The 270,230-nt window shown below is 50.5% G+C and overlaps 86 protein-coding genes across 86 annotated transcripts in view; 42 read left to right on the top strand and 44 right to left on the bottom strand.

The window, feature by feature from the left end:
• Positions 1 to 476, bottom strand: part of NEUTE1DRAFT_124991 (uncharacterized protein) — a gene marked incomplete at both ends in the record, with an annotated part of 1,718 nt that extends 1,242 nt beyond the window's left edge. Inside the window, one exon of the mRNA XM_009856464.1 lies at positions 1 to 476. This exon is cut by the window's left edge and continues 196 nt beyond it. Coding sequence (XP_009854766.1) covers positions 1 to 476 — 476 coding nt within the window.
• Positions 477 to 1,396: 920 nt separating this feature from the next.
• Positions 1,397 to 2,869, top strand: NEUTE1DRAFT_88488 (uncharacterized protein; the record flags this gene model as incomplete). Its single annotated transcript, XM_009856463.1, has 2 exons — positions 1,397 to 1,970; positions 2,073 to 2,869. 2 exons carry the CDS (start codon positions 1,469 to 1,471, stop codon positions 2,867 to 2,869), a joined length of 1,299 nt encoding a protein of 432 aa, XP_009854765.1.
• Positions 2,870 to 3,866: 997 nt separating this feature from the next.
• NEUTE1DRAFT_141134 (uncharacterized protein) lies at positions 3,867 to 6,373 on the top strand (the record flags this gene model as incomplete). The annotated part of the gene is made up of 4 exons (XM_009856462.1): positions 3,867 to 5,023; positions 5,117 to 5,243; positions 5,322 to 5,403; positions 5,475 to 6,373. 4 exons carry the CDS (start codon positions 3,867 to 3,869, stop codon positions 6,371 to 6,373), a joined length of 2,265 nt encoding a protein of 754 aa, XP_009854764.1.
• A 901-nt stretch (positions 6,374 to 7,274) lies between these two features.
• On the bottom strand, positions 7,275 to 9,146 carry NEUTE1DRAFT_132226 (uncharacterized protein; the record flags this gene model as incomplete). The annotated part of the gene is made up of 2 exons (XM_009856461.1): positions 7,275 to 8,985; positions 9,054 to 9,146. 2 exons carry the CDS (start codon positions 9,144 to 9,146, stop codon positions 7,342 to 7,344), a joined length of 1,737 nt encoding a protein of 578 aa, XP_009854763.1.
• A 1,480-nt stretch (positions 9,147 to 10,626) lies between these two features.
• On the top strand, positions 10,627 to 11,969 carry NEUTE1DRAFT_132225 (uncharacterized protein; the record flags this gene model as incomplete). The annotated part of the gene is made up of 2 exons (XM_009856460.1): positions 10,627 to 10,874; positions 11,032 to 11,969. 2 exons carry the CDS (start codon positions 10,627 to 10,629, stop codon positions 11,795 to 11,797), a joined length of 1,014 nt encoding a protein of 337 aa, XP_009854762.1.
• NEUTE1DRAFT_124987 (uncharacterized protein) lies at positions 11,948 to 13,985 on the bottom strand (the record flags this gene model as incomplete). Its single annotated transcript, XM_009856459.1, has 3 exons — positions 11,948 to 12,435; positions 12,499 to 13,383; positions 13,455 to 13,985. 3 exons carry the CDS (start codon positions 13,983 to 13,985, stop codon positions 12,196 to 12,198), a joined length of 1,656 nt encoding a protein of 551 aa, XP_009854761.1.
• Positions 13,986 to 15,232: 1,247 nt separating this feature from the next.
• On the bottom strand, positions 15,233 to 15,778 carry NEUTE1DRAFT_104266 (uncharacterized protein; the record flags this gene model as incomplete). Its single annotated transcript, XM_009856458.1, has 1 exon — positions 15,233 to 15,778. One exon carries the CDS (start codon positions 15,776 to 15,778, stop codon positions 15,233 to 15,235), a length of 546 nt encoding a protein of 181 aa, XP_009854760.1.
• Positions 15,779 to 18,361: 2,583 nt separating this feature from the next.
• NEUTE1DRAFT_113287 (uncharacterized protein) lies at positions 18,362 to 19,609 on the top strand (the record flags this gene model as incomplete). Its single annotated transcript, XM_009856457.1, has 3 exons — positions 18,362 to 18,584; positions 18,706 to 19,518; positions 19,590 to 19,609. 3 exons carry the CDS (start codon positions 18,362 to 18,364, stop codon positions 19,607 to 19,609), a joined length of 1,056 nt encoding a protein of 351 aa, XP_009854759.1.
• A 1,920-nt stretch (positions 19,610 to 21,529) lies between these two features.
• NEUTE1DRAFT_113286 (uncharacterized protein) lies at positions 21,530 to 22,667 on the bottom strand (the record flags this gene model as incomplete). Its single annotated transcript, XM_009856456.1, has 3 exons — positions 21,530 to 21,789; positions 22,183 to 22,244; positions 22,456 to 22,667. The coding sequence occupies 3 exons, from the start codon at positions 22,665 to 22,667 to the stop codon at positions 21,530 to 21,532; spliced, it is 534 nt and encodes a 177-aa protein (XP_009854758.1).
• A 592-nt stretch (positions 22,668 to 23,259) lies between these two features.
• NEUTE1DRAFT_104264 (uncharacterized protein) lies at positions 23,260 to 27,567 on the bottom strand (the record flags this gene model as incomplete). Its single annotated transcript, XM_009856455.1, has 2 exons — positions 23,260 to 23,498; positions 27,381 to 27,567. The coding sequence occupies 2 exons, from the start codon at positions 27,565 to 27,567 to the stop codon at positions 23,260 to 23,262; spliced, it is 426 nt and encodes a 141-aa protein (XP_009854757.1).
• A 1,069-nt stretch (positions 27,568 to 28,636) lies between these two features.
• Positions 28,637 to 29,952, bottom strand: NEUTE1DRAFT_149046 (uncharacterized protein; the record flags this gene model as incomplete). The annotated part of the gene is made up of 2 exons (XM_009856454.1): positions 28,637 to 29,295; positions 29,373 to 29,952. The coding sequence occupies 2 exons, from the start codon at positions 29,872 to 29,874 to the stop codon at positions 28,637 to 28,639; spliced, it is 1,161 nt and encodes a 386-aa protein (XP_009854756.1).
• Positions 29,953 to 30,719: 767 nt separating this feature from the next.
• Positions 30,720 to 31,076, bottom strand: NEUTE1DRAFT_141126 (uncharacterized protein; the record flags this gene model as incomplete). The annotated part of the gene is made up of 1 exon (XM_009856453.1): positions 30,720 to 31,076. One exon carries the CDS (start codon positions 31,074 to 31,076, stop codon positions 30,720 to 30,722), a length of 357 nt encoding a protein of 118 aa, XP_009854755.1.
• Positions 31,077 to 31,810: 734 nt separating this feature from the next.
• NEUTE1DRAFT_124984 (tricarboxylate transport protein) lies at positions 31,811 to 33,557 on the top strand (the record flags this gene model as incomplete). Its single annotated transcript, XM_009856452.1, has 4 exons — positions 31,811 to 31,922; positions 32,083 to 32,214; positions 32,276 to 32,423; positions 32,490 to 33,557. The coding sequence occupies 4 exons, from the start codon at positions 31,811 to 31,813 to the stop codon at positions 32,989 to 32,991; spliced, it is 894 nt and encodes a 297-aa protein (XP_009854754.1).
• Positions 33,558 to 34,806: 1,249 nt separating this feature from the next.
• Positions 34,807 to 36,818, top strand: NEUTE1DRAFT_69791 (uncharacterized protein; the record flags this gene model as incomplete). Its single annotated transcript, XM_009856451.1, has 3 exons — positions 34,807 to 35,206; positions 35,270 to 35,764; positions 35,819 to 36,818. The coding sequence occupies 3 exons, from the start codon at positions 35,186 to 35,188 to the stop codon at positions 36,380 to 36,382; spliced, it is 1,080 nt and encodes a 359-aa protein (XP_009854753.1).
• A 790-nt stretch (positions 36,819 to 37,608) lies between these two features.
• On the top strand, positions 37,609 to 38,913 carry NEUTE1DRAFT_88466 (protein-beta-aspartate methyltransferase; the record flags this gene model as incomplete). The annotated part of the gene is made up of 3 exons (XM_009856450.1): positions 37,609 to 37,710; positions 38,006 to 38,379; positions 38,518 to 38,913. The coding sequence occupies 3 exons, from the start codon at positions 37,609 to 37,611 to the stop codon at positions 38,762 to 38,764; spliced, it is 723 nt and encodes a 240-aa protein (XP_009854752.1).
• A 5,187-nt stretch (positions 38,914 to 44,100) lies between these two features.
• On the top strand, positions 44,101 to 46,463 carry NEUTE1DRAFT_69785 (uncharacterized protein; the record flags this gene model as incomplete). Its single annotated transcript, XM_009856449.1, has 3 exons — positions 44,101 to 44,198; positions 44,268 to 45,500; positions 45,559 to 46,463. 3 exons carry the CDS (start codon positions 44,195 to 44,197, stop codon positions 46,209 to 46,211), a joined length of 1,890 nt encoding a protein of 629 aa, XP_009854751.1.
• Positions 46,464 to 48,854: 2,391 nt separating this feature from the next.
• Positions 48,855 to 51,783, top strand: NEUTE1DRAFT_149041 (uncharacterized protein; the record flags this gene model as incomplete). Its single annotated transcript, XM_009856448.1, has 4 exons — positions 48,855 to 49,054; positions 50,695 to 50,888; positions 51,002 to 51,348; positions 51,516 to 51,783. 4 exons carry the CDS (start codon positions 48,855 to 48,857, stop codon positions 51,732 to 51,734), a joined length of 960 nt encoding a protein of 319 aa, XP_009854750.1.
• Positions 51,784 to 52,642: 859 nt separating this feature from the next.
• On the top strand, positions 52,643 to 53,170 carry NEUTE1DRAFT_50025 (uncharacterized protein; the record flags this gene model as incomplete). Its single annotated transcript, XM_009855594.1, has 1 exon — positions 52,643 to 53,170. One exon carries the CDS (start codon positions 52,643 to 52,645, stop codon positions 53,168 to 53,170), a length of 528 nt encoding a protein of 175 aa, XP_009853896.1.
• A 1,424-nt stretch (positions 53,171 to 54,594) lies between these two features.
• On the top strand, positions 54,595 to 55,887 carry NEUTE1DRAFT_49755 (uncharacterized protein; the record flags this gene model as incomplete). The annotated part of the gene is made up of 2 exons (XM_009855579.1): positions 54,595 to 55,065; positions 55,603 to 55,887. Coding segments are annotated over 2 exons (756 nt in total), but the record flags the coding sequence as incomplete, so codon positions are not given.
• A 1,531-nt stretch (positions 55,888 to 57,418) lies between these two features.
• On the top strand, positions 57,419 to 57,865 carry NEUTE1DRAFT_124979 (uncharacterized protein; the record flags this gene model as incomplete). The annotated part of the gene is made up of 1 exon (XM_009856447.1): positions 57,419 to 57,865. The coding sequence occupies one exon, from the start codon at positions 57,419 to 57,421 to the stop codon at positions 57,863 to 57,865; it is 447 nt and encodes a 148-aa protein (XP_009854749.1).
• A 334-nt stretch (positions 57,866 to 58,199) lies between these two features.
• NEUTE1DRAFT_118328 (uncharacterized protein) lies at positions 58,200 to 58,498 on the top strand (the record flags this gene model as incomplete). The annotated part of the gene is made up of 1 exon (XM_009856446.1): positions 58,200 to 58,498. One exon carries the CDS (start codon positions 58,226 to 58,228, stop codon positions 58,460 to 58,462), a length of 237 nt encoding a protein of 78 aa, XP_009854748.1.
• Positions 58,499 to 58,896: 398 nt separating this feature from the next.
• On the top strand, positions 58,897 to 60,549 carry NEUTE1DRAFT_113275 (uncharacterized protein; the record flags this gene model as incomplete). The annotated part of the gene is made up of 1 exon (XM_009856445.1): positions 58,897 to 60,549. The coding sequence occupies one exon, from the start codon at positions 58,897 to 58,899 to the stop codon at positions 60,547 to 60,549; it is 1,653 nt and encodes a 550-aa protein (XP_009854747.1).
• A 611-nt stretch (positions 60,550 to 61,160) lies between these two features.
• On the bottom strand, positions 61,161 to 64,772 carry NEUTE1DRAFT_48329 (uncharacterized protein; the record flags this gene model as incomplete). The annotated part of the gene is made up of 1 exon (XM_009855503.1): positions 61,161 to 64,772. The coding sequence occupies one exon, from the start codon at positions 64,770 to 64,772 to the stop codon at positions 61,161 to 61,163; it is 3,612 nt and encodes a 1,203-aa protein (XP_009853805.1).
• Positions 64,773 to 66,495: 1,723 nt separating this feature from the next.
• On the bottom strand, positions 66,496 to 66,723 carry NEUTE1DRAFT_104253 (uncharacterized protein; the record flags this gene model as incomplete). The annotated part of the gene is made up of 1 exon (XM_009856444.1): positions 66,496 to 66,723. One exon carries the CDS (start codon positions 66,721 to 66,723, stop codon positions 66,496 to 66,498), a length of 228 nt encoding a protein of 75 aa, XP_009854746.1.
• A 558-nt stretch (positions 66,724 to 67,281) lies between these two features.
• On the top strand, positions 67,282 to 68,084 carry NEUTE1DRAFT_113273 (uncharacterized protein; the record flags this gene model as incomplete). Its single annotated transcript, XM_009856443.1, has 2 exons — positions 67,282 to 67,520; positions 67,832 to 68,084. The coding sequence occupies 2 exons, from the start codon at positions 67,282 to 67,284 to the stop codon at positions 68,082 to 68,084; spliced, it is 492 nt and encodes a 163-aa protein (XP_009854745.1).
• A 562-nt stretch (positions 68,085 to 68,646) lies between these two features.
• On the bottom strand, positions 68,647 to 69,460 carry NEUTE1DRAFT_113272 (uncharacterized protein; the record flags this gene model as incomplete). The annotated part of the gene is made up of 4 exons (XM_009856442.1): positions 68,647 to 68,820; positions 69,153 to 69,187; positions 69,239 to 69,286; positions 69,397 to 69,460. 4 exons carry the CDS (start codon positions 69,458 to 69,460, stop codon positions 68,647 to 68,649), a joined length of 321 nt encoding a protein of 106 aa, XP_009854744.1.
• A 239-nt stretch (positions 69,461 to 69,699) lies between these two features.
• NEUTE1DRAFT_69779 (uncharacterized protein) lies at positions 69,700 to 71,371 on the top strand (the record flags this gene model as incomplete). Its single annotated transcript, XM_009856441.1, has 2 exons — positions 69,700 to 70,854; positions 70,924 to 71,371. The coding sequence occupies 2 exons, from the start codon at positions 69,703 to 69,705 to the stop codon at positions 71,239 to 71,241; spliced, it is 1,470 nt and encodes a 489-aa protein (XP_009854743.1).
• Positions 71,372 to 72,248: 877 nt separating this feature from the next.
• Positions 72,249 to 73,183, bottom strand: NEUTE1DRAFT_141115 (uncharacterized protein; the record flags this gene model as incomplete). The annotated part of the gene is made up of 2 exons (XM_009856440.1): positions 72,249 to 72,566; positions 72,635 to 73,183. 2 exons carry the CDS (start codon positions 73,181 to 73,183, stop codon positions 72,249 to 72,251), a joined length of 867 nt encoding a protein of 288 aa, XP_009854742.1.
• A 12,112-nt stretch (positions 73,184 to 85,295) lies between these two features.
• On the bottom strand, positions 85,296 to 85,532 carry NEUTE1DRAFT_104251 (uncharacterized protein; the record flags this gene model as incomplete). Its single annotated transcript, XM_009856439.1, has 1 exon — positions 85,296 to 85,532. One exon carries the CDS (start codon positions 85,530 to 85,532, stop codon positions 85,296 to 85,298), a length of 237 nt encoding a protein of 78 aa, XP_009854741.1.
• A 1,012-nt stretch (positions 85,533 to 86,544) lies between these two features.
• Positions 86,545 to 88,738, top strand: NEUTE1DRAFT_88452 (uncharacterized protein; the record flags this gene model as incomplete). The annotated part of the gene is made up of 3 exons (XM_009856438.1): positions 86,545 to 87,845; positions 88,065 to 88,260; positions 88,312 to 88,738. 3 exons carry the CDS (start codon positions 86,545 to 86,547, stop codon positions 88,603 to 88,605), a joined length of 1,791 nt encoding a protein of 596 aa, XP_009854740.1.
• A 17-nt stretch (positions 88,739 to 88,755) lies between these two features.
• On the bottom strand, positions 88,756 to 90,102 carry NEUTE1DRAFT_88449 (uncharacterized protein; the record flags this gene model as incomplete). Its single annotated transcript, XM_009856437.1, has 3 exons — positions 88,756 to 89,274; positions 89,323 to 89,946; positions 90,001 to 90,102. 3 exons carry the CDS (start codon positions 90,089 to 90,091, stop codon positions 89,057 to 89,059), a joined length of 933 nt encoding a protein of 310 aa, XP_009854739.1.
• Positions 90,103 to 91,935: 1,833 nt separating this feature from the next.
• NEUTE1DRAFT_118326 (uncharacterized protein) lies at positions 91,936 to 93,987 on the top strand (the record flags this gene model as incomplete). The annotated part of the gene is made up of 3 exons (XM_009856436.1): positions 91,936 to 93,357; positions 93,422 to 93,500; positions 93,572 to 93,987. The coding sequence occupies 3 exons, from the start codon at positions 92,031 to 92,033 to the stop codon at positions 93,720 to 93,722; spliced, it is 1,557 nt and encodes a 518-aa protein (XP_009854738.1).
• A 2,217-nt stretch (positions 93,988 to 96,204) lies between these two features.
• Positions 96,205 to 97,443, top strand: NEUTE1DRAFT_113266 (uncharacterized protein; the record flags this gene model as incomplete). The annotated part of the gene is made up of 1 exon (XM_009856435.1): positions 96,205 to 97,443. The coding sequence occupies one exon, from the start codon at positions 96,205 to 96,207 to the stop codon at positions 97,441 to 97,443; it is 1,239 nt and encodes a 412-aa protein (XP_009854737.1).
• A 1,816-nt stretch (positions 97,444 to 99,259) lies between these two features.
• On the bottom strand, positions 99,260 to 100,802 carry NEUTE1DRAFT_141109 (uncharacterized protein; the record flags this gene model as incomplete). The annotated part of the gene is made up of 2 exons (XM_009856434.1): positions 99,260 to 100,482; positions 100,715 to 100,802. The coding sequence occupies 2 exons, from the start codon at positions 100,800 to 100,802 to the stop codon at positions 99,260 to 99,262; spliced, it is 1,311 nt and encodes a 436-aa protein (XP_009854736.1).
• A 2,435-nt stretch (positions 100,803 to 103,237) lies between these two features.
• On the top strand, positions 103,238 to 104,388 carry NEUTE1DRAFT_141108 (uncharacterized protein; the record flags this gene model as incomplete). The annotated part of the gene is made up of 2 exons (XM_009856433.1): positions 103,238 to 103,325; positions 103,421 to 104,388. The coding sequence occupies 2 exons, from the start codon at positions 103,238 to 103,240 to the stop codon at positions 104,386 to 104,388; spliced, it is 1,056 nt and encodes a 351-aa protein (XP_009854735.1).
• A 997-nt stretch (positions 104,389 to 105,385) lies between these two features.
• On the top strand, positions 105,386 to 106,984 carry NEUTE1DRAFT_49582 (uncharacterized protein; the record flags this gene model as incomplete). The annotated part of the gene is made up of 5 exons (XM_009855570.1): positions 105,386 to 105,679; positions 105,767 to 105,940; positions 105,995 to 106,249; positions 106,346 to 106,753; positions 106,838 to 106,984. 5 exons carry the CDS (start codon positions 105,386 to 105,388, stop codon positions 106,982 to 106,984), a joined length of 1,278 nt encoding a protein of 425 aa, XP_009853872.1.
• Positions 106,985 to 107,182: 198 nt separating this feature from the next.
• NEUTE1DRAFT_141106 (uncharacterized protein) lies at positions 107,183 to 108,241 on the bottom strand (the record flags this gene model as incomplete). Its single annotated transcript, XM_009856432.1, has 1 exon — positions 107,183 to 108,241. The coding sequence occupies one exon, from the start codon at positions 108,239 to 108,241 to the stop codon at positions 107,183 to 107,185; it is 1,059 nt and encodes a 352-aa protein (XP_009854734.1).
• A 906-nt stretch (positions 108,242 to 109,147) lies between these two features.
• NEUTE1DRAFT_104244 (uncharacterized protein) lies at positions 109,148 to 109,888 on the bottom strand (the record flags this gene model as incomplete). Its single annotated transcript, XM_009856431.1, has 1 exon — positions 109,148 to 109,888. One exon carries the CDS (start codon positions 109,886 to 109,888, stop codon positions 109,148 to 109,150), a length of 741 nt encoding a protein of 246 aa, XP_009854733.1.
• A 2,045-nt stretch (positions 109,889 to 111,933) lies between these two features.
• NEUTE1DRAFT_104243 (uncharacterized protein) lies at positions 111,934 to 113,102 on the bottom strand (the record flags this gene model as incomplete). Its single annotated transcript, XM_009856430.1, has 3 exons — positions 111,934 to 112,091; positions 112,196 to 112,318; positions 112,391 to 113,102. 3 exons carry the CDS (start codon positions 113,100 to 113,102, stop codon positions 111,934 to 111,936), a joined length of 993 nt encoding a protein of 330 aa, XP_009854732.1.
• Positions 113,103 to 114,802: 1,700 nt separating this feature from the next.
• Positions 114,803 to 116,108, bottom strand: NEUTE1DRAFT_104242 (uncharacterized protein; the record flags this gene model as incomplete). Its single annotated transcript, XM_009856429.1, has 3 exons — positions 114,803 to 115,234; positions 115,313 to 115,902; positions 116,006 to 116,108. 3 exons carry the CDS (start codon positions 116,106 to 116,108, stop codon positions 114,803 to 114,805), a joined length of 1,125 nt encoding a protein of 374 aa, XP_009854731.1.
• Positions 116,109 to 116,707: 599 nt separating this feature from the next.
• NEUTE1DRAFT_50053 (uncharacterized protein) lies at positions 116,708 to 117,167 on the top strand (the record flags this gene model as incomplete). The annotated part of the gene is made up of 2 exons (XM_009855595.1): positions 116,708 to 116,773; positions 117,072 to 117,167. The coding sequence occupies 2 exons, from the start codon at positions 116,708 to 116,710 to the stop codon at positions 117,165 to 117,167; spliced, it is 162 nt and encodes a 53-aa protein (XP_009853897.1).
• Positions 117,168 to 118,205: 1,038 nt separating this feature from the next.
• On the bottom strand, positions 118,206 to 119,887 carry NEUTE1DRAFT_69765 (uncharacterized protein; the record flags this gene model as incomplete). Its single annotated transcript, XM_009856428.1, has 4 exons — positions 118,206 to 118,749; positions 118,830 to 119,042; positions 119,121 to 119,257; positions 119,315 to 119,887. 4 exons carry the CDS (start codon positions 119,879 to 119,881, stop codon positions 118,314 to 118,316), a joined length of 1,353 nt encoding a protein of 450 aa, XP_009854730.1.
• Positions 119,888 to 122,486: 2,599 nt separating this feature from the next.
• NEUTE1DRAFT_49160 (uncharacterized protein) lies at positions 122,487 to 124,978 on the top strand (the record flags this gene model as incomplete). Its single annotated transcript, XM_009855550.1, has 3 exons — positions 122,487 to 122,813; positions 122,875 to 122,994; positions 123,029 to 124,978. 3 exons carry the CDS (start codon positions 122,487 to 122,489, stop codon positions 124,976 to 124,978), a joined length of 2,397 nt encoding a protein of 798 aa, XP_009853852.1.
• A 739-nt stretch (positions 124,979 to 125,717) lies between these two features.
• On the bottom strand, positions 125,718 to 127,113 carry NEUTE1DRAFT_141100 (uncharacterized protein; the record flags this gene model as incomplete). The annotated part of the gene is made up of 2 exons (XM_009856427.1): positions 125,718 to 126,934; positions 127,008 to 127,113. 2 exons carry the CDS (start codon positions 127,111 to 127,113, stop codon positions 125,718 to 125,720), a joined length of 1,323 nt encoding a protein of 440 aa, XP_009854729.1.
• Positions 127,114 to 129,783: 2,670 nt separating this feature from the next.
• NEUTE1DRAFT_27386 (uncharacterized protein) lies at positions 129,784 to 130,254 on the bottom strand (the record flags this gene model as incomplete). Its single annotated transcript, XM_009855494.1, has 1 exon — positions 129,784 to 130,254. A coding segment is annotated over one exon (471 nt), but the record flags the coding sequence as incomplete, so codon positions are not given.
• A 1,309-nt stretch (positions 130,255 to 131,563) lies between these two features.
• NEUTE1DRAFT_113254 (uncharacterized protein) lies at positions 131,564 to 132,762 on the top strand (the record flags this gene model as incomplete). The annotated part of the gene is made up of 3 exons (XM_009856426.1): positions 131,564 to 131,666; positions 131,751 to 132,262; positions 132,307 to 132,762. The coding sequence occupies 3 exons, from the start codon at positions 131,564 to 131,566 to the stop codon at positions 132,760 to 132,762; spliced, it is 1,071 nt and encodes a 356-aa protein (XP_009854728.1).
• A 2,326-nt stretch (positions 132,763 to 135,088) lies between these two features.
• Positions 135,089 to 136,775, bottom strand: NEUTE1DRAFT_48623 (uncharacterized protein; the record flags this gene model as incomplete). Its single annotated transcript, XM_009855518.1, has 2 exons — positions 135,089 to 136,359; positions 136,598 to 136,775. 2 exons carry the CDS (start codon positions 136,773 to 136,775, stop codon positions 135,089 to 135,091), a joined length of 1,449 nt encoding a protein of 482 aa, XP_009853820.1.
• Positions 136,776 to 138,957: 2,182 nt separating this feature from the next.
• Positions 138,958 to 139,209, top strand: NEUTE1DRAFT_48399 (uncharacterized protein; the record flags this gene model as incomplete). Its single annotated transcript, XM_009855508.1, has 1 exon — positions 138,958 to 139,209. A coding segment is annotated over one exon (252 nt), but the record flags the coding sequence as incomplete, so codon positions are not given.
• Positions 139,210 to 139,841: 632 nt separating this feature from the next.
• On the bottom strand, positions 139,842 to 140,523 carry NEUTE1DRAFT_49364 (uncharacterized protein; the record flags this gene model as incomplete). The annotated part of the gene is made up of 2 exons (XM_009855558.1): positions 139,842 to 139,878; positions 139,943 to 140,523. The coding sequence occupies 2 exons, from the start codon at positions 140,521 to 140,523 to the stop codon at positions 139,842 to 139,844; spliced, it is 618 nt and encodes a 205-aa protein (XP_009853860.1).
• A 1,794-nt stretch (positions 140,524 to 142,317) lies between these two features.
• On the bottom strand, positions 142,318 to 142,920 carry NEUTE1DRAFT_141095 (uncharacterized protein; the record flags this gene model as incomplete). Its single annotated transcript, XM_009856425.1, has 2 exons — positions 142,318 to 142,520; positions 142,590 to 142,920. 2 exons carry the CDS (start codon positions 142,918 to 142,920, stop codon positions 142,318 to 142,320), a joined length of 534 nt encoding a protein of 177 aa, XP_009854727.1.
• Positions 142,921 to 144,985: 2,065 nt separating this feature from the next.
• On the top strand, positions 144,986 to 147,188 carry NEUTE1DRAFT_104235 (uncharacterized protein; the record flags this gene model as incomplete). The annotated part of the gene is made up of 7 exons (XM_009856424.1): positions 144,986 to 145,147; positions 145,184 to 145,292; positions 145,348 to 145,429; positions 145,486 to 145,623; positions 145,688 to 146,564; positions 146,634 to 146,690; positions 146,796 to 147,188. The coding sequence occupies 7 exons, from the start codon at positions 144,986 to 144,988 to the stop codon at positions 147,186 to 147,188; spliced, it is 1,818 nt and encodes a 605-aa protein (XP_009854726.1).
• Positions 147,189 to 149,601: 2,413 nt separating this feature from the next.
• On the bottom strand, positions 149,602 to 150,111 carry NEUTE1DRAFT_141093 (uncharacterized protein; the record flags this gene model as incomplete). Its single annotated transcript, XM_009856423.1, has 1 exon — positions 149,602 to 150,111. The coding sequence occupies one exon, from the start codon at positions 150,109 to 150,111 to the stop codon at positions 149,602 to 149,604; it is 510 nt and encodes a 169-aa protein (XP_009854725.1).
• A 527-nt stretch (positions 150,112 to 150,638) lies between these two features.
• NEUTE1DRAFT_88442 (uncharacterized protein) lies at positions 150,639 to 152,036 on the bottom strand (the record flags this gene model as incomplete). The annotated part of the gene is made up of 2 exons (XM_009856422.1): positions 150,639 to 151,634; positions 151,758 to 152,036. The coding sequence occupies 2 exons, from the start codon at positions 152,034 to 152,036 to the stop codon at positions 150,639 to 150,641; spliced, it is 1,275 nt and encodes a 424-aa protein (XP_009854724.1).
• A 2,171-nt stretch (positions 152,037 to 154,207) lies between these two features.
• On the bottom strand, positions 154,208 to 156,706 carry NEUTE1DRAFT_141091 (uncharacterized protein; the record flags this gene model as incomplete). Its single annotated transcript, XM_009856421.1, has 2 exons — positions 154,208 to 154,806; positions 155,149 to 156,706. 2 exons carry the CDS (start codon positions 156,704 to 156,706, stop codon positions 154,208 to 154,210), a joined length of 2,157 nt encoding a protein of 718 aa, XP_009854723.1.
• A 569-nt stretch (positions 156,707 to 157,275) lies between these two features.
• NEUTE1DRAFT_69762 (uncharacterized protein) lies at positions 157,276 to 158,144 on the bottom strand (the record flags this gene model as incomplete). Its single annotated transcript, XM_009856420.1, has 1 exon — positions 157,276 to 158,144. One exon carries the CDS (start codon positions 158,004 to 158,006, stop codon positions 157,452 to 157,454), a length of 555 nt encoding a protein of 184 aa, XP_009854722.1.
• A 650-nt stretch (positions 158,145 to 158,794) lies between these two features.
• Positions 158,795 to 160,890, top strand: NEUTE1DRAFT_149032 (uncharacterized protein; the record flags this gene model as incomplete). The annotated part of the gene is made up of 2 exons (XM_009856419.1): positions 158,795 to 158,831; positions 158,891 to 160,890. 2 exons carry the CDS (start codon positions 158,808 to 158,810, stop codon positions 160,721 to 160,723), a joined length of 1,857 nt encoding a protein of 618 aa, XP_009854721.1.
• Positions 160,891 to 160,920: 30 nt separating this feature from the next.
• NEUTE1DRAFT_118325 (vacuolar ATP synthase subunit G) lies at positions 160,921 to 162,621 on the bottom strand (the record flags this gene model as incomplete). Its single annotated transcript, XM_009856418.1, has 6 exons — positions 160,921 to 161,384; positions 161,563 to 161,663; positions 161,873 to 161,881; positions 161,992 to 162,025; positions 162,291 to 162,329; positions 162,426 to 162,621. The coding sequence occupies 6 exons, from the start codon at positions 162,426 to 162,428 to the stop codon at positions 161,223 to 161,225; spliced, it is 348 nt and encodes a 115-aa protein (XP_009854720.1).
• Positions 162,622 to 163,121: 500 nt separating this feature from the next.
• On the top strand, positions 163,122 to 163,487 carry NEUTE1DRAFT_28458 (uncharacterized protein; the record flags this gene model as incomplete). The annotated part of the gene is made up of 2 exons (XM_009855497.1): positions 163,122 to 163,217; positions 163,329 to 163,487. Coding segments are annotated over 2 exons (255 nt in total), but the record flags the coding sequence as incomplete, so codon positions are not given.
• Positions 163,488 to 163,602: 115 nt separating this feature from the next.
• On the bottom strand, positions 163,603 to 164,080 carry NEUTE1DRAFT_118324 (uncharacterized protein; the record flags this gene model as incomplete). Its single annotated transcript, XM_009856417.1, has 1 exon — positions 163,603 to 164,080. The coding sequence occupies one exon, from the start codon at positions 164,078 to 164,080 to the stop codon at positions 163,802 to 163,804; it is 279 nt and encodes a 92-aa protein (XP_009854719.1).
• A 61-nt stretch (positions 164,081 to 164,141) lies between these two features.
• NEUTE1DRAFT_124967 (DNA-dependent RNA polymerase II RPB140) lies at positions 164,142 to 168,475 on the bottom strand (the record flags this gene model as incomplete). The annotated part of the gene is made up of 2 exons (XM_009856416.1): positions 164,142 to 164,716; positions 164,775 to 168,475. The coding sequence occupies 2 exons, from the start codon at positions 168,473 to 168,475 to the stop codon at positions 164,554 to 164,556; spliced, it is 3,864 nt and encodes a 1,287-aa protein (XP_009854718.1).
• A 3,837-nt stretch (positions 168,476 to 172,312) lies between these two features.
• NEUTE1DRAFT_50259 (uncharacterized protein) lies at positions 172,313 to 173,257 on the top strand (the record flags this gene model as incomplete). The annotated part of the gene is made up of 2 exons (XM_009855611.1): positions 172,313 to 172,650; positions 172,714 to 173,257. 2 exons carry the CDS (start codon positions 172,313 to 172,315, stop codon positions 173,255 to 173,257), a joined length of 882 nt encoding a protein of 293 aa, XP_009853913.1.
• Positions 173,258 to 174,268: 1,011 nt separating this feature from the next.
• NEUTE1DRAFT_118322 (uncharacterized protein) lies at positions 174,269 to 175,089 on the bottom strand (the record flags this gene model as incomplete). The annotated part of the gene is made up of 2 exons (XM_009856415.1): positions 174,269 to 174,552; positions 174,612 to 175,089. One exon carries the CDS (start codon positions 175,007 to 175,009, stop codon positions 174,644 to 174,646), a length of 366 nt encoding a protein of 121 aa, XP_009854717.1.
• Positions 175,090 to 177,311: 2,222 nt separating this feature from the next.
• NEUTE1DRAFT_124965 (uncharacterized protein) lies at positions 177,312 to 181,496 on the top strand (the record flags this gene model as incomplete). Its single annotated transcript, XM_009856414.1, has 6 exons — positions 177,312 to 177,415; positions 177,470 to 177,623; positions 177,701 to 178,144; positions 178,214 to 179,794; positions 180,566 to 180,761; positions 180,823 to 181,496. 6 exons carry the CDS (start codon positions 177,312 to 177,314, stop codon positions 181,494 to 181,496), a joined length of 3,153 nt encoding a protein of 1,050 aa, XP_009854716.1.
• An 8,735-nt stretch (positions 181,497 to 190,231) lies between these two features.
• Positions 190,232 to 190,682, top strand: NEUTE1DRAFT_50284 (uncharacterized protein; the record flags this gene model as incomplete). The annotated part of the gene is made up of 2 exons (XM_009855612.1): positions 190,232 to 190,337; positions 190,639 to 190,682. 2 exons carry the CDS (start codon positions 190,232 to 190,234, stop codon positions 190,680 to 190,682), a joined length of 150 nt encoding a protein of 49 aa, XP_009853914.1.
• Positions 190,683 to 191,911: 1,229 nt separating this feature from the next.
• On the top strand, positions 191,912 to 195,694 carry NEUTE1DRAFT_104222 (uncharacterized protein; the record flags this gene model as incomplete). The annotated part of the gene is made up of 6 exons (XM_009856413.1): positions 191,912 to 192,094; positions 192,154 to 192,788; positions 192,818 to 193,619; positions 193,887 to 194,347; positions 194,411 to 194,617; positions 195,664 to 195,694. 6 exons carry the CDS (start codon positions 191,912 to 191,914, stop codon positions 195,692 to 195,694), a joined length of 2,319 nt encoding a protein of 772 aa, XP_009854715.1.
• Positions 195,695 to 198,030: 2,336 nt separating this feature from the next.
• Positions 198,031 to 199,499, top strand: NEUTE1DRAFT_118321 (uncharacterized protein; the record flags this gene model as incomplete). The annotated part of the gene is made up of 1 exon (XM_009856412.1): positions 198,031 to 199,499. One exon carries the CDS (start codon positions 198,182 to 198,184, stop codon positions 199,274 to 199,276), a length of 1,095 nt encoding a protein of 364 aa, XP_009854714.1.
• A 1,283-nt stretch (positions 199,500 to 200,782) lies between these two features.
• NEUTE1DRAFT_149024 (uncharacterized protein) lies at positions 200,783 to 201,883 on the top strand (the record flags this gene model as incomplete). The annotated part of the gene is made up of 1 exon (XM_009856411.1): positions 200,783 to 201,883. The coding sequence occupies one exon, from the start codon at positions 200,783 to 200,785 to the stop codon at positions 201,821 to 201,823; it is 1,041 nt and encodes a 346-aa protein (XP_009854713.1).
• Positions 201,884 to 203,964: 2,081 nt separating this feature from the next.
• NEUTE1DRAFT_49031 (uncharacterized protein) lies at positions 203,965 to 205,398 on the bottom strand (the record flags this gene model as incomplete). The annotated part of the gene is made up of 1 exon (XM_009855540.1): positions 203,965 to 205,398. A coding segment is annotated over one exon (1,434 nt), but the record flags the coding sequence as incomplete, so codon positions are not given.
• Positions 205,399 to 207,067: 1,669 nt separating this feature from the next.
• On the top strand, positions 207,068 to 207,948 carry NEUTE1DRAFT_149022 (uncharacterized protein; the record flags this gene model as incomplete). The annotated part of the gene is made up of 1 exon (XM_009856410.1): positions 207,068 to 207,948. One exon carries the CDS (start codon positions 207,157 to 207,159, stop codon positions 207,757 to 207,759), a length of 603 nt encoding a protein of 200 aa, XP_009854712.1.
• A 585-nt stretch (positions 207,949 to 208,533) lies between these two features.
• On the top strand, positions 208,534 to 210,514 carry NEUTE1DRAFT_118320 (uncharacterized protein; the record flags this gene model as incomplete). Its single annotated transcript, XM_009856409.1, has 2 exons — positions 208,534 to 208,782; positions 208,865 to 210,514. The coding sequence occupies 2 exons, from the start codon at positions 208,607 to 208,609 to the stop codon at positions 210,435 to 210,437; spliced, it is 1,749 nt and encodes a 582-aa protein (XP_009854711.1).
• Positions 210,515 to 211,528: 1,014 nt separating this feature from the next.
• Positions 211,529 to 213,788, top strand: NEUTE1DRAFT_124960 (uncharacterized protein; the record flags this gene model as incomplete). Its single annotated transcript, XM_009856408.1, has 2 exons — positions 211,529 to 211,717; positions 211,767 to 213,788. 2 exons carry the CDS (start codon positions 211,529 to 211,531, stop codon positions 213,600 to 213,602), a joined length of 2,025 nt encoding a protein of 674 aa, XP_009854710.1.
• A 2,524-nt stretch (positions 213,789 to 216,312) lies between these two features.
• NEUTE1DRAFT_149019 (uncharacterized protein) lies at positions 216,313 to 225,615 on the bottom strand (the record flags this gene model as incomplete). The annotated part of the gene is made up of 3 exons (XM_009856407.1): positions 216,313 to 224,373; positions 224,444 to 225,260; positions 225,364 to 225,615. 3 exons carry the CDS (start codon positions 225,609 to 225,611, stop codon positions 216,724 to 216,726), a joined length of 8,715 nt encoding a protein of 2,904 aa, XP_009854709.1.
• A 4,308-nt stretch (positions 225,616 to 229,923) lies between these two features.
• On the top strand, positions 229,924 to 231,817 carry NEUTE1DRAFT_132202 (uncharacterized protein; the record flags this gene model as incomplete). Its single annotated transcript, XM_009856406.1, has 2 exons — positions 229,924 to 230,215; positions 230,272 to 231,817. The coding sequence occupies 2 exons, from the start codon at positions 229,924 to 229,926 to the stop codon at positions 231,357 to 231,359; spliced, it is 1,380 nt and encodes a 459-aa protein (XP_009854708.1).
• A 658-nt stretch (positions 231,818 to 232,475) lies between these two features.
• NEUTE1DRAFT_104214 (uncharacterized protein) lies at positions 232,476 to 232,992 on the bottom strand (the record flags this gene model as incomplete). The annotated part of the gene is made up of 2 exons (XM_009856405.1): positions 232,476 to 232,622; positions 232,717 to 232,992. The coding sequence occupies 2 exons, from the start codon at positions 232,990 to 232,992 to the stop codon at positions 232,476 to 232,478; spliced, it is 423 nt and encodes a 140-aa protein (XP_009854707.1).
• A 2,532-nt stretch (positions 232,993 to 235,524) lies between these two features.
• NEUTE1DRAFT_124956 (uncharacterized protein) lies at positions 235,525 to 238,854 on the bottom strand (the record flags this gene model as incomplete). Its single annotated transcript, XM_009856404.1, has 6 exons — positions 235,525 to 236,369; positions 236,709 to 236,844; positions 237,439 to 237,560; positions 237,638 to 237,927; positions 238,160 to 238,248; positions 238,399 to 238,854. 6 exons carry the CDS (start codon positions 238,509 to 238,511, stop codon positions 235,656 to 235,658), a joined length of 1,464 nt encoding a protein of 487 aa, XP_009854706.1.
• A 243-nt stretch (positions 238,855 to 239,097) lies between these two features.
• On the bottom strand, positions 239,098 to 240,860 carry NEUTE1DRAFT_118317 (uncharacterized protein; the record flags this gene model as incomplete). The annotated part of the gene is made up of 1 exon (XM_009856403.1): positions 239,098 to 240,860. One exon carries the CDS (start codon positions 240,562 to 240,564, stop codon positions 239,464 to 239,466), a length of 1,101 nt encoding a protein of 366 aa, XP_009854705.1.
• Positions 240,861 to 243,371: 2,511 nt separating this feature from the next.
• On the top strand, positions 243,372 to 245,918 carry NEUTE1DRAFT_118316 (uncharacterized protein; the record flags this gene model as incomplete). Its single annotated transcript, XM_009856402.1, has 2 exons — positions 243,372 to 245,517; positions 245,584 to 245,918. 2 exons carry the CDS (start codon positions 243,644 to 243,646, stop codon positions 245,813 to 245,815), a joined length of 2,106 nt encoding a protein of 701 aa, XP_009854704.1.
• Positions 245,899 to 247,240, bottom strand: NEUTE1DRAFT_118315 (uncharacterized protein; the record flags this gene model as incomplete). The annotated part of the gene is made up of 2 exons (XM_009856401.1): positions 245,899 to 245,952; positions 246,423 to 247,240. Coding segments are annotated over 2 exons (735 nt in total).
• Positions 247,241 to 248,206: 966 nt separating this feature from the next.
• On the top strand, positions 248,207 to 252,187 carry NEUTE1DRAFT_88395 (uncharacterized protein; the record flags this gene model as incomplete). Its single annotated transcript, XM_009856400.1, has 7 exons — positions 248,207 to 248,667; positions 248,743 to 249,097; positions 249,157 to 249,816; positions 249,875 to 250,008; positions 250,069 to 250,265; positions 250,336 to 250,772; positions 250,821 to 252,187. The coding sequence occupies 7 exons, from the start codon at positions 248,207 to 248,209 to the stop codon at positions 252,090 to 252,092; spliced, it is 3,516 nt and encodes a 1,171-aa protein (XP_009854702.1).
• A 694-nt stretch (positions 252,188 to 252,881) lies between these two features.
• Positions 252,882 to 254,007, top strand: NEUTE1DRAFT_96229 (uncharacterized protein; the record flags this gene model as incomplete). Its single annotated transcript, XM_009856399.1, has 2 exons — positions 252,882 to 253,231; positions 253,394 to 254,007. 2 exons carry the CDS (start codon positions 253,099 to 253,101, stop codon positions 253,522 to 253,524), a joined length of 264 nt encoding a protein of 87 aa, XP_009854701.1.
• Positions 254,008 to 254,646: 639 nt separating this feature from the next.
• NEUTE1DRAFT_88391 (uncharacterized protein) lies at positions 254,647 to 256,085 on the bottom strand (the record flags this gene model as incomplete). The annotated part of the gene is made up of 2 exons (XM_009856398.1): positions 254,647 to 255,729; positions 255,843 to 256,085. 2 exons carry the CDS (start codon positions 256,083 to 256,085, stop codon positions 254,647 to 254,649), a joined length of 1,326 nt encoding a protein of 441 aa, XP_009854700.1.
• Positions 256,086 to 256,795: 710 nt separating this feature from the next.
• Positions 256,796 to 258,202, bottom strand: NEUTE1DRAFT_48996 (uncharacterized protein; the record flags this gene model as incomplete). The annotated part of the gene is made up of 1 exon (XM_009855535.1): positions 256,796 to 258,202. The coding sequence occupies one exon, from the start codon at positions 258,200 to 258,202 to the stop codon at positions 256,796 to 256,798; it is 1,407 nt and encodes a 468-aa protein (XP_009853837.1).
• A 2,677-nt stretch (positions 258,203 to 260,879) lies between these two features.
• On the bottom strand, positions 260,880 to 262,955 carry NEUTE1DRAFT_69711 (uncharacterized protein; the record flags this gene model as incomplete). The annotated part of the gene is made up of 2 exons (XM_009856397.1): positions 260,880 to 262,805; positions 262,887 to 262,955. 2 exons carry the CDS (start codon positions 262,953 to 262,955, stop codon positions 260,880 to 260,882), a joined length of 1,995 nt encoding a protein of 664 aa, XP_009854699.1.
• A 1,006-nt stretch (positions 262,956 to 263,961) lies between these two features.
• On the top strand, positions 263,962 to 266,415 carry NEUTE1DRAFT_124948 (uncharacterized protein; the record flags this gene model as incomplete). Its single annotated transcript, XM_009856396.1, has 8 exons — positions 263,962 to 264,537; positions 264,617 to 265,001; positions 265,059 to 265,271; positions 265,333 to 265,504; positions 265,580 to 265,631; positions 265,702 to 265,809; positions 265,892 to 266,266; positions 266,353 to 266,415. The coding sequence occupies 8 exons, from the start codon at positions 263,962 to 263,964 to the stop codon at positions 266,413 to 266,415; spliced, it is 1,944 nt and encodes a 647-aa protein (XP_009854698.1).
• Positions 266,416 to 266,647: 232 nt separating this feature from the next.
• NEUTE1DRAFT_88388 (uncharacterized protein) lies at positions 266,648 to 267,761 on the bottom strand (the record flags this gene model as incomplete). The annotated part of the gene is made up of 3 exons (XM_009856395.1): positions 266,648 to 266,756; positions 266,831 to 267,069; positions 267,347 to 267,761. The coding sequence occupies 3 exons, from the start codon at positions 267,759 to 267,761 to the stop codon at positions 266,670 to 266,672; spliced, it is 741 nt and encodes a 246-aa protein (XP_009854697.1).
• Positions 267,762 to 268,457: 696 nt separating this feature from the next.
• Positions 268,458 to 269,107, bottom strand: NEUTE1DRAFT_149007 (uncharacterized protein; the record flags this gene model as incomplete). The annotated part of the gene is made up of 2 exons (XM_009856394.1): positions 268,458 to 268,831; positions 268,911 to 269,107. 2 exons carry the CDS (start codon positions 269,093 to 269,095, stop codon positions 268,726 to 268,728), a joined length of 291 nt encoding a protein of 96 aa, XP_009854696.1.
• Positions 269,108 to 270,230: the final 1,123 nt, after the last annotated feature.

Raw genomic sequence — 270,230 nt, 5'->3', positions numbered from 1 at the left:
GGAATCTCGGGTAGATAGTATCGGTCAACATCGATGTTCGTGAATAGGCTGATCAAAGCGGTGGCGCAAGTCCAGATGGCCCAGTACCACTGCCATCTGCGACCGATGGGATGGAACCGTTTCTCCGAGGGCAGGTGAAGTTTTCCATGTTTGTTCAAGGCGACCAGAGTCAAGACGAGACCCAGACCGAATGCGACGGCGAAACCCAGGCCGGTGCCGGCACGGGCGCCGATGGGATAGACGGGATGCCAGCACTGTGTGGCATTGACAAAGGTACCGTTGGGGAAGATGAGGGCTGGCGCATACGGCTCGAAGGTAAGGTAACACTTTGTGCCGTTGGACAGGGTGCCGTTGGAATATAGAGTGTAGTTCCAGTTCTCGAGGGCTGTGAGGTTGAGGTGGACCCCAGAGAGGACGGTGTCGGTCGAGTTATCGCCGCCGGGCCAGGCAAGGATATCGCGGATGTCGATGGTCATTCTCGCTGTTGTCGCAAATGGAAGTGGAGGACCATCAGAGGAGAAAGTCTGGGGAAGAGGAGTCGGGTAAATCAAAGGTGGGAATTAAAGGTTAGTATGTAAGGCGGAAGAGTCGGAAGGACGCGGGGATCGACGGGGACCGCAGGTGGTGAGATCTAGATCTGAGATTATGTCTTGGACTGGGTCAAAACTGGAGATGGAAATGGAGATGGACTTGAAGGGAGGAAGGACGATGGCGTGTGGATGAGCGCGCAATGTGGTGGTGGTCGTCGTCAGCCTCGAGAATCCACAAGTCCGCTGTTAATCATTTTTGTAGAATGAGGAAGAAAAGGAAGAAAACAAAAGTCGCCGACTGAGAGGGGAAAAAAAAGCGACCGGACCAAGAATCCCAAAAAACCAGGAACCGGTGACGGATTTCCAGTCGGGATCGCGATCACGATTCGAGCTTCACATGGATGATTCGCCCAGGGGCCAAGAGCTGTAATCTCGACACTCATTCGCGGCCCGGGCAGCGCACCCACTACCACCCTGGGGCTCTGCCGGGGCTTGCCTAACAATGGTTAGGGCTGCTGGGGCTGCGAACAGGGACACCTCTGTTAACAACTTTCGGAAACAATGTTCTCGATGACCTCACCAAGCCCCGAATGCGGGGACACTGGCGGGGCTCCCTCCACTGCCCTGCCCCTGCCGCTAGCCTCGGTGTTCGGTTATAGGTCCACTGTAACCTTTTGGGCTTTCAGGGGAAAGATCCAATTAAAACAGGCCACCTAGAGGTACTGAAGTAGAGGTGCCCCTGTACCTCCGATAGACAGCGCGCGACGGGAACCCGACAAGTTCAGGTCGACAACACCTCCAGTCGGGCAACAAACATCTGGACCCCGTCCCGATCCCGTCTCCATCTCCAGACCCCGGGGCATCTTCACGACCACATACACATAGTACACACAAGACACACATACACACATACACACATACACACGACAGCCGTTACAATGAGTGTCGCCAACGACGACGAGCCGTCCTACATCGACTACGAGACCTTTCTCGACCCAGGGTTCAGCCCCGCCGCCTTCGCAAACACGCTTGTGCTGGCGACCAACAACCCCAACGATGCGCCCCTCGACCTCTCAACACCCCTCTCACGCGTCCTCTTTGACATCCAGGAGATCGACTCCCATATCGACGTCCTAACTACCCGATCCGCCATCCCGCTCCTCACACATACCAAAGAACAGACCGAAGCCAGCGGGCGCATCGTCGGGGAACTCGACACCCAGATCAAGGCCCTCAACGACAGCTACAAACAGCTCGAAAAGGAGGTTATCCAGAAACATGCCGAAGCCGAAGAAGTCCGTCTTGTGGCCTCCCGTCTCTGGGAAACCCTCAAGCTGGGCCGAGCAGTAGGCCGCGCTCTCCAACTCGGTCGCCAGCTTGAAGTCCAACACGCCGAACTGACTGGTTCTGCCTCAACAACCGTCACCACCTCCTCCGCCAGTCTTCGCAGCAAAGAAGACCATCGCGCCCTGGTTCGATGCGCCCATACTCTTTTGTCTCTCCGTGAGCTCTTCTCGACCGCCAACGTTCCCGGCTCCGAAGGTTACGGCATCGAGCGCGTCGCCGTCATCCGCACTCTGCGCGACAACATCTACCTCCCCACCGAACGCTCAGTCCGCGAATCCGCCGAGCGCATCATCCGCGAGTTTTCCATGGGATCTGCGTCGGGTACCTTGACCTTTGCCCAGTCCGAAGAAACCAGGGCGCGAACTGTCTCCGGCCTAACAACGCTCTACCTCTTGTCGCCAACCACGCTCGCTAAGAACGAAAAGTGGTCGCCAACCCTGATGCTCCAATCTCTCGAATCCTACCTCCGTACCGCTCTGCAATCCTCTACCGCGTCCTTGTCCCGTGCCCTGGCTACCCTGCCTTCGCTGGAACGCACACTAGCAGACGTCACAGCCCGCTGCCAAAACGTCGTCGCTTTGGAAGCCGTGCTAGAAGCAACCAAGATTCCCTCTCACCCCTTGGTCCAGGGGCAGCAAGCCACGCCCAAAACAGGAGGAAACATGCTTCAGCCTTTGCTGGCGTACTTGGAAACCGGTTCATTAGCGAGTTATTTCTGGAGAACGATGGCGAGCAATCTGGCGCCGAGGGTACAGGAGATTATGAACAAGGGAGGGGTGTCGGCGAGGACACTGAGGACGAATAGGCAGAGTGTCGGGGAGGCGATCAAGGAGTGTGTGGTGAAGGGCTGTGTGTTGCCTAGTGCGGTGGCGGGGGCGGCATCCGGGGATAGGGGAAGGAATGATGAGATGAAGGATGGGGAGAAGAGTGGACGCTGGGAGAGGGAGGTTGCGGTTATGGTGGGGAGTGTGGTCAATAATATTGGGAGGTAATGATGGTGTTGGATGAGGGTCGGTTCAGTTGAAGAAAATGCACATGGCGTGCTGATAAATTCAGCATACTTTCTTCGGACCACATATGGTCGTCGAATAATCGTAGGCATCTCTGGACACCTTTACCGTCTCGTTGTGTTCACTTCAAAACGCCTTGGACAAACCTTGGATCGACAAGGACATTCACTGCCCTTCCTCCCATGCCGCAAACCATTTTCCAAACCTTGAAAACAGTCATGAATTTCCATCCCTTTTACATCGGATTAAAGAAAAGATATTACGCACTTTGGAGGACCTGAGGCATTGTTTGTTTTACCACACTCCATATCACTCCCACCATTGGCCCTTGTCGACCGTATATCTTGCCTTTCTCGTCGTCCTCATCCCCTTTCGTCAACTCTCTATTCCCTTCAGGCCAGTCAGAAGGCCTCAACCTCGGCCTGAAATACATTATCGGATGATATGAGGATCATATGAGCCCAAGCCACGTACTGCAAACGACTTTGATGTGCCCAGACACTCCCAGATTCACCCACCACCTCGACCCCTCTCATCATCAGGTATAAAGTCTCGTCTCTCGACCTCAACCACATCTTCTCCAGACCTCCTCCCTCGTCCTCCACGCCTTTTCCCTCCTCCATCACACCTCGGTCTTGGTCATCCACGGAGCAACACTCAATACGATCTTTCAACATTACCTCTTCATTCACAGGTATATATCAACTCCAAGACCCCATTTCCTTCCTTTCCTCTTTGACCCATCTTCTTCTCCCCGTTCAATCTTCTTCTCCCCGTTCAATATTCTTCCGGTATACCTTCACTCGATCTCGTACTCAACCCAATCTGAAAAATTATGCTCCCCTCTGACAAAATCCAAGCCACTTTACACTCAACATCCACTAACCCGTGTTCAGGTCCAGGAACGTTCATCTTCAACCCACGCTTTCCAATTTTTACCAGCCCTCTTCCCTCACTTCCTTCATCAGGGATCGCCAACATGAATCCCAACAGACCTCTCGGCATCAAGTCCGAGCCGGCTGAGGCTCCCAATATGACGACCATACCTCAGGCCATACCCCAGGTCGCACCCGCAGCCCAAAGCCCTTTCACAGCTGCGACCATTGCCGCTAGCGAGAGCATCACCGTGGCCACTACCTCCGCCGCTACCACTGCACCCACAATCGCTGCAAAAGCACCCCCGGCCAAGAAGGCCACCGCTGCTCCCAGGAAGCCAGCTGCTGCTAAGGCTACCGCGAAAACTACACCCAAGGCGCCACCCAAAGCCACTCCCAAAGCTACTCCCAAGACGGCTGCCGCGAAAGCTACCCCGACCTCCAACACTCAGGCCGAAGCAGAGGTGACTCCCCCCACTACAACCGGCACTGGCACCGCTCGTCCTCGCGGCCGTCCTAAGAAGAACGCAAACGCAACCGACGCCGCTACCACGGCCGCTGCTGCTAACGATAACACTAACATCACAGACGCCGCCAAAGCTACGACCTCCTCCCCGCCTCCAGCCGCACCCTCATCTCCCATCATCGTCGCTACCGCTAACCGTCCTGTTACTGCTACTGCTACCGCTAACCGCCCCAGCCCCAGCCCTAGCCCTAGCCCCGGCCCTGGGCCTGCTTCCGCCACTGCTGCTACCCGCCAAACCACCAACACCAACACCAGAGGCAGAGGCAGAGGCAGAGGTACAGGCAGAGGCAGAGGTACAGGAAGAGGAAGAGGTAGAGGCGGTGCTTCTACATCTCGTGCTTCATCGTCAACCACCACTCCCACTAGAAAACGCACCGCTAGTGCTGCTAGCATCGCTGATGCCGATGCTGATACTGACCCTGATGATGATGATGATGATGCTGATGCGTATAGGCGAGCTAGTAAGCAGCGGAAAGTTGCTTCAACTGAGGGGATCGCGGCGACATTGAGAGCTTTTGAAGCTTCGCGAGCGGGCTCGGCTTCGGCTTTGGCCTCAGGAGCAGGCTCGGGCTCTGGCTCTGGCTCAAAGCAGGTGGTGAGGGCCGCGGCTTCGGGAGGGGCAGGAGGTTCAGGAGGTAAAGGGGGTGCAGCAGGGCCAGGAACAAGTGTCGGCAAGAAGGGGTGGAGTGTAGATGGGCAGGAGATTAATCGGCGGCATAAGGAGAATGATTTGCAGTAAGTCTTTTTTTTCTTCTTTTTTTTTTTTCGCATCTCTTTCAGAGAATGGCAGGTGGAAACAAAATGCTAACATCGATGGTGGAAAAACAGTCTCCTCGAAACTGGCGAGTTCTCTGATGCTACCATCCATTGTCTCAAGAAGAAGTGGAAGGTGCATAAGATGAGATTGAGCACGAGAAGTGCGTGGTTCAGGGAGGCTTTTGCTGGTAGTGATGGGGTGAGTTTTTTTTCGGTTTTCTGGGCGATGACAAGGGAAGAAGTTTAAAGGAGTTGCTGACGAGTTGGTGACCAACAGGCAGGTCAAATTAGCGAGATCAACCTCCACGAGCAAAACGCTGAAGACATTGAAACCATGCTGAGGTTCATGTATGCCGACTGTAAGTCTTTTCTTTTCTTCTCTTTTTACCATATGTCATCCACATGCATGTTAACCTTCATTGGTCCTTAGCCCTCGACGACAACCTCACCCGCCCCTCCTCCCTCGCCTCCCCCATCACCACCTACGTAACCCTCTACAACCTAGGCCACACCTTCCGCATCCCCCTCCTCTGCCGCGACAGCATCACCCTGCTAGGACAATACCTCGACACCAAGCTCCTCCTCCTGTGCACCTACTCGGTCCCCGCCTCCGGCCGCTCCGGCGTAATCGACCACTCAGACCCCCTCTTATCCCCCCAATCCTACGCGAACGACCTATTCTCCGGCATTTTCCAAGCTTACTCGGGCGTCTCCGAAAGCACCAAACTACACTCTTTACTTGCATCCTTCCTCTGGGCAGGCCGCGACCGTCTTTTTCGCCTGCCTGGTCTCCGCCAAGTAGTCGACCAGTGCCCTATGCTCGGAACGGACGTGTTCAAAGTCCAACTAGGCGACAATTCCAGTAGTTTCATCCCGCCGACGACGATCAAACTTACCAACGTGCCGGGTGGAGGTGGCGGCGGAGGCGACGTGGAGGAGCTCAAAGCTAAACACTTTGGACCGACATGTAGTAGACTGGATCATACAAGGAAGACGCAGCACCCGGATCGGTGTGAGGCGTGTGAGGAGGTGTTTGATGAGGAGAGGTGGGCGAAGCGGGTGTATAATCCGTTCAAGGTGGTGGTGAGGCCGGCGGCGTGGTGTAGGAGGTGTGTGGAGGGGAAGACGAATCCGAATGCGCCGGGAGGTGGGAAGGGTGGGAAGGGGGGTATTGGGGGACGGTTTGATTTGGGGGTTGGTGGGCCGGTGGTGGTTGATGGGGATGGTGAGGGTGCAGAGGGCGGAAACGGGGAGAGTCACAGAAGGAAGGGGGTGTTGGAGGATGTGGTGCCTATGTGGAGGTTGAGGGTTGGTGGGGATGAGGAGTGAGTGAAGAAGCATGGGGTAAAGGGGAAGTCAAGGAGTTGAAGGGGGGGAGGCGGATAAAATGGATGGATGGCTGCATGGTAGGGGATGGTAGGGGATGGTAGGTATGCTTCTTATCACAGACTCGATGGGTTCGAGGATCTCTCGGGATCATGACTGCATTTCTTTACAGTTGATGACGGATTGAACTTACGGGTGTCGACATTTACTGATCTACATAGAAGTCTGGCGTGTCAGAAGAGACAGTGGAAGGATGGATGGCATGAAGACCAGATTGCGTTGCGTTTTCATTCAGTTACGGAGATGAAAGAGATTCTTTCAAGTCATATGCCTTGAAGGATCAAGATAGTATGACCCGATTTCGAGGTTAGACCAGCAATAAAAAGAAGTGTTTTCAAGGGTCGATTTGATGCATAAGAAACTGAAGGAGCCGAGTGGAAGCAGAGGCAAGGGCTGCCCTCTGTCGCCTTCAATTCCCAACTGTAACGGAAGAAACTCGTGCCCCACCAAATCTTCATTCTTTTGCCAAAGGATAAAGTTCTTCAGCCAAGTCTTCCGCGATGTAAGAAGGTGCGTTGTAGACCTGGCCTGCTAATTAAACCGTTCCTCACTATTTCGTAACCAAGTCACCAGTCAGACATTTCCCACCGTCCAATTTCACTTCTCAGTCTCACTTCTGGGCTTCTCTTTCTTCCATTGCCTTCAACAGCTACAGTTAACACCCCAAGCTCAAATTCCACATATGTACTTCCGATCTGCCTTCGCTCAATTATCTCAGGGACCCATCTCTTCATCCGATTAAACTATGTCAAAAAGCTGCTCACAACCACTATGACTTCGCATGAACAGCTGAACTCTCTTTTCCCCCCTTTCCCCCCTTCCCTTTGACACCCCCTCTTCCCATAAATAACCCTTTAAAACTCACTCTTTCAACCATTCTGCACCCTGTCTTTTCGCTTTCGCGTCACCTCTCATGATGGATGATGGTCCCCTTCCAAAACCTCCAAAGGCCACCGAATCCACCCTGCATGTTCCTCATCCAAAATATCTTTGGCTCTCATAATCAAATGATCTCCCCACCCCTGCAACCACCACTGTCGCTCATGGTGTTTGAGTAAGATGCCGAAATGGGCAAAGATGGCCACGGCTTCTTGGGTGGGAATCTTGAGTAGCGGGACGAGCGAGTCGGAGACGGCCCAGAGCCAGAGCATGGCGTCTAGGACGTCACCACCTCCTTGGGTATTGGGGTTGGAGTTGGAGTTGGAGTTGGGGGAGTCATCGGCGGCGGCGGCGGCGCATGTGGTGAGGGTTGGGGTCGTTGTGGTCATTGTGCTGGGTGAGGACGTGGCCGTGGTCGTGGATGGGGAGGTAGAAGAAGAACAAGTCAGGTGCGTGAGCGACAGTTCGAGTTCGTCAATGGCGAAAAGATAAGTGTGAAGGTAAGGATTGGCGGTGTCTTTGCTGATGAGCTCGCGGAGATGGGCCAGCGGTCCGGGGGGCTTGGGTATCCCACTCCTACTTGAAGTCGTTCTCTTTTGTTCGGTTGGCGTTCCAGCGCTAGATGGGTTCGGTGTCGCGGTACTAGACGGTGAGGCGCTGCAAGAAGAATCCGACGACTCGCCCCTCGCCTCTTTCCACCTCCTCCCTCCATACGCCAGGAAAGGCTTCAGAAACTCTCGATGCGCTTCATTGTTCATAATGAAGTTGCTAAGCGACTTGGGGCCGTTAACGAGGAAGGCCCAATCGGGAAAGTTCAGTCCACCGCCTGCCGTGCCTATCCCCATCCCCATGCCCGCTTCGGACCCCAATCCCGTACCCTCCGGACCCCCCCTTCTATCGCCATTGCTCAGCCCATTACTCTCCGCATGCCTTCTCTGCTCATGTTGATCCAAAACATAGACCCTCCCATCGCCCCTCCTGCCCCTCGGGCTTGCAAGCGCGACATAGATAGTCAGATTCGCAAAGAGGTACAAGCCCAGTTCGTCCTCTTCCCGTTCTATAACGGGTAGCATCCGCCTCATGGCTTCTCTGGTCGCTTTTTGGTGGAGCAGGATGCCCTGGGCAGTGTAGAAATCTCGCTTTTGGGGACATGATTGTTGGAAGGCTAGGTGGAGGGCCGAGACGGAGAGCAAGACGCGGAGGAGGTAGGAGGAAGAGGGGGATGAGGAGGAGAGGGAGAAGGCGAGATTGACGACGGAGGTGCGCCAGAAGTTGGCGACGGTGGGGTCGGTGGTGAGGGTCAGGTAGGTTGAGAAGGTGAAGTTGTGGAGGAGAAGGAGGTGAAGGGTTGGAAGGGGGTCGTCGTCATTGTCGTCATTGTTTTCGATTATTGGGTTGTTGATGGCTGGGTTGGGGTAGTAAATGGGATTGATGGGAGTGCTGTGTGGTGATGACGATGATGATGATAATGATGGTGGAGGTTCGACATGTGGGTGGTGTGCCGGTGAAAGTGGCGATGGTGATTGGAATTGCTGGGACTGGGTGATGGGACTTGGTGTTTGCGACGACTGTGGCCTGGGTCTAGTTCTAGGCGGCAGGTTCGCTTTCATGGACAGAAAGGGACATTGCAGCCCGTGGGAAATGCAATTGATGCATGACGGGTGGTGTTCGTCGCACTGGAGAAGGGTCAATACGGTGTCATGTCATGTCGTGCCAAAAGGGGGGCGGACTGGATTGATGATACCTTGATCTTGCGGGCCTTACACGCCGTACAACCCGTCCGACTCTTTCGGTGCGCCCGCCGGATCGGACCAATCCCAGACGGCGAGTCCGTCATTTTGGGTAGGTAATGGTAGGTAGTAGGTATGAGAGGGTGGGTCACCAACTTGCCGTGTATGTCGTCCTCGTTGCCTCTCGGTCTCGCCAAGCTAACATGTGTGAATTTGCCATCAGATGAAGTCCAGTCGCATAACAGTCACCTCGGTGCTAGCCAGACAGTCCAAAGTTCTCACTCAGCGATGGTTCCGCCAACAATAAAGCTGCTGATGACAAAGCAAGGGAAGCTGAGCTCACTCTGTCGCAAGTCAGCACGCCCAGGCGGCAAACAGGCCCGACGATCTTTCTTTTTCGTTATCAGTGCTCGGCAATTAGCGTAGGGCTGAAAATAAGCTGCCACTGTGCTATCTATGTACTGACTCCTGTGAAACCTTCTAGAAGACCGTTATCAGAGACAGCCACGACAGGACACAATTAGATCACCTTCCGGCAATTCGGTTGTCATGATTGTGAGGCCGACACGCTTCTTTTCTTTCTTGCAAAACGAGTGCAAACCCTCATCGGTCTTCGGCTTCTCTCGTAATGAAGGAGTGTTGGGCAATGGAGGTGGAAATGACAAACCACCAACTCAAAGTGCGGCCTTCCTGTGATGTGGGGATCATCGATGCTCACTCCCTCCCAGTGGCGTGTATCTATTCGGAGGCAAGCTACTTGTAGCCAATAGGCATCATTTCTATCCGACGCACCCCCCCACCAAACAAGCGTCGGTCGTAAAGACGGGGGCCCTTCCCTGAAAGAGTCAGGTACCGCCGCATCTCCGACTCCTCCTGTGCTGCTGCAGAAAGGAACGACGAGAGAAATTGATGCTTGACGCTTTTCTATGAGAAGAAGACCAGATAGTAATACTGCGAGTCTGGGTGTTGACAAATCACAGCTCTCGGTGAGCGATGGAAATGGGGATTCAGGAGGATCTTGAGTCGTATTACACTGTATAGAGGTATGTACATCGGACGCAGTAGTACATATGTATGTATGTAGAGGCGGCTGTGTCTGACGCCGACGGACCTACGGGATCACGGATAACTTTTGGCCCGTTGCCGCCCTTCCTTCGTTTGCTGGGTCTAGCTTTGTTGGAACTTTGCGATTGGTTTTTTTTTTGAGTTTTTGGGAGGAGGAGAAGTGGAAGATTAAAACCCAAGCCCGTTCCCTTCCTTCTCTCTCCCGACTCTTACTCTTCTCGGGATTTCTCTCTAGGGCTTTTTTTCAATTTCCATTTTTTGGGGGGTTGGTTGTATCACCACCGACGAAAACACTCATTCAGGATCAATCGAGTCGCATTTGATCTTGCATATCATTTCGTACAACCCGATATTCAGGTCGAGGTCGCCAGTCCCGACACCACATTCGGTCTCCACCAATCCGGGCCGGCGCCGATTGCTTTCTCGTCTCCACCTCTCCGTTCCGGACCCCGATTCAACCCCGATTTACACTACGGGATCACCACTTCTATAATAATCCATCGCAATCAAGCAACCCACACAATGTCTACAACAGCCTCGGCCGGCCTACCGGCCTCCACACCCCAATTCCATCCGGGGTACGACACCTGCACCGAAGTGACGGCCATCTGCCGCGTCGAATACACCACCCTCGGTTACTACCCCAACCAAGGCGTCAACATCTTTTTGGCGATCGGCTTTGGTCTGTGTGCTATTATAACGCTTGTTATCGGTATCTGGAAGCGAACGTGGGGATACTCCATCGCCATCACAGCGGGGTGTATTTTGGAGTGTGCTGGTTCGTCTTTCTGTCTTTTCCTCCCTCTTTTCGCTCTTTCCCCTTCCCTATTTTTCCCTCTTTCCCCCCTCCTTCTCTTTCTCCCCCCCCCCCCCCTTTCATCCCCCATCCCCTACTTAGTATCCCCCCCAAACCACTAACAATGTGAGGAAAAAAAACGCATCCCGCGCCCTCCTCTCCCTCAACCCATGGAACGGCTCCGCATTCAAGACCCAAATCGTCTCCATCATCCTCGGCCCCACCCTCATCTGCATCGGCCTCTACCTAACCCTCAAACACATCATCGCCTCCCTCTCCCCTTCCTTATCCCCCTTCCGCCCGCGCTTTTATCCTCTCTTCTTCGTCCCCGCCGACGTTTCTTGCTTAGTAATCCAAGCCATAGGCGGAGGCATCGCCGCCTCAGCCGGAAAAGATAACTACACTCTTCTGCAACACGGTAACCGCGTCATTATAGCAGGTATCGTCCTACAAGTCGTTGTACTAGGCGCATTCGGGATTTTATCTAGTATTTTCTTGCTTAGAGCCAAAAAGTATTTCCGCGGGGTGCAGGAACAGACAACGATGGAGAAACAGACATGGCAAGATAAGAAAACGAGAATGTTTCTATGGGCCATGGCGGGCGGGTACGCGACGTTGTTGATACGGTGCATTTATCGGATTGCTGAGATGGCGGGCGGGTGGGGAAACGAAATCATGCAGGATGAGCCGAGTTTTGTGGTGTTGGAGAGTTTCATGGTGTTGATTGCTTGTGTGCTGTTTACGGCGTTTGCGCCGGGGTGGTGGTTTCCGTGGATGAGTCATTCCGAAAAGGTAAATCCTGGGTTGAGGGCGGAGAGGGCGGCGAGGGAAGGAGGTGGTGGTGGACAGGAAATCGGGGAGACGAGTTCGGGAAATGAAAAGGTTGTTTCTGTGTAAGAGGGGAGGGAAGTGGTGATGATGTGGATGGGAAGAGAATGAGGAATGATGTGTTGGATGCCTTGAAATGGTTGATTCTTATTTTTTTTTTCTGGTTATAGATGGGATATCACTGAAGCGTTCACTATCTGTTCGATGCATGCAGTACCGACATTAATGAAAGCAATTCTTGTATGGACCAGTCAGCTCGAGACACGAGAGCTTGTAGCAGAATCAACTTGACGACCATCATAGTTCATCAATCCCAAAAGCATCATGAACATAACCATACCTACACTTACAACCGATCCTTGGTACCTCATTAGAAATCCCTGATAACCCATACAAACCCCAAACGACCTTATCATATCATAACCCATTCCCGTTCAGTTACCCATCATAGACACATACAAAGACAACTAAGCAGCAGCAGCAACCTGCTCCTTCTCACCCGCCTCATCAGCAGGCGCCAGACCCGCCTTGGACGGTCCCATCACACAAATCCCCTCCTTGGAAAAGCGCGAACCATGCACGGGGCAATCAAAGCTCTTCTCGACGTGGTTCCAGCACACGACTCCCTTGAGATGGGGGCAGAAAGCGCTAAACTGCTTGACGTTGCCATTCTCATCCTTGTAGACAGCAAGTGGCTTCTTGGTGCCCTGTTGTTGTTTTTTGTCTTTCGTCAGCATCATTCTGGAAAAAAGAAAAGAGGAAAGACATACCTTGTTCAAAACACCACCACACCCCCTCGGCAAATCCTCAATATCCTCAATATCCGTCTGCACCACCCGCTTATACTGCGTATTGATCTGCAAATCATGGCTCACCATACTCGGCAGACTCTTCAGCATGCTCCCCACGCGCTTGGGACTGTACAGTCCCGCCCAGGGATTCCTGACCCCGTCAATCTCATCCGCCAACAATCTGCCCGCCAACACACCATGCGTCAACCCATCGCCCGAGTCACCCGTAACAATATAAATCTTGTCGCACCCCTGGTTCTTGCCGATATAGCCCATGTAATCGACCGGCTCGAAAATCTGGCCAGACCACTTATAGTCGGTGCTCCCTGCCTGGGGGAACCGTTCCCTTGTCCACTTCTCCAGTTCGTCAAAGCGGGGAGTCTCCTCCTCCTGTCCGACCTTGTGGTCACACCCGCCGACAACGAGGTAATCGTCTTTTTCGTCGCAGGCGGTTAGGCGCACGTACTTGTACGCTTCTGCATTGTCGTAGAGCAGACAGTCCTCGACGGACCCCTTGGGCACGCGCACGGCGATGCAGTAGGAGCGATAGAACTCGAGCTGGATGATGACTGAGAGCTTCTGCAGGGGGACGCAGGTGGCTTCAATGGCGTTTTCGGCTTTGATGGTGTGTCCTCCTTCGGTTTGGATTTCCACGGTCTTGTGGCCGATGCCCAAGAGCTCGATGCCTTTTTCTTTAATGTCCATGACGCGGGTGCGGGCGTAGCATTGGAAGTTGGGCTGGGTCTTGAGCCAGTTGAGGACGCCGACGAGGTACTTGGTGGGGTGGAAGGTAGCTTGGTTGTCGGCTACCATGCCGCCGCGTTGGTCGATGGAGGAGGTCCAGCCGCGGACTGTCAGGTTGGGCTGTCGGACCACGCTCGTGTTAGCTTCGTTGCCTTTCATCAAGGGGGAGAAGAATGGGGAAAGGGACGCACATCAAACCTCGTCTCCAACCCAATTTTCCTCTGATACTCCGCCTCCTCCTTCAACTCCTCCAACTCATCCTCATGCTTCTTCTCGCCCACGGTGAACTGGCTAATATCGTACGCCGGCAACCGGCGATACTCGCACTCAATGTTCAACTCCTCGGCAATCTCCCCAATCCTATCTCTGGCCCACGCATGACTAGCAGCCGCCTGCTTGGCGCCGTCCTCGCCGTGCTTCTTGGCAATTTCCAGAAAGCCGTCGTCCAAATCGTTGGTCAAGTGGCCCGAGGTGCGGCCGGTTTCGCCTGAAAGCACATTGCGGGCCTCGATGAGCGTGACTTGCTTGCCGCGCTTGACGAGCTCGTAGGCGGTGGAAATACCCGCGATACCGGCGCCGATGATGGCGATGTCGGTTTCGAGGTCTTTGTCGAGGGAAAGGAATTCGGGGATCTGGGACCAGGGCAGTTTGTGTGTCCAGACGGGCTCGGTGGAGCCCGAGGTTTGCATGGAGCGGTAGGGTTCCGTGTTGATTTGGGTCATGGTTGCGAAGGTGTGTCTGGGGGGGAAGTCTGGGTTAGACAGGCCATCGATGTTTGTTACCTAAGAGTACCTAGAGGTTGGACAGACATACCTAGGAGTGACGGCCTGTACTTGAGAAAGTGCCTGATAACGAGGGACAGTTGTGCGGGTCTGAGGGACAGATACTGGTGGTTGTGTTTGGGTGGTGATGGCGCGGGTAGAAGTGCTTCCCCTCAACTTCTTATAAGAGAATGGGGTTGCTGCGGTGACGTCACGAGTCGCAGAGAATGCGGAAATGCGGCCAGACACGGCGTTTCTGGTCAAAAGACGGGTGGTTTGTCTCTGGCAAGTTGATGCGAAAATAGCCATTTCTTAGTATGAGGAAAGGAAAGGGAGAGATGTGGGAATCGCTCGCGTTGTTGTGTGGTGACGGACTGACAAAGAAAGTAAACAAACGAGAAATTGTTTCAGACGATGAGGAAGAGGAGGAAGAAGTCAAGTACCTTGATGGATCTACATATTTTTGTTTGCGGGGAAGTTGAGATGCCGACAAGAAAGTGAGATTCAAAAGCGAAGCTGCAATTGGCCTACGGTGTTTCGTCCGATATAAATACCATGTTCCTGATCGGTTTTGTTTACGTCTTGATGGCTGTGACGATGGCTGTACCACTTGCAGAAAGTCATGACGACATTATATTGGCCATCAAAGGGGTAATTGAGCGGGGAACATGGGGTATACCGATCGTTTTACGTACTTGTACACCACAGCGTGCCTGGTAGGGCGTGTGGATGGATATGGATCACTGCCGACACTCAAGACCACTCTGTCTCGGGTAGACATGCTTGTTTCATTGTAGTTCATCAACAGTTTGTGTGTACCTCATTGGTATGGCGTGGGAGTAGTACAAGGTAAACCCTAACCCGAGCGAACCCCCAAGATGGGAACTGTTTGTTGTCCGTTTGTGTCTTGGGATGACGAAGACATGGTTTCTTCCCCGCTGTCAATTCTGTCTGTTGCAAGAAGTGGCAGGCACTGAACTTGCTACTTTTCAAGCTTTGCTCTATCTTCTTGAACATGTCACCCCTTTAATCTTCCCGTCAGCCACCAGCAGCATCCCCGGGTCTGATTGCTTCCTGACACACTGAACCCCAACCCTAGGTCGCCAGCACCAATCCAATCGCCCTCCGTCAGGCACAGACCAACCCCTCCATGTCATCTTTTCCTTTTCTTCTTCCTTTCAAAAAAAAACGCAACATCAACAAACCCATCACGCCCCATCAACCTTCATCCCAAAAACTTCACTCTCAACCTTCCACCTCTTAGCTTCCTTTCCTCTTCCCAGCATTTCAACCTCCTCAGGACTAACTTCCTCCCTCTTCTTCCCCACCCAAACCACTACCCCGCTCTCCTCATCCTCCTCCTTGTCCTTCCCACATACAACCCTGACCCCCACCTTTCCCTCCTCCGCCAACTCCTTGAGTTTATCTCCATCGACAATCGGCTCCCTCAACACCACCTCCTGACTCTTCTCTTCTCCGGGACCCAAGGTGACCAGCGCATCCTCGGGAGGAGGCATGGCGCGGTTGATCATCAGCTGAGGGAAATCGATCTTGTTGGAAGGGTCGGAAGGGGAAGAGACTTGGATGAGCCCGAGTTGGAGGGCGAGGGAGTCGAGAGGGGAGGACCAGGTGAGCAGGGTGACGGGGATATCGGGGGAGGTGTTGGCGAGGGTAAGAAGGACGGTGGGCGGAGAGAGAGAGGGCGAAGGTTGCGAGATGGAGAGGGAGAGAGGAATGGGGGACTGGGAGGACATTTTGAGAGGTGGTGTTCGGTGAGAAGATGGCTAGCGCTGAGGAAGTCGACGGCGGAAGTCGTTAAAATGCGCTTGACGAAGAGTGTTTGAGTTCTTGCTGATTGCTGACAATGGCCCAGGGTTTGAATGAAACCGGCAATGTGAACCGATCAAATTGTGAGTTGATTGAGGAAGAATCAATGTTGCACTGTTGACATCCTACTATCAGCAAAAGATAAGGCAAGATCAAGTGGCTGCGATAGATACCTATCACAGCGTTACTTACCTCGGCTTTTATCACCTGTTCGTCGGGATACAGGGCGGGGTCAGCAAGGCGAGACTGCGGCACCGGAGACTTTCGAGGACAGGAAGCAATCAAGATGCCAGTTCAAAGACAATGTCAGGTCGAGAGATGCTGCACAGCAGTCCATCGGCTTTCATAACAGTCCGATCTCTCTTGCGGTCAAGATTACGAGAATCCCACGTCCTCATATCTGCCTTGGCGCCAGCTGTCTCAACTGACGGAACGCTTGACGATGTCTTCATGCACGTCAAGGATCAAGGCAGACAGACAATCGGCTCCATCTTCACTGTAACCTCGGCACAGCCCAGCCGATGGCCCAGCTAATGCTATCCCCACCTTCCCTTCTGGTTCTGCCCTCCAGTTTCAGCCATTGTCTAACTCCGATTCGCTGCACCGTCACTTACACGATATACACACCCACCTTGACACCCTCACGTCACAACGGAAGCGAGCAAGTCACACGAACGATTGTTACCTTGTTCTCTCAACGATCGATCCTCTACTACAGCAAAGTCATCACCGCTCGCTAAACTTCCTTCATTGGTCATTCCGCCATGAGGCGTAACGAGGTGCAAGAGACATCTTCATCACAGATGACGATCGTGCATCCACCCCACAAGCTGGGCTTGGGATCCCCAGGGGCAAAGGAAAAGGAGGCTTTCCCCATACCCCACGTCTTCTAGGAACATTGTGAGAATTTCAACTTCTCGGCCATTGACACGAATCGCAACCGACAAGCTCACAGAACTGCATCGAACTTGTGCCCTAAATTGCCAGAGCAATCAAATTCTCCCGTGATAGTGATAAAGACCGCACATCAGAGCCAACTATTGTCTTCACATAAGGCAGCTACGGATATGAAGCCTACATCAGGAAGGTGAAGCTAAAGAAGACACGAGAATGCCACCTCGTCCTGGCATGGGCATGGGGGAGGGCAACGAGGATCCGGCATTGTTCCGACGATATCAGGAACAGAGCTGCGGGAAGATCGCCAGTCGGCAGCCAAGTTCCGGCAAACACAGAGGAGGAAGGTCTCGCTGAGATCGACATTCAGACAGTGGAGGTGCACCGCACTGACCAACGGCGGAATCCGATGAGGGGCGTCTTGAACGGTAGGGTTTTGGTGAACAGATGTCTGATATAGGTGGATGAATACCTACTGACTTCATGTTCATGCATTAGAGACGAGAAATCATGAACCAAAGTCACACCCATCATGGAATCCAGCAACTCAAGACCGTGATAATGATTTGGACCGGTGGACATCAGCCTCAGGCCTGTCAAAACTCTAATCCCGTTCCAACCCCGGAGCTAGTCCAATTCCCCGCAAATCCGGATGGCAACAAGAACTATGGAGCAATGAAACCCTCCAATCATTGCATGTAGGAACGGATCAATTGCCATGCGACTCTGAAACCGCCTTGGGCACAACCTCCTTCCAAACCGAGTTATTCTCGACACCCTCTTCGGCAAAGCCCCATGTCTCGAGCCCTTCAGCCCAGCCTTCGGGATGGAGCGACGCCAAGCAGGGGGGTTAGCCTTGCTTGGTTGCTTACAAACTGACGACCCCGGAATTTCTGTGTCATCACCGCCCGCATTTCGCTTTCGTTGACTGTGCCTAGCTGTCGCTAGAATATGGACGATTATACATTATTTGCCGGAAGCTGCCCCAAATGCTGAGGCATTACTGCGGCGTTAATGAGTTCACCGCCTCCAAGCTAAGCTAGCCGGTGGACTGTGGGTTACTAGCGGGATGGGATTCCCCATATTCGACTATTGCCAAACTCCGGACTCCGTCCCTTCCTCAGTTTTGGCTGACCAGGAACAAGACTCTTTGACCGAACCGGTGGGACACTTAATTCCCACTCCCGCAAGACACGGGTTTATGCGCCTTGATTCAACTTCCCGAGACATCAACTGCCATTACCAGACATGGAACCCCCATGGAACCATTGAGAGCCGCACCTTGATTCATGTCATACTACTTCGTCTTATCTGAAGCCACGTGCAAAAACGACATTCCTTTCTCGTCTCCACATCCGCCTGGATGTCCATCGGCTGCCAGGCACACTGCAACTTCGGCAACTTCTCTTCTCCATCTTCCTATTTGCGTATAGTCTGGCTTTGGGGGTGACGGATGAAGGCCGGCGTTTGGCCGAACCTTAGCATCATGGCATCGGGAAAGAGTCGACTTCCGACTCCTACTTAAGGCGGCATCCTCCTCCCTCTGAGTCGGACCAAGAGATCAGCAGTGCTCTCCAGACAACTCAGTTCGCACCTCAACAACAGCCTTCGCAACAATGAAGTTCCTCGCCGGTCTCTCCCTCCTTGCCTCCGTGGCTTCCGCCATGAGCGTTGACTTGACTCAGCGCGGTGGCCCCCTCGACGTCAAGATCGAGGTCGTCAACAACACCAACGTCAAGGCCAGCATCACCAACACCGGCAAGGAGCATCTGAAGGTCCTCAAGACTGGTTCCATCCTCGACAACGCCGCTGTTGAGAAGACCCAGATCTTTTCTCCTTGTAAGTCCTCAGTCTTGACCGCCTTCTCACGTCACTAGTCCACAGTCTTGGCATCGTGCAGCCCCCATCCTCCTGTCTTGGCCCCCCACAACACACAATACAACAAACTAACACTCTCCAGCCGGCCCCGTCGCCTTCGATGGTCTCCGCCTCCGCATCGCCACCTCTGCCCTCCCGGAGGATGCCTTCCAGCTGATCGCCCCCGGCGAGACCGTCGAGACCTCCTGGGACTCGGCCGAGGTCCACGACCTCTCCCAGGGCGGCTCCTTCGACGTCAAGGTTGCCGGCATCCTGCAGTACGCCCACGTCAACTCGACTGAGCTCAAGGGCACCCTCCCCTACTCGTCCAACATCGTGACCGCTTCCGTCGATGGCGCCGCTGCTTCCCAGGCCCGCCGCGTCTTCCACGAGAAGCGCTCCATCGTTCAGTCCGACTGCACCGGCTCCCGCGGCTCCGCCACCCGCACGGCCATGTCCAACTGCCGCGCGCTCGCCGCCAGCGCCAGCCAGGTCGCTTCATCCGGTTCCGCCTCCAAGATGACCGAGTACTTCAAGTCTTCGTCCTCGTCCACCCGCTCCACCGTCGCCGGCGTTTTCGCCCGCGTCGCTAACGAGTGCGGCTCCACCACCTCCGGCTACGCCCGCTACTACTGCTCTGACGTCTACAATGCTTGCTCGTCTGGTGTCCTCGCCTACACCCTCCCCAGCTCTAGCTTCATGGTCAACTGCCCGCTGTACTTCAGCGCGCTGTCCAGCTTGAGCAGCCAGTGCCATGCCCAGGATCAGGCTACCACCACCCTCCATGAGGTCACCCACTTGAGCCAGATCAAGGGCACCTCGGACCAGAGCGGATGCTATGGCTACAGCTGCGTGCGCAGCTTGTCTGCTAGCCAGAACTTGAACCATGCTGATACTTATGCCTTGTTTGCCAACTGTGAGTTACTCTGCCTTTTCTCGTTTGTGCTATTTTCTTGGGACGGGACATGGGCTAACGGGTGAATTTAGCTATCTACGTTGGCTGCTAAGCGCATGTCACTCACATGTACTCACATGGCTATGCCACGTATGGAAACGAAGTTGATGAGTGTTTGGAAATGAATTGACGCAGTTGGGAAAGAGATGAGGAGTTGCCGGGTATCTGTCATGGTAACTCGGTGACATGGACAGTGGTGTTGGACTGTTGTGTGTCAGAGTGTTGTTCTCTTCTCACTGAGGTGTCTGACACCTCCTTTTGGACAAGCAAGTTCTATCTCCCTTCCTTGGATAGAAGTTCGCGGTCCACCCTGTGTATATGGGACTCGCTACCAGGTAATTAACTGGTGGTAAATGAATGAAGTAAAATTGCTGGGAAAACACGTTTCTCTGTTGCGATTGAGTGACTTACTGCGAGGTAGGTACTTTGGTGACGCACAAAGCACCGCAGCTGTAAGTGCTGGCCAACTTTCCACTTTGTTCAACGGCCGTTCTTGCACAAAGTGAAACCAAAAATCAACAAGAAAGTGCACACCTGATAAATGCCCCTGATTTCAATGATAAGGTCAGATTCCGTAGGTTCTTACTAGTTCTTCATGTTTCCACCTTAGATTCCCAGTGTTCTTCAACGAACCACCGAACCAGTGGATCAACGCCCAAGGATCAAAGATCAAAGATGGACTATCACCACCACCAAAACCAGTTTCAACAGAACGGACATGCGAACAACCATCCCCCCTCCTTCTACACCTCCATGTCTTTGACTTCCTCCCTTGTAAACCGTACATCTACAGGTAGAAATCCGCGACCCATTCTCCACTCACCAACTCAGTCCTTCCTCTCCCGCTACACCCATCCCCATGTGCAGTCAAAGACCAGATTCCACCAAACAGCTACCGTCGAGGAAATCATGACACACCTAACGACCATCTACACCATGCATATCATGTCCAGAGGCACCGATTATACTTATATTACAGCGGGGGCATCGACATGCGGCTCTAGAGGTACCTCTACATATAGGTACCTCTATATGTCCAGAGCACAAGGGGCATACAGCAAGGAATTCATGTTCCCGCGCTATTATCATCACTGGAGGATCTGTACGATGATCAAACGACGGATGCCAAATTTGAAGCAGCGCGAAGTGGTGTCAAGATGGGGGAGTGGGAACTGTGCGGGTCGGGTGGGCAGGGATATGAGGGTTGGACAGGGTTGGAAGGGTTGGGTCGGTAGGTATTGGTGGTGCGAGGCTTGAGGCCTGAAGGTAGAGGGTCGGTAGAGGTTGAGGAGGAGGTTTGAGGGCTTAAAGAGGGGGTTCAAGAAGGGGAGAGAGATGGATGGGAAGGAAGGGAGGGAGGGATGTAGACAAAGACTGCACGCCCGGAGAGGAGAGATTAGGTAGGTAGGTGCCTCTAGAGAAGTAGCGAGAGAGGGTGTAGGAGCGGCAGCAAGGAGGGCACAAGATTGGGAAGGGCTGTGAATGGATGATATGAGGCCGGGGAATGGAGGTCGAGTTCTGGTGCCAACCGTTCAGTTGGGGTGTTAGGGGTACGGGTTCATTAGGGTTGACGATGGGGAGTGGAAAGTAGCTGGAAGTTGCATTGGTCTTGAGGAAGGAAGTTAGGAACAAGGAGTGGAAGTGGGAGTGGGAGTGGGAGTCAGGAAGAAGATATGGCCATTATGGCTTAAATGAGACGACGACTTCAGGTACATATAGGTGACACTGCAATTGTCAACACTGCAACGAACCGGGCACGATGTACCAAGCTGGAGTCAACTCAAGTTTTGACTACCGTCTCCTTCATAAGCCTGCCGACTAAGGTAGGTACCTTCCACCTATTTTCCCTCTCCTCGACTTCATCGTCACTTTTTCCAAGTCGTTTTTTTATGCACATCCTCATTTAGATCCCCCCCTTTTTTTTATTCTTAGGTATGCTGACCCTGAGCCCCAGCCCCTGGCCAAATCAAACCTAACGCTTCCCACTCTTGCCCGAGGAACCCTTACCCCCCCATTCCGTTTCCGTGTACGTCTCAATCACCTCGGTAGTGGTCTCAATCGTTTCCCACACATGAGTGGAGCCTGAACTTGGAGCCTGAGCCCGATCCAGACGAGGAAGAACCACCGCCTGAGGAGGAACCGCCTGAGGAACCGCCAGAGAAGGAAGAGGAACCACCGCCGCCGTTGCCACGGCCGATTTCGATGGTAGAACCGGAGTCGTTGGAGTCGGAGCTGGACATTTTTATGTTGTTGGTATTCACTTTGGACTGGAGGATTGGTGTGGATTGTAATTGATGGTTAACCTCGTGGGTGTTGTGGATGTTGATTCTGATAGAGATAGGTAGTGAAGGAGAAGAAGTGGGTATGAATGGGGGTGGAGAGGTCCGAGAAGATATACCTGTTCCTCGAATTAGCCCTGATACACCGTACATGGCTGTGTCAACTGTGTCCGACGATTTGAAATGTGTTTGCACGATGCAGTGTGTTCGAGATGTCAGTGGTAAGTCATTCAATCATCCCGTTGAGATTGGAAAGTTTGATAGCTCCGTGAGATCCAACATGCTGAGGAGAGTAGGGTATCTGTTCAGCCGTCGTCTTGAAGTCAAACAGTTTGCTACCACTAACCAACATGAACACCAACTGAATTTCGCGAGTGGAAACCGAGCTGCAAACTCGACATAAATGCTCTAAGGATCATTCGTCTCTACGTCCAGTGCACGTCTATATCGTATCCAACAAGCTCAAGTTCACTCTTTCCTATTTATGTTTGTACGTGGATACCGAGTTCATATCCCTAGAGGTAAGTAGGTAGATATCTCTACAAACTTGTTCTTCTAAGTCCAGCTACCCACCACTATTCATGTTCAACATTCCTCGCTCCCAGATTTACCCACTTACGGCTTCGTTGAATTAGCCGGCGTAAATGCAATAGTGATGGTAGTGGTGACAGTGATCGTTCCGGGAGCAGGTGCTGTCCCTCCAATTTCCCCAGAGGTTGAACTAAAAGAGCCAGAGGTACCAAAGCCGGAAGATCCAGCGGTACAGGTGGTGGTCACGGAAGACACTTTGGGTTCTTTGTCCCAGGTGTGGGATGGGTTGTTTGAACTCATGTTGGAGCGTATAGGTATCTAGGGTCAAAAAGGGGCAGGTAAGGGCGACTAGGGGGGGGAGAGTGCAGGTACAAATGTTGAAGGAAGATAGAAAGCTCAAAGTTGACAAGCTTGAGTCGTACTTATACATGGTTTGTCTGGGTCTAAGCGGTGAAGAGGAAGAGGCTAATCTAGCTTCTCGAGTCCATGGCTCAACCAAGTGCAAGCACGGGGAACCAACACAAGTCATCAAGGGTCATTTGGTATTACCAGTTGGTAGATGTCTCGGGGGAATCTGAACCTTCCCATACACAGGTCAAGAGGTGAGGCCTAATTCCTTTATGATGGTGGTATAGAAGATGAAGGATGAGATGTTAATTGTGATCAATGAATGGAAAACCGAACCACAATAACTCATTGAGCCACAAGGGATGGACTGTTAATGGAAAAACCCTCCATTTTCTTGTCCCGACGGGATGTTCCCTGAAATCTCGGAGTGAACTCGAAGGGGACCTGATATAACCAGCCTCTCCCTCCCAAACAGACACGTGCGTTTCAGGCTCCCTCACTTACCTAGGTACCCATTCCCTTGACCACCACACCTACAGATAGCTCAAAGTGGAGACAAAACCGCCAACATGTCCTCCTCAAACACCTCTACCTCCGACACCATCACATCTTCCACTTCACAAGGTAGTTCTTCCTCGAACAACAATACCACCTCGTCAACCACGACCAGCTCCAGTAATACGACGTCCAGTTCTACCGGATCAACGAACACCACCTCCACGTCCACTTCCTCCGACCCCTTGGCGGCGTTTGACCGTCTCAGGATCGAGGGGATATGCAGTACTGGGGGAGCAAGAATGGTTGACGAAGAGAAGGGACAGACGGGGTAAATAAAAAAAATAGAAAAGGAAAATAATTACAAGGAAGGAAATTAGGTACCAAGAGAAGGGATGGAGTAGAGGTGATACAATATTAGATGCAGGTGATATCAGCCTAGGGGCAAGCAGTGAGGTAGTATAGCTTCGAACTGGCCAGCTGAAAGCTCGCGAGGTAGGTAGAAGAACAACCGGATATGTTGAGGTTTGCAGCGCGTCTAGTTATAGGTATGTTCTACGAGATCCTTTGCTCTTTCTTGTAGCAGCAGGTTTCGCATGTTGTTTGTCATATGCTTGAATGTTCTTTTCTAGGGAAAGCCTCCCCGCACCCTGTCGATTCCTACACGTACCCTCCCCTACAAAGAAAAGTGGGACTACAGTTGTATGATACCTGATATTGAAATTCCCGTTTTTGCCCACTAAATCGAGTCTTTCAAATATACGCAATATCCCCTCTAACTTAATTGTTTCTTTTACTCTTTTTCATACAGCTATTTACATATAATACTGCAACGCACAATACCGCAACATACTACACCGCAACGCACTATACTCCCTCAATCTATTAATAACCCTCTTAAAGTGTATAATCTTATTTAAATTAATTGATTTTAATCGCTTTTAATTACTAACAAACGCTCTAAATATTATTTGAAGCCCCCCCGTTAGCGCAACCCCTCTCTCTAGTACAACCCCGTTGTTGTTATTGTTATTATAATTTAAATACTTTATTTATTACCTTCGCTAGCGATGCCTCCTTCGACCCCGATATTGAGTAGGAAGTACCCACTAGCGATACTATATTTACTCTCCCTCTCTAACTTACGTTTAATACTATTTATTTTAAAGTCATTAAATTATATTATTACTACTAGTTTAATATTATTACCAAGCGTAGTTATAAATACAATAAATTATATAACTTAGAGTTAAACAGTAAGCGGTAGAAAGTAGTACTATATTGTAACTACGCTAAATTATAAAAATACTCCGACGATAACTCCTATAAGAAATGGTATACTATATCACGAAAGATCGTATGTAATTGCCCCTTCTGGGTTGTAATATCGAGTTTCAAAAGTAATGATTATAAATAGACTATTAAAGCGATAGACTATATATATCGAGGGTATCCTCCATTTCGAAATTTCTTTATATACTTAATATTTTAAGCGCGGGGCACCGATATAAATACGTAGAATACTATTATAAGTCTACTCAACTAGTGGGATTTAATAATCTACTTTATTTATACTACTCTTCGCTAATACTACCCTAAACTCTATCTTACATTTAAAAATTTTAATAATATATAATAAACGTTATACTCCAATAATAGGGATAGATATACGGATACTCAAACCTTCGTTAAGAAGCTTAATAGTAACTAATTAATTACTGTAAAGCGTACTGACTTTAATTACTATAGGGATGAGGAGGATAGGGAGAATAGGACTATACTATAGTACGCTCTATAGTTAATACGCGCCTAAAGAAGAATATAAGTATAGTACCTTTATACTCTTTTATTTAATATAATGTATAAGATTAACTGTTACTATACCCTCTTAGTATAAAGGGTAGTACTTACCCTTAAAAAAACCTTAATACCAGTCTTTTAAGCAATTATTAATAATGAGAAAGATAAGGAATTTACGTAATTAGTTAATAAAATCAATAAAGTAATTAAAGAGCTGGGTATCCCGCTGCTAAAAATTATTATTATTAATAGAAATATTCAATTAATTATAATAATCAACCGCATCTTCCTAAATACTTAGAAATAATATTATATATAGTATATTAATTATAATATTATTAATTACCTTAAGAAGGATTGGGTATGCGTACCTCCTAGTAACGAGGACGATAGGAAAAAAGAGGAGGCTGCTGTACTATAAGAAAATAATAATAATAAGGGGTCTAGTGGAGAGGAGTCTAATAGCGATAACTATAATATATTGTCGTTATAATCTTTTAATAGCGAAGCGGTAGTATAATAATTGTACAATAAGGCTATTACTTAGTAAGAAAAGGAAGACTTCGACTAACTACGCTGTTTATATTAGAAGGTTAAAACGGTAAAGAGAACTTAGGTTGGTTTAGGCCTATTGCCTTAGAAGGTAATTAATACTAGATTAAGGTTATTTTATTTATAGTAATATATAATCTACGCCGCTATTGTACCGGACTTTAAAGCTGCTTAATTCCTTCTTTATCATTAATTTAATAGATTTTAGGAAGCTATTATTAAATAGATCCGGTTGAGTCTAATGCCTTATAAGACCGAGTAGGTAGGATGCTATATAAGGAACTACTTTAATTATAGTTAGTATACTACATTACCAAATAAATCCAATAATAGCTCCTTAAAATTATATAATCACTCTATATACAGCGGTTTTATTGATTTTTATAATACTTGCATCGCTTATACAATTACCCATTATATACGTTTTAAGGAGAAGTTTAGTACCTCTATTTCCCGTATATAAGTTAGATAGGTAGGTAGTAAGTAAATGGGTATAACCTTATTGGAATTAATTGTTTGGTGGTTAAATATAATTGAATAGTAATATTAGAAACTCAATATAAGCCTCCCTACCACTAGACACCTATTTAATACTCCGCTAGGATTTTATACTAATAATTTACGTACTTAATATAGCCTCCCTTATATATACAAAATAGAGAGAGTCTTTAATAAAAATAGGAAGGGTGGTATTTTGGTAGATAGGAAGGATATTTACCCGTTTTGGCATCTTTACTAACGATGTATAAACTCTCGTCCCCCCTATCTAACTCCTGGTATCTCATTATACTAATATACACTACAAAATACAGTAGATAAATATTTATAATTTCGCTCAGTAATTAAAGGAATCCCTAAAGGTTGCCTTTCTAAATAGGGTAGCCCGTTTAATAATGAGGTTATACTATTAATACTTCTAGTACTGCCAATACTTCGTAGCAAATCTAGGAATACCTAGCCAATTAGAGTATTGGTACAGCGTAACTATTTTTAATATAAGCTAGGACTCAATTTTAAGGATATAAATACCCATAATATTCGTAGTAGGAGCGAAGTATGTAGCTATATTGAAGTAATTGATAATAAGGAGGAGGACGACGACGACTTAACTAAATATTAAGTAAAGAGAGTTCGAGAGGTACGGTAGAAGGAGAAAGCTAAAAGTAAAGCGCCCGTTAAAATATCCTCATCGGCCTTATTTAACGAACTATTTGAGTTATTAAACGTTAGTATCTAGACTATAGACTATAGACTGTAATACGAGAGCCTCAATACTATAATAGTATTACTAGATTATTCAATTTAAGAATTTATAGATAAGATATAACTATCTTAAAGACTGGCATTTCCAACAGCATGTTCAGAACATCAGAAATCCCCAAATTACCAGCCAAAACGGCCGGTATTATATGTCAACTGTCATTATGTGGGGGAGGGTACGTGTAGGAAAAGGGAGGGTGCGGGGAGGCTTTCCCCTTTTCTATTATACCTCAGATTAGCATACTACTGCGGCATATGATCATTACAGCTTCGACTCTCATCAGTAGCACACATTACCGCGTATTTAGGTATGTCGTCAAGAATCCATTCCAGTTTTCAAGTACAACTCTTTCAACTACCAAAGAATTATCCCGTCCTTCACTATCCCTGTGACTAACATCCACGTTGTAAGCCCAATACCTTTTATCCCTTCCGCTTCTATGGCCTCCTAGCTAACACTCAGAAGCTCATTTCCTTCCAGCAAAATTCCCATCCTGGTTCGACCTGTTTACCTCTCTACCAAACTATCTGTACTTGTGGAGAGGCACGTTCAGTTACTGGAAGGGGCAGGTCCCGTCCCCGAGGAACCAGCAGACCCAGAAGACCCAGATGACCCAGATGACCCAGAAGACCCAGATGAGCCAGAAGACCCAGATGAGCCAGAGGGGCCAAAAGTGCCATATATACCAGCGCCGCCAGTGTTGGGAGCCGAGGGTGCGATGTCTGAGCTTGGCTTTGAAGACATTTTGGTTGGTTTGGTGGTTTGGTTTTGATGTGGATTTTGAAAGTAGATGTGAAGATGTGGTTATGGTGAATGTAGCTGGAGATCTGCTGGCTGGGAAGGACTGTAAATTTATACCACTTCTACAGTCGATATATCAAAATTCTACACCACTAGGTGCGTACCTAGATATGATGTACATCTATCTCATACCATCCATCGATAGGGAAAAGTTTGCTGTTCTCGAACACCCCGGGTTCGCCGTTTTACCTGATGACCATCGATATCTGGTCGCGAGGAAAGGTCATGTGGTGTTTGTTCAAGGCTTTGGGGAGTCTAGAGCTGAACCTTGAGAACCTAAGATAGATGGAATGCATGAAATGTGATAGTGGTAGGGAATAGTGGAGAGATTGGTCATAACTCGAAAGAAAGGCTTGATTGCTCCATCAACTGAGGGAATACTGTGGACTTTTAGCTTGGCTGTATGCGTCGGCCATTCTAATCGACTGGGTTGATGTATACGCGGCTGGTGAGACAGGGTGTTGAACGTGGAAAAAAACCAGCGGGAAAGCTGGTCGAGTGGACTTGACTAAACGGGAGGGTTCGGGATCCATGGTCGTGATGGGCTGAGCGTGTACGGGTTGTGAAACAAGATGTTGTCGGAACGAGATGGTAGAGGTCCGGAGGTGTTGATGTTGTTTGGTGAGCCTGGGCTTCATGTTTTGTGGAGTTTATAGACAAACCGAAAGGGAATGTTTGGATTAACAACTTTCCATATCTTTGGTACGGTGGGTGGACACAGTCCCAATAATGGGGAAAATGCTTGATTAACGACTTGAAGAAGAAAATAGAATAAAAAAAAAAAGGCGAGCTAGGCCAAGTAAAGTAGTCCGCAAACGAATTCGAGTTGAAAAGAACCTTCCACACTTCAGAATACCTACAGTCCTCTCGAGATATAGGTTAGCTCAAGCTTCCAAAGTCTCTCATCAGAAGAGTTTCTCGGCTTCCGAACAACAACTCATACTTGTCAAACAGCAAGGACACAGCGCTATCACCGAAAGAACATAACATGAAGCACGCCATGAAATCAACCCTAAACCACCTCTGCGGCCCGGATTTCGAACTGCACCATCACCGAGAAACTCGATTTGGTTCCTGAGATCTCCTTATTGACCTGGCAGATGATCTTCTGCTGGAAGGGGCCACCAGAATTGGCCCTGGACGAATCATCCTTCGAAACGGAATTGATAACCTCTTCTCCTTGTGTTGAATCCTCAGCCACTATGGTTTCGCCGCTGAGTTGAGTGTCAGTGCCCATCTCCGGGGTCGACGGTGTATCAAGAGTTGGCGTAGGATCGGTGTCCTCTGTTGCTGCATTATTGGTCTTCGGGGTATCGTCGGTCAGTCTAGAGTCGGTGCCCTCTTGCCTTATTGAATCACTGTGGTTTGGTGCACAAACGATCGGATTGGCATCAACATCTTCCTCGGGTGCCGAAGCAATGCCGTTGGGTGCGTCGTCGGCCGGATTGATTTTGACAGCCTCCTGTATTGACTCATCGTCCTCGCAGGCATCGCCTTCTGATATGCTGGCATCATTCTCGAGCTCTAACCCGTTCATCCTACCGGTTAAGGCGTCCAAGTCGTCCTGGTCTTCTTCAGTCTCGGCCGGACTTGGCGGCCTAGGCCCGTCGGTATTCCGTGGGGGAAGCCATTTGGCACCCACGAGAACCTCAGCCAAGACCGTGAGATTTACTTTGTGAAATGTCAGTTTTCTGCTCACTGTTTTCCAATATCGCACCGAGCCTCGGCCGCTGTACAGCTGTACTTACTTGGGGATTGGAAGATGCGCTCATAGTTGCTCCAAGGATAGTATCGTCTAGCGATACAGCTAGCTGGAATTTGCTGATAGAAGATCCATTCGTCCTCCATCCACGGGTGACGAATATCCAAGGATCGACACAGCGCGGTTGACTGGAATAGTGTGGTGCCAGCTGGTAACTTGGCCGTGTCCAACTCGTAGACAAGGACGGGTTTCTCAAGGCACCATAACTTGGCCCAATTATCTGCGTGAACCTGATCGTCGAAGGCAGAGAGGAAACAGGAATCCCAGTCCCGTGTCCCCCATCTGAAATGCCTACCTGCCGCCATCTTCAGCGCATCGCAGGTACGGATGTCAAGGAAAGGGTTCCGGGCTTGGAAGCCACCGTCCTTGAGATTGATCGATCGGGATTGGAAATGCTGAACATGCCAAAGCTTCGGCGGAAGTTTCAAGTTGGGGATAGGCTCCGTATCTTCCGGAGATGGCACGGTATGCCAGAATGGCTGTGACATGGTGACGCTCGAGGGGGTTGGATCGATAAGACAGGATGATAATAACACGGCTCACTGGATCAATGTGTCGTTGACTCGATGGGGCTCGGGGAAGGAGAGGGAAGGACCGTCAGCTTTATGCCGCTCATATTTAGATACTCCAGCCATGCCTTCATTGAGTACTAGGGCGGCGGCAGTGAGCAGGCCGGCGAAGGTGCGGGGCCTCAGAGTAAGCGCCATGGCGCCTTGTCATGGTTGGTATCACAATGGAAGGCGGACAGGTTGACAAAACCCTATATGGAAAATGCCTTACCACCTGCCAACCGGGTCACATTGCGTGTGGCTTTCAGTTGGCCTGGGAGGGTGGCCAGTGGCTGTGTCGGCGCTAACGAACATATAACTAGGGGTGTGAAGTGCGGTCGTGTTTGGTCCTGAGCCAGAATATTTGATGCGCACCGAGACGAGTTGAACTCATGGCACATCACATATGTTCGACATATGTTGATGGCTGTGCAGCTGAGATTGGGAGATTGATAGCGATTGGATGTTTTGGGCTGCCAATGTTCGGAATCGACATGGGTGTCGAAGGACGGCTGAGAAGACAGAGGTGCGGCGTGGTAGTCGCCCAGCGTCCAATGTTTTGATACGATAGTCGAATAACGTAGTGAGAAGCTGATGAAGTAAAAAAACGAACAAACACCGTTATACCGACAGCAGAACATTTTTTGAGGAAATCCAGGCATCCATAGGGAAAGTCTCACCTGAAAGGATCAGGTGATATACACAAATCCCCCCTCCCACCCGAAGAGTTAGCGCTCGCTGTTGGACGCAATGCTTTTCGGAATAGGGGCGTCGTTATTCAGATGTCAAGCATCATTGAAGATATTGGCCAAGCCGTCCACGTCGTCCTCAGTGTTGACTGGTACTCCAATCTGGCCGCCGGATACGTTCCCTGCAAAGAAGCTGATATCGAGAAGATCACAGAGCTTGACGGCGTTGAAGACGATTGGTGATAACAATAGCTGAGTTTCGATTTCGTATAGCGTAACCGGGCCGTAGCGCTGTCTCCCCCTATTTTTGGCATGGCGTCTGTCTCCAAAGGCGGACATGAAACAAGATTGCAAAAAATGCCTGCTCGCCTGCAGCTTGAGTGGGAGGTCTTTGTAAGGTACCGGAAATGGTGAGCTGGGCATTCCTGGGGGGTTGTCATTTAACTCTTCCATGATGTATATGGACAGTGTGAGCGGTAGCAATCTTGGGGTCAAGTGATGGTAAAGAGATACTTGGCCGAGTTAGGTAAGTTAACTGAGGGAACCGGACCCCAAATCCTCCTGCATCCAACTCAGTGATCAAGCGTCCATCAGGCACTCAGTACATCTGATATAACAAACCGCCGACAAGGCCAGGAAGCATTAGTCTGCAAGGTCATCCGGGCTCGTGCGGGAGATGGATGCGTTAAAGGTGTTTGAGTAAAGGTATGGTCATCCAGTTGTCCCTCAGCAAAGACCCCAGCCGGAGAAGTGGCCATTTCGATTGGGAAGGGGATGCCACCATACATCTTGTCGATGGCTGATATACTGCGGATCGCACATCGGCTATCAGGAAGTCGACACGTTGGGAGGCGGGTGATGTGACGGCCATGTGGTTGGCGCGCAGAGCAGTAGATATTCTTAGTGATGAGAATGAGCATGAAGAGAAAGAAGAACGAGGGGGTTCTCAAGGTTCTCGTCACTCGTCAAAAGTGGAGAAGCGGATCCACTGAAAGAGACGGGACGGGAACGCATGAGTGGGGGCCCCGCAATCGGAGCAACGGCGTCATTCCATCCATGTCAAACTTTCCAATTACTGAATTATTCCCGTCCCAACTTTTTGTCGTCGCAACTAAGCCATCCAAATTCAGTCCATCTTCCAGTCTCTACTCTTCAGTTATCGCCAGCCTGTCTGTCTCTCCGCCAAAATGTCCTCTGCCGCCACAAAGGACGATAATGCCCGGGCTCACCCAGCCGTCAAGGGCCCCAGTGCCCTTCGTTCCATTCTCGCTGGTGCGACTGCCGGCGCCGTCGAGATTGGTGAGTCTTCATCCGAGTCACGCACTGCCAGCAAAACTGCGGTCGCATAGCGCTAACAACAATCAAACAGCCATCACATATCCCGCCGAATGTACGTAACCATCGACCCGACGACTAGTCCATCGCGACAAACATCCAATTGTCTAACTGTTCGCGACAGTCGCCAAGACTCGCACCCAGCTCAACCGCAGGTTAGCCGAGGGTCAGAAGCTCCCATGGCCGCCCTTTGGTGCGCAATGGTATGCCGGCTGCACAACTCTGATTATCGGCAACTCCCTCAAGGCGGGCATTCGTACGGTTCCCAGACACATCAAGAGACCAAAAAAACAACCGCTAAACAAGATATGGGACAGGATTCGTCGCCTTTGACCAGTACAAGAAGCTCCTCTCCGATTCCAACGGCAAGCTCTCTGGGCCAGGCACCGTCCTCGCCGGTTTTGGTGCCGGTGTGACTGAGTCACTGCTGGCCGTGACGCCAACCGAGAGCATCAAGACCACGCTGTAAGTCGAGTCACCGTCAAGTCTCCATTCTAGGTCCGCTCGTCGCTGACAAAAAATTACCAACAGCATCGACGACCGCAAGTCCGCCAAGCCTCGTCTCCGCGGCTTCCTCGACGCCGTCCCTGTCATCTACCGCGAGCGCGGCATTCGCGGTTTCTTCCAGGGTTTCGTCCCCACCACCGCGCGACAAGCCGCCAACAGCGCCACCCGTTTCTCAACTTATACCGCCCTCAAGCAGCTGGCCGAAAGCTACACGGCGCCCGGGGAGAAGCTCGGTGCTGTTGGAACCTTCGCCATGGGCGGTATCGCGGGTCTGATCACCGTCTACGTCACTCAGCCATTGGATACGATCAAGACGAGAATGCAGAGTATCGAGGCCAAGCAGCTTTACGGTAACTCGTTCAGGTGCGCCAGCATGATCTTCAAGCAGGAGGGCGTTTTGACTTTCTGGAGCGGTGCGCTGCCGCGGTTGGCGAGACTGATTTTGAGTGGTGGTATTGTGTTCACCATGTACGAGAAGAGCATGGATCTGTTTGACAGGCTCGATCCGGAGAGAAAGTATATCTAATGGGATTGTCACGAGCGAGGGCGTTGAGGCGTCTTTTTTAACGTAATGATGGATGAAGACAATGGAACAACTACAAGAGACGGACCAGGAGAGAAAGACGGACAGACGAAACTCACGAGACCAGCGACGACAGGACGAACGCACCTAATGGCATAGGTAGACAAAAGCTGTATATATGTTTGACACAGGTATATACCCAAGACGTACAGACAAATGTGAAACTTTTTCCCTTTCCGGCAAATGCCATTGCAACCGGTCGCAACGAGCCTTTGCTCTAGCCCATCATATGTACCAGGCTTTTATTTCTTTTAGGTATCCCAGACTCCAGACGCCTGCCTGCCCATGAACCACACATGCAATTCAGTATTTGTACAGAAGTAATCTTACACTCCTCCTCTCCTCTCCTCTCCTTCCAGCCTCATCTTACGACTGGAAGCGAATGATACCTCCCAGCCTCTTGGCCATCCTGCCAAGGAAGGTCCTGTTCGGCGCCTCCTCAAGCTCCTTGGTCAAATCGGTATAATACTTGGGGTTACTCTTGGGCCTGAGAAGCTCGCCAGTAATGCGGTACTGTTTCCAACCCGTTCCGTTAGCACCATATCCCATAGAACTACTCCATCCATTTGCCTGTGCCTCATCTATCTTTTCACCAATATCTAAGCCAATCAGACATACCTTGTTCTTGTACCGATTCTCCAACAAGCCAATCAGCGCATTTGCCTGCTTGATCTCGGCCTCTTCTTTAGCCTCCTTGGTCAACTTGGTAAAGGCCGGCTTGTTGGGCAAGAGGCTGCCGTTGTTCTTTTGCAGGCGCTTGGAGAGGACGTCTTGGAGCTGGCATTCGGGCCGGAGGGCGTCGCGGGGCCATTCGCCGAGGGCGCGTTGGTATTGCCTTGCGGCGAGCTGTGGTGCAATCTGTGTGTTAGTGATGCCGATGTGGAAATTGCGGTGTATTGGGTTTGGCATACGGTTCGTAGAGCTGCGGACATGGTGCTTGTGGTGATTGTGGTGATGGCGGCGACACAGATGGTTTCAATCGCAAAGTCGCAATCGCATAGAAGTTGACGGCGGCGCGGCCCCTCTGAAATTCTGGGCTTGGCACTACTCGGCGGAAGTGGAAGCGATGGGCCTGTCGGTCGATCTGACGTTGATACTGGAGCTTGAGCCACAGATCAGATCTTTGATAAGCCACACTTTTGGGAAATGGCCAGCCACAATGGTTCACGAACTGTCTCCGCTTGTCTCCGCTGCTCCATGCAATTCCACCGCACTGCACTATTTCCACTGGCGCCGTGATGGGATGGCGCAGTCCAGCACGGTCCCTCGCTTCAGCACAATCATTTCAGGGACTTGGCCGTTGGGGCTCTTGGCACAATCCCGCTTGGTCAGCTGCCATCTTGTTTCGTCGAGTGACACTGTGAGGGGAGAGTGAGTGACAGTGACAGCGACACAACAGCGCCTTTTCTCTCCTTCTATTTGTGCCTGGCCGACTACAACAACCTTGAGGTAATTGAGGACAACGCGCAAGGTCTGACTGACATTTTGTCGACCACCATTTTTTTGCATAGTAGTCGTTACCCTATGTTGCGTGGTTTGTTTCACTAATTTCTTCAATTCGACTCCTTTTCGTATTCCTCATTCAACCACTTTTCCCTTCCTTCCTTGTCCCTCTCTGCTCAACTCGACGGCCATCCTCTTTGACGACGGCAACAACAACAACAACAAACGACTTGGCTCTCTCAATTATACGAGCAAAAATCCAATCTCCTATTGTCTCCTTGTTCTAGTCTCTCTCTCTTGTTCCACTTTCTCCTTCCTTGACTCCATACTAGCCGTATCGCTTCCTCCTTTTCCACTCCTGAACACCCGAGACGACGACGCGCGACAGACTCCCTGCAAGCCCACCGGATTTAGTGCGGTGCCCTGCATACACAGTGGCGACGTCAGTAGGAGAACCTTGGCAGCATCCGGCATTATTTGTCTTACCATCGAACTGTGTTCCATCTCCATTTCCATTCTGATTGCCCGATCATTATCCATCAACAACAAAGTCCATCTCTTATCTCCGTGCATGATCCAGGCGAGGGGTTTTTGAATCCCGAAAACACCACATCCGACATTAAAAGTTGTCAATATCAACAAACACGACAAAGACAGACACCAGTCGACGACTCATCCGCAGACATCCGCCACCATGTCGGCCCGTTACGAGAGGGTATGTTGTCGCCCATCATCACCATCAGACCTCAACTCCAATCAATCTAACAATCCTCATCAGGTCAACGCCCACGCCGATGATGATGACGACCATCACGACGACACGCCAACACCTACCAACCCTACCTCGATGACGCGACCATCGATCCCCAACTCGCCACCACCATCCTTCCATTCTCGCGCATCCTCCATCCACAACAGCCAGCGCCCAGTGAATCCCGACCTTGCCGATGCCTTTGGCGCCGACGAAGATGATGACGACAGCGATGATGATGCCGATGACCGACAGCGCTTGATGCGACGGAACTCTTCGCCGACGGAGGCCTCCGGGGCAGCGGGATCGACTGAAACAACATCAGGAGGAAGTTCGAGGCCAGGGCCGGAAAGGCAGACAACGCAATTACCAACCACATCATACACGACAACGGCGGGAGGGTCAGCGACGCAAACGTCAGGAAGGGTTTACGGTGGTGGTATCCAGAATGAGGGTGTCTTTTCGAACTTGACTGCCAAGCCGGAACGAAATAATGGCGCCGAGAAGGAGGAGTTGCCACCTGTACGTATTCCCTTGTCCGCCAAGCGTTGAGACACATTTACTAACGTGTAGCAGTCCTACGAACAAGCAGCCGCAGACGCCGCTCCCCCATACTGGGAAACCACCATTCTCGCTCCCGGCCTCGGCGGACCCGACGACGTTTACATCGAAGGCATGCCCGTTGGCTCCATCGTCTCCTTCATCTGGAACGGCATGATTTCCATGTCCTTCCAGCTCGTCGGTTTCCTGCTCACCTACCTGCTCCACTCTACTCACGCCGCCAAAAACGGATCTCGCGCCGGTTTGGGAATCACGTTGATCCAGTTTGGCTTCATGATGAAGGGTACGCAAGAATCTGGCGCCGAAGGGGATGGGTACACGGCCCCACCAGATCCGAACTCGCACGACTTTGACCCGGGCGCGGTGGACGACAACAGGGGAGGCGACAACTGGGGATCGGTGGACTCGAGCGATTGGGTGGCGTACATCCTCATGTTGGTGGGCTGGTTCATTCTCATCAAGAGCGTTAGTGATTACATGAAGGTCAGGAGGCATGAGATGCTGGTGCTGCAGAGCCCGGATAGAGGGTTGGGGATTCCGATTATTGCTACGGGCGAGGCGCCGGAGCGGGTGGTATAGACGTGGTTGGGGAGAAGCTTGCTTGGGATTTTGCCACTGGTGTGTGAGGTACGGATATGGACAGTCATTTTATGGGGATCAATGTCTATGTTTGTCTCGGCATGTGTTCTGGGACACTCTGTTAAAGGAACGCAAAGCACTACGCGTACATACGAACGGTCATCCTACTCTTTTTCTTTGTTTTTTCCCCCTCCTCCTATACAAGAGCATTTTAATGGGCGGACGTGTCTTTCCTTTCTGTTGATATACTGCATTGATGACTAGTTCTTGGGTGTTGTGCTTGAGCTAGACCACGGTTTGTTGGGCGAAGAAGACGAAGAAAAAACGATGTTCAGCGGTTCACGGAATATCTTTATCGTCTACACTGTCCAAACTGGAAGCTCTGCTATCAATCCAAGCCTGATAAGATGATAATCAACGGGTTGACGTTTAGCGATTCACTGGCCTTCCCCGCACGCTTTGCCCCTCTCCTTCCTTCGCTTCGATTGAGCGTTAGTGTCGTAGTCATGTGCTGATGATCCATGCAGGATGGCACGTTGATAATCAACCACAGATATATGTGGAGCTCAGCTCCCTCCGGATCTGACATCAGACGCTTTAATGTTCAACGTCAATGCTTCATCATACATAGTAGGTGAGGTCCAAAGCACTTGCACTTGACAACAGATCGTCGTCGTTGCTATTTCCTCGCGTCTATACTTTGTTGATACTCCACTTTCCCTTCAACATATGAACGAGTAAAATCTTCCATCGTCTTTCCTAATTATACCTATCCTTCCGCTCTTATTATCTTATCTCCAACCTTGCATACCTACCTCCTAATCACCGTCTATATCGTCCCAGCCCCTCTTCATGGAACTCGCGCCGAACTATCAACTCTTCGCTCTGAACGAATGACATCCCTTTTTCTTCGATCCGTACCAAGATCCGCACCACTAAAATCCATCAAGACGAAACCGTCAACATTACTTACTTCCACAGCAGCTGCCGTTGCCGCTGTCGCATATCATCAGTCCCCGAACAACAACACTTATCCCAACACACTTCTTCTCCCTATCAACAACATCAACAACCCCTCGACCTCCTGCACCGCAAGTACCCTTACCCTTGGGCCTACTACTGCTACTACTACGCCTACTACGCTTATTGGAAGAAGCCGGAGCAGAAATTTCAGTACCACTACAACGACGAATCTCTGGTGGTCAGCACTCAAAAGTAACCTCAACATGGCGTGGTACTCGTCGGGCGGGAGCAACGCGGAGCTGGTGGAGAATTTGTGGAGGAATGGGTTGATTAAGGAGGAGAGGGTGAAGGAGGCTTTTTTGAAGGTTGGTTTTTCTCCTTCCTTTGATTTTCTGCTTCTGCAGCCCGTGTTGGTTTACGGTTGAGTCGCTGTTTTTCTTTGGGCTTTTATGACTGAAGCTGCATGATGGGGCGAGGGTTGGGAGGTATGCATACGATAAAGCTACCGAGTAGTTTGGATCGGATATTTCAAAGCTTTCGTTGCGTCCTCACCTTTTATCCCTCCCAATAATCACTTCCAACCCCTCCCATCCCATCCATCACCCTCCTACCTTAACACACTCCACCTTCTGCACACCACACTAACAGAAACAACAACAGGTCGACAGAGCCCACTACGCCCCCACCTCCCCCTACTCCGACTCCCCCCAACCCATCGGCCACGCCGCCACCATCTCCGCCCCCCACATGCACGCCACAGCCATCGAACACCTGCTCCCCTCCCTCCTTCCCTCCCCCTCCCGCCCGGCCCCTCGCGTCCTCGACATCGGATCGGGGTCAGGCTACCTCACGCACGTGCTCGCCGAGCTCGTCGGTTCCGAAGGCGGCACCGTCGTCGGCCTCGAACACATTCCCGCCTTGCGCGACCTCGGCGCGCGCAACATGGCTAAGTCCGCTGAAGGCCGCGACTTTTTGGAGACAGGCCGGGTGCGGTTCCGTGTTGGTGATGGGCGGAAGGGGTGGCGCGAGACGACGTCGGATTCGGCGGCTACGGATGGAAGCGCTGCCTTCGGTAGTGGTAGTGCTGGTAGTGGTACTAGTGCAAGAAGAAGACGGGAGTCGAGCGTGGATGAGCGGTCGCCGATGGGGGAAGTGGAAGGGCAAGGAGAAAGAATGGGGGAGGATAAGGATGAAGGGAAGTGGGATGCGATTCATGTGGGGGCGGCGGCGAAGGAGATTCATAAAGAGCTGGTGGATCAGTTGAGGAGTCCGGGACGGATGTTTGTGCCTGTTGATGATGATGAGATGGGACTGGGGCAGCATGTGTGGTTGGTGCAAAAGGGGGAGGATGGGGAGGTTAGTAAGAGGAGATTGTTTGGGGTGAGGTATGTGCCTTTGGGGGATCCGCCTCGGGCGTGATACTTGTGGGATGGGAGAAAGGGGTGTGATGGAAGTGATGGAGATGGAGATGGATGGGTAGAGGTATACGAACGGGACTGCAAAGAGAAGAGATTGAATAGTAGGCAGTAGGTAGTAGCTTGCGCATAATACATTATTAGCTTGAAATGACCGTCGAAGGTAGCTTTCAAATGTTGATTTGAACCTGGAGTGCCGAAAATAGGAGGATAATTCGACTTGATGGACCATCTGTCAGTCAAGTAATGAAACACAACTTCGAGACAAGTGCGATGCTTCTTACTCATCCCTTGCTCCCCTTCCTATCTTTCCTGCCCAAGGGACTGGATACCTCAAGTAGCCATGACTCCTGAAAAAGTGAACTATCGTCCTTCGGTCGGCACGCTCTCAGCGTGACATCCCTCGACTAACCGATGAAGACTTACTACCTCTTGAAATGCATTGTATGTCGCGAAACAAGAACTTTGAAGAGAAAGGAGGAAGCCTAAAGCACAATCACTTCACCCCGTAAACCCGGAGTACTCGCGTGTAATTGCGTCTGAAATGGCAAGTGTACGGTGTGCAATACGATACTCGTTCCCCTTGCCGTCATGTTCCTCCTGTGATAAAAAAAAGAATCTGCTGACGAAGGTACCTACCCGGTTCTCTCTCACGGATGACCGAAGGTCAAAAGGCAGGCACTGAAAGTGTGCCCGGTGACCGTGGGTATAGGAGCTTAGTGGTGACTGAGCTGAATTGATTCAACGGGTATGGTACGTTGATTGCAAGAAGGTTGAGGTGCACTCGAGCGACGTTGGAGCTACCATCCAAGGGTTGGTAGAGCAAAGCAGTGTTGCAGGCGTTGGGTTTGATGGGGCTTCATAGTTTTCTGCAACTCCAGTGCCTTCCGTAAGTTGTCCTTTCTTTTCCTTTCTTCTTTTTTTTTTTTTTTTCTCTTTGTTCTTTTTTCCGATTCGTTTTTTCCTTTTTTCCTTTTTTCCCTGCACAACTGCGAAGCAGAAAAGCAGTGTCACAGTGACTTCCCATGTGCTTTGCAAGAGCCTCATATCTCTAATTTCTAGTAGGATCGGGCCTGTTAATATTTCTTTTTGGAGGCTCGGATGTTAGCTTTCGAGCATCGCCACGAAAACGGCTCATCGGCTCAACCCCAGAAACTCTACTCATCTTTAGGGTTTACTTGCTGGCTCGTCGATAACCGCAGGATGGTCACTCTTCGTCACTCCGGGAAGCTGCTTGGAAGTATTCGAAAGTTCGCAACAGAAGAAGGGAGGTTACCTATCGCTATGTGTGTATGCTGCTGCCTCATTTAACCGATTGATATCCCGGTGACTTGGTGTCCCACGTTGTGTTGTGATGTGATGCGATGTGATGTTGAACTGGGCAGGGAAATTGGCCAGGTAGACAGGCAGATGAGCAGGACAACGATGACAACGATGGCAACATGGCCGGGTTCTGCGTCTGGTGCTATCGCCGAATGCAACCTATCAATCTCACGGACCCCCGAGAGTGCTTCCGCTATCTAAGCAGCTCCGTTGTCCCAAACGGTCGGGACGTGGGAGTATTAGTGATTGGTTCCAGCTTTCTTCGGTCTTCCGAGCTCCATTTTGACATTCCAAGGGAGTGGTGCAAGTGGAAAAGGGGCGTAAAAATTGATCGTAAATCGGGTGGTTGAAGGTTTTTTTCTCTTTCTTATTTTTCTCTCGCGCTCTTGCTGTCCCGAAGTCGAGGTCGAGGATTACCCAGCCTTTTGCTCTCCATCTTGTCTCCATCCAACACGCGGCTATTGAATTCCCAAGATCTTCAAATCGCGAATTCCTATGGGGGAGCCAGGAAAAGGAAAACACGTGCTCTCATTCCGACTTTGTGTGGTCTAGACAGAGCAACATGGAAGTTCACTGTTCTGGGTCCCCCAGGTCTTGGTTCAGGAAGCCCTGTCCAGGCCTCCGTGGCCGGGGAAGCCTCTGAGTGATCCGCTCATACATACATATCACCACTTGCACGCACCTTCCTAATCCGGCATTAAACCGAAGTGTTCTGAAATGTTGGTGGTCGTTGGCTTGGGCTCCACTCGCCTTGGTGTGTTAGTGATGAGGCTCACAATCGACCAATCAGCGCTAAAAAGCCCTAATCCTTGCCAATTTTTGGCTGGGCCCGCCGCGCAGAAAATGCCCGGCGCAGTGGACAATGCGGGGTGCTTTAGCACTGCAGCTAAGCTGGATCAAGGCATTTTCCGGGGTGAGCTAGTAACGTGTACGGACGGTTGTTGGGAGCAGACGTGGAGGCTATTTATTCATGATAGGTATGATTTGGATTACATGTGAGATTTGGAGGTTGATGTGTCGTCAGGTGGTGAGGAATCATTTTGCTGGGATCTGAAGAACTGTATCCGGGAGGAAGATGGTGTCATTTGATATCTCACTCGTGCCTTGAAGAAATCAGTCAACGTTGAAGAAAAAAAGGTTCGACCTAGCTGATCCCATTGAACAGCGTCCAAGTCCGAGTACGCCTTCCGCATGTCTCAAGTATCATGGGGCACCTGCCGGTTTCCATTCGAAGCTGTGGTTTTCACGAACAGGCGGGGTACTCGACCGTTTGGGCTAGAAGGCGGAGACCCTTTCATGGTCAGAAGGACGAACGAACTCTTACACAAACCCTCCCGGATCACGAACTCGGAATCTCTCGCCACATTGCTGACTGGAAGAGACTTGCCATGAAGAACAGATCGAAGCAACCGCAGTTCCTTACGGTCACATCCGGATGCAACGCATGAATGGGAGACGGATCGCACTCTGAACGCCTCTTAGGGCACACGCATGGGCATTCTCATAAGGCTGCTTCCGCGCGCATCATCTGTCTTGTCCGGACCATAACTCAAGGATGGTGGTTCCCGAGTTGCAATTGCCTGTACAATCCAGCCCTGGTTTGTTTGCTAGTGTGGTACAAAAATGCTAGATTCTTACCAGACTTTTGAAAGCGGCTGAGATCCTCGCGGATAGATGCTGTGAATTGTTATCTTGATGTTTTAGGGCGGGAGGACGGAGACGTCGAGATACTACTGTAGCGTTAAGAGCCCTAACGACTGTCGAGACTCCATGGACGAAACGAGTTGTTTTCTTTCAAGTAAGGCTACCAGGTAATGAGGGCTCTAGGTTGCCCTTATCCGGCGCTTGTTCTGCCCCATCAGAAGAACCAAGCTAACAAACAAACCGTTTTGCATTGTAGCTAAGTAACATGGCGGGGTGATCAAGTTCGTGCCAAGTGTTCAGTCGACATATTTCTACTGTAGCAACCATTCATTTGACGTTGCCCCCTTTGCAACCTGCAGTCCCACGTTGCACGTGTGCAGTTGAGGAGACCTCCCAGAAAACCTTATCGCCCACAGCAGCTAACGCAACCGCGGGTGGACAGGCGAAGTGGAAAGAGGAAGTTGACCACTGGGAAGGTTGGGCGGCAATGGGAAAGAGAATAACGGAAAACACGGCAACAGTGAAGCCATTCAGCCCAGGTAACCTCAGGGATAAAAACGTCGTCCACCTTCCATCGCCTGTTTGCCAAGCATCCTTCCTCGGGATGCCCTTATTTTATCGTTGCCTCTCGGGCATGACGAAGGATTGATATCAGAACCATCGAACGACTTTGGATCACTTGCAACATGACAGAGATGGTGGCGCTTCGAGTCGCGAATTGACGAATAATTGAGCATCATGTCCATCTACTACCTACCTCTACTAAATGTAAGGTGACATGGCTCTCATGGCGTCAACCTCGGGTGGCAATACCCGAACCTGTCCAGTCCCCGACGGCGTGCTCCAAGCTGAAGTAGTCGATGATGCCAAGAGGGATCCAGTATTGCGTGACATAACACACGTTTGCACTTGCCAATTTGAACCTCGACCCCGACACGGCGCTGTGTCGGGCCAACATGCTGGCGACACCACCACGCCTCCAATATCGAGGATGAGTTTGTGAGATATGGTGTGCCACACTCATTCTTCGAGAATCGTTCTCGAACAATGGAAACGGTATCAGGGACGGAATATTCGGCAGGGAAAAGAGGCGATTCCAAACCATCATCAACAAGCCATGTACATCATAAGGAATCAACAACAAAGACTCGATCGAACATCCGATGGAGCGAAGAGTCCCAAGAAAGAGTGCGAGCTGATTATGTATGGTAGGTCAAGAGCGAGGAGGCAACAACATGGATCAGCTCCCTATCTGGCGATCTGGAATCAAGTCACCTTCCTCAACGGGAAACCCCACGAGGTGCCCCCAATTGATCAACTCCACATGATGTTTAAGTAATCCCTGTTTAAAGCCCCTGGGCGTCTTATTCGTGGAGGGCGCCGCTATCTCAAAAGAAAGCATGGTTGGGTGGAGGTGGTCGCTTCTGGGCACTGTGGAAACGGCAAAGAGAAAGGCTAATCAGGTGGCCGTGATTGGGTGAATCACGTACAGATACAACCACACCACAAGAACAGCAAGTCAGTCAAAGATTTGTTATGGCGAGAACCACCACCACACTGCACGGCGATGCAATGCACTGATAGAACTTTGATAAGGCATCAGTCGAGTGCTGGCTTGGCAACTGGAATGGAAGCCTTTGTTGATTGCACGTCACTGCCAGAATTTTGCTCTGAAAACAGCGAGTGTCTTGGATAATCGAAAACGAACACCAGCAGCTATTCAGGGAATAGGGTACTAGGGGAGTATTGTACGATAGTGACCAAGACACAGACAAGACAGTGCAAAGAAGCCCAAGAGAAGCCCGAGTGGATTGTGCCAAGACGGCGGCCAAGCAACGGCAAGTGAGGTGCCAAGCAAATGGTCCCTCGGCCACCTGCCCAGAGCAGTGTGGCATACCGGGCCCAGTCTCCGTCGTCTTGCATTCCGGCCGCCGCCAAGCTACTGTGTACTGCATGGTACGTACCACCCCGAGGCACGACAGTCTCCCACCTGCCGAGTCTGTACACTATCAGAAGAGGGATTGCAACCATCCAGATTCCATCACCAATCCAACAATGCCTTGGCAGAATCCCGAGAACTCGAACCAGACCGTGAACGGCAATTTGGCACCCTACACTACACTACCTAGTACGTACAACAAGTACGAGCTACTGTAGGAGCCATCCATGGATCCCAACGGGCGGGTGCATGGTGTAGAGGTACCTCCCGTGTCCAGCCCAATGCATCCATGTTGAATCCACTTCAGACAAGGCAAGAGCAAGTGCGACCTCACTGCACCTTCTCTGAGACCAAGCTGGGGCACAGTAGTGTGATAGGAGAATAAGAAGGCTGCCCTCCCTCCCTCCTTCCTCGGGTGCTGTCCAGTTTCTCTTGATTCTTCCCGTCTCGAGAGACTCGTTCACTCGTCGCACCGCGTTCAGGATCCATCAGTCTCAAGTTCCACGAGGATCCTCAACCACCATCACCATGGGTATGTCTATCATCTATCATCCCTTCGTTGCCTACATCTACACCACATAATTACTCACACAAATCCTAGCGGAGACAAACACCACCATCCCGACCGTCGCCGGCCCCATCAGCGAGGTGCGCTCGTCACAAGACGTCAAGGGGCCTCCCGCCTACGCCAACGCGGGCCGGGATAGCCTCAACGGCGGCGATATCCACGAGGAATACCATGGCCTTGTCCTGCCCACCGAGGAGGAAAAGAAAACCCTCCGCCGTGTGGCCGGCAAAATGCCTGCCGCATGCTACTACCTCTGCGCCGTCGAGTTCGCCGAGCGTGCCTCGTACTACGGCTGCTTCCAGGTCTACAAGAACTTCATCCGTGCTCCTCTGCCCAAGGGTTCCACTACCGGTGCCGCCGTCCTCGACAAGAACGATACCGCCGGCGCTCTCGGCAAGGGCTCCGTCACTGCCACCGCCATGACCGAGGCCTTCAAGTTCCTGTCCTACGCCCTTCCCATCTTCTTCGGCTGGCTTGCCGATACCAAGTATGGTCGTTTCCGCATGATTTGCCAGGGTGTCGCCATTTGCGGTGTTGCCCACATCATCATGATCATCTCGGCCCTTCCGCCTGTCCTCACCTCGGGTAACGCTATCGGTCCCTTCGCTCTCTCACTCTACATGCTCTCCATTGGTGCCGCCCAGTTCAAGCCCAACATTTCGCCCACCGTCATGGACCAGTCACCCCACAAGGTTGCCCATGTCATCGAGCAGGACGGCGAGCGCGTCATTGTCGACCCCGAGGAGTCTCTCAACAGCGTCATGTTGTGGTTCTATCTTCTTATCAACATCGGTGCCTGCTTCGGTATCCCCACCACCTACCTGGCCAAGCTTGTCGGTTACTGGGCCGCCTACCTGATTCCCACCATTCTCTACCTGCTGCTCCCTCCCCTGCTGTGGTACCTCAACCCCAGACTCGTCAAGCAGCCCCCTGGTGGTTCCGATTTGGGCAACGTCTTCCGCGTCCTTGGCGACTGCTTCGCTCATGGTGGCCTTCGCTCCATCGGCCGCAAGGGTTTCTGGGAGGCTGGCAAGCCCAGTGTTCGCGCTGCTGCTGGTAGCACCAAGGTTTACGGCTATGATGATCAGTTTGTTGAGGATGTCCGCCGTACCTTCCAGGCTTGCGGTATTTTCCTCTTCCTTCCCATCTACTACATCAACGACGGTGCTCTCGGTGCTGCAGCCAACGCCCTCTCCGCCGGTATGAGAACCAACGGTGTTCCCAACGATTTGCTCGACAACCTCAACTCCGTCACTATTGTCCTTCGTACGTTTCCCCGTGATCACCTTATTACCGAATAGAATTAAGCTAACCAACCATGCAGTCGTTCCTACCATGAATCACGTCATCTACCCTCTCATGCGAAGAAAGGGTATCCGCTGGGGTCCCATCTCGCGCATGACCTTTGGCTTTGCTCTCTGCACCATTGGCTCCATTGGCTTCCCTCTGCTCCAGCACTACGTTTACAAGACCTCTCCTTGCGGCAACTACGCCACTACCTGCCAGGAGAACTCCCCTGAAGGTGTGGATGGTCTCTCTTCCGTCTCATACGGGTACTACGCCATTCCCATCATCATCACTGCTGCCTCCGAGATCTTCGTCAACGTTACTGGCTACACCATTGCCTACTCCCGCTCCCCCAAGAACATGAAGGGTCTCGTCAGCTCCATCAACTTGTTCATGACCGCCATCAGCGCCGCCATTGGTCTTGCCACCTCCAGCGCTATTCAGGATCCCTACCTAGTCTGGGCTTTCGCCGGCCCTACCATTGCCGGTGGTGTCTTTACCATTGTTTTCTGGTTCATGTTCAGGCACCTCAACAACGAGGAGTTTGTCATCAACACCGACTTCGGTGACATGGTGCGGGATTCTGACAACAGCAGTGATGAGGAGGCCAACAAGCACGGCGTCAAGGGCCAGGATACCATTACCCAGGTTCCTGCCCCTCAGCCTGTGACTCTCAATGAGAAGAACTAAGCGGGATATGGCATTTTCTTTTTGTCGCAATTACAATGATACCACGGTGAAGAAGAAAGGGAGGGGGGTGCAGAGGACCGGGAAATGGTCTCTGCTTGGATATCCAAGACTCGCGATGATACCTAATGTTATTCATGGAGTTATGTAGCCAGGTAGCTGGTTGTGTATGTACAGTTGCCGTTGGTAAGCATGATGCAATGAGCGTCTACATAGACAAAGAAGTAATGATAAACACTGTCAAGACAATGATTAGTCCCTGATTTTAATGCTTTGTTTGTCGTACGTATACGGGTTTTTCACGTGCGGAACCTCTTCACTTGTCCGCTTATTCCCGGACAAAGACATATTGTGTTCGTTGTGTGCAGCGATGAGGATAACTCAAGTTGCCAAGCCAAGTTCAAGCAATCAAGCAAATATAATCAATCAATTCGAGGTCCCTCGTAGAGTTGACTAAGCAATTAAAGGTCGTCAACTTGATTGACATTAATTGGCCGCCCGGGGGTTAGGGTTAGAGGTGTACCTATTTACCCCTGAAGATCGCCACCCCAACTACCCAACGCTCAGACCTACCCCCATCTCAAAATTTTTTGGTGTCTTACAGTGTCCTCAATTACTTGATCAATCAAGCAATCAATCAATTCAAGTCGGTTACTTGACCTACTCAATCAACTTCAAACCCTTATTTGATTGAACTTGAGTTATCCTCATCGCTGATTGTGTGATCGACCTACAGGACTTTGAATGTCCTTGTCTGATGGCTTGCTTAGAGCAAAAAGCAAATGATTGTTTGACGTTTGCTTCGGCCATCCGGGTTAGAAAACCCAAAGACGCAATTAAGCAATCTTTGTCGTCGGCCTTTGAGACTACGTACAGTTCAATTGACCTATCAGGAGGAGCTTTCGAGTCGTGTGATGTCTGTTACACGTCTAGAACAACAAACCATTGAACAACCCTCCTTTTTCGAGATCAAGATGTCAATCCTTCGACGCCGAAGACAATTCGTTGGACAAGGATACTCGCTACTCGCTAGCAATGGTAGGTATAAAAAGACCCCGTAGGATCTCTACCTACCATCATTGCATGCGTCTAGTTCGTACCTAGTCACCATCCGCATCACCAATCACCATCCACACACACGTCTCGCTACTTGCCGCCGCTTTCGAACAGCCAGAATAATGGAAAGAAGAAAAAACCAAAAGACATTGATGAGCAAAATGCACATGGGCCTGGAGAGTTACTACACTTACACGCCTACTTACCACCCTTCTGGAGCAGAGAGGGTGAACAAGGCGGGGGATATACCGACTTCTAATCCGTTTGGATTGGGGTCTACTACAGATGCAAGTAGCAGCGGTGATAGCAGCGGTAATGGTGGCTTTGGGGGTAAGTCTGGTTCCTTGACTACCTCTACGTCTGGAGGGGAGGGCGGGAGCTTGGGGTTGGGGTTAGAGAGTGAGACGATATCTAATACCAGTACTGGTACGGGGGACGGGAGTGAGAAGAAGTAGATTATGTGTCTACCAAGGAGTACCTATAGGAAGCTAGGGGTGTAGGGGTTCAAGGTTAAGGGGATTCGCGGAGATACGAGGTTGAGGTCTGTGTGAATTGGGAGGAACTGGAAATAGAATACGTAGCTGGAAATGGTACTGTACATGCCTGGCGAGATTGGAAGTTTGTGTTCGTGTCTGTTTATGGCAACTTTAGTACATCGTGATTGAAATCATCAAATGAGGCCGGGGGGGGGGTTGATTGGGTTCGTTATGGCCATTGTTCTTTCCGAACTTGCGTTTGTTTCTGCTATGGATGCTACCGAGGAAGCGAGGTGGATAGGTGTAGCTGTAATCGTTGGCGAGGCAAGAGCAAACGTCTTATCCCGCTCCGGACACACCGGCACCTCGGTGTTCTTCGCTGCTCTGCGTCGATTACCACCTTCAAAGGTGAAAAATGAGGTCAACCAATCAAGACCAGGAAACAGAACGACGAAGTTTTGGAGAGCAAACGTTGTGATAGTCTAGGCTCCCAACGAAGTTTTAACAATCGAACAACGGATCCGAAGACAGGATGGATATAATCAATGGACACAGCCAACAATCAACCGTCGTTAACAGGTAGGTGGCTCTGTTCACATTGGCTGTCATCACTTTCTTCTCGTTCCGAATTGGCAACACCCGAGGTTGTGTTACTGCATCGCTTCGGAATCACGTTTTTGGGTTCAACCAGCCGAGTTTCGCATGATGTGAAGCACAGAGATGTTGTTGGCGGCAAACTGTTTGGACTTCTTTGGGATGACAGTAGAAACGCCTTATCCTCGAACCATTCATTGGTTCCCATAGCGGTAACACCACGTTCACGGGATAAATCAATGACCAGCATGTCGTTTCACCAAACTTTGAGAACTGCCAACGGTTGTCGAAACTACAAACGCACAACGGTCAAACCCAACCTTGAGTGACCAGAGCGACGTTCGTAAGAGGTATAACTACCCCTCCTCTCCTCCCCTTCATGTTCGGCTTCTCTTCTGCATCATCATCATCATCATCAGCATAACATCCACATCCACATTTCCACCACAACCAAGCAAATCACAAAATCACACCACACACACTCACGACTTGTCAACCTCCAAAATCAAAAACCACCAAAATGTCCACCACCACCACCTCCGCCGCTCCCACCGGCACTGAACAGCCCCAGGAGACTGTCTCCGCCCCCGTCCAGACGACTACCACTACTACCGTCGTTACCACCACCATTGAGCCTGCTCAGGCTGCCGCCGCCGCCGCTGAGAAGAAGGAGGAGGTCCAGGAAGTCAAGAAGGACAGCAAGGATACTACTACCAAGCAGTAGGAAGAGGTGCAGGGGCCATGATCCAGCACATCCACGCCGGATCTCAGGAGGATCGCAGTCACCTAGACATTGGCCTGACAAGGAAGGAGAAGGGTGGAGGAGTGACATGATGGAGTGATGGAGGGGTTGGTTTTTTGGCGAGAGGGACTCATGAGGGAATAAGTATTGGAGGAGGATAGGATATGGTGAGGGCTGGTAGAGGTAGGAGTGGGCGGGAATCATGGGTGGACTTGAAAGAAAGAATAGTAGCAAACGGAAATGAAGACGTGCGTGCGATTATGGGCGTTGTGATTCCAGTTGACATGACTGTGAACTATGTGATTTTCCCTTGTGACATTGATTGAGCGAAGCCAAAGAAAGTCAACAAGGCATGATATAGTGGAGATGAAGCAGAGCGAGTTGACCTTTGTTGTTCGTCTCTTGCGGTCTGCTTGCACGTGAGTTCCACGTTCTGTGAAAATGGACTGACTACAGGTAGGTAGGTACCTTGTCTTCCTTGTTATTAACAGGTAGGTAGGTCAAAGTCAAGATCCAGTCCGTACCTGTTTTTCATGACCTACAATAGTCATAACACGTAATTGTTTCATTCATTTCATTTGACCGTTTCCCATTAAAACATTCAGCATCGGGTAGGCAAGTCACTGGACTGTTACCTAGGCGCTAAATCAAGAATCTTGCCTCCAACCCATAATCATACCCGACGGGAACCATCTTCACGGATCGTCCAAATGGATAGATAAACGGTATCTATTATTTCCCAGCCGTTCCTGTACGCTGCTGCGCTGCATATGCCCTGTAGCCCGTGGGACAGTCCCTAATAGCGAGGAAGAAGTTGAATCTTAGAGGGTTCAGAAAAGACTGCACATAGCAAGGATTCAAATATCCCGGTGAGTGAAAAGGATGTGTAAGGTGCAAATAGTGTTCTAGGTATTTTGGCCGGGTATTTGAGTTGTCTTTCTGTCCTTTGTCTTTTTTTTTTCAATTTCTTTTTTCTTTTTTCTTTTTTTTTGTTATTGTTGTCATAATCTTCTTCCTCTTCTCCAATTAATCCTCCTCTAACTCCAAAGAACCCTTTGTACTATAAGCACCACGCACCGGCTGCAGATGACACAGTGAATGAAAGTGTTGATGTGGGAAAATCTCGGCTTATGCGGCCATAACGAGCTTACGTGCCTTACCGAGCGCCAGGTAACCTGCAGGATAAACGACATATGTAGGTAGCCATTGGCCACTTTCCTACCAACCATGTTAGGACACGATTGAATCCCGGACTGGGCACCATTAGCCAGGCGTGCTGTGAGGGTAGAGTACCAGGGATATATCTGATATTTCCCCTTCCTCTTTCACGACCTATGTTTACTTCTCCTTTCCACCTGTCAAATTCCGTGTGCATTCCCCGTTAATCCAGTCAAAATCACCTCATTCAACCACCATGACAGCAGTCTTTTGGCATATCGTTTCCCCCGACCATCCCACCGCATCACTGGTCCTCCCACCTAAGCTGTTCTACGTCCGGCACGGCCGTTCACAAGCCTACCCAACCGCCGATGGCGGATTCGTTTCCCCACGCAGAAAAATGGGGTCGCAGAGCTTGTCCTGGGTTTCCCGTCACAGTCTACGCATTGGACACGCAAAGACTGCCGCCGGGCACTTTGGTGCTGAATGCCTTCATGCTGTGCATTGCTCTCGGAATCAAAAACGCGTACAATGAAAAGGGCAAGGATGAGTTTCTCTTCTACAAGGGCATACCGGGCAGTTGTGTGGAGAGCAGCTGGGACCCGTGGGGGTATTGTCCCCCTCAGATTGGGTCTCATCCCCCAATGCGTAGAGGTAAGTGGAAGTTCATGGCGGTATGACTTTGGGTATATAACTGCCCGAAGTTGAAGAGGGTTTAAAAGTTGAAGTTCCCAAAAGGCTAACGAGGCTACCGGACGCAAACACAGGCTTCTTAAGCTCCTGGGTCGACATTGTAAAAGAAGCCGAAATAGCACAAACCATATACCAAGTCCAGACCAGCAGCACTTCCTGGACCACAAACAGCAGTTTTTCGGCTAGTCCTGCCGCCGCCGCCGCCGCCACTGCTGCTTCTGCGCGTGAAACTCTAGATGGGCTTATGAGGGAAGAGGGAAGATTGCGGCAGGAACTAGAGGAATTAGAGGAGCGCCAACAAAAGTCCATTGTTGAACTCAACAACCTCAACAACGACGCCGACGCCGACGCCGACGCAGTCTACGACCCAAACGCGGTAGATGTAGATGACGTGTGCGACCTAGCCGGCCAAATGGAGAAGGTATTGGACCTCAGCGGCACAAACAGGGTCGATGTCAAAACCCGTAAGACAAGGAGAAACACACCCCGAACACCGAGAGCGTTCGAAATCCATTTTCGACGTCATCCAGGAGTTGTATATCCCAGTCTTGAATCATATCCCTGCTTTAGCTTTCTCAAAAATAAAAGTCCCCTGAACCCAACACTTCCGACACCATCGACGACGCGGACGTGAACAACCCAACCGGGGCGGACGGGCAGATGAAGATGTTGGACGCCGAAACCAACCTTGACGCCCAGAGCCGCACAATACCGGAGGTAGATACAGCGGGAAACACCGTCACGACTATGACCGAGGCCACGAATACGGGCGGCAGTGCTCCTGCCGGTGATGCAACGGGACCTTGAAGAGGGAAAAGCGTCGGTCTCTGGTCATGGTCATAGGGCGGGCGCAAAGACAAGCAGAAGAGAACGAACCTCGAAGATGGAAGGAAATGGACCAGGAGGCTGAAGTGACAAACGGGAAGTACGCTGGGAGAATTGGAGGAGTTCGAGAATCCGGGATTTTGGGGGTTGTCATGGTGTTGGTTGATGTTGCAGTGAGGATGTGGATTGTTTGTTGCCGATGTGGAGGTATGATGGTGTGGTGGTGATCTTGATGGAAGCTGCGGATGAGAACTGCGTGGTGATGTGTGAGGTGACGACACCACGACACCAACATGTTCATGGGTCCAAGGGGCCAACAGGCAGGAACAAAAAAGGTAATCATCGATTTTTGTGTCAAATGACCAGTGACCCGTTAATTTGCTCTTTCCCCCGGAGAGGAAATTGGGACTTTGGTTACGCGCCTTGGGGAACTTCGCTAGCGTGCATGTAGCGATGCCGTGAAAGCCCAGAAGATGCACAATGTCATGCGGATTGCCTGTACTGAAGAAGGGAGTGCGTATTCAGGTATTGTACCTACGACTTCGGAATCCGGACATACTGGGATACTATGAACCGAGCTCCTCATTCAGATAGGTATAGCCCTCTGTACTTTTATTCTTCTCACTCAAACTAAGGACTTGGAAGGTGCAATGGGGCTTGTGGATTTTGGGGGGCTTTGCTGCAGTATTAACCAGTGGTCACGGTGAGGAACCGTTAGGTAGCCTGATCAACCAACCTACTCCCTCTGATCCTTTCCATTAACCGTGAGCACCAACGAGCATTGGTTGCAGAATTCTCACTAGCTCTCCAATCCCTTCCGTTTCCCGACCCTTCTTTGTCCCTCCAAATCATTGACTTCCAACAGTCCCGTTGCTTGAAGTCCTAACACAATGAAACACGAAGATCTCGACAAATGGGCAGTTCCTCACGACCAGCTTCCTCGCAGACTGTTCTTCGTTCGACATGAATACTCCCAGTGCGGTTCTGAAGACGAGTGGAACTCTGACATGGAAGGCGACGGCCCTGCCAGCGAACTGGGCATGATGGGCGGACTTACAGCTGCGTGCCCAAAGGCTATAATCTGTTGTCTTCACGAGATAACCAACATCGTCGACCTCTATCGTAAGATGAAGAGACACCTCAAATGGACCAGCAGTCGCCCTTCTTGCTTTGTCTCCACGTTCGGAAACTTCCACGATGCTGTTCTCTGGGGTGGGCAACTCCCTGGCATCGTCAGGATCTACAGCATTGACACTACAAAGCTTCCTCCGATAGCCTTCGTACATGTATTCCGCCCTTCCGACTTCAACATGTTCTGGCGCAAGGACGAGTACTTGTTCCTCCACCAAATTCCGGAGCGTGGTATTGAATGCTTCGTTGTCCTTCCGGATTACTTGAAGACAACGCGTGAGTACTGAGTAGCATCATACCTCTGGCAAAGACTACTAATGCCTCCGTATTTCAATGGACGATGTAACTGACGACGCTTGATTAGCTCCATCCCTTCCGCAATCCATGGACCAGTCATCGCCCGATCCTGAACCGTCACGAAAGAATGGAAAAAGGAAGCGAGAGGAAGGTGTTGGCTCCGACAGAAAAACAAGGCTACGAACAAACGCGGGGAACAATGAATGTGTAGTACCTACAAAAGAAGATGGTAATGAAGAAGAGTGATCCCAGCCGGCTGTCAAGCAATTGGTAGCACAAGACTTTACCTGTTGGAAATCGCCGATGAGTGTATTATGGAACGTTAAGGTATATCAATAACAGTTCTTCGTCCATCTGTTGGGAAACGGAGCACCAGCAACAATACATGAGCGTATTTTGGAGGGATTCAAGCCACTCAAGTCAGATGCACTCGCTGATGCAAGGATTCCGAGTACAATACTCCAGGAAGTGAACCATGCTATAGACGACGAAATCCAGATGAAGTGACATCCGCCAACCTGAGAGGTTTTCAATCGAATTTGATCCAACGGCGAGCGTGCAGAGGCATGTGTACCTAGGGATTGGCTTGTAAGAATGGCTAGTCTGTGGCGACGGAGGATGTTCAATCACCAGAGCGAGAAGTGGTAATGCTTCAGGTCAGTTTTTGTACATGTAGCAACTCGGGAGTTGGCACAATGTGAGATTGGGAAAAATGGTAGTAAGCGTGTAATGCCGTAGAAACTCACCAGATTGGCAAACCCTCTACCGCCAGGAAATTACGTTATCTGGGCAGAATAAGCACAGTCCTGTGAGACTCAGGTTTGGCTTCCTGTACAGAAATGTGTGTGTATTAAGATGGAGGGTAATGTCACTGGTCGGGGGCTTGTCATTGGAACTTAGCCTTGTTTACTTTACCACTTACTACCGTCAAAACTGGGCCAGCAGAGCATATTCTGTATACTGTCTCCTATGCTTACCGTCAGGCGCCCAAAGAGGGATAGTCTTTCGCCAATCTGGCGAGTTTCTACAGTATGGTTGATTGGGGGTGTGTGTTGAAGTGGAAAGACTAGCGGTTTGGAAAGTGGTGCGAGCTAGACCGGGCGAGGCATAGCACAGAGCAGGATGTGACTCTGGCCGTCCCAGATGCCTGCTCGGGACCCACCAACACTACAAGGTACCCATCTTTCATCACCGACGATCATTCCTCCCTAGTTCGCTTGGTTAGCTATAAAAGGGACTACCCAAAGCTTTCTGTCAGACTTCAGATTTCCTCATCCTTTCACCCATCTTCCTTTGGTTGGTTTCTGCTCTATCATCGAGCGCTTTGCTCCCTCATCGTTCGCTTTCGTAATTTCATTCATCTTTTCTTACGTTAGCCATCCAAAGGTCGAACCATGCCTCCTCGGGGGCCGTTCATTGGGTGGCCCATGATCAGGAAGATCCTCAACTTCCCGAGTTCTTGTTCCATATTCAGCACGCCGACTCGCAAGCTACGTACTCGGATTCAGAGATTAGCATCAAAGCTGCGGATACCGCCTTCGGGCTGTCATCCGTGAGCGACGCGAGCGAATTGCTGGGCCATGCCATACGTCGCCAAGACTGGACCAATAGACGCCCCAGCCGCTTCATTTCGACGTTTGAGGATGCGGAACAGGCTCGTCAATGGGGCTACCTGCGCAACGGGCCAGTTTATATGTATATCATCAACCCCAGACTGTTGCCGCGAAGCGCTGGCAAGTGTGTGTTTTGGTTGTCAAATAGTCCTTACGAGTATTTGATTCTTGACCAAATTCCTCGTGATGCTATTGTCGCGAGCGAAAAGATTAGACCTCGTACGTGTATCAAACTCATCACATCTTCTTTCGTTCCGGGTCTAGCCAGCCAAGTATCTTGATTCTATTTCCGACTCTGAGGCCTCCCGTTGGTTGCAAGCTGTGGACCCGGAACAGGCATTCTGCGCTCTCATGTAACTGACTAACGAACGTCTAGGATCCATGACTACGTCTCAAATGGCTTCCCTGTAAGCATTTCTGTCGCAGTTGATAGTAGCAAGGATCTGACAAACGTCTAGGGCCGAAAGAAGCGAACGCCTTAGGCCATGGGCAGTTTCCCGCCATAATCTACCCCCGCGCCTATACTTTGTTCAACACGCCGGGTCCCAATCAACTCGTGATAGGGTCGATGTACTTGATGAATATGGTAACGCGGTTGCGTTCATAGACGCAATCGAGTCAGCCGTTCGCTCCTGCATCAAGTCATCATGGCCCAGTCAGTTCAAGATTCGATCGTTACCGTTCATGAACGCCCAAGATATCTCTACTTCGTGCAGCATGCCAGCTCTCGGGCCCGCATGACCAACCACGGCGGTTTCGATGCTGCAGATTACTGGACTACGCCACACGACTCCGCACATCTCCAACAGCTCATCACGAACCATGTGAACTGGGCGTGTAGAGTTCCTAGCTGCCTCATTTCCACGTTTGGTAGCTTCGACCACGCCTATAACTGGGGAATGCAGAGGCACCGACCGGTTACCATCCACCAAATTGACACCAATCAAATGCACCCACAGGAGCCGATCTTCAGAGCCTGTCATTTCACGCCCAACTGTTTTGACAGCGAATACCTGTTCCTTCACGACATTGCTGGTTACAGCATCACCCGCAGATACTCACTTCCCGGTTCCACTCCATCTAATGGTAGGTAGAGCTGGTTCGCGCGAGACTGTCAAAACATTTCCTGCGGCTTGAGCTAAAGTGTCTCTACAGAAAGAAACATGACAGTGACGAGAAGCGCCTGGTACTGAGCATACAACACACATAGCCTTGGGATTCTTCAATATGCTACTGTGTGTGTTCCCATCGTCGGGACAGCCAGGTGGGAAAGTCTGGCAATGTCCGGGTTTCAGGTTGCTCAATAACCGGGTATTTGTGGCGCAAAGCATACCTCTAGGGTATACGTAAAGAGATGGAGCATGTCACAAAAGGAACGACATGCAGTCACCACAAAGAAATGTCAGGTCAGTCGTGTTCATGTTGTCAACACTCAACACACATGGGCCCTGCATTGGTTCTCAAAATGCAACTCTGCTGTCCACATGGAAGATAATTTTTACCAGTTCGATTAGTAGCTCCAGCCACATTGGTCTGATGTTGCAAGCAGATCAGCAATGGGCAAAGGCCCGCCGTCTCGCGATATCAAAATACCGGGGATACCTAGGCAAGCCAGTACATAGGCAGGCTGTTGCCACAGCTCTCAATGGACTGGGCTGGCTTGATTGGCTTCCTCCGCAATATGCCCGGGCAAGAACTGTTTCGGTGGACTCTATCCAATGACACTCCACGTCCGTTCTCCGTATACATTACGGACTCCATGGTTTTTCGTCACCAGTGTTACGATTCATTATTAATCAAAGGATTACATGTGTAAATAAGCAGATAGATGGACCAATTAAAGCCTCACCGGCGCCACGGCCCATACTGAGAAACCAGTAAAAAGGAAGCCACCCCAGGCTTCCTCATACCGGTCCTCAACAGCTCCTACAATCGATCAGTACCCTTTGGCTACTACTACCGTTGTTCTATTGTTCTATTCCAGCGATAATACTCCTGTGCTCATCACGGTTTGTCAAACGGGTCTCGAATCGTATTGATGGCTAATGTAGTGACAGCTGGCACAGAAGTTCATCCCCACGTTACAATCCTGTTGTGACGAACCGTTACAAGCACAGGAGTATATCACTGGGAGGGAACAATAGAGTAACAGAGTAGTAGCCAAAGGGTACTGATAGATTGTGATAGCTATTGCTTGCTGAAGAGCCCAGTATTCAGGAAGCCTGGGGAGGCCTTCCTTTATACTGGTTCTTCAGTATGCGCCGTTGCGCCGTTGAGGCCATTCCCGGCCACCCGGCGTCCTTGCTGCGCCGTGGCCGCGGCGCCGTTTACTCACGGCGCCGGCGCCCGGCGCGGCCCTGATTGGTCTAACTAGCTGCTTACATAAGTGATCCCTTATTGGATCGTAACACCTGTGAAGGAACTTTGTGGTGGGGACAAAGGCGGCTGCTTTTTTCCCCTCACTCGACTGTCTTAATGGAGTCATTTTGAGCCTTTACCTTGTCTTGACTCTTGCCCTGACCCCTACAACACTTCTTGTTGCCCAGCCTAGTGAGGAATCTTTTCCAACAACATTGCTGATCGGCAACACCAGGTACTGAGCGCCTCTCACCAAGTCACAGCATCATGGCTCGCCGTCCTCGCCACGGTCGCCCCTGGACCTCTTACTCATTGCCCTACGATGACATCCCGAAGTACTTGTACTTTGTTGAGCACGCGGGATCCCAATCCTTTGAAGACAATAACGGCACCTTTTGGGCAGCTGACGGCTGCACCACAGGCCGCCGAGGTCTAGTTCGTCTTCAGAACTTGATTGACCAGCATGTTAACTGGTACAATCGGAGCGCTACGCGCTTTATTTCTGCATTCTCCAACTACAAACATGCACGAAACTGGGCTATGCAGCGTTACGGACCGGTCACCATCCACACAATCAACACCTGTCTTGTGTGCGAGGACTGTCCTCCCATCTTCTATGCGCCTAGATTTACTGACAACTGTTGGGAGACCAGCGAATACCTGTTTCTCAACTACATCCCTGGTCATTCTATCATTCGCAGCAGAACTCTCTGATGAGTAAGTGCATTACGGTAGCCCTGTTTTTTTCTGAATTTCAGGAATGCAACTGACACTGCAATGCTTACAGGGACAGTCCAGAGAGTTGGACGATTTCAAACTGTCGGTGGGGGCTCTGTCACCTACCGTATAGACTCGGGGCGTTGATTTTTAACTTCCAGGGAAATCAGGCATAAACAGTTACCATACTGCAACATTCATGCCCACTAAAAATTTTATGTAAGACGGTGATTTGAATGTCTCTACCCTCCAGCGCCCTTGGAAAGATAGGTGTGAAAAGGCACGATTTGGAAGAATCGAGTTTACAGTGATCCGGGGTGGCAGCAGGTCTCCCCCACTTAATTTGATTGGCATAAAATGCACATAATCGGGCAGTATCCTTACAGGTTATGTTTGATTGCCCTGGAAGTTAAAAATCAATGCCCCGAGTCTATACGGTACGTCTTGCTCTACTGTCAATGCAAGTTTGCTTTACCTCGGTGTTGTCATGAGAGGCAACGAGCTTCCAGGGAAGCAGGGTGTATTCAAAACGGACTGAAGGGGAAACTCAAATCAGCAAAGATGAAGCAAAGTGTAAATGTGGCAGATAACTAAGGAATAAAACGGAAACCGGAGAGAGCCGCGTTGGCAACAAACAAGCTTTTCGCGTGATGTTCTTGCTTTCCCTTTAACAGTAGAGTCGTTTATATCAACGGTTGCTTCAGCATTAGGATAACATCCATGGTTGCGGCCCACTTATCTCTCGGTCGTATGAACTTAGGGGATAAATGGAAAGCAGATCCGTAGGGCATTCAACGGCTGGCGGAAGTCACGTTTAAGAGCAGACAACCAGTCCAAATAGCAAGAGCATTCCCAACGGAATAGGTAGGGTATATGAGTGATTGCAATCCATCCAATTCTTTTCTGGCCCACATCATCTTCTTGTTCGTTCCGTACCTCTTTCAGCTCGTTATCCAGTACAATCCAAGGTCATTATCGATCATCATTATACCTGAATATCTTTGTCTTCCAATCCCTTTTCCACCACCATGGAGGACATTTTTCGACCTTGGACCCTTGCAGGCTGTTTCATGACGCCCGAACTCTTTCCTCCCCTCTTGTACTATGTGCGACATGGAACATCCCATACTCTGTTTGGGCCCAACGGCGACATCCTCACCAAAAACCCAGACAAGAGTCTTAACATCTCTTCCCGCGACGAGTTTGAAATGTTAGTCCGCGGGCATCTCAACTGGCAGACCAGGGGACCAAGCTTCTTCATCTCGACCTTTTTCAACAAGAGGGAGGCGTGGCGCTGGGGTCTGGAGCGCGAGCCCATGGCGGTCCTGTACACGATCGATACACGACGACTACCCGTTCCCTGGCCGGTAGTTTGCGCCGGAGTCCACACTCAGAACACGCTTGATGCCGACTTCTTGTTTCTTTCTCATATACCAAGCCAGGCTATCATCCGTATAGACACCGTCCGCCCCCACCTCCCGCAAGGCCTGGCTCCCGGCGATTATTCGAACCCTCCCACACCACCCACACTTGGATTTGTCCCTCCTCCTCCGCCCTATGTCGAGCCTACTCCTGGGCTCCATGTTTGGTTTGCGTCCCCGCCGCAAATCGCGTCACCGCCACAGTACTCGGCACCGCAGCACTTCTCGTCACCGCCGTATACCACACCTGGGCGGTACATCACGCCTGTGCCGCCTGTCGAACCCCCTCCTCAGGTTCCCTCAGTCAATGAAACATATGCCACATCTGAGCCCGATAACGCGGATGGGCCCGAACCGGATCCTTTGCCAGCGTCGTCTTCCACGTCACCGCCACGTACCCCGCCACTGCAAATCGTGGCAGGTCAGCTTGTCGAATTCCCTCCTCAGCTCTCACCTCAGCTTCAGGATGAGACGGCTGTGTCCGAGTTGCCGGTCTCTTCGGTGACGGAACCACCTATTGCGTCCGATTTGGAGCCGGGTGTTGAGCCCCAACCAGAGCTTATGCCACGTCAGCTTGTCGAGTCCCCTCCTCAGCTCTCACCTCAGCTCCAGGATGAGACGACTGTGTCCGAGCTGCCGGTCTCTTCGGGGACGGAACCACCTATTGCGTCCGATCCGGAACCAGGTACCGAACCCCAGCCAGAGCTGGGCCCCGAGGTAGACTCTGAGGTCACTGCTGCGCCTGAGCCCGAGATACCCGACCGCGTGCCTGGGACACCCAATGGCGTGCCTAGGATACCCAACGGCGTGCCTGGTCTACCCAACGGCGTGCCTGGGACATTTGTCCAGTCTCTCCCCATACGAGTTGCCCAGTCCAATCCTGGGACGCTTGCCGGTACCAGACTTGGAATTAATTTCTTTGCGACGGATTACATGGAGATTCCCGAGTCGCCCCGTTCTGAGCAAGCTGTCAACTCCGACCCGGAGGCGCCTGCAACTAACGGGATTCATATCAACGGCGTGGCTGGGACACCCAACGGCGTACCTGGGACACCTGTCCAGTCTCTCCCCGTACTAGTTGTCCAGTCTAATCCTGGGACGCCTACCGGTACCAGATTTGGAATCAATTTCTTTGCGACGGATTACTCGGAGACTCCTTCTCCCGAATCTCCCCGTTCTGAGCAAGCTGTCAACTCCAACCCGGAGGCGTCTGTACCTCTTACTAACGGGTTTCATATCAATTTCTTTGCGGAGGACTAAATGGTATGTTGAGCAGAGCATGCGCCTGATACTGAGCCAGCCATACATGATGCCTTGCTAATACGAATCGTTGAGGCACGTTGTAGTCTTTGGGCCGAGCATTACCGTCTGAGATACCTCCATGTTCGTGGGTGTAAGCGATCAGTTCTCTTGTGGATAAGAACATGCTCTCTAGCTGGAGGATGCTGATTTGTCTGGGCGACAGGGTGTTTTCTTGCTGCGAAGTGACACGTTTTGAGAATGTCTTATCAAGTATAGGGCGAGGTATGTTTGCATTGTTGACTATCTGTCGCTTCGTTTGATCCTTGGGACATGTCCAGCTGACGTCTCTTGTACTAGGTTCTTGCCCAGCGTACCAGACGAGCGCATTGGTTTATCACAGGAACATCGCTCGATATTGAGGATGGAACTGTGTGGAAGTAATATTTTATGAAGCCACATCTGCTTCTTAACAAGCTTCATCGAAATAGCGAATGTCTACATCAGATTTCACAGTTTCCTTCCTTCGCCTGAGAAATGCCACAGCCAGAACTTCTAACAACAGCCTAAGGTCCACAGGATCAAAGTCTTCAAGACAATAGCCTTGATCACCACTTGCAGACCTCACACCCTCAAGGTTTACCCGGCGCAGGTCCATCCCCTCCTCCATACTCAAACAATGCAAACTCTACCGTCTTCCTAGCAAGTTCCTCCTCCTCCACCAACCCCTCTCGCTCCGCAAACCACTTTTCTATCAACTCCTCCTCCTGCTCATGCCGCTCCTCCAACCACTCATCATAATCCATATCCATATCCTCCCCCTCCCTCCTTCTCTCCTTGGCGCGCGCAACAGCTCTCTTCCCCCTCCGCTTCAACGCCAAATACCTCTCCTTCCACGCCACCCTTTCTTCCATAGCAGCCATATCTTTTCCATCCTCTTCTTCTCCATCCTTCTCCTTCCCTTTTTCTTTCCTCTTCTTCGCCTCCTCTTTGGTCCTCTGGTCCATCTCATCAAGAAACAACCGCATCAGTCCATCATCGGTGTTCTCGTCGCCTGCGTACCCGCGCATAACCTTGATGTACCGCTGCGTGATCTCGCCCGTGTCGGGGTCATGTACCGTGTAGTCTTTGTGGCGCCAGACTTCGTATGGGTGTTGGACGCCGAAGGCGTTTTGGATGGATTCGATTACTTGCCGGGCTTGGGGAGTGCATTGGATGCGGGCGACGCCGCCTAGGGGGTAGTCCCGTTGGTGGAGGGTGATCATATAAGGGGTGGAGGAGGTGCGGTGGGAGGGGGTGGGGTTGGGGTTGGGAAAGGGGGTGATGGGAGGTTTGGTGGTTGTGGTTGTGGCTGTGGTAGCGGCTGTGGAAAGTCGGGGTTTGGGGGTCTTGGTTGGTCGGGCGGGATTGGGATTGGGGGTGATGGTGGCGCCGGTTTCGTCTAGTTGGATTGCTCGTAACTTTCGGGTGATGATGGTCTTGCCACTGAGGTTGGAAGGCGCTGTTGTTGTGTTTTCGGATTTGGTGCTGGCGGTTTCCTCTACGCTGGCCTGTCGACTTTGAACTCTTGTGGAGCGCCGGGGAGGTGCAGGTGCTGTTGCACTGCCCAAAGAGGCGGAAGGTGTAGCTGCATTACCGCTGTCGTTATTCTCCTGCAGGATTTCCTTGCCCTTGTCTTTCTTGTCGGCAACCTGCACTTCTTTGGCCCTTTCTTTCCTGTTTGTCGTCTTGGATGTCTGAACCTCCTCAGCATCAATGATTTCCATGTCTTCACACTCTTCGTCAAGCTCTTCCTCAACTGTCATTCGCACATTCTCCTTCCCTTCTTTTTCACTCCCCTTCGCTCTACCGCTGACAACAACAGCATTATCACTCTCCTCTTCCTCTTCCTCTTCATCCTCATCCTCATCCTCATCCTCATCCACCACCTCCATCCTCTTCACCCTCTTCACCTCCCTTGCTTCGGGCTCCTCCACAACAGGCTCCCACTCCCCACACACTTTCTCACTCCACACACAAACCCCCAACTTCTGCATCTCCTCCCCACTCATCCTTACCGCCTTATACACATGCCACTTATCCATCATCACCCCCGAATTCGGCTCCACCTTTTGGTTTCCGACCCCCTCGGCGATTCTGCTCACGATGAACTCCGCCCTAGGGTATAGTAGTCCGATGACAGAAAGGTATCGTGCCTCGACGAAGACGGTGCGGTTGAAGGGTTCACGACGTACCGAAATGGGAAGAGCGCGCGGGTACATGTCGTTGTAGAGGACGGGCATGCCGCATGCGCGGAGGTAGGGCTGCAGGGAGTCGGTGGTGCCGAGTTGCAGGGAGCGAGGGGGGTTCATGGCGAGGGAGAGGAGGGCGGGCGTGAAGGTTCCCGGGATGCGAGGGGGGAAGGGGGAGAGGAGGAGGGGGTGTTGGATTGGAGGTGGGAGAGCGAGGAGGGGTTGGAATTGGGCCATGTTGGTGAAGCGAGGTTGCTGGGTTTGGTCGTTGCTTTGGGTGTGCTGCTGAGTACATGTAATATCGCGGTGAGGGGGTTGAGGTGAGGTGTCTTTGTCTTCAATGGGGGGTTTGGGGGCGAGTGGGTGTAGGTGATGGCGATGTGGACCACGGCGGTGGGTAGAGGTATGTATGGTATCTGTAACTTCCACGACTTCCTTTACTGATGTATCTTGTAATGAGCCTTGGAGCGGGCTCGCGGGTCCATGTCCTGAAGTTGTTGGTTGCGGATTGTCGGGCGCAGTACTCGCAGTTGCTGAGGGGCCAGGGATAGCTGTTCTCATGTGGTGTCGCACTCCTTCGGTTTGAGAGTTCAGGTGCTGGCCATGTCGAGAAGATTCACCGTCTTGCGGTCCGGAGACGTTGTCAGTACGAGTCCTCCCATCTGCGGACAAAGATCGGCCACGCTCAACAGCCAAGTCTCTGCCCGGAAGCACAGGTCGTGCTGCAAAGAGGGGCCGCCAAAAGTCTTCGGGGGGTGGAATATAGTCGGAGTAACGAGTCGAATAAGGTACTCCAGATGGAAAAGATAGTCCAGTTCCAGGACCAAAGCGCCGCAAAATGCTGCCCCGTGGGGGAGTAACGATTTCCATACTGACAGCTCTAGGTCTGGCATTCTCTTGAGATTCCGGTCTCTGAAGGCTGGGATCGTGGGATGCGGACTCCACATCCGCATGGCTTGCCGCTTCGGCTACACCCTGCTCGATCTCCATGTCTGCCACTGGAGGTATAGTCACGCTGTCTAGTAGCAAGTCTATGTTGTACCTTCGCGGTCGCTGAAACTGCCCCTCACGTCCTTGTAAGTCTTCTTCTTGTCCTTGACGAGGCCGCTTTGGTGTCACGTTGTTTTGCGGAGGGCTGGAGCTGGGAATCCCAACCTGAGCCTCTCGACCAGGCTCCCAATCGTCCAAGTCCATTTCCATGTCGCCGTTGTCTGGTCTTGAAGGTCTTGCCGGGGTTGCGGTTAGAGAAGTCAACGGGCTGCTGTCAGGTTCATCCTGGAACCGGAATGGGCCCTCATCCGCCTCCGACATTGGTCCTTGACCGAATCCGCGACTAAAGGCTCTTGGCTTGCTTTTAGTGGGTGATTGGACGTTGGCTCTGACACTTCTGTCTTGGTTGCGATGAGGTGTTCTGGCTAACGGGGAGGCTCGGACGTCGCCTTGCGACATGCGGTTAGAGTGACGTGGGAGTGATGGGCTCGACGCCGCTTGCTGGAAAAAGACTCGGCCATCTTGAGGAGGAGAGTAAGCGAGGGAAGAAGGGTTGAACGCTTGGTGGTGATGGATACTTCCATCTCGCGAAAGAGAGGGACCCTGAGGGCTGTATTCAGGGTTTGATTGAGAGTTAAACCGAGAGATCACTTGAGGATTGACGTGAGGGTTGGAGAAAGCGTTGGGATGATGGAGGTCCAACTGCTGCTGTTGATAGATACTACCATCCCCAGGAGGAAGGGAAACGTGACGGTTGGGTTGAAGCTCGACCTGAGGGTTGTACTGATGGACGTCCAGATGCGGGTGTTGATAGACACTGGTCTGTTCAACGGTATTGCTCTGGCTGGTTTCTGCAAGCAGCTGAGGTACCTGTTGAGGGAGACTTGGTTGATCAGCGGCATCGCTCTGGTTGCTTTCTGCAAGTAGTTGTGGATCGATCACGTCGTCGGGGATGTCAGCTGTATTGGAGCGCCAGATGACATGTTCGCCTTGGTCCCCTGGCGCGCGACGATAAGGGTACATGATGGGCAAAGACTTGAGTCCTTGCTGGAGGACTGGATACTGTAAAGTCTAGAATTGTATCCGGCTGATCAATGTTGTTGTCGGTCTGCGTTGAGATGTTGTTGAGGTGCTCAGCCTGAAGTGAGGAGGTGACTTCGTTGACTGTGGCATGGGTGAAGGAAAGAGAAAGTCTGACACGACAAAGGAAGGGCTGCAAAGTCAAAAAGAGTATACTGCCTGTCGCGTCTTAGGACACGGACGCGTTGCCGGCCGCCGGAGTGGTGGTCGGGCAAGCGAGGAGAAGTTGAGAGAATGGTCAGGGCGCTGCTGGTCACCATGTCTTCGCGGGCTGTCTTGCGTTTCCTTGGGAAATATAAACTCTGCTACAAACCCTTGAAGACATGTTTGTATCCACGTAGAGAGCTCAGTGATCTATCAAAGGCTTCATTAGTATCTCTTCTCAAGCAACAAAAAGGAGGCTACGAAAGGAAGCCACGGACAAAAGAGACGCGGTCAGGGCACCCAACCACAAACAACAAAGTTGTGTTACAGCCAAAAAGTGAAAAAGAGATGCTCGAACCAGGTTTCGAACCTGGGACCTCCAGTGTGTGAGACTGGCGTGATAACCACTACACTATTCGAGCGTCAGTTGTTGTTGTAGTTTTCTTGCTGATGATGGGCTTAAGAGGCTGACTTTACCTCCCGTGTTCTCCAGCAGATACTCCCTTGTATTTTGACTGGTTACAATCGTGAAAGGTTCCAACTTGGGTAAAATGAAACTCTGTTCCAACGGAACCCATAGCTAATGTATCTATTCATCCTAACAGTCATGCCACTCTAGAGGTATCTTCCTTTCTTCTCCTAGCTCACCAGCTCCCTATTAGAGTTGCTTACCCCACCTCTTGACAGCCGTTTCCCTTCTTCCCTTTCTTTATTCCCATCCTTTATTCCCTTTCCCCTCGTGTCTCCCAGCATAAAATACCTTATTCTTCATCCCTTGGTTGCTCTTCCACAGTGCTTCCCGTTATTTCACCTTTCCCTCCATTCTTTCATTACTGTACCCTTCAACTTGTCGTAGTAGAGGAGGACGACGTGGCTGTGGATGGGCTAGCGGTAGAGGTAGAAGAGCTAGAGGATGTAGAGTTAGTGCCGGAGGAGGTGGTAGACCCAGTGGAAGTGGTCGTAGTAGTGGTCGAACCGTCGAGCCAGTGGTGGTGGTACTAGTGGAGGTGATGGAAGTGCTGGAGGAGAACGAGGAGGACATTTTAATGTTTTGCTAGTTTGATGCGATGATAGGAACAATGCTAACCGTGCTATAGCTGGATGTATTTGCGAACTTTGTGAAGTAGATGATGGTTGCTGAGGAAGCGGCGGTCCTTGTGCTCCTTATAGCGTTAAGTTGGAGCGTTGAACACTGATACAGGGAGGAGATGTGTAACAGCGTGTATCTAAGGTTTCGTTGCTCATCTTAGCGGATTAGCGGTTGCCAATCCAGAGAGGGCTTGTGAAATTGCACGAGTTTCTGTTTGTTTCATCTTCACCAGTTAGAGGGTCAATGAGGCTACTGCAAAGTCTAGACTGCGCAAAGCTGAATTTATTCCATCTAGTGTAATCCTTTCTCTAGTGCACTATGCGCATCCTACTGGTACTCATTTGTTCCTGATTTCCTCTAGGTTTGCCACCACTCTTGCCTCACTTCCATTCCTACACCCCTCTTGCTCTGAACCTCCCGGCGTCAACCATTCTAACTGCTCTTCTTCTCCGGCCCCAACCAGTACTGCGCTTGTCCCTCGATTCTGAGCCGCTCAATGTAGGAGTACCCAGAGCTATCGGTGGTCTTTGAAGTCGTTGACGTGGAGGATGAGGATGAGGATGTAGTGGTGGAAGAGTTAGTTTGGGTTGTGGTGGAAGTGGAGAATGTATGTTCACCACTCGTGGTTGTGGATGAGGTGTCGGTGTTGGATGATGACATTATGGTCTTTCAACGGTGTGAATGGAGGTCAATCTGTGACTGGAGCTGGAGATGGCTGCATTGAATGATGGCCGTTGCATAAGAAGGCACTGGCTCTTGTGCTACTTATAGAAACACTTTTGAACGCCAAAGTTTCTAGCAGAGAAGAGATACGGAGTTGTTTGTGCCGTTGATGGATCATGGCAGTTGAGGTGCTCTTGTACACCAAGGATACCTAGAGGTAGCTTGGCATGCTTTGATCTCCAAATCTGCTCATCTCATCCTCATAAGCCAAGAGTCCATCAACGCGATGCTTTGAGTCCAATTGGAGGTCTAGACCCAAGCATACATTCGGTAGCTATACCAAACATACTTTACTCACTCCTAAATGGTTGGTCAATGTCTAGAACCTGCCGATTCAGATTGAAACATTGCGGAACATCTGTTCGCTGGATTCGTCAAGGTATAAATACCTCAACGTCCACTCTCGACTAACGAACTTGAGCAAACAAACACACAAGGCCAACCAAGTAGCCTGTTACGCTTCAACATCTTATTACCTCTGCTGACGCAGTCAAGATGTTCGCCCCGTTTACCTCCACCAAGACCACCGAAACCGGTACTTCCACCTCCACCACTGGTCAAACGCAAGTCAACCAGCCCTCTTCTTCCCCTACCTCGACTTCAGAGAATAGCAGCGGGAACAACCATTTGTACATGTCGAAGGGCAAGACCTGGAGTTTGACTTCTGGTTCGGGCTCCGGGTCCGGGTCTGCATCGGGATCTGGGTCAAGCTCGGGGGAGAAGTGTGACGTCTTGTAAATGTCCCGTGTGATACATGATGTGAAGAGGAAAAGATGGAGGTTTCTCCGAGTATTGAGACATGAGAGAGATAGAACGGGACAAATGAAGCAAGAGGAAGTGACAAGTTGATCAACAAGGCTCAAATACGACGGCATTCACACTTGATGCTTCATGTTTCGTGCGTCATGACTCTCGAATTCATGCGAATGCATATCGAGAAATGAGATGACCTTGACGCATCACTCCATATCTTTTGAAGTTGGGCAATCACTCGATTCCCAGTGTGTTGTGGATCGGTATAACTACCAGCCACTATCTCTGGTAGTATCGCACGCCTTTCTTACACTCCAATAACAACATTATCGATAGCCGGAACGCTTTCCAAGAACAGTACGCTCGAACTGCCCGGCAAAATGTCGTCCTCCAACTCAGATACAAACAGCTACCTCTCCCCACCCAGCAGCACCTCCACGACAACTTTGTATGAGAAGACGCCGTCGTCGTCCTCTCCACAGAACTCCACTACACTCGGCAACAACCCGATAGCGCCGCAGCACTCAGTACCCACAGCGCCGTGAACCCCACTGAGTCCACTGAACCCCTGAATGACACAGGGTCCAGCGCTCCACCCGCAAAAAACACCTGGGCATTCCTGGACAGCATAACCCAACCTCCCAGACATCAAGGTTCCGCGATCGATCGATCGATCATGAACATGAATGAGGCCGGTCACCGAGCAGAGCGCCGAGTGGCCCAACATCTTTTTAGTGTTCGACGGTCAGTCATTCAAGAGCTTGTATCGGGAGCGGGCCGCGTACCCCTTGCCGATAAATTGAGGTGGCAGGTTCGGCGATCAGTACACTCGGCGAAAGAAATGCGGCGGCGCACAACCGAGAAAAAAGAGCCAAGCCTTTTAGGCAATAGCTTGTTTGAACGTTCGTGGACCAGGTCGAGTCCGTCCTCCCTCGCAGGGTTGGGTAGGGCTGGGCTGGTTTTTTTTCATCGAATCAGGGATGATGGGTGGTTGTACAACGTATTTCCGATCACCACCGAAGCCATTCATTTCGAGGGTGTGGGTCCGTGGTTCATCGAAACTGGGTCGTCGGTGATGGGTGTTGGTTAGCGCCAGGAACGAGTACGCTAGGCGTTCGGCGGATGACTCAGGACTGCCCTGACTGTTCGGAGTCGGAGGACGGAGTCGGAGGACGGAGTCGGAGGACGGAGTCGGAGGACGGAGCGTGGTGCTGTGGAAGCATCAATGTCTCTGGCTCCGAGACTTGAAAAGTTCGAAAAGAGTTTGGGCCCTGATGTGATCTGTTTGCAGGTATCACAAAGAAAACATGGGTGGGATAGATAACGGTATCTCGGAGCACTTGTGTGCTGCCGGCCGGCAAATATGTAACTGTTCGCGGCATCATGATCCCTTCCGAAACATTTCCACGCGGAAGAGAGACAGGCGAATTCTCCATCAAACTTCCAGGTAAGGAAACTCGCTGAATTCATACAAGAGTTATTTTTCCTTTGTTTCTTCCGCCATTGACGTCAGTTCCTAATAACACATACGGGGAACTTTGGATCGCCCACTCGCCCTGCCGATTGCACCATCGCTTGATAACATATCGGGGACAAGGTAACTTGCGACATACAGTGAAGATCAGTGATGGGATACAACATTTGCGCCCTTTGACATTGACATCGTGTGGTTCCTATCAATTGATTGCTTGATACCTACGCTGACAGACAGACCGCATCGATGTGTCAGACTGCTCGTATGCCCGACCTATTGCCGAGTCCAGTAAAACTACTAGCAAAATGCAAGGGTCAAATATTCCCCGACCCAACCAACATTGGTGTAACATTTTTTGACCTGCCGCCGCGCATGCGACTTACAAACCTGGATGCCAATGGTTTGCTTTTTCGGTCGTCCTTTGCAGATGGATTTGTCAGGTTCCATTGATATGCTTAACTCCGGTTTCGAGCCGACTAACAATCCTTCACACTATATCTATGCTACCGACCCAGCTGCATGTCCCCCTTCGTCTGAGCCTTCCTTTGATCTCTTCGATCCGTCGCAAACTTTTCTTGACGTACAGTCCAGGGACGAACCGTCCCGGCACAAAGACAATCCGTCCGGTGTGTGTCAAGTCAAGATACCAACACGCTTGCCCTCGCGTGCATTTTCGCGACCGCAAAAAAATGGCACCAACAACCTTCCCCGACCGCACCACCCACGGCCCCTCCACCGACGCCGAAGGGAACCTCTCCGACCAATCCACCGCAACCGGCATCTCCTCCCCCTCCCGCGCCTCCTCCGAGAAATCCTCCCCGCACGTAACAGCCGCTCCTCCTCTCACCGACGGCGCCACAAGTTCTGTCGCCCCCGATGCCGAAAAGCAACAACAACCTCCCACCACCGCAGCATGGAACGCAGGCCCCCCGCCCCCCAACGGCGGCCTCGCCGCCTGGCTCCAAGTCGTCTCCGTCTTCTTCATCTTCTTCAACACCTGGGGCCTGCTCAACACGTTCGGCATTTTCCAAACCTACTACGAATCATCCGAATCCATCTTCCAGCCGCCTGGTTCCGTCTCTTCCTCCAACATCAGCTGGATCGGCTCCATCCAGTCCTTCATGGTGCTTTTAGGCGGCCTGGTCTCCGGCCCCTTATACGACAGGGGATACCTGAAGTACTTGATCTACGTGGGCGCCTTCGGCGTCGTGTTCGGACACATGATGCTTTCGCTGGTCTCCGAGTTCTGGCAGGCCTTGCTGGCGCAGGGGTTCGTGGTGGGGCTGGGCGCAGGCATGATGTTCACGCCGGGCGTGACGGTTTTGCAGAGTTATTTCTCTACGAAGATCGGACTGGCGACGGGTTTAGCGGCGGCAGGCAGTTCGTTTGGAGGCGTGGTGTACCCGATTGTGTTTTACCGGCTGATTGATCGGATCGGATACGGGTGGAGCGTGCGCGTGATTGGGTTCATTGCGCTTGCGACGCTGATGGTTCCGGTGGTTTTCTTGAAGCAGAGAACCAAGTCCGGAAAGGTCAGGGCTCTGGTGGACGTGTCGGCTTTTACGGATGGGCCGTACGTGTTGTTCACGTTTGGCACGTTTGTGGGGTTTATTGGCTTGTATGTCATGTTGTTTTACCTGAGTTTCTTTGGGTTGAATACGGGCGCGACGGACCCGGCTATGGCGTTCTATATTGTGCCGATTCTGAATGCGGCGAGCATGTTTGGTCGGACGCTGCCGAATTGGTTGTCGGATAAGGTGGGCCCGTTCAACATTTTGATTCCGGGCGCGTTGGTTTGTGGCGCTTTGACACTGGCTATGATGGGGGTTAAGGGTCTTGGAGTAAGTCTTCGCTTTGCTCTTCCGTGGCAGTCTTTATGGAGACACTTTGCTAACTGCTGTTGTGTTCAGGCCATCATCGTCGTCGCTATCCTCTTTGGCTTCTTCTCTGGCGTCTTCATCGCCCTTCCGACCGTTTGCTACATCGCTCTCACCAAGGACAAGTCCCGCCTCGGCAGCAGAATCGGCCTGGGTTATGCCTTCCTCGGTCTCGCGACCCTCATCGGCGGTCCCGGCACCGGCGCGATCCTACAACAGACTGGTCATAATGGGCATAATAACTGGACAGGAATATGGGTGTTTGGTGGTGTCATGCTTCTTGCTGCCAGCGGCATATTTATGGTCTTGAGGAGTTGGAAGTTTGGATTCAAGTTGACGACAAAGGCATAAACGCGGATGATGGCATTACGACATGAGACTATAAATGATTGAGGCTGAAGACAAAGGGATATCGGTTGGGGGTGTGTAGGTGCGTGTGTATACTACTCTATAATGTAATAAAAACCTAGACTTCACTCCTCTATCTTCTCGTATTACTTAAAGCTTGCAGGAACTGTCTTAATACATCAGAGAATCAATACGTGTATGCGGAGACGGAGTAGTGTCCCAAGACAGGTGTCCACGTATCACCTCGATGGGCAATGAGAGAACGCATGTGGGCTGTGCTCACCTTAGGATGTTTTCCGCTGCTCCTATAATCTATATTTGAAGCTTGTCAGCCTCATCAAGACGGAATGCGAACACGGAGCATGCGACCAGGTAGGAGAGAGGGTTATGGCACCTGGTCGATCCGCTTATTAGTCGGCGACAGAGGTGAAAGTTTGAGGTCAGTGTTGGATGTTGCGTGCATGCAGGTGGTCATACGAGGAATCTGGTCAATCACTACGGGTGACCAAGGGAGTGAGCTGACCACTGCAATTCACCCCAAACAAGTGTGTAAACTAGTTTTAAAGGATGGGCTGGCGCCCTCCCTTCGTCTCTTGGGAGGTCAAGCAATCAATCATCTTTTCCCAACATTCTGACAGTCAGAAAGTGGCTTCGACAGAGGTACTGTAGATTGCCAACGGAAGGGGAACAAGGGAAATCAAGGCAGCCTGAAGCCCAAGAAGGGATTGTACTACGAGCAACTCCAACACGGAACCCAACATTGGAAAGCAATAGATACACAAGCGCCTATGTCCTTATCTTCCACAAAACCTTGAAGACAGAGGGGTATCTAAAACAAAGCGAAAATCTGACCCCGGACGCCACACATGGAAAGTATCTCTAACATCATCCCATCACTTGTGTTTTACAGAAGGCACATATGAGCAGTGAAAACAAGACCAAACAACCAAATCGCGCGCTCTCCGACCCTGGAGTTGTTTTCTTGACCCGGAAGGCCAGCAAAACTTCTCCTAAGAAGCCGTGAGAAGCAACGGCGCGATAAGGGATGAAGTCAGGGATCTGCTCAAGGCCACTTCCGACTCTTCCCTCAACTGTCGATCCACCGCCGCCTGCATCAGCTCATCGTCCATGTCCTCTTCGATAGCGAGGCAGAAAAGGTCTGGCTCCTGCAGTAATTGTTGCTGGTGCTTGTAGGCGGACCACCTCTGACCTTCCTCGTCCAGCTGAAGGTGAATGAACACCTTGTCCACAATTTCTTGATGGCAGAAATTTTCCCACTGTTGTAAGTCCTCTTCGAACTGGCGCTCGATGAGCGCCTGGTCCGCTCTCTGACCTTGAAGCATCCTGTCATGTTCAAGTCCGCTTTTAAGAAGAAGATGCAGTCCGCGAGGCATACAGTGTCGTCATCGTCGTCGTCGTCGTCGTCGTCGGGATGCTCCTCCTCCACCGAATCAACGAGAAAGACGTTTCTGCGCAGTCTTCGAGCTTTCACCGCAATAACGTCGGCACGTTCGTTGCCCTCGACACCAACATGGCCCGGCACCCACCGGAGATGGACCGTCACGTCAAATCCCGGAATCAGCTTCAGCTCCTCGCTCTTCTGCCGAACAAGTTTCATCACCCGCGTGTGGCTGTCCTTCCGAGCGCTCCTTGGAGTCGCCCTGCCATCGATCATCATAATGACATCGTAAGCATCCGACAGGATGCTAACTGTTACTCTTCTTCCTATCTCGCTTGGGCTGCACTTCTGTAGCTGCCTAATGACCACTTCAAAAGCCTGGGCGATGCCTATGCCTTCTCCAATGGTGGTGTCCTCCAATCCAGGCATGAACCAGCCCATCTCCAGGTATTTTCCGTAATGCGGAGTTCCGGGGGAAGAAGTTGCGGTACACGGTCGAGTATCCGCCAGGAGCGGGACCAGAACAACCACGCGGCCTGGAGGCATCCGTGAAGATGGCGATCCTGATTTCTTCAAGTGTTGAGTATTGGGTAAAGCCGCTAACAGCTCGGGCTTGTATGCTTGCCACTGGCTTGTTTCTTGTCAAGGAAACGTTGCCGCGGAATTTCAGGCTGTCGTAGGAGTCTGGGAGTGGAAAAGTTTTAGCATCGGGAATTTGTGCTGTTTAGGTACAGGAGCCAGGTTTGAGTGATCCCCGCTGGACTCCAACAAGCGCGCGTCGCGGAATTTCCTCGCACATTGGAGTGATCATGTCATGCGGAATTGCTGCTGGCGTTGAACTTGGCCATGTTCGCCCAGTGCCATTAGGTCCCGTTTATCGCGCTCGCTAGTGGTCTTCATGTTCGAGGTACTGACCGGATCGTCTCGCTCGTTTTGCGGCGTCTTGACATTCGTTCTCGGGCTGCCCCATTGCTTGCCTTTTGCTAGCCATCGTGAGCCAGGGGGGCGGCCAGGCGCATGCATGGAAGGCACTGGAAACGCGTCGTTTGTAAGCTAACCACGGTACTGCGCTGCCACCGATGAGGTTAGAGTGTAGTAGGGTGTTCAAAGTCTTGTACGCTTGCTTGGTAGCCCCTTCGAATGTTAGGACCATGAAACCAAATTTTCGCGACCGGAGATTCGAATGATTGCGGGGCAAGTGTATCTTGTGTAAGTTCGTAAGGAAAGTTACGCGCGGCCCATGGGAAAGAAGGTGGATGGTCGGAAAGTTCAACTGTCAAAAGATGGGATGAAGTTCATGTCCACATATGATGATATTCCACCTTGAATTATTTGAATAGTTGACTTCGAGCAAAGAATGGTTAGGTAGTCTTGAAGATCTCTCTGGTTCTCTGTCTGCATACATACATGTTTGTTATTCACATCATGTTAGCACACGTTTCTCTGCCACCTTTACGTACGAGGTGGATCTTCATCTTCAGCTCTAACCTCCATGCTTGTCTGCCATGATCCCGGAGGTTCACAACAAATAGTCTCCGGGCGATTCGTAGGTCGTAAAAGGGCTATCCGTCCCCAGCTTTAGAAGCCAGCTTCAAGTGACCACCGACGTTCAACAAATGCGATTAGAGACGGTACTTCGTTGTTGTGAGAGACAAAGTCTCGATGGCTGCCCGGGCACAACGTGGCACGTTCAGATGCACCTCAAGGGAGAGTGGTTTATAAATAACAAATTCAGAGCAAACAGTCAACAAATTCAAATGGACCGGTGGTCGAGCGGCGTAGTGCGTAGGTTGCGCATTGCGTGGGGCTACAGTGGGCCTGGGTCAAGCTGGGATCAGCATGTTACGATCCAACCAACAAGCTTAGATAGATTGACCAATCAGGAGGGTCCCGGGGTCCCGGGATAACGGGACTACGGGACGGACCCGAGGTTCCGAGATAACGGAACTACGGGACCGGCTGAAAGCTAGTATATAAGAAGGCCTCCCGGCCTTCGTTATTATAGCTCTTCAGCAAGCAATAGCTTCTACAATCGATTAGTACCTTTCGGTTATTACTACTATTGTCCATCCTAGCGATATACTCTTATATTCGTAACGGTTCGTTATACGTTGCTTATTCTTTATTTTGCACACTAGTATTCTAAGATTTGCTACTATACCTAAATAAGTTTCCTTACTAATTTACTAAATTTCCTTAAAACTACTTTAACCTTCTACTATTATATTTAAAAATCCCGTTAAACAACCCTCCGGAGGACCTATTGGAACTGGACTCCCGGGCACTGCAATTAGAAACCCCGGTCCCGGAACGGACTCTATAATTAGTATTAAAAATAATGATAGTCGTAAGATTACGGCCGCTAAACTTCGTATTAAAAAGGCTGAAGAAACTATACGCCGCTTCGATACTTAAAGTAAGAAGCTAGCTACCTTCATCCCCGCTATTACTAAAATTACTACTATAGTAAAGCTTTGCGAAATTATTAATAAATTGAATGCAAGGGTCTTATCCGATTATGTAATTTATAACGACCCCCTCCCTAAAATTAAATTCAACCCGCCTCCCAAATTTAACGGTACTAAAAAGGAAGACCTCTAAGGGTTCCTTATTCAAATTCGTACTAACTTAAAGTTCTCTAATATTTAGGACCCTATTTAAATAGTTTTATATACTATATCCTTCTTAACCGGCAAAACTTTTAAGTAGTTCTAATCTACTCAAACTAATTATCTTAGACACAAATAGCCCAATATATATCTTAAGACTATTTAAATCTTCAACGATTTCGATTATTTCGAGGGCGCTATTAATTAAGTCTTTAGTCTTACTAATAAAATCTATTAAACTAAGATTAAGTTAAACGAATTCTGCTAAATTAAATCGGCCGCTTCCTACGTAACCGAATTTAAATAATTCGTATTCCGTATTAATTAAAATAACAAAGGTCTTAAATACTAATTTTACTGAAATTTAAAGAGTAATGTTAAAAATAAATTTATTAAAATCGATTGTAAAATTGGAACCTTCGATGAGTATATAAATAAGGCCATTATTATTAATAATCGTCTTTTCGAACGTAAATGTAAGAAAAGATTAGGTAATAATTACCCCCGCGCTAATATTAAGTATAAATATTAATATAATAGTAATAATTATAATAATTATAGTTGTAGTACTACGTATAGTATATACGCTAGCCCTATAAATATAAATGTAATTGACAATTGTAATTGTAATTAACGCAAGCCTATCGGAAATCCCGGCAAAGATAAGAAATATTTTAAATATAATAAGCCCGGATACTTCGCCAAAGACTATTAAAATAGAGGCAATAAATGAAATAATAATTATTAGTCTAATGGATAGAAGCCCGTCCCTATTTATTCTACTAATTTAATTAGTAAGGGTAAGGGTAAAAATGTTAATAATATTGAAATCAATTACAATTTCGCTACTACCCTTATTGCTACTATAAGTAATAACGAGCCTCTTTATACTATTTATATAATAAATTATAATAATGGGTCTATTAATAATTATATAACTTTTAAAGAATATAATTAGTACGAATAATTCGAGCGGGAGTATTAAAATTTCGAAAATAAAAAAGAAAACCTCTCTAAAGAGGCTACTCCCTTTATCTCTAATATTCAATCCTATATTTACACTCCGCTTATTTTTGATAATTAATCGTACGCCCTACTTACCCCTATCGTTGAAGAAGAATAGCTATTTAGTATTATTAAATGTAATAAACTTACTATTTATATAGACTTATCCAATACTATAAAATCCAATTCGGATATAAATACTACTGAATATATAGATTGTACCGAAAGGCTCTAATAAAAACTCAACGATCTAAGGCGCTTTAATAATTACAAAGCTTCTAGAACTAAAGAATTCGAAATTTAAAAGACCGCGTATAATTAATAATACTATAATATTTACTAATAGAATAGGGGGACCTATGAAGATTCCCTCTATAAGTCCAATAAACGATTAAAAGAACTTATTATATTTATTTAAATATTATTCTAAGGACTTAAGAAAAAAATCGTAAGGGATACTAAATAAATTTATAAGTTCGGTTTAAAGAAAAGGTACAACCGACAGTTCTAAACCGAGTACTATATAGAGCCCTTTAGCGAAGACGAATTCGTTAAAACCTACCCCCTAAAATAAATACTCTAATTAATCGGAATAATTACTTTTAATGCAAATATTTATACTATTTACGATTAACCCTAGGAATTGCAAGTTGGGGATTACCTACAAATCTACCTAGACTATCCTTTATACGGGAAAATTGTTTAAATTTAATACTTATACAATATTTACTTATAATACTTATTATATAAAATAGAATACAATTATTTCCCCTAACGTATTTAGGAAAATAATATCCCTATTCCTATTAAAGAAATGTACTATAAGAACTCTATAAATCTATAGGATACCTGTACCTAGGATAGGAAGAAGGGAGGTTACTTTATAAAATTTATATTAAGGAAGAGTACTTATAGGGATATATAGAATCTTTATATATTTGATATTAAAATTATTACTAAATTAATTATATTATTTATATAACCGATAAAGCTCAGTAATAATACTCTAAATAAGTTTTAAAGGAAAAAGGGTACTACCGTCCGCTATACCTAATTATTAGGAAAGAGGAAACTGTAATAGCATTTTTTAGCGCTAATAAGGCAGTCGGCGGCTCTAAGCCCCTAAAGAAATACTACATTCGCAAAGGACGTAAAAGGTAGGGAAATAGTAATAACTCCTTGCGAGAAGACTAAATAATTAACCCGCTATAAATTCTCGAAGTAAATTGAAATAACAATTCGATTTACTAAGTCTAAATAGATTAGATTTAACCGTTTAAGGGAACCGCAATAGCTATAATCGATTTAGGGTTATCGATTAACCTTATTACACCCCAAATTATAAACGATTAGAAAATTTTATAAATCTATAAGAAAAGACTATATAGAATATATATATTCGAAGGGAAGAGCCCCAACTATTAGTAGGGTTAAATACTACGGGAAATAACTCCGCTAAAAATTATAATAAATAGAAACAAATAAGAAATAGTCTTTAATATTACTCTTATTAATAAATATAATACTATATTAGGAAGACTCTAGCTTAGAAAATACAATCTAAATATTAATTAGAACACTAACCAAATTAGAAATAGAAAGAAGGCAATACCAGAGGCTCCTAATATAGAAATCTTAATTATTAATAGAAAGGATTAATACCTTTTATTATACGAAACTACGCTACCCGAACTATTAAGGATAATTATATTTATAAATAATGCTAAGGAAGAAATACTACCTCCCGAATTATCTCTTAGTAAAAATAATAAATTCAAAAACGTTCCTATATAGTACTAGAAATATAGAATTTTTTAAGGTTCGTTGGAATATTCTTTACTAGAATATAGCCTATAAGACTATAAAATACCTTTAAAAAAAGGCGCTAAACCTAAGTATTAGAAGATTTATTAGTTGAATATTATTTAAATAAAGGCGTTTAAGGAATATATCGACGAAAGGTTAAAATTGGGATACATTTGGGAATCCTAATTACCTTATAGCTCTCCTATACTCTTTATACCAAAGAAGGACGGAAAATTACATTTTATTATTAACTACCGTTATTTTAATAATAATACTATTAAAAATCGATACCTTCTATTATTAATCTAAGAAATACGAGATTAATTAGGAAAGGCTACTATCTTTTCAAAGTTTGATTTAATATTAGCCTTTTCTTAAATCCGTATAAAGAAAGGAAAAGAATAGAAAACTATATTTAGAACGCCCTTAGGATATTACAAGTACTGTATTATACTCTAAAAACTAATAAACGTACCTACTTCTTTCTAATTACAAATCGATGCTATATTCAAATAATTTATAAGCAAATTCGTAATAGTATATATTAATAATATTATTATATTCTCTAAAAACGAAGAACAATATTAGAAGTACGTATATAAAGTCCTCGCCGCCCTAAAAGGTATTTTACCCGGGCAAATCTGTATAGACTTAACTAAAATTAAAGATGTTACTGAATAGCTAGTATTTATATTGGTAATTAGTATACGAAGGTTTTTAGGATTTATTGATTTTTATAAATACTTTATTAAAGGATTCGGAAGTATAATTAAACTACTCAATAACCTAACTAAGAAGGATACCGATTTTATATAGTCCTAGGAATATAATAAAGCTTTTAAAACCTTAAAATAAATAATCCTAAACAATTCTATCCTTGTACTCCTAAATTTAAATAAAGAGTTTAAAATTGAAATAAACGTATTCAATTAGGCTATAAGAAGACAATTCGGGCAATATAATAAATAAGGAAGGCTATATCCTATTGCGTTTTATTCCAAAGCGTTCTGAAGACCCGAATTTAATTATCTAATCTATAATAAAGAATTTACATTTATAATTTAGGCTTTCAAAGAATAGAAACTATAGTTTAATAGAATAAAATACAAAATTAAGGTCTATTTAGACTATAAGAATTTAATATACTTTATAATTACAAAGGAATTTAATTAACAATAAACCTGGTAATTAAAATTCTTATTACAATTTAATTTTAATATTTATTACTATAAGGGCTCCGAAAACGTAAGAGCTAATGTATTTAGTAGAAGGGAGGACCTTAAAATAAAGAACGAACCTATTACCTCCCCTACCTTATTCTAAACTAATATAAATAGGTTACTATAATATTAACCCCTATAAGAATAAATTATAAATAATAAGGCTAATATCTATAATATAATTAGAGCGGACCCGGACGATTAGATTTAGCGAATTACCGAAGGATAATACGAAATTAATAATAAAGAAATCAAATTACATCTATTTACCTCTATAATACCTTAACTATATAAAAGTAGATTATAAATACCTCCCCCTTTATAAAAAGAATTAATATAAAATATCTATAAATTATCCGAAGAAGAAGGGTATATAGGAATTATTCGCACCCTCGCTAAAATATAGTAATTATTCGGGTTCTTAGGGATAAAAAATATTATTACGGAGGTACTATAAAAATATAAAACTTACTATAAGACTAAAGCCAACCGATACAAACTGTACAACTTACTCGAACTACTCCTAATATCGGAAGCACCCTAATAGTTAGTAACTATAGACTTTATTATAAAACTACCTATATTACGCAATTTAATTATAGGAATCGAGTACAATAATATATTAATTATTATTAGCCAATTTATAAAGTTCCTATACTTCCTCCCGTTTAAAGAAGATACTAATACGGAGTAATTAAAATATATATTTATAAAGCATATTACTTCTAACTATAAATGGCTGAAAGAGTTAATTACTGATAGAAATAAACTCTTCTCATTAAAATACTAATAAGTATTTATAAATAAATTAGGAATTAAATATAAAATATTTACTACGTACTATATAAGGACGGACGGATAAATAGAATGAATAAATTTAATTCTAAAAATATACTTTGGGGTATATATTAATTATAAGTAAAATAATTAGACCGAACTACTACTAACGGCGTAAATATTTTATAATAGTTCGAAGATAGAAATAATAAAAATTATACCCTTCTTTACGAATTACAACTACAAAATAAATTCTAAATAAGGTTGAAACTCAAAATTAATCGTACTGCGAATTTATATTGAAATTGAGCATCTAATTGAAATATACTAAATTCTCAAAAACGAATTAATCTTCGTCAAAAACCGTATAAACCGGTATTACAACCGTATAAAATTATTAGCGCCAATCTTTAAGAAGGGAGATAAAGTTTACTTTCTTCGCTGAAATATTAAAACCAAACAACCAAATAACAAATTTAACTATAAGAAATTAGGACCTTTTAAAATCTTAGAAAAGGTCAATACTAACAATTATAAGCTTAAACTTCCCAAAGGAATACGATAATAGTCTACATTTTATATTTCGCTACTAAAACCAACATCGAAGAATATTAAAATCGATAAAAACGTACGAATATAGAATAATAGTAATAAATTCATTATAAAAGCTATATTAGATTCAAAGGTCAATAATAATAGGAAGATAGAATATTTAATTAAATAGTAAGGCTATAGCTACGAAAATAATATATAGGAATTAATTGAGAACCTCCTTAATTTTAAAAATAAGATTATAAATTTCTACCGACGGTTTCCTAATCGGCCGAAGCCGCTAAACGTTCTAAAGACTCCAAAATTATCATATTTAATTCCTTCAACCAATTAAGCTCCTTAATAAGTTCGGGAATAATAGAAGAAGAAGGCTTATCGGCAGAAATACCTCTAAATATCTCCTCCTCTAAATTTACTATCCCTCGATTGAAATATTCCTTCTAACGGCGAAATAAATAGCACTTCTACTCCCGAATATAAAGCAAACAATTCTAGAAAATTGTAATTTCTTATATTAACCGCTCTTCTTTATCCTCCAATCTCTTCGCTTCCTCTATCTCCTTATCTACTAAAAATCTCTCTATTAGTCGCTATTTTACAAAAATACAAAAGGAAGTAACCTATAACGTGAATCTGGATCGACCGATACGTCGTACGCTATTTTACGACGAATATATTTATTATACAATAAAGACTTCGAACGATCTACAATATAAGACCGGTTATATTAATAATAATTAGAATATAGTATTATAGAAGCTCTATTAAACTATTTAATATAGCGAGCCAACGCATTAATAAATACCCTCTTCTAGGAAGAACGATTCGAAACAACGTACGATACAGGCATAATAGGTAATAACGTAATAACGATAAAAAAAGGAAGGAAAGGTTTACTTACAAATTAGGGTAATACAATTAATAAGAAGGATGAGCCGGGAAGAAAGGGAGACGAAGGGTACGGTAGGCATTAAGGTAGCTACCAATACAACTCGTTGGCACCCAAGCACTAGATTCGGATAAGTAGTATTATAAGGTTATATTGTAGCGTTGAGGATAAAGCCACAAAAGAGGGGCATCGTATTACGATCCAACCAACAAGCTTAAATAGATTAACCAATCAGGAGGGTCCCGGGGTCCCGGGATAACGGGACCACGGGACGGACCCGAGGTCCCGAAATAACGGAACCACGGGACCGGCTGAAAGCCAGTATATAAGAAGGCCTCCCGGCCTTCGTTATCATAGCTCTTCAGCAAGCAATAGCTTCTACAATCGATCAGTACCTTTCAGCTACTACTACCGTTGTCCATCCCAGCGATATACTCTTGTGCTCGTAACGGTTCGTCACACAGCACCTATCTTTGACAGCGGGCATCTTCTCCAAACACCCCCAAGTCCTGCCGAGATAGCGTTCACAGGGCGCTGTGGTAGTGCTGTGGCTGGCGCCTTCCGGCTGCGCAAAGTAGGGCTCTTCTACTCCCTTCCAGTTTGCAGTCACGTCCCGATTTCGATTCCCGGTCCTCAACTCTTTTTTTTGCTCTTTATATTCTTCTTCTATCTTTTTCTATGTTATTCCCCTTCCCGATCTTGATCGACGACGACAGCCACAACTTCACGGACGAAAAAAGACCAAGCTCCTTTCTGCATGTGATGGGCTACCTGGGTGGTGAAGCCCGAGTACTCGCACACTATTTCTCCAAGCATCAGAAAGATCTTAGACAAATTTCCTATTACTCGGCCGCCTGGGACTAGCCCACGGGACAGGAGTTCCTGGACCGCTTAGCTTCTCGCTTCCAGCAGGGCAACATTGTCGCTGTCTCCGAGAAGGCTATAGCACAGTTGAAGAAGAAGCACGGTATCAGCGCTACATTTTCGAATTTAAGATTCCAATCCACGTACCGTGTCGATACCTGTCATGGACCTAGAGTCCGGACTCGCTCATTAAGAAGGTCTTAACATACCTACTAGGTATATAAGACAGCGACATGCCTTCGGAGGGAGTTGGCAACGTCAACCTTATCAGCTCTCCTGCCACGATATCAACTGGGATGTAGGGATAACATAGGATTTGAAGGACATACCAAATATTATACAAAGGAAGGAAGGATTGATAAAAGTCGGTACGAAAAGGCTTTATTCCAGCTCTCTTTACAGATGTTAGATGGTGCAAAAGCGGATCATCAGGGGCCATAAAGCTGCGCAGGATCGACAACACTAAATGCTAGGTTCCGTGTCGTGCTGTAATGTTTGAAAAAGAGAAAAAGAATGGGATTTAATTATTGAATTAGAATCGAAAGGTATGAGGCCTTGAGTTAAGTAGGATAAATATTTTGGAGTAGAAGGATGAGGGAGCGTTTTCTGTCGGCAAGGATGATAAGGTGCTTTGTGCTGTACTTGAATTCCCATGTCCTGCAGTGCGCGCCGGTTACTTCAGGGAGGTGCTCAAACGCGCCTCGGCAGAGAAAGCTTTGGAAAATCTCCATTGAATCTTTGGGACACGTAGTTAACTTTAGAAGGGCTGAATGACAAAGCTCTCAAAGCGAAGAAATGGAGATCCTAGCCGCAGCGGGAACGGCTGCATTTTCCTATTTTGTACCCCTATTGTTCTATTCCACTAGAAAGCTTCCAACATGTCAAAGCGCAAAGGGCATACGATGCCAGATCGCCTAACCACCAAAAGATTGAAAAATGTTCTATTCACTAGACAGAACATTGGATGCACGCTTATATGGCGATTGTCACAGTTGAGCAAACCTTGTAATACAACACTAGTGCAACCTCCTGTGTCATATAGCGAGTCGCAGAGGCCAACCGGGAACTCTCTAAGGTCATAACATTATGGGAAATAGCGACAATAAGAAGTTAACTCACTTATACTCAAGTAAAAAGGGGCAAAAAAAGAGTGGGGAACCGGGAGTCAAACTCGGGACGTGACTGCAAACTGGAAGGGAGTAGAAGAGCCCTACTTTGCGCAGCCGGAAGGCGCCAGCTACAGCACTACTACAGTGCCCCACGAACCTATGTCCATTTTTCCTATAGGTGCTTTGTCCCAGCTTAGTAGGCCCACTGTAGCCCCACGTAGATACGCAACCTACGCACCACGCCGCTCGACCACCGGTCCGTTGGATGTGTTGAATACCCAGTCTGAACTTGCGGTCTATTAGCTCCCTCAGAAGACCCGCATGTCGCTATCTTATATGGTGATATGTCTGCAATTGACATTTTATTAACACTCAGCTTACCGATCCCGAGGAGGCATCGTTCCCGAGTGCACTTGTGGATAGTGAGAACCATTCACTCGTCGGTCGGCGTCGACTTCAATTTGTCCCTGAATGTAACTTTCCCGTGCGCACTATTATAATCCTTATCACCAACTCTACGTATAAGCCCAGCTGCGCTATACAGTTGATATTTCGAGACCTTCCCATCGCGCGAGTTTAACTACTGGGTTCAAGATGTGACGGGGCGGTAATGCATTTGACCGCCGAGCCAAACCTTTCCAAAAGGAAGGACGATGTTCGCTTGCCAACGAACATTGGAATGCATTACTATATAGGCCAGGACAACCATGTCACGTCTAAGGATTTACCTTGTGACAATGACAAGTACCGACACGGTGTCCCAGCACCACATGTCAATTGTCATGGCACCGAACCTATGGCATTCTGCCACCGCAAGGCTACAGTCCCGAGTCAGACAATCTCCATGAAGGCGGCTAGCTGAAGTGGGATCTTGGTTGATGTTGGCGATGTGAAAGCTTGAAGGCGTTGTAAAGAAGCTTTGTTTTGAGCGCTAGTCATTGTTGTAAGGTGCTATTTCTGTCGCAACGAAGGACACACAGCATGGAAGAGAGGTCTTCTTGAACAGATAGTGCAAAACGAAGAAGTATTCGGTCACGACCGGCACGTTCAAGAATCTCTTCTCGCATCGCTACGTAGCTCGGAATAAAGCCACTGTCAAGTTACCAGAAGACAAATAGACAGACGGAACTAATATTCGAATCACACAAGGTGAGAAGAGGAGTACCCGTTCCGTTGGAGAGAAGGAAGACAGACAGAATTGGGTGGGTTTAATAACTATTAATCTAGCCGCCTCCTTCCCCATCGGGTGACCGGCAGAAAAACGTGTAGAAAGAGCTAAAAAGAAAAAAAAAAAGAATTGAGGACCAGGAATCGAACTCGGGACGTGACTGCAAACTGGAAGGGAGTAGAAGAGCCCTATTTGACACAGCCGGAAGGCGCCAGCTACAGCACTACTACAGGCTACGGAACCCAGCACTACCAATTCCAGGCCTGTTTCCAGGCCTGTCCGAGGCGTCCGTACCAGGGAGTCGTCCTCGCTCCACCGTCCCGCCTGTAGCCCCGCGAGTTACGCCCTTTGCGCAACCCACCGCTCGACCACTGGACCAATTTTGTTTGTTGAGATCTTGGACAGAACTCTCGACTTATTAACCCCCTAGCACGTGCGGTCGCTCTCACAGCAGTCACAACGAACATTCAATGTCCACCATAAACAAGACATACCTTCCCAACACGACCTTTCCCTTTTTTTCTCTCTACCAAACCAACTGAACCATGGCATTTCCCTTCAAATTACCGCGCCTATGACTCTGCACAACCCAACATTTTTGCACCTTCCGATTATACATCACTTTCCAATTCCATCAGCCCTTCACTTCTCACCACTACCTACGTATCCTTGTACTCCACCGTCTCGACCTCAGTCTCCATCTTTCCATCCTTGCTGCCGCTACTACTACTACTCGCCTTCTTCTTTTGTCCAGAGCCAGATGCGTCCTTGCTCTGGGACGCCGATGAGGAGGAATTCTTCTTCTCCTTCTTTTTCTTCTTCCAGTTCCCGGGCCACATCATAGCGTAAACTTTGGCCTGGTCTTCCATGGGTAGCCAGAAGAAGATGTTGCTCATTTTTGGAGAGGCTCAAGGGTATTTTACAGTGCTGTGTGGTAAGCGTTGGGTTTGGCTTTAATATAGTCTTGCGTCTATGGTTGGCACTTGGTGATGATGGAGTCGGTCTGTTGGAGGAAAAACCGGGGATTTGGTAATGACTGACTTTATGCAATTGTATGGAACGTGGGAAGTTGTGGCTAACGGTTTGGGAAAAAGGAGAGCACGGGTATACATTGCGAAAGAGGTTGGAAATGTCTTTATGGCCTGAAATGGGAAATTTGACGTTGTTTTTGACATAATTCTGGGGCTGTCGTGAATCAGGGGTATGCATGCTCGGAAGCGATTCCCCCCGGTGATCTGCGTTAGGGGTGCTGGTCTTGGCGTGGTATGGCTCCATCGACAAGGATACATTACATTGCACCACTCCACTGTATCATTCCGGCTCACGATACGTCTATATACTTACACAATGCACAATTCTTGTACTCCCCAAGAGGAAAGTAGGTATTCATTCGCGCTAAAACCCATGTTTAGGTCTTTTATACAACGATCGACAAACGGAGCACTCCAATCCCTAAAAAACGCCCATGATGCACAACACCGACCAGCAACACTCAACCACCCATTCCTTCTTGTCCAACTTGAAAGCACGTGTAAAGTAGAGTGTGCTTTGGCCCTCTCCGTCCATGTCCTCTCTCTGTCGCACTTTTCCACCAGTTCTTCCCAACACATGAGACATGACATCAGCATTCTCCACTGCCACATCAATCCAACACAGCAACACTCCAGCGTCTTTTCGGTGCTTGGCACATCTTCAGCTCGGCGATCGGTGCTCCACTCCGACGAACTTCAAGGGGTCAATGATTGTGTCGCCTTGCTTTTTCGGGCGCTGGGATATTGGCTGAAAGTGGCTAGCTGACACGCATCACCGCCTTTTGTGACATTCGCGGTGGCCATATAAGATCGGGGATTTTCCCCTTTGATTGTGCGACGACGACATATACGGTATATACCAGTGACTGCGGTAAAGATGGGCGAAAAAGGCATCATCGAACATCCTGAACTCCTCAAGCTTGGGGAGCCTCTTCCTCCTGGAAATCCCCATGTAAGTCGCTCGCAAGTCAACTCGCTTCTATTTATTGAACAAACTGACCATTTTTTTACACAGGGAATAAGCGTCCACCTCCCAACATGGGAAGACACACTCGGCTGGGCAAAGCGAGACCCCCGCGTAGTAGACACCATGAAAACAGGCTACCCGCGCTTCTTCATCCCGCGAGTAATCGAACGCCTAGCCGACCGTCTTCTCGAGCACTTCACCCGCAAAGACAAGCATGCCTTGATCGTTTCGACAGGCCACCACGCGCTCATGTGTCGCCAATTCTTCCGCCAGAAGGTCGACCCCAATTCCTCGAAAGTCACCTTCCCCATCCTCATCGCCCACTGGGACGGCACCATCACTCCTGTTCGCGAGCATGAACATCTACCGATTACAATAAAAGCTCAACCACTACCACCCCTCGGCCAAGAAGACATCTTCCTCGTTCCCTACCCCGTCGACATGTTTCCCTCTGCTAAATCCTTCTGGCAACACACCGGCTTTGGCATCTCCAGTCGACGCGCGACTTACTGGATGGAATGCGCCCCTTTTTTTCAGTCCACTCCCCCCACCAGTTCAGACCACCTACCTGAACCTCCAACCCCAATTACCTTCGACGAAACCACCACTACCGCCGCCCTCTCCTTACTCCGCACCCACCTCGCAAAAAGCTACTCCACCCCCTTTTTGCCCGTCTCCCCCTCCGACATCTTTCTCTACCCTACAGGCATGTCCTCTATAGCCGCCCTCTCCACCGCTATCAAATCCCTTGTTTTGTCCACCCCCAGTTCCACCCCCAACCCCTCAGATCCCCCCCGTATCCCCTCCGTAGCTCTCTTCGGCTTCCTCTACGTCGACACCCTCAAACTCCTCTCCTCCCTCCTCGGCTTCTCTCTGCACCTCTTTCCCTACTCAACACCCCTTTCCTCCCTTTCGGAGTCCCTGGAGGGCGACCTGCAAATCGATCTATTGGTGACAGAATTCCCCGGGAATCCACTGATGCAATCACCTGATGTTTCTGGTCTTTATAAGCTTTCGAGACGATATGGGTTCGCATTGGTGGTGGATGATACTGTTGGAGGTACGGGAGCGAACGTGAATGTTTTGGGGAAATGTGATGCTGTGGTGAGCAGTATGACGAAGATGGTGAGTGGGGGGTGTGATGTTATGGGGGGGTGTCTGGTTTTGAATCCGCGGGCGGAAGGGGGGAGGTATAAGGTTTTGAAGGAGATGTTGGAGGGGGGGGATACAAATGGGGGGATGGAAGGGATAGGAGCTGGGGGAGAGAAGAAGAGAGATTCGGGGTATGCGGCTGGTCTGAACGGCGAGATAGAAGGGGTTAGGGGAAAGAGAGAGATAAAGGGTGAAATTACCCCCAAGGTACAAGGGGCGCAAAGAACAGAGGAGGCAAGGAGTGAAATTACCCCCAAGGAACAAGGGGCCCAAAGAAGGGAGGAAGAACGAGCTTGGTTCCTAGCCGATATCGCAGTCATGGAACGAAACAGTCGAAATTTCGTCCACCGCGTACGCAAAGCTAGCGCCAATGCCGAATGGCTAGTACACAACTTACTTCGACCACATACCAGCGTGCAAGAAGTCTATTATCCCAAAGGGTCACCGACAGAAGATATCTACGAGCAGTTTCGGGTCAAACCTACCGATGACTACGAGCAGTTTCGGGTCAAACCTACCGATGAGAGTCCAGAAGAAGAAGGCGGGTATGGCTTCCTAGTCTCCATCAAATTCCTGACCCCCGCCAAGGCCAGAGCATTCTATGACGCCATGGCGGTGGCCAAGGGGCCGAGTTTGGGAACGAACTTTACGCTGTGTTGCGCGTATACGCTGTTAGCGCATTATCGAGAGCTGGAGTGGGCAGCCGAGTTCGGGGTGGTGGAGGATCTGGTGAGGATTAGTGTCGGGCTGGAGGACAAGGAGTGGTTGGGAGAGAGGGTGAGCAGGGCATTGAAGGCGGCTGGGGAGTGTGACGAGTGATGGTTGAAGAGGGAGGCCTGCAGGAGATGAAAGGGAAGGTTGATGCTTAGTAAGACTGTACTTGACGTTGACTGGCGTGTGATTGGGACTGTGGACTACTGGATGGATTAATAACAGATACCCTCTATTACCCTTGATACGGGCCTTTCGAGTAAGGCATTGTCCCTTTCGTCCATAATCATATTGTTGAAGTATCTAATCAGGGATCAGGTACTTCGGGGATTCAGCCCGGTATCTAATCCCTCCGGGGGATCAGATACTTCGGGAGGAAAATCCGAACCAACCACGTATAAACTAGTATTTAAAGTTCCCGCCCATCTTTCCAATCCTGAGTTGAAGGGTTAAGCAATAAGAAAAATCATTTTCCACAATCACTTTTCTTTGACACATATCCCCTATGCATACCCTCTCCGGTCCTCGTCAGAACAGTGTACCGAACAGTAACCTTACCTCAGTACGAGGACGGCATAACCGACAACCGCCCACCATCGTTAACAAGAATCAGACCATTGCAGAAGCTTCCGGCACGGCTTGCCAGATACAGGACGGTTCCAGCCATCTCTTCCTCGCCACCAAACTTCCTAACCGGGATGAAATGCGGGCTTTCGAACGACTCGGTCCCAGGATCACGGTTACCGATAAGTCCGGCGGCGAGCTCGGAAGGGAACACTGTAATTTTGTTAACGTCGGCCAATATGCGGAGAGACCGCAACTTACACCCCGGAGCCAACGCATTCGCCCGAATGCCATAGGGAGCCAAGGCAGAACTGGCTTGCTTGGTTAAATAGATCATCGCAGCCTTGCTACTTCCATATGCCGGCGTCGATACCGTTTTCCGACTGAATCCCGCAATACTAGCCGTCACGATGATCTGGCTTTGAACAGACGGGACATTACTCCCGGCTACCACCGGCTTGCCAAACCCTCCCTTTTCAACAGCGTTCTTGTTGCCCGCCTCCAGCAGCTCAAGGAAGGCGACCATCGAAAAGAATGCGCCAGTGACGTTGGTGTGAAGGGCACTGGTCATCTCCTCCATCTGGTAGTTGGTGAACAGGTTCTTGCGGACTTCGGAGAGAGGGAGGCTGGTGTCCCACTTGTTGGCAGGACCCAGGACGCCCGAGTTGGCGACGAAGAGATTGATGTAGCCGACATCGTTCGTGATCTTGTCGACGCACTTTTGGAGGGCGTCCTTATCAGTGACATCGCAGATGATGGCGACGATGATGCCTCCCTCGGGGTTAGCTCGGACGGCGGCGGAAAGGACATCGGCACGACGACCGAGGATGTAGACTCGCTTAGCACCATTGGCGGCAAGGGCTCTGGCCATCATAAGGCCAATGCCTAGGAAATGGAATGGTTAGCCAATGGACGAAGGCGAACGTCAAAGAGGTTCACCTGTTCCGCCTCCGGTGATGACTGCAACGATGCCGTTGACATTGAACAAGTTGTTCACGGCGAGGTTTGACATGGGGGTTCCGGAAGTCATTTTGACGGTAGATCTTGGTGAATTCGATACAGAAGATGTCCTTGGAGATCTGTCTTTTGAGTCGATGTTGTTTGTTCTGTCACCGTCGAGTTCAAAGTCGCATTTCAGTTCACCAAACAATCGATGATGTTGTGTGGATGGAGGTTTGAGAGCTTAAGCAGCTCATGAATGGTTGTGAACGGATTCCAAGTCAACTGTTCCAGTTCCCAGTTTATGTAGCTTGCAGTGGCTGCTCTTTATAGCGCGATGCATTTAAGCTTCTTTTCTTGGTGGTGCACATGCACTTCGTGTTCGGATTTATTGGCCAATCTCCATCATCTCCTGCTTCTGTCGCAGATATCGGAAGTTTTGGGGGATCGCCGAAATGTTATGTAGGACAGGCCGGCAGTTGAACAGCGACCGATGTCCAGGCCTGGTTGGTCGTGTTAAAGCCACCATCAATGCATGCCAGGTGACAGTAAATGGCGATCGTGTTGGCTTAGCAGCGGCCAATCAACATTGTCAGAGTTTTGGTATATGGGGGCAAGTTGGTGAGGAGAATGTTGAAGAGTCGGGAATAAGGACTTTGGGAATTGCTTGACTGGCATCTTAGTTGGAGAAAGGAAGAATGGATGGCCAGCCCAGGTTTGAATACTACCACGATGGAACTTCAAGGCGGGGGGGGCTCTTTTCAGACATCGATATCCAATACTCATCACCATGTTCGCTCAGATTGGGGAAAAAGAAGTCCATTGACAAGGAACGATGAACGGAAAGTGAGTCCTTGATATTCGTGTCAGTGGGAATAAGCATCGCTTGACGCTTGGACCAAGCGGCAATCCTGAACAGTGACCTGAAGCCATTACCATGCCTCGAAACCGCCATTGGTGGAATACCATTTAAAAAAGAAAAATCCACGATATGAATGACAGCGGTCACAACGTTGACATAAACAGAAAAAAGTGCAAAAAGAAAGGCGTGTTTAAACGCCGGGAATTGAGCCCGACGTGGGGGTCGAACCCACAACCTTGAGATTAAGAGTCTCACGCTCTACCGATTGAGCTAGCCGGGCAGCCAAAGCTGCCGTTTGTTGAAAGAACTGAACGGAACTGGCGCTCAAGAGCCCAACCGACTTGCGTTGCGCTGGTCAACAATCAAAAGAACACAGCGCGCTGATTGAAGATACATCCGTCAAGCAGGTCGCCTGCAGCATCAAGATCCCGAGTGAGCGAGTTTACTGTTGGTACACTTGCTGATTGAGGAATGCGCGATGATGGGTGCAAAAGATGAGCGACAAGCAGACGGGTGATGGTGGCAGTGGCACTGCGCCAACATGTCCGGTCGGGGGTCAGAGCTCCAGAACTACCGGGTAACCAACTACCGGGTAGGCTGAACAGGACGGGATTAGGGAGGCATTGCAACATGCGCGTTGAAGAGAAGAAGATAAAAGATGATAGCTACTAATGAAGTGATGCTGGGCTAGTGAATCGGGAATTGTTGGAGTCTCGCATCAGTCAATCATTCCGAACGGCGTTGCTGGCGGTGAGATGCAATGGTGAAGCTGCGGGGAGGCGGGAGACGGGAGACAATGACATGCTTTGTTCAACGAGACACCCCAGGGAGATGGCGCGGGGTCAAGACCACTAATACGGGTTAGGGTTGTGTATGGCTGACTCTGCGGCCTCCAAGATTTTCCGCCAGCTGTCATTGGCCAGATACACACACTCACGGATTGGAAGGGTCCACATGTCCGATTCGCGGGGCCGGGCCGCGTCTGGAATTTGGGAAATTGTGAGTCAAAGCCCCACCATGCCTGTGCCAGACGGAGACTCCAGTACGGCGCCGCACCCCCCCGGAGTTTGACCACTGAACCGTCAGCTCCAAGCCCCCCAAGATCCGCTTGCCGCTCCGATCGAGTCCGTCCGGTTTTGTTTCCCTACACACACACACACATCCACACATGATGGCGCCCCCAACAAACACCACCGCGTCCTCCGAGGACCTCGCGACCGACATCCTCGCTGCCCTCGACAAGTCGCAGCCCCTCCTCTCCAGCGATGCCTTCCCCAGCGCCACCTTTGTCGACCTCAAGGCCGCCCTCGACAGGCTGGCGTCGCGCGAGATGGTAAAATACGAGACCATCGAGCGCCAGGAAGCCCTCCTCGAACCCGAAGCCGAACAGATCGCCGCCAATGGCTCCCACGAGGCCCGCGTCTTCGAGGCCCTGCGCAAGGCCGTCGAGGGCCTATCGGTCAAGGAGCTGGAGGAGGCCATCGGCGACAAGAACGTGGTCAAGATCGGCCAGGGCAAGGCCTTCAAGGAGAAGTGGATCAGCAAGACCAAGGACGGCAAGTTCACGGCCGTCGCCGACAAGATCAACGACACCACCCAGGAGCAGATCAAGACGGTCCAGCAGACCAAGACACACCCCGACCCCAAGATCCTCGCCGACCTCAAGAAGCGCAAGCTCATCCGCACACAAAACATCTTCTCCTTCAAGATCCACAAGGGCCCCAAGTTCGCCCTCAGGATCCCCGAGGAGGCCACCGACCTGACCGCCGACATGATCGCCTCGGGCGCCTGGAAGACGGCCACCTTCAAGCCCTACAACTTCAAGGCCCTCGGCGCCACCCAGAACGGCGGCGCTCTGCACCCGCTCAACAAGGTGCGCCAGGAGCTGCGCAACATCTTCTTCGAGATGGGCTTCGAGGAGATGCCCACCGACAAGTTCGTCGAGTCCGGCTTCTGGAACTTCGACGCCCTCTTCGTGCCCCAGCAGCACCCTGCCCGCGACCTTCAAGACACCTTCTACATCTCCGACCCCAAGGCTGCCGACTTCCCGCGCGCCGACTCGCCCGACGACACAAAAGACTACCAAGCCTACTGGGACAACGTCAAGGCCGTGCACCAGGACGGCAAGTATGGCTCCATCGGCTACCGCTACCCCTGGTCCGGCGACGAGTCGCTCCGCCTCGTCCTGCGCACACACACCACCGCCATCAGCGCAAACATGCTGCACAAGCTGGCCGCCACCAAGGGCCCCGACGGCAGGCCTCTCCCGGCCCGCTACTTCTCCATCGATCGCGTCTTCCGTAACGAGACCGTTGATGCCACACATTTGGCCGAGTTCCACCAGGTCGAGGGTGTCATTGCCGACTACGGCCTGACCCTCGGTGGTCTGATGGAGTTCATGGAGATCTTCTTCGGCAAGATGGGTCTGCATGATTTGCAGTTCAAGCCCGCTTACAACCCTTATACCGAGCCTTCGATGGAGATTTTCGCTTACCGTGAGTGGCGCCATTTTATTGTGGTTAGAGAAACCGAAAGACTGACATACAAACAAAAAAACAGACAAGGGCCTCGGCAAGCTCGTCGAGATCGGAAACAGCGGCATGTTCCGCGCCGAAATGCTGGAGTCTATGGGTCTTCCGTACGTTCATCCCCTTACCTCTCTTCTCTCACTTTCCATATCCTCGCAAACTCATACTAACACCCCCACAGCAAGGACATGCGCGTCTTCGGCTGGGGTCTCTCCCTCGAGCGCCCCACCATGATCAAGTACGGCATCTCCAACATTCGCGAGCTGCTGGGTCACAAGGTGGATTTGGAGTTTGTCCAGGGTAGCCCGGCTGTTTTGCTTGGCCAGGAGTAGTAGATGTGGTCAAGACGAAACAAAAAAACAAAAGAGTTAATGAATGAAAGAAAGCGTACTAGACGATGATACCGAATACAAAAAAGGAGTTTGATGTTCAGGTTGGGATTTTTGGTTTTCTGGCAGTAAGGAGAGTGATGTCGTTGTTGATGTTGTGGCTTTGATGATATGGTTGGATAAACCATGGAGTTTGCAGTTTGCATCAGGCGTCGGGTATTCGACCCGTTGGGGCGTTCGGGACAATCAGGAGCTGGTGGAGGTCCCAATCTGTGAGCAACACCAAAGACAGGTACCGGATAAACCGCCCGCAATCATCCCATCTCCATCCCTCTTAATCCCATCTCATTCGGCTAGTTCCCGTCACGAACACCCCCTTCCTTCCCCTTCTCCTCAGAGTCTTCAAACTTCTGGCAATCTGTCTTGTCCCTCATAAAAAAGGTGAGACCTTTCGGGTATTATATGGGCGATCAGCGCAACTTAATGTACCAGCTTTTGTACCATCGGCGAGCCTGTCTCTACCAGTACACTACAACAGCCTTTCTCAGCTTTACCTCGTCCCACCAGCTTTGCAAGGACTCAATGAAATAGCTCAAGTCTCGACGTCACGTTATAGATCTTCCACCTCAACAATTAAGCTATCTATTTAATTTTAGCTCCTAGCTCCCCAAGTCCATTGCCAACCCAGACAAGCCAAATCAGCCGGACCGGCTCGCTTCGATCGGTTCGGTTCGGTTCGGATCTGTTGCGGGCTTGACTCAATTTCAAAACATCTCGAAAGCAGCTTGCCAAATGGCTAAGTAGACGAAAACACCTATTCCACACATAAAGACGGCATAAAGTTTACATCCTCACAAGGCCAGCATTTGTCCAAGACCGCGGCTCGAACCGATCATCAATGCGCACGGCCTCCACTCCATTGAGAATTGAGAATAGAGAAAGCGCACGGCCTGGATTGAAAAAGGGCACAGGCCTATCTCATGGACTAGGCACCCTTGCTAAAAATGCGAGCCTAGGGGTCAGAAAAAGAGGGTCCACGATGGACTGCAAGCAACTGAAGTAACGAACTGAAGTAAGTAAACAAACCCCCTTTTCGCTGCATCGACGGCGGCTTGGCGTCGCTGTTTAATCCAACGTCGTTCAGTTCTTGCTGGGTCGTTGGACTCGTTTTTGTCAACTTTGACGTTGCGACACAACAAATTCTTCGACCCATAACAGTCAGTAGGAAAGCCTGTAAATATCTCACTTCGGGGCTAATGTTAGGAATATGACAGCAGATGTCATCAGACTTGGGGAACATGCCAAACCTTCACCAGCACTCCTTTCAGTCTCATAGTACAAACCGGCCGTCGTCCATCGCGCTCAATGTCCGCTGTCAGACTCTTCAAGATTATATCCTGATTTTAGACCTACTTACCCCCTCCGGAGTTCTGCCCATCCGAACGCTCAACTCGCCACCCGTCTCAACTTTCTCCGTACTCCTGACACAAACAACTACGGACTTCCCTGTTTTTCTTCCCCCCCAACTCCCAACTCTAGACAAAAACCAATGTTTTCTTTCTGTTTGCAGACTCCCCGAGTCAAAACCACCCCTTCGTCAGAATTTCGAGTTTCATCCCGGCCTATCCTGGTTTCTTCTCCATCGGAGAAGTACCAGAAGACCTACAGGACGAAAGGAGGGAACCGAAAGAAACACGGACCGCCGGGTGATCTAGCAGTTACAAGCGACCACGAAGAAAAAGTTTTCCATACTACCATAGTGGCTAATGTCGATCCGACACCACTTTGAAAACACAGCCATGACACAACCAACAGGACAGCCATGATTCCAGGAGTCATGTATCGAAAAATCTTTTCAACCGAAACATTTCTCTGGATGGTTTCACAACTCAACAACAACTGACATCTGATAGCTCCCTTCGAGCTGCTTCGAAACTGTCATGGTTCGAGACGTGGAGATTCGGCCATCGTAGTAGCAGGTCCTGCCCTACTGGGTAACCGACCATTCCGTTTTGCGCCTCCTTCACAGCCCCTCACGGACCCACGGATGTCAAACACTGGTTTTCTCTGACTCCGGATACCGAACGCCAGATAGCGACGAGTATGAGTTTGGGTTTATATAACCACCGTTTACTCTCTGATTTGGAGGGGAGTTTCTTCTCCTCTGTAGCAGCATCGGCAGCAGCAACAACAACAAGGACACGTTTTTCTTGTCTCCGTTCGTCTTCCTTTGAACATCAACAGAGTCGAGTCTGGTACTCCTTGACTTCTTTTCTTCTTCCGCTGCCGGTTATCAGCATCATCGCTTACCACCTTTTATCATTTACCTTTTTCGACCATACCTCCAACGCTCTTATCTGCCGGCCAGTAACTTTCACAACTTGTGTCTTTGCAACAACATTCCAAAGACCCAAACTTACCTTACCCAATTTACTCCTACGACTGATCCACACAACAACCCAACAACACCCACTCCGACGTCAACATGAAGTTCTCTTCGTTCTTCCTTTTTACCTCGGCTCTCTCCGCCTACGCGGCCCCGACCGGCTTTGCCCCCGGCGATTCCAATTCTCTGGCGGCCCGCCACCCTGACTCCCCCGGCGTCATCGCTTCTCCTTCACCCACCATCCGGGCCGGCGCTCGCCGCTCCGTTCCCCTCCGTCGCGATCCCAGGGCCGTGGTCTTTGATGATGGTAGCAATCTCGAGCCGAGTGTAATCGGCAAGAGAAAACATCGTAGCGGTGCCGCTGGCAGCGCTGCTAGTACTACTGCTAGTACTACTGCTAGTAGTAGTGGAAATACCGCTAGCAGTGGTGCTACAGCTGGTGGTGCTACGGCCGGTGGTGCTACTAAGGGAGGTGCTACTAAGGGAGGTGCTGATAAGGGAGGTGCTGATAAGGGAGGTGCTGATAAGGGAGGTGCTTCTAAGGGTGGTGCCGCTGCGGGTGGTGGTGCTACTGCTGCTGGCGGTGGAGGTGCTGCTGCTGGTGGAGGTGCCGCTGCGGGTGGTGGTGCTACTGCTGGCGGTGCTACTGCAGGTGGAGGTGCTGCTACTAAGGGTGGTGCTTCGAAGGGAGGTGATTCCAAAGGTGGTGCTTCTAAGGGTGGCGCCGCTGCTGGTGGAGGTGGTGCCGCAGCTGGTGGTGCTACTGCTGGCGCAGGTGCTGCTTCCAAGGGTGGTGCTTCTACGGGTGGTGCCGCTGCTGGTGGAGGTGGTGCTAAGGGAGGTGCTTCAAAGGGAGGTGCCGCCGCCGGCGCCGCTTCCGGTAAGGGAGGTGCCTCTGGTGGTTCCGCTGCTGGTGGAGGTGCTGCAGCTGGTGGTGCTACTGCTGGTGGAGGTGCTGCTACTAAGGGTGGTGCTACTAAGGGTGGTGCTACTAAGGGTGGTGCTTCCAAGGGTGGTGCTACTGCTGGTGGAGGTGCTGCAGCTGGTGGTGCTACTGCTGGTGGAGGTGCTGCTACTAAGGGTGGTGCTACTAAGGGTGGTGCTTCCAAGGGTGGTGCCGCTGCTGGTGGAGGTGCTGCAGCTGGTGGTGCTACTGCTGGTGGAGGTGCTGCTACTAATGGTGGTGCTTCCAAGGGTGGTGCCGCTGCTGGTGGAGGTGCTGCAGCTGGCGGTGCCGCTGCTGGTGGAGGTGGCGGTGATAGTTCTTCTAAGGGTGGTGCTTCGAAGGGAGGTGCCGCAGCTGGCGGTGGTGCCTCTGGTTCCGCTGGTGCTCCCTAAAGCGGCGCCACGCAAACTCATTCGTCTCCTCCAGGCGGCGGTTCTCCTTGCGATGTCGGAGTTGAGTTTGAGGCCGAAGCCATTGGCAGTCTCGAAGATGAGGAAGATTGTGCCTCGCACGGAACCGAATTGAGCAGGATCGGTTATTTGCTGGTGAGGTAGACGAATAGACACAGAAATCGAGGATGGATACTAGCATGGATGACCAGTTAGCTTTGTTCGGCTTTGGCTGTTCTTTTCACAGCCTTGTTATCATGATTGGGCACAAGGAGTTGGGGACTTGTTGGATGTGTTTTGGAATTTGAAGCGATACCCACGGTCGTTATTTTTTAGGGTAGTGAATATCGAGAACGGAAGTAGTCGAGACATTCGCTCCTTGCAGCTGCAGTAGATAGAAAGGAAAACATTGTCGCAAAGCGTTCCGACAACAGGAAAGTGACGTGCGCCAATGAAGCATTTCGTAGTCGTGCCAATAGATAGTAGGTTGATAAACTAGAGAGCGTGCGTGTGTTTGAGTGGTTCGACGGGGTGGGTGATGATGTAGAAACTCGGCACAAAAAGGAAGAAGTTAAGTTGTTGGTCATTCCAAGAAATGGTGTTTGACTTTGGGTTGGGACCACCGCCTTCACCAAGAAGAAGCAACGGGTGAGGGCGAGCATGTCTTTGACGTCCGAGTCAACGAATGCCAAGCAAACACTGTTCCTGACAGAAGATGCAGGTACGGCCCGCAGCCCCCCCACCAAGTCTCTCGCGCCTCAAAGGGTTGGAGCGACCGACACAAGAGGCAATGAAGCAAGCAAATAGAGAAAGCACAATTTGTTCGTAAGAAGGTTGAAATCAATCGATGATTGGCATTCTTCATAGAAATGAAACTCAAAGAAGCAAAAAAGGCAAAAAAAAAAAAAAAAAAAGAAATTAGAGCCTAACGGGATTCGAATGCGGGACGCACCACTTTCAAGGTGGACGTGAACAACTGGAAAGGAGTAGAAGAGCCTTATTTATTGCGTAACCGGAAGACGCCAGCTGTAAATTGCGGCTGCCAAACCTAACTTACTATCCCAACGGTGGTCATTTGGACCAAGCAGGCGCCGTTGTCGTCTCTAAGGGGTAAGTTACGTCGGACAGCCCCCGCATTCGTCGGAACCCTAGTAGCCCACGAGCAGCAGTAACGCTTGCGCACCACGCCGCTCGGCCACCGGCCCATGAAAGTTTGTGTTGCAAGTAACCACTCAACCTTTAACTTATAAACCAACCACACCATGGGCAATAGTAAGTAGACACCACCGTCTTATGCGTCACTTACTCTCTGTCTGCAATGCAAAGCTCACGCATGCATCAAACCCATCTATACACCACCACAACTTTGCACTCCTATTCCCCCTGTTTGACAGATGTCATCTGCTCAGTCCCTCTTCTTTCAACTTTGTCACAAACACGTTCAGCAAAAGTTAGCCGTCTCACAAACGGCCACCCATTCACTCAATACCGGCGTTGCTGGCACCAGTTTTCGCTAGAGGTATCTTAGCAGAGCTTTCGATTCTCAGCTATCTCTAGGTCGTTCCAGTCATACACATGTCTAGATCAACTATCATAGCATTACTCTTGGCCCAAGCCTAAAGGGTGTCTACAAGCCCACAAAGACTCAAACCACGATGAGCGAAAGCTATACAGTATATTCAGGCCAAGGTATCATGAACAATCAAGGCAATAACGACAAATCCAACCACTATCCCAACTTCCGAAATGCTGGAAAGGTCGTCCATCCAACGGTTTCTGCAGACATCATACCCCCTCTCCCTGTTTAGCGCCACGAGTTTCAACCAGATTCTGCCTTGTTCTCAATAACCAAACGAAACTGCTTCAAGATATCCACCTTGACATCCTCGCGCAGCTCCCTCTTGAGTCCCTCCTCCATCTCACCCAAGAGTTGAATGTCAACTTCTAGTTGAGTGAGGCCATCATCGCCAGGAACATCTAAAGCCGCCACCTCCTCTCCTGCTGCACTGACCTGTTCCTTCTCTGCAGCTGTCGTATCCTTTGTCGCACCTGAAGTGTCCTCTGCCGCACTTGCAATGTACGCTACTACAGGAATTGTGTCCGCCGCTGCAGCCATCTTCTTCACGGTGGCTACGGCCACTGTATCACCCGTGTAGCCCGACTCAGGGGACAGAAGGGTGGAAGTGGAGGCTAGACCGCCTGCAGCTTTTTCGCTCAGGGCTGAGCTTGGGAAAGGAGGATAGTCTCTACCAAGATGAGCATGGCGAGAGGGTTGACAATGCCTATTATGATGATGAAAGGACGAGGACATAGTTCGTCGGGTTTCTTCCTCTAGGTCCTGTTGAAGCGGTAGAAAGACAGCCGCAGGCATGGACGCAATGCTTCTTCTATTTCTGTCGACCGTGATAATATTACAGTGACGGGGATTTCTAAGGATCTGCTTTGCAGCCTTGTCGGCGGTATCGTTATCGACAACACCGGCGTGTCCAGGAACCCAGAATAGGTCGAGCTTTACGTCGAGACCGGGAATACAGCCAAGTTCATGCGACTGCTCGCAGACAAGTCGAATGGCCTTTCGATAAGTCTCCTGACGGAAGCCTTTTATGGCCGCACGTCCATCGATGTGTTCAAGTACTTGATTTCCATCCGTGAACACCTTCACCGTCGCCGCTCTGGTGTACTTTGAGGCCAGATGTGCAGCCCGCAGCTTTTCGCCAGCTACCTGGATAGCCTGTGCAATGGCGATAGCCTCCCCAATCATGTTGTCGATTATATGGGGCATATGCCACCCCATTACTACTTTTCTCCCATGGTCGAAATGTCCCGGACAGTGTTCGTTAAAGACGACGGCATATCCTCCGGGGAGCGCAGGTAAGTCTTTGTGGTCCACTGACGCATCGCAGAAGAGGACCAGCTGGATATGATATGGTGGAGACCAAACGGCAATCTCCCTTTCGACTGTGTCAATGACTTGTTGGCGGCGCCTGGGATTGTCATTGCGATTGGATACGTAGTGTAGGTTGCCCCGAAAGCCCGTCCGATCTGTACGTGGAGGCGCATCAGCATGAGGTTTGAAGGGATTGATATACCCCGATTTGATGCCCAAAAAGCTTCAGGTAAAACGAATAATCAAAGGAAGATGGGAAGTGTACACAACGAAGTTGCCCCTCGGACGAATTACTGCACAGGGCGTTGGTCGTTCGTGCCAATCATGGAAACATCGCATCCTTGGAAGCGGCCTTGGCAAGATCTTTCCAGGGAATGTGGTACTCACCAACGCGCTTAGTCCTTTTTGCCGGATCACCGCGGTCCTCACAGAGACCAGGGTCTTTGCCCCAAGCTCGTTTTTTGCTCTTTTCCATTTCGAGATGGGAGTAAAGGGAACAAGAACGTGTGAACGGTAAAAGAAGGCCTAACCTATACCGAAGCCAGCTTTCCGGTGACAGAAGCTTGGAGGGAAAATTTTAATCGATTCCAGGGTGTTTGCGGAAGTGATGCGACGGGAATTGTAGAGAAAGCGCGAGTCCCGCCAAGAACCTGGGGTTGCTTCAGATTCAAACGAGGGTGGTAAGTTGAGCAGTGGATCTTTCCACGAGTGCCAGTGATTGATGACTCGAAGCAGGAGCGAAGCCGTAGCGCAGCGACGAGGCGAAAATACGCTCCTTCCCTTCACCAGTCTTCTTGAGTGGAGGCTCGAAGAGGTATACCGGTTACGCGTCCAAGACAGTCACGATACCGGATGAAACGCGTGCAGATTGTCTCGCTGTTGCAGAAGGGAATCATTCAAGCATCCAACTTTGTAACAGTGGAAATGATGATTTCACAAGCTGGCAGATGTCTACATGGGGGCATTGGGGTTGAACCGCCATTCGATGATTTGAGTTCCATACCTACTCTTCACTCGAGTGAGGTGTTCTGGAGGATGAGCATGTCTTATCCGGTCATCATCTGTGATTGTGATTTTGACTGATGATTCCAACAACCAAATAACTGTATTCACGGCTTTGCCCTCGCATCTGAGGCACAAGAGGGTTCTCGCTGGGGCAAGAATGTTGAGCGAGATATCTGGTCATTCCATACTAAGGCTCCCCCTTGCCTTACACATGAACATATATCGACGGTTTCCCTTCTTTCCGTTTCGTGCTTTTTTGTCCTCCTTCCATCAACAACATCTTGAATCCTCGCTTGCCCTTATGATTACTCGTATTAACTTTGGCAAAGAGAAGTCGGGGCCCACCTGTTACGGATTCAGCCCATAGTTTCTTCGTTGGAACCAACAACTCCTGAAAGGAAGTACATCTCAAAGGCCATCGAAAAGGCTACGTAGGAGTAGGCTCCTTTTAAAATACTGCTTCTTATGTGATGGTCAATATTGGACTCTGTACTGGTTTTTGTTCAGTGCGAGAGGAGTTTATGTGTAGTACCAAAGACGTGTGCTTGCCTGATGAAGGTAAAGTTTGCTGTTTTTCTTGAAGAACAATTTCTTCTGGCTGACTTGAAGAACACCGCAGTACAGATGTGTCCTGATGGAACTTGGATAACTACCTACCTTAATAGGCTGAGATTTAGACCGAATTATGTCTGTTTACATTTGGCACATAGCTTAGCGCAAGGATCCATGGCTTTCTATGAAAGAGGGGGGTCGACAAGAGATCTGTTGTTTTTGAACCCTTTAAAGATTTGTTCAACATCCAAGGGTCGAGTGGGAGTACAAAGGTTAGTTGGTGGAGCCCCCACAAGTTTCAATACATACCGTAGCGGGAAAATATGCTAGGGGACAAGCCTTGTTAAGCTTACTACGGCTTTGAAGCCTTGTTGTTTTTACAGGCCCTATTGTTTTAACAAGCCCTGTTGAGCTGAGGGAGGCTCCTGATTGGTCGATTAATTTACAATTGAAATATCCCCTAAAGACGGCCACTAAAATCCCCCCCCGCCCCCCAAGGACATCACACTATATAATAAGAAAAGTCCAATCTTCATTTCAATCAATGGGCCAGTGGCTCAATGGTTCTTATTGTTGCTTTCTTTCTTGAGACTCTCAGTTCGATTCCAATTGGAGTCAGCTTTTTTTCGCGCGAAGAGTTTTACGCGGGCATCCGGACTTTGAAGTCAAAGTCCCACCCCCCCTCCCCCCCCTCCCCCCTCCCCCTCCCCTCCCTAAAAGACTACTATAATAACCACTAAATAAAGACCTCTATAATAGCCTCTAGAAGGTTATTATAGGGGTCTTTAGCTTTTGCTATCTTGTACTCAAATCCGACCAATCAGGAGCCTCCCTCAGCTCAACAGGGCTTATTAAGTCAACAGGCCTTATTATAGAAATTGGGCCTTAATATACAACAAGGCCTGTTGACTTTAACAAGCGCTGTTACGCTCCCTATATTCCCGCTGCGGTAAGGGGATCCGTACAATACGCAGAACCCCGGGCTACCAAAGCTCTTCTAGGTACCGTACTTACTCCTTTCAGGTTGGGTAGGTAGAGGTAATCTTCCATACGTTCCGTTCGTCGAACTTTGAAAGTGAATGGCACCGCGGCCGGTATGGGTGAGTGCAGTGCTTCGACAAGACACTTTATGGAACGAGCCGCCTGCCCCGCAGTCCCACACACGGCACCAAATCGCATTTCTTCACCACGCTTCGCCGATTCTACTACCCGACCGTATCAGTCGCGTTGTTTACCCACTTTCTCTCACAGCATAGTCTACGCCTGCGTCCCATTGAGTGTCTACTACCAAGCGTATTTGACTAGAGGAACCATTTCACGCAATCGCCAACCATCAATGCGCTTGCAATCACCATGGCAGACACCGAGCAGAGCAACAAGAGCGGAAACCCTGATTCAGACGTCAGCAAGCAAGGTCGCGCTGGCGATACCATGAAGTCAGGTAAGTAATTCTTCTTGATTTCGACACACCTGACAGCCCATTTGAGCGGCTCGCGCATTCAACTTTCAACTTGCTAACCCATCCTCTCCAACAAGGCTCCAAACCCACCAGCAAATTCAGCGGACAAATCTTCGGCCCAGGCATTTCCGACAAGGCGACGAAAGACAAAGCCATCTCCACGGCCGGTTACGCCCTACAAAAAGAGCTCCATCCCACCCCGAACCATATCTGGATGGCCTTCTTCACAGGTGCCTCCTGCACGAAAACAACCAATCCCACGGGCGCATACTCTGTCGTCTTCAACCAGGACAAGAAGCTGGCCAAAATGGCATGGTACATGAGCTCTTCCTCTGAAGTGGTCAACGAGAAGAGACTTGCCGGGCTGGCCATTGCGCAGGCACTCTACATCGCAAACAAGAGATTACGTGCCTTTCCCGACGATGAGGAGAGGCCAAAGAAGGCGACAGTGAAGGTGTTCACTTACTGCGTCGAGACACTCAAGAACATCGATGATTCGAGGGAAATTATCGAGGATGGAAGGGAGGCAACGCTTGAAGTCGTCAAATTGATCGAGGATCTGTCGTACAGCCTTTGCAACATCGTCGGCGCGCGCGTGAGGCTGTATCTCCAGTGGGTGCCAGCGGACTATGGGAAGATGGTGTGTGCTAGGGACTTTGCGAAATGTTGCCGAAGGAAATCAGGCAGGAAGAATATGTATTTTGTGGGAAACGAGAAGAGGGATGATGGGCTAATACCCGAGGGTGTCTCCGGCTTTATCGAACGAGATACTGCGGAAGAGGACCGGCACGATCTGATGGAGCAGCCAGGAAAGGCCGTGGCCATAGCAGAGACGTTAACTGCTTCGACAAAGAAAGAGGGTCAGTCGGGTGTTCACCAAGTGGCCATTCTAGGTGACCAAGAGATGGATGAGAGGAGGGCAATGGTCAGCGAAGAGGCCTCAAACGAGGAACAGGCCTCGATCAATCAACAAATCCTTGCTGATTGCTACCAGCAGCAAGTTTACTCTCTCCGCCAGCGAGGGAATAAGGACGTTACCAATTAACAGATATCGGGAGAGCGTGCGGATGGTTATGCCAATGGGCTATGCCAGTTGGTCCTGGACCATCTGTTGCCGCCTCCCCCTCGACATAATGGAGATCCATCTTGCATTGCGCCTCAAGCTCATTGGTTGCCAAACTTGTGTTGCTAGAGGAATCTGAAGAAAAACTTGTGAATGGTTCTGGTAGCATGTTGTTTTGTTTGAGCAATAGAGTTCAGTGTTGCTCTGGGTTGTACTTGTGGAGAGATGCCTTTATTGGCCCATATATCCATGATCTGGCTACACAGGGCCAGTCTACTCACATATGTTTACAGTAAATTGCCGCCAAATCACCCAACACTTGCTTCTTCCCAAGATTCTGTTCCGCATTTCGTGGGGAAATAGTCTTGCTCCACCGAAGCTGAATGGCGTCGGTACGTCGGTCACACCGCATCATCGGCAACAAAATCTTCCCGAACAATCTGGCGAATCAGATCTCACTCCCTTGTCTTAAATGGCAAGTGGAACCCGCAGATCGACATCAGCTCTTGGGAGGTAATGGACTCCATTGGAACGAGACCCGGCATCACAGCTGAAGATGGCACAGCGCCTAGTTCCCATAGGCTTCCGACTGGTGTCTCGGCTCCTAGTTTGTCTCAGATGCGTAATGTACGATAACTTTGAAAAGGCAAAGATGGAGTTGTACGGGGATAACGAACCACAGAGCTGACTTTCTGGTAGGCTATGTTGAGGATTGAAGACATATATGAACCACTTTCCCCTCATTACCGCTGCTACCGTGGAGGAGAAGACACTTTGTTGTACCTTCAAGATGCGTGTTCAATATTCCCAAGTTCAAATTGCACCCAAAGGAAGAGAAAAATATGAAACGACTCTTTTGACGAACACCAAAGACTCCAGCAACAACAATGCATTACATGAGCACCATCAACGCACCTACGACGTACCGTCAGCGAAGACAGATTCTCATCTTTCAAGATGTGCCTGGCTAGGTCAAACGATGGGTCGCCAAGAAACAATCCCAATCATTGCTACAGAAAAGTTGCATCCTTCAGTGAACGCACTCTGGCATCTCATTGAAGACAACCGTGAAGTTCGTTCACTCTTCACCCAGATGCTACAACAAATCCCCAATGGACCTCTTTACGACAAGAATCCAACCGGTGGTCCACAATTCCACAACTGGATGGGCCTTCTTTGCGCTTTCAACAACCAGCTCACACAAGGACCGGTATGGCTTTACGATACACCAGGCCAGCAGGGACTAATTGGCTTTCCTTTCAACGCCCTTTTGGTACGTTACCGTAATCTTACCTCCCCACCATTTTCTGGCTTCTCTCCTGTCGCCAATCGCATCTCTAACCCCGCCCAAACACAAAAGAACTGGTCCATGTCAACCCCAGCAGGCCTCCTCGCCTTCCACCGTCCCAACGTCAACGCCCACTTTCACGATATCCTCACCGCCTACGGCAAATTCCTCTCTTCCCCCGCCTCTGTTGCCGTTCTCAACTCCTCCGCGACCGGCTGGCTGAGCCCGACTGCCCTTGACGCCCTTGTGTCTACCGCCCATCTGCCTACCACTATCAACACTAACAGCTCCGACCGCGAGGCGAAGACAGACACCAGCGACGATCCCCGTCCCCAGTTCCACGACCTCTTTGTCTCTGACCCGCTCCACCCTACGTACGGCTTTTCGTCCTGGGACGCCTTCTTCACGCGCCATTTCCGGCCGGGTATCCGGCCCATCGCTTCCCCCTTCGATGACGGGATCATGGTCAACGCTTGCGAATCCACGCCCATAGCGCTAGAGCGTGGAGTCAAGCTGCATGATGAGTTCTGGGTTAAGGGGCAGCCGTATAGCTTGGTTACCATTCTCGGGGCTTTGCAGACCAACGAGGAGGGAGAAGAGTCAGGGGATGACTTGGACATGAAGAAGGAGGAGAAAGAGAGGAAGAAGGAGAAAGAGAAAGCGAAAAAGAAAGAGCTAGAACAAGCAATGCGCTTCGAAGGCGGAACCATCTACCAGGGCTTCCTGGGGGCACTAAGTTACCACCGCTGGCATGCGCCTGTTTCTGGAGTAGTGGAGAAGGTGAAAAAAATACAAGGGACTTACTTTGCTGGATGTCCTGGATTAGCCTCCCGCGAATATTTACATGATGGAGAGGAACGAAAACTCGATCCTTCAGCGCCGGATCGAAGTCAGAGGTATCTCTGCCAGGTAGGCACCAGGGCTTTGGTGTACATACGGGCGAGAGATAGGAGGCTGGGGACGGTGGTGTTTGTGGCGGTGGGCATGGCAGAGGTGAGTAGTTGTGAGGTTACAGTCAAGGAGGGGGATATGGTCGAAAAGGGGGAGGAGATTGGTATGGTGAGTTCCCGGAGTTCTTTGTTGCCGAAGTCGCGAGTATTCATGTTGACATGGGTACTAATGATGTTTGATTGCTTGATATAGTTTCACTATGGCGGCTCGACGCACTGTCTTATTTTCGAGCCGGGTGTCCGGTTGAAGTTCACAGATGCAGCAGAGAAGGTTGAGGGCAAGAGACGGGGTCATAATTTGCCGGTGAATGGATACTTGGCGGAGGTTTTGTCTGAATGATGATGCCCCTGCATGACGATGCAGAAACGGATTATGTACAGCATAGATACTATCGGGCATGTGGAAACGCAAAAGACTTCGAATGCGAAGAATTCTTTCAGAAGTATCAGGTATGTACATGAAGTTTTTCCCTCCAGTACAGTCTTTCTTGTTCCTGTCTTGTCTCCAACCAACTACTTGACTTTCCAAATCCACCACTCAACACTCCATGAACCTGGTTCGCCTCCCTGAATCCCCGCCCATCATCATACGGCTACAAACCCCATCAACATAATTCAACTTCTCCAAGCGCAGTTCAATTAACGCTTTTATCCCCTCGACATCCCTCCGCAATCCCTCCGCGCACATCTGCGTACCAGTCATCTTCACATTCTGACTCCAGATCTTGATCGCAGACAGACACCCGCCACAAATAGCCAGCAAATCATTACATGCCTTCCTCAACATACAAATCTCCGGCGCCATCTCCTTTACAACCTGTGCGAAATCCTCCATTGGTGTTCCCTCAATCCTTACCCCCAGCTCATGTATCTCCTCATCCAAATGGCTCTCACACAGCTGAAGAAGCACAGTGAACACACTCATTGGGTTTTCTCCAAGCTGTTCAGCATGCTTACCCAGCGCCACTCCCAAATCGGAATCCATAATCACATTCTTCTTCTCCTTCTTCTCCTTCTTCTTCTCGTCCTCACCTTTCCCGGCAGAGATGGGGAAAAGCCCCCTATACGAAACAATCCCCACCATTCTATTCGCCTCCTTCCTTTCCCACCCTAGTGCCACTTTCGGGATAAACCGCCCCATGAAAATGACATAACAACCAGATATGGACGTCCAGCGGAAGGCAAGCTCGATGCTTGAATCTGATGATGGTGATTCAGAGAAGAAGTAATCGGTTAGTGATCCGGTCTTGCCGATGACTCTCTCTGTCTGCTCTTCTTTGAGATTCAGGGCCTTTATGGTAGATTGTATGACGTCTTCGGGCGCGGCGAAGCCGGGTTCCTGTGGGCTGTTGCGGGATTCGAGAAGGATGAGCGATTTGGAGGGTTGGGAGAGGATGTTTATCATGCTCTCGATCCAGAGGGCAGGTGTGAGGTAAGAGGGGTTGGGAGTTATGGTTTGGATGCGGTAGCGGGAGGGAATGGTGGTGGTGTCGGGGTCGTTGGGGCCGCCGGAGTGGATGTGTAGGTCGGGGTCCAGGGTGGTGGGGGTGAAGGTCAGGCCGCGGGGGACCCAGTCGAAGGTGGCGTTGAAGGGCATGGTTTTGGTGGGTGGGTGAGATGGGTAGTTGGTTGGCTTTGTTGGGTATGGTGCTCTTTTTTTCGGTTACTTTTGCCTTTGATCGCTTGAGGTATGGATGTTGATTAGTGAGTGGCTTTGAAAGGGTGAAGATGTAGAGGTCATGGTGAGGGTGTGAAGGTCTTTATACAGTAGCTCCATTACCTACCTACTTGATAGCGTTATACGTGTGTCTTTGTGTTTGAGTTGCTTCTATAGAAATCTACCTATGTTTACCTCAATCACCAGCAAAACTGATGCATCACAAACTGCTGTTGCTTCCCCTCGTCATCACAGACACTTCCAGTTGAGTCCACAGCAAGCATAATGGACAAACCAATTCCAGGCTCTACTGTATTTGTCCCGGACCATAATACTAGAGTAGTTCTTCTTTTCTCCCTTGCTTGCCATCCTTTTGGCTCTCAAGCAGATATCAGGCTTGCGTAGGTAGTGTCAACGTCGGCTCATAAGAGACTGAGAGAAACAAGTCAAACGGTTCGGGTTTTAATGTCCGGGAATGCGGACGGGGAAGCTTCAGACACATCAAACATGCCCCTGCGTTTCCTTCAATTGCGCAATCAATCATCGCATCACGGAAATCTGAGTCTTTGGGAGTATGCATTGTTTGTTTAGCCATTGTATTCGCTAACCTAGACACAAGAGAGTAACTGAGCAATCTACTGAGTGTCCAGCCCGTTTTGTCTATGCTACGCTTATTGAAGCTCATTTCTGTTCCCTCAATAATATCCAGTTTTAACAGGTTCCATAGTCCTTCTTATCGCCACCTTCCTTTAATCTCCTGGTTACATGAACACCAAGATGAGAAGCCTTGTCACCCCAGTCAATGTCTCGCGATGCGTCATCTTTTTCCTTATGCCCTCTCCTCACTTAGCGACTTTTATTCAACAACATGAGTTGCTTCAACGCAGCCATGCTCTTCGTGGACTGAATGTGTATGTTCTCGAGGTAATGGATCCTGTTGAGTTGAAACTTCAGTCGGGAGTGTATTCTCTCGATGCCGTCGCGCAGAGACCTCAAATTTCCCAGGCGATTATCACCGACGTGCTTGGACGAGAGGGAAGCCTTGAAAGCGGTGACGAACCCAGAACAGATCTCCATGAGGTTACGGCAGGAGTTTCTCAGTGTGAAGATTGAAGTGGTGAGATCTCTGTGTCGAGTGTGGAGCCCGGGAGAGCCAGAAGATTTTGCCTCTTGAGAAGATAGAAGGCTTTGTATCTCCTCGACCTTCTCAGCCTGCTGCTGAATGGATCTCTCAAGATGTTTTTCGCACTGGTTCAGCATCATGACAACCAATCTTAACGGTGAGCCTTCCCAGCAGCCAAAAAGGTCTTCTCCGCTCTTCATCACATCGCCGTTCCACATGGGTGTAAGAACGCCCCGATGAGAAAAGACTCCGCGGAACTGAGAAATGGGCTCGTTAATGCCACCATAGCGGAGAGTATTGACAGAGAACATTGAGCCAAGAAGGATAAAATAAGATCCAGGCGCTGACGACCATCTGAACCCGATATGCAACCTTTGGGCCTCTTCGAAGAATGAAAATTTTGGAAAAGACCCAGGCTTCTGAATTTCGTCAAAAAGTTTTCTGGGGATCTTCCACGTGTTCATGATTCTCCCCAATATTTCCTTTGGAGCTGAGAAGCCTGGAACAACAGGACCAGCAGACTCGATGCAAAGAGTCGTGGGGGGTCCATATCCCCAAAGATTTTTGTCGTCCAGCTTGTCAAGAAATGCAACTTGGAGATGGGCTTTCAAGTCTTCATTGTTCTCCTGTACAGGTATTTTACCAAAACAGTTCTTAAGAGGAGCATCAGAATGTAAGGTATTTACGGCTATCCTCCGTTCCGTATGTAACCAAATGCGTAAATGATGTTGGTTATCTGAGAATTGAAGCCCATTCGGCAACCAGTCTGTTTCGGCGCTAAAGATCATGGTGAAAAACGAAAGAGATCAGCCCCTAGTTAAGTTGTGCTACTCTGGGAAATCAGTTCTGATATCTGGGTGCTTAATCCTTGAGCCCAAGAAAAGACCGGGCTTCCGGGGCTTTTTATACCGCTCTCAATTGAACAACACAGCTGACACAAACCAACATTGATTGTAGCAGAATAGAATGTGATTTGGTTTCCTTTTGAGGCAGGACTTCCTGCGCCGCCATCAGGTGAGAAGGATGATACAAAGATGATCCAGATCAAACTGGCTTGGCATCTTTTCCACACTGCTTGAACATGAAGACTTTCATGTCTGCCGAAAGTGTAAAGGTATGAGACAAACTATCGCTCTGCCTAAACTCCAACCGTAAGTGCGGCTATAAGACAACGAGACCTTCATCCTCATCTTTCCACATCTGGAGCCTCGAGTTTGGCAACACCAAAGTCTGCAATCAGCCAGTCCTTGCAGGCTAGAACAGGAAACTGTGGACAAACCTACACTGCCAAACCCAAACTCTGACGACTTTGTGTCTTCAACAACCAGAGCACGTCAACAGCTCAGGCCTCTGCATCATCGACCATGTCTCCTGACAGCTACTGCTTGCTTGAAAGTATCATCGGTGCAACAGTACCAGAAAGACATAAACGGAGGAGATTGACAGCACTTGCTCCTTCTTTCTCACTCATCAACACAACCAAACAGCATATTCACACTTGTCAATCAACATCACGGTTTCCCTGAGAAAAGAACTCCAACTTCCAACATGCCTGAGTTTGTCTCCAATCTGCCTCTTTTCTCTGCTCTCCCGGTTTACTTCCAGTCAATGACCGTCACTTGACCTCTTTCAACAACATCTCTCTCCTCCTAATATCTTCCCAATAACCAACCCCCTTCCAATGTGCCTTTGCGGACCAACCACTTATCACCTTTTATAGCAACGACACAAAATACGATAACAAGAGTGGTTCTACCACTTCTACCAGCTACGTGACCGCTGGCTCTTCGTACTCCACCTCAGAAGCAACCCGCAACTCGTCGTCCTCGTCCAGTTACACTAGTTCCTCCCCATATCAGAGCAACGCTGAAAGGGAAAATACCACTCCGGCTGCCACGTCCCTGTCGTCTGTCTTGGACTCTTCCAGTTCCACCACTACTACTTCCAACACCACTTCCAAGTAAGTGTCGTGATAGCGTGGCTCAAGGTGAATTTGTGACGACGATGTCCAGAGGGAAGTGAGCTTTCAGGTTGTGATATGCGTTGCTGTTGGATTTGGAGTGATGAGAGGGTTTGATGTTGGGCTTAAGTCTGGAAGTTTCCGGGTTCGTCAGCTGTTGACAGAAGTTGCGAGTCTCGCTGGTCGAAAGTCAGGGTGGTTGATCTCCATAAAGCTCTGTGGTTCGAACTGTCCGGCAATGTACATCAACAGGGTTGCGCAGCTCTTGCTGGGGATGGGTGTTGCGGTAGGTTGACAGGTCCGAAGCAGCTGGAATAGAAGAACGGAGCGTTGCCTTCTTCACTCGATCGACCGTTGTCCGTATATGCTTCTTCCCTGTGCATGCCTTCCAGTGTGCTCTTCGCCTTCAGTTTCATTTTGGACATGTACTATTAGTACGGTGTAGTGCCGAAGTGTTCTCCCTTTGGTCATCCTCATCCTCACTCGAGAGACTCGAAGCCGGCTCGGGCCTTCCTCCTTTCCAAAACGGACAACCTTTGACTTGAACTTCTAGTGAGAGGCTGTGGCGGATCCGCTGGCGTTGTGCTTACACCGCTGGCCGCTGGCACCGACAAAACATTCAACTCGATATCGCTTCCAGTGAAAGAGAGGTGCAAAGGTGAGGGCGTTTCGGTCTTTCGCGGCGACGGACAGGTTTTTTCGGAGTTCTTTACAGCATCACGAGATTGCTGCTTAACCGGGCGACTCAACGCTCGTGAACTTCGTTGAAAAGGAAGGTTGAAATTCGATGCGAGATGCGGAGTCGACCGACCGGTTCCTCTTCCGCGCCGTGGGCCAACGCAGCCAAACATCGGTGCCAGGACAGGGAGGTTGCCGCATGTGATACCCGCTGACAATTCAACAAATGTCCAGAGACTGATGCCGATACTGCTGGCTGAATGAGGGTGAAATCATTAGCTACATAGCCTCTCAAAGGCTGGGATAGGAGGAAAACAAGAGGACTAACGCATCGTAACATCATCTTTGGGGTGGTTTTGCAACATGGCCGCCCATCGCGCAAAGCTGGTAGCGATGCAAAGAAGACCGAGGAGAAAGACGCAGCAGAGGCCGAGCTTCGTCCTTCTGTTCACCCCTAGTCTGACCAAAATCGGGATTGGCATGATATAGATGACAATGTCGCACAAGGTCGAGATGATCCCCGTGGTCAGTGGGACAACAAACTTTGACTCGCCAAAGCACTGCTTGTCGGCTCGCGGACAGGCGGCGATCTCCTGGAGGAACGCAATGAAGAATCCGGTAAACGAGTTGATGAAGGTTATGCCGAAGACTGTCCACACGAACTTGGTGGAGATCCTTCCCTTGAAAAGGTTCATGTTGAAAAATAGGATGGATGCCTTGACGCAAAAGACACCCCAATTTTGAAACATCAACATGGCAGAATTGGTTCGGGGAAGCCAAAGCTTGTCGTGGTCTGTCGTGAATGCCTCCTCACCCAATCCGACAGTCAGTCCATGTAGTATGGCTGCAATGACGCCCCAGCTCCAAAGCAATCCAGCGAGCATAAACCAGTCATCGCGCCGCCAGACCTTGACCGTTCTTCGCCTCGCCCAAAATCGGAAGCCGGTCGAAAGGGACGAGGTCACGAAGCCGACAACGATGGCTGCAAAAAGACCGTCCTGCTTGTAGTTGTGCATAGTCAGGCCTGACTGAGCGTTCATGGTTGGTGCTAGTCGAGTCTTCGGTTGAGAGTCGAGAAAATAATGATTGCGCGTGCGATCATCGACGGCGAGTGTCGCTGACGTATCCCGGCTGTCCTCCACTACAAATCGTGCGCTCCGATGAAGGAAATGAAGGCACTCAAGAATGGAGAAGAGGAAAAGAATACAAGTAATGGGAAAAAAAAAAAAAAAAAGCTTTGCGTCGGACAGTCAAGGAAGGAGCGCACAAGCAGGTTCTCATCCGACGTAACTGCCGCCCTTCACTCCGACAGCTTGCCCCACCATGATTGGGATAGCGGTGAATGGACTTTTGCGGACGGAAAGGAACTGTCCATCTGAAAAGGTTTTGGGTGGGTCTTCAATGCGAGGTTCAGAAAGCGCATTGAACCACCCTTCGAGTGCTGAAGTGGAAAGAAAAGAAAAGGAGAGATTTGAGTGTGAAATACAATGAATTGAAAGAGCCCGAGGTGCCTGTTCCTTTTTCATGCCTTTCTCGGTCATATCAGTTGCTGCTTCATCTTCCAGCTCGGTGTAATGTTGCCTCTTTGGAACTCCTCCATACTCCAGAGACGCCCTAAAACGCACTGAGATTCATCAGAAGAGCATACCCATTGCCCTGTTGAGTATGTTGTAGAGTATGTATCAGCTGTGCTGCCCAACGAAGCGCATCATCGTAGACTTGAACGTTGAAACCGACACACATACGCTTCCCCTGTGGGCTCCTGGTTTCTGCTTCGCGTAACTGACCTCTTGGTCAAGTGATGATTGTACCGAAGGTGTGCTGGTCCAGCCACATGGCTGAGGCCTTCCAAGCCGGCTACAAGGTGGCGTCGAGAAGCTCGAAGCAGTGTGCAGCCGATGTGTAGAGTAGCTAGAGGACCCTTATGGGTTCGGTGCTGAATGGCGACAAGCCGGGTTCGAAGAAAACTCCTTTCGACCTTTCGGCCCTTTGTTTGAGAACGAGAGCAGGTCAAGCTCGCGTGATTACCCTCCTAGATTTTGTCGCTACTGCCACCCATTAACGGGGAACAGCGCCTTTTCGAATCTTTCTGGTGACCATCCTTGTGGCGCTCACACAACCCAATACAGAGTTGGAGTTGAGTCTCCATCTTCGCAGGTCAGAAGCCCTTGGTCGAGTACCTCGCAAGGGTATTGAAGCTGTGTCCAGTGTCAAGCTCAATACCCGAGTCCTTGATAAAGAGCTCTCCATTGTACTCCCCTCACGATTAAACGCTGGTTGACGTCAATGGCGCCAATTCATACCCCTCTAAGGGATTGCCCATCTCCACCAACTTCTTCGTCAAATTGTGCATGATGGGGTGGTCCAGCGCGGCAACTGCGCTGCGAATGAGGGGCGAGCTCATCGTGGTGAGGAAGCTACAATTGCTCGTCAAGATTCTGGCAGTTGCCAGCTACTGCTTCGCATTTGGGACAGAGTAATTGGAGAAAGTACACAACAAGCACTATGGTACCTGCCCATAATGTTAGGACGTCCAACCAAACCCCCGGCAGACCCAAACAATATCCTGACAGCAGCACACACTGAATCCACGTTTCATACACCAAAGCTTTAGGCACCCTTGACAACTGAAAGATCTGAGACACTCGTCACATGCCTATTATTGAACTGGAAAGACATGATCCCGACATACAGGCCTGTTTTCTCTACACAGAGGACAAAGAACTCGAGAATAACTATTTCAGGTGGGCGGCTGGCCGTTACCAGTCTCGCCAGGATTGTGGTTGTCCCACTGCCAAATCCACTGGTTTGCGCCATGATCCCATAGCCACTGACCCGCTTGGTGCCCGTGGGCTCTCTGCCAGTCCTGCCAGCGACCTAGCTGCTCCCAGTAGCCCGCATACTGGTCGTAGTATGTCTGGACCTGGTTGTACCATTCCTGCTGATTCGGTTGTTGTGAAGCTGGCTGCTGGGTGTGTGGATCAGTTTGTTGGGGTGGCTGACCAGCTTGGTTCTCTTCAACTCCAGTCTGTTGTGGTTGCAGGACCTCATGATTCTGGGCCTCAGGGACCTCTGCCCACTCTTCTTGCTCGCGCTCTCGCCATCGCAGAAGTCTTTCCTCTTTGTATCGCCTTGCCGCTTTCACCTCCTCGTAAACGCCATCCGCTCCATTCTACTGAACGTATGTTTCGTTTATGAAGAGAAACGGCTTCTTATCCAGGCAGCACTTGCGGGACAGCTTGTCCGCTACCTGGTGGAGGGGGAATGAGGCATCGTGGCCAGGTATCCAGTGAACCACTAAGTCCACCTTCAATTTGCACCCTGGTCCACGAAACTTCTCCCTCAACCCCTCCGAGAAAGTGATGATGGCGTGACCGGTGTGCTTCATTTTCTTAGGGAACTTTCCCGCCTTCATAGCTTTCAGGACCGTCTGTGAGTCTGAAAAGATCTTCACTGAAACTTCCACAGGGTCTCGAGCACCGGCTGTACTAATGTGCCTGGTAGCAACATGTTCCTCCAAAATGGTAAGCTCTTCGATTGCTTCCCTAAGAGATTGAGCAATGGAGAGTCCTTCGCACGTATGGCTGTCTTTGGTGCGGATGGCTGTCCATCCTTTTGCGACAGGTCGATCGTCGCTTGAGGTATTTGGCCCGAGCGAAAAGCCATTGTAGACTATGGCATAGCCTCCGTTGTGTGTTGGTCGGTCGAAGGAGCCGTCCACAAAGATGCACAGTTGTTTTTTCTGTGCTGTCGACACAAATTCCAGCGCATCTATGGCCTCGCTTACGGCCGCGTTGATGTTGTGTGCGATTCTCACTGCTCCGCGAAAGTAGTAGGGTGCTGTTTCAAAAGCATTGTCAGCTTGACTTCGTGAATTGAGTTCGAAAGAAAGTTTATCGCGGAGGGAACACGTCGTAACAACCGCTTTTGAGACAGTACTTACAACCCTTCTTTCTGCGCTTTAGAGCATTGCTCCCTTGCGAGGCGTGCCCAAATGCTGGGACTACCTCGTCGCGGACCCTACTCCTTTCACTTTCGTTAGACATCACGTAATTCGGTGCGGTGGTTCTCTACGCGTTTCCTGGCATCGAGTAAGAACGACTGTTGGCTTGGTCGCACTGTGAGGTGTCTGGTGGTCGCTAAGAGAAATAATGGATCGGGAGGAAAAGCAGAAAAGATGGTAAGAAATGAGGGGCTTCTCAGAAGTTGGCGAGACCAGAGAATTTCGGACCTCGGAACCGCGCGTCCCGGTTGTGCGTCCTGCTGGCAAAAGCGGGGTCACAAATGCGGTGACGGGAAGGGAGTTGGAACAAAAAGTGAAGGGCAGGACTCACCGCATTGTCTCCCGTCATCTTGAGGAAGGTTTTTGACCACGTGCTCCCGGACGAGGTCGACTTTGACTCGCTTACTTGGAGGACCGCGTTTCGACTTGGTTGATGGAATGAGTCCCCGATTTCTCCATATAAAAGACCTCGTGTCTTAAACCGCACTGGTTTCGTACTTTATTCTGTTCATATAGTCCTTTCGAACAAGGCATTCTGTATCTAAACCTACTGTTCCACCACTGTTCTCGTTGTCGCCTCTTTCAACGCACGCATGCCCTATACGCTCGCGCCTGCTCTTGGATGCCCAAGTCCCAGCCAACATGCCGACCGCCAACTGTTTGCTCAAGGCTGCCCTGTGGCAGAAGCTCATTCTGGCCTTCATTTGGGTCATCCCATTCTCGTGGAACATGATCTTTGTTTTTTGGCTGTTCTCTCACCTTTCCATTTTCAAGCGTCCAAAGTTGATGATTTTATGAGTAGAGACAAATTAACTGAAGGTCCTGGGAGGCATGCATTTTATACGTGATGATAAACCCGCAGAACTTCTGCTTGACAACAACAGCAATGTGTCATCGACAAAGACCAGTCATCGGCAGTCAAGGCCGTGACACATACTGCGTAATACCGAATCGTTAATGAAACATCCATTCGCTCATCCATGTTAATTTTCAGACTTATTCACAGTATCTTGGTCAGGTTTGGATCAAAGACGTTGAAGTGGAACCCGATAGTTCGGATTATGGTAGGGCTGATGCCAAAGAGGGAAAGTGGCGCTTCTAGGTCATGGTGGGGTGATGGGGTAGTGGGGTTTGGTGGGGGTAATGGGGGGAATTCAGTTTGTCCCTTGACTTTCGTTGGTCCACTTCCAACAACATCACAAAAAAGAAGGAGAAATATGGCTGTGTTCGGTAGCACCCTTAACGTCTTTATACTATTTTTGCGCTTCCGCACAATATGGAGGTTAGAAGCAACTATAAGTCCAGGAAACTGAATCTAGTATGAACCTCTTATTACTACTTGTTTGAGGTTAGCTACAGTGTCAGTGGTCGGATGCATAGCGCAGGGTACTTTAGAATTCTGGTCAGGTTATAGAGCCAGACAGTCACTAAACGATCAACAACATCCAATAAGGTTCCACAGGGCGTGTGGCTCAGTTGGTAGAGCGTTCGCTTAGCATGTTTCTGATCATGCGAAAGGTCCTGGGTTCGATTCCCAGCTCGTCCAAAACTTTTGCCATTTTCCTACATCTTGTCCTCACTGTCTCTCCTATTTTTTTTGTTCCTTATCCGTGACTGAAAGTTCATGAAGACCTGCGCGCTCAGTGCCATGTTTCTGCTTTGAGATCGTTCGGTCACGGAAATGTCTTCACAGATGTTGGCGCACGCCGCACAAACCACCCGACTGGTTGCCCCTGGTCCGATGCCGTTCTGCACAGTCCCGCGCGCAGGGAATCCCTGTGCCTGGCACGCTGCGTTTATCCACTTTTAACGTCCTTTCTTCTTTTCACTCCCAACTCGCCAACTTCACCAATCGACCACTTGTAAGTCTTTATTGTCGCTCTCTCATTCAAAGGGACGAACACCGCTTCCATAAAGCAAGATCGAACCCCTTCAGATGCGTTCCCGTAAATCGCACGATTACCTGTAGCGTAGGTAGGTAAGGTCAGTTTCACTTGGACTTGCGGACTCAAGTCAAAAGCGCAGCTGAGCACGAAAACAAACAGTTTGCTTCTTCAGGGAAGGGCATGTGTAAGTGAAAAGTTTTGCCTCAAAACAGAATCCAAGAACAAATCCCCCCGTTTTCCCTGCTATCTTCACGACTTCCAACCTTCCAAGATCCGAGCTTCAGCCCACGCACGACCCACACCTCCTTCCTGCATCCATGAACCAAGACTCACTCCCAACTTCCACCCCCTCGGTATCATCACTAAACATTAACAGTAGACCCCACAGGCCCAAACCGAATGTTCGAGTAAACAACCTTGGAATTAGCATACTGACTCTCCACCTCCGCCGGCACCCCCGAGCTCTGCGAGCAATCACCACGCGCAGCACCCGGCTGGCCCTCCTTCTCAGGCGGGTAGACGGAATCCAGCCAAAGCATGTTGGCGTAGTGGTCGTCCCAGATGGACATGACGAGCACCATGGGCATGCGCAGCGCGCTGTTAAGCTGGGCGAAGCCGCCGACCTCTGCGAAGCGGTCGCGGTCGCCAAACGCCTGGAACTGCGCGCTGCAGAACTCGGGCGTGATGTTGGCGTTGTCGGATGGGATGCCGTCCCATTTGGGACCGGGGATCTCAATCTTTTGTCCGTTTTGGACAAAGAATTGGCTGAGTTTGTTTTCTTCGAAGCGGGAGACGACGCTGTTGGGTGGAAGAGGCGGGTTGTGTTAGTGAGGTGGGGATATAAGGGGGAGGGAAGCTATAAAGGGGAAGGAACGTACGTAAACTTCTTGCTGGTGTCGACGGTCTTGCCCTTGCCGTAGAAATCGGTATTACCCATGCGGTACGGGTTGTAGTCGCACCCGTTGGCGTCGCAGAGGCCGGCGAAGCGATCCTCGGAGTAGGTGCCGCCGCAGTTGTCCCTCTCGCAAACGTGGTACTTGTTCGTCTTGCACGCGTGCGGCGTGAAGGCGAACGAATGTGCGTTGGACTCCCTGTCTCCGTTTGACAACGGTTAATAACAATCCAAAAACATTTCCAGTAGTAGGTACCCTTGATGAAGAAGAACTCACCAAACGTCAATTTCAGCGCAGCAACCACCATAAGGACCGACACCGGCGTTGGCATCGTTCGTGGACGGAGTCCAACCTTCAATGTTGGCCTTTCCACCGACGAACTTGAGATCGCGAGCGCATTGAGCGTCGCAGTACTAACAAACCCGTTAGCGCCAATCTTCACCCCCAGGATGTGGTCCACAAGTACTTACACCAGTACCGTACTTGGCACCAGCCTTGTTGCTAGAGTAGCTAGCCATACCACCATCCTCCTCCATAGCCACAAAGTACAGAGCAGCGTTCAAGCCGCACTCAATAGTAGACAGGTCAACATCGAAGGCAAACTCGTTGTTCATAAGTGTGAACATCTGGTACTTGGACGCGCCATTCATGAGATAGAAACGCGAGCCGATGTTGGTGCCGTATTCGTGCTTGGTGACGAACTTGAGGGTGAGGGCATCGCCGCTGGTCGAAGCGCCGTAGGTAGTTCCGTAGTTGGCTCCATCAAGCTGGCACTTGGACGCGCAGTCAGTGGCGCTGCTGCAGGCACTGGTCCACTTGTTGCCGTCGTAACAGTTCTTGCCGCTGGAGTCATGAAGCCAGCGCCAGTTGGAGTCAATGACGACCTCGGCGTTGACGGTGTTGCAGTTGGCCTTGCCGGTACACTTCTTCCATGACAGCTTGGGGTGCGTCTCCGTCGTCTGCTTGCCGACTTGCTGGGAGGTGGTAAGCCCAAGAAGGGGTAAAGCCGCAACGAGGTATTCGAAATAGGCCTTCATGATGATGACCTGGGGAGAACAGTAGTAGTGTGGACGTCGGCAAGAAGGTGAATGGCGTGACTGATAGATCTGGATCCCAATCGTGGGTGTGTGTTCCCTCATTTATACGTTTTCCTTGCTTGAGAGACTCGCCACTCCATTCGGCCCCGACCGTAAGTCTGTGATAGTTGAGGCATGCCAGATCTGGAAACATGCTCAACACTGAATGGAACCGTTATCCGAGTTCCCATATAATGACATATCCGAAACTGGCTGGCCAATCAACCTTCCATAAGTTAATTGAGATCAACCTATGCACATCCAAGGGATAGCCTGGCTCGGTAGTCGTCCGCAATAGATTATTCTGGGGAATCTGGGGAAAACTTCGTGGTATACATCCCGTCTGTACCCCAGAAGTGGGAAAATGGGATGGCTAATTGGCGTGACTGTCGCATGTATCTCGTTGTTACTATCCTGAAGGCGAGATGTTAACCAAGATACAAAGCCTAGCATGACCTTCAGAGCAAAGCCCCTAGTTGACCTCTGCGTCAATTTTACCGTCGCCCAGCCTTTCCTCGTCGTCTTCCAACGTTTCATATCGATATGAATAGTGCCTGAGTTCTCGGCCGGACTTTGGTCGTTGACTAATGCCAATGATGGCAGGTGATGAAGCAGTGGTCGAAGATTCGTGATGGGCAGCATCAAACCGCAAGGCAATTAGGATGGCAATTAATCGCCCCTCATCGGGATCCTTCCACCGACGGCTTCATACGAGCCAATAATGCCGTAGTCGTCTCATTGGCGGGCTTCGAGCACATTAGGTGATCGTTTTCCGTCGTTGTGATGGTGATTGGGATAAAATGTTTCTGGGCAGAGTTGCGCACATTGACTGGATATTGAGGTATAGATGCGATCTTCAGGGAATACTACTCCACATGGTTCTGGGTCATGAGCAGGTGGGCGGAAGATATTAAGAACCAAAAAATGTGAGGGCGAGCCGCCGTATTTATCCCGGGTATTTGAAATTGCGGAGGTGGCACTTCCGGCCGGGACTGGGCGGCTGGCCGCCAAGAGTGCTGATGGCTTGATGCTGCAACAGTGATCCTCGTGACTCGTAAGACGATGCTAAAAACAAGCCATATCGCGGCGTCACGGGGATGGACGCCCGCATATATTGTATATCCCTCCCCGCTCCTTCGTTCTTGATCTCCCCAAAGTTCTGCGTTTGAGGCCCTCGCTGGGAAACCCGACGATTTCGTAAACCAGAGCAGCGATGTATCGATGTCTCTCCATATTCAAATGCTTTATACCAAACTCAGGCAGATGGGCTTTTGAAATTCCAGCTGAGAGTGTGTATGTACAAAGAATTGGCGTTGAGCAGAGGCGTGTCAGTGGGAGAAGCATCGCTTGGACAGCGTAAATCGGACATGACAATTGAGAGCTGTGAATGACAATGTGCAAGCCAACTTCCTGTGAACTCGCTTGTTTGGGTTTGTTAGTATTTTTGGGGAGTGACAGTAGCCTGCTCGAAAGGTTGTGGCCTTGCCCTGTATCAGGTTCGCCTTGGTGAGGACTCTGATCCATGTGAACAGAGCTGGAAAAATTGTGGTGAGACTTTTGTTCCTGAAGACAACGCCCAATGATGCTGTGCTTAGCCCAATTGCAATCGCATTGTCCGAGCAGATGCACACAAGCCCGTCGGTATCCACCATTCAGGGGTTTGTTTACACTACCTGACTGCTAACCACCACCATATGGTCGCCTGCATGGTTTCATAGAACACAAGGACTTGAATCCACTCAACAATCAGGGGCACCCCCTTTTTTTTTTTTTACCAACACCAGGGTCTTGGCGATGTGCAGTCTCGCACACAAGCACAAGTGTACCGCAGTGAGACCAAATGACGGTTGCACAATAACCCGAACCCCGAAAACCTCCAATTCGGGTGTTCAGTAACATAAGCGCTAACCTTGAGCTTATACTAATCTGGGCGAAGAGGCGTGCTAAACGACAGGGGTGCCACCCTGCATACCGAGATCAGGAGTGTCAGGTTCCGATCAATACTGCAACCCAAGGTCTCCCAAAGCGTGCTCGTGGCGCACGAGTCGAAATGCTGAAAATACTGGTGCCTGATCGCGGGCTATTTCCGCGGTTGAGGCTCTTCGGGATTGGACGAATGAGTAAGGTGATAAAGAACCCTGAGTAAGGGAACCCGGTATCGTCAGCGGCGATCGGCTGCTATCGAGTCCTGTGTCATATCCACTGTAGACCGCACTAATTCCCCAGCTCGCCCAGGAAGACCAAGATAATCTTCCAGTGTGGAGGTGATGGGACGTTCGATTACTCAGTCCATACCGTGGGGCTGGGATATGCGGAAGACATTGGCCTATCACCGAATACAAGGTTGAGCCTCCTTCCAGAATGGGCTTTGGTCTTCGACAAGGATGTCGGTATTGCATCGGATGTATGGCGTTCGCAATGTGATTGTCCAACATGGGACGAAACAGTCGGTGTGGTGCCGATTTCGCATAAGACCTGTCAAGTCCCATTGTACTTTAACTGATGAGCCTAAAAGTCCAGAGAGGAGGAATGCCACTCTCTGCTTCCACGACACCACAGCTCTGAGATGATGGTGATCCAGAAATTTGTGGCCGCTGTGGCTCTCTTTGGAAGCAGTGCAGTTGCCTCTCCGTTGCTGGACGTCTCCGCTTCAGTCTCCTTGAACTGGACCAGCGTTCATAGTGTTTCCGACGGACCGACCAAGTTCTGGTACTCCAGTATCGACCACAGCACTCCCGTTGTGCGCGGCTTTGCTCCCGACCTTGACGGAGATGTCAACTACGCCGTCTTCAAGGCGGTGAAGTCCGGCGATGGGGCGAGTATCCAAACGGCGATCAACTCGGGGACCAACGGTGCAAAGAGACACGGTCTTTGGTTTGCTTCCCAGCCACGAGTAAGCACCTCATTTGCCTCACATGCGAGCATGGAAGAACGCTGACAGAAGGGCTTTATAGGTTGTGTACATACCGCCGGGAACATATGAGATCTCCGAGACCATCTTCATGAACACTGACACAATTCTGATGGGCGACGCAACAGACGTAAGGACGATGGCCTCTCCCATGCAAGCGGAAGTGAGCTGATACTGATCGCGTTGTGAACTCCTAGCCACCCGTCATCAAGGCATCTTCGAATTTCTCCGGCAACCAAACGTTGATCTCTGGCCAAGACCCCGCAACTGGTATCTCCGGGGAGCTATCGTTTGCTGTCTCCTTGAAGAACTTGATCCTCGACACTACCAATATCCCAGGAGACCAAGCCTTCACAGCCCTCTGGTGGGGTGTTGCTCAAGGAGCTCAGTTGCAGAATGTCAAGATCCGTATGGCGCCTGCCATCGGTGGTGAGGGACACAGTGGTATCCGTCTCGGTCGTGGCTCGACTCTCGGAATTTCGGATGTTCGTATCGAATACGGGCAAAACGGTATCTGGTACAACGGCCATCAGCAAGCTGTCTTCAAGAGCATCTACTTCTTCCAAAATGCTGTGGGAATGTTCATTGACGGTGGCGCCACGATCAGCATCGTCAACCCGACCTTTGACGGCTGTGGCTTGGGCGTTTACCACGTCGCCGGCAACCCTTGGATTGGTCTAATCGATGCCACTTCCATCAACTCCGGTACGACACTGAAGACGACAGACTGGCCAAACTACTTGGTCGAGAACCTTCGTGTCATCGACGGAAAAAGCGAAAACGCGGTCGAAGGACCTGGTGACTTCGTTCTGGCAGCCAAACCGTACATAGCTCAGCTCTCGTACGCCAACACTGTTGGCCATGATCCCATCTACGGCCCCATTGAAGCAGCGCAGTTGAACCGTCCATCATCGCTGGCCCCTGGACCTGATGGGCGTTATGCGTACCTTCCAGCACCCAACGATGCCGAGCTCAGCGTCCGAGACTTTCTCAACGTCAAAGATCCTCTTCAGAACGGAGGCCACCTCGTCTTCGGCGACAACACCCGAGACGAGTCCTCCACTCTCAACGCCATCCTTGGTCTCGCCGCTCGTCAGAACAAGATCGCTTACTTTCCCTTCGGCAAGTACCGCGTCGACTCGACCCTTTTCGTTCCCTCCGGCTCCCGTATTGTCGGCGAAGCGTGGGCCACCATCACGGGATATGGCCCCTTCTTCACAGACAGCGCTCATCCCCAACCAATCATCAAGGTCGGTAATCCCGGCGATGTGGGCACCGCTCACATCCAAGATATGCGTTTCACTGTATCGGACGTGCTTCCCGGAGCCATCATCCTGCAGTTCAACCTCGCCGGTGCGCAGCCAGGGGACGTGGCAATTTGGAATTCGCTTGTCACAGTCGGAGGAACGCGGGGTGCGAAGGCGTTAACGGACAAGTGCGTCAATCCGGAGACAGACGAGCCGTGCAAGGCCGCTTTCTTGGGTATCCATCTCGCTTCGACGTCATCCGTGTATCTCGAGAACGTATGGAACTGGGTAGCCGACCACATCGCCGAAGAACCGATATCGCCGGGCGGGAGCAACATTGCCGGAAAGGGCGGGGTGCTCGTCGAAGCGACCAAGGGGACCTGGCTGCACGCGCTTGGCTCGGAGCACTGGTGGCTGTACCAGCTCAATCTGCGAAAGGCGTCGAACGTGTTAGTGACGATGTTGCAAAGCGAGACGAACTATGACCAGGGAGATAACGCGGTGCAGGTGGTGCCGCATCCGTGGACGCCGGACGTGGAGGGATGGGGTGATCCGGACTTTGGCTGGTGCGCTGGGCAGGAAAACGAGAAGAGGTGTCGGATGGGGTTTGCGAACTACATCAATGGCGGAAGCGACATTCGGACCTACGCGAGTGCTTCGTGGGCGTTCTTCAGCGGGCCGGGATATCAAGGGTGCGCTGGGCAGTATCAGTGCCAGCGGTATATGCATTGGGTGGAGGAGACGCCGGCCAATTTGCAGGCGTTTGGGTTGTGCTCGAAGGATACGTGGGCGACGTTGAGGTTGGAGAATGGAACCGAAATTGTCACGAACGAGGGGTTCACCGGGTCATGGTCTGGGTCGGGAGGCGATGTCGGCAGGTACACTCCGGAGGCATCGTGAAAGAGACCGACAGAACATGTTGAGGATAGCAAACACCCCAAATAATTCAGTATTTGACGTATACTATTAGTATATGACATGCCTTTCAACGAAAAATAAATACATGTTCAGTAACGAAATATGGGCAATTGAGCTTCTTGTAGGCGTCGTGCACGTTCGTCCCAGGCATATTGTCGTTTTCTTACGGCCTTTTCAGTGGAATGAAGGGCCCTTCAATGCTGGCTGCTGTGATAAGCAGCAGTACCCGTACAGCGTGGTATAGGCCCACTACAGGCTTAATGCACTAACAGTGCGAAGGTCGCTTCGGCCCCCCGCCCTGTGGCCAAAGAAATGGAATGGACTCAGTCCATGTATGGACTGCATATTTTCAGCAAGTCCTATGCACTTCAAAATGCAAGTGGTGGTTCCAGACATACAGTAATGCTTTGAATGAGAGGGGTGGTATAAACTGATACAAAAGTACAAACAGGACTCAAACAACAAACATGCAAGCTGGACTGTCTATAAACCTAGTCCGGGTATCTCATGAACAGAAAGAGACAAACACCATACTCCATGCCCGCTAACAAAACAAAAACAACCATACGACATTCCCTTCATCAGCTATCCCGTCTCTCTTGACTACCTCTACGCTGTGATGCTTCCGAGTAAAGCTCAACAGAGACTCTCAGCACAAACTCCAACAACACAAAGTCTGACGTCCAAATTGCCCCAGCAGCAAGGAAGAATTCGATGCTCTTCATGGTGAAGAGAAGATAAAATCGAGCAAAGAACGGCGCGGAACACGAGTCAACGGATGGTCCGGGACCAACTTCTCCAGCTCAAAGCAAAAAGACTCGGCAGCATTCTCCCAAAGCTGCTGGGTCCTGTAAGTGCTGCGACCTGGAAGGGCCCTCTCCCTGCAGTAACGAATATTATGCGCATGAGTCTCGATTAAGAGCTGTCGATCGACGAGAGCCTGCTCCTCCAGCGGGTCAAGGCAGCCTTCGTCGGCCTGCTCTTTTCCCTCTGTTGTGAGGTCTTGGCCGTCGGGCGCCGGGGAGGGGTCGCGGGGCTCAGAATGATCTGGGTGAGGCTCTTGAAGTTGGGTCTTCGGAGTCTCAGCAGGGGACAGGACGGGGCCGTCTTGGTTCATGGCAGGCTCGGCGGTTGCGCGAGCTGCTTTCCGGAGGGTCGTGGTTGCCGAACTTGCCATTCCGTTGGCCCTCCTTTCTCTGTTGACCCGGAGGCGCTCTCGGATCAGGACGTCTGCGATGAGTGGTGAGACCGACTTCGGCAACTCCGCAATGGGCCTCTCTTCATCGTTGACGAAGATCATGTTTTTGCCGTATTTGCGGCATTTCATGGCAATCTTGCCCGCTTCCTTTTGGCTCGTGACGCCAGATTTGGCTGGGACCCAGTAGAGAACCAGTTCGACCCTCATTCCCGGAATATCGGAGAGCTTTTGTACTTCTTCAAGGACAAGTGAAGAGATTCTGGCGCGTACGGCTCGGCGCGGGTCCTCAGGTGCAGTTTCAACCGGGTTGATGATATCGCGAAGGGCTTGGTTGCTGGGGGTAAAGACATTCACGGTAACCTTTCCCGGGGCCCTTCCATGGGGGCCGACTGGGATAGCACGCAATGTCTGGCCCGCAATCCTAACCGCCTGAGAAATCGCCAGACTGTTCGCAGCGTGTTCGTCTGTGACGAAAGGCTGGTTCCAACCCATCTTGAAAACCTCGCCATGGTCGCTTGTGCCAGGTGACATCTGCCTGAAGACTACCGAGTACGCGCCCTTGAGCTCATGCCCCTCGACACATGATGCTGAGACAAAGAATCCCAACGAGATGTCAATAGGGGTTGCGATGGGGCGACACTGAGCTGCCTCAGCTCGCGCAATCACCTGGTTTCGGCTCATCTCATCGCCTGCGAAGGGAATAAAGACGGTGGCGGTCAGAGTAGAGGTGAAAAGAAGTTCTTGTTATCACAGCTCAAGTCAGTGACCGGGAGATAATACAAGCTGAAGCCGTATCACCGACAAAAGACTTACTGAAGAGCTCTACATGCTCAGGCGTGGGCCGTGCTCTGCGAGCGATCCAGTCACGTTGCCCGCTCCTTCTCTCTTCATTTCTGGGCTCTGGAAATAGCGACTGCATGGCGATTTGGGGCGTAGGTTGACGATGAGGTATATGTAATGTACGAAGAGTAGGTACGTTGTGCGCGCGCAGGAGACTGTGGCTTTGGTGGTGTAGTTGTGGCTACCTCAGCAAGTGAGTTACGGCGAACTGTCGATTGTTGTCCGTGATGCGGTAGTTAGGAAGGGAAATAATTTTGCCGAGAATTGGTATTGTGTGCTCCGTAAAGAATACCTACTAGGGCTCTGAAACTTTCAGGCAGTGACAGGTTCCGCGTCAGCTGTCTAGCCGTGGCAATTCAATACCGAACGTAGTATCGTGGGCAAACATGGGATGAAAATTAGGGCAGCTCTTGTTGTCCACGATCCTATCGGAGCTGGTGTCGACCTTGACCCGTGTTACTGTGGAAGTGGCGTGCATAGGGGTGGTAAAGATGAGCTTATCCGGCACCACTTTTCTTGTGTATCTCATTCTGTCCACAACAGGAGAAACGAGCAAGTACAATGCCATAGTAGAATTCAGGCACTTTGGTGGTCTAGACAAGGACATAGGAAAACAAAATGCGGTCGAGGAACCCTTTGCGAGAGTCTTACGGCTTAGACAAGTAAGGATGGAGTGCTTGTGTGACAGTGCTGCTTCAGCTTGAAGGTCAAAAAAGTGAGCGAGGACACAAGAACGGTATCGGGGAAGGCGAAATAGGGGCGGCACGAGGCCCACATATGTAAAGCTAGGATCGCGCTTCCCCATACTACCTGTATGTACTAGTAGAGATTGTAGTGCCTTGAGAGCGTTGAAAGCAGATATCAGTAAGTTAGGTAGTGGTGAAAAAAAGGGACCAGATGATGTGTTGCTTCCAACGTCTTGATGAATATGGGTATGACCCGACGGGATGCATAATTTAAGAAAAAAAAAAAAAAAAAGATGGGCAAGGGCGTGAATCGAACGCGGGACGTACAGCAGCCTGGAAAGGAGTAGAAGAGCCTTATTTATTGCGTAGCCGGAAGACGCCAGGTTGAAGTACTGCTTGGGGGCCAAACGCCTCGGCTCCTAGCTACCCGCAGGACAGGCAGACTAGAGCAAACGCGGAGCACCGCTAGGGTTTCACAGGAGATTCCCCAAGCCCCGAGTGGTGTGGTTTGTAAAAGCTGCGCACCACGCCGCTCGACCACACAGCCCTTGGAAGTTGTTGAAAGTACTAGCTGTTCGACTAGCCTATATTGCCCGCTCGTCCATCCGCTACATGCAATCACGCCCTTGGTGAATTATAAACAAGAATTTAATACCGCAAGCCTAAAAGACTTTGCATATATCGCTAGATGCGTTCAATTTCTTGCATCCACGGTTTCATTCTGAGGCTGACCGATGCAGGGTCCAAGAATCTTGAATAACAAAAAAAAGACCAAAAAATATGGCAAGGGCGTGAATCGAACACAAGCGGAACGTACAGCAACCTGGAAAGGATTAGAAGAGCCTTATTCATGCGTAGCCGGAAGACGCCAGGTTGAAGTACTACTTGGGGGCGCCAAACGCCTCGGCTCCTAGCCACCCGCCGCAAGGCAGGCGGACTAGAGCAAACGCGGAACACGGCCAGGGTTTTTCAGGCGAGATCCCCCAAGCCTCGCTGTGTGGTTCGCAAAGCTGCGCGTCACACCGCTCGACCACAGAGCCCTTGGAGGTTTGTTGGATGTACTGACATTTCGATCAGTTTGAATACCCCCTTCCTGCCCCATACCCCTCAGCAGGACTGGAGCTTTGCTGCCTGCATATTGGTCTTGACGGACTTTACACATGACACTCAGCAATTGCGATTCTTTCCTTTTGAGATAGGCAAACTAATCTTCCTTTCAATTGACACGGATCCTTCTTTGAGAAGTTCGTTTCCGTTTCCATTCATCCTCAGTCTTGATATGAGTTCTGTTCGAGATCCCAAGTCGGAAATGGTGCCATATGCCTTTGCTTCATTCACGCGTACAACTCCAAGTTGAGAAAGGAAACAAAGTACAGAAAGAATGCTGATCAGGAATGCAGGTGGATATGTTTAACATGCAAGGTAAACTGAGCAATGGGACAAAGACCGAATTTGACCATCGACTTGATAACGCGCAAAGGCAAGTTTTGACTAGCTAGAAAAAGGAAAACATGTATCCCCAACACCATGAGAGCTATGCACTACAATCTCAATTGAATACAAGTCCTTCGATCTCCGGTCGTAGCAACAGTAACTGGAGCAAGTGTCCCCTATTCTCCATCCAGCAATGGCGCTTGTTGGAACTGACCACTACGGCCTCCTCCCGATCCTGAAAACTTGACCTTCAAGTATCCTGACTGGACAAAATCACCCGTTGTTCATCGCCTATCATTGAGAGATGTTTTCGGGTATGATGTTGCTGATAACGTGACCCTCTAAAACAACTCGGACACATCAGCAGGCATAACCTCCGTCATCAATTTCCTTCCAAGCCTCCTCTCTTACTCCTCGTTCTCAGAAGTGTCAGACTCTTTCTCGTCGTCACTAACAGTCAACTCTCCTGACTCATCCTCGTAATCGCCGTCGCTGCTCTTCTCATCCATTGCCGTCTCGTAGGCCTCTGCATACAAGATCCGATATGACTTCTTGTACCCACGGCGGAATCCGTCCATATACCCAGTGTTGTTCCCATCATGGCAACCGTCAGAGATGCCATTGTCGTAGCCGTCCTTGAAGGCATCGTTGTAAGCTAGGTTGTACGCCTTGGAGTAGGCCTCGTCGTAGATCTCGCTGTAGACCTTCTTGTACACCTCGTTGTAGATGGACTCGTACCAAGGGCCATTGTCGGTGAGGGCAAACTTGTGCGCGTGGACGGGTCGGGCAGTCGGCTGAGAAGGCGCGTGGGACTGGTGCGAGGTTGAGAGTGGCTGAGACGGGCGCTTCTCTGTGTCAACGTCGACGTTGCGGCGCTTGGTGAATCGCTTCTCGGTGGCTTCGTCCTCCTCGCTGTCGTCTTCGCGCTTGCGGCGCTGTCCGTTCACTAGCTTGAGCTCTTGTTGGCCATTCTCTACTCTGGATCTCTGTTCGTAGTTGTGACGGTGCTCGCGCTCGATCTCGAGTTCGCGCTCAAGCTCGTTGCGAACGCTCAAGCTCCAGGCGTGTCTGGTTTTCAACAGGTCGCGCCGGCTGGGTACCTTTAGGTCTTGGGTACCTTCGGCAAGATAGCAATTGAAGGAATCTGCTTGAAGAATTGTCAGAATACACCCTGGACAAGAGCGCAGGAGATTTGCTGAAGTTGAGAGGGAGAGGGCGCATCAGCTTACCATTGTTTGAGTTTTGCTCCTTCTTCGGAGGTGCAGGCGGTACCATTGTAGCTCCCCTGGATCAGGCAGTTGTTGATTGAGGCGAAAATGCAAAAGGGATGCTTGCGCTCGTTGCTTAAGCCAAATGACGATTTTGAGTTGCGACAGGAATGCGGGAAGTCCCCTCTGGTATGTAGGTACCTAGTGCAAAGTAATGCAAGTGAAGAAACGCCCGGTTGCAGTGAAGGGCGAGAAGTGGGGGCATTGCGGGCGAGGCATGGATTGTTTGTGATCTGTGGTGGGGGTCAGGTGCATGCATAAACTGGGATATGGCAGTAACTTTGAGTCTTGCAGCGCACGTCCGATGCTGTTAGCGCACTATGTAAGTGCTGTGACATTCCTGGTTCAGCCTCTTGATAAACTGCGGGGCGTTCATGGTGAATGGTTAAAGCATGATACCTCCATTACCGTCATATTACTGTTGTTACCGTCGCTTCAACACAGGCAAGCAATGACTAATATGTGAACCAGGCTGCAAAGCCGGTATTACTCACAATATGGTCCTATAACCCTGATTCTGAGATGTTTGTTCCTGCGTGACGCGCAATGCTGCACTGAGCTGCCTCGCTGACTCTCTACAGTATGCGCGGCCCACATAGAGGATACAGATGGCATGACTCCGAAGAGCACGCCTCGCTTCGTTTGGCTTTTCTGAACTATAAAATAGCAGATCCCATGTAGTTTCTTGATTCCACCCTCGGTAGGGCTCGCAAATTTGGGAGTATAGCACCACTTTGGGGTTAGGGTTATAACCGTATAAATAACGAAAGTTCAGCATGCATCGTTCCTTCCACATACAACGATTTTATCTCATCGTACTTCCGCCTTCATTTGCAGAACCCGAGAAAGACTGAAGTTGGCTCCTGTTATTTTCTGCCCACATCTTCCGCTCTCGAACTAACTTGTCACGAGTCACGGGACCAGACGGATTCTACAATACTTGAGTTGTACCGTCTCTGCCCCGCTTTTCACCCGTTTCTCATCAACCAACGATCGCGTTCGTTGGCGACTTCCGTCCTCCCTCGCATTCATCACCCACCCGCGATACAACCACTTTTTATAACGGAGCAAGCTCTTTCAACGCTTTCCATCCGACGAGGCCACCTCACTATTTTCGTTGGTCGACCCCAGCTTCTAGAATATGCAATACTCGCGAAGACATCCACGAGATATGGATACCTCCTTGGACCGCAGAATGAAATCCCGACCGGATAGCTTGAGTATTGCCACATTACCAAACACATGTCAGTGCGCGTTGAGGCGCATGGCCCTTTGAGGCATCAGAGCCGGTTGCGAGACAGTATACTGACAGTTATTTCTGACTTCAGACTCCCGAGTCCTTGATTCAAAGCATTTTTGCGGCGAGATCATCATTGAAAAGGACCGAGCGAAGGCCATCGAAACCGCGTGCCGTGCGCACCGCGTGGTCTCAACATCCACAAACATCACCCTTGCAATCTTTACCGATGGCTCACGGCGCGGTCTTAATGGTGCCTATGCGGTCACATTCAAACGCTATGCGCCAGGCACTGAGGAGCACGGCAGCGAAGTAGCGGCCGGCTGGCCTGTTTTCCGCCAAAGCATCAACGGCTGTGAATTGCTAGCAATCAAGCACGCTATCAAGGTGGCAATCAGCGAGCTAGCCACACTCGAACGACAATTGCCGCCGAAAACCAAATCAAAGGTGCAGGTCAAGATCTTTAACGATGGCATATTCACGCTCGAGCATCTAGCAGAATTGAGGGAGACTATGCCAAAAGAGAGCGACCATATCTCTTCCATTTACCGCTGGTCAAAGAGACTTCGAGAACGATTCGCAGGTCGCGTCTCACCACTTGAAGTAAGATTGCACTGCTCTGGGTTCCTGGTCACGTCGACAACAAGGTGAAGCTTCATTGCAAAGCCGATGAGGTAGCTGGCATAGTTTCCGAGACTACGATGCCCTTGCTTATCGTCGGCGGAGAGGAGCGGCCGTGCCGTCACTGGGACTCCGTGATCCAGAAACTGTCTCGGGAACTGCCCGCTCCGCCTTACCAGGCGACATCACGAGTGGCCGAGGGAGGGGATGCGGAGGGCCAAGATGGCGACTACGATCTATTCCCATGCCAAGCGGACATAAACGGCCCAGGGAACAATCTCGAGGTCCTCGAAGGCTCGAACGACTACGAGGTGCACGGCAATGATAATCACCTCCAACCTCAACCCAATGAAGAGCGGCAAGATATCAGCTTCGAACACTGGTTCAATCAATGCCAGGATATCCAGCGGTGGAACCAGTTGTCAGCTGAGTTTCAGGGTTGCTACCAACAGTGGTACACCCTGTTTTTAAGAGAACAATAAAAACGCGATGTCGATCTGGAAATGGGCGGAACTTGAGGCGTGAATCAGGTGACATGTCGCGTAGGGCGGGGGGACCTGGGCAGTCATCTAGCTAGGCTAGATGACTGGCCGTCGGTCGTTTCTGGGCTTTGGCAATCAATCGAGCAAGTAGCTCAAGACTTTTCTTCCTCTCTGCTTTTTTCCCTTCTTCTTTTGACCGTTGGTTCGATCTAGTGATCCACTGACAGTGGCCTCTTTCTGGTGGCGCGAGAAGTCTCGCCCATCCCTTGTGACTGTGAATGGCCTCTTCGACCTACTGGGTAAAATGGGCTTTTCATCCCTCATGCCCTCCCTATTATCCAGCTGTGATACCCTTCACGACAGTGTTTTATGGCATGTCGACACTGAAGACAATGAACGCGGAAGCAAGCCTCTTTGTTTGGCACAAACAACTGGACGTTGAGTTATGGTTTTGAATTTTCCGCGTGCTCAATTTTTCTGTTATCTGTGTATCCGATGTGTAGCTGGCTTGCCAGTTAAGCTTGCTGTGTCGTTGGTTCCTCCTAATCTCGTCAGGGATACCCGGTTCGAAAGTGGCACCGCTGGCATCTACTGACATAGTGCATTAACACAAGTGTACCATAACTTGCCGCAACACTGATAACAGCTTATTTGTAAATATCCATGCTTCCCGGTCACCCTTGCCTGGCCCACTGTTCCTTCTACCCCACTATTAACCTCACTTCATTAACGGAGGGCTACCGTCCATACCTGTGAGCACAGCGAAGACGTGAGTTAACAACGCTTTCAAGGACTCAACACCCATGTTGACATCAGGAGAAAGTTTGTGAATGAGAGGCAGCCAAATGCAAGCCGAAAAGAATGGATTGGAGTCTGCTCTATGCCTGATTCGCTGAGGCACAGAGGCGCTACGATTGTTTGGCAGAAGCGTTTATATCCCCTGAAGCCTCTAATACACACCACTACTTGATTCCATACTTTCATTCTCTTATACTTTTTATGGCCCTCTCTGTGCCCTTCTGCCCTTCCTCCTCGTTTTCTTCTGTTTTGTTGTTTTCCTTCTTGGACCTGTGCTGCTTTTTCTTCTCCCGTCGATACGGGTTTCGACCTGTTGTTCGTCCATCTTCTCCTTCTCGTTCTCGTAATCCGCCTCTTCATCCTCCATCCCCTCCTTCTTCTACTCCTTCATCTACTACTCCCTCTGCTGCACCTTTATATCTCGCTCTCTTGATGTTTCTTGTATCGTTGGTTGACTATAACATCCCGTTTATAATAGTATTGTTGTCAGTTTCTCACGAAGGTTAGAGATCCATCGCTCTGTAAACCTGCAGCACTGTCAGTCATGGTGAGATTGTGAGTATAATGTTAAGAGCGTTAACAGCATTATGAGGCTCGTGCAGACATATTCTGTAGACACAAACTGTATAAGAAGTGTGAAGACGTGCGGTAGCGTGATATTATCTCGATATAAAGTTAAAGCCAGGCAAGAGTGCCCGGCCTACTTCTCCTTGTACATACCTCTAGATTAGTACAGCTAGTCCAATGCTACCTAATCAGTTTGTTAACCTGATATTCCAAGTCAGACCTATCCTTATCCGTTAGAAACACTGCAAGATCACTTGAAAATGCCTTCGGTCAAACAGAGAGTGCATTACGTATCTCGGTATAACCAAGCGTGAGAATGGTGTCAACCTGAAACCCTCTGAAACACATCATATAATTTAGATACACCTATACTAATTACCGATACGCCTGAAGCTCACGAAGTATGGAAGAGTGTCCTGAAATTCATCCATTGACCGAGCGAAGCGAAGAGTTATGTCACAGTTCCAGTGAAGTCGAAGTTCACTTCAGGAGAAATAACATTGTGCTACTTCATGTCGCGAGAGCAGTAGAGGTAGTTTTCAGGTTTCTTAGTTATGAAGCTGGATCGAAGGTACGATCACAGAATACAAAGCTATTCAACAGCAAAGTACTGGAAGCGATGGATGTATCAAATGAAACATAACTCAAAGCTACCTCTACCATGTTCTAAAGTCTCTACCTGACAGGGGTATCTCGTACAAAGGAGAAGAAACCGAATGAATCCAAACTCCTTGCTCTTGAGCAATGCGAATAATGACAGAGAGAAAACCTTGACAAACCCCAGCTTTTCACACACCAAACGCCACACATCTATGATCGCTCGGCAACTTCGCCATAGTGCAACATCAAAGTCTTCCTCCTCCAACACGAACGCAACATGACATAACAAACTACAAAGTCCAGAACATCCCAAGGCCGCCAAAGTACCAATGACGAGGACGAGAACGACCAACCAACCGCCTTAGGAAAAGGATGCTCCGAAGAAGAAAGGTTGGTCACGCGCCAAGTGGCGCACCTCCTTGTCTTTCTCACTCACCAGCTTTTGCCGCTGGCTTATGTTCACACGCATGGCATGGATTTGGTCCAGCAAGCGGTTAATCCGGACTCTCTTCGCCTCATGAGCACGCACAATGGGATTTCCAGGCGCCATCAGGCGAAGCTCCTTGAGGCAGACCTCCTGCCACCGCTCCAGAACCGGTTCCTCCCTATGTCCACGCATCCTCCTCTCCTGCATGAAACGGATGCACTGCTCCAGAACATGCTCCTCCATCCAGTCATCTTCCTCCTCAGCCGTCGCTTCGGTTCTAGTCACCGTGGCTTTTTCGGTGCCTGGAACATCATCTTGTTCGATGCTTGGGGTCGAGTCCTTGATCTGGCTGGTCTGCTCGATGGTGGGACGGGCCGGACCGAGATCGCGCCACCACAGTGGCTTGTTCGTTCCCGGGAAGGGGATGTTCGATACCATGTCCGGAGGGCCGCCCATTGGGGGCGGGCCTGACGTGTAGGACACCGGGTTGCTGGGGCGAGAGGGCGAGGGGGAAATCTCGATGGACTCGTGGACCTCGAGGTCCGAATCGTAAAAGTCCTCGGGGTCGGAAAAGGAGGAGACGTATGGCTCCGGACAGGGGTCATATGACTGACCGTACCACGAGTCGTGGTATCCAACGGAACAGATGATATCTCTAGGGACACCGGCTGCTGCTGATTTCTCGTTGGACTTCTCTTTGTGATCCTTACTTTTTTGGATAAGGGCGTGTTCTACATCGAGATACACCGATGGAGGCATCTCTGCAGCGAGTCTGGCTTCACCGTCCAGGGTAAACATATTCTGCTCGCCATCAAGTAGTCGACATTGGAGGGCAACGCGCTTGGCGGCCCGCTGGCTCTCGAGGCTACTTTCCGCCGTTAGCCAGTAGAGGTGTAAATCGACCTCCAGATCGGGAATGTCGCCAAGCTTCTGACTTTGTTCGAACATCATGACTTGAATCGTTCTCAAGAGTTTAGCGTGAGGAGTGAGACTCCTGTTCGCACTCCAGGCGTTGTTGGTAAGTACGATGTCTCGGAACACGTGAAGGGCTCCCGTGAAAATATGTACCGTAGCAAGCTTGGGACCACCTGGACCAGGAGGAAGGGTGCGCAACCGCTGGTGGGCAAGCTGAAGTGCCTGGACCACTGCCAGAGCTTCTGCAACTACGTTGTCCCTAAGTAACCGTGAACTCCACGCCATCTCGGCTTGCTTGCCATGGTCGTCGGTGTTTGGTGACATTTCGGTGAAGATTACCGAGTAGGCACCGACGGTCTCCCCGCCTGGCTCGTGCAAACGGGACGCTCCTGTGAAGAATGACAGCGCAACTTCGCCTTTCGTTGCCATGCGCCCTTGGAATCGCTCAGCGATGGTGATAATATGACGCTTGGAGGCCTCGTCGTTTGGTTCAGGAGCATTGACTTTGCCGCGCAATGTGGTGCAGACTTTGGGAATGCCTGTTTGCGATGGAATTTATTAGCAACGATGAAGAGAATGTACGATGATTTGACACAATGTTTCGGGCTGGATGTGTCTTACGAGAAGTATTGAGTATTTCTGGTCTGCTGAGCGCCCGGCTGGACGAGTCGAGCCTGTTGTTCGCTTCCGTTGCATTTGACGCCATGCTGTACAATGTATCGTGAGGGACTTGAAAGACGCGCAGAACTAAGATGGTCGCAATAGGAGCGCGCAACTGTGGCTCAAGGTGATGAAAGTACCTCTACGTATGCGCAGTCGTCGAGGTGTTACAAGGGGCAAGAAGACGGTGACGCGCAGTTAACAGTTGCTGTTTGCGAACTTTGATCGAGGGGTAGAAAGAAATTTCGGGAGTCAAATTATGTTCTGTGCGTGACGTAGGGCCTTGTGGGTGGACTGCTCAGCCTTGCAAGCCGGCCGCGTCACCCCTCAACCGTACCAGATTAATGGGTTGGCCCAATGGCAGCGGTATGGACATCGGATGAGACCTGGGTATAGTAAACTAGTGATGCCGCAAAAGGAGCTCACAGACCGCAAGTACTCGAGATGTTAATGAACCGATCATTGTTGGTCAAAATGTGATCGGTTGAGGAACGATTTGGGCAGGCAACTGAAGAGAGTCACGTCAACCTGACATAAACCTACGTTGAAGTGAATCAACACGATATGAAAAGACATTTGAGCACTCGCAATATTACAGGATTTTCAGTATTACACGACGGGGCTCAAAAGCAGTTGACAAACGGAAGGTGGATAATAGAATAATGCTGCTACTTCCTGCGCCGATACATGAGTACCGAAAGTACACATTGTAGGTCTAAAGCTAGCAAAATGAACGTATCACAAAGAAGACGGAAGTATTATGATGGATGATGGATGGATTGCAGTGCCAGTCAGATAGTAAAAGCAAAAACGGTAAAAGGACCAAAAAAAGAAGGTGGAAAGGTCTCGATCGCGAATCGAACAGGGGACGTTTGAGCAACTGGAAGGGAGTAGTAGAGCCCTATTTGCATAGCCGGAAGACGCCAGTTACAAGAAACTATCCCAGAGGGGCACCGCTCAGCGCTTATCAGTCGTACTTTAGTGTAGTGTACACAGTTCTACGGTGACGCGGCCGCCATGAGCGGGCAGTTTTCCCCTGGGCCTAACCCTGGTGGATTGCAAAGCTGCACACCATACCGCTCGACCACTGTCCCTTTCCGAAAATCTGCCACAAACCTGTGACTTATCAACCTCCCCACCAGCTTCAACCCATTCATTTCACTCATGCCTACCTACCTACCCATTCCACCCTGCTTCCGAACACAAACAGCGACGCGTTGATGCGGCTTTCGAACAAAAGGATGGACAGACCACCTCATTCACCTACGCGCATTTCACGCTGCCTTTGGCATACTCGTGCACGCATTTGTGTCTTTTACTACACATTTGAATCAAGCGTTGGAGCTTCTCAATCAAATCACCTGCCATAGACTCTGCCTGATGTGCTCAAGTTCCAAGCTATCGCGAGGGAGGGCTGTGACAGTTCTGAGTCTTGTATCTTTTCATTGATACCTACCTAGCGCTACAAGCGGTGAAATGACTGACAAGAGTCTCTCACAAAAACAGAAATCGGCAGAGTGTGGATAGAACCACTGGCAAATGGTCTCGCAGTGGCTAAACGAGGAAAGGCTAGCAAAAACATCTAAACAGACAACTATCTACCTTAAAAGGCTGTTGATAGGGGTAGTAGAGCGATCGTGTTCACCTAGGGCTAAACATGGCCCTCACTAACAGAGATACGTCCGTGACTCCGTGAAACGTCCTCCCTTGATCTTTCCTCCTCCCGGTCGCACCAGAACTGATACACCCACAATGCCGGCATAATGGTACTTATTTTCAGTGGACCGTGTAGTCCCTTCCGCAACCAAATTTGCTGGGCTGCGGGTGACTGGAGCGTTCGCAGGATCTGTTTGATCAGTCTTCGAGTCTTGTATCTATTGAGTGCCCATGCAGTGCAGTGAGTGAGCTTGATGTGACATGGCCAATATCTTCAGTCAACTCCCAGCGTAGCCGAGGGAATTTTTTTCCTTCATCCATCCGCAACTGAAACTCAATCCTTGTGCAGTGGAGGATAAGGCGGTACATTAATGAGGACGGACACTGTAGGGTAATGGCTTGTTTAAAAGCATTCTGAAAACAAAACATGAGGGCTCTAAAGACTCTACCTGATATTGAAGATGACTTTGGCCTTTAGATAACTTGTAAGGGGCGTAAATATTACACCAACACCGAGTGTCCTCCTGCTTCACGGAAACCTCCTAACAAAAGTGGACCTCTCTTTACCCTCTGATTCCGGCTGCCCGAGTTGCCCAGCACCCCAACGTCCTCTCCGACAGTGCCCGTGGCGGCAGAATATACGTCTATTTCACCGCTCCCTGGACGGGTCTAAGGTGATTACTTTCCAGCCTGGCTTCCGTATGATCGTTGACAACCCCATTATCCGCAACGAGTCATCCGCCAACCAGTACCGCCAGCTAACCTTCACCTGCCTGAACGCGCTCGACACCCGCACGGGCGAGACCAAGTCCATACCTACCTAACCTTATCTGCAATGATAGAATCGTGATCAAACGTGCGTCTTCCCAAATTCCTGGGACAGCAAGAACCTGGATTCTGCCGACCAATCCTTGCAGGTCACCTATCTCCACGCACGGCGACAACAATTTCGGCTGGAAGTGCAATGCGTTGTAAAGGGCCATGAACGCCAACTGCAATATCTGCGACGGCGTCCTCCGCATGGAGACCATTGGCTAGGCTAACCCGTGCTCCCAAAGCAGAAAGTCGTGGAAAATTTGATGGGTAGTTGATGGAGTTGCCGGATGCTATGCGTATCACCGGCCCGCAGCCGGGAATGGGAAGCGGTGGTTTAAGCTGCACTGTTGCAAATTTGGGACAGTGTGGTCGGACCGGATATGCAGGGTGCACAGCCTGTGCTTCGGGGTCAATTCGCAAGCAGTAGAATGACTGGGACTCGCGATCCTTGTAAGGCGTGACAGTGCGGTCATACCGGGGCCTGAGATTCCGGCCCTGCGAAAGGAATTGCGTGTTAGATAATGCGAACAAATGTGTCTGGATGCCTGTAAATAATATGGAGGGCACCAAGACCTAGATGCTATTGTACCTACTACATACTTCATTCTCTGAGCGCATCATTTCGAGGATCCAGTGAACCTCAAATCCTCAGCGTCAACAGTGAAACGAGCGTAGATCTACCGTCCAAATCAACCAAGTCAGCAAGTCATCAATGCCGCAGTATCACAGAAACCCACATACCTCGAACTCTCCAACGACTGCGCCACAAGCTGCGAATAAAAGCTCTTAACATCCCTCAACGAAATCATCGAGTTGCGCCCTTCCCCTTCCTCCCTTATTACAACCTCTTCATGTACCGGGAGTGTCTCAGGCTCCACAACAATAATACACAAACTTCTAAGATTCGATAGAACAGACATCCATGTCTTATTGTCCACATCCGGCCTGTATAGCATGGTATTCGACAGCGAAGAAGCAATAACAGGATGCGTCAACTCCAAGCGTCGGATCGGTAGGCGATCCACGGCTTGGGGAAGCATGCTCAGGAGATCCTCGTTCTCTTCGTCTGCGACGACGATGCGGAATGTGTTTTCAGAGTAAAAGACGTCGAGCGCTTCGGCGCGGGTCTGCTGGTTCAGAGAGAGAATGGCGGTGGTGTCGGCTTCTTGGAGACACTCGAACACGGGTCGTCTGCGGCTTAGCTCGATGGTGTCGGGCTGGAGGACGACATCGCGATAGATGAAGATGCGGATCTCGAGGGGCAGGTCGAGGAACCCGAGTGTCTTGGGGTCGGAGTAGGGGAGGAAGCTCGTGGGAGACATGGTTGAACGACGGTCGTGATATTCTGGTCGTGGTAACAGGGCGCTGTACTGGACGGTAGATGCGTTTCGGTCGCTTGTGAATTGGTTTTCTGTGAGATGCCGACGTCGGTGGTGGCCAGATTCAATGCTGCGGGACTGGGCGTAGCCGTCTGTTATTTAAGCCATAACGGTTGAAGATGATGTCGGATTACCAACGACGACAGATCGGTCGATGCGGGGCATGATGGTGTAGCGACTGCGTTGCCAATGGATTACTAGTACTGCAAAGAACTTGTGTAGAGGCGGGTGGTGCGCCAGTGACCATACCACGGCTGAAGATGCCGGAACTTTGTCGAAAGAGGTTGGAAATCGGCAACTGGAGAATTATCAAGACGATCTCGATGGGAGTCTGATGGTGTTTTGTCCACACTGCAGGAGGAAGGCAGAGTTGCATGATGGGATTGGTGGATGACGTAGGGGAAGAAGGTAGCGAGTATTCTATACCGCATGCACTCGACATGCGGAAGGTGCCTTTGGGGTACATGAATCCCCTTGGCCGGCTGCCTATCCGTGGTTGGTTCGGTGGTGTAAAAGGCAACATCCCTGGGGTGGAATGATTTCACTTCTGACTGAGGTCCTTGAGGAAGATACGGGTTCGAATCCTGAACGGGCTGACCACATTTCTTTTTTGGACCTTCTTCCGACGCGTATCCATTGCTATTCATCTGATTGTTACCAATTGAGATGATGTAGTTCTTCATGGGAGACAAGCAATTATTGTTCGTTGGCAGTCATGTCGATAAATGGTATGAATGACTGTTCGTTCAGATGCAGGTGATCGCAAACGAACCGCATAGCATCGGGAAGCATACAACCTCAGTGCAAAATACTTGGCCAAGACGTGAACCCATCTTCAGCTCTACAGTCATGGGACCCTCGTTCGTTTTGCCGCAACTGGCAGCCGGAAATATCTGTGGAACCCCGAAGATCTGTTCCGTGCCGTCGTGCAACATTGTTTCCTGCAACGGGAAGCACTTCACCAACCAGCCGGGCCGTGACACCTCAATCCATTAGCCGGCATGTGCTACGGTTGTTCGCTGGGTCGATTGGCTTGGCCCCCAACGTCTTATAGTCCGGTCGATCTCGATCTCGTACTTGGTTGAAGGTGTGCTATTGCGGCTGCTTGGTTTCATGAGATCCAACCACCCCCTCGGAAGTCATCATCGGTTTCGAGATCAACTCACTTGTTTCGGGAAACTGAGGGGCAGGGTGTAGGACATAACTTCTCGCTGTTGTCAACCAGTGATTGACATTGCACAGAAGGCAATGCTGGTGAGTTAACATGGTCCATGACTTGAAATTTCAATCGAAACTCAGCTAATGACTAAGGAAATCAAAGAATGAATGACAGACACTCCCCCATAATGGCCAGCATATGCAGGCCTGCTATGCTAGCCCATGGATGTCGGTGAGAAAACGGGCCCCGTTAAACAAATGAAAACTTCAGTAAAGACTGTAACTTAACCGCATCCGGCAACTCTCGATTGTGTCATTCCAGACTTGGTGAAGTGCATGACGTTTTCCGTCGCAGCTTCGTCGAGAGTTATGTTAAGTCTTCGTCAGTTACTTGACTTAGACTGTCAAGTTTCCCAAGGCATTTATAATATCCAAGTTCCCACTGCTCCTCAAAATCTTTCCGACTTCCTTCATGTGATTATGAAACCTACTGACTTCGGTGTAGACGTCGCTAACATCCTCCACAATGTCCTTCATCTATGGGTTAATTGGTGTTAGTTGACCCCCGTTAATAGTAATCTAGGAATTAGTTAGGTATTTTTCAATCTGCCAACTTCCTGTTTTGTAAGGACCATCCTTCTTCATCTTCGTGCGACCATTGGCTTTCTTGATAGCACTAGGAGCCGGCTGGCACTTCTCCTCATCTTCCTTGCTGAGCTCACCAGACCAGAACTTGGTGGTCAGTTCCCATCTTCTCTCAATCCTAAGAAGGTCACCATCGGCTAGCGCAGGCAAGCGATTAGCATCCCTTGAATCGAATGAGTATCAAGTGGGGAGCCAACGGACCATACCCTCTTCGATGATGGAGAGAGCGGCATCAATGTGCGGTCTCAGGTCGTTGAAATACCTGGTCGCATTTCGCTTGGCGGTTGCGGGGTCGAGGTAATAGACTTCGAAATTGAAGTGCGTCGCCCAATCCGGAAAGGCATATTCGAATGGGAAGCTAAGGTCGAATCCAAGCTTCACAAAGTCTTTTCGCATACGAGCATGGTTGAGGAGATTTTCCCAGTTATTGACCAACTCCTCCGGACTTGTTGAGGTTTCTACCGGTTCTTGTAGTTTGGGCAGTGAAGAAAGGTCTGAGTCTGTCGTTCTGGAGGATGTTTGGCTTCTTCTGGACATTTTTGCAAGTGCTCTAGTGCGGTATATCAACAGCAAATATGATTGGAAGGCTTGTACCAAATGGGTAACGAGAGTTGTTAGCAAGTCTGCTGCTGTTGAAGGGAAAAGCTAAGTTGGAAACGAGCATTGTAATGAATGATTTATAGGTAGCTAGCACTATTCTGAAGCTTTGTTGTTCTTGCCATTTAGGACTCGAGATGTTGGTAGAGGCGTGGCTGCCAGTCTCACGACGTGACCATCTTCGTCCTTGATCAGATCAGATACGAGGCGACAGAACCTCGTTGTTTCCAACATTTCGGAGGCGAATCCATATGAGGACGCAATGATATTGAAGGTAGAAAGAAAATGGAAAGAGAGGTTGTATCAATCCTCAACTCACCAGCTTCCAACCACCTGACGATTTTGATCATCTGTGCAACCCTAACCCTGAATGCAACAAGGGCCGCGAAGAAGTACCCGGCCTTGCTGTTGGCTCGGCGGCTCGGCTGGTTGGCAAGTGGAAATCTCATGGTCAGTCTCTTGAAAGCTTGCAATAGTTGGCGCCCTCAGGGCTCAAGCAGCTTTTATCTACATGAGATAAATTGCCCGGTCTATATGACGTGGGTGTTGGATGTGTGAAAAGAAGAAGCAAAACCCCCAAGGCAGCGCTTTCAGCGGGGTTAGGGTTGGCGTTGTCTGAGGCCCAGCGGTTCACGCTGCTCATCCCACCATGGGCGATAGAGGATACAAACAGATATTACCATTTGTCACTGATTCCGGGGCGTAAACATCTTTCCAATTTGGAAGCCTGGACTTTGATGTTGCGAGTTCGAAGCTCGCTTACTTTTGTTGTCGCTGGGAGTCTTTGCCTAGAGGTATCGCCAATAGTTCGCTGCAGTTGCTATTTCCTGCAGTGTGTAGATCTGCAGCTGTCAGGGCGCAAAACACCTGCAAGTTGATCCGTGCGCATCTGCTTTCAGTTCACGATTCTCTCCCTTGCTCCTTCCGTTCCTGAAACAAGAAGCCGCCGATATTGGATGTGTCAACAACGAGCAACATCCAGCTTCCTCTCATTTGGATCTCCCACTCTCTCTTTTGTATCGACATATTTTCCCAGGGATGGGATGGCTCCGAGTAGAACGTCCGGACAAAGCCCAAGTTTGGTGTGATATTTCCACCACATGGCCCGTGCGCCCAAGAAGCTGACTGCTGCTTTCATTCAGCACCTTCGCGAACGGTGTTTTTACATTCCACCCGGATTTCGACTGCGCGCCAGCCATCTTTCGTCACTACCTGTCATCATTCTGGAATTCGGTCTTCGTCGATGAATGAGGGCTGGCTGAAGGACTCCTTGCAAATGTCCGTTCACGGTAGTAGCCGTCCTCAATGCCGATTTCGCTTCTCTGAAGTCACAGTCCGCTGACAGCCATGCCACGCCATCGTCATCTTCCCTGCCTCTGTCCTCAGTCAATGCAGTTGATCATATCCAGGCCAGGCCATGCGAGGGACGCCAGTAGTACAGCCACCCTTCCCTCGTCTTTCTGATCAGTCAATCAAGTAATGGCTTCTTCACGGCTTGGACCCTAACCCTTATCAACCCCCAGATTGTGATGACCGCCGGGGGAGGTCAAAGCCATCGTCATGTCTCGAACAATGGTGTTGATCTGGTCTACATCTGCCGTCTACCCGCTAGGTTTCCGGCTCTCATGAGCGAGATCTCAGATCCGGGGGACGGGGTAGATGCGGCGGCTGAGCTGTGTCCTTGCATGCCAGCCACCAGGGTCACCGACGGTTGATTCACAACAAGCCAATTCAGGGAGCATGCCAGTCGCCAGCCATGTAAACATTGCCAAGTCCGTCTACACTATACCGACCAGTATATACAAATGATCGTATCCGACTCCGTCACGCTTTCTCTGTTCCCAGGGACTTGGCTCTTGCATCGTCCTCGTCGGTTGGGTGTTGTTGTTGTTGCGTGTTCTACTAACCATCCAGGAAACCCCCCTATTTACACTCGTTGATCCCCTTTCACATCACCCACTAGTCATTCGGTGTGTCATCCCCAACACCCTATTGGAATATCAGTATGCGTTTTCTTCCACTTCTAGGCGGCTTATTGCCCCTGCTCGGCCTCGTTGGTGCCGCTCCAAGCTGCAACCATGAGTGCAACCGCGCTTGTTGGACATCCCGGTTCAACGTCAACACAGACTACGAGAACGAATGGCCTGTCACCTGGGTTACACGGAAGGTAAGATTTTCCAAACTATGTACCAGATCGACAAAGTTTCCCACATGCTCACACGAGACACCACAGTTCGACTTTCAAATCACCGAAGTGGATGAATGGGTTGGCCCAGATGGTCACATCAAGAAGGGAGCCATGCTCATCAATGGTGAGATATAGCGTCTGTCCGATGCTCAACTGCCTGCTAACGTGCAACCCAATAGGCGGTTACCCAGGGCCATTGATCAAGGCCGACTGGGGCGACAGGATCGAGGTCACAGTCACAAACAGGCTCAAGACGAACGGGTCAGTTCCGTCCTTCCAACTACAGTACGGGCCATTGACACTGACAATCCTTTCAGTACTTCTATGCACTGGCATGGTTTCCATCAACTGAACAGCAACAACCAAGATGGCGTGGCCGGCGTGACGGAGTGTCCCATCGCTCCTGGTACCAGCAAAGTCTACTCGTTCCTGGCAACTCAGCATGGAACTTCTTGGTTCGTCCACTCTGCCACTCGAGCAGAGGCGTCGACATATCCGCTAATACGTGATTTGTTCCAGGTACCACTCGCACATCTCCTCGCAATACGCCAACGGCATCGTTGGTCCAATCCAGATCAACGGCCCTTCCTCCTACCCGTACGATACCGACCTCGGCGTCTTCCCCATCAGCGACTGGTACTATGACTCCGCCGAGCACATCGTTGATCGGATGATGGACCCCAACGATCCCTTCCTCAAGGGTGTTCCTGGCTCTCCTCCGCCAAGTAACAACATCCTTTTCAACGGGATGAACATTGCGCCCAACGGCACTGGAGGCGAATATGCGAGATTGAAGTTCACAAAGAACAAGCGCCATCGTCTCAGGCTAGTCAACACCTCAGCCGATAACACCTTTGTCGTGTCCATCGTCGGTCACAACATGACGGTCATTGAGACTGACTTTGTCCCCGTAGAGCCGTACCCGGTTCACCAGCTTTACCTCACCGTTGGCCAACGCTACGATGTCGTAATCAAGGCCGACCAAGAGGTGGACAACTACTGGATCAACGCAACCCTATCTTCGACCCCCCTATGCGGCGTATCGCTCAACCCTTATCCCGCAGCCATAGTCTCGTACGAAGGCGCCGATGAGTCCAGGCTTCCCACTAATCACGGTCTACCTGCAATCGATCAGTTCTGTGAGGATGACGTCTCTTCCAAGCCCCTGACATCGAGGACAGCGCCAAAGGCCGACTTTTCCGACACCAAGGTGGATACTCTGTCCGTCACACTGGACGTGAAGGAGGTGAACAAGGGTATCTCCAAGGTACTTTGGTCAGTTGATGGCTCGGCCATTGATGTCCAATGGGATAAGCCGACGTTGGAGTATGTCGTCGAGGGCAACTTTACGTTTCCGAGACAAGCAAACATTATCCAGCTGCCCGAAGCTGTCAAGGTCCGTTACCTTTCCCTTCATGTCCCGTGCTTGCATCGACTACCGACCCAAATCTAACGTGCGAAACAGTGGTCCTTCTGGGTGATCCAAAACAACTCTCCCTCGCCGCATCCCATGCATCTCCACGTGAGTCTTTCTTTCTATCCCTCCTCCCTTACTTCCCCCCCCCCCCCCTTTCCCCTCCTCCCTTTCTCTTATGTCTCCCCATACATAGACTAACCTTCTCCACAGGGCCACGACTTCCTCATCCTCGGCCGCTCCCGCTTCCCCGCGAACCCCCTCGTCGACCCAGGCCACCCCATCCTCTTCGACCCCGTCATCGACGGTCCCCATCTCAACTTCGACAACCCCACACGGCGCGATACCACGGTTGTCCCGTCTTTCGGATGGCTCATTATTGCCTTTGAAGCCGGTCGTAACCCTGGTTCGTGGGTGTTCCATTGCCATATCCCGTGGCATATGAGCCAGGGACTCAGCGTCCAGTTTTTGGAGAGGGTCGATCGGATTAATGATGGGGCGATACCGAATTTGATGCCGGATTTGCGGGACAGGTGTGATGAGTGGAGGAAGTATGCGGATAATGATCCGGAGTTTAGGATGAAGAAGGTTGATTCGGGGATTTGAACTCATTTGAGTTGAGTGGGAGAGAAGAGGGGGGGGAGGTGGAGGTGGAGGTGGTGGAGGTGGAGGTGGAGGTGGTGATGCCTAGCGTATGGGAGGGAAGGAGATGGGGGGTGACTGGAGGGGGGTTTCGTTCTTGTGTATTCTCTCCATATTTTTGTTGGATAGTTGATAGGCTGAAGTTGTGATATGATCGTTATATAAACACGTCTTTGAAAGGCATGGTGAAGCAGATGAAGGCATGCATAGTCAATAGGCAGGTGAAAGAGTGAATGTGTTGAACCATACTGCAAGGGAGTGATCATAGTGAGCGATATTATGGTGGTGGTGAAAGTCTTGATAGATTGAGAAAGGAAGGAAAGGTGAAGAAGGAGGATGAAATCCGACTTATATCTAGGGTAGCAATGTGTGGATCATATCCACTGATACCGAGAGAATGCCGAGAACTGGTGATGGCTTCAACAGAATGAAGGATATGTGGCGTTAAAGCAGCGGAATGCTCCCAAATATAGTCGGATCTTCCTCACCAGCTTCCTGCCCTTCCTCAGTCCTAAGCAATTCATGATGCCACAGGTATCGCCTGAGTACAACGTCTGGTTCATAAGGCTCTTCCGAGTTCCGGGTGACAACTCCCTCCTACTTGTATATTCGGCACCACCATATCGGCCCGCTCATCATCAAAGTGATCAGATCTCCAAGAGAACCGACTCGGAATTCTACAATCCCTTGATGACGGGCCAACCAAATCCCAACAGATTTTAGATTTTCTGTCCATTTGGATCGGGACTCCACGAACCCCGGATCCTGAAGCAGCGTGTCGTCCTCGGGTCACCCCAACACAGATACCAGAGCCTCCAAAACAGAATTGCAAGTAGCGGATGTCGATATGACTAGCAAGTTGATTGTTTAGGTAGGTAGGGATTTACAGCAACGCACACTAAGTCGCGCTTAAAGACTGTGTATGTGTGCCACTGGGTTTGTGTTGTGCGGGTCTCTGGGCAGTCATCCAGTTCGTGATGGAAATGGAATGGGACCTTCGGCTGTACTCAGATGTTTCTTTCGGTCCAGGATTCATGTGGGCTGGAGTTCTCGAGAATCGCACGTCGAACCATGTTTGGAGGTGGGAAATTGGGCCATAAATCTGCGGGATTGTAGGGAGATGGGTATCAGGATGAGCAGAGGCTGGATGGACCAGCAGGTGGAGGAGCTCTGCCCGTGTTGAGCATGCTGGAAGCAACGTAACAGAGTATCGTGATTGGATCAGGGTCTTGGCTTTCCGGTGCAGATATGGAATGAAAGAACCTGGAACTTTTGACGTCGCCTATGATACGGACACACTTTTCGACAAGTTGTCTGGACTGGACCCTACATCACTCACGTTAGTAATCGTACAGGTGCCAGTTCAATAGAATTTCACTCACAAGTCGTTTGAGTCCGCTTAGTGACCTTGCAACGATGCACTTGAATAACGAAGCCTCTGAAACTCCAATAACGGATCAACTAGGTCGAGAGCAGACTTGACGTATTTTCCCTGAGCTATTAAGAGCGCAATCTTTGGCCTTTTGTAGTTCCTCAACACTTTCAATACGATGAGGGTAAATAAGCGCCGGGCACGGTTGCTGCTTTCGATCTCAGATCTCAACCTTGCTACCTTGTCCAGTTGTATCTGGCCATCGACTTGTAGTTCTTCCGCCATTGCCAGGATGCGTTCTATTACGTTGTGCTCCCGCATGTACCTCATTACAAGCCTCGGTGAAAGGCCATCCGTCTCTAGCTGATTGCTGAATACTTGGAAGGGCATAACTTCCCCATTCAACTGTTCACGGGCCTCCTTCGACGATTCGGGTAGCTCCTGATTAAGGCGCGGTACGTCGTATGCACCCAGAGCAGGCACAAGAGAAACGCCAAGTCCTTCCGCGAGATCCGTTCCTAGTCCTCCATGCTGGTATCTCTGTGCCTCCGTATGGTCTCTTATGTTGCCGAGCTGTGCAGACGTAGAATAGAAATCTCTCGGGTTATGGCGTAGCTGGACTTCCCGTGCAGTGGCGAACGATACCGTTGACGAGTAGCTACTTTTGGGAAAAGCCCACTTGGAGCTGTCGATCGATCTTCGTCCGCTGATAGGCAAAGAAATGATACTATCGGATGTTTGAAGCGGCGTTTCGACTGTATCACGATCTGCAGAGATGCCTTTGAAACCCAGAGTTGCTTCTATGCGCAAGGACGGGGCCCGGTCCGAAATAAAGCTCTGGAAGGGAAAATTGACTATTTGAAGTCGAAAGGCTGGTGCGAGAGGTTCTGTTACGGGATTTGGCAGGATGAGGGCATAGAAGGGTTCGTATCTCTTCTGTAGCGCGTTCAATCCTTTCTCTGTATGCTATCAGCAGGTGCTCTCAACTTTGTTGTGAGGGCCGACTCACAACTGTCCCGCTCCTGCTTCATTTTGCAAGGTTTGGATGGTTGCCGTCGCTAACAGCAAGCTTGTTTTGAGTCTCTCGATCCTTGGGTACAGATCGTGAATCTTAGGAACGAGTCTGAACCTGATTTTCATTGCTGTAAACAATTGACGCCCAAATTCAGAATCATTCGCCATGTCGCTTCGGTATTGGTGGATCTTTTGGAGCTGAGGCTCAATGAGTGTGGTTAGTTCATCACATTCTTCCTTCAATAGACCAAACGGCCATAGGGCCTGTGACGTCTCGACAGCGTTGGGATCTGGGTTCTGGCCACATCGTGAGGTGATGTTTGATTCGACTTGTTCGACTAAACTGACGAAAACTTTGAGAGAGTTGACTTCAGTGTCGAGCTGCTGGAAAACAGCGCCCGAGTCCTTTGCAACCTTCGCGACATCGTATATCGTGGATGCAAGAAGGTATGCCAGTTTGGCAACGCCGTGGGCAGCGGTTATTGCTTCGATCACCTCCATGTCGAAAGCATATGGCAAGTAGCGGTTGAAAAAAGATGGTGTGCGCGAAACAACAAATTGTATGGTAGGTATCCCGAGAGAGTCAAGAGACTGACTCGAGTGAAAGAGCAAGATGTTATAACATCTCAGATGTGGAGGTACATGCATGTCGACTGCCGAAGCCGTCTGTATCGACTGGAAGGAAACCAATAGTGCGTACGGGCAGTATTGGATTGGAGCGTTGCTTCCCATCGTTGGTGATTGGTGATAAGTGGCAAGTGTACTGGCCACTCAAAGAGCAAGCTGTAAATGCGCCTTCGATTCTACGCCTTGTCTGAGGTCTTTTGGGTGCAACTGCGCTGCAGGGGCTTGGGCAGTGACACAGACTGAGCAAGCCCAAGTCTTGGCAAGCTGAAAACCATGCCATTCCATGCGGGCGGGCATTCTCTCATCAGCTAAATACCATAGGCACGCCAGTAAAACATCACCAATTTTCACCTCCCTTCATCATACTCCCACGCACACTTCAGGCCTTTGAAGTAGGCATTCTAATCATGCAGCTTCAAAACCAATTCCTCTTCGCAAGGCATCTCCCGACAAACAATACACTTCACCCTTGGTCTCTCCACCACCAACTCATCCCAATCATCCAGACCTGGCTGTTTTTTCCACTCGATATCGACCGTGCCGATGCCTCTCACCGCGCGGTGCTCATCATCATAGGGGAACACGAACTCGCGGCGATACCACTCGACACTTTCTGTCAGTGACAAGCTATCCACGTAGTCCTCGGAGATGAGACCGCCGTACGGAATTTCAGCGCCATTCGCACCGTGTCTATTGCGAATGTCGAGATTCGGGTCGAACCGCACGAGCTGCGGTACCCAGGAGCCGTTGTTGTGCCACACAAGGACCTGTTCAACGGTGGTGGATTGTCGTGGTCGGGGTGATCGTGACCTTGGCCTGTACAGTGGTGGTTCGCTAAGATACTGGTTCTCAGATCCTGGTTCTGTAGTCGAGTCATCATTGGCGGGAAGATGATGAAGTTCCGATCCCGAAGGCTGTTCTCGGATCTCAACCAGCGGCGGATTTGGATGGAACAGTGGAGGAATATGAGGGTGTGGGGGCGGGCTTGGCGCGCGGTACTGGGGGCGTGAAGCTGTTGGCTCCTGCCGATCCAGAGACTCAAGGGACTCTGGTGGTGGTAATGGAGGCAAGGGCCTTTCTCTGTGTCTGTAGCGATGATTCGTGATATTCGGGATCGATTTGTTGCGGTTCCAGATAGTTCCGTCTGGCGGGTGTCCATTCTCCGCGCGCGTGTCGCGATAGCAATGAGGGCAAATGGGAGCATTTGCTGGCAAGCTGTCTGGTGGAGGCGCCCAATGACGGGGGTCGATATTCATGATTCGGCTTGTTGTCAACTGCGCGAAGTCAAGCTCCACAGGTATTTCCTGCCCCGTACGTGGAACCCGGCCTGTCAGGGCCATGTTGTAAGCGAGGAAGCATATACCTGTGGCCGCATCACCACCTCCGGTCATGCCTGGCTGTAGGGAGAAGTTTTGTTTGATTTGTCCAATAGCTTCGATGTGTTTCCCGATAACGTCCCTCAGTTCCTCGCTGGAGAGAAGTTAGCATCGGACAGCTTTACCGGTCGATAATGTATTCACCCACATCTCATTGAGCCTGGATTCGCCGCGGGTGGCACTTCCGTTTCGAGAGAGCACTTCGAGTTGGATAACCGCGATAATCAGCTGTAATGTCGACTTCAGCTGTGCCATTCTCGGTTGGAGAAGCCCGAGCTTCGGCTTCCTGATATTCTTCCATCTGTGGGTGGCATAGAAGCGAAGAGCATAGTTCGCATGGTCGCCGAAGTTGGATTGTAACCTCCTGATCTTTTCCTTTTGCTCGTCGATATCCCTGCTCAATTCGAATGCTTCTTGTTCCATGTTGTCCAACACCCGTCGATCACGCATATACGAGATGACTGCTGTGTCGTCCTGGGGGAGACGGAATTTGATAGAGTACTGGGCGGTTTCGATCAAATCCCCGAATGCTCGAAAAGGTAGAGCATCAATCCTCATCTGGTCTCCGATTTTCTTTGCATCTTCGGCAAGTTCAAGAATGACCTCGACGATTCCGTATGCGGCGACAGCAGTTGATATGATGGTCGGCACGCTTTCGAGGATGCCCGCCATTGAAAGGACTTTGCGTAGGTACCCAAGTACAACCAAGTGTGAGGAAGGGAGGTGAGAGGTATGAGATAGAAAGGGACCCCGGCACAAGTAATATGACAGATTATGGGCTTTATGTTACATCCAAGATGTCTTGATATTGCTCTTGAAGAAGAATAGCATGCATATTGACGAACCATAAGACCAATCTTAAAGCTCGCAGAGCCTCAAACTTCGTATTCGCGTCCACCCAGATGCCATTGGCACTAGTAAAGAGGGTGTTTAGTATGTGTTGTCAGTGCATCTGGCCTGCGAAGCGGCCTGTCAAAGGTGCAGCGAGCTAGCTCCTGTGCGATCATGCATTCTGCCAGCATGTTTTGCATCTTCGTAGGAACGAACGCTGTGATCGCCAGTGGGCGGTCGCTGATCGTCGAAATCTTATAGGGCGAGATACCGCCAGCTAGTGCAGGCGACCTGTAGGCTGGCCGCTGTGGCCCGGGTCGGCGCAATACAAGGTCTTTGGTGTGAAGTTATCTTGACGTTGCTCCCAATTGGGTTCCTGGCTGTTGTTCAAGCTTTTCTTTTGTCGTTGTACGTCTAACTTCAGTGAGCTAGGGTTCTTACCACCTTCTTTGAACCTGAAAGAGAATAGGTAGAGATAGCCCACTTTGAATTCGTTGTGCTTGAAATGGCTTTGATAGTGACTAAGCGGATGATTCTCGTTGGAGCCTATGTCGTGGTTCGAGGCTCTGCCGTTAGGTAACTTGGGCATTGCGTTGTTCTTTCGTGAATCCCCCACGTCTCTTTCAGCCTCAACTGGGTGGTAATGGTTTGCGGCTCTAAGATATCTCTAAACGCTTTGATGGGTCCGGTGTTTCCTTGGTCGAGTAAACTCAACCGCAATCGGCTTTCTATTGCTGATCCTGAAACCATGAGCGGCAATGGCCGCAAAGTATTGGTTATGTTGCAACCATGCACCAGGGGCAGCGGATCCTTGGGCATAGGTAGCTCCCTGCACTACGCACGGGGTTCCACGTTGTCGTCCTCCCGGGCCGCTTTCCCGTTACAGTCAGCTGCAGTGGTGGATGATCAGTGATCCGCCCGGCACTGGATGATCCGCTAGGTAACTAGGGAATTCCATCCTCTAGTGGGCGATGCTACTTTGGCTCGGTTTAGGTAACCTCTTCAAACCCCCGGAGGCGGGATTCCCTCCAACCACCACTGGCCAAGTGTAGAGGAGGTCGAAAGGCGGCCGGGCAGTAGGAGCGGGTCCATTCTGGTAGGAACTCCGCGATAGTCGGTTTTTCCAGCGTCGGATCAAAGAGATCCCGATATCGGTGAGTCTTGGTGTCAGCCGAATGGCAAGGGAACTGTGAGAGTAAAGGCAGCAGTTGCCTCGGTCACCAGATAATACCCTGGCATGGTTCAGCTGCATCAAAAACCCCACTACCTGAGCCTCAACCCGTTGTTGCCTGCACCTTTCTCTTCTTCCATTACAATCTACCGTTACCACTTCCAAATGGCGCGCACATAAAGAACCAGAGAGCCTTCCCCTATCGCATCGGGACATTCGCTGCGACAAACCCTCATACTTGAAATGCAGACGACCTACCAGCGCAGTGGCCCCCAGAGTCGTCCCCTGTATACGATGTTGGCCAAGTGCGTCCGACGCCATGGGGACTGCAGAGAAGAAATCGCCGTTCGTCACTCGAAATGACTAGTCTGTCCAATGAAGTGACGGTGTAGGCCACCATCATGATTCAACTGTTGCGTGTGCGACTCAGAACAACCTCTACCACAACAGCATTGCTCGGTTGGGACACAATAGAAATGCCTGATGGGAAATGACGGGTTCCTCATCAGGCACCTCCTACCCCTTTGAAGCGGCAAATGAGGTACAGGATCAAGTATGCATGTGCGGTTGTGAGGTTGTTCTCGATCCAAGCTCAATAAAGCCTGATCCATTCCTGAGTTTGCCCACGCTCTTTGACTGCTTCGTCCCATCGACTCCGGACGACGTATCCAACAGCGACTCGGGACATTAGGTGAGGCTTTCCGGGTTGTCGGAATAGCCACATAACGAGCACCATGTCTGGATTGGCATCCACCAAGGCCAGGAACTCCGGGGAGAAGTTGCCTCGCCGACTATATCTGTTTAGATACACAACGTTTTGGACATGTTCAAGGGAAAAGTCCAGGCGAGCAAAAGCAAGTAGCTCTGCGTTGGTGGCAATGCCCATGTTGGAGGCTGCTGGTAAGAACTCATCAGGGAAGAAGGTCTGTAGCGTCCCGGAGTCGATCCTTATCTCCCCAATGAGCTCATCATTGTCCATGTCTTCCGATGCTTCAAGCGAGGCAAAGATGGAGCAAAAGTGAACTTGACCGGACGCTTGCAAGGTATGGTCGCGTTTTCGGAGCCGAATTGGAAAGCTGCAGATTGTACCTCTGAAAACCAATTTGGTCTTCTCGGCTATGGCAAGGTCCTGCTGCCAGCGCTCTTTAGGACTGACGATGCGCCGACGCAAAACCGTTGGAGGATTGTCTCCTGAATGGTGGTGACAAGGCTCCTTCCCTGGTGCTCGAAGCATGTGTTGTGCAACCCTCGCTATTCTTGCGTCTACTTGGAGGTAGGGGATGTACCTTGGCGAAGTCCGCACAGCATCAATAAACCAGTCCAAAGTAAGTTCTATGTTGAGACCGTCCAGTCTCCCGAGAGGATAAGAGATTGGACCCGTCCACGAAGCCCAAGACCAAGATGGAATACCTTCACAACGTCGCCTGCTTAGGACACCATTTGGTTGCCACATCAGAGCTGCCCCCAAGTAGGACAGGGGAAGGCCAGCGACCGCCATCCCTAGGCTGTCAGCTATGTACATTGTGTACATACCCAGTGATGCCTTCAGGATGTCTTTGTCATGCGTGAAGTTTCTTGTGGAAAGCTTTTCGACCATGGAGACAAAAGTTGCCGAGGCTTTTTGGGCATCGCCTCCAACTTCCATGTCCAAGCCCAAACCTCTGGGGTCTTCATCCCGAAGGTAGCGTTGATATTGCTCAGGCGAAACGCTTTCATCCAGAGGCAGGTCCTCGTTCCAGTTTCCTTGTGCGCAGCTGAAGTACGTCCTCTCTGGAGTGAAGAATATGAACCGGTCAGAGCACGTTATTTCTTGAAGAGTCCATCCTCTTGTTGCCCATGTTGATGATGCGACAACTTCTTTGAACTCGGGCCTGTTTAGGCAGAAGCGTAGGCCTCCAATGGTATGGTACTTGTTCAATAGCTGATTCGGATCTATGTGCAGGATAGAGTGCTGTGCGTTGTCTCCGACGGCGGCAACAATTGTAAGGCTAGCCTGGGCGTAGATGATGTGCATCGATCCTATCTGAGTGACTGTATCCTCAGTGGAGTCTTGTTCAATGCAGAGGCTATCAATCCAGATGTATCGATAGCCTAAGAACTTGGTAACTTCAATGGCATCCAGGATGGTCTGTGGAAGCTTTATGGCGGGATCCCGGAAGGCGTCTTTCTCGCATAGGGTGCTGAGGTTTGGGCTTTGCAGGGTGAAGAACGGATCTCTTCCCCATACATAGCTGAGAGCGACATATTCGACTTGTTGAAGGTTCACATGACCGTTAATACCAGGACTAGTGGGTACTAATCTCATATCGACGACGTCAATCAGCCTGCTCGGGGCCGCCTGCAAAGCTTCTGTATCTGGTATCGCTGACTGATTGCATCTGTCATGGTTTTTGCGGCAGTTTTCGAGACAGCGCTTCATCAAGTCCATGTCTCGTGTATCCCGGTCGAGTGGCTTCGGTATCATTAATGTAGCCTCTAGTTTCTGGGCATCGGCCATAATCGTTTGGTAGTCTTCAGGATGCAGAAACAACTGATATTCGTTATCGTCCACGTCTTCGGAGTCCCTCAAAGGAAGCCAGAGTGACATGGCGCCGTAATCACAAACAGCGTCGACCGAAATCTGAAGTATCAGTTCCTCAGGATCGAATATCTCGAAGTCATCCGATAGCGATGAGCTTGAACTGGCCATTGAACTTGTTTTGGAGACGGTGGTACTTTCCAATGACTTGAAAGCTTCCCTGATTGTGTCAATGTTTATGAGCGTGTCCTCAACCAATGGTATTGACCTCATTGCGTGATAGAGATGCCTCTCTTTGGCCCGCAGCATGAGACGAAGGACGAGTGAGCAGAAACTGCACTCGCGGTAGCTGGAAAAGACATGGTCGATGGTTGCAAGTCTTATGTTGCCGGTCGAGTCGCGGGTTCCGGGATGGAAGTCTGACTTGTCGGTTGAGTTGAGTATTTCGTCTAGGCGTAGGGTTATGGGATGGCAAGCTTGACAGAGGGTGTTTCGAACCGAAGCAAATATCAGACTGCCCAAAGCAGCGAGGGTGCGCTTGAAGTCTTCCATGCTGAGTTGAGACGTAGACATGGTGGTTGCTCGTCAGCCGTAGGTCGTTGAAGTTTGCTCCGAAGCTTGACGATTCGAGACAATGACTGGAACATATTTCATGTCAGCTTTCCAATCACTTGGAGAGCATCCATGACATATGTGAGTCGGGCGCTAACCTACCTCTAACTGCTAGCGGGTGCTGACCACTGATGGCAGTGTAACCTCCAGCGCTGGACTGCGTCGCATTCCGCTTCTTCAGCGACCCAAACGGAGCAGCGACATTCATCATTGTGAGATCCTGTAACAGTGCAGCTGGTGATCGTTCTGGTCGTTGATCCCTGCCGCAGAATCTCTCGTCTGCGAACTGATGCTTTGGATTCTGCAATGGATAGTCTTTGCCCTCTTGTAAGGAAGCGGAAAGCCAAAATCTTAAATTCGTGAGCGCTGCCCAGGCATGGCGAATGCGGGGTAACAAGACAATCCAACGCCGACTACCGAGAATGGCAATGATTCTGTGTAGTTGGAAAATATCAGCCAGGTGTGATATGAGAGGACAGGAGACTGGAGTTAGCGATGGTCGATATGGACATGAACAGACGATAGGAACGGAAGACGGGAGGAATTATTGAAAAGTGGAAGCCAAGTCAAAGCTGTGTGCTGCTAAGACCGGCGGCAGGCATTGCACAATGGAAAGAACTGAACTTTGCAAGATAACCGCATTCAAACTTGAAATCACCTATTCTTTCATCGTCCCTTCCCACTCGCACCTTAGCCCCTTCCACCCTTACGGCAACCCAACACTCAACCCTCCAACCGCAGCCTCGGGCAAATCCCCGCCAAGACCCGCCGGTGTCTCGAAACTCTCCCCCATACCGCCTTTCACGCCCGTGATCTGCTTCAACGTCGGCCTGCCCTCCTTGACCTCCCTCTCCTCAAACTCAAAGATGCGATAATCGCCATTGTTGAACCACCACCCCGTCACTCCCGCCCTCAGGAACCCCGAATGACTGACAGCGACAACAGCCTTGCCGTCCTCCATCTCAGGCCACACCTTGGCCTCAATCTCCTTCAACACGTCCTCTCCTCTTTGCATGATTGACTCCTTGGTGTACCAATACTTCTTGGCCTTTTCCGAATTGCGGTTCTTTTCCGGCCAGACTTGGTCGACTCTTGAGAAATCTACCTCTGGGAACTCTTTGGAAAGTTCCTCGATGGATGAACCCGTGTCGCAGGGCTTGTCGCTGTTCTCTTGCCAGCCAGCGTTGGCGATGATGGGGATGTTGTGCTCCTTGGCGTAGTTGCCGAAGGAAAGAAGGGCCGTTTCGATGGTTCGGCGCATGGGGGAAACAATGATAAGGCTGACTTGGTACTTATTGGGCACCTCAGTCTTGAAAAAGTGCTCGCGGAGGGAGCCGCATTGTGTCCTGCCGAGCTCCGAGAGACAGGGATCGTGGATGGAATAGTCTCGTGGTAAGAGTTAGCAGGTGGGAACTTGAAAGACAAGAGTGGCACAAGTGAGACTTATTATCGACGTTGTGGAGGGCCTGAGCGTGGCGGACAAGGATGAGTGTTGGTGGCATGTTGACGTTGTGACCGACTTGGTGATGGCTTCAACCGCGATTCAGGGGGAAAGTAAACAAAGGGTCCAAGTGAGTGGGGCCAGTGGCTGGTTGGATGGTGTTTGGCGGTCGGAACCAAGCTTGAGAATGACTGGATGTCCAGAAGAACGCAGGATACACCAGGTTATAAGCAAAGTGGTCCTCTATCAGCAAGACACTTGTAGTTTCAAGTTCCCTTGTGATGATGACTGATGAGGCCGGGAGCTGTCTCACTGCGCCACCCAGTGCGTAACCGTTGGCGATCACCCTCACTGTGGCAGCTCGTTGGCAAGGCGAGACCCACTGTCAAACAGGGCTAAATCCGCTGAAAGCCTGAAACAGCCGCCCGCGATGGAGCAACTGAAAAGGTGGGACCAGCCGTCACCGTCTATCCAATCACAGAAACGAAAAGGACACTGCAGTAACCGCGTTGCCAGCCGCGAGCACAGCAACCGCATCTCCAACTAGAGGTAACTACATCATCATCACCGTGTTTATTTGTTGGACTGTTCAACACAAACACCAGACCATTGGCCATCAAGATGAATGTCGACGAGCTGTTTCAGGTACGTAATATTTTTTGAGTCCTCTGTCACTGACAAATTCTAACGACAATTCCCTCCAGAAAGCGGGAGTTCCCAGCAAACGCAAGCTGGATCCCATTCGCGATCCGAACGAAATCTACAAGTCCGCCAAATTATCTTCCAACGGCAGCCGACACGCGCAGGTAGAGGACGGAGACGACATAGAAGCGGGTCCAGCACCACCTCCTGAAGATGGAGAAGACGATGGCGACTACGGTCCCTCAGCACCACCAGTCGAAGATGACGGCGACGATGAAGAAGGTCGATTCTTCGGCGGTGGCATAACCGCCCAGGAGAAGGAGATTCTCGATTTCATGGACAGTAACACCGCCGCCCCAGCCGACGACCTCTTGACAACAGACAAGATCGACCTTTCCTGGCTAAAGAAAACCGCACTCAACTTCGAGAAGCGCATCACGCGCAACGCCGAGCTCCGCGCCCGCCACGAAGACGATCCCTCGAAATTCATCGACTCGGAAGCCGACCTCGACGCCTCCATCAAGGCTCTCTCCATCCTCTCCGAGCACCCAGAGCTCTACGCCGATTTTGCCCGTCTCGGCTGCGTCTCCAGCCTTGTCTCCCTCCTCGCCCACGAAAACACGGACATTGCCATTGACGCCGTCGAAATTATCAACGAGCTAACGGACGAAGACGTCGCTGCCTCCGACGAGCAGTTCTCCTCTCTAACCGACGCCCTTCTCGAAGCCGATCTGCTCGGTCTCCTAGTCAGCAACTTCTCCCGCCTAGATGAACAACAAGAAGCCGACCGCACGGGCGTCTACCATGCCCTCTCCATCATCGAAAACCTCTGCTCCCGCCGCGAAACCGCCGACCAAATCGGCAAACACACCGAACTCCTCGAATGGCTGCTCTCCCGCGCCAAAAAGTCCGAATCCCCAATTGTCTCACAAAACAAGCAATACGCCGCCGAAATCCTCGCCATCATGGTCCAATCCTCCCCCGCCAACCGCCGACGCTTGGCCTCCGACGAGCTAAACGCCGTCGACACCCTCCTGACGCTCATCGCCCCCTACCGCCGCCGCGACCCCGAGCGCGGCTCCTTCGAAGAAGAATACATGGAAAACCTCTTTGAGTGCTTAACCTGCCTAGTCGACGACCCCCTCGGCAAGTCGAAGTTCGTCGAAGCCGAAGGCGTCGAACTCTGCCTGCTCATCCTCTCCTCCGCCGACATCAAAGGAAAGCTTTCCAAGCCCGCCTGCCTACGACTCCTCGACCACGCGGCCTCTTTTTCTTCCGAAGTCTGTCTCAAGATCGTCGAAGCCGGCGGTCTCAAGACGCTCTTCACCCTCTTCATGTCCGGAGACAAGTCGTCCGACAAAGATAACAAGAAAAAGAACAAAGGCAAGACAACAACACTATCAAAACAAGACATCGAACACCTCTTGGGTATCTTTGCTTCCATGCTCCGCCATCTACCTGCAGCCACAGCCACAGCCACAGCAGACGACTCAACAACCGGCGCAGAACGGATCCGCCTCCTAGCCAAATTCGTAGAAAAAAACTACGCCAAGACCTCCAAGCTCATTCGACTTCGTCGCGAGTACGCCGCGCGCGTCAACCAAGTAGAGGAAGCCATCAAGGCAGAAGAAGACTTGGACGAGGACGAGGCCTTTTCTCGCAGAATGGATGCCGGGCTTTTCTGTCTACAGACGATTGACGTGATCTTGGCATGGTTGATTGCTGAAGATACGGGATGTCGGGCAAAGATCAGGGAATTGTTGAAGGATCGGGATGAGGATTTTGGGACGCTGGCGAGGACGTTGAGGGAGCAGATGGCGGGGGTGGATGGGGAGACGGAGGAAGGGAGGGATACGGGGGAGATGTTGAAGGCGCTGTTGGAGTTTTTGGAGTAGTTTGTGTCTGAAAAAGGGGGATGGGGGGGGTGTAGAAGGGGGGTAATGTTGAATAGGTTGGCTTAACCAAAACAGATCGGTGAAGTGCAGTGGGTAAGTAATGACCAAGTAGCTATAAAGATACCATTGAGCTAGGCTAGGCTCTTTCATACTATCTAGTTGCACTGTTTTTGGTTTTACGAATCTTGACTATTCGGTATTGGAAGGTATGAATTTTGGCGATTCCCTTGGTCTACTATCAAGGCATGGCCTGGTCTATTTAGAACCCTTAAACGCAGACCACGTAACCACAACCGTAGGATAGTAATACCAAGTCACAAACTTAACTTCATAATCTCCGTCTAACAACCTAACATGCCTTCATGACAGAAAAACGGCGCGGCCTCCCCTTTCGTCGTTTACCATAACGGGCCAGCCCAGGCCAATCCAACATCATCACCCCCATCGTCGCCCCATCACCTTCCATTTCTGTTTGTCCAACCAGGTACAGTTACTGCCCTTAGTGAGCAGCCATGGCCTCAGGAGAAGGAGTAAACACGGCATGCAACAAATCCTTAATCACCTGCTCGCGGTTCTTGTTGCCGGCCTCCTTGATCTCGCGAATCCGCGCCTCGGCTTCGCGGTTGGCTTCCTCTTGGGCGGCTTGGTTTCCTTGTGTGTGCTATATTGTATAGATAATGTTTGTTTAGTATGTACGTTTTCCTTGCATTCGTTGTTTCGTGTTGTTGGTTTGTAGATGTGGAATAAAAAAGGGGAAGAAAATGAGAAAGAGATGGGGAAGGAGAGGGGGGGATAAAAAGAGGATAAGCGGAAGAAGAGACAAAAGGGAGGAAACATACCTCGGCCTCAAACTTCTTGAACTCGGCTTCCTTTTGCGCCTTGTACGCTTCTATTTCCTTCTTGGCTTCGTCGCGCGCTTCGCGAACGCGCTTTGTGCGGTCTGTTTATTTTATTTTGTTAGCCTACTACCTTGCCGGTCTAGGTCATGATTGACCGTAGTTTATGCGTCGGTCTGCTGTTTCGTGTTTCCGGCCTCTGGTTGTAACTTGTACCATCGACAGGACCTTATTCACGTCGCGGGTGCAGGAACGTCGAATAATCTTGGGTATCAGTATCGGGTGAGGTTGATGGTCAGGATGCAATACGTACACTCTCTAGCTATACCCCCGAACCATTATACCAAACGTTAGCAACTATTATATCAAGACGTACGTTTCTTTCCGGCGGATCATGGACAAATGCATTGCAATGCGGGAAAGAAGACATACCCTTCTGAACAATCTTGGTAGCTTCCCTCTCAGCCTGTATAGTAAACACCCAGCAGTGTCAGCCAGTCTGTCATGTCATGTCATGTCATATCCCACAGCAGCAGCATCAAACACCCCTCTCCCCCTCCTCCAACACATCTTTTCTTTCATGGCCAACTGAAGATATAGGTAAGTTGGCTTTGCAAAGCCCGTAAAGAAGGAAGCTAGATCAATGGTTTGTCCGTCCGTCGTAAGGCGTGCGGGGGTCGAATCGTAGGGAAGAAGTGTGGGTGTTGGTGTTGGTGAAGACGGGGACGTACATCGAGAAGGAGCTGAATACCCGCTGACTTTTGGGCCGACTATTTCCAACCATCCATCCCGTTAGCTTTTCGTTATTCTTTCTTATGTCGGCGTCATGTGTGCGGACGACGATGCTATGCTAGCTGGGAACGAACCATGGTGATAGCTGTAGAGGTAGATAGAGGTGGTAGTCGGAGCTAGGTAGAGGTAGCGGTGCTAATCGCTTCGGAGTTCTGAGGCTGAAGCAATTGCGATTAGGAGGTAGAGATAGTATCGGTCGTAGCGAGTCGAGTAAAGGTATAGATTGTTGGTCTTGTTGTTCGTGTCAGTCGTAATATCGTGATGTTGATGCGGCCCGTCGATACGTGATTCGATGCGATGCGATGCCGATGGTCGACCTGAGGTCGTCAAGTGGGTTGGCGTTGGCGGGCGTCGTCGTAGCCCGGTACCTCCCCCGCTAGGCGCGCCTGCACAGCGCTACAGTGGCCGCCCGCAGCCGCTGTCCGTTGTAGCGGGACACTTTTAAGGTGCAGTTGGCAGCAGAGGCAGCGTGAACAGCTGGGCTCTGATGTCACCTTCCATTGCCTGCCGCCGCCTCTTCGCGGGCAGGGCAGCGGCAGGGCAGCTGTGACAGCTCTCCGCCAAAATCAGTCGGTGAGCAGTGGCAGAATAGTTGCCCGCCCGTTCGTCTCCGTCATCCCGTCGATGCCGTTCCTCGTCTGATCTTGATCATAGAGGTAGCTTCCATTGCGCCGGTGTAGTTTACAGCTTTCTCCTTTCTGTCACGGCCCGGGTTCCTGTTTCTTTCTGTCTTTTAGTTTTACATCTCTAGTAAAAAAAGAAAAGCAACCATGTCCCGCGCCTCGAAACTCACCCTCCTCGGCACCTCCGCCTTTGCGCTCGGCACCGTCGCCCTGGTGCACTGGCAGCAACAAGCCGAGAAGGAGGTTCGTTTTTTGCTTTTTCTTTCTTTCCCTCTCCTCCTCCTACCAACGCTTCCCCCCGCTCCCCAGTCCAATACCGTCCTGAACAACACTCACTGACAATGACATAAACAGGCAATGCACGCCGGCGTCATCCGCGACATTGAACAACAACGAATCAAGCGTGAACGCCAGCTCGATTTCGAAATGCAGCGCGAGCTCGAGAACGAATACAAGAAACTCCAGACTGTTCGCGACGTCACAGATCAGATGGACCACCCGGTGCCTACGAAACCCAGTAGTGCACTAGCAGAAGGACTGCCGAAGCCGAGTGCTGCGGCGGCTAGTATACCTGTTGGAGGGGCCATTGGGACAGGGACAGGGACGGAAGAAAAATGAAGAGGAGTCTGGTAGCTGAGAGGGAAAGGAGAAAGTGAGAAAAAGCAAGAGAAAGAGGAGGGAGCTACAACGATGGTCCGCTCGTTGACTACAAGCTAGCGAGGGGGGAGGTTCCCACCCAGCGGACCAAAGAGTGAAGACAGCGAGGTACAGCTGGGCTACCTTTAGAGAGTCGAGAAGACGAGCAGAAACGCCGCCTTCTTTCCTAGCTAGCGAGCGGTACCCTTTCCGAAGACCAAGGGGTGCGCTTGTAAGCGTACGGATAGCCAGATGGCGCGGTTATCCTCCTGGCTTTGTCTGGTAGACTGACGTGCTCCAATATGTCGGTCTTGTCTGTTTACGGGGCTGAGCTCGGCGGCTTCCTTCAGGGCGGAAGTCTGCGGCTCGAGACCTTGAGGGACTGCGGTCATGAACTGTATAACACTTGTATTATTACATCTCTGCTCGAAAGCAGACTGGCATCTTGTAACTATTATTGTATTGCACATTCATAAGAAATTGTTTCGAGGCTGCATCATGTGTATGTGCCTCCAATGTCAACTTGTTTGCGGGCACATGATGATAGTGATATTTTTGATAAATGTATAGTGAGTAGTAACTTTGCGCGTGAAAACTGAACCACTCCCCCCTCCCCTCGCAAATGCGCACAGAGACAGCCTGAATACTTTGCGAAACTCGCTTGCAAATTGCAATCTTCAATAATTAAACGCCAGAACGACCATTTCTATGCAACTTTTTGTGTCTCTCTTTGTCGTCTTTCTTCTTTCCTCGTTCCTTCCGTCTCCTTTGGATCCCACACAGCACATCTACGAGCCCCAGCATGTAGAGAAAGAACCGCTTCTTTTTTTGCCAGTGCCTATAAATGCCATGCCATGTACAAGGACCATGATAAGAAAAAACCGTGATATTATAACCGAGCCTTTCCGCACCAACCAACCCCCCCGGGAACCCACAACTACCCTTAACGAACCGAGATGCCGGACCTGCTCGTGAACAAGCGCGAGGCAATGTTCATCGACATGAGCTCCTGGAACAGAAGCTTGGCCGCATAGGGCATGTGGACCTGGGCGATCTTGGTCTTATTCTTGCAAGGACGGCATTCGAACGATTGCTTGGTGAGGTTTCTGCAGACAAGTTGTTAGCATCATATGGATCCATCAAAAGAAAAGAGGAGGTACATACGCAATGGGAGTCATGAGACCGCAAATCTCGCAAATGTGCACTCTGAAAGCATCCGAGACCTCGAACAATCTCTCCTTCAAGAATGCAGCGGCACCGTGAGCAATCATACAGTCACGTTCCATTTCACCGAAACGGAGACCACCGTCTCTGGCACGACCTTCGACGGGCTGACGAGTCATGATCTGCACCGGACCACGAGCACGAGCGTGGATCTTGTCGTCCACCATATGCCTCAAACGCTGGTAGTAGGTAGGACCGAAGAACACCTGGGCGCGAAGCTTCTTGCCGGTATGGCCGTGGTACATGATCTCAAAGCCACGGGACTGGTAGCCGTGCTCGCGGAGGAGGTTGGAGACGGAATCGACGGTAACATCCGTGAAGGGGGTGGCATCACCCTCCATACCCTTGAGCGCACCGACCTTGGACAGCAGACACTCGATCAAATGGGCAATTGTCATACGAGAAGGAATGGCGTGAGGGTTGATGATAATATCAGGCGTGATACCCTCGGCGGTAAACGGCATGTCCTCTTGACGGTAAGTGACACCAATGGTACCCTTTTGACCGTGGCGAGACGCGAACTTATCACCAATCTGGGGAATCTTTGTCGTACGAACCCTCACCTTTACGTAGCGCAAACCATCTTGGTTGGTTGTAAAGGCCACTGAATCGACGATACCACTCTCCGTGCTGCGCAGCGGCGTGGACGCGTCACGCTTGACGTGCTGAGCCGTGCGCTGGCCAAGTTCTTGGTTATCGGGGTTGATGGGAGATGTCTTGCCGATGATGATATCGTCACCGGTGACTCTGATGCCAGGAGCAATGATACCATCATTCTCTAGCTTGTCGTACGTACCGTGCTTGGGCCGCAGAGTGTTGCTTCGATCTGGCTTTTCAAATTGCTCCACGATGTTGATGCCGACACGCTTCTCGCAATCCGTGTAGGAACGGAAGAAAAGACTGCGGAAGATACCACGATCGATACTGCTCTGGTTCATAATGACGGAATCTTCCTGGTTGTAACCAGAGTAACAAGCGATGGCAACGATGGCGTTCTGACCGGCAGGAAGCTCACGGAACTTGAGATATTCCATAGAGCGGGTGGTCGCCAAAGGTTTTTGAGGGTAGTAAAGAATGTTGGCCATGGTATCCATACGTCGGGAGTAGTTGGTAAGGAAGAAACCCATAGCTTGCTTACCCATGGCAGACTGGTAAGTGTTTCTGGGCGACTGATTGTGATCGGGGAAAGGAATGATACTGGCGCAGATACCGAGAAGCATACTGGGGTGAATCTCGCAGTGCGTGTACATGTGTGTTGTCGGGTTGAATTTTGTCTTGATACGGCTATTGCCACGGTTGGCAGCGTCGTCCTCAAACTCGCGACCCTTGAACTTGTGCTGACGGTAAGTGTCCAGATCTTCTGGCGTCATGCAGATCATGGCTGTCTCTTCCTCCTCGGCGTCAAGGTATTCGATAGCACCAGACTCGAGCAGGCCTTGCCAGCCAAAGTATTCCTCATGGTATTTGCCAAGCTCCTTATCCTGCTCAAGGCGCCTGATATGCTCCTTGGTAAGGATGAGCTGACCCTTTTCGACACCGGATTCGCTGTTGTCTTCTTGCTCAACAACAAACAACGGCCTCATGACTCTACCGGCATCCGAGAAAATCTTGAACTCTCTGTCACGAATGTCGCGAACCAGCGAAACCTCGAACGAAATGATGTTCTTGCGTCTGAGGTTCTGAACAAGAGTGACGAGATGCTTGGGATCTTGATGGACACCAACCCAGGTACCGTTGACGAACACCTTGGTGGCGTTGGGATACCGCAAAGGCTCGTACTCCTCCAACACTTCCATGTTTCGGGCAATCATGAACTCGATGATGGGATCGGCCAACGTACCCACCGAGACGAAGCACATCAGAGACAAGTTCTTGACCAAACCGCAAGCCTGGCCTTCTGGCGTTTCTGCTGGGCAGACCAAGCCCCAATGTGTGTTGTGCAGCTGACGAGGCTTGGCGAGCTTACCGTCACGACCAATGGGCGTGTTTGTACGACGCAAATGCGACAGGGTCGAGGAGAATGTGTATCTGTTCAAGACCTGGGACACACCAGCAGTCGAGGACATGGCCTTCTTCTGGTCACCCCAGTTACCAGTGGCAAGCGAGTACTTGAGACCGTTGGTAAGAGTGGAGGCCTTGATACCCAGGGCCAGGGAGAAGTGCTTGTTGGTATCAACGCAGCGCTTCATGTAGCCCATGAGATCCTGAGTGAGGCGTCTCACGATGCCACGGAAAAGCTTGGCCAGCAGAGGACCAGCCAAGTCAAGGCGCTTCTTACCAAAGTGATCACGATCATCGGTATCTCTGCGGCCAAGGACGCACTGGAGCAGCTTGTGGACCATGTAGCCAAGGAAGAAGGCCTTTCTGGTTTCGCAACCTTCAGCCTGAGAAATATGGGGTAACAGCTCCTTCTGAAGCATCTCCTTAGCAGCCTTGATACGGCCGTTACGGTTTATTCCGGTGCTGCCGTTACCACGCTTGCCAATGTAATCCAAGGCGACCTCACGATCCTGGATGCAGAAGGCCTCCTCGATGCAGGGACGAAGGGCTTCGAGCATTTGACTGTCGCGGCGGTCGTAGCAGATGTGGTTGAGAATATCCTCATCGGAAACAACTCCCAAAGCACGGAACACAATGGCAAGAGAGACCTCCTCCTTGACGTAGGGCAGGGTGACGCTCACGGTGTTGGCCAAGCGACCCTTGTTCTGGTCAGCCTTGGTGTGCAGCCTCATCTGGAGGGAGGAAATAAGACGGGAACCCTTCTCGAGAGCACTGCGGATCTCGGCCTGGTACGAGACGCTGCCACCAGGAGGCTTCTTGAAGACCTGGACAATGTTGGCGGCAGAGCGCTCTTGGGCGATCAAAACCTTTTCACTACCGTTGATGATAAAGTAGCCACCCTGGTCGTAGGGACACTCGTTGAGGGTGAACAAGGACTCGTCGTCCTCCATGTAAAGGTGGCAAATCTTGGACTTGACCATGATAGGGATCTTGCCAAGGAAGAGATATCCCTTGAGGTTTTCCGGGTTAATCTTGTCGTCCTTGGGTGGTTCTGGTGGCGCACTCTCCTCCTCGATCCAGCGCAGAGCAGTCGGGTGCTCGCCAGTGCGGGCCATGTGGTCGTGCTCGTCATCGGTCAGCTGGTTGAGGGGCTTCTTTTCGCTGACGGCGATACGGGCGCGCTTGGTGACCTTGCAGTAGATGGGAGCCGAGTAGGTCAGGTTGCGGTCACGGCATTCGTACGGGAGAAGACTAATAGTCTCGCCCGTGGCTTCGGTGAGGGTCGGCCTGGAAATGATGATCTCTCCGAAATGAACGTCGTATCTGCGCAAAATGATCTCTCTGCCCTCGTCGTCGCCTGGGCTTGGGTGATCCAAGGTAAGATCGGCATACTCGTCTATTAGAGATTGCACTGTGTCTGTTGTGAACTCATTGAAAGAATCGATCTGCTGGGACACGAGGCCCTTGAGGTCGAAGTAGGAGGAGATGACCTCCCACGAATCCTCGGGCGTGATGGCGTTGGGATCGGAACCGTCATCCTCGTCGTCGAAAGTGGAGAGGTTCTCGTAGTTGTCATCATTGTCGTATGTGTCTCCATAGCCGCCATAGCTCTGGCTGCCGTCCTTTGCGTAGGCGGCCATCTTGCAAGTCAGCAAGGCGAGCGGTGCAGGTGGTTTGGTGAACGGGCGAGAGGGTGGTTGTCGAGCGGGCTGAGGGCTGGCTGAACAAGTAATCGATGAGTCGTGAATGGATGGTAGATGGCGGACCGTGAGTGGTGGCGGTCGGTGGCGGGGTATGTGAATGAAATATCCGACCGGGAATCGGCAGGCACTGGACTAGGCGGTAACGCGACGACAGCGTCTGGTCTGGCTGCTGTTGGGGTATCCGGAGTCGATTAAAAAGAAGATAAAGGTCGGTCGAGTTCGGAAAGCAGAATGGGTATCGCGGCTCGGGTTAGCCGGCGGTGGTGGTAGATGGCCGAGGATCACTCAGTCGCCCATCTACAGCTCGTCACTTTTTCGGATTTTCCTTTGTCGATGTCGGAACGCGACGTTGCCCACTCTTTGCCGCTTCAAAGAGATGCAAATGAACGGATCGAGTCGATCGATGCCGACTTGTTCGAGAATGGATGCAGCGCAACAGAGACGTCGACGGCGGCTGCAGGGAGTGGCGGGGTAGGAGGACAACACGCGCGGAGGAGGTCGCGATGTTGGTTGAGGAGGTGGTGATGGTGGTTTGGGGAAAGTGGCCGAACCGTACGCCAGCGAGGGACGGGAGAGTGCCACTCCAAAATCCCAAACCGACAGACAAGGTCTGGGCTACAAGACAAGGCCAGACGTGGTTGCTGCTGGCAAAGCACAGACGGAACAGAGTCCAAGCTCCAGGCGGCGAGGCCAAAAAGTGGATCTTTAACTGGCCAGTTCGTCAAGATGATTGGATGGATTGCAGCTTTACTAATGCACCATAACGTCCATTCACCCAAGTCCCCGCCAAATCCGGCCGGCAACGATGGAGGTCAAAGGCCCAGGCTCCCAGGTCAAAGGTACGGCGCGCAGCATTTGCATTTGCCTGCAGTATAGCGAAACTTTGTTTGGGTGTCACTTCTTCTCCATACATTCGACGTTTTCAAGCCCTTTTAACACCTCTTCCCTACTCTCTTGCCGGTCATCCTTACTCCTGCATCTCTCGGAAAGGCTTTGGACCCTATTTCATTCTTTTTTCCAACGTATTCTTGAGCTTTCCGCCGGCCTTTCAAAGGTTGGACTGTCTTTGTTTGATGTACCGAGCTAACAAACGTTCAAAATGGACCGTGCGTTGAGTTTATCAACATCGAGACAGAGATATAAGAACGCCATCCCAACAACTCATCAGGTAGATGCAATGAAAGCACTCGCCTTGCTTCGATCAAAAGCTTCAGAACCTACCATCCTTTGCTGCCAATCTCATGTATTACAACTGCCATGAAAGCCATCGCGACCGCGGAAAAATATGAGCGTCGCCGAGAAAATGTTATCCACCGATTCCAAGGTTGAGCGACACCAAAAGGCCAAATGCACCGATGTACACCGTTAGAGGGCCCGCTGAAGGGCGAAATCTACACGGGCACGATCTGGACCGTAGCTCCCATTGCTGCAGCGTCAACATGAGTCTAATAGGTCTTCTTTGCGGCCATCGTTCGTGTGCTGACAAGGGCAGAGGCCGGCTGATCAGGATTGGTGTTGTTGAAGGCTTCCTGTGGGCCCGTGGGGATGCTTGTTCTCCGTACCCGATCCATACTACGCCGATGGTATCAGAAGCGATGGTACCTCCAAATACTTAGAAACCTTGGTTACAGACATGCATCGTCCTGGCTGTTTACTCTACAAGGTGCTGGTAGCCCAAGGCTTTGCTATGAAGGTCTGGAAGTTTTTGAGCCACGTCGGAAGATGGGTCTTGATATGGTACTTGACTCGAGGATCTGACCAGAGGGTTGTCATATAAACACATTACCATGGATCCGGAACATAACCTCTGAGCCACAGGATCATTTTCTCAGGTTCTGGTCCAGGCAGAGTCAAGCGTGACGTGGGCTACGTACAGCTGAATTTCTCAAGCATCTTACATTTCTCTATCATTATGAGCATATCCTCCTGCAAACCGCTGACCGCCCGGACAGAGGGGATCTCACAAATGTCACCAGCTCCGCCGCAACTTTGTCATACAGAAATGTCGTACTACGCCTCATTTACAAAGAGTCTGGGAGAATACAGTCAGTCAGTCATCCGCCACACCCGCAACCTCGTGTCCAATATCCTCTCACAGGCACTCGTCGATCTCATCTGATGGTCATGAGGAGAGTTCTGATGGACGAGAAAGCTTTCGCGGATACGAAGACTCGAAGCAATGTCGAAGCGTCGTAATCCTTGACCTACTCATAGAGGGACTCCAATCTAGCGACGAGAACAACATCCGAACCATACATCCAGAGAATGAGGACACGGCGCGGGCACTGTATGATCTTACGAAACTTGGACGTCCGCGGGGAAATTATTTTTTGAATGGGATAAGCGGGCGATTGTTTGTCGGCTACCGGTGTGGCAGGCAAAACTCATAAGCCTCGACAGTAGGGGGCTAGAGCTATCATCACTCCGTCACTTTCCACGAACGGGAACTCCAAAGTTTAATCTGATTGGTAGCAAAGTATGTGCATTCCCTTCTATCTCAAGCTGTATCTTACACCGAATTTGCAATCGAAGAACTGTCGGTACAGTATCATGAGATGAATGTGTCCAGACACAGTTGGTACCTATCTGCAACTCGGTCAGCGGAAGTTGCGCTTGAGACCTGAGGATGCCCCTGCGTGGGCAGCCAATTCGATAAGATAACGATCACGATAAGACTACATTCTGTACCAAGAAAAGGTAGTAGCAGCCGGCCGTTTGTCCAACCACACTTTCCGTCATGCCCGCGTCCACCTGCTGTTGCTCAACTTGACCTCATTTCCTTTGACCGATCGCCAGTTCTTTCCTCAAAACATCTCATTGCATGGCAGCTACGGAGGTTGAAACTGCAAATGCCAATCAAGGAGAGACATTGAATCCATCCGATCATCACTCACTCACCTCAACTTGAAATGAAGTGCGGCTCTTACAGCGAGGTGGAGAGGCAAGTGCGCCCTCACACCCAACATCCAAGTCAACAACATCTCCCTTAACAATCCGTCCATTCAACACTTCGTTCGACGCAATAACCCGAACGGGCTGCCACAGTCTTTCTCCAACCCGGATCCCCTAGAGGTATTGCTCTGTTGCCTTGAACTGGGCTGAGGTGGTCAAGAAATACACGACGATTCGTCCTTCATACGTCATGGGAACTATGCATCGCCAGGCCAGGGCTCCCAATTCGTGGCGGCAAATCTATGGCCTTATGGGGTAACCTCTCCATCGGGAAACCCCGTCAAGGAACCCGCTCCGCAGTTCCGCGTTTAAATGGAGTACTGATGCTCGGCTAGGGTAGCATTGCTGTCTCCATGGAGGGTTCACGTCCCGGGGCATCAGCCACTCGCCATCATCAATTGCACCCAGACACTCAGAACTTGTTCTTCGGGGCCCAGATCTGCCGCTCGCTACCGGCCATGATACTCGGGATCTGCTGTACCCCAGACATCCTCAATCACCAACTCGGATTACCGCTACAACCCAGCGCAACCATCTCTACGTTTATACCTGCGCTCAGCACCGTGTTCCTTGCTTTTACATGGCCAACCTGCCGTGTTGGGGAAATGTTTGTCATGATTTCGAGCGCCAGAAACCGCCAATGTTTGAGCCACCCGGCTGCCCACATATCCAGGATATGTGCCCGGTTCTGGAGAGGTGCTGGGTAATTAGAACCGAGTCCATGGACGGATGCGTTAACTAGTATAAGAAGACTGCTGGGACCCTTTGTCTTCCACCCAAACTCCGACAACAGGCTTCTACACTTCAGACACGATACACATCATGCGCTCCTCCACTGTTCTGCAAACCGGGCTAGTGGCCGCTCTTCCCTTCGCCGTTCATGCCGCTTCCGGATCCGGCCAGTCCACCAGATATTGGGACTGCTGCAAACCATCTTGCTCCTGGTCCGGCAAGGCTTCTGTCAACCGGCCCGTCCTCGCTTGCGACGCAAACAACAATCCCCTGAGCGACGCCAGTGTCAAGTCTGGATGTGATGGCGGTTCCGCATACACCTGTGCCAACAACTCGCCATGGGCGGTAAACGACCAGCTCGCCTACGGCTTTGCTGCCACGAAACTCAGTGGTGGAACCGAGTCATCTTGGTGCTGTGCCTGTTATGCGTGAGTTTCTCATCAACTCTCTTCAACTCTTGGGTATCACTCGATGGCTAACTTTTACTGCAGCCTTACCTTCACTTCGGGCCCTGTTGCTGGCAAGACCTTGGTCGTTCAGTCTACCAGTACCGGCGGTGATCTCGGCTCTAACCACTTTGATATCAACATGCCCGGCGGCGGCGTCGGCCTGTTTGATGGATGTACACGACAGTTCGGCGGTCTTCCCGGCGCTCAATATGGCGGCATCAGCTCCCGCAGCCAGTGCGATTCATTCCCTGCCGCGCTCAAGCCCGGTTGCCAGTGGCGCTTCGACTGGTTCCAGAACGCCGACAACCCCAACTTCACCTTCAAGCAGGTCCAATGCCCATCCGAGCTCACCTCCCGCACCGGCTGCAAGCGGAACGATGACTCCCAATTCCCTGTCTTCACTGCGCCCTCTGGTGGAGGCACCAACCCCTCTACTCCGACAACCCCTCCCTCTTCAGGCGGCGGTTCCGGATGTACGGCGGATAAATACGCTCAGTGTGGCGGCTCGGGGTGGTCTGGCTGTACCAACTGCCCGTCTGGATCGACCTGCAAGACTATCAACGATTATTACCACCAGTGTGCCTGAATGGTGCCAGATGGTATGCTGTGTGACCGTGCCTCGAGGCGAGAGTTAGGACGGTTTAAGAGGAATCGGTAGACAGCACGATCCTCCAGTATAATTTGACATTCTGATGAGCATTGATCCCTCACAAATACTTCAATTCATCTCATGATGATTATTCTATCACACTCTGTCCGTATCCAAGTCAAGCTGTAGGTTCGGGGTGTAGGCGGGCTTACATGATCATCTACGACACTGGCGAATGCTGTTGAAGGTTCCGTACTTGCGTGCCATTGACCAGTCATGCATTGCGCCAAGAAGAAAGGATTGCCGTCATACTTTGTAAACCGAGCATCGACTGACCTGCCGCTATCTTCGTGCAAGTACAACCCGAGTCTCAGTCCACTACCTCTGTCGCCTCTGTGTCGGAAGAAGAAGAATCTTGTACCTTGCCATGATGTGACTTCCTACCTCAAGGGAATCCAGACCATCACTCTCAAGGCATCAATCCCCTCGGGTCAGTATCTCGCTCCTTCGGCGACTTTTCGGCTCCACGCATGATAGCGGAACCGACAGGGCAAGTGCTCAAGGCAAGATTGGGTTCACTGAAGGCATCATGATGGTCTTTGGGAAGGTGCTTGCGTACGGTGGGATGAATGATGATTGGGGTTCAAAATAAGCGCGACCTAACGAGACCTAGAAGTGGGAAATAGTAAGTGGATGCTCTCCTTGATTTCCCCTTGTCCTTCTTAAGTTATTCACGCTTCCATCCTGCTTGGATCCATTTTCTCACTGCCACCCTCGCTCCGTCGCTCAACCCAAGGCACTTTGACGACAACACCAGCCTGTTTGCCTTCATGAACGGGTCATCACTACCATCATGTCACTTCCACTCAAGCTGGCTTCTTCTGCTGCCCGCTGCTACTTTCCATCTACGTCTCTTATCTTGCCCAGGTATAGGGGCACCTCCAACATCTCTTCGGTACGCGTGTTCAAGGCCTACAGTCACTTAATATGCCAATGGGAGGAAGACCTTCGCTGTCAACGATACTAGACTCGGTTTCTTATGGGAGAAATTCTAATCTAGAGTAGACTGTCCAGGAACCCAAAGTCACATGCGGCCCAAAGTGTGCGTCCACACATGAGAGCCACACTTTCCCGCTCTTCAAAGCCTACTGACTATCATCTCCTTTTCTGCAGAAGCGCTTCACAATCCACCAAAACCCATTTTATGCCCCGTCGAACCCAAGACAAAGTGCCCCATCCTCATTTTTGGTGTTGATGACGAGGTTCAAGTCACCGATGCGTACCGTCAGGGGCTGAAGTATTTCATGTTAGCCATCCCTGCCATCCGTCGCTGGTTTGTGGAAAAACTCACCACTTCATATCACATCCATCACCGCCACTTGCTTAGAAGTGGGTGGGGATAGCACGCTTGGCCCTCTCGACAATGGTGAGAGCAACGCCATCGACCGTGGCAATCTTGATGCCGTCTTCGACCACAACATCGGTGTCGGCAGCAACCGCGCGCTTGTGCGGGTAGTCGCAGTCCGAGGTTTGAGAGCCTCTGCTCTTGCAGCAGGTACGGAAGTTGGACAAGTGCTCGGAGATGGAGCTGGCGGCGCAATCGTTGCCGTTGCGCCAGCTGCCGTGCTGTTGGTCGCAGCATTGGTGGGAGGCATTCGAGTCGACGCCGCCGCCGAACGCAAGGCACTTGCAGGCCTCAGCGCCGGCGAAGAAGGCAATGGCCGAGAGAAGGACGGTGAAAAACTGCATTTTGATGGTGGTGGTTGGTAAGGGGTTTGGGTTGGGTTGTTGTGATGTTGTTTTGATGGTAAGAGAAGATGTGATGGTTGTGTTGGCGATGATCTGGGTGGACGAGAGCAGGAGGAAGGGAGAGCTTTTATAGCTGATTCTTTCTTCAAGCTCTTCATACTCCTTGCCCTTCTTCCCGTCGATGCTCTCCTCGTATTCCTCCTCTTTCTCGCCGTCCCACACCTCGTCTTCCTACTCTTCTGCCTTCTTCTTCTCCTCCTCCGCCTCCTCCTCGTCGTCACGAACCGTGCTGACAGACGTGCTCATCCAGCTCCGGGCCTACAAGCATCATGATCCTAATGACATCAAGTCCGAAGTCCATGGTACGTGAATTACCAATCACATCTCTGGCCATATGAGGTTCTGCTCTCTGCCTGTTCATGCATGGCCTGCCAATTTGTGGAGATGGAATTGTTGGCTGAAGCTGACAGCCGAATACCACTCTCAGCTTGCAACGTAGTGGTCAGCGAATATCAATCAAATGATGAACCACACAGGTAGGGAACGGAGTTATCAAACATTCACAGATTTTGAGCTGTCAGGTAGTTTCGTGCCCCACTCTCTGTAGGAGAGCGGGGGTGAGCCAGAAAACCACAATATACCAACGTGACGGGTATCCTCTCAGGGCCCTCTGATGCTCCAGGGAGAAAGGAAACCCAAATACACGACTCTCAAATATCTCTACTATCACTCCCTGGTAAGTTTGTATCCCAATCAACAGCTTGTACAGATCGTTTCTCGCCAGATACAGCGGCAATTCAGTCGCTGCTGAGTACCCCTCTTGTCTGCCGTCACTGAATCATCTTGGGCTTTGCCAGCTGGGCTAGCAGCGTGGATTCCGATCCTTGCCAGCAATGGGACCATCCACGAGCCGCTCATCATGAGTAGGGCGTAGCCGCTACTCATTAGAGCTTACGCTTGCTACCTTCGCTACCTTCCATGCTGGGTTCTGATCAGGTCATCTCACTATGTGGCAAAGCAAGCAACTTTATTAATCAATGGCTGTAGGGCGCGTCGGTGCCGCTGTCTATATGAGGCTTTCTTGTCTGGTTCTCGGACCGAGGTAGGCGAAGTGGTATCTATAACATAAACCATCGTTCGCTAACATTCCTTTGCGAATCCTAACAGGCTGCAAGTGGTCGAGATGCAAATCGGTCAGCCGTTAAACACCCTTGTTGAGATGATGAGAAGTAAGGACCGCGGACTAGGACAGCATTTGCGGATCTTGCAGGCCTTTATAACGGAAGATCCGATCCTTCGATGACACGGAAACCCACAACAGCCGAACAAAACCGGCATAAGTGCTGACGGGCGTAAGCAACGGTCGTACACTACATAGTGCCACGACATGTGTCAACGGCGGTCAAAATTCGGCCCGGCCCTGGTCAAAAAAGCTTTGCGCTGCAATGTATCGCTATGGCTTACACTTTACACACAACCGTGCCACAGACCCCTGTGCTTGTCAAAAGAACACCACATTAGTGTGTGATTTCCCCACACCCTCGACATTTAGGTTGGCTGGCAGGGCTGGATGGTTACTTGGTGGCTCTGGGCGGTTCGCCAAAATCCGATAGGGCATCATGAATCCGAGATCCTGCGGGTGAAACCGCCACTTTGAAGCTGCCATGAACGCCCTTAGGATTCTTGATGGGTAGAATTCTGACGCCAAGCTTTACCGAGGCACCCTGATGGCCTCCTCATATTCTGGATCTGTCAAGTGCGACTTTCTTCCATTTTACAACTCCGTTTCTTAGACCAATTAACTGACAGAATGAAGCACGTGTCCGAGGACCAAACAAGAAGCTCACGATGCGCCGTCCGAACTGTCGTTTTTGGGCGCAGCGAGAGGACGAACCCGAGGAAAGCGAGAGTGAAGTTGCGGCACAGCCGAGCCGGCACTGCAAAACTGGGGAGGGCAAGGGATGTTAGCCAATTGGAATGGCGGCCATGGGTGTTGCCAATGCTACCTCAACGTCCCGCAACTAAAGGGGTACCGCCCCGTTTTGGAATGGAGGCTGTGCTACTACTGGGTAGGCCAACGCTCGGCATCACCAGTTTCGGCATGGTAGGCTCCCGCTCGGCTGTCCCTTGCTCTTCAGCGTCGACCTTCAGGTGACAAAGATGACTTGTCTATTTGCTGAATTACCCGTACCTCCGACCTCTTGATCTTCATTAACACCACATCCTCTACCTGCGCAATACGTGTTACCAGCGCATATTTCCAACTGGACTGTCCACACATGAGCAAAGGCATCACATAGCGATGGATCCCCGTACCAGTGGTCAGCCCCATCCGGCTGCCCTGACGGTGGCAACCGGTGTAGCTCTCACATCCCTCGTTCAGTACCTGGCTTCTAGAGCTACAGAGTACGAACTCTCCTCGGAAGTTGTGTGTTGTATGATAATCCCATTTCTCTTCAGGCTACAAAGCAAGCCCTCGACATATGTGCCACAGTTAGGCAATGTGGCCGCTACCAGAAAGCCGACTGGGTCACTACGGCTTTGGTGCCCAGCGGTCTGTGTTGCTGCCCTCAGTTTCTGTAAAGCAGAGTTCGGTGCGGTTGTCTGTTTGTTTGTAAGCCCTCCCGGTTGATGCGGACCCTTTCACGGCTCTTTGTCTCCCACCCTCTGCTCACACCACATCTTCAATAGCCACTTGCAACACCGTTGCTGCTCAAGGCTCAAGAACATTTCCAACTACGAACTGGAGCTTCAAGGTATGGGACTGCCAAGGAAGGGGCCCTGCCTCACTCGATCCTCAATACGTTCTGGGGATCACTTTTGGCAGCTGCAGTGGCCGTGTACAGCTTAGCAGCATGGGACGTCAAGGCAGCTGCCATGGCGGTGGTACCGTTTGCGGTTCTCGTCGGCCTTTTTTTCTCATTGATGTCCCAGATGGGAGAGCAAGGTCGCTTGAAAACTTTCCATCTTGAATTGGAAGATATTATTAAACCTCTCTCCTTGCGGATCGTAGGTTTCTTGATCGTCCTGCAGTTTGTCGACAGCTGGGTGTTTGGTTTCCCCAGCATAGATGGTGTGTGGACTGTCTTCCTGGGAGTAGCAAAGGCCTTTTCGTGGTATTTCGCTATTCAGAGTGTACGCCAGTCCTTGCTAACCCCTAACTGAGTTGCTTGCAGTGGCGAATGACGCTGACATTGTTTACAGACAAGGTATACGCCGGAGTCATGGCGAATCGTCACGGTGATTGCCACCTTTGGCTTGGTGGCAGCTCGCGACCCATACACGCAGCCTTCAAACATTCAAGCCCTTGCGAACGTTGTTGCTTCGCTTGTTGCACTGGCTCAGAGCATCAGCATGCTGCCGAAGCACACAGAACAGCGAGCCCTGCTCTGGAGCTTTGCGTTCGTTCCCCTCTTCCCTTACCTGGCCAATTTGGTTGCCATCAGAGCTGTAGAGTCTGCAGCACAGCAGCTTACTTTTCAACACCCCGGCCAACATCCGGTAGCGCAGCTAATGGAGAAGGCAAAAGCAGACTTCGACGGCATGCTGTCCAGACAGTCAAAGACGTACGAAGCCGCTGTCGAGGAGTACAAGCGTCGATACAAGGTTGAACCACCACCGGGGTTCCGGGGCTGGTACGACTTTGCTGTGAAGAGCCAGTCTCCAATCATCGATGACTTTGATACCATTTACCACTCCGTGTCGCCTTTCTGGAAACTGAGCGGCCAAGAGGTAGTGAACCTCATACACGAGGCTTATTACACGCGGTACAGCGAGTTATGGCAGTGTACCTTTCACGGCGCGACCGCAAAGACTGAGTGTCGGCATCCATACCGCAACTTCGACAGACATCTTACCCTTTTGTTTGATAAGGTGTTGGGTGATCTGGCGGGGGTTCTTCCAGACATCAAGTTCGTCGTCAATCACCTTGACGAGCCACGGGTGGTGCTTCCGCGTACTTCACCCTCCGACGGCTGGCGCTTTTCTCTTCTGGATATGTCTCATAAGCCAATCTGGAAGGAACTGACTGCTCCCTGTTCCTCTTCTTCCTCCGAACCCAACGATACCACCAACGGCATTGACACCTTTGGTCTCCCCTTTGTCACATCTACGGCTTCCGTCCTTGACATCTGCGCCAATCCTTCCTACGCCGACACCTACGGCCTCTTCACCTCCTCCGTCTCCATGCGCTTGTTAGTCGGACTGGTCCCCGTCCTCTCCACCGGTGCGCCATCCACCATGTCCGACATTCTCTACCCCTCCGCCGCCTACATCGAGTCCGGCTTCATCTATGATCCCACCCGCGACATCCCCTGGGAGCAAAAATCCAACAACCTCTACTGGGCCGGCTCCACAACCGGCGGGTACTCTTCCGACTTCTCCTCCTCCTCCGCTGATTCACAATGGAAGTCCTTCCACCGCCAACGCTTCGTCGCCCTCGCCCAAAACCTCAATCGCCAACGACATACCTACCTCCGCTCCCTCAACGGCGCCATCACCCGCGTCACTTCCCCTTTTCTCAACAGCCGCCTTTTCTCCGTCTTCTTCACCCGCTTCCAATTCTGCTCGCCTGCTACCTGTCGCGCCCAACGCTCCTTCTTCCGCACCAAGTCCTACGCCGACAAAGACGAGGCCCTTTCGTCTCGCTTGGTCTTTGATCTCGACGGCAACGGCATTTCGGGTCGGTATTACAAGCTTTTGGCGTCCAATAGTGCTGTTCTCAAGCAGACTTTGCTGAGGGAGTGGCATGATGATCGGCTGGTGCCGTGGGTGCATTATTTCCCGGTGAGTATGGGGATGGAGGAAGTACCGGAGTTGGTGATGTATTTGACGAGCACGGATGAGGGGAGGCAGAAGGCGAGGGAGGTGGCGGAGGGGGGGAAAGAGTGGTGGGCAAAGGCGTTGAGGGAGAGGGATATGGGGGTTTATCTGTATCGGTTGTTGTTGGAGGTGGGGAGATTGCAGGATGGAGGGAGGAGGGAGGGGGAGCCGCGGCGGGTGGTGGGGGCATGAGAGGTTGTGTTGTGGTGTGTAGGTGGGTTAGTGGCCAGGTCTTGGATAGGATAGTGTGTTGGTGTGTCACCACTTTTGGGTAGGCAGTGATGGACCTGACGGTTTGTTCGGTTGTGTTTGGATAGGAAGGCATGAGCTACCTAGTGAGTTGGTCATACAACCATTTAGGTCTTGGATATGTCAATTTTGTATGACCGCGTCACGACTTGAAGCGTTCAGAGACACTGCAGTACATTACGCGTGCTGCATGCAACATGGCACACGCTGTGCATATTTTTCCAATCTCCGAAACCCTCAAGCAAGTACTTCCCTTGGTCATTTGCCCAGCAGGCAGGGAACTCGGCCTCCAGCATGTGTGAAGGCACCGGAGTTCCGTAGCCCTTCGGCGTCTATGCATTGCATTTATTCCCACACAACCTGTCCTCTGTGCATCATCATGCCTGGGCAGAAACATTTCCCTGGAATTCCTACTATGTAGTTCAAGTTTGTCCAGGCCTTGGCCTTCCTCGAGATTCCTGGTTCTGATTTCGCCTTCCATGAAAGATTCAACCGCTCGACTCTGCTTTCGACAACGGTTCTTCCTTCCCACTGGGAAATGTGATCTTGATCCCCGGTCATCGACTCACGATCCCCTCACAACACTACCACCACCCGGAACCACACATCCCCGACCCATACTCCTCACCTCGTCGCTCTTCCAGCAATCCCCTCATCCTTGACACCTACCTGTTCGATCGCCGTCACAAGGCTCACAATCATGCCCCAGCATACTTTTCGCAATGCATTCAAACTCCTCAAAGCGAAGCAGCACAAATGGAAGCGATCCCTTCGCAAGAAGTTCGCTTGGCTCAAGACCAAGAGCAACTCGAAACTTCATATCCGCAATCTAGATACCATCATCCCCAAACCCGAAGGCTATCCCATTCCCACCATTCGCGCTACCAGGAAATTCCCGATTGATGACTTTTCCGATTCCGAAGAAGAAGATCTCGCTGCTGAGTCGTCATCGTCGTCGTTGCTTGACGAATCAAGTAGCAGCGTAGTGTACGACGTACCTCCCTCATGTCAGACTCAGGACTCTTCGTATTCGACTTCGACTTCGACTTTGGCGTCGGCGTCCCAGACAGAGACAGAGACATCACCAGAGACAGATCATGGCAACGTGCCCGAACGGCCCGAACCTGAGGTTTTGAACACCAGCGGTCGGTTTAGCTCTTTTAGGAGAAGTACCTGCACGGCTTCGACAAGGGACAGTTATGTTACTGCTGCTAGTTACCTGGACTCGGACTCAGTCGGAGATAAACACGAAGACGAAGATGAAGACAAGGACGAAGACGATCCCGGACCCGGACCCGGACTCGATAGCGACGAAAGCATTCGGTCAGATACATCCGCTACGTCCTATTTTGAGTCACAGGACTCGCAGTCGGATACAAGTACCAGTACGACTTCGGCGTCATCGATAAGTTGTTAGTTGTGGAGTGGACTAAGGTACTTTTCTTACGACTACCGGGAGCTTACAGGATAGATTCAGTTTCGGCTCTTACGTATATGTACACAGCGATTTCGTCTTTGGTTGTTCTCGGTTGAATCTCATGTCTTGGTATTAGGCAAATGCTATCCTCGGTGAACAGCGGTTTTTGTTGCGTTTAGCGGGATTTGTCTCTTACCCGACAGTAGTGCTTCTCACTTTTCCGGTTTTGTGGGATACGAATCCCAAATTTTTTGTCGTGGGACACGAATTCCTTTATCTCTTCGATTTTTCCAAAACAGCAGTGCATCCAATCGGCGTCCCGGACGGTTCGTCTCCTTATCCAACGGACGAAGGGGAAATGTGGGCGGTGACGAGAACAGTGACGAAATACAATCAAGACAGCGAAACAAGGAATACCCAGACCCAGCCCTCCGGCGCCATCAAGCGTTTGTTCGAGTACTTCTATCTCGTCTCCAGAAGTTTGAACGAGGGAGTTACACGAAGCTCTCATACAGACCTCGGACGTGAGGAACGCAGTGTTCGTTCCATCTCGTATGAAACGAGCGCAGTGCGTGGAGCTGTGTAATCTAGAGAACGGGAAAGGTGGATGAAGATTTTGAGGAAGACACAGAAGGCGGTGGGGTTGATGGATCCTGACTTTGTCAGTGCAATGAAAGTTTCTGGTACATGATTGTCGATGCGATTGGTTCTGGAGAGTATTGCGAACGTATGAAAGGTTTCTTTGGGTCATTGAAAGAGAATCCCTGGCGGGATTTATATCAAACGAGGTGCTTGGATATAACGAGCCGCATCTTTATGCGAGAGTGAAGGAGGGATGTCACACGGACATTCTGACCCTAACCCTGGGCCGGACCGACTAAGGCCCAGGAACTATATAGCTGGGACCAATTAACTAATTAGCGGTTCCTAGCCCGGTTAGCTGCAGTAGAGCCGCAAGGCTTAAACTAACCTTATAGCTTTATAGGCGCCTAGATGCCTTAGGCATCCCTCGGACGAATTAACCCTCTAGCGGTAACGCTTATCCGAATCCCTTTATTAAGACCCATCGTACCCAACCAATAGTATAACTACCGACTATATTAGCCCGGCGCTAATCCGCCCTATAAAGGGAACCCTAGTATTACGAAATTACGGCCGGCCTAAGCCGGCCAACCCGAGCAACGAAAGGGTATTAGGGATAACGCTAATACTAGGAGATTGGAGGAAACTATTTATAGGGTTCTATACGTAAGTACTAAGGTATTCACTACTAAATAAATACTTTATAACTTCATAACTGGATAAGGCCGTTAAATTTATATACGTACTCAATAGGAGGAAAGAAGGCTTTAGTATAAGAAGGCTATTGAGCCTAGTCTAATTGGAAAGGTTTAAAAGGATTAATAAGGCCTTCGAGACTAGAGTAGTTTATTAGTTAAATTAAATTACTATTCTAAATTTAAAATACTACCCTTATTATAAATAAACTACTTCCCTTTCGAACTACCCTACTACTAACCTTTTTACCCAACTATATCGACCTCCGACGTCCCTATAATTTTTATCGAAGAGTAGAATATAATTGTACTCTATTAGCCCGGCGACTTCGATACCGTTATAGCCAATAGTAATAATACTATCCCCGTTAATACTACCCTTATTGAAAGCCCTCCCCAATAACTCAAATCCCTTTACAATTAATTTACAAACGCTTATTAATAAATCCGCACCCTTACCCGTATAGTCGGTTAGGAATATTCCTAAGAATTCTCTTCCCTTAAGGAGTAGTACTAAACCCTTTATAAATATTATACCTCTATTACTACTTTCTTTAAAAATAGAATAGAGGTTTCCCAAGCCTCTATCGCCCGGTTCGAGTAATAAATTCAATAATTTAGTTCTCGGTTCGCCTCTAAAGTCTAGGGAGTTATCGCTTAATATAGTAAGAAGGATAAAGAATATTATAAAATTATACAATGCTTCTAGGAAACTACCTAATAATAATAGAAGGTATTAAAAACGCTCAATGAAAGAAGGGCCTACTATTCCTCCCTCTTAGGGTATATTAAAACTTAGGCCAGTTAGAAAGAAGTTTAAGTAAATACCCTTAATAATAAAATTAACAATCTCCTTAATAAGTAAATCGATCCTAATAAAGTTAAGAACTTAGAAAAATAAATCGCCTAATTCGCCGCCAATATTTAAAATACCCTCAAGCAAACCGGCTAACCTACGGCTAATATAGCTTCCGTCGCCTCAATTATCCGCGTTTTCGAATAATGTACTGCTACTCGTACCCCAAATACTATATACTATCCTTCTATTATCCCCGAAAATCCTAGCCTTAAAAATAACTTCCTTTAGACGGTTTAAACTAAATAGTAGGCCGGTTAGGTATATATAAACTATAATACTACCCGAACCGACCTATTCGGATCCGTCCGCTTCGGTTAATTAACTGGAGGCTAAGGACCCCCGGGCCCGCCGCTACTATCGCTACTTAGAACCTTCGGCGCATTCTCTAATAATAATAGCTATAATTAAACTAATTAATTCCTTTAGAACTTTACTTTCCCAATAATCTAAATTATACCAATCTATTTTAATAAGCCTCCTACGTATAATAATAAAAAGCTCGATTCCTTCCGCCCTTAGTAAGTACAAATTAATACGTATCTCTACGTATATACTACCAATTTTCCTACCGATAATTATAAAATCAATTGGCTAGGATCGATACTCTCTAATAAAACTTAGAAATAATACGATTTATAAGCGTATCAAATTTAATTTATAAGTGTTGAAAATATATAGAAAAAATACTCTAATACCCTTATAGAATAATTTAAGGATCCCTTAAAACGCTATTAGAATATAAAGAAAATAGAAGAGTTTAAATATAACGGGGATATAATTAAGTATTTTATAAAACTATTCAACTTTAACGAAACCGTCGGTTAGGCTAGAATTACCTTCTAGAACCAAATTACTAAAACCCTCCCTTCTAAAATTATTGAACTAATATACTCTATAAGAAGAGGAGTATTAGAAATTAATAACGAATTTATTAGTACAATCCGTAAAACCGGATGTATTTATAAGAATATACTTTAAACCCTTAAATACCAATTGGGAAAAGGCGTATTTACTTTAAAGACGGAGCCTTCGAAGTCGGGCCAATACCTTCGAAAGGATACCCACTCCCTTTTAGATTGAAATTAATCCTTAAAATAACCTAATCGTTCAATTAAAGAGAAGAAATGGCCTTTGGTCTGCAATATATTAAAAGGTATTAATTAAGCGGATATCGATTAGTATAAATAAGACTAAGCTTCCTATTAACGCTATAGTTGTAATAATTATTATACTATAAAATATTTTATAAAAAAGGATAATAATAGTAAGGATTTACTATAACCTAAGGAATAATAATTTAGAACGGCCACTATATCCGCTAAATACAAAAATAACGACCGAGAAAAAGAGGGAACTAAGACCCTCGAAAATAATAAGGCTTAATTCAAAAAAATTAAAATAGCCGCTATTACTAGAGTTATATAAACTATAGAGATGGACTAAGATTCTAATTCGGATTTTTAAATAGCCGCTATAAAGTATTATATAAATTACCCTAGCCTTACTTTAGTACTAATTCAATTAACCCTATTATTTACACCCTAAAGAGGCTAAACTTCAATAATAGTAATTAATAACCCTATAAAAAACCCTATCTAAAGCCTTACTTAGGACTATAATCGATCGTCCGAATAATATTAATCTATAATAATATAGAATATCCTATCCGCATTCTTTTAAACCCGGGTAATTTAATCCTAATTATATCCTTCTATTAAACCCGCGTTTAGAAATTCCCCTTAATTAAACGAACTAATATTTATACCCTTATAAGATTTAACGCATTAATAAATACGTATAACGGTCGCTACTATATCGAAATAATTGTTCTATACTATTAGGAAGACTATTATATATACTTCAATTTCGAATTCTCTATAATAAATAATAAGTATAATATTATCCTACCCTATTAATAACTATAATAATACGAACCTATATTCTTCTTTAATAAAACCTAAGAAATTAAGTTCGCTTTAAATTACTATTAAAAAAACTATATTAATTCTATCGTCCTTAAATTGCTTCTAATAATAGCCATCGCCAATATCCAAACTAAAATCGATATAGCTATTACCGCCGTCCTAGAAGAATTCCGTATATATTTCCCTATTATAAGTAAAGCCGCTATTATTCGTATACCTAATTTACAATTATAGGATTATAAAATTAATATAATTAATAATCAAACCCCTTCTTAGGGCCCTATCTTTACTATAAATAGTAGAAAGTTTAATACCTTTAAACCCTAGTTTAATAAAATACTAAAATCTAATAGAATTAAGAAATCTACGGCCCCTTATAGGGCCCCCCTTATATTTATAGATAAGAAAAATCTAAATAATCCCTTCCGACCGGTAATTAATTACCGTACCCTCAATCGAATAATAATTCCAATTCGTTACCCAATACCCTTTATTACGGAGTTTCAATACGCCCTTAAAACGGCTAAATTCTATACCAAAATCGATTTCAAATCGGGCTTCTTCCTAATAAAAATAATTAAGGGTCACGAATAAAAAACAGCGTTTCAATATAAATACGAACTCTTCGAATACGTTGTTATACTTATAGGTCTAATTAACGCCCCTTCTACTTTCTAAGCTATAATAAACTACCTCTTTATAAATCTCATTGACTCTAGCGTCCTTATATATTTTAATAATATTTTAATATATACTAATACGGAAGAAGAATACGACCGTCTTATTCTAGAAGTCTTAAAGCGGTTATTAAATAATTACCTCGCTATTACTTTATAAAAGTATAAATAAAAGGTATAGGAAATCGAATTCCTAAATTATATTATTTCTCCAAATAGTATTAATATAATTAACAATAAAGTAAGAACAATCTTAATTTAGGAGCTCCCCAAAATTCTAAAAGAATTATAGTCTTTCCTAAAATTTACTAATTTCTATAAAAGGTTTATTAAAGGGTTTTCAACGCTAGCCCAAACTATTTCGAAAGGTAATACCCTTAATCGTAAGCTTTGGAAATAGATAAAAGAAATAATTATAGCGTTCAACGATTTTAAACAAACTTTTACTAACGCGCCCGTTCTAGCCTATTTTAATCCCGCCGAACTAGCTATTATAAAAACCGACGCCTTAAATTTCGGTATTGGAGTAATCCTTTCCCAAAAGAAAGAGGATAGTAAAATCCACCCTATTACCTTCCACTCCTATAAAATATCGCCGGCCGAAATAAATTACAAAATTTATAATAAGGAGTTCTTAATTATCGTTAATAATTTTAAACAATAGAAAATTTACCTCGAGGGAACTAAGTATTGTATTGAAGTCTTTTCCGATTATTAGAATTTAGTATATTTTACTTATATTAAGGTCCTTAACCGTCGTTAAACCTAATAGGCAATCTAATTCGCTAATTTTTAATTTATTATTAATTACCGACCCGGCTATTTCAATAGCAAAGTAAATACCCTTTCTCGCTAGGAAAATTTCAAACCCGAAAAGGGGGGGGGTAAAGATTAGCTAATTATAATAGTCCTTTAGAATAAATATTTTTTGTACTCCGAAGGCAATAATTTTCTCCTCTCTAAAAATAGGCTTTATAATATCTCGGTCCCCCAATAGAACGAAGAATTTATTTAGTAGCTTAAAGAAACCCGAATTAACAACTTATTGTATATAAAGTAATTTAATAAGGAAGGAGAGAAGGATTTCGAAAAGATCGACGACCTCCTCTATAGGAAGAACCGCCTTTAGGTCCCTACTAATTTACAATACAAAAATATTAATTCAAAGTATAATACTAAAGTCGTAGGCTATATAAGTATAAATAAAACTATAAAATTCATTATAAGGAATTTCTAATAGCCTAAAATAGAGGAAACCATTCGAGAATATATTCGCGGCTACTATAAATACTAATAAAATAAGCCCCCTTATTACTCCCCTTATAACTTTCTTTAACCTATAGAACTCTACTACACCCCTTAGAAGACTATTACAATAAATTTTATTATAAATTTACCCCTTTCTAACGGTTGCAATTCTATTTAAATTATAGTAAATCCCTTTACAAAAATAGCCTACTTTATCCCTCTTAAAATAGGAGAGAAGAAAATAGAAGACCTTATTAAAATTTTTACCTACTTTTATTAGCAATTGTATAGGGTACTATTAAATATTATTTCCGATTGCAATTCCTAATTTATAGCCTATTTCTAAAAGGATTTCTTAAAGCTCGTCGGTATTAAAAGCCGTATAAATATAATATTCCATCCCCAAATCGATAGCTAAATTAAGCGGCTCAATTAAATCCTCGAAATATATTTCTATACCTTCGTTAACTATAAAATAAATAATTAAAAAGATTTATTAACTACTACCGAATTCGTATATAATAATACTATTTTATTATTATCCGGTATTTCTCTATTCTACACTAATTACAATTATTACCCTATTTTATACAACCCCCCTAATAGCGCCCCTCGTAACCCTAAAAACCGCTTTTACACCCACTAAATAATCCAAATTTATAAATTCGCCTAGAAATATTTCGACTACGCCCGTTAAAAGATAAAGGAATAAGCGGATAAACGACGAACGGAGGCGCCGAATTATAAGGTAGGATAATTAATTATATTAAACAATAATTATATTAAAACTAAGCGCCCTTCCAAAAAGTTTAATAAGAAGCTTTATAGCCCCTTTAAAATTACCTAAGTAATATTCCCTACCGCTATCCGATTAGCCCTACCGAAAATATAGTAAATTTACGATTCCTTTTACGTCTTATTCCTAGAACCTTATTATATTAATAATTAAATAACCCCTAACCCTAATTAGGTCCTACGTACGGCAGCCCCAACTAAATTTAAAGACTACGAGGTAAAGAAAGTCGTAGATTTTATACTAGCCGAAAATAAAATACTTTATCGAATTAAGTAGGAAGGTTAAAAGACTTTAAATAATATTTAGAAACTATAAGAATATTTCTTTATTAATAGAACCCAGTAATAAATTATTTTATTCTATTAACGCTACCCAAATAAGCTTTAAAATTATTGCGTACCTACAACGCTAAAAACCCTATCCTTAATATTATAAACCGGTATTATTAACCTCGTCGGCTCGAAGCGAATTTTAAAGAAGAGGGAACTAATATTATACGGATATTCTAACCCTAACCCTAGGCCGGACCGACTAAGGCCTAAGAACTATATAGCTAGGACTAATTAATTAATTAGCGGTTCCTAGCCCGGTTAATTATAATAGAACTACAAAGCTTAAACTAACTTTATAGCCTTATAGGCGCCTAGATACCTTAAGCATCCCTCGGACGAATTAACCCTCTAGCAGTAACGTTTATCCGAATCCCTTTATTAAGACCTATCGTACCCAACTAATAGTATAACTATCGACTATACTAGCCTAGCGCTAGTCCGCCCTATAAAGGGAACCCCGGTATTACAAAATTACGGCCGGCCTAAGCCGGCCAATCCGAGTAACGAGAGGATATCGGGGATAGCGCTAATACTAAGAAATTGGAGGAAGCTATTTATAGGGTTCTATACGTAAGTACTAGGGTGCTCACAGCTAGATAAATACCTTGTAGCCTCGCGGCTGGATAAGGCCGTTAGATTTATGTACGTACTCAATAGGAGGAAGGAAGGCTTTAGTATAAGAAGGCTATTGAGCCCAGCCTAGTTAGAAAGGCTTGAAAGGATTAACAAGGCCTTCGAGACCAAAGTAGTTTATCAGCTGAATTGAACTACTGTTCCAAGCCTAGAATACTGCCCTTGTCACAGATAGTAAGGAATTTTCGAAGAGGGTTGGTTGAGTGCTAGAGACAAACTATCGTCACAAGCGGTTTTTGAAGCATGTCGTCATTCATTTACAGCTCTTCAGCGTAGCCGATTGGTTTATGTTTGTACTCTAATGCTATAATCATCCTTGGGTGTATTGTATCTCTTTGGTGTAAAGTGTCAGTCACTATTTATATTCTTTGCCTTAACCGTCTTCGAACTGCGAAGTAAATATAATTTAGACAAACCTCATTCGAAGAAAATTTTGCATCGAAAGGAAATAAAAAGAAAGTATATCAAAGCGAGTCAGGCACCCACAAAGCCCTGAATCACCCAAAAATCTCAGCAAAAAATGAATAAACACTGGACGAGCTGGGAATCGAACCCAGGACCTTTCGCATGCTCGGAAACATGCTAAGCGAACGCTCTACCAACTGAGCCACACGCCCGATTGATGCTTAATACAGCGTTCAATGGCAACTAAGACGTTGTATGAAGCGAACAAACGTGGAGGGACTTTAGGTTCGTTGCACGTTTGGAAAAGGAGGAGGAGTGGATGAAGCTTTATACGTCGCTTCTCTGTTTTGGTAAAATGATAATCGCTGACGACGGTAGAGTTCCCGTGCCGGGCGTTAAATAAGCGACTATATAGATAACTCGGCGCTGATGCTGGTGTGGTAGACCGGTACCCCTAGGTAAAGGGAGTGATAAAAGAGGGTTGCAGCAGGCACCTACTCGAGGTACGTAATGTAGGGCAGCTAGCGTACTAACGTACTGTCGTGAATAGGTGGCTATCCTGAGCACATCAGACTTTCCTATCATGCCTCTGGAGTTTTACTATTACCGTTGCTGGCCAGTTACACTCTTTGAAAGGCGGAAGGCGGAGAGCGGGAGTGTAGGCACCGCTCCACTGTCTTGGTACCCTTGTCTAATTAAACGGTTCTAGGTCCTGATCAAGCCGCTTGTCTGATCATTACATATCCTCTTTCAAGATTCGAGTATGTTGTTTCAGGCTTGGATCATATATTACCATTGTCTCTCGTCGCATTGTTACATTCACTCACAAATATATTCTCGGTATCCTCGTGGTGTGTGAATTCGTCATATAGGGGAACCCTATACCGTTGGACCGGGATGTGCCAGGCGGTTGGTCCCGCTCTGCGTCCAACTAAATCTTAACAAGGTACGGAAGATCTGTGTACCGTAACACGCCCAACCAACTTCAAGATAACGACAAGGTTCTTTCTGTTCTTACTGCGCAGCCTCTCTAAGTGTCACTCATCCAGTGAGGCCACTGTTAGTGCTCACGTAATGGCACAGCGGCGGCACTCGAAAGTCGAGAAGCCTATAAGGCCAGAATCTGTTGGACTTTATGTGACCAGAAGCAAGATAGTAAGGACATTGATGAGGACAGCCCTAGCCATGCCCAAAGATCAGCCGCATACCCGCCATCAACAGCTTGTGAAGTCGAGATCAAAGCGAAGCGAGCCAATATCAACTGAAAGACCCCAACGTATCAGCCAGTGTTGAGCAAATGGAAATGTAAAGCCAGAATAAACTATACAATACCACGGCCCTACATGAAGTTGTCATCGAGCTTGTCAAAAGGTAAAGGATGAGATGGAAGAAAGATGGGAAGAAGCTTGCTTGATTACCCAAGAGAGAAGACTAGAATACAGGTTGGGGGTTGACCTTCCTTATATGCTTGCCAGACGTGATTGTAACACCCTTGTCTACCCTGAGACACCTTTGTCTACCCTGAGTCCGTCTTGCCCACCCCTTTAGGAAGGCTCGATAATATTCGTAAGTTCATCGACATTCGACAGAGCTATCACATGCAATTGATGGCGTGCCTGGGCTACAGTGCGCACCTGCCCCTGAGTGGCGTTCCTCCCAACAGTACGGACGCTAACAATCGATGGTAATGACCTGCAGTTGACCACCTTATCCAAGGGTCTTTGTGCACTGTGGTATATGTTTCAATGAACCGTCAGCGCCATTGACCGTTAGTAAGTGACCGTGATGATAAGGCGGAAGCACAACGGCTGGGTTCGCTTTTTTGGACGACTTTGTCTTTCTGGGGGCCTCAGTCTGGTAAGCTGCTGCAAGACGCTGCACTATTGCGACCCCGCCACGTCACAATCATGAAGTTCAACTTTGGGGATGTAACTAAGCACCCCCACAAATACCACCAAGGACAGTGCTCGTCTATGCGGCCTCCGTAGTCCCCGGACAAGAACTAGTGATATGGATGGTTGACGAATGAGCAACATCACCACAGGTAGACAAGTCGGGCTCGACGGTCAAATGCAATGATATGGCGGGTTTGTGGTGATGCTCATGCTCATTCTTTGGGCTATCAGTAAGCGTATAGTGAGATTTGTTAGAGGATAAGAATGCTCGGAATGTCATGGAGGAAAGGACCAGTTGAGCCATGTATGCTACACTGGATACCCTGATTCTCACACCCAAGGACATCGACATTTCAAACACAAGGACAATGGCTACTACACCATATGACACCATCATTTTCGACCTTGGGGATGTGCTCTTCGACTGGGATGAGCCACAAGACGTTGCGTCCCTTGTCGCGTTGCCAAAAGGTGCCATGCGAAAAATGATGAACTCGACCACTTGGCATGACCTCGACCGTGGCCTCCTACCTGCGGAGGAAGCCTACAAGGTGAGCAGGTCCCTCGCTTTCAGGACCTCCGTACCTTAAGACAAACCAAAGTCGAACAGATCATGGGCGACGAGCTCCACATCGAGGCGTCACTGGTACGCCCAGCCATTGATGCAGCTGCCTGCTCGCTACGAGTTAACGAGCAATGGGCAGAACTGGTGGAAAAGCTTGCGGCAAAGCCTGGGTTGAAGGTATATGCCATGTCCAACTGCAACATCTCCAAGGAACATTTCGAGTACATCCGGACGCTGCCGTTTCCATGGGAAGCGTTCACTCGCGTCTTTACCTCCGCGGCCGCCGGTATGCGCAAACCGGATCTCTGTTTCTACCAGTACGTCATCAACGAGACTGGATGTGATCCTAGCCGTACCGTCTTCCTCGACGACCGCACCGAGAACATCGTCGCTGCTAGATCTTTGGGCATTCGGGGCGAGATCGTGACGGACAACGAGAGGACCAAGGAAGGAAGAATATATCGATTCCTCAAGAACGTGGTCTTGGGGGAGCCCATTGCACTTGCAGAAGCCTTCTTACACTCCCAGAGCGGAAAGCTAGATTCTGTCTACTCTGAGGAGGGGGTGGTTTTCAAGGACAACTTTGCCCAACTGCTGATATGGGGACTGACTGATATGGAAGACATCATCTACCTTTTGTGGCCAGATGGAACGCGCTGGAAGGGATCATCGCGATGCTCGTCTCCAATGACGATGCCTCCGTGGCCAGCTCAACCGACTCTGCTATCGTTCTTAACGACAAGACCAGAGAGGGCAAGAAGTCACGCCCGCTTCAGGATGGCCTGTGGAACTACTTCACCGAGAAGCCAGTCGGGACCACGGAGACATTCCCAGCTGATGTTGATACCACCTCGATCGCCTACCTGACCATTCCGCAAGAGCACCTGCACAGAGTTGCCGATCCCAAGCTGGTTCTGGATGCCATGATCTTCAACGTAAACGTCGATGGCATCATGCAGGTGTACTTTACAAATGACAGGCTACGCATCTACGCCATTGTCAGTGTGAACATGCTTCGGTTCTTCGTGAAGTATGGTGGTGATGATCTAGATCTGGACATAGATCCCCGCCTTGCTGCCACAGTGAACTTTGTTATCAACTGCCTTGTCAACAATGCAGTGGTAAATGGCACACGCCATTACACGACCACTGAAAGCTTCCTGTATTTCGTCAGCTTGTTCTTCGACGAGCTCAGGACAAAGGCCGAAAGGAATCCGACCAAAAACGCCAATACGCGTCAGACACTCCAACGACATATCTATCGTTTGCTGGTGCAGTCGTTGGGGAAGCCTGCTAACCCGTTGGCTTTGGCGATGCGGGTGCGCGCTTGTCAAGTATTCAATATCGGCAGAGACCTCCTAAAGTGGGAGATGGACGAACTGCTTGTCCTTCAAGAGGAAGATGGAGGATGGCCGGCGGGTCACTTCTGCAAAGCAGGAAAGACGGGTGCTGTTATTGCTAGTCAAACGACACCAATGGCTTGGCGACTTCTGAAGGACTACGAGCGTGAGGTCATCCCATAGATAGGCTGAATCGTTGACAAGGCGGAGTGATCCCTGAGCATCCAATTCCGTTGCGGCCACCTCTTTTTACATGCCACGTTCGGACTTGGAGGCGGTGGCGCGGTGCTAATTGAACACATCGGACTCCAGGAACTCAGCTTGACAGGCCTAAGCCGAGGGGGAGAAGGCAACCGCGGAAAGAAGACCTGCCGTGTCACCAACGCCAAGCCCTAGGCAAGAATATAAGCCATATCATGGGCGCTGGTTTTTGATCAGGCTTTCATCTTTTCCTTCTCCTTTCCTGTCCACACTCTTGACTGCGTCGGAAGCACGATTGCCTCCCTAACCAACCGTCGACTTTTTGCCAGTACAAGTGCAACCGGTATCATGAGCCGTACTCATTGGGACGATGGCCTGCACGCAGTGAACGGCACAGATGCGCCAGAAGCTGTTCTTCCTGGACAACAGGTACCCAAAGAGCCGGTCTCGACAAGATGGACAGCAACATATCCGCAATACAGCCCGCTGGTGCGACCGAATTCCCCAGAGAAGCAAGATCAGGAACAGAGTGGGCACTTCCTCCCACAATCAAACGCATCTTCGCCAGGCCTGAAAAGGAAGATCTGCGGCCTACGGAGGTCCACGTTTTTTTTGATAGTGGCGCTTCTGGCTGTGATTGTAGTGGCGGCCGTCGGAGGTGGTGTGGGTGGATCGATCGCGGTCAAGAAGGCGAAGAGGTAAGCCGGGATAATTGAGTCGCCATGTATTTTCTCCGGCTGTAGCTAACTGTCGAGAACCAGCTCCCCGCCCTCGAGCACCGCGTTCGACTGCGCAGCCGTCGCCCGCAGTGGCAGCACTATAACGCTGGGTTCGAAGGTCTGGAAGTTCGGCGTTAAGTGCAATCTGACGTTTGAGGGAAACGTGAACCTCGCCGCTTCAATTGCTTATTCGTTCGAGGAATGTCTCCATTCGTGTGCACAAACGAACTGGCTACTGAGGAACGAGACGTGCGTCGGGATATCTTTCTGCGGGGATTTCCAGTACTCTATGCAGACCCTCTATGGGAATTGTTTCTTGAAAAAATCCTTGGGGACCGGGAAGCTCTTGCCGGACACGAGACCAGAGTTTGCGACAGCGAGTGTAATACCCTGATTGAACGACTCGCCAACAATCGTAGGGATAGTGAGTTTGGAGTCGGCAGCGTCCTCGGCATGAGGTCAGGTATTGTACAAGGCGTCGAGGGCGGCCATCGGGAGATCAAGGTGGGCCGTATGTTGAGGGCGTTTTCTGGCGTGCAACTGGAATTGATTTAGGGATTAGTGAGCAACAAGATATCCAAATGCCGTATATTTTTGATCTTGAAAACGGGGCAGAGGAGGAGGAATCGACCAAAACGAGTGTATTTCTTGAGCTGCAAGAGACGCCTTGAAATTTGTCGAGTTGCTGATGCTTGGAAGTCATTGGGGAAAATGGAAGAGGGGAAACGACACGCGGGGTTCGGTGGAAACGTGCTACTGTACGTCCAGTTCGGCGACGGTCAGTGCGAGCATTTGTGCTACAGAAAATGGGGTTAAGATACTCCACAAAAATGGTTACCCCTGCACACTTCACCGCCACCGTGCACCACAGTACACGTTTTCTGTACAAGTACTTGGTGACATCAGATCGTGTGCAACAACAGAAATACCAGGATAACACGCAAGGAAGAGGACATGATTCCACAGAGGACACTCGTAAATCGTATCACCACGATCACGCTGGGAACGAAGAAGTCATTGGAATGACTTGCTACCGGGCTCTAGCTTCGATCTTACTCGTTACATCCTTGTGTCACAAGATACATAACTAAATCATCGAGGCCCAGAATATGATAGCTCTTCGCTGACTTTAAATCATCCTCGAAACTTTAGAGATGATGCAGTTGACTTCCTACCTACGCCTTGCCCATCCTTCCTCTTATCAGATTTACAGAATAGCCAAGGCCCCAAGAGCTACAGGGCCCACAAGGAGCGCGAAAACATAACCAGCTATCATGCGAAGGCTTTGGAAACAGAGAAGCCTGCACCGGCACGACCTGTGGGTAGATCAGCAGCAATTAGCTCCCGCGGACGTGAACTGAACAGTCCGATACTGCATTTACTCCATCGTAATAGTAACATTTGTAAATACGACAAGGTTTATCAGCCAATCCAGTTGGCCAGATGCTGCATACCTACCTATGGATCTAGTGCGCAAGCTTAAGACGCCCGCATAAGGTGTGGAGGCCTTCCCCGTAGCGGGTTGAGGATTTCTGTTACGAGCGAGTAGAAGCGGTATACCACAACGCCTGCTAGGCTTTGGAATGCGCAGTCGCGTAGGATGATACCTGCAACTCAAAATTCATGGTGTCAGCATTGGCAGGAACGAGGCACGGCAGGCCCGCAGGCGAAGATAAGGGAGGTCAAGTTGGATGAGACTGATGGCTGGAAACAACAAAGAACCACGACTAAGCAAAGAGTATGGAATGGTGACGTTTCTGGCTTCCTACACTGTAGACGTCAGGTTAAGAAGGTAACATTGGGCTTGGTTCCCTACCGTTACAGTCTCGCCTGCCCCTGCCTTCGCGGCTGTCACAGTGCCTCCAAACACCCCAGATTTTCACCAGTGGGCTATTTTCCCACACTTCTTCCGCCTCTCCCTCAACTCAATCATCATGATGTATGCTCGTACATTGATGCGCACTGTGGTTAATGTTATGTCAGCATCCGACGTTGCCCCGATTCATGACCCGCAAACGCGCGTTTACTACCCAAGAGCGTATATTGAAGGAGCTTCTCTCTGGATAAGGCGTGCTCGGTCGTTTCTAGACCATCTGAACTGCATGACAACCGCGACAGGCCCAGGGTTCCTGCAAAGAGGTATTCTAGGGCATCGAAACCAAGTCATGTTACAGTCCGCTCATCCGGTCCTGCAAGTTCGGCGAGCAGGTCTGCGTGCAGTAGACGGATAGTAGCTCTTGGGAAGACTTGACCGACTGACAAGTTGAGAATCGAGAAGAGCTAGCGAGAGCTGTTTACTTGTACTAGTAGGCATGTAACCTAGAGGTAGGTATCCCACGTCTTGGGAGGTCCCTATCCCAAACCTTGCAAGAAGTCACTAAAAAGTGTACGCTATGGCCCGGCCCGCCCCTCCCTCTAACCACCAACGGCGGCGGCGCTTGCACATAGATTAGTTGCTTATCTCATGATTGGCTATGAAGCCAACGTTTTACTGTATCTCTCGGAAAAAGCCGTACAGGGTGTCCTCAAACTGTTAAAAACTCAACCCATGTTATACGAGCAGAATCCGTCCGTAGAATCCGTGTACTCATGCTCCTTGGGGGCTCAACGCTACCAGATCCCAACGCGCAGCCAACATAAATACGCGACTCGAACCCCCTGGTAACAACATGTCCTGACGAATCCTGTATTCGCGCACCGTCATGAACTTCTCGAAACCACTCACCACCAACCTACATACTTCCAAATGCACACTTTATCAAGTGGAAGTCTCACTGTACCCAAACAGTAAAACAAACCACCATCTCGCTCGCTACCGCAGTATAACCGTTTGTGGCTGTAACGCTCTCCCCTTCCAGCGTCACTGTCCACCGGCTGCCATGTTGCATGGCAGGGTCGAGTATCATACGAGGATGGCGGATGGACAAGGGTTCCCGAGAATGGGTGTAAGATGATTGGCTGGACCCCAAAGGGTGACGTTGATTTAAAGACTTTTATGACGGTGCGAATGAAACGTACTGTGTACAGTCAATTCTGTAAATCGGCAATTTACCGTCGTGGCTGTCTTGGTTAATGTGATGGTCGGATCGTTATACCGCGGTTATCGTTATGTCACGTAGTGTCGAGGATGCCAGGGTTGGCTCAGGGCAGGTACTTGGGTGCTGAAAAGTGGTGGTCAAGGTACATCTAGGGGGTGAGTGGTGATGTTTTCGAAGTCTGCAAACTAAAGGGTATAACGATTACCATCCCTTCAACGGTGAAAATTTATCTTTTTAGCGTCATGTACGTTTGGGGATATCCGATTTGCCTATTGGCCTGCAGGATACAATCTGAGCTCACAGATACCTCGGAAGCTCTAGCCTTGGTAGTATCCAATAATGCTGTAAGCGGATTGCTTAGCTGACAGCCCATGTAACCAAGTTCCTTGGGTATTCTGTGGGGCGCGTTAAAAAGATAACTTTTCACCGTTAAAGGGATACTGGATAGAGACAAGGTTTTGATCGTGATGCTAATAATAGCCGATACCCCATTACGCTGCTGAAAGCTCCAAACGAATGGAATGGGGGCGGTGACATTTGATCGTTATGTCCAGATTATCGTTGTACCTCTCTGATCGTGAATTGCCGACTTGACTTTATCTGTTGAGCAGGCCAGGACGAGCGGGTTGCGACGGGGTATGCCCTTTTCTCTTTGCATAAATAGACAGAGGTCAGACCTTTCTCCACGGTCATGACTTGGTCTGCGGTATAGCAAGCTCCTTCTCACGTTCCAAGAGTCAAGACTCAAGAGACAACCCGCAAAAGCCAGCCCACCATGTCTACGACTCTTCACAACAAGCCAATTCCGGCTCTAGGACGTCTTTGGTCCATGTTCGGCACCGGATCATGGCACCCAAGCAATCCAACCCCCAAACTCAAGTCGGATGATGACGACGTAGATTCCCGTTCCCCGGAATCCCTTACCCAGAAGCCCCTTCTCCCCGCTGGAAGCCTCATGGGGAACGTATCCGCCATGATCCGCATCATCTGGACCTTCACCAAGAACGACCTCTTCACCTTCTCCCTCCAATGCGTCCTCTTCGGCGTCGCCCTCTCCTTCGCCAAAGATGCAAGAACGGCACCCGACCCCCCCACGCTCAAGCAAGCCCTCTCCCGGCTCCCGGGTAGCTGTCTATTCCAGTTCATGAGCCAACTCCTTGTCAACCTCGACAACCAGCGTGAGCCTGCCTCTGTCGTTGAGGACAGCATCAACAAGCCATGGCGGCCCATTCCCTCGGGCATGATCACGCCCGACCAAACCCGCCGCCTGCTCCTTTGCCTGGTTCCCCTATACTTGGCCCTCGGCTATGCCCTGGGCGTTTGGAACATTGCATTGCTTATCGTCATCGCCGTCTTCATCTACAACGACCTCGGAGGCTCCGGCGAGCTTCTGGTGCGGGACATCGTGCTGGGTATCTCGTACATTATCTATCAGATGGGGCCGCTGCGAATTGCGCTCGGGTCGGGAGAGTACCGTGCCGACATGGCGGGGGATCTCGTCAGCCCGAGGGGATACGCGTGGGCGGCCATGAGCGGCTTGCTCGTCGTCACGACCGTGCCCATTCAGGACATCAAGGACCAGGAGGGCGACCGGCAGCGGGCGAACCGCAAGACGATGCCGCTGATCATTGGCGACGCGGCGACGCGCTATTACCTGGCCGTGACCATCCCGTTTTGGGCGGTGGTGGGAACGCTGTTTTGGGGGACGCCGGTCTGGTATGCGGTGCCTCTTGTGGCGTATGGGTTGTATATTTCGTGGCGGCTGCTGGCCAAGAGGAATCTGGTGGATGATGAGGCGAGTTGGAGGAACTGGACTCGGTGGCAGCTGCTTGCGTATGCGTTGCCTGCTGTGAGCGCACTGACAGAGTAAGCGGGGACAGTCCACGAGCGATAACCGTGGAGACTATCTACTGGGGGAAAATGACCGGAGAGGGACTTTAATGTTACGGAAAGGACAAAAGATTGGATCATGACATGGATGGAATAAATGAATGGAATGACTAGGAGGAATGAAAGGGGATCAGGAACATAACGATTAAAGATGACGAAATGGCTAAGAAAAGACAAACAAAGAATTCATGAAACCGTTCGAAAACGTGATGGAAGATGCGCATGCATTCCCGTCCAACTTGTTCACCTCAAAAGATCCGAGTGATTGGGGGAGAAGGCTCACCCAGTGTGTACTCCACCCAACGAAAAATGAATGACGCCACCCAGCAGTACTTTCCCCTACGACTGTTCTGGTGCGCTCCGACGGTTGATAGAAGATGATCAATTCGAGTGTCTGCTACCCATTTTCTCAGCGTTCTTCACTTGAAGTGAATGAGATGCAATACTAACAGCACTCGGCGCAACTCCGCTAGCAATCTGATAGTGGGATAGCTGACCAAGTAGACTAGGAGCAAGTCGCATGTCCGCTTGAAAGGAAAGGGCAAGACTGGCAAGGAGGGATGATGCTGGAGAGAAGCCCAAAAGCTCTCATTTGAAGGAAGAAGTCTAGGGAATGTCATCAAGCCCCGTGGGCGGTCAAAGGGAAGATATATCCTACTTGTGGGTTTTCGCAAGTCATCGCCGTACTGGCAAGGCCATTGTCATAGCCCAAGGAGGCTAAATGTTGTATCATCGAGGCGATCAAGGCGCTTGGCTGTGATTGAAGACATTGCTTGTTGACCAGGAGAGGTTGAGAATATCGCCGACCCAGACATTTGCCAATCTTTGAGATTAATAAAATAAAAGCCGTGAATTGTCAGAGGAGTCCAACGACGATATGTATAAATGTTTAAAAAGTTTTCACCCGTTGGAGTTGATGAAAAAGAGACGATGCGCTCGTGCAGGGTGGTTGTGATTGGCGATGTGTTGTTGCCGGTTTGCGAGAGAAGCACCTGCCTGGAATCGACGCGGGGAAATGTCGACAGATTGTTGGGGTGGAATGGGAGCAGCAATGTTTCTCCTCTAACAGTGAAACCGCGTAACTCTGTGGAGTCTTGATGGTGACATAACTGTTACCATGCATGGCCCATGCTCTCTGTACACTCATTGGCCCCCCCAGCGTTGCTTTCCTTTTGTTCTTGCTTCTACAATAACGTTGACCTCTCCTCGATCTTCATGCAGGCCAACAACTTCAGTTACCATCAGCCAAAGCCACGATGGACTGATCACTGCCCACTCGTCGTTGCGTTCCAATTTCGTACACTACGCAGTACTCGGGAATGATCGACGACACAGTGGATTCGCTCACGAGTCGCGCCGACGCGCCAGCTCAACAACTCACTAGCCATGGCATGCTTTCGCAACGCCGGGGTGCCAAGAGGCCATGATAAAAGGCCAACCGCGGCACGTCGCTAGTCTCCCCACGACACGCTACAATACCTACAAGATGGCCGACACCATAAAGAAGAACATCGCGGTAGTCGTGGGCGGCTACTCGGGCGAGTATGACGTATCCATCAGCACGGGTAATGCCATCTACGCCAACGTCGACCGTGCCAGATACAACCTCTACAAGATTGTCATCCCCCGCAACCCCAAGGCCGGCTGGTACCACTTGACCGACGATGACAAACAAATCCCCGTGGACCGCAACGACTTCAGCGTCACCCTCTCAACCGGCGAAAAGATCCAGTTCGACCTAGCCTACATCAGCATTCACGGCAACCCAGGCGAGAACGGCGTGCTGCAGGGCTACTTCGACATGCTCGGCCTCCCCTACACAAGCTGCGGCTTCTACACCTCGGCTCTAACCGCCAACAAGGGCCACTGCAACCCCGTAGTCCGCAGCTTCGGCATCGTGGAGGTGGCCAAGTCCCGCCTGCTTCATCGCAACCAAATCAGCGCCCTCGACCCTGAAGCTCTGCTGTTCGATTTTGAGCTGCCCGTCTTCGTCAAGCCCGCGTCGGGAGGCAGCAGCGTGGCCACTACCAAAGTCAAGAGCCGCGAGCAGGTGGTCCAAGCAGTCGAAGACGCCATGCGCGAGGACGGCAACGGCCAAGTGTTGGTGGAGGAGTTCATCGAGGGCCGCGAGTTCAACTGTGGCGTGATTCGCGATGCGGAAGGCTGGCTGCACGTGTTCCCCATTACCGAAGTTATCCCCCACGGCGACAGCGAGTACTTTGACTACAATGCCAAGTACAATGGGTCGTCGAGCAAGGTGACGCCTGCCGAGGTGGAGACGCAGGTCAGCGACCGCATCAAGGATGTATCGACGATGCTGTACGATCTCCTAGACTGTCGTGGCGTAGTACGCTTCGATTACAGGTATAACCCCGAGCTGACGGCGTTGTACTTCCTTGAAGTCAACACGATACCTGGCCAGACGCCGGAGAGCATAGTACCGCAGCAGGCGCGCGCCGCCGGTATTAGCACTGCTGACCTCTATCATATGGTGATCGAGTGTGCCCTGGCAGCGGCCTCGCGATGAGCTACGGATGGAGGACTGTAGATAGATTGATATTGGGCACGCAGGCAGTAGAGGACAGTTCTTGTGCTAGCCTACATCTCCCGCTTGTCATATTCACTTGCTCTCTTCGGCCCTCTGTTCTTACTCGGTTACATACCATTTCTGGGTATTTCCTTCTAATTATGACACGCTACACGTACTTTATTTGAGGCACGCCCTACACACGCCCACTCACCCTACAAGCTATTTTCCCCCCATGTGGGTTGATAACAGCTGATATTTTCGCCTGATGTCCATTTCATAATTTCATAGTTCTCACCCATAAAAACTCGATCCCCAAGTGCAAAGAGTGTCCATTTCCTTCCTCGATAGGTACCCATCTAACCCCCCAAAGCTACCTTCATGGTCCTTCCTTCCTTCTCTCCCATAGTCCCATAGTCCCATTCGCGCGTCAACACCAATCGAATCAATCCAGTCCAATCAGTCCAGTCCAGCTGGCTCCAAACCAACCTACCCACAACCCCATTCGTCCTCCATTATCCATCACATACCCCCTTCCCCCTCTTTATGTCCCGTCTACTCCATGACTACGCTACCGCTGTCATGTTCCAAAGCATGCATAAGGTAGTTAGGCCCTCATGCTACAATGATGGTTAAAAAAATACTGTCTCCCTCCCCCACATATCTAATGTGGTGATTTGGGGGAAGGGACAGTAATTTTTTTTTACTATGAGTTTACTGTAACTTCCCCTCGCACTTTTCTTTGCCGTTTGCGCACCACCAGCAAAGATCCTTTTCCGGGTCTTTATCGTCGCCCAGCTGCTTCTTACACTTGCACCACCAGAGGTCGTAGTGGGGACAGCGTTTCATATAGCGGGTTTCGGTCATGGTGGAGGGTATGGATGGTACGGTAGTAGAGTGATTGGATGATTGAAAGGTGTCGATGGGATAATCGTCGGTGTTTTATCTTATTTTGGCTTCGTTTGGTTTGGAGTATGGTACGCTTGTGTTGTTCTTGTCTTGTTGGACTTAATGTGCGGAATGGTCTCAACAACTGAGTCAGAGTGCCCTGGTCTTGATCTGGTCGAAGTTAAAGTTGAAGTCCTGCTTCTGCTTCTGCGTGCTACGGATGAAAGTGTTCACGGTTGACCATTCCATAGCGTTGACCGAGCATTAAATAGGTATGTACCTACTCTTGACTCCTTGCGCAAGATGAGACTAGCTAACCGCCCGACAGTGAGTGTTGTTCACTTCGATCATCTGAGAAGATTTGCCATTGTTCGACTTAATACCTATCAGTTGGCGACCTTCAGCCATGAAACCTTCATCAGCATCCGTCTGCCCAACAATGATGCTTTTTTCGATCATCTGAGATGTCAATAAATTCATTGTCTTGACAACCAACCATCGTGTGACGGTGAGACCATCATCAGGACTGACAAAGCGCTTATCGGGAATCCATCCACCGCGCATCCTGTCACCCATCCGTTCTGTTTCGTGCCTAGTGTACCTCTAGTGTACATCCTGCTTGGGTCCAGAAGGTCCTGCTGCCCGGAGGTCCTAGATCTAGGGCCTCGTTGAAGCGCTCACCTACCTACCTAATAAACCGGTGACGAAAGATGGGAATGGAGGTATGGAAGCCAACTGATGTTTCAAACACTTGCTTGACCACTGGAGAACCAACATAACCATTACCATTACCACAGCACAGCGTCACGATCATCTTCAAGCAGCACGAGAGACGTCCAGGGCTCCTCGGGATCCTCAACCAACTCCGCGGTGACATGAAATGATAGACTGTTGGGACCGACGTGGCGTTTTCATACCAGCGCCAACGTCATGTATTCTGAACGCCACCAACTACCATAGGTAGTTTGGTTGTTGTCAGAGAGGATATCATCGATCAGTCTCAGTCTTGACATCGCTGTTGGTGATAAGAAATCGACCCTTGAGATAATCGGGCATGAGAAACAACGATACCATCGGCTAAATCTCGTCAAAGGGAGATATGGCGCCTAAGTACGATGTGGTTGATCACCCACCAGAGGTAGAAAGACAGCAGCAGAAAAAAGAAACACTGTATTGCATGTACCTCGCCTCCCACCAAGGGCTCAGCTTTTTAACCACGCAAAACACAGGAAGGATACCATCGTTAGGTACGTTTACTCCGAAGAAATACCACCAAACACCCTCCGCTGAATCACAACCCTCACCTCCTCCTTCGGCTTCGCCGGCCCCGGACCACCCACCATCTCCGGTACCGTCCATTCACCACCCCCAGCAGGAGTAATATCCCACAGCATCACCAGCGCCGCGCCAATAGCCATGAGCTCCTTCTCCGCAAACACCCTTCCTCTGCACATACTCGCCCCGGCGCCCCACGGCCTCAGCTTTCCATACTTGGCAACCAATTTACCTGACGCGGGATCCATCTCGAGGAAGCGATCGGGGACGAACTTGTCTGGGTCAGGGTACAAGGACGGGTCCCGCTGGGAGAAGGAGTGGGGGACGGAGAGGAAGGTGCCTGGATAGAGCTTATGGGCATGGTTACCGTCTTGGACGGTAATGGGGCGTTTGACGAAGCGAGTTGACACTGCGCCGAATGCCAAGCGGAGAGTCTCTAGGATGATAGACTTTAGGAGTTGGCACTCGCGGGACAGGCCGGGAGTGTCAATTGCCGTGATGTCTTTTTTGTTGTGACGAGAGTCGGAGAGCGTGATGAACGGAGCAACTTCCCGGCGGAGGGTGTTTACCAGTCCTGGTGTGGAGTAGATGTACAAGATGAGCCAGAAGAGAACGGGTTGGGTGTTGGTGTTGCTTGCGAAGAGGACGAGCAGCTCGGAGGCGGCACGTTCTTGGTAAGACCACTTGTTCCGTTCGAGGGCGGTGTTGCGCTCTAGGACAACGTCACTGACGTCTGACATGTCAGCGCCGTCGTCAACCTTCTCTCCTTGTTGGAACTGGGTGACGCGGCGAGAAAAGGCTTCAACGCCGGCGAGCAGCCGTTTCCGAGCTTCTATGCCCTCCTTCATGACCTTGAACGGAACCCATGTTGGCATGTTGATGAACAGTAACGGAACAACGTGGTCGAACTTCCAGATGTCTTCCAGGAGGTGCGGGTTGCGATCCAGCAGGTCGTGTCCAAAGATGGGAGGGATGGTGAAGCAAGCACCAAAGTCCATAATCAGGGCTGAGAGATTGGCCTCGACCGCTTCGCCTTGTTTGATAACTTTGGTTGCGGCGCGGAGTTCCCATCTCTTCATCTTCTCCTTTTCCTGGCTGAAACTGACGAATTCGGACACAATCTTGGGAAGATTACCCCTCTCAAAGGCTGCAGTGGCACCGGCATCGTTGTTGAAGACCCTTTCAATCGGGGAATGCCAGGGTTTGAACGTACTTTCGACCTTCTTTCTCAGGGTTGGTGTGTCGGGAAACCCAAAGAAACGGAGAAAGAGGCCATATCCATGCCACTCAATGCTGAGGGCGTGGTTCATTTGAGATGAGAACAGGCGATCGACGTCTTCATACCCAATGAGAGTCTGATTGGCTGATGAGATGCCGTAGAATGAGCCACCATATCGTCGGATTGCAGAGCTAGGTGATGCATGTTAGCTAATATGATCGATCACGAGAACAAAGTTGGCATACTAGATTCGATAGACGATGCCGTTGCGTGCTCCATCCAGCAAGTACATGACAAGCCCCATTTCAATGGGTCCCCAAGCTGGCAACTCCTTGCGCCTGGTGGACTCATGTCGGAAGAGGAGTCTGTACAGGATGAAGGCGATGGAAATGGCGAGTGTCGCCTTGGTCGCCGTGCTCAAGTCATGATAGACGGTAAGAGCATGCTGTTCGATACTGTTCTCCACGGTCATGATGCTGTCAGGATTCTTCGTAGGCTATGATCTTGATTGAAGGAGCCGAGAAGAAGTGCTGGTGAGCCACCCCCCGGCCCAGGTGTATCGGTCGTCGCCATCGTTGCGGAAGCATGCTATATTCTTCCTGAGGTTTTCGTGCACAATAACAACAAGCAAACCTGGTTACGATTGTTGTTGTAGCTTGTAGGTAGTTAGGTAGGCGTTGCTCTGGTCAAGCCACAGAAAAAGGCCAATCATGTCGAAAGTCAGAGACAAAGCGACACGAGATGAAAAGGACAATCACAACAGGTGTGGCTGGTGCGGTGGTTTGGGAACTGGTAAAGTCCCGCGCTTTGCCAGTCTTTTTCGGACCCGGACCCGGGATCTTGATACCGGAAGACGTTGGGAATCAACGGTAGCGGAGCCGGGCGCGATGCGAAAATAATGGAGATTGCCTCGTGTCGCACGACAGTGGTGTAGTGGTGTCGTGTCTAACAGTGATGAGTGACACTTGTACCCATTTCTGTTAGTGCTCAAGTGACTGTGTTACAAGACCGATTGGTCCCTGGCGATCATCAGGAACACCATGGTTTGATGTTCGGCCATTTCAGTCTGGTCTCAATCAATACGAAGACCGATGAATGGGGAAAGGCAGAGCAGTTAGATGGAGAGAGGAAAGAAGCGAAAGGGTGCTGGGAGGGGTTCGAGAGAACAACGGGAAAAGGAGGTTTATGCTGCCTATAAAATGACATCATCCATCTACCGAATCAGATTGTCTGTTCTCTGTCACGACTTCCAATCGAAGAAGGCGCGCCAAACATCTTCCATTATTGAACCTGCGCATTCCCGCTCAAATGTCACACTCGGGGAAATTCCTCTTCATTAAGGGCTGTCCGACTTTGATGACAAGTGGTGACCACGGCAAATATGCCTTCAGCACTCCAACGCGAAGGCACGATATGGGCAATTAAAGAAGGCTATGCGCAGTCAACAACACACCAAGAAGGGACCATCTTCTGTCGGATTCAAGGGATAAAGAATCCCATGTCTCGCCCTCTTGAGATGCGTTTTTACATACCTGGAGCCGAGGAAGCTACGCCATGATCGGCAACTGGGCTACAGGTCCAGCCCAGCCATTCGCGTATTCAGCCATGTTTCCGTGACTAACCATTCAGAATCCAGGCTTCGACCCCAAGCAAGAAACGAGTCAAAAATATCATCGGCAGATGCGAGATACCCTCCATCATGTACAATTACATCACCGGTTCCCAAGCTCAACCATAACACGAGATTGGAAAAGCCGGCAGACATGCATTCTCATGATAAACAGCATTGGTTCCTGAGATGCCCGGGACACACCTCTTCGAGATGAAGGACCCTTATAACTAGCCTTCACTCACCTGTTATACTCGGGAGTCTTCACAACAGTCTTCACATCGCATAAAAAAGTGAGGAAGTGAGAGCACCAGGTCCGCGAGTCGAAATAAATTATCAGCCATGGCTCCCCTACCACTCCCACGCATACCCGCCTCAACGGGTGAGAAACTCGAAGACTTTGTCTTCAAACGGGTCGTATACCCAGCTCTCCAAGGAATCGAAGCCATCCACCCAACCAGAACTTTCAGCCCCATCACCCGGCGGCAAGATGCCCCACCCACCGCCACAGTAACCTTCGTCCAAGTCGACAACGACAACGACAACGACCCCGATGACGCACAAACCCTCAGCGGCGGCGCCATTGCCGGCATCGTCATCGGCTCCATCGTCGGCTTGCTTCTTCTCATCTGGATCATCCGCAGCTGCTTCAACCTGGGTGCTCCACCGACACACGGCAAGCGCAACAGCAAGGCTTGGTACGATGGCGTGAGGGATGAGTACCCGCCCAGACACGTGGGCGGGGTGAGACACTCACGGTCGAGGTCGAGGCATTCGCATAGCCGTCATCGAGGTCATTCTAGGCATCGGAGCCATTCGAGGAGGTCGTCTTCGATGCGCGAGGTGCCGGTTGTGGTGGCCTACCCGACTCATGTGTATGATGATCGGAGGGGGAGGAGCAGTAGGAGGAGTCGGAGTCGCAGTGTTAGTGTTTCGAGGTATTAAGGGGAAGAATGGAAGTTATTCGGGAGTATGGGAATGAGAACTCGACCGGGATGAGAGAGCATTGCGCCATGCGTAACGGATTGACGAGGCAACGAATTGATGACTGATTGATACGAACATATTCTTTCCTTTCTACCATATAAAATCCGGACAGCAGAACATGTAATCAATAATGAACAGACACTCGAGAAAATACACACCGGAAAAGCGAGTTTAATGCAATGAACCTAGAGATCTCGGGTTGTTTTCTGTTGATAAGTTCGCGGGCCACGATGTCTGTTATCATACGGTGCGCTAAGTACTTGACGATATTTCATGCTACCTGTGTACAATTATGATTTAATTCCTGTTGTGATCTTTTGTAGAGGTGACAAAGCTGGTGTCTTGGATAGAAGCCGGAACAGTCCTTCAATAACATCAATAAAGCGACTTTTCACTTAGACATGCGACGTTAGCAGGCGGCAGTGCGCTATGTGGAAACACTAACAGCGTCACTGGTGCATGATGTACACCTTTGACGCCGGCTTATCGGCTTATCGGCCGTCAAGGTTGCGTTCAGCCAGGAACAAACCCCGCCCTTCCGGCACCTTTTGGCAGGAAGCTCCACTCCGTGAGTCACTAACGCGGCAGGCGGTGTAAAATTATAGCGTGCGAGGGCAAGCATGCCACTTTCACGGTTGCGATCGATGGCGTCCCGTCTCCTCCGCGACCGGTTCAGTTGTCACTTTGACATCCATCCACTGACTCTTTCCACTTTCCTCTGTGCCAATTCCACTCAGAGAATCCCCTCCGTCCTGTTTCTGTTTCTGCCTTTTTTTGCTTAGACGTTACAGTTCAGTTGTTCAGGATGGCTGCCCTCGACATCAGGCCGTCCCTGGAGGACGCGCGCAAGCTCTTCGACCAGACATGCCAAGCATCAGCGACCTCGACAGCATCCCCAAGGCCCACCCTTCTCCCTCTCTGCATCTCCCTGCCTGCCGACCTCTTGACGCCCTCGGCCATCTACCTCAAGCTCTCCGCAGGGTGCGTCTTCCTCCCAAACCTCTCTCTCCCTCGCCTCGCCGTGTGTCCCGTTCCGAATAGCTCAATTGACTCACTCGGCTAGAGCGACAGCTGAATACTCGTTCCTCCTCGAGAGCGCCACTGGCAGCACCGAGACTGTCGGCCGCTACAGCTTCATTGGCGCCAACCCCCGAAAGGTCCTCGAGACCGGCCCCGGCTACCAAGATGTCGGCGATCCCATGAAGGCCCTTGAGCAGGAGCTCAGCCAGGACAAGGTCCTCAGCATCCCCTCCCTCCGACTCCCCAAGCTGACCGGCGGCGCTGTCGGCTACATCTCGTACGACTGCATCAAGTACTTCGAGCCCAGGACGGTCAAGGGTCGCGAACTCAAGGACAACCTACACATCCCCGAGGCCCTCTTCATGCTCTACGATACCATGGTTGCCTTCGACCACTTCTCCTCCGCCTTCACCGTCGTCACCCATGTCCGACTTCCCGAGGACCCCTCCGGCGACTTCGAGGCGGCCTACAACGCGGCTTGCGACAGCATTCGCTCGACACTCGAAGTGATCAACCAGCCAGAGACGCCGCTCCCGCCCAAGGACTCCAGCACACCCGCCGCCGATCAGACATTTGCTTCCAACGTTGGACGCCACGGTTACGAGACCTTTGTGACGGAGCTCAAGAAGAACATTGTCAAGGGTGACATCATCCAGGCCGTCCCATCCCAGCGCTTCTCTCGCAGCACCAGCCTGCACCCCTTCAACATTTACCGGACCCTGCGCACGCTCAACCCCTCGCCGTACCTCTTCTTCCTCTCGTGCTCCGACTTCCACATTGTTGGCGCCTCGCCCGAATGCTTGATGAAGACCGACGGATATGCCGACCTTCCTGCCGATACCCGTTTTGGCTATAGCGCTGCTGAGGCCCGCTCTCGTCCCAGGATCGTCAACCACGCCATTGCCGGTACCATCAAGCGTGGCCTCAACTCGGAGGAGGACGATGAGCTTGCGGCCGTGCTGCTGGCCTCAACCAAGGACCGCGCCGAGCACGTCATGTTGGTCGATCTGGCCCGCAACGATGTCAACCGTGTCTGCCACCCGTCTACCGTCAAGGTCGACCGCCTCATGCGCATCGACCGTTTCTCGCACGTCCAACATATCACCTCGGAGGTCTCCGGTCTGCTGCGCCCCGAGTGCACCCGTTGGGACGCTTTGCGCTCCATCTTCCCCGCCGGTACCGTGTCGGGCGCTCCCAAGATTCGTGCCATGGAGCTGATTTACGACTTGGAGAAGGAGAAGCGCGGCATCTACGCTGGTGCTGCCGGTTGGTTCGCCTATGATGTCATTCGCGTCGAAGGTGGCGAGGGTGATGCCCCTATTACCACTTTCTTGAGCGAGGGACAGATGGATACCTGCATTGCTATCCGTACCATGTTGGTCAAGAATAAGGTTGCCTACCTACAGGCGGGTGGTGGTATTGTGTTTGACAGTGAGAAGACGGAGGAGTGGATGGAGACCATGAACAAGTTGGCCGCCAACTTGCGCTGTATCGAACTGGCCGAGAAGTACTACGGCGAGAGTACGGGATCAAAGTCGGTGCAGGAAATTATTGAGGAGGAGAGGAAGAAGGGCGACGAGCAGTACAAGCTGCAGACTATGAGCGCTGGGGCGTAAGTGTGTAGTGTATTTGTGCGTGTTGAAGGCTGAGTCAAAACAGGATACCAGGTGAATCAATGTTTGAGCTGCAGGCTGAAGCCTTCCCATGATGTGGTCTGGGTGAAACTCGGTGTCCTTGTCTGTCAAGTCCACTGTTCCGTCTTACGTCCCACCCTGTCGGCGATAACTGTCCCTTGAGCATCAAGACACCCTTCCCTTCTCGGCCGCCGCCGATTTTTTTCTCCGGCCCTTATTTCCCCGACTGGCTAAAGCGGACCGGCCAACGGCCTCCCCATGCTAACACTCCGCTTTCCGGGGTATCTCTTTAAGCGTGAAACGCGCCATTTTTTTCCCGACAAGGGTTTGTGACCAATGATATTTCTTGAAGACCGAAATGTGACCCTTTGGTGACTTCAAGCTACCCTTCTAGTATCTAAGCTATGCGCTATAACTCTCCTAACAGAACCTCAAGCTGTTAAGACTTCAGAGGCTCACTCGTTTTTGTGGGCCGGGAAAAAAATGGCGCGTTTCACGCTTAAAGAGATACACTGTAAGCGCCCGTTTTCCCGCCGCACCGGGACCAAGCCGCTTTCAAAAGATAGTTAACGAGGCCGAGATATCGGAGACCTATAACCCTCCTATTCAGCGGCGGGTATTGCATCGATTAACGTATAGTAGAAGATCTCTTTGTTTTTTTAATTAACCCAAAAAAAAAGGTGTAAGGCGTTTGGAACGGTGACACTTTTTCGGGTACTACAGGGGCAATCAACGCAACTAGTGGTGCCACCTTTTTTTGTCAGGGCGAGCTTGTCACACGTGAGACCACATCACAGCCTGACATGGTGTACTGGCTCGGTGCCGCGACCGGGAATAGTGGGTCCCGGGTTTGAACGCGCCTTGGGTTGGCCACTCATTCGCGCCCATGATTCTATTCCGTTGTCAAACTCCATCTTCCATTCTCTGAACAACATGCAGCTACTGCATAGTAGTATCCAAACCAAAACATCTCCCCCTTTCTTTCACAACGTGGCAAGCCATTTGCCGCTCCATCCTCCATCGTCGAACACCCACCTAACCACGTCTTCACCCTGCCGTCCGGGGTCGCCATCATGGTCCGCACTCGAGCTCAGAGAGGTCAGCCCTTGACAGGAAACCGACCCCAGGGCATCCGCAAAAGCGCACCTCAAAAGCGCCGTCGCCTCCGAGACCCAGACCCAACAGACACGCCACAAGATCAAGCTGGATCAGATCAACTCAAAGTTCCGTCATCTCCAACGGGTGGGCCTCGAAAACGAAAGGTATGACAAGCCTGTCCTTCTTGTCATCTGTTAGCTAATTAGACTACAGGATCGACAAATATCCGTTGAGCGCAAAGACCAGAAGCCGTTACCTGCCATTGCAGATCCACCCAAGCACACTTCAGACGAACAATCTCGGAAACGCAGACGAACATCTCTTGACCAACAAGACCCTTCTCACCATTCTCTCCGTTCCGCACGCAACTCTCCGCCCCTCTCCAGGCCTCTCGAGCCCCCAGCTGTGCCAGATTTGCCAGTATCGCCGGCTCCCGTACCGGTTCCGGAAGAAGCCGCAAGTGGTGATACCGACGAGAGGCAATACATCATCGATTACTGGAGGAGAGAAGGCTCTTGGCCCAGGAAATATTTCGAACAGGACGACTACACCAGGAAAGATTTCGATAAGCTAATGGATTCAACTACAAGGGTTCAAAGCCTTCTATTCCCATGTTACGATCCAGTCGCAAGGCTTCGTTTCGCGGAGAAGGATGCCCCGGCATCTCTCAGCCGCAAACGATCTGGATCCAACAGTTCTACGCCAACTTCGATGCCGCCACCTTCCATGCCGTCACCTTCTACAACGATGGCGTCCAGCGATTGGAGACCAAGAGAAGAGAAGAGCGCCCCGTACCGGAGTGTCCAATACCAGTCCGTACTCGAGACCAAAGGTTCATACATGAAGACGTCACCGTTAGGTATCACGGATGAGAGTAGGAACCTTTGCAGGACCCTCCTCGACACTGAACAACCGGCTCCTAAAAATACACTCTTCGACGACGACATCTTTGAGAGTGTCTGCGAGAGTCTTGCGAACAAGAACGAGGCGACGGTTTTTCTAGATATTCTTCGGCTGATCGTTCCTTCGGCGGTGCATTACGCTCTTCGTGCCAAACACCTCGAACACCTCAATTACCTTACCGAAAGTGTGAATGAGGGCTGGAACAGATGTTTCCCCTTGACCGGCATTCGTCCTCAGCCCGATTACTCTGTTGGTTTCCAACGAGACGCCTTCACTCAGGACCAGATCGATAAACTCATGCCCTTTACTGGTGACATGGGATACCGGTCCCTTTTCAAGGCCACGTACCACATGTACTTTCCGTTCCTAACCTGTGAGATGAAGTGCGGCGCTGCGGCACTCGATATCGCAGACCGCCAGAATGCCCACAGTATGACACTTGCGGTGCGGGCCATCGTCGAGCTCTTTCGTATTGTAAAGCGCGAAGATGAAGTTAACCGGCAAATCCTTGCCTTCTCCGTCTCGCACGACCACCAATCTGTACGGATCTATGGCCATTACCCGGTCATAACAGACAAAGACACCAAATACTATCGACACCCAATCCACAAGTTCTACTTTACTGCGTTGGACGGCAAGGAGAAGTGGACAGCGTACCGATTCATCAAGAACATCTACGATATATGGGTGCCCGATCATTTCAAGAGGATTTGCTCTGCCATTGACCAGTTGCTGGTGCCAGATTCCGGAAATTCATCGCCTTCTGAGGCAACTGGACTTTCGCAGAATTTGGGAAATCTGATGCAGTCAGAGCAGCCCATGGCCACTTCATCGCAGAACTTGGGAAATCTGATGCAGTCAGAGCAGCCCATGGCCACTTCATCGCAGAACTTGGGAAATCCGATGCAGTCAGAGCAGCCCATAGCCACTCCACCGCATAACTTGAGAAATTTGGTGCAATCGGAACAGCCTACAGCCCCTCCATCGCAGGACGTGGGGAATCCGGTGCAGTCGGAGCAACCTACAGCGCCTCCATCGCAGGACGTGGGAAATACGCTGCAGTCGGAGCAACCTACGGCTACTCCAGACACTTCACGTACAGGACCGAAGGCGGCAAAGAGGAGGAAGGGTCAAGTCAAGACGTGAATACGTAGCATTGTTTTGGATATCACACAAGCCTTCGTGACGTGATGGTCAGTTGGTGCGTGCCCCCCCAATTATTCTCCTTCCCTTGAGTCACTGAAGTCGCCCGTCTCTTCAAGTTCCATCTCGAATTTAAATTCCCGAATGATTAGATGCTGGGAAGCTGCTGCTCTCCGGGCAGTTCAATTGCCACTGTCATTAGACATGAAAGCCATCATAGAGCCGTAGACGACAGCCCGAGAACGCTTCGTTCTTTGTAGCACCTACTTTTCAACATACATGCCTGACCTTTCGTTGTTGCCCGAGTCTAAGTAACTGAAGCAGGCCACTTCATTCTCCTAGAAGGCCCCGCCCGTCCAAGATAAATTACATACACGCAGGTAGGTACTGTAGTAACGTAGACTGCGGCCGGGTCAGACTAACGAAAACCACGATATCTTTTTTTTTCTTTCTTTTTTTCTTTTTTTCTTTTTTTTTTTTTTTCCAGGGGTCAGCGAGGGACGAGTTTAATGCCTAAACAGTCCTTAGAACGCACCGACGCACGTCATGATCTCATTTTCTCATTTTTCGAGCAAAAAGTTTACTGCCAGACGAAAAGGCATTATTACCCATTGACAATCCCCCCTCCCACTCAGACAAATCAGGAACACCCATCCATCGATTCCTGGCCACCGACCACCGACCACCAACCAGCAACTAGCAAGTATTATCCACCCACCCCCTTTGCGATCAATATCGGAGGGTCGACATCGCATACACTTTTACGTCCACTGACTATATGTGACCGAATGAATGAAATCGAAGCTACAGTACAGTAATTTACCTAATTAGTCCTTGGAATTGTGAAATTCTGTTGTTTTTGTCTGCCTTCGCTACTAGCAGATGCGATGCCGTTATCGCTGATGTACTGCAACTTTTCCGGCCAAACAGAGATCCTGCGATAGCAGCCCCGTGGTTAGTCTGTTTCCAGGCGCCCTGGTCCTAAGGTACCTTGACGGGTTATTGAGTGAATGGATTTTTAGGGAGATTCAGAGATAACTAGTTGGATATAATAGCAGGTGAACGATGTGTCTTTTTTTTACGTGCCATGTTTTAAGGTTAAACCCTTCTCCGTATACAGTCCAGTACTGGTTTGTTTGTTAGTTCGAGACCTCTTGTCAATATTCCTATACGTTCTTATGGCTAACTAATGTATAATCTTACTTTGGATACGCTATTTCTGATATTCAAAATGTTGGATTAAATCCAGCTAATGCCTTTCAATTCATTAGTATAGAGTTTAGGACTATTCGAAATAGATTTCGTCTAGTGCACTATGTATATTGTACTACCAGGAGTGTCTGGTGTACAAAGCTAATAAATAAACTAGTATCGGACTGTATACAGGATGTCCGAAGAAAGAAAATCTTCACCCCTCCGCCTGAGATGCCCTCTTTTTTTGCTTGCTCTGCAACCAACCGGCGAGATTCACCCAATATGCGGAACATACTTGGACCATGACGGCACTAAATATGCCGAGTCAGAGTCGGACAAGTGAACAAGGTTGATAAAGGAAGCAACCACGAGATAACCCCGTGCCAGGAAATACAGGGGTATAAAACAGAGCGTGATGATGTCAAAGATGAACCACAGTAGAAGAGCTAGAAGTATCGCTAGTATGACAGCCGCGAAAAATGCAAAAGTCAGGATATAAAATAGCGCAAACACCGTGGCAATGACAATGACAGAATGGAGACGCAGTGCACGAGTTGAGCAGAGATAGAAAGTTCCTCGCCACGACGATGGCCAGTCGGACTGGTCATACATAGCACGGTATTTTGCCTTCATTCTGTCAGTTAGCGACCGAAGCAAAATGCTTTCCATCCATTGATGATTGGCGATATAAGCTTCGAGCTTCGAGTAGCTCAGGGGCATGTTTAGTTTCTCCCATGGGCTTTCCAAAACTTCGAAGACACCTTCAACAAAGTATACGTAGCGAAAACGGGGATATTTCTTCCAAGCCGATAAGACCACCACAAAAACCCCGCTAGCGGCTATAGCCACACTGGAAAGCCGCCATAGGATTGTTGCTGCAGTTGACGTGAATGGAGCGTTCCACGCGAGACAATGAAGCGCCCCGTAAAGGAGGCTAACAAGCCCGAAGCCGAAGTAAAGTGATATATAGTGCTCGTAGTCTTCCAACCGCGGAAGGTTGCGTGCCCTGTCAACGAGCAAATCTGGAGGTATGTCTGAAAGGTCCCCACATGCCATTGCCAACTGCCATCTTCTCATGTCAGAGTGGTTGATATCAATGAAGGGCCGAGACACCAATGGAACTTGTGGCGGATTGGGCTGACGCTTGACTGTGCCTTGGTCGGGGAGTGGGATGTCAGGCAATTCGTCTGGAAGAGATTCCAGAACCGCGCCAATCTTCATTTTCCCCAAATCTTCTGATTTTCGCCACTTAGAATCCTCGCTTTCCTTGCCCGCCAACACTCAACACCTCCGTCGTCATTATATCAGTCCGGGCAATCAAGCATGAAAGAAACACCCACCATGCCAATCCAAAGTGCTTGCCTCCAAACCCATCCAAAGCCAGCGACAACAATCACCCCGTCGAGTCCCCTCTAGCTTCGTTCCACCACTCCTTCCATTCTACCTCGCCCCCCTTCTCCTCCTTCTCCCACCAGACAAACACCACAACCACAATCACAAGCAGGAAATTACAAGGTCAACAATGAAGCAGTCGTGATAATATTATTATTGACGATCATCTCTCTCCCTTCGCTAATCCACACACACAATGCTTTTAGGATATCTCATCCATCTCCTTCAGTCTCATAATCATGCAAACTTTTCCACACACGCTTCGCAAACCCGCCGGCTCCCATGACAAAACGCAGATATATGACGAGCAAAGGGAAATATGGTAGTGGTATGTACTTTTGGTGGTGTATGCAAAAAGCCTCCCCTGCCCCACCTGTAGATCCAGTGATTTCGAAGTTCCTTCCTTCCTTTTTAATTCTTTCGTAACTTCCTCCTCTCCCACCTCCACTTCAAGATTTTTGTATGTTCAGCTGAACTCTCAACATTCAGCAGCACCTCCTCTGACATCTAACAATTTCAATACAGAACTACACGACCATCAAACAACCTCCCTCTGACTAACCATACTCGCCCTCCCCGAGCTCAACCCGCTCGGCCCCGCCTCGGACCCTCCTCCCACCGTCGCAACCGTCAACCTCGACAAGTTCCTCACATTCTGCTGCGGCTGCGGCTTGCTCAGCCTCCTGCCCTGCCTCTGCCCCTGATAACTGCTCCGACTCCTCCTCGAGTTCCGATCCTCCCTGTACTCATCATCCAACGCCGCCTCGCTACCGCCATAGATGACCGTGCTCGCGTCGCCATCATAATCGCCTGTCTGCGTCGTCGTTCCCTGGCCGCTGAACCTCATCAACTCGCTCCTCCTGACGAGCGCCCGACGACGCATCACACCCGGGTCCCGACGCATCTTGGCCATGTGCCACTGCACCCAGTACATTTGCTCGTGCTCGCGCAGGTACCGCTCGCCGTGGAAGCCCTTGAGGACGACTTCTCTCGTCAACATGCCGAGCTTGCGACGGGCGTCCGTCTTCTCGTGCATGCGCTTGGTGAGGAAAGCGACGTCGGTGGGGGTCAGGGTATCAGGGAGCATGAGCGAGGGCAGGACGGAACCACGCTTGTCGACGTCGCCGGCAAACTTGGCCCAGGGACCGGCCATGGCGAGCATGGAGATCTGGGCGCGGGCGAGGCCGACAGGGTCGTTGGGCGGGACAACTTCGCCGTAGGCGACGGACGGGTTGTCGGGGTCAGTGAGGACGAGCGCAGTGGCGCCGACGGCAGTGGCGACGACAGGGACACCGGCTAGAGCAGCTTCACCAACGGCGAGCGGGAGACCTTCGGAAAGGGACGAGTTCATGAAGAGCCAGGCGTCCTTGAGAATCTCTTGAGGCTTGCCGAAGCCCTTGAGAATGACATGCTCGGTGAGCTTGCACCCCTCAATCAGCTTGGTCATATTGATGGCATACTCGGGCTCGCGGTCCTTGGCGCCGTAGATGAAGAGGCGGTACTCCTTGAAGCCGTACTGGTTGACGATGACGTCAGCAGCGCGGATGGCGGTGCGGATGTCCTTGATGAACTGCACATTGGACAGCATGACGACTGTAGGCGTGGTGGTGCGGACTTCATCGACGGGCTTGAAGGCATCCATGTTGCTGACACCATTGACAATGGGATCGATCTTGCGAGCAAACTTCTTCTCGTGCCCGATACGGTTCGTGTCGGTGCCGAGCGAGGTCTCCCAGATGGGATTGAAGAAGGACGTGCAAGGCAAGATGACATCGGCGTGGAAGTAGGCGAGCTTCATGGCCAGACCGATACCAGCGAGGACCATGGACTGGACAGGGATGGGCAAGGTCGACTGCGCAGGGCTGAGGTTGAGGCAGCACTCACGCCAGAGAATGGCATGATCCCAGATACCAAAGGTGGCACCGCGCTGGTACTTGAGGAACACACCGAACATGGAGCTGATACCGTGGTGCGTGCTCTGGAAGACCTTGGGGCAGTCCTCGGGGGTCTGGACGGCGTAGATGAAGAAGTATGAGGAGAAGATGGCGAGCGAGTCGCGGAAGTCCGACATGGTAGGCTGCTGAACCGCCAGGTTATCCTCGGGGTCAGTGATATCCGGATCATCGTACTTGATGAGCCAGGCCTCGGCCCACGCGGCAGCCACCTCCTTGGAGTTCCAAGTCTTGTTGTAATCCTTATGTTCAAAGTACTGGAACATATCCAGGATGGCATTGCTGTACCGATACATATCTGCCTTGGAGATATGACGCGAGCGCGCACCCTTGACGAAGAGACGGAGAAGCGGGATGAAGGTGTCAACGACGTCGCGATCAATGTCGGTGCGCACAATCTTGTCCTCGACCTGCATCTCAAGGAGGTTCTCAATGAGACCGTGGTTGGGAACACGACCGTCAAGACCCCAAAGGGGCACGACCTTGAGCGACTGAACGTTGCGTTCGACCTGGAAGCGCGGGATACCATACTCGTTGGCAGACTCAGCCAAGACGTGGTTGCGGATGGTAGTATGACCGTTGACAAGATCGCGACGGCAGTTGGAGACACCACCGGGAGACTCAGGCCAACACCCAATATCGTTGAAGATGACCGAGATACGGTTCTCCGAGTCATTGAAGCAGTCCTGCGGCCGGGTGGTGATCTGGTTGGCATCCTTGCCGAGACCCATGGCATACAAGTCGGCAGTCTTGATCGGTAACATGCACAACTCGCCAACGTGCTTCTCAATCTCGATAGCGGCGGAAATCTGGTCAATGTCGGCGTCGAGAATCATGCGCGCCTGAGAGAGCTGACCACTATTTCTAGCAGACCAGTACCGGTGGAGAAGAGGTTCCTCGCGCAGAATGAGCTCGTCCATCCAGCAGGCAGTGACAGCATCGAGAGTGCCGGACTTGCGCCAGATGTCCCAGAGTTCGGTACGCAACCACCAGGTAGGGACAGGGCGGTAGATGGACTTCTTACGCATAGAGAACCAGGACATGGGATTGAGGCGGGAGGCGAACGAGTGCGTCTGCTTGAGGTTCTTGGCCATGCGCTCGACATAAGAGCGGCGGTGGTAGATGAAGAGATCGTCATTCTCGAACGAGACATCAGTAGGCCTCTGTAGAAGGACGTCCTCGTGCTCAAAGATGCGGGGCGGGCGGTCGACAGTGATTTGTCTGCCGTTCTCCTCCATGTAAGTGGTCTCAACGGGGTCACGACGATGGGGATACGTGATGACGGTGGTGAAGGTTCTGCCGTAGGTGCTGCGGTCGACTTGACCGACGCGGTCAGAGGGGGTCCAGTTGCATTCCTCGACCTTTTCCTTGGGAGGAGTACCCCAGTAGACGGTCAAGACGAAGGGGTGGTCGGCCTTCAGCTCGTACTCGGCCTTGAGCACATCCTGAGAACCCTTGGGACTGGACTTGTAAAAGTACCGGAAGGAGTACTCGACGTCGCCGAACTTGATGATACCATGGGAGATGCGGCGTCTCTCATCGTAGTGGCAGCGCTTGACAGTAGTGCCTTCGACGACGTACTTCTCCGTCGGGCGTCTAGACTTGTTGCCCTCACCATAAGTGAACGACGAAAGTACCTCCTCCTTGCCCTTTTTAACAGACTTAGTGATGAGACGATAAGTGTGATCATAAACAGCCGTAGCAACAGGCTGAGTCTTTTCCTCCTCCGGAACCTCCTTGAGATGACCCTCATAGATATTCAGCATCAACTTGCCGTACTCATTAAGCTTCGCAAAGCCCGTCAAAGCCTGTCTACGCATCACCACAACGATACGGTTCTTGTACAAAGTCCTGGGCGTTCCCTTGCGCGCCAACCGCCAAATCTGCACCAGGGACTTGTGATGGAAGATGAGAATCATGAAAATCCAGGTATCCCGGATCTGGAAACACATCTGCCAAATGGCCAGGATGAGCCACATGAGTACCTTGCGAGCGCGCGGCATTTTGCGGAGGGAGTACCATAGCTCGCGCTCAATGTTGGACCCGGCGCCCGAGATGATGGCTACCCACTTGACGAAGTTGATGGGTACGTAAAAGAGGATCTTGTGCGTCCAGTGCATGTGCTTGCTCTTCTTCCCGTTTTCTAGGAGAGGCGAGGTCTCCTGGGTGCTACTCTCGCTGTCGGGTTCAGGCAAGTAGCACAGAGTGGACGTGGAGGTGTTATTAAAAGCAGAATTGTACATCATGACGCGCTCGCCAGCCATCAGGTAAAGTTCGAGACAGAGTTTCACGTGGAAGTTACTGCAGCGGAGATCGACGCCCTTCTCCTCCATCCAGGCAGGAAAGTCGCGCGACTGCGAGGCCGACATGCCCTGGATACGCGACAGGATGGTTTCCTGCACAGGACGAGGGAGGGACACCCACTCCGAGTCGATGTTGGTTTCCAGGCAGAGATGCTTCATCAGTTCCTGGTTGGTCTGCTCGCGGATCCGGTAAAGACCCTGTCGGTCCTCGGTAGCGAGCTGGAAGGCGATGCGCTTGGACACGGTGAAGGAACGGTCCGCGCCCGAAAGGATGTGCTCGGCTTGGACGGCCTTGGCGGTGTCCAGACCGATGATGCCGCGGGCAGTGTGGTAGAGGATGGCTTCGCCGATCATGCAAGCGAGGAGAGGCTGCCATGTTGCTAGGTGGACTTCCTCTTCGGGAAGGAAGCCAGTGGTGATGTGCAATTCGTCGTCTTTGAGCTCGCTGAAGGAAACACATTCGCTGAGTCCGGCGTCTAGGAAAACACTGCGTGGGCAGACAGTGACGCAAATTTTCTCATCTAGCCACATGGCCAATGCAGCGTTGAGAACGTCCTCCCGCCAGGAAACCGTCCCTGAGTTCCCCCCGGGGAAGTTGCTCTGACCATCGCGAAGTGTCTCCGAGACGGAGCGAGCCAAGGGGGTCTCCTGCTTAGCAAGGAGAAGATCTCCAGGGAGGTCCTTGACCTGAGCGGGCTTTTTGCCAGTGAAGGAGTTATCAGAGTGGCCGATCTTGTGCTGCTTCCACGTGTTGGGCTTGTCGCCGTTGGCGCCATCCTCCTTGAGGTCCATCTGCTTCGGCTTCCTGATGGCCCAGTACGAGGTGGACACGGCAGCGAAGACGGAAGCGACGCAGAGACCAATCACGTCCACCGAGACGATCTTCCCCTCAGGCATCAGGTAAAGCAGGCAGCCGACGATGAAGCCGATGACGGCGGAGGTGAGGATAGACAGAACGTGAGCGCGGACGCTGGTCGTAAAGCAGCGGTTGAACTGGAAGATCATAACGCCAGTGTAACCGAGGCAGTACAGGTAGTACAGCGCCAGGATTTGCGTCTCTTTAACGAATAGCCAGACAAGAATGGTAGTTAAGCCAAATGTCGCCAGGAGCCTGGTGGCGAGGGTAAGGAGCGCGCCGATGTACTTGATTCGGCGAGTCTGCTGCCACTTTTGCCTGAGCGCGAACAGCTCCGCATCGCTGGAGAGGATGCCCTTGGGGAGATCGTAGCTGAACTGCCAGTACTTCTTGATGGTGACGTCGAGCACCATGATGGACAGACAAAAGTACAGGATAGCGAAGCAGATGGCGTAGCGCGAAGTGAAGTTGGAAAAGACGTTCGGATTGCCGCTGCCCGACATGACGATGCTGACCCACCGATCCAGCAGGCAGACGAGGAAAAGGCCGACGTTCTGGCCAATGTCGTAGCGAGCCTGGCGGAAGAGGAAGAAGACGCTGTGCTCCTTGAGACCCTGGGACATCTGGAGTCGTTTCTTCTGTGCTTCGCTGAGCTGCGCAAACCAGGGAGGCGAGAAGACATCGACTACCTCCTCGGGAGGACCGTCCATGCGAAGGATCCAGTTGATGTAGGGCAACCCCTCGACCACCTTGTGCACCAGGGCATCAGGCGCAGCGCCAAAGATGCGACCTTGCTGCTTCTTGACGGCGTCGCGGAAAGCCTGGAGCGCGAGCTTCTTAGTCTCATCCGCGTTGATCTTCTCGCTGCTGGGGCTCGCGACCGAGCTCTGACTCATGCGGTGCTCGTACCACGCGTGAACGTCGGCCTCTGTGAACTTGGGGATGTTACTGAGCCAGCCCATCCACTCGTGACACAGCTTGCGGTATTGGAAGATGAGCAGCGCGAGGAAGCCGTATCCGACAGATAGGTAGATGGCGAGGTCCTTGCCATTGACGAAGGATGAAAGCGCAGGCGAGATGAGAAGCAACGGGATGGTTCTCCACAAGACACTGCGGCCCGATGTCAAGGGGCTTCCCTCCTGGTGCATGGTAGCCATGATACCGAGGATGTTGAGGTAAGTTGCAAGAAGCACGAGATATGCAAAGAAGACAAGACCAGCGTAGACCGAAGTCTTGACAGTGAAGGCAATGAAGCCAACCAGACCGACTAACAAGGTCAACACGAAGCCACCCGAAAGGCGCTGAGCGTGGAAGAAGACCATGTTGGTGTACGCAAAGTTGCAGAGGTAGTAGTTGCCGATACTGCCGACCCAGCCGGTGACACCAGCCGAGATCAGCAGCGCAATCAAAAGACCGTAGCAAGCGGCAAGGAGGTTGTCCTCGCCCATGTAGGCAGTCATGAACAGACCACGACCGACAAAGGTGAGAAGCAGGATATCCATGATAGCGGGCATGCAAAAGATGGAGAGAGCGCCAAAGTCAGCGAGCTTCTCGCGGAAGTAGCTGAGCTTCATGCGGTCTCTAAAGCCACGGCGAGCAGGATCCTCGTACTCATCGCCGGGCTCTCTCTGAGTAGGCTTGGGCTTGGAATACACAGTCATGTGGCCATTGCGATCGCCGTCATCCGAAGGAGTAGGGGGCGGGTTCTTGCGAAGGTAGGCGGTGTACTGGTCGTAGATGATCTTGCCAAGGGCACGCGGATGCATGCCAAAGAAAGCTTCGCACTGAGAACCAAGCACCCACAGTTCAGCAAAAACAGCTGCTTGATCGGCCTGCGAGAAAAGGGGGCAGTGATCCGTGGCCTCAAGGTAGACATCCTCAAGAGCAAGCTTGCGAACAGTGGTGAAGAACATGAGAGCGATCAGATCAGTGTTGACATCAACAAACTTGTTGTCGTGGTACTGGTTCATAGGATCCAGAGCATATGTTAAGGGGTTCCTGATGGCGTTGAGCGCATCGACATTGCCAGAGTAGAGGGATTCACGGACACGCTGCTCGATTTTCTCAGCAACAGCCACGAGGCCATCAGCGGAAGGAAGGGCAGTGGCACCCTGGCGAGCGAACTCGGCAAGTCTCCGCTCGAGGAGGTCCCGCATGGAGACCTTGCCCTCGAGGTAAAGACGGCAGTGAGCGTCGTTCCAAGCAATGGTAGAAGACTCATCCAGGAGAACAGCTCGGCAATAGGCCTCCATGACGATGCGGAAGGGATGCGTCAGGCGACTGACTTGCAGCTGTTGCAAGAAGAAGAGAACCTCAGACGGCGAGCACATGTTGATGGCAGTCTGGATGCTAGTAGGGAGAGGCAAATCGGAGCCCATGTTGTTCTCCAAGCGAAGTTCCTCCTCGTACCTTTCCACACGCGAAACACCACTGTGAGCCAGCCAAACATGGAGAATGGTCGCGACATCACTGGGATTGCTCCTCGAAATGAAGATGTCAACATCGCCATCCTCCGAACGAGGAACAGAGATACCCCAGAAGTGAGCCTCGCCATCAGGAACCTTGAAGCCGGTATCGAGACCCTTGTAGACGCAGACTTTGCCCTCGACCAGGCCCTCGACAAGGGGAGCGAACAGGTGAGGATGAGCGGTTTCCAGCTGGAAATTGCGATAGGCCATGACAAGCTTATCGACCTCGGCAGGCCGCAGCCTTTGAAGCATGTTCAAATCGCGCAGATGGGTCTGCGTCGCCAAGATGGCCTCGTACTGCATGTCGGTTGCCGACGCAGTGAGTGGGATGCATCCCAAGGCTGAGAGCGCCTCACCCCTGTGGTCGCACTCCCAGAATTCGTCCCTTGCAGGCGCCACCTCGCGATAGGGGGGCGGGAAGGAGAGCTCTGGTTCGTCCGACCACCACTCTTGCTTCTCGGTGGTTTGCGCAACGGGCTGCAACAGCTTCTTGACGCAAGGGACGATGGACGCGATTCTATCAACGTCAAGTCGTGAAGTCTGGTCAAGTAGCTCATTGTCATCGCCCACATAGACCTTTTTCTTTTGCTGCAACCATGCAGTTTGGAGCTGTTGTAACAGTCAGTCTCGTTAACTCTCATCTTGTAACAGATCAATTGGGTTCATTGGGAAGACTTACTTCAGAAGTCTCTGGCTTTCGCAGATACTCAAAGCCGCTCACAGGAGGCTGTGTCATCTTCAGACCACTCGCCACATGTCGAGGACCATGCTGATAAATAGCCTCGAAATGGCTTGCGACCTTCTCACCTCTGCACACAACCGCCACAGAAGGCTGCTGGTCCCAGAGATCGTGAAAGGCCACAAAAAAGTGCGGGCGCTCCAGTCGCTCCTTGGCACACTTGTTCATGAGCTCCCTCAACTTCTCCGAGCGGAAGTAATCCCGTCTTTCGCCGTTGGGCAGGATACAAGCATTTTCAACAATGATGCCCACCAGGCTCGAAAAGTCAACACTGTTTACGAACTTGGACTCCTCTTCCTCCTCCTCCTTCTCATCAAGGCCAAGGTTAAGGACAATCGGCACCGCCCGCTGGTGTAGTCGCGCAAAGAGACGCGCCGCCGTCTCCTCATCCTCCTTGGCGAGGTCCGTTACCTTCAAGACCACCCCGGACACGTCATCACTTAGGATGAAGTCGGAGATATGCGTCTCCCACGCCGCAACATCGGCAGGGGAGACGTCCTTGGCGTCAACCAGGCCGAGACAAGTGATGTCTTGGGTTGGGGTAGCTTGAAGCGGTTGGAAAGGGGTGGGGTCCGTGCACGACGGCAAGGGACTAATGTAAACAGTGCCCCCTACCAATGGCTGGGGGGCGGCGGCGCCTGATGATACACCGCCATCCAAGAACTGGAAAGCCTTGGTTGAGGACGGGATCTTGAACTCGGGCCGCGACGGTGGTGAGCCAGCTTGCTTCCGTTCGGGAGGTGATTTGCGTTTCCGTCTATGGTGGATGTTAATATCATGGGCAATATGATGAATACCGAGGACAGTATGGGTGATGGTAGTAATTGGGGAGCTAGGAGACAAGTCTTGGGTCAACTCACTTGGTGTAACTGTCTGATATTGACTGACACAGACGATGGTATATGGTTAGGATCACTGATAGTAGGACGGGAAGAGCCAACCCTGCGATTCCCACTATCAAGGTACCCCACTGCCATGAGGTCTGTAGCCTCTCCTCTGAAGATAGTATCTTGTTGCAGTAGACCAGACGGTCGGTGTCGTTATTGCCATGGCATATCTGTAGTACTGGGTCCCCGGCGCCCCCCGGGGGTGAGAAAATGGAAGCCATTGCCAGTCAATGGCGATGCCCCGGTGACAACAGCAAGGAACGGGCTATGTGAAACTGATTAAAGACGTAGTAGGTAGGGTGCAAAGGACTGACCCAGGTTGGAATCCTAGGCAAAGAACATGTGTGGATGAGATGTCGAAACAGCGCCGTCCCCGCTGATAGAATCGATCGATTAGGATTAACGATTATAAGATGGCGCTTCTGTTCGCGGTGGACGGTGATGATGTGTACAGTAAAAAAAGCTAAAGAGTGATCATCGCCACATGAACATACTATTGAAACGAGAGACGTGCTGAAAGAGAGGAGACGGGCCAAGAATAAGGTATCCAGAGGGGAAGACAGGAAGAGGTCCCGTCTGCAAGTGATGCTTTGGTGTGAAAGCACTGGAAGAGAGAATAGGAAGCACACTATGTTCGAGACGGTTGTATGTGACACTGGACAAAAATCGTCTTCACAGCCTCACTCACAAAGTGAAGTTGAATGGAAAACCGGGGCGTCCCGGTCGGTCTCGAGTTCAAGCGGCACCGGGCGGGCGGCGGCCACCATGTCGCCATGCCCGACCCACACTTAACAGAGGGGTTAAGGGGGGGGGGGGAAGTCACTCCCAAAGGGTCTGCTGAAATGTAAGGGTGCGAAACGAAGTCGACGACAAAGCATGGTACCGTATCACCGACTGGTACGAAACAAAGCTCGTACGCGATCATACCTACCTACCCTTGGGGGGTGAGCCATCCCGCTGATCCAACCAGTGCTTAGCTGGACCCCAGTGCCAGCAAAGAACAATCGAGTGCTTAAGAGAATTTCGAAGAAAAGGCTAGCCATCATGCACCTGCAGTTGCAAGGGATGGCCATTGGAGTCGATCTTGGAAACCCCGGGCGTATCACAAGCTTTTTCCAACCCATTTCGATTTAGGAATTGGCGTAATATTCCCAATTGGTATGTAACGTGTACTGCGTAAGCGCTGACCATTAGTGTTTCTTTCTTTTTTTTTTTTTTTTTTTTTTTTTTTTTTTTTTTCGTCCTACGAAGAGGGACAACTAGTACCCAATTCGTATCTCATTCGTTGTCTGCCAGAAAAAACGTCGTCCACTTTGCGGATCGCACCATATGCATCTGAGCGCCTCTTAGCGAATGCTTGGCTTCAGCACGCCTGGGGAGAGGTCTGTTACTCTGGGGCCCTGGTCTGGTCGCCCTGGTGTCTGTCTCTTTCTTGGCCCGGTTCCTTTTACCTATTTCAGGTCGTTACCCATCCATCCAGCGGCTCGTGCGTGTCTCGAAATCTGTGATTCTGTCAGTGCGCCCTGTCTGTCGTGGTACTGGAGGCGCGGGTGTAATTTGACGTCTGTCCCAAAGGGGAGAATTTTGGCAACATCCATGGACGCAGCGAGAGAAAGGATGATTCCTAGATCGGAGGTGCCTGAAGCTCCTCCCACCGCTGGCAGTCTCTGCCCGTAGTGTATGTAGTGTACGATACAACTACGCTAAGTGCCGCCTCCCGAGGCCCTTGTAATGGCAGGGGGGGCATGTTCTCGACTCCACGATTCCACGAATCCAAGAATAGGCGAATCTTGCCGTAGTGTAATTTTTGTGATGCGCTTGGTTGGTCAGGAGCCAAAAACGAGCGAACGAGCCGCATGTCGTAGCGGTACACGTGTACAAGGTTGTCCGGCCGGGGGGCCGTGTAGTGTTGTGTATTGTCGTACCGAACATGGTAAATACGGACGGGTGTTTCTCCACCAGTTCCGAAACTTTGCAAGGGGCTTCCAGAAGGCATCGCCATGTGCCCCCAGTCGGCTAGCCGCTTGTGTCAGCGCTTTGGTTTTTGATTCTTGGGTCCAAACAGTGTTGGAAAACCGAGTATCCTGATGGATAGTGCACTACAACGATCCAATAGTTCACCAGACTTGACTACATACCAATATCCAAGCGTCAGCGATATGGACACCAAATTTCAACAAGGCCGCACACTAGTGACGAGATGATCTGATCGCAGCGTGAGTCGGAATAAAAAGCCACGACCAGACAGGCCCAGAATGCTACACACAAAAGTTCTTAGCATCGTCACGATATGCACATCCATAGCTGGGTACCTAGGTACAAGGGGCCATGCGGCAACCCTTCATATTTGCTTGAACATTAACGTGGGTTGCTGGCCAGGGTCCGAATGAAGGAGGAATAACACCTGGGGTAGCCCTGAAGAGGTATCTTTGTAGTGTAGTAGGTATGTAGTTGAAACATGAAAGCCAACCCACACGGGGGAAAACAACGGTTTCACGTAGTGTATACGAGAAACTCCAACAAGAATCACAAGGGAAATTCCACAAAAAAAAAAAAAGGGAACTTACTGATGCCCGGCCAATTCGTGCCTCTCTCCCGTCATCGCATTCATACAGTGCCGTCAAAAAAGTTGCCAAGTTGTGCCCTAGGGCCAACAAGGGGACCTAAGACAACATCGTCCGAGCCGTGATCCCGGTAAACGATCCCCCGCCGCCTCCGCCGCCAGAGGGAAAGGACGCCAAGGACAACCATTCGACAGTCAGGACAATTACATGCGCAGTACACAGTGGGGGACCGAGTGCCGACGCCTGTCATTGGTTGGCCCAACAACGACTGCTCGCTCGCGACGCGGACTTCACTCAAGGTAGTGACAGTACCTTACGGCATGTGGGTGGTGGTGAGATGAGAGCTGCAACTTCCGATGCTGGCTGGCTTGTTGCTTTTTTGTCACTTACCTACTGTAGTGTCCCCCTTGTTGATGCATGCTCTGCCACTGTACACTACATACAGTAACCCCATTTCCATATTTAAAATCCTAGTTAGATCCAATCCTGTTACACGGTAGCAACACGCCGGCACCGCAGTCGATGTCGATCACCACGGAAATGGGCTTGCGACATGACTACAGGAAGAACCCGATTTCACGTGAATAGGGCATTATGTGTTCTGCCCATTTTCCTGCTGTTTCGGATTTCGTGTTTAAATCCTGGTCAGGCGGGCTTCGGGAAGTGTGTGTCGAACATAAAAATAAGGTGCTCTTTGAGACCCAATGTCTTGAAATCTGTGATAGTGGCTACAACACCAAGCTATGATTTGGCAACATTCTCGTCCTGCGGTTGCCGCGGTGAGGCCAGTGAGCCAAGTAGTAAGAAGCATGGAAAGCCACAAGACCAAGGGAGAGCCTCATTTTGTTTTCTGGAGGGTCCAAAGGTGGATGCTCCTTGTTAGTCTCTCGATTCGAGACTGATCATGCTAGTGCCTGGCATCAGACTATGTAGGGAGGCCGGGGTTCCCGTTGTTGCAGATTAAGGAACCTCAAAAAATGTTCGACAAGATAGTAAGCTTATACTGTGCCTGTGCCTGTCTGAGGTTTACCCCGTATGACATGAGCCTCCCGAGTGCCCGCCCCCATGCTCCATCAAATTCTATTAGCGTCCGGGCTCATCTGTCCAACTCATTTATCGGCTGAATTGCTCGTAGTGGCAGCCTGTAGCGTATGGTAGCACCTTGGATATGCACAACGTAGGCGTGAGAGTCGGACGTGGGACCCGATACGGCTGGTGACAATAGTCGCGTTACAACGAATTTGATGCCATCCACTCCTAAGATTTCCTCACTTGCACAGCGCCACCAGCAATGGTCTGGGTGATGTCAGTCAGTGCGGATTGGACGCCCTGAAGCTTGAATCAGAGCATGGCAACTTCATGGTAGCTGGATGGAGCAAAGACAAGCCGAGACTCCTGTGGGGAAAAAGCTTGCGGAACTGGTTGTCTAGAAATATGCCTTCAGCTGGGATCCGGCGGAGTCCAGGGGACTCTAGGGGTCAGAGACTTGCTTCAGCTGGGCCAAACGATCTCTGATGCATGGCATGTCGAGCATCTGGTCCCGGTCAAGCTAGGATTGATTCGGTCTCGCGGAACGGAAATTGGATCGGATTCATGACGAGAGCATGACAGGCATGGAGGAACATGGAGCCACGATATGCCAGCAAAGGCGCGCTGGCATAATCTCAGCTTGATACTCGCCGCCCTCCCGCCGGCTTCCGGGATGTAACCGTATCGGTTGGCTGGTCGGGCCTTCTAGCACTGGTTGTTTGTTTGGTGTTGTGTTCATGGAGAAGGTTTGCTGCCGGGGAAGAGGGTTGCCATCTTGGTTTCTTTTTTTTTTGTGCTGTCACCAGCCCAGGCTCTTTCTGATAAAAGCCCTCGACGCAGCTCCTCCAGAAAAGGCCAGTGATCAACCCCATCCTTGCCTCACACTTGCTCACCAGTCCTACACTGCGAATCTTCTCACAAGCTCTTGTTCATATTCATCATGTCGAGCACTTCGAGTTCACGCATTGATCTCAGAGATCATGTCCAGGATCAGGACCTCTCTGAAGAGTATCTGTCTTCGTCATCCCGCGACTATTCCGCCGGCAGCTCCCCACTCACCACGCCTGCGCTGTCTGATGAGGAATTCGACTTTGATGTGCCGTCTGAAGATGCTCTCCTCGCACCAACACAGGCGCCGGCTGATGGTTCGGAGAAGTACATTATGGTGATTGGTGGTCTTGGGTATATCGGCTCCCACACAACACTCGAGTTGCTTCGTGAGGGACACAATGGTGAGTGCTGATGATGACCCCTTGTGAAAGCAAGTATACTAACGACGAGTACGCAGTTATCGTGGTGGACAACCTGAGCAACAGCTACAAGACGGTTCTGAAGAACGTCCGAATGCTGGCGGCCCATCACTGCAAGGTCAACAGCGTTCCCATGCCCCGTCTTCGCTTCTTCCGTATCGACTACCGCAGCAAGGCCATGCATGTGCTCCTGGAGAGATACAGCAACTTGGTGATGACGGTGGACGCTACGTCAGGCAAGCAGGTGGTGTCGTACCAGTCCCGGATTGCGGGGGTGATCCACTTTGCGGCATACAAGTCGGTTGTCGAAAGCATCCAGCAGCCCCTGCGCTACTATCGCAACAACGTGTGTGGACTAGTCAATCTGCTACAGGAGCTGGAGCGTTTCAACATCCGCAACTTTATTTTTAGCAGCTCGGCCACCGTGTACGGCTCCAAGGCCAACGCCGGCCTGCCACTGAAGGAGGAGGACCTCATCCACCACCAGGTCAAGACACAGAACGAGGCCGGAGAGACGACCATTGTTGAGCCAACCATCGAGGGTCTGTCGTGCCCGTATGCGCGCACCAAGTACTTTGGAGAAGCCATCTTGGCGGATGTGGCCGAGGCGGACCCTGATTGGCGAATTGTTGCGCTCCGTTACTTCAACCCCGTTGGATGCGACCCTTCTGGTGTGTTGGGCGAGAGCCCGCGCGGGGAGCCGACCAACCTCTTCCCCGTGCTGACGCAAGTCCTCAAGGGCGACCGCTCAAACCTCAATGTATTCGGATCTGACTGGCCGACCCGAGACGGTACCGCCATCCGTGACTTTATTCACGTTCTCGACGTTGCCCGTGGGCACATTGCGGCGCTCAATTGGAACTCGAAGAAGGGCAACGGATTCTCCACCTTCAATCTCGGCAGCGGTACGGGCACGACGGTTCTCGAGGCGGTTCGCAGCTTGGAGCAGGCGGCTGGCCGTGAAATTCCCCTCGCTCTCGTTGACAGGAGGCCTGGCGATGTCGGCATGTGTGTCGCGTCGACGGAGCGCGCGGCTAAGGAGCTCGGGTGGTCGACTCGCGAGAGCATCACCAAGTGCGCTGCTGACCTATGGAACTACGTGTCCAAGGTAGCGTTGAGGTCGTGACGGACGCCATGACGTTGACCCCTAGTCGTCCTGCTCTCTCCTCCTTTCTCTTGTGTTTGATTGATGATATCCCGAGCGCAACAGCGAAGTGAATCGTTGGCGTGTTTCTTACTGTTTTGTTTCTCTCGACTGTTTTGGGTCTGGCTTTTTGGATGGGAAAAGATCCGGTTGGCACGTTTGCTGTGCTGCTTATTTTAATTTTTTATTTTGATTTCTTTTATTTGAATTCTTTTGTTGGTTGGTGTTCTTCGCTTAGTTCCGGGGTACCAATTTGGGTACATTGAGCAAAAGGGTCGCTGGTCTCACGCAAAACTTTTCATGTTGGGTTCTTTTGGTTCTTTTGTTAATTTTTTTTGGCCATCCAAGCTGTACGTGTAGACTGTAGACTATACTCTGAGTGATGATGATAGTTGACGACGGATTGACGTCAGAAGAAATTCAAGTCGATCGAAAATCAATTATCCCAAAGTATGACGATCATTAACAGTTGGTGGTGGTGAAGGGCGCGTACAGCTGTTAATGGGTTTTTGCCCCTCATTCTGTGACCTTGACTCTTAACGTTATTGGGTGACAGTTATAAGGAGTAGTGTTAGGGATACTCAACGATGTGGGTTATAAGTCAGCCATGTGTACCTTGATGGCCACACAAATGTCAATTGGAGCTAGGTACCTAGTCTTGGACACTTACTGCGTACACTACCTGCAACAGGGACCTGAATCCTTCAAGCCATCCGTTCACGCTGCTGACGGGTGATGGCGACGAGGAACACATACTGTACTACGGAAGCATGTCACCTTCACTTTCTATATGTTCCTCGCTGATACAGGGCTCACTGCAGCTATCCGATGACAAGAGATCGCAAGCCATCTTTTTCATAATGGACATGGCTTTTTGCATTTCTTTATTTTGCTGCGTCAAAGTATCTCTCAATCTGTGTCCAAACCGAACTCCAACTTTCTTTTCACTTTACGGCATAATAAAGAGGCCCCCCTGTGGTACAAAACCAAGTAATCCCATCAACCCAGACGCTGCATTATCTCATATCGACATTCCGTCACTTCGTCAAAAAACCGAGTTACATCGCACTCAAAATCAGCACGCCTAACCCATCATGGTTAGTTTAGTTTCATTCGAGATCCAACATCGGGCCAGACCCCAGGATGATTGTCGTGAGGCTCAAGTACCTTTTGAGACGGCTTTGGACATCCTCTCTCGGATTCCAAGTAGGAAGCGACCGTTGCGGCGGCCTTGCATTCGCACATCTGGTCCAGGAATGAGTTAGTACCTAAGTATCAACACTCCGCTCTGGGCAAGTAAGTAGTATCGTCAGGTAATCAAAGTTGGGGAAGCACTCACGGCCTTCTTGTTCAGGAAAGGCGGGCAGTTCGATGGCAAGCTCTTGCACTGCTTGCGGAAGTCGGGCCGCACTCCGTGGGCGTGCTTGTGCTTTTGCTTGCCCTTGCCGTTGGCCCTGGAGTTGCTCTTGCCTGCCCGAACCTCGAGAGGAAGGATCTCGGCCGCTCCGGGTGCAAGACCAGAGCCCAAGTTGGAGGAAAGAGCGTCCATGGGCACCAAGAGGGCGGTGGACTGCAGGGCAAAGGCAGCAAGAACAATGGACAAGGAGAACTTCATGTTGGGCAAGTGTGTCTGTCTGACGGAGTGTCTGGCGTCTGCTATGGCAAATCTTCACAGGAAGGAACTTTCAAACCCCCAAACTCCGTCTCGAGGCGGGATGCCGCCATCTATGTTCTAATGTCATCCCACCATGGCCCCAACCAACCTTCTCCTGCACTGCCTTCTGCCAGACCGACTCCTCCGAAGAATACTCCATGTACTGGAGTACACACTTATTCGCGTACACTACAAACAGGGGTGCGGCAGGAAAAGTTCAACGAGTAAGCCCTAGCAAGTACTCCGGTCTGTCTGTTGTCCTCTTGGCCGTCCTACTGTTCATGTTCCCCGGTGCCTACCACCATCGCGACGCTGTCAGCTCTTCAGCTGTACAGTAGGTGACACCGACTATCGAAGGAGACTATTGATCCAGTCGAGCCAGTCTAGCAGCCGGACTCGAGCCAGAATCCGTCTAGATACTCGCCACCTCCGAACAAGCATCCCCGGGCAGTCACTGGCTCCAAGGTCCAGACATTCTTCAGCGAGCCGTATTCTCAGCCCCAACTAGCGTGACAGCGTGAATCCGACGGCATAAAGAAGGCACATACACATACACTACATGTGTAGTGTAGAAGAGGCGAGTGGGTAGGTATGCCAAAGCTCAAACTGGGTGCATTGGTGAGATTGGGTCTGTCAATGCCGTCTCGCTAGTTGTCGATGCGGTGGTGCGGTCCGGTGGTGATAGTGCTCACGCCAAGGGCCACGGAGCAACGCCCACATTCGGGAATAAAAGACTACGCGGAGCCTCGCCAACCAGTACCAGCCCACTACCACAAGATATCAATACAATTACGTGATGGGCGGCCGTCATGAGTTGAACTGTTCGGGCAGGGCTGAAGGCCAACCACCTGGCAGCGTCGGCGGCGTGGGTTGATATGTGCATCGGGATTGGGGCGCTACAATTGGGACGGGCACCGCATGCTGCAGTCGGGTGAGCATATGTACAGCACCTTTTGGTACAGAACAAGGCCAGCTTACAGGGCATTCCATTCACCATTCACAGCGCTCGTCTGCACTAAATTGCACAAATCCCGCGCGTCCTCGAGATTTTTCTGCCGTCTGGTCACTTCTAGATTGCAGACTCGTTCGGTTTGTGCAGACACAGCTCGTCACGGAGTCACAGAAAGGCAATTGCTCCAGTTCCGCCTCTGTTGTCGCCATCGGGTTTTCTGGGCTCTCGGGTTTTGTCCAACGTGTCACAGCAGAAACGAGGCTCGTAAAGACTTTTCTGTACGACGGCCATGATCGCGACAGCCGACGTCCACGCACAGCTGGTTGCTGACTGATGTGAAAACGATGTCGTCGAGGTGTTAAACAGAGGCTCTTGGAGTTCAGCTGGCCACAACAAGTCGTGGTAAAGGCAACACGGGAGCGGGCCGGCAACGCCCACACCACACCAGGCACCACAACCCAGGGCACGCAAGGGCAGAGAAGGGCACCAGGCACACATTCCACGTTGGCCACAGCCACACCGACTTCCCGAGACACTGACACTGGTGGAAGCTGGGTTGGGTGCTGCCCGTGTGGTCGACCATCACGAAGGTGGCTGATGAGATGGAGGTCTCTCATTGCCCAGTGTGCCCTCCCTTCACGTCGGGTGCCTCAATGGCCCCTGTCAATCCAGTCTGACTACCTGCGTTACAGCCTGAGGTTGGGCGTTCGTAGGTGTGCGCATCGGGTGAGCGCGCCGTTCAGCCAGCCACAGAACCACCACGACTCACCACAGGGACACCACGATTTCACCTCGATTTCGCCATTTTGGCAACCCGACAACGCCATATCCAGGTTTTTGCATCGGAAAACGGAAATGTTCGTGAACATTTCTTTTTTTGGTCCTTGACCGAAAACAGGCATGTTGCGACGTACCCCATACGGGGTAGATGCCGTGTAACGCGCCCCCAAAGCCACACATGCGATCGGTGTGCCAAATGCACCAAATTGCACCAAACCCATCTCACCAACGGCCTGTTGGTGGCCTGTCGCGGGGCTGTATCAATACGGCTTAAGTGGAAGGTAGGCATGAATATGTGCTGCACCACAGTTCACAACGTACCTTATGCCATTATGCCAATTTGCCATTTTGCGGTGTGTCAGAACATCCTGCTCACGCCAAGATCTCACCACCAATCTTTCTCAATATAGTATCGCCAGCAGGTATGCTTCCTGCACGCCGGTAGTTGTTTGTTGTACGGCCAGTGGTTCAACCGCACAAACCGGCCGCCAATACCAAGCACCAGAAAGACGGTTCAGCCGGCTCAGTTTACCCGGTTTACGAGCTGTCAAGTATGCGTACATCGTACAGACATACCGGCGGGGCGTGCTGTCTTAAATCTGACAGATTGACACATGCTGACGAGGAGAATGAGACGAGTGAAAGAAAACCTCCGCCCTGAAAGAAGAAGAATCGCCAACAAGCCCGGAAGAACATTCTACCTCAGTCCCACCACCATCACTTCATTGTTTTGGTGAACACGGTGAGACCCAGCGGCGTGCCGAGATTCGCTCCAAAGGCATCAAGATAGTGCCTCTTTTGGAGATTCTATACCTGTCTATTCCGGTTATACCACCACTGCTCTATCTCGTCTATCTACCTGCGGGAGGCACATACAACAAACAACCCCGATTCAGCCATGAAGCCCTTCCTCACTGGCCTCGCCCGTCAACATGTTGCTGCCGCCCAAGTCACACGCCACCTCCACATAACCTTCCCAACCCGAGCACCACGTCGCATAGTCAGTAGCAGACGTGGCAAAGTGTCCGGCAAGTTTATGCTGTGTGACCACCTCGTCCAAAAAGTTCTGCACATTCTTTTTGATGGCCTCTTTTTCACTGCCTTCGGTCTTCTCTGCGTCGGCGGCATGGTGACCTTCTGAATCTGGCTGCTGGGGGCGGCCGCCACTGCTACCACCTGCTTGGCTTTTTGGACCACATCCGCAGGTGTGAGCAACAGCTATCGCTTTGGCCCGCTTCTCGGGCGTCAAGAGAGCGAGGTTAGCGTTGACATAGTCACCCGAGTCCCACCAAGCGGCGAGGCAGTTCTCGAACACCACCACGTAATCCACCAGGCGAGGAGAGAAGAAGGCGTCAGAGGAGTCGACCGAGGGGAAGATGCCTGGGTTGTGGATCACGATGCCCAGTCCGGTTGTCGAGGATGTTGTCGATGACGATGGTGCTGACAAAGAAGTGTTGTCGCTGCTATTAATATTATCACAATGGCTCCGGCGATATGCAACCTCAGCAAAGCCGGACCGTACACTGTCCGTGATGCGCTGGAGGTAGTCGAGATACTGGGCGTCTATTGGGACTTCGTCGACAAAGATGCCGTCCAAGCGGATCGCCTGTTTGTTTCACGAGATGAAAGTCAGTTACAAGTCGTTACAAGTGGTATGTATGGTAACTTTGGTACGACTGATACACAAAGCGGGAAGTGGGACGAAACACAAGAGTGGGCCGTGCACTGCACGACGTCTCGTATCGATCGCCAAGACAGGGTCCTTGAGGCTCCTTATCCCAGTCTGCTTGCCAGCGAACAAGGACAGGGACCCCATTGGAAAAAAACAAGGGTAGATTGAGATCCTCCCCGCCAAGATCCCCGTGGGGCCGAGCCCGGGCTGGGACCGAGCCGGGTAGGAACCGAGCCGGATTGGAGCAGAGCGGACTCGCCAAAAAAAACAGACGAAAAAGCAAATTTGGGAAATCCGAAATCTCGGTTGCTTTTCGCTCAGACATTGACCGCCAACCTTGAGGCCCGTGAGCATGAGGACTCCTCCACACAAGGCCCGAAACCCGGAAGAAACACAAGTGTGCTCTAGTCTCCAAGAAGTGTAGAACCAGGTTCAAGAGCTCTTTTGCCTCGGAACAAAGCAATGCCAGCTGAAGTCTCGAATTTTCTTCTTCCCGAGGCGAAAATGGAGTGGGGTCTCTCAGCAAGCTCCAGAAGCAGTTCCAGCTGAGCTTCGGTCGATAGCTCCGGATCTTTTGACATCCCAGTGGAGGAGGCCCCATTCGGAAACTGAGTGGAGGCCAAGCTTTTCCCAAGTAAGCAAAGAAGCTTTTCCCCAAGAAAACAACGAAACAGGGAGGAAGGGATGAACAGGAGGGATGTAGACACAACGAACAGTGGGAGACACTCAGACGCTCGAGCTTTCGTCCGAAGTGTGTCCAAGGAACCCTGCTTGCACTGCCATTCCTGTTTGAAACTAGGCTGATTGAACTGGGAGTTTGCTTGTGTGCGTGTTTCGGGGGCGAGCCAAACAGTCCGACCCGTCAGAAGTGACGAAGTCTAATTTCCCGTTGGGACGCCTCTTCCCAGTTTTTTTTTTTTTTTTTTTTTTGCTGTAGGGGGAGTAAGAGTCCAGACTTGTTTCTTCTGAAACATTTGGACAAGCATGATCGCTGGCACCGCACCGCACGGTTCGGGTGTTCATCCGACCCTCGGCGTAGTAACCTAGGACCGGAGAATTGTTTGTTCTCGGCGAGCGGATCGGCAGCGGGCTGTTGTCGGCGGAGATGCTCCACTGAGTCAAACTCTGAAATCAAGCCAAGAAGGGTCCAAACGGCCGAGCGCACAAGAACCAAGGTCGTCCCCGGTGCCGCTAATGATGACAGTTCCAGGCTCAGGTGCGTGTCCCGGACTCCGGCCGGTCGGGGACACGGTGCGGACAACCCGAAGGTGCGGACAAGGTGGTGTCCAAGCGCCGGCGATCTTTAAGAGCCACTGGTATCCGTGATCGGCGGCTCGACGGGCGCCGTGAGAGATACCCTTGCCGGGCTGCTGGATCGGAGACTCGGAGGTAATGGTGCAATGTTGCCATAAACCCGTGTTCGCCGGCGCATAATTGCTAGCGATAGGCAATGCGATGCGATGCAATGTCGGTGATCCTCCTGATGACGATGCTGGTGAAGTCATGTGATGGGGTTGACAATGCCAGTTATCGCATCTCGATCTCGATGGCGCCGGCCAGTTTGAGTTTTAGTCCAGTTCAAACTTGGAACCCAATCGCCCAACATCTCTCGGGCCCCAGATTGAATCGACAACACCACCAATCGAAGGCAAAAACAGAGACAACGAAACAAGAGACAAACCACTGCAAAAACACAAAAATAGAAATAGAAACAAAAAAGTAACTCACCCACTCTCCCCGCTCCGCAAACTCCAACCACCCCAAATACGCCTTCACATCCCTCTCCACCTCCTCCACCTCCCGCTGCCCATAACTGCAATGCACGTACCCAATGACCTTCACATTGGGATATTGTGTGGTGTCCGAAAGCTTGGATAGAGCCGCGCGGTAATCGGCGTTGGGGATGGGGTAGTCGGGTCCCGGTCCGTTGCCGGGGTTGATAACCACCAGAAACTCCAATGACGGGTTCTTGGTGAGGGCCGTGGTGAGGGCGCGGAAGAGCGGGGCCCAGCCGGAGGACTCGTGCGAGGACGAGAAGGAGGGGTAGATGTAGAGGGGTATGAGGATTGTGGACATTTTGTCTTGGGTGTTTTGGTAGTTCGTATTGGTGTGAAGTTATGGGTGGTGTGGTGGGCCAGAAAGGTGAGTGGTGGTAGTGATTGGTGTGAAGGTGGTGAGGTTGTTGGTAGAGAGAGGTACCGGCGATGCACCCGGTGGATGCAATACGGGACGGAGCGGAGGAACGGAGTTGCGGAGGTAGGTCCGGTACGTGCCCAAAGGCAGGATAGTAAAGGTAGGTACGGACGGTAAGTGTCGGCAAGGAACAAAATTGACAAGATGCTATGCTGTCAAAGATGCAGAAAACCGAATGAGCTGAAGAATAACATGGAAGAAATCTCGTTGGTGTTGCCAAATTCCTATGCAACTTTTAAACAAAAAAAAAAAAAAAAAGATTTCCGACGACCGGACGTCGTGATTAGATACGATTTCGGAATAGCAGCAGTCGTACCACGGCCACGGAGGAATGTGTGGTGATGATCTGCGCCTTTTTGCTACCATGCTACGTACCTACATACAAATACGGGGTTTTCAGCTTTCGCTGGCCTTGTTGGGCCACGCCGGGCTCATCAGTGGGCTGCGCTGGCTGTGCTGGGTGTGATGTGCGCTGTGATGGTCGGTCGGGTGCTGGGCCGCGCCGCCTCCTCGTGGGCAAGGTGTGTGTGATATGGTGATCATTGATCAACAACACCACGACGACACCACATGTGATTATCGTGATAACGAACTATACTAAGCAAACATGAGGTACAGCATGCATAAATGCCACCAACAACAAATAACAATAACGACAGCTGAAAATGAAGCGAGAACACACAACTTCTAGTGCGACTGTCTTTTTTTTTTCCGATGCAAAGGCCCACCACCCCATGGGAAATCCCAGTACCATACAAGTAGATAGTAAATGTAACAAGGTAAGGCAAGCAGTTCATCCAACAATTCATCTCACCAAGAAGACATCATTAATCCATCACTCATCATCCGACCCATCATCTCCATCATCAGAGGAGGTATTCGCAACCTTGGTCTCCGCCACGTTTCCATCGCAGTACTCCACCCACGCATCCAGATCCATGCCCTTCAACACAGTACTGAACTTATCCGCGCCCGTCGCGCCGCACAGCTTCCTGCTATCCTGCGTCTTGACCGACTTTGGCGCACCACTAGGGTACTCAATATGAAACACAGGTTTACCCGCCGCCGTGAACTTTTCAAAGGTATCACACTCGTTATACTGCGCGCACTGCTCGTTGACCGAAAACTGCACCACGTCCAGGACATCCTCAATGACCTCGCCAGCGTTTTTCAGACCCATGGCCAGTCCGCGCTTGGAGGCTTCCTTGCCCAAAAAGCGCACAAAGTCAATCGTGTCTTGCTTGGTCAGGCCCAGGCCGTTGGCGTTTTGGTAGCCGTCCACGTTGTCCGGGTCGACGGCGTCGCAGTTCATGGCGGCTGCGATGTCGAGGCGCTTGAGCATGATGTTGCGGACTGAGGTGCGGCGGATGTCGAGCCACTTCTCGTCGGGCCAGCCGTCCATGGTTTTTCCCAGGTCGGCGGCGACGAAGGACGTGTTGTCGGGCGTGTAGGGCTCGTAGGAGCCGGCGGAGAAGTAGCAGATGGCGCGCTTGCCGAGGGAGTGCAGGTTGGCGATGACGGTGGTGTTGCGGTGGAGGAACATGTCAAAGTCCCAGACGGGCACGTCGGGGGTGAGGGTTTGTGATGTCTTGGCGTTGGCGGAGGGCACGTCGAGGACGGAGTTGAGGATGATTTGCCATTTGGCGCCGACGGGGGGTTGCCAGACTGTGCCGTTGGGGGTGACGGGTGGTTCGGAGGGACTCGGGGTGGAGGGCTCGTTTTCGTCGCGGCCGCCGTGGTCCTTGAGACCGAGACCTAGGCCGAGTCCGAGAGCGAGACCGAGGACGACGACGACGGCGGCGGCGATGGCGATGTAGAGGATCTTGCGGGATCGGCGCCGGGGTGGGGCAGTTCCCGCCGATTTGAGGCCGGCCTCGTCGACGACGGGCTTTGCCTGGTGCTCCTCCGACTGGCCGGACTTGGGCGTGTCCGCCATTGTTCGGGATTGTTGACCGAGGAGGGAAGGTGAGTGGACGGTAAGTAAGTTGCGTACGGTATGCGCTATGCAGCCAGATCGGATGGTATGCAGTGTAGTAGTAGAGTAGGTATAAGTGATGCGGAAAGGACAGGCGCGCAGGGTATTAAGACGGATACGAAGTAAATGGGGAGCGAAGAGGGCAAAGAAGGGTAAGGATTGACAAGAAAAATGCGGATCCGGCGGTGTCGTGCTGCTGTGTAACCGTCGCCAACACTATGAACTATGTAACAAACACCAAGGATATGGAAGACGACGACGACGACAACAACGAGGACAGGAAGGGGTTGTAACAGTGGATATGTATGTCGGTGACAGTCCAAAGCGGTGATGACTCGACGCCGGTGGTAATCAAAGGACGGCACAACCACTGGTTTGTCGACGAGGCGGAACACACAAGTCTCGTCAACTCTGCGACGACCTCCAGTCCGGCGCCTACGGGTTTGTTTGGTTGTCGGCGCAGCTTGTCGAGGCTTGTCTCAGAGCCGAGAGCTCATCTGCCTTGTCTAGTCTAGTTGCTTGGTCACTGTCACCTCAGTCACTGCCACTGCCCAGTGCAACAGCAAAATGTGTGTCAAAGGCACTGGAAGACGGGACTTGAGCAATTTGTGTGATGCAGAGAAAAGCGGCAGTGTTGCCCGTTGGTGGTGATGGAAACGGCGAGGACAAAGACCGGTCAATTCATCACCCGTTCAAAGCCGCTTCTCCATCCTGTTATAGTGTTGGCCGTCTGTCTTGACATTCTTTCTTGGAGTCTTGGTCTTGGAAATCAGTTGTCCCCATTCAACTGCCAGTTGAGGCTGTCTTGGCTGCGGCCGACGAAGTGGAGGAGAGGAGAGTGATGGTAGTGTAATTGTGAATAGTAAAAGAATGAGTGACCTCGAACCGAGCAAGATGGAACCTGGAAGCGAGGAGTGCACAGACACCGACCGACTGATTGATGCCGACAGGGGACCACTCCGCTAAAGTCCAGGCCAGGCCAGTCCCGGTCGTTGCCTGTGCAGTCTCTGCTCATGCAGTCTGGACACTTCGTTCCATGCAGTGCAGTCTCCTCTTGCATTTTTTAGTGCAACAACAGCTGGCTCCCCCCCCCCCCCCCCCTGCGTCTTGGCATTCCATCGCTGTTTCTGGCTTTGTGAGCTTGCCTGGTTAGGCGCTGCCAGCCTGTCATGGATTCGCTGCTATAAGAGGATATTGCAGTGTACCCTCGACACCGTGTTGTTTATCACGAAAACAAACACTGTGTGAAACAGCGTCAGGAAAGCTTCTCTACAATTGCCCGCCAGTCGCAGCAGGGAAGTCCGCTGAACCCTAAAACGCTGAACCGCTCAAGAAACATCCGGTGTTTGCAACTATCAGACTAAACGTCCGCCCATCATGGAAACATCACCACCCCAGAAATCTCCTCCATGTTCATGTTTTGGCTTCAACGACAACACTGAAGAATTCAGATTCATTCCTTCGTTCATCATATTTCACACCCATGATCCTTCTCCGCGGATCTGGCCGCTTCCAGATGGACGTCCAGATCACGCTATGCTTGTCTCCGATCGTCTGACTTGCGCCCAATTACCCCAACATCTTCTGCCTGCCCCCCGTGCCTCTACATATCGTATTTTGCCTGCCCCCGCTGTAGGTGAGCAATATGTTACATACAATTATTGACCAATTCACAAAAAAGATGGCGAGGCGAATCACGAAAAGCAACGAGAGCCGTTGGCCTCGACATCGATTGAAGTGAAGCCCTCTCTCAACTGTGAACCCCTCAACGCCTCTCCTCTCTGTGTAACATGCCAGGGCACCAAGGCAAGCCACGCACGCCCATTGCTACCATCGCAGCCCGTATTTCCCCCCCTGGATCAACTAACTGGATGCTTCCCCTGGCTTGGTGGTTGTTCCCCTCAACGCCATCCAGCTGCATGTCCACGTTGACGCCCACTCGACGCCGCGCCCCCCTCCGGGAGCCCCATCTCGATTTCGCTATTTTTCTCTCTCTCTCTTTGATCCAAGCAGTAGCATAGCACTAGGCCCTCCCCCAGACCCAACCTTCGCATGGCATGTTTGGGGAATTCAACATTGGCGTTCCGAGTTAGTTCCTGGGCACGTCTCTCAGCCCCCCCGAAAGATTGCTTGCATGAGACACACGACTTGGATCTTTTTTTTTTTTTTTTTCTCGGACTCCTCAAACTCTCCAACTAGCTTCCCACGAGATTTCAGCTCGTTTGTATCTTCCAGATCGAGACAAGGCCGAAACTGTTGTGATCCACGCGACAACTAAACTAGTAGGAAGCACTCCGTTCAATAATGCTTACCGGGATCGAGCTGAAAATTGTAGGCTGACTGCTTCAAAGCGCTGTCTCCTTCATCTCTCTTCTTCCAACAACTCGGCGTCTCGGCTCTCACTTCGCATTGGCACTCTAGCATCGGGGCCCCAGAGGCTTGCATGGTATCATCAGACCATTCGGATATCCCCCTATTCTATTCAGGAACCCATATGGATCTATCTCCGTTACTAGTGAACCCGACCCAACGACATGGTAGCCTGCTTGCCTGCCGCCATGCTAGCTAGCACCATGCTGTCATGCCCAGCCCATTCTTGCCATGCCCGAGCGGGTGTGATAATGCCAATATTCGTGAACCAGAAGAGAGTGTGAGCAAGGCTCGTGTGTGTGCGTGAGTGGGCTCATTCTGGACGTCTTCTCCATCCCTATACGAATACACACCATCAAAGGTTCAAGTCAGACACACATACATCCACACACACAAGGATATACAAAGTTACAAACTTTGTTGTTGCTGTTGTGGTTCTGTCTGTCCGACTATATTGTGTCTCTCATTCCCGCTTCCTTCTTCCATGAAGTGAGACTCTCACAAGCATCACCGCCGTCCTTCCACTCGTTTTCTCTCACCTGTTGTGCTTTCCCTCCCTAGAGCACACAGTTTATCCCACGCACATCCCCCAGTCCGGCTATCTTGTAGGACTGAGTCGTGGGTTACGGCTACACTGCTTAAACTTTGTGAACACTTGTTTTTGCATTGCATGTGCAGCAAACAACAACCTCTGTCCGCAATGTTCTCCTTCTCTAGGAGCGCAGCTTGGAGCTGCCTCTTGGTGGCCCTGCACTTCACCCTCGCCTTGGCCGCCAAGTCGCTCACCAACACCATCCTCATCCTCGCCCGCGACACCTACTCGGGTACTTCCGCTGCCGAAGGCCTGCAGGGCTATGGCATCCCTTACCAGATCGTGCTGGTGCCCCAGGCCGGCATCACCCTCCCCGCCCTGACCACCGGCACCGATCAGGGCAACTACGGCGGCATCATCGTCGTCAGCGAGCTCTCGTACCAGTACAGCGACGGCTGGCGCTCCGCCATCACCGCCGCGCAATGGGAGACCATCTACACCTACCAGACCAACTTTGGTGTCCGCCTGGTCCGCCTCGACGTCTTCCCCAGCACGGACTTGGGCGTCGACCTGGCTGTTGCCGGTGCCGGCTGCTGCAACACGGGCGTCGAGCAGCTCATCTCCTTCTCGGACGTCTCCGACTTCCCTACCGCCAACGTCAAGACCGGCGCCGGCGTGAGTACCCAGGGTCTCTGGCACTACCCGGCCAAGATCGTCAACTCGACCATCGCCAAGCCCATTGCCACGTTTGCTCCTTCTTCCGATGGCACCTTTTCCACCGCCAGCACCGCGGCCATCATCAACACCTTTGGCACTCGCCAGCAGATGGTCTGGTTCACCTCGTGGGCCACCGACTGGGCCTTGGCCTCCAACTACCTCCAGCACGGCTTCATCCACTGGATGACCCGCGGTCTCTTCGTCGGCAAGCGCAAGATCCACCTGTCCACCCAGGTCGACGACATGGGCTTGGAAACCGAGATCTACCACCCGGCCGGCAACAACTTCCGCATCCGCATCTCGGATCTCGAGACCCACGCCACCTGGCAAAGCAACATCAACACCCGTCTGCCCGCCGGCTCCAACTACTTTATCGAAATGGGCCACAACGGTAACGGTGACTTTATCGAGGGCCTCCCCAAAGCCACCAGCGACACCATGTGCAACCCCTCCGAGGCCGTCGACTACGAGTCTCCCCCCGACACGCCCCTGGACTTCAAGAAGCCGCTCGGCACCGGTCTCACCCTCTGGAAATCCACTTTCGTGAACTACACCTGGTCTCTGCAGTGCGCGCTCCTCGACGACATCACCACGTGGTTCTTCAACCACATCAACACCTTCGCCTCTGTGTCTCACACCTTCACGCACGAGGAGCTCAACAACGCCACCTACAGCGACGCCAACAAGGAAATCTACTTCAACCAGGCCTGGCTCAACCAGATCGGCTTCGGCGCCTCCTCCATGTTCTCCCCGCTGGGCCTGATCCCGCCCGCCATCACGGGCTTGCTCAACGGCGACGCCATCAAGGCCTTTTTGGATAACGGCATCCGTTACGTCGTCGGCGACAACACAAGGCCTATCCTGCGTAACCCCGAGAACTCGTTCTGGCCGGCCATCACCAACGTCGCGACCAATGGGTACGATGGTCTGGTCATCATCCCGCGCTGGGCTACTACTATCTACTATAACTGCGATACGCAGGAATGCACGCTGCAGGAGTGGATCGATACCTCGGCTGGTGCGGCGCCCTTTAGCAACCTGCTTGATGATGCCCGCCGCGTGAATGTTCGGTACTTGTTGGGTCTCCATCCTGATCCGTACATGTTCCACCAGGCCAACTTGCGCAGTGGTGATGTTGATCAGATCACTGTTGGGTCTGTCAGCGGTAAGCTCTCGCTGCTTCAGATCTGGGTGGAGACTATCACGCAGGAGATGGTCCGTCTTACCAACTGGCCTATTGTTTCGTTGAAGCATGATGATATCGGTCGTCTCTTTGTTGATCGTATGACGCTTGAGTAAGTTTTCTTCACCGATTCATTTCATTTTGGTGTGCTGAATGTAAATACTGACATGGAAAACAGCAAATGCAACCCCAACATGCAGTATAACTACTCTGCCGACGGCACCAAGATCGTCAGCGTGACTGTTACTGCCACCAACAACCAGTGCTCTGTCCCTATCCCCGTCACTGTGCCCGCTTCCGCGTCTGGATCGGCTACTGTTGATGCTCTGGGCAATGAGCCCAAGATTTACTGGACGACGCTGTCTGGTTCGCCTGTCACTTTGACGCTTTCGTCGCAAATCAGCATTTAAGGATGGAGTTCAAACGGTGGGAGATTTCTCGAGATACCTAGTGTCTTTTTTTGTGCAATGAGTAATAGTTTCAAATGAACTTGATGAATGACTTTTAGATGCGCTTTTCTGATCCCGGAGTATCTGCTGCCAGCTCTTGTCAGGCCATGTGTTGAAAGTGAATGGGTTTCCAGGTATGTCCACCAAGGTTCAGCTTTGAACTGGTTTTTACATACCTGTCTTACCTCTTGCCACCTAAAAGACCACATCACCATCATGAATTCACTCACCAGGCCACTGATCCCTCACCTCCCCACCCACCACCAACCGCCCCATATTCAACCTCACACTCCACCTCACATACGGCGTCATCTCCTTCTCCTTATCCACAAACCCTCCCCCGGGCGCCGTAATATCCGACGCCGCCCCCTTCCCAAAGTGATGACTGAACAACGGGGGCTGAACCGTAACACACACCGGAGCTGTCTCTTTCTCCCCATTCTCAACAAAAGCCCCATCGCACCACTCCCCCAAGACCAAGTCCCAACCCTTCGTCAACGCCTCCTTCACTCCAAACCGCCACAACAATTTCCTCGCTCCTTGCTGGCTGACGGCGTATGCTTGCGTGCAGATTGTCCCGCTGGAAGGGTGCACGACGCGCGTGTGAGGCGGGTAGAGCTCGGCGAGTTGGTCTTGGAGGGCAAAAGGGTGCGCTTTAAGGTATTGCGGGTTGGGAACGGTGAGGTCGTTGAAAATAGTTACGCGAAGCAGGGAGGTGTTGGTTGGAGCGGTGGTGAGAGTGGTGGAGGTGGGCAAGTTGGTGCCGCAGTGGCCTAGCCAGAGGGCGTCCCAGTTGTTGCCGTAGGGTGATGAGGAGGCTTGGTTGGGAAGGGAAGGGATGGAGGTGATGGGGACGTTGATGATCTTGTCTGGGTCTGTCACTGTGGCGGCTTGGTGTGTGTTCACGGTAAAGGGCTGAGCTGCTCGAGCAAAGACTTGCAGTTGGGACTTGAGACGAATATCCCAGTCAGCATCGTCTTCGAGTATCAGGGCGCTGGTGAGGTTGTGGTCAATGATGGTGTTGAGAACGTTCATGTGCGCGCGCCATGAGCCCTTGTTGCCGCGCAAGATGGACTTTTCCCAGTCTTCACCTGGTATGACTTTGTCTGGAACGTCAGTCCCGGGGACGCCTTTGGCCCATGTGATTTGGAGGTTGGTAAGGGCAGCGGCGAGGGTCATGGCATCGCGACGGTCGGTTCGCTCGGGGAGGTTGATGACGAAGATCTTTTGGAACTGGCAGTCGTTCAGTGTCAGTGTTATATCTAGGTGAGGATCGAGACCGGAGAGAAGAGATGTGTACATACTCCCAGAGTGGTGTTCAGGACATCTGATGAGCCTTTGTCTGAAAGTTGACTGCCAACATGTCGTATTGCTGAGGCACCATGCAACCCGAGGGATTTAATGATTAGAATGACTGTAATAATACCAAAGAAGGCAATACCCGCGGCGCGATGGCTAACAATCATGTTGATTCCATTCTCACCGGCGGTTGAAGATGCTTTGGTTTCCTTCTGGTTCCCCGCTTGCCATTATGGGATAAACTCAACACAACTGTGGACGGATGAGGACCGGATAAATGCCATCCAACCTCTTGCAATCTCGTGGTGGAAGGAGCTCCTGTCTTGGTCTCAGAGATTTCAGTGCTCGATGTCATGTCGCAATGCTCTTTCCATATCCACAGTCACACACTTATCAAGTAGATATCCCTGAGAGTCGTTCCTTCTCAATTGCATGCAGTTGGAAGCTCCCACTTGTGATTCTGGAGTGCTATTGGCCAAGACGGACCGGCTCGGGCTGACACAAGGCAGACTGACAGCTGAGGCAATGCAGGTCTGCAACTGACACTTGATCACTAGTACATGACGGGACAGATAGAATGTGTGTATTGCGGGCATTGAGGGGCATTGGAGGGTTAATGAATTGAAGACCGCGACCTGCATCATGATCTTTGGAACTTTCGTGGTTCGCCTCGAGTCAACCTTGCATCCAAACACAAATTGTCGACTGTTTTGACTCTATTCAATGCCCAAATTCAATGAAGGGTCTTCGAACGATGTCGAAACAACACCCAATCCTCTCCCTTTCCATCGGCGGATTGGATGAAGGGTGATTCTGTCTGCCCCTCAATCGATGTTGCATTTTATCTCCAGACTCGACAAAGCCACGATCGAGTCGGACCCTCACATTGGACGCCTGTCTCATGGAGAGGTCCATCGCCAATGGCTCGCGTCAACACAGCCCCAAACCCCTCCATGTCACCAACTCAATTCTTGCCAACACCCAAATCTTATTACCTTCAGTTCAAACCCAAACCATTCTATCTTGCAATGTCCCTGAGCATTGGTGCACACCATGGCAGACCCTCTATCTATCGCAGGCCTGGTTACAGGCGTAGTCTCCCTCGGCATCCAGCTTCACAACGATCTAAAGATCTTCCTCGACATCGTCAAGAATCGAGATGAAGACATCGCCAAACTTACAAGACAAGCTGCAACCATGGCTCAGGCCTTGGACGCCATTGACCGGTCTCTGCAGAACAGCAAACAGGCAAACCCTGGAGTCGTCGATAGTGCCACTATCATACCACTTCTCGATACATCGCGCCAGGAATTGTTGCTCCTACAGCAGGAAGTCGCGTCCCTCACAAAGACATCAAAAGGCCAGAAGCTGAAGGGCTCAGGTGTGGTAGACTTCGCCAGGGCCACAACGCAAAAACTCAAGTATCCAAGACAGCGCGCCAAGATCGAAAAACTGGAGGAGGATTTGGACCAAGCAAACACAACTCTTCAACTTTCCCTCGATGCCTTTGGACTGTAAGTTGTCTCATACTCTGAACCCCGTGAGTTGTCATCAAGTGTGCTCTGTGTCAACAGCCAATTTCTTGCGAGATACGAGAGTCTAGTACACTTGCTGATCATTGCCATCCTATTAACCTTCAGATCTGAACTAAGTTCCATCAAGTCGAATACCGAAGCGATGGTTCATGGCCTCACCCACGTCCAGAAAACACTTCCGGACGTTGAAGCTTGTGTATCGAAGCTGTCAGAAAAACTAATGGCAACGAATCAAACGGCCACGCAGGGCATCCAGAACATCGAAGCAATCCTCAACCTTGCCATATCGTCCCATCAATCCAATCTTGAACAGATTGGACAAGCACAATCCAATGAGTTCAGCCAAATCAAGCAGCTTATCCAAGACCTTTTGCTAAGGATGGATGCCAATGCTTCTACAGGTTCAAAGGTAGCTACGACACACTTCTTCCCCACCGGCAAGCTGTTGCTTACAGAGTTCTTATGCAGGACATTGAAGTGAACAGGAACCTCGCTTGTCTCGTGTCGAAGCCAAGCGCACTCAAAGTACTTTGCGATGAGTATTCTAGTCAACAGCCCCAGTCGGAGTGTCCATCAGACGCAAACGCCTGGTCTGCCTGTACTTGTCAACGTCGCCGAATTGCCACTCGGCGATCTGTTGATTGGGGTCCTTTTCGACTATTCGCGGAATCCAAGGCAGAACTCGCTCACCATGAAAGCTGCCAATGGGCCCAATTCAATACGTCTAAACGGTCCAAAGTCATAAGTCTTGCGTATCGTGGGTTTACTCGCCTACTCCGACATGCTGTGGTTATCAACTTCCGCTTGAATCATGGCGCCGGTGGATTCAGCTTTGGCCCAGGAATTGTCCATTATCCTGTCATGGATGAACGTGTTTACGCACCTTTTAGGCTTGTTTACTACGTTAAAGAAGCTATGCAGGTTTTGACAAGATCATGTGACTGGCTGAGTCGGGTAAATCCTACTCTGAACTCCCAAATGGAGATTCGATTTTCAGCCTTGAGACACAAAGTGTTGGAGGCCTTCAGCATGCACATATCGCGTGCTTGTTCCAACGGATCCATTGTTCCGAGAGCTGTCAACATCCAGGGCGAAACACTGTTACATTACGTATCCTCCCTCATCAAGGTAAAGTAGCCAGCCAATTTTCTCCTGTTCATACGACAGCAGTCCTGACTTTAGCAAGTCATACGCGGTATGGACGGGTTTTACGGGGAAAAGGAATCCGTGGACTCCATCGATGGTTGCGCCAGTACACGAGGTTTTTGCAAGATTGATCATGTGCAATGTCCCAACGACAGTTTACGATAACGGAAATAGGTACAGCTTCAGCTAGATTTACCTTTTACCAGAATAGAATTGCTAACTATGACAAAATAGGCTTGCACATTTGACCGTTGCCAATTATGTCCCTGATACAGAGACGGACACGCTAGCTTCCATGACCTCCATTCTCAAGCTCTTCATCTTACGAGATATGGATATCGACCCCTCCGAGGCTAGAGACCGGGTAGACACCTTTCAACCCCGACTCAATTTCTTGAAACCTCTCCCCGAGGCTTGGATCTTCGGCAAAGGTATCGTCGTGACAACCCTTTCCCACCAATTTTCTCTGCCGTCTGTACTAAGCTGACTTTCTACGTTTAGCATTCGGTTGCAATCAGTTGGGTATCGCAGTCCTTCAACAGAATATTTCATACGTCAGGTCTCTCATATCGCGCAATCCCTCTTTGGCGTTCGAACGAGACCTGAATAGAAGGACCCCATTACACTACGCCGTGCTTTGGAAGGATGGCTTGTCCATACTCCTGGAGCAAGTCCCATTTGAGGACGTTGAGGGAGACTTAGCCTGGGATATTTTCCAGTACGCTTTATCGACATATAAAATGAATCATAGAGAACTGTGTTCGGAGGAATGCCACTGCTCCAAATGCATCGAGTTATTCCTTGACCATTCTTGGTACTTCGCTCACTCTTCAAGTTGGGGTCCGTATCATGGTACCCTTCGCTTGGTAGTGGGGGAATTGCCATTGGCTGCCCAGAAGAAGCTTTTGTTATATCTGAAGCGGTCTCGGCAAGAGATCGTTGGCCCTATACTTCAAAAGCTATCTTGGGGTAGCTTTGGACGGGAGCTAAATATCATGGACCTTCCCACCGGGACAATCCGTAGGATCATCGACCACCTGCAGAAAATAGCGGCAACTTTTCTATCAAATACGAAACGCGCAAAAATCCAAGCCGCAATTGATTCCTTCGACATCTACCGCGAGACCAAGGATGCAGACATGGCAGATGCTGCCTGGCAATTGGGTTTTCGTGAGGTGAACTATCACGCTGTGACAGATTTACCACCCCTCGCATACATCCCTTACGACACCCCGTTACGTTTATACAGCCCCGAGAGTTCTCGTAGAAGAGGAGACTACGTCCTCTGGCTATTGAATCATGACGCGGACCCGTTCCAACCGCTTCAGGACACTGAAGGTCACATTCTTCCCATACTGGCGGCTCACCAAGCTATCCATTGCATTACTTATCAAAATTGGGTCTGTTCGTACGATCTGATGGGGCTTAAGTGTAGGCTGAAAAGGCCGAGCAAAGCCGTGTATGAGGTGGCTTGTCGGTTATGCAGTGAACCAATAACGGACAGTTGTTTATGTGCATGCTCTGCGAACGGGTGCACGCCATTCCTCATCTTATCGAGAAACTTCCTGGCAGATTTTCCATCATTCAATTCCACCCTGCACGGATTATCTCACCCTAACTCCTTTGCCTGGTATGCGTACGAGTTCAAGCGTATTTGGACAATGTTATACGAAAAAGACGGCTTCGTATGTCAGTACGAGGGACAGTTTCACGAGGCTTTGCGCCTCTTCACATTCATATCTCTCGGTATCCGACACACGTGTTGCAAGAAGGATGGCCACCATGACGATGGCGATACGGAAGAGATCCGCGAGGAGGACAGCGAGCTTGTGAATATGCTCGAAACGTTGATGGAAGAATGGGGCAATGTGCGCTTCGAATCCGCAAAGAATTTCGGGCGTTTCCTCCAGGACAATTGGGTTATCCGTCTCAACGAGGTGTTCAAAGATCTACGCCAGATCGACCAGTCTGAAGAGCATAGGGCCCGGCTTCAAAGCCTGGGTGTTCAGCTTCACGCTCCTAAGCCGCCTATCGTGAAAGTCGACATTACAGAGCTGCCAGTACGAATAAAAGTACGAAGAGAACGATTGGTCTGGTGCAAGGAGAGTTTTGGGCTGGACCTTCTGGACACGGTTGTCGAGGGAGGTGATACAAGCTATTATGACCGCGTCCTGAAAGATGCCTACCAAGATGATATCCTGGACTTAGTGAGCTGGGATGAAGAGGGTGAGCTAGGGAAAAGAGACTGTTTTTTGTAGTTTCAACCTATTGAGATCAAACGGGTCATGGTGTTCTCGATCAGCGCTCGGCGGACCTGGTCGAGTGGTCATGTGAAAGATTGGAGATCGAGTATCATGAGAGCATGAAGTATCTTAAGATAAAAAAAAATGAAAAGACTGGAAGACAATATCGAGACAGAAAAGCGTTGCTTTTGAGTGTTTTTGCGTCCGCGCGCTCGTGTACAGATCGTCGTGAAAGCACCGGACAATGGTAGTTCCAATATCGGTATTCTCATCATTCATCATCAGTGGATGGACGTGGGCAATTGGCGCCAATTGAAGGGGAATCGCTTGTTGATATTATCGTGACATCTGCATGAAAAAGAACCTTAGAGAGGCGCCCGACTGCCCCAACATGATCACCTATCGAGTTGTTGTCTTGGAATGAGAGCTGAGGATTCGAGCTCTCCTCCTCCATCATTTCCAGCTCGCCGCTTATCTTATCCTTATCGCTGTCTTATGTCCCCTGCCATCAAGGTACCCAACCGATAAGAGCTTCACTCTGCACAGACCATGTCGTAAGCCTTCCCCTGTTTCCGCGCTGAACTGGTGCAGGGGATGACGTAACAAGCCGCATGGAAGCTGGAAGGCTGCGTCGTAAGCAACCAGCAACAGCGTCCACACAGCCACAATCCAGCTTCCATCCCCCGTCCCGTTTCCCAACCACCTCCGATTTGCTCAGCTTTGTGTCTTCTTTTTCTCCGAGTTTCGTAGCATCGATCCTGTTCCTTCCTCGAGTTCCGCATTGTTCCCACACTAGAGCAAATAAAACCCCGAACGAAGCTTCTTTTCCGCCAAGTCCTTTCTTTGTTGCTTTATTTTGTTGTTTGCTGCATTTTTGAACTTCAGTCGCAACAAGTGTCAACATCCGTCGCATCGCATCGCATCACTCTCTACGTCGCGCACAGGGACATTACTATACACACACATACGAAACCAATACCGACGAACGCACCAGAAAGAAAACAAGAAACAAAAAGGAAACATGACTTACACACAACAACCTCCCGCCAACAACACCATGACCGTCGTCGAGGAGCCTGAGCCCGCGCATGTCTCGGCCAGCACGAAACCAGGCGATATCGAGATGGCGCAGCCTGGTGTTGCGCAGCCTATGGGTATGTTTATGTTTTTCTCTACCTCTTCCCTTGACTCTCTTCCACTGCTCGTCGTCTCCTGTTTCTTCCGCCGCAACACTTGCCACATCTCATCATCGCCCACAAGTGCCTGGCTTAGTTGATCCTTCGAACCACCTTGCTAACTAACAATTAATAAAATAGACCCCATGCGCCCCCATGACGACTCCACCATTGGCCTTCGCGGCGGTGATCGCGGCGGGATGTGTCCTGGCCGCTTCTGCTTCTGCATTCCGTGCCCGATACCGTGCGATTGCTGCTTTATTCCTCTTTAATCGAGACGGAAGACGACTGCCTGAGGTCTAAGCAGATGATGATGCAGAGGTGACGATACATACGATGATGGAAAGAAAACGAGATGAAGGAGTTGTTTAATGATGGATGGATGGATGGACGATGGATGATGGATGATGGATGATAATGTTGATGATACCACTACGCTTTTCTTGTTTTGTTGCTGTTTTTCTGGGGATGGAGGAGGGGATGATGGGTTGATGTTGGACGATTGCCGATAGGTGGTTGGACTTGGAGTTCTGGTTCGTACCAGCGCATTCGTGTGTCCAACGAGTCACGACTTTGTTTTTTTCTTTTTCCTATGGAGATATCTTCGTTGATAGTCTCAAAGTAATGACGGTTGGCTGGGACGGATGTACGAACTCTTTTGTCTTCACACGAACACAAGAACAGGAGAAGCAGTGAACGCTCAGCTTGACGACTAGTAATGATAGGGAACGAACATACAGAGATTTTCTCCTAAGTCGAATACTAGCCGTCCAGTAATTGGTGCTCCGCAAGTGCTAAGGAATGCTAATCAATGAGAATCTAAAGGTCAACTCTACTCAAGCTGGTTTCACCGTCTGCATCATTTGGGCTCGCCACGACATCCAGCGCAGCTTCAGATGCCACGGGAAGACTACCTCGCGTGGGGAGTGTCTCCCGGGAAGCACAACCCGGTAATTTTGTGAAGCTCATGTCCGAATTGATATGTAAAATGCACAATCATGCAGAAATTGCGCAAAACAGACAGAAGAAGAAATACACGAGTGATTTAATCACACTCTAGTAGTAGGATTTCGACAAACTTTTCATACCAGGTACGCTACTACAGTAACACCTGTCGAACATCTTGTCTTGAGCATTTGGTGGTTGATATAAAAATGATATGACCGAGATAGTGTACGACCTTATCGCAATTTGGTTGAACTTTCCATCCATGTCTGATACTGTAGCTTACCAACGCCTTCACAGAAACGTACAGTAGTAAGTCCCAACTTCAACATCGTAGCCACCACACACACATCCAATCATCCAACCGCGTCCCAAAAACTCAACAAAACCTCACCACAACAACATCGACACCTCTCATCATTCTTCTCCCCATCCTTTCCCCATCTCCTCTAGATATACCTAAACATATTCTCCCTCACCCCCCTCTTCATACCCACCGCCTTCCCATCCTCATACTCCACCCCCGCCGCTCCCCCCTCCCCCGCCACATTCTCCTCCATCCGCATCCTCACCTCCTCATCCAACTGCGCTTGCGTTTTCGGCTTTTCCTTCTTCTTTTGCTGTTGCTGTTGCTGTCCAGATAATCCCGTAGCCATTGTGATATTCTGCGAAGTCGAAGTAGAAGTCGAAGCCGAACTAGAACTAGAAGTCGAATAATGCGACCGAGCGAATCTCGACGCACCACGAACATTGATATTGCTCTGGGGAGACTGTATAAAAGTCCAAGAAATCCACGCAGTCGAAGATGTAGCGAACGGTTTGATGGCTGTTGGAGCTGGACGGGGCTGTGGTTCGAGTGTAAAGCTTCCGGAGATGGAGGAAAGGGTTGTCCCGAGGGAGAGGTTGGGGTGCAGGGCCAAGTGGGGGATTGAGTCCTCGCTTATTGTATTTGCTCCTGCTGCTGCCCCTGCTGCGGAGGAGGAGGAGGAGGAGGAAAAGTTGGTGTCGGGGGCTGGAGGGATGGGTTGTTGGCCTGTTGCTGTGTCCATGGTGGAGTGCGGGAGGGGTTGGCTGTGGTGCGCGTCCATGGGGGAAGCGTAGTCGGGACTGTTTGTGGAGGACTCGGCGCCGGCGGTGGTGGATTCTTTGCCTCTCATTTTCTTTGGAGAGGTCTCCTTGGGTTGAGATTTTTTTCTGCTGGTGGTGGTGCTGCTGCTGGCTTCTTTCTTGGGGGCTGGCTTTTTGGAAGAAGAACCTTCCGCTGCTGCTGCTCGTTTGCTACTACCCTTCGTCCGAGAACTTCTTCCCGCGTTAGTACTCGTAGAGTCACTGGCCATCTCACTGCCCCATGCTTCAGTCACGTCCCTTTCTGCATCCCGTCCTGCTCGACTGGCTTCCCACTTCTCAGCGTTAGCACTGTTGGCTTCCTCCACAGCGCAAATATGTTCAGCGTGAATCCCCTCCCATTCCTCAGGGTGTTCCATTGTTTGTTGAACTGACTGTTTGAGGGACGGGAGGATTGTGTGGCCGGTCTTTATGCATTTGTTAGTGTTAGCCACTTGCTCTGCTCTGCTTTGTACAGCAACAAGAGCGTATGATAATGATAGTTAAGGATTGAATTGGATTGTAGGTGAAGGAGACATACAGAAGTGGAATACTTCGGAGGCATTGGTTCATCACCCTTGTCAGAGGTAGGCATGCCACGATCCTGTTGCCCGCCAACGGAGACGAAGCCTTTGCCGGCGGTTTGCTTGGCTTTGCGGGTGCCGCCTGTCTCGAGGTCGGTGACTATTCCTCTAGTAATAGTAATTCTGCTGCTGCCCAGGGTGAGTTGGAGGGGAGCAGTGGGGGGTATGGTGCGTGGGAGGCGGGTTAGTAGACGTGACATTATGATTTTTGTGGTGTTCGAGTGACTGATTTGATGGTGATTTTTCTCTAGTCAAGGTGTACTGAGGTTGCGTCTTGAGAGATGAGGTCGAGTTAACAATTGCAGGTGATGGTTGGTGTTGTTGAGATATCAAAGTTCTTGGCGTTAAACTGACCAAGTCCCCTCAAAATCCACTGGCAATTGATGGTGGCGCTCAATGGCCCTACATCACCGTTTAAACCTTCGGCCGATAGACCCTGGAGCTGTGACGAGCAGTAACCGTCATTGAGGTGGTGATGTCATACCCAGATAAGGAATAAGCTGTTTGCGATAAGAGCTCTGGCCAACTAACGAATTGCTCTCTTCATCCTATCTTGAGCACCTTGACGGCCATTGCGCTGAGGACACTCGGAAATTTTGTCCACCTTCACGGGCACTTTGACATTCACTGGACCTCGTTTAATCGCTGGAAAAACACTCACCCAATTAACGACCACTTCAACATATGGAGAAACAGCATTGACAACGTAATGTAGGCATTATTGACTAGTCACTACCAAGACAGTCGTAATTAGGGTACCATCATGCCAACCAATCACCTCTGATTATGTACATCCCCTTTCCCCCTCCAGTCATTCATCATGACTCGTCATACAATTACATAGGCAGCTCGCACAGAACTGCGTGCAAAATCACCCGGGTATAAACATTAAAGAAATTGTTGCAACCCCTTAACCAGACTGGTACATGCCAACAGCATAAACGTGAGGGTTCAGCTGCGTCAAGTTGTACGGAGTAACATACAGATCCTCATCAGTCAAGACAAGGAAGATCGTACCGTTGATAGCCGGGTTACCATCAAAGGAGCTGATATCAGGTTGGACAGTGTAGGCGCTGTTGCCCTGGATGTTCTCCAGAGGCGAGTACGTGACGTTAAGCTGCGAGACCCAAGCCGCGAACTTGGGAGCACCAGCCTGAGTGTCGGTAACATACGAGTTGTTGGGGCCGATGGGCTTGCCGGGCTCGTCCCACTCGAGGAAGACCTGGCGGCCGGGGTACGAGAGGGGCATGGAGCGGTTGCGGGTGATGCCGGGGGCGCACGAGGCGCCGACGTCCGTCGACTTGGTGCAGTCATCGCTCTCGTCAATGTCCTGGTACGAGGCCGTGTTGGCGTAGCCGCCGTCCGTGGTCTCGTTCCACACGTAAGAGCCGTTGATGCGGAACGGGTTGGGCTGGTTCAGGATGTTGAGGGCAGGGTAGTTCTGCCAGATCAGACGGGTGTTGTTCTCAGGGCACGAAGAAATGTAAGGAGCGAGAAGAGACCAGGCCCAGGACTGAGGAATGCCGACCTCGAACCATTCGGGCATGGGGAAGAGACCCTCGAACTGGCGGAAGATCATCTGTTGACGAGCCTCGGTGGTGATGGACTGCAGCAGCAGCTGGCCGACATCGTGGGCGTTGAGGTGGTTGAGGAAGCCGTAGACACCGGACTCACCGTAGCGAGTCAACTTCTGGCAGAAGTCGATGAACTCGTGCACGTTGGTGGCAGGGTAGTTGTAGGTGCACTGGTTGGGGGCAGAGGGCCCAAGGATGTTGCTGAGGAGAGTAGCGTGGCCAACTTCCTGGTCGGCCATGAACTCGATCAAGTGACGGTCTTCAGCAGTGAGACCGGCCTCCTCAAAGTCCTCAACTGAGAATGTGGCGAGACCCCAGTGGAAGAGATCGAGCTCAATCCATTCCTGGTGAAGGGCCAGGGCAATGGACTGGTAGTCGAAGTCGGAAAGCACTCTGTAAACGGGAGCAGAGCCGTTGGTGCCGACACCGCCAGCCGGAGTGTAAGGGGCAGGCTGAGGAGCGTGAAGTTGCCCATCACTCGGGTACTTGTAAGCGTCTGGCCCTGGGGGAAGAGCTGGAACTGATGGAGCAAGGACTGAAGTCGACAAGGCGCCGGTGGTAAGGGGTGAAGGTCCTGTGTAGGTACCATGAGAAGTTACATCGGTAACGGGCTCGACCACTGCCGTGATCTTGGGGACCGAGAAGGTGGTGGTGGGCTCCGAGTAGATGGGAGCGGGAACGGCAAGCGATCTAGCAGCGAGGCCGAGGAGGCCAACGCCTGCCGAGAGTTTGAACCCAGCCATTGTAACTGATGTGGTGTGGTTGAAGAGTGTCGAACGGGAGCAAATGTTAGGAATGCTCGATGTCGACTGTTTGGTGACTTGATTGAAACGAATTTTGGGTAAGCCGGACGGATGCTGCCAAATTATATGTTCTGTATTCACAGCCAAGCAAAGGTTCCCGGAGGGTTTGCACCGCGTCGTCAAGGGTCCTGCCATGCCAAAACTACATACCTAGTACTCCGACCCAGGCGTCGGATGTGCCTGCGAGGTGAGCTGCTGTACCATCATCATCATCATCGATGATTTCGTTGATATCGACCCAGGGCACCTGCCAGTCACTCAGTCACAGGTCAGCCAACCAGGATGTCCGGCTGTTGTGCCTGCCCACCGAGTTTACCCCGAGTGTCTCTGTTGACTTTGTGTCTTTCCCTATGAAAGAGGTTGACGCTAGCATTCCGCACCCGGCCAGGCTTGAGGATCTGCAAACCGTGGACCCCAAATCCCAGCAGATCCACGAGGTACACCACATCGGTGTGCAAGGAAGGCAGTTGCTGGTCGTCCGCTGACGGAGCTTCGTCGTCATTGACGGTCATGGAGATGACTGACCAGGCCCAAAAAGCTCGATTGGTAATGGGGGCGAATCTTCCTCCGCTCTCGGCAGCTCAGCAGAGATTTTGCTTTTGTTCCCAAATGGTATTGTCCGATAAGTATGGCCTGGAAACGGACGTTGCACTGGTAACCTCGAATTGCGTCTTTGGTTATTTTGCCCCATTTCCTCTGAAAACGGGAAACACCCGAACCATGTTTTTCCATTGAGTGGTCCGATGTGAGTCGCAACTGATTCACGTCGCAAGCTGGACACGGATCGGGGAAAATAAGGGGTACTATCGAAGCTGAACCTGCAATGGTCCAACAGGAGGAGGCTTACCCCAGGAGATGGAGGTGCCGTTGAAGCCGAGGTCAGACAACGACCCGACCTAGTAGTGTAGTGTAGGGGAGGCTCTTCATGGTCCATGTCCCGAATGGGCAGAGACAACGAAGCTGGGAGTCCCTTGATTGGGCGCCACATGGTTTTTGTTATGCGAAAGCTGGGGTAGAAATCAATCAAAAAAGTGGGAAGGCGGGGATCGTTACTAGAGAAAAGCTTAAGAAGATGAACAAAAGAAGTCATGACGACATGATGATGTACCTCTTTGTACCTGCTGCCAGGGGGGCCGGCAGTGGTGCAGGTGTACAATTGGGGTTCCCCGGCCCTACGCACCTTGCCGGGGCGGCCAAGCTAGCGACCAACCGTCTTATTCAACTGCCGAGCCGCGAGACATTTGTTTTCTTTCCTCAACTTTATCGACCGGAAGAGAAACAAACAAAACAATGGCAATTCTGGGAAAGATCCATGAACTGTACAGTCCAGTACTGGTTTGTTTGTTAGTTCGAGACCTCGTGTCAACTTTCCTATGCGTTTTTATGGCTAACTAATGCATAATCTTACCTTGGCTACGCCATCTCTAACATTCAAAATACTAGATGAAACCCTGCTAATGCCTTTTAATCTATCTATATAAGCTTTGGGACCATTCGAAATAGATTCCGTCTAATGCACTATATATACTGTAGGAGTGCCTGGTGTACCAAGCCAACAAACAAACTAGCACTGGACTGTACATGCGCTTGAGAGTCGGTCGCCGAGAAGCGCATGGATTCGTAGATCAAAAGCTGGGTCTACGGCACCTTCTCTCTTCCTTTTAGAGACAATTATTGAGAATCATATCGAGCGGTACCGGACTGATTTACTAACACCCGATTACAAGTAATTGCTAATCGCTCGCTAAGCAAAGGCCTCATCAATTTTTAATGTTAGACGACCCTCTGTCGTCATTTTATTCAAGGTCGGATATATTGATTCTTCCTCTCACGAAGAGCTTTCGCGACCTTTTCCCAAGACGATTGAATGTTTTTCTTGGTGGTTTCTTACATACAACCACGTCGAGTCAATTCTAGCGCCCGATAATAGACGGTCAAAACAATAGAAGATGGAATTCCACAGCGCTAATCACTTACACGCAACACGTGAGACTAGTTCTACAATGTTGGTACCCAAATGTTCTTAAAAATCGACACATCTCGATTTACCACGTCCGAAAACAAAGATCGTAGGGTGTAGATCAGCAGTATGTTCTGCTCAGGTGAAGTTGAATGAGTCATCTGATGTCAGACATGTCTTTGTTTCTGGGCAGCGATCCGGCACACTCCGGAGTGTTAACCACCGGCATCCGGAGCCGGAGCGGCAAAGACCCACTTCCCGGATACTAGTGTAAGTGAATAAATACCCTTTACAAGTACAGCCAGGTCCAAAGGCTCCCATGGGGTTGCTTGTTTCGACAAGATGAAAGTTAATGCAAGGGAATCTGATAAACTGTCCCTGAAGTAGCTCGTACTGCTTGTCAGACGTGTGCACCGTTGGAAACACCCGCCAAACATAATATTATAATTATAGTCATACAGTGTTCAAGGTCTTGCCTCAGCCAAGCCTGATGATGCTACTGCGGCTCGAGACACCGACACAAAAAAGACATCGATACGGAACCGAGGCAATGTCCAAAAAAGCTGGTGACACAAATACTCCGGGAGAACCGACTCGCCGTCCGTAGCATAGCCCGGTCACAAAGCAAACATTGATGGGCATGACAGGCCTGCACATCTACCTGTTCGGATCCGCGCCCTTCTCAATGAACAAGACAACCGCATCCTCCATCCCCTTTGACACCGCCGCATGCAATGGACTCGTCCCCTTCAAATCCAACTTGGTCACATCCGCACCCTTATTCACCAGCAGCGTCACCGTATCCATCCGCTCACCCTCGATAGCGCAATGCAGCGGTGTCCGTCCCGTACTATCATGCGCATTAATGTCACCTCCCTTGTTGATCAGAATCTCCAAGATCTTATTCTGCCCCTTCAACGCCGCCATGTGCAACGGTCCCGACGGCGGTCCCAGCGGGAACACGGGGTTACCCACCACCCCGCCGCCACCGACCTGATGGAACTTTGGCGGCGGCACCGGCGGCATAACCTTGGGCTTCTTCATCCTCGCATACCGTTCCGATTGCGTCTCCAGCGCGCGTCCACCGGCCTGCAACCTCCGATACCGACGGTAACTGGCAATGGAATCCATATTGTTGGGATCCAGATCGTGATTGTGCTCCTCGCACCGCACCTCGATAAACCACTTGCTCGCGTGCCGCTTCTTGCACACCAGCTTCATCTTGGCCGGACACCCAATCTTGTGCGTGGGGCGCTTGCGGATGCCCGTGCCACTGTTCTTGCACGTGCCGCCGCGGTCGCACATCAGATCGACCCGCACTACTTCGGAGCCTTTGGCATACTTGCCGCCTGGGTTCTTGGCCTTGGCGCACCCGGATTGCACCAGCATGTAGCCCTGGCTGATGGCGTACTCCATGACGGAGCTCATGGCTTGCTCGCGCGTATCGTAGGGCCCGAGCATCAGGTTAGGACGTACGGAGGGGAGACGGAGCGGCGTGATGGGCTGCACGAGAGGAGCTTTGTAGTCGGCTGACCCGGGCAGGTTTCCGTTCGCATCCGGAATCAGGTTTTGGCCGTCCGCGGGGTTGGCGGTTCCGTCGCTACCGCCGCCGTTGGGCTGGGGCGTGTCGTTGTTGGAGCTGACGTCGTTCATGGTCTCGTCTTCCTCGTCCTCGTCCTCGTCTTCGTGTTCCTCCGCTGCCTCCTCGTCAAGCATTGTCTCGTCTGGGGTACCATTACCATTGGTACCCTGTGAGTGCTGCTGCTGGTGGTGGTCAACTTGAAAGGCCGGGTGGTTCAGCGGATCATGCGCATAGAATTTATCTTGCTGTTGCTGTTGCTGTTGCTGGCGGAATTGCTGGTGTTGCTGGCGAGTCATCCCCTTGCTGCGCTGGGGCCGTGACTTTGCCTCTTGTTCAGCGCGCTGCTGTTCCCGTTCCTGGGCCTTTCTTTCCAGCCATGCTTGTTGCTCGGGTGTCAAGTTCTTCTGCGGTGGGTTAAACTGTGCTGCCGCTAGACTCGAGTGCGGCTGTTGTTGTGGTTGTTGTTGCTGAGGTTGTTGCTGCTGCTGCTGCTGCTGGTGGTGGGTTTGTGCTTGATGTTGTTGCTGCCCGTCGGCCTCGGGAGACTTGGCATTTTGAAGCCATTGGTGTTGGTTGGGATAGTTTGCCTGGGCACCCCAGTACGCATTGCCGGATAGTTGCTGATCTCGTAGGATCTCTTCGGGTGTTCGAGGTTTCTGGGTAGGTAGGATCTGGTGGTATAAGGGCGCAGATGTTTGGAGAGCCAACTGTTGCAACTGTGACTGGGTGTGAGGTGCAAAGAGGTTTGGCAGCTGTTGCTGTTGCGGTTGTTGTGGTGATTGTTGAGATTGCGGCGGTTGTGGTGATTGTTGAGGTTGTTGTTGTTGCGGTTGTTGTGGTTGCTGCTGTTGTTGCTGAGTAGATCGCTGGGGCGGGATCGGAGGAGGGTGGATGGGGGTTTCGACCCGAGGTTGGCGCTGGGGAGTCCGGCTGGCGTTTTGCTGCTGTGGACTTTGTTGTTGTTGTTGACTTGGCTGTTGCTGTTGCTGTAGATGCTGATCCTATTCCCGGGCAGAGAGAGAGTGGTCAGCGAAGAAGTGCCAAGACGAGTCATATGAAAGTCAGAGGATTCGGTTCCATACCGTGACCTGGAACTGCTGGGCCAGGTAGCTGCTACTAGTATTGCTATTACCAGAGTTGTTGCCCGACATGGTTGGTGGTGGTGGCCGCTTTGTTCTTGTGGGTTGGTATCTGGCGATAGATGGCGGTAAAAGCACAGGCAGGAGAAAAGGCGGGAGACCGCGGATGATATCCGGAGAGTCAGATTTGTTGGCGACCAGACGTCGTCGGCGAAGACGGGCCAATCGTATGCAGAGGTCTGCACGTCTTTGTGGGGCATGTGGCTTGTCCAGCCATTCGCACGGACCTTTTTTCTATCTTCTGCATATCTGCCTATCGTCCAAGCCTCCTAAAGCGCAAGCGCCAACTTGTTCAGCGGCCACAGCGCGTCTGCTTCAGTGCTTCAGCCTTCAATTCATCCCATTTGTGTCACCTCGACCAAGGCGGGGTTCATCCTCTTCATCCTCTTTTCACACTTCTTCCATTTTGACTACAACAACCATCGCTCATTCGAATCACACAAACCTGTCAATGTTTGATGCTTCAATTATTAGTGCCGAGGATTGGGTTTAGATCAACTCTTCAAGATTGCCAAAGCCAACCACCACTGATGCTGTCTAGCAGTTCCGCCAGGTTTCCTACGATATTCAGCATGTTGCCGCTTCGGCATGCAGTCGCGGCGAGGATGACAACTCTTTTTCAACCATCCCAAAGCGTATTACGGGCCGCTTTGGAGACTCTAAGATTTCGAGGTTCTCATTTGTTCCAAAGATAACAGACACAATGGCCCGAATCTCAGTTCCTTTGTCGTCTCCTGATGCTCTGGATGGGATTCCATTGTTTGCAAAGTTGAGGCTTGCCGGATGCGGCCCATTAGCCCCCGAATGCTTCTGTCCCAATACCCCTTTGTGTCAATCTCAATATTGTCCTTAAGCTGAATGTCAGAACGATGCTCAGTCAAGTCATTTCACCAACCATTATTTTCTGTCACACGTCGAACCCTCAAACCTTGACTTGACCGTTCGTTTTGTTTCTATGAGTTTCTCAGCGCACCGCCAGGACTAACAGTCGGCATCTGATATATCATCTCCATCCACAATGCCGCCCAAAAGAGGTGCTCCAAAAGGTGCGGCAAACAAGTTGGTACCGGATCAGGAAAGGAAGAAATACAATGACTACTATTACTTTTACCGAAGGGGCGAACCCGAACGACGACGGAACAAAGTCAAACTGGCAAGCCAACCCGTGAACTTGCGTCTACACCATGGAGTGGTTCCGGATGAAATCTTTCCCTGGAGAACGAACGAGGGGCTACAACGCTACGATGAGTATTACGCCTATTTAGCAGAACAGAAGGACCAGATGCAAATTGAGCAGAAGGAAAGCTGGGACAGCAAGGACAATGAAAGCGAGGAGAGTGAAAGCGAGGATAGCGACGACCAAGAAAAAAAAGAAAAAGCAGAGACTGAGAAATGGGAAACGGCCAGGGGGCTGACCAAGGACATGTACGAAAAGGGAGCCGGCCTGCACTTTTGCAAGATTCTTGGGGCTGGCGGCATGGGCATCATCTGCGTTTTTGTCAGCTACGACGAGAACCAAACCCCAACGTTCTGGACGGTAAAGAGAGACATAGGGGGCTATGACGAGGTGGCTAGGGAAAAGGAGACCACACGGGTTAGTAGTCCTTACATTGCCGGTTCTTGTTTGCGAGGCTTCTACCTTTTTGGGCCTTTACTAACCGGTGGACCGACAGACCCTCCTCCGCGCGCCCCATATTGTTCAGGTCTTTCATCCTTACAAGGAGAAACCTCAAGACACAGATGACGACGAGCCGCTCGCGCGGCGGCCAAAGAAGCGGGCAAGAACAGAGCGAAGCCAAGCTGAAGTACGAAAGGAGAGTCGCGCTACCCGGGCAGGGCAAAGGGTCGCGTCCATTGCAAGAAAGGCGGGTACAGCGGCGCGTCAGCCTCCAATCGGACCTACCGACCAAGTAGAGCAGGTTCCCAAGAGCATGGTTATGGAATACGTAGCAAGGGGCTCCCTTTACGAATGGTTGGAAGGACTAGGGAAATTAAAGGCCGGGACGGAACCAGATTTGCGCATTCCAAATCGAGTCCTCTGGGATATGATGGCTTGCTGTAAGTCGTTCCTTTCAGCCACTCATATTCTATCCTATACTAACAACCGCTATACAGTCATGAAAATGTGCTTGGCTATGGAGTATCCCCCTTTAATCTTTTTTCCTAATCTTCCGGGACCTGATCCTGTGGCAGAGGATTTCGTCTGGAATATTGATGATCGTGATGACGGGAACATGGTACCAGAGCTCAATCCAGGACCACATAATGGTTATGTTAACAAGCCAGCCGGAACTAGTCTCGTTCACTTTGACATTGATCCACAAAACGGTAAGCTTCACTCAAACCTTGCGGTTCATGACTGATCAATGCTGATGGCGGTGACACTCAGTGCTCATCGGGGATTTTGATTCGGAATCCAGGGAAGGCAAGCACAGGGTCAACCCAACACATCCGCATTTCGAAAGGATGACCGATACTCATGATGGGACGCCTATGTTCAAGCTAATTGACTTTGGGCTCGCCAAAGATATGAGCGTTGATGATGCATGTCGCCGTAATCTGTAAGTATAAATGAAGTGTCTTGATGCATACCTCTACCGAGACTCGTTTGAAGCTTACTCTTCTCATTCATACAGAAAAGATCTCTGGGCCCATCGCCTCTGTGGAAAGCCAGGTTTCTATCTCCCGGTAGGTATCCGTGTTTTGCTCACTTTCTTTGATAGCAGTGACGCTGACATCTTTTGCCCTCTTTGCTCAGGAGCAATTTACAAGGGAGTGGGAAGCGATTGTCGAATCACCCGATGCTCAACAAGCGAGGGTAGCCGGACAGTATAGCTGGAAATCCAATCTATGGCAACTTGCATTGGTAAGTCCCGTTGTCTGCCTCTATCTCGTCTTTCCTCGCGTCACAACATCGCCACTAACTCTTATACCCCCATTGGCCATAGATCATGCACATCGTCATAACTTTCCGATGGAATCCAACTAATACCATCCATCCCCTGAGAGACGCCGACTTGATATACGGCCCGCCAAACGACTTACCGCTCAAACGGCAGCGCAAGAGGTCGTACCCGACTTATGGCACCCACTTGCTCGACCCGCAATACGACCATGTGCCCATCCGGCTCCGCCACCTGGTCGCCCGCTGTCTGTGCGAGATTCCCGACGATAGGCCGAGTTTTGAGGAGATTCGCGCCGAAATCCAGTGGGCATGGGATCATGAGAGTGCAGAGGAAAAGGAGGCAGCAAAACAATGGAGTCGAACGCACTTTGAGAAGCCGCCGCCGCCCGTGATTCCGCCGTGGAAGAAAGTGGAATCGGTACGTTTTTGTTCCGTATCACCTCAAGACTGAGAAGCGGTATTCCCTTGACTGAAGAGTTACTAATTCGTTTGCTTGTTGTACAGTGGGCGAAGCAAAAGACGATCTTGCGGTTTGACCAGTATTTGGAGAAGTACCCTCCTAAATAATAATTTGCAGAGGCTCAAACGGAAAGTCAACTTTTTGCCTTTTTAGGTATTTTTCTACTCATCTCACAGCATCCATGGAGTTGGTCTGCATGTTCTTGTCAAGTCCATGACGATTTCGCTTGAACGAGCTTCCTGCATCACCCTATCATACTCACGCCATATAGGGCAGTGTACCACTTCACAAGTTCAGGACTAGGCGTATACCTAAGTCTCCACATATCTCCTTCCCCTAGTGAACCAGAACTGATGAACTCTCAAACCCCAAACTTCTTATAAAGCTTATACTTGACCGTCTTGAACTCGGGCTTGAGGGTCTGTTCCGTGTTCGGTTCCACTTCGTGCTATTTCCCCTCTTGTCAGCATCCATTCAACACGTCAAGTGTAGTAACAAAGCAGAGAGATAGGGTTCACATACCACAGCCAAATACTGCTTGATACCAGTACCATCGCAGTCATATGCAGGAGCAGTGTACTTGAGCAGTCTCGACCGGACCGGATCCGAGCCTTCCCAGCCCTTGCGGGAGTAGTCAAGGAGGGCGGACGGGTGAGCGCCGGGGATATCGTAGCCGGGAATGTCGGAGGAGTCGACGGGAACTAGGATTACGTCTGTGTCTTTGGAAGAGTCTGTGGTAGTTGTTAGCTTGTTGTTCTTTCCTTTTCCCTTTCCCACCGGTCTGGTATTCGACCCTCGTTGATCCATCATCCCGTAGTAATAGTTGGAGTATCACTCAACGCATCCCATTCCACTTGGGGTTTCCAGTCAACTCTTCCCGTCCCTTTTGATCCCCTTCCACCCCTCCGATATCATCCATCAACTCAACCCGTCTCTACCTCCCCACGAGTTCATCCCATCCTCTTCCCTCCCTCCCTCCTTACCTCTTTCCCCATCTACCCCAACTACCCCAGCTCAAAATGACATCAAACTTACCACTTTCCTTTTCACCAACAACCTCCCAAAACCCCAGTTCCCACTTCGCCACCTCCATCGCATTCCCCCCACCAGGTAACATCTCATGCACCAACGGCGCTTTATACAGCCCGCTATCAGGCCTACTGGCTTTCACCACGTCCGGAACGGGGTACATGGCTAGGTACAACCACTTTTCGTTTTTGGGGTATGTCACTTCGAAGTCCTTATCGGCAGTGGAGGAAGGGTCGGAAGGGTTAAAGCCAGCGCGAGTATAGCGAAAGGCAGAAGTGAAGCCGTCGGGGCGGCCGAGGCGGAGAATGTCGGGGATGTGCACTTCGTTGTACCATTTGTTGAATGTGTTGTGGGATGTGGAAAACGAAGGATGGGTAGGGCGGGAGAAGACGACGAGGTAGCCTTTTTTGGGGGATGTTGACATGGTGATTTGGGGAGGGTATGGAAGGTGGGTGGGTGGTGATCTGTTAGTGGTGGTGTTGGATGAGTTACGCTGGGTCGTGTCTGAGGTTGATGTTGTTGATGAAAAGACAAAAACTTATGTTGAGAGGTTAGGAAGGGATGACGTTCATGTTGAACCTGGAGCGAAGGACCGGGAGCAGAAGGCGGTCTACATATGTACATATGTCCTACTTATGAAGTACACTATGAGGTGGCAGTGTGGAGTCAGGAACCGTGCATCACGCACCACAGCTGACGTTGACATTGACAAGGACAAGGGCAGCGGGATGGCTTACCGGTCCCTATGTAGGTAGGAGGAAGCAGAACTGATGTCGTGTCACATGTTTGAGATTAGATCACTGTGAAGGTTAATGCTTACCTTAAGGTTGGGGGTTGGAAACTTGATTCGATGTCACCTGTTAGAATTGGCTCTGTCAGGAATCGGGGACGTTACGGGCGCTGTGAATAAGGGGAAAACACCGGATTACCAAAGTCCGCTCGGATCCGGCGCACCAAAGACGGGAAGTGGGGCCCTGGTTCGGGACCCGGCCGGGACCCGGCAGCGGGGAAAGTGGGGTAACGGTCCAGTGCTAGACTGCGGCAGAACCGATTCCCGCTCTGATCCCGAACCATGAAACAGCGAATTCGATTTCTAATGGCATCTAGAGGCGATCAATGTGTCTTTGATGCAATATATTCATAATTCATAGGTCTCATATCGTCCTGCACACGCCCTGCACAATCCCATGCGCAAGCAGCACTCAGTGTGCAAAAGCGATCCCTTCGCCGTCCTCCTCGCACTCGCTTCCGGTCCCTTTCAGTGCATTCCCTCCCAATCCCCTTCCAATTCCCTTCCCTCCAGTGCCTTCCAATCAATCCCATCCTTCCAACCCCCCTCGCAGTTCTCTTCCCATCAACCCCTTCCCTCAACGACTCAATCCCTTAGTCTACTGACTAGCACCCAGCGGCGCCGTACCCTTCTTGTCCCCCTTCCTATAAAACATATACCCCAAAGCAACCACAACACCAACAGCAGTGATTGTTCCGGCTCTCCTGTTTTTTTTTTAAAGGTCAGCCAATCTGCTTGTCACTTCTACCCGTAAAGCATAGTATCGGATATAGAGGTACGCACACGTTGTATCGGTTAGGTTTGGTAGCGGGCTCTGAACCCTTGACGCCACCGAGTTCGTCGCCGTTGGAAGAGACGGAGCGGATCTGGGTGAATGCCGGTGCGGTCGTGCGGGCAGTAGCAGCGGGGACGATGCGACGCGCGGCGATGGGGCGGAGAGCGGAGGTGGAGAGTTTGATGGCGGACATTTTTGTATTGGTCTGATAGTTGCTCGCTTGCCTGGTAGATATGAAGTGGTCGTTGGATGGTTACTCTAGATTCGGATGCAGGTTGTATGTTGCTGATGATGATGAATTGGCCTGGAACTCTTTTTCCCAAACAAACCCGCAGCCGTTCCCATCTATTTACTTTATACCTCTAGCCGTCGCATTCAACCGCCATGGGGCCATTGATGTTCATTGATTCCCGCTGGTGACGAGTGTGCATCTCCGCATTGGAGAATGCCCCCACTTATCCTTATTATTCGATTGGCTGGATTTTCAAAGGAACACTGGGGCAGAAGCAGCTGCAATGCCGGGACAGGAACGATGACATCATGTAAACTGGTCAACTCTGCAGGTCCATCGGAATGAGCAAATGCATCTCCATACTTGTCCCCAGGTTTACGACTACCGCATAGATTCGGGGCGTTGGGTTTTAGGATCCCAGGAAATCAGACATAATCTGGAAGTATACTGTACGAATATGTGCTTTTTATGCCTGGTGAAAAGAGTGGGGGGGACAGCGTAAGAACCCGGAGCACTGTAAATTCGATTCTTCTGGTGCCCTGTCTTTTCTTCCTATTTTCTCAAGAGAGCTGGAGGGTGAGGACATCAGAATCACCGTCTTGCATAGAAATTTTGGTGGGCATAAATGTTGCATCATGCTTGCAGACCATGTCTGATTTCCTGGGATCCTAAAACCCAACGCCCCGAATCTATGCGGTACTAGTACAAGATGGTTCACAAACGTATAACTCCTTTTGTCAAGGCGCCTAGTCGTTGAGAAGCCGAGATTTCTCCTTGGGGCTTTGATCCGTTCATCTTGACATAGGTACTCTGAACTCGTTAGGGACCATCGTTCACTAAATCTTTCGAGAATATCCTCTCAGTATGTTTCCAATCAGAACAGCTGTCAGGCATGTAACATGATCCGATATAAACCACACCAATTCCACGTTGAATGCGCTGCTTTAAAGCCACCTGCCCTTCAGATCCTCGAGCACATTCTTCTACCCTTCCTTACGGACCATCGTCCTAAATGCAAGAGTTACCGTACCTGCCACCGCCCATCAGACGCGCCCTTCCCCAGACATCGGACGACATGACTGCTGCCTGCCTCCCT

This window comes from Neurospora tetrasperma, assembly GCF_000213175.1.
Source record: "Neurospora tetrasperma FGSC 2508 unplaced genomic scaffold NEUTE1scaffold_6, whole genome shotgun sequence".
Taxonomy (NCBI): domain Eukaryota; kingdom Fungi; phylum Ascomycota; class Sordariomycetes; order Sordariales; family Sordariaceae; genus Neurospora; species Neurospora tetrasperma.
This window is presented reverse-complemented; position numbering and strand designations above follow the sequence as displayed.